At 36.5% G+C, this 288,358-nt stretch overlaps 1 protein-coding gene and 2 pseudogenes across 1 annotated transcript; 2 read left to right on the forward strand and 1 right to left on the reverse strand.

Annotated features, from left to right (window-relative positions):
- The first annotated feature begins 3,003 nt into the window (after positions 1 to 3,003).
- Positions 3,004 to 5,998, forward strand: LOC129519343 (tigger transposable element-derived protein 1-like; annotated as a pseudogene).
- A 51,244-nt stretch (positions 5,999 to 57,242) lies between these two features.
- Positions 57,243 to 166,461, reverse strand: ADGRL4 (adhesion G protein-coupled receptor L4). The gene is made up of 16 exons (XM_055341368.1): positions 166,385 to 166,461; positions 164,172 to 164,321; positions 109,263 to 109,415; positions 99,492 to 99,641; positions 98,939 to 99,009; positions 97,772 to 97,951; positions 97,473 to 97,656; positions 96,294 to 96,410; positions 91,371 to 91,576; positions 89,022 to 89,195; positions 87,572 to 87,775; positions 85,089 to 85,309; positions 84,900 to 84,966; positions 60,585 to 60,676; positions 59,091 to 59,259; positions 57,243 to 58,692 (listed from the first exon to the last, which is right to left on the reverse strand). The coding sequence occupies exons 1-16, from the start codon at positions 166,404 to 166,406 to the stop codon at positions 58,630 to 58,632; spliced, it is 2,223 nt and encodes a 740-aa protein (XP_055197343.1). The 5' UTR covers positions 166,407 to 166,461; the 3' UTR covers positions 57,243 to 58,629.
- An 80,703-nt stretch (positions 166,462 to 247,164) lies between these two features.
- LOC129520140 (high mobility group protein B1-like) lies at positions 247,165 to 247,795 on the forward strand (annotated as a pseudogene).
- The last annotated feature ends 40,563 nt before the right edge of the window (positions 247,796 to 288,358 follow it).

The following is a 288,358-nucleotide window of genomic DNA, read 5'->3' on the forward strand; positions in this document are numbered from 1 at the left end:
CCCATGCCTAATTTTATCGTTTTGTAAAAAAACTTGTATTTCTTCAATAAATGTTTCTATCTCCCTTGCTTAAATTAGATCCAATTTTAACTTCAGCACTTTCTCTCACTGAGTATTCACTTGCTAATTCATTTAAACTTATGTGTAGACATTATACGGATGCTACATTCATATCTTGCCCTGACTAAATGGACAAAAAAGGCATATTTATTAGTTGGTAAATATGATTACTCTTAATTTTAAATTTCCACAAAGGCATATAAAGCAGTAAGGAAATGTGCTGCATGTGCTATGTAAATTTCTATGGATATACAGTAAACTGAGTTCTGAAAATCTGAGATCTATTGTATTTTCGGTGGTTTATTTTGGGTGATTTATAACCTTAACACTGCTTCTAGCGGCAATCAAAATGACAACTGCATATTCACTCATGAACTTGATCTGTGGAGAAGAGAAATCCCTACAGATGATTTAAGCAAAAGGAGAGTAGAGAAAATGAAATTTGTAGAAACTAGGTGTTACTGTCCATTATAGTTGCTAAAATTACCTCCAGGTTCTCAGAGAAGGGGCAGAAAGAGTGCCCAAGTGTTGGCTAATAATTCAGAAGGATGTAAAATGAGATTAGAAAAGGAAAGTTTAAGGTCCATATAACAAATATGTGTGAGCTGGAGTGGTACATTTTCTCATCCAGAAACAAACAAACAAAAAAACACCTGAAGAGAAACTTTAATGGGAAATCATAAACTTTGGGAAAATTAGTCTGTCTGTCAAACTTCATAATATGAATTAGGTAAGAGTTTTTCTCGCCTCAGGGAGTGAGAGGGCTATTGGTTTTAACTAATGAGATTTCACGGAAATAGATGAATTCAAGAAAAGAATAATTGCTCTAATATTTTTACCCTTCTTAATGGTTAGGATCAAGAAAATTACCTATCCATATATACATGTTTCTCAGTGTAGCCCTTTTAAAAAATTTAGACCTCCAGTAAAAGACTGTACACTCAAGGAAATGTGTATATTTTCTTAAGTACATTGTTGGAACCCAAGGGGGAAGAAGTAAATACATGGTGTACTGAGGCAGCAAGAAAAACAAAAAAGATGAAGGGGTATGAAGATAAGAAAAAAAATGGAAAGAGAAAGAAAAATGGGAGACATTATTATTGTAGTTCTGAAGTTGCTAGTTAATATATTACTGGTTTTTAGGTTTAAAGTTTATTAGTACTTAAGACTTCCAAAAAGATGTAAGAAATATTGTATCAAGTATCTACATACTTACCAACTGGCTCAAGAAAATAGCTTGATTCAGCTAAATCTTCACAAATCTTTCCTTGGCACAGCCAATGTCTCCTCTAGAAGTAGCCCAACATTCTTATTTAGCACTGTCATGAATTTCTTTATAGTTTTTCTATATATGCAAAAATTCCTAAGTAATACATAATTTTGTCTTGAATATTTAAATCTTTATATAATTGGTTTTCAATGTGTAACTTCAATTTTTTTTATCCAACATGGTGTTTGTGAGATTTATTTTTATTCATTCTTTTTGCCTATGGTATGAATATACCAGCATTTATTTATTCATTCTCCTGCTATAAACATTTAAATGGTTTTTCTTTCTTTCTCCATTTTTTTATGATGTTATTTTTATACATTCTCCCAAGTGATTGTACCAATGCCCAGTCCCACCAGCTATGTATAAATATTCCTGATGTTTCTCTGCTTTGCCAACATTTGATATCGAGCAACTCTTAAAATGTTTGCCAACTCGATTATTATGAAATGGGATTTCATTGTGACCTTAATTACTAATAAAATAGAGCATCTTTATTTCATATGTTTATTTGCCTCTTTTTTGAATTGCCTATGCATCTTGTTTTTTTACATGTTTAGCAGTTAAAAACATATTATAGCTATCTGTATAGTATACTATACATAAATATATACAAATATAAAAATTAAATATTTTTAGGCTCTCTTTCCACTTTTGTAGTGTATCTTAATGAAAATAATTTTATATTTTAATTCAGTCAACATACAAATAAACTCCTCACCTAGATTCTTATCCCTATTAGATTCTGCATGACCTACTGAGACCTACAGACTTCAATCTATAACCTCTTTCTCTCCTCTTTTTACCTTGCCTATAGCCTTCATTGTCTTGCTTTTTTTTGTAAAAGTCTGAAAAATCTGTACCCTAAAGGAATACAACTCTTTGTACTCATCATTTACATTTACACTGGTACTCTTGCCTGCAGTGGATAAGGAAAGCTCACAACCACGATGGCTGACCTGCTAGAACTCAGAATCCCCTCACTCTATTGCTCTCATAGGTAACTATTTCCTGCTTTCTTCTTAAATTTAAAACTCTCTTATCCATCTTTACTCTCAGCTTATGACCTTGCTTATTTCACTAAAGACGGAGAAACAATAGGAATAAAATGCCACACACTTTCTCCATCACAACACCCAGGAAACTTCAACTGTGTGTACAGTCCCTACATCACTCCTACACCCATGTCATGCTCTTAGCTAAAGTGAAACCTTCGTTGGATAACGCCTCCATTTTATTTGCTCAATTATCTTTTGAGCATGTCTTCCCTTTCTCTTTAATGCATCATCAATTTTATCTCTTTATTACTATCACCGTACAAATAAATAATGCTTTTTCATACACTTGAAAACAGGTCTCTCTGGATCCTACTTCCTCTCCAACTAGCATCCCTCAGCCTCATTTCTCATCTCCCTTTTATAACTAAGCTACCAAGAAAAGTTGCATGTAATTGCTTCTCCAATTTTCTGCTTTGATTCTCCCATTTTAAAGTTTTTGTTTTGAAAAATTCAAACATACACGAAATTAGATAATGGACAATGAAATCTTATATTCCTGTCACCCAGATTTAATAATTATTTGTCCTACTATCTACATATCCACCCTTTCTCTCTCTCTCTCTTTTAGCTTAAATATATAAAAGCATGTTTTACTTCTCTACTCACTTTACCATAATGACTTTTGTCAAGGTCAACTATGACCTCTACTTTGCTAAGTCCAGTGGTCAGTTCTCAGTTCTCCTCATACTTGGCTTATCACCATTTTATAACGCTGATCACTTGTCTTGTTGGAACCATTTCCTTCACATTGCCTCCCAGTGTATTCTGTTTCTCTGGCTTTCCTCCTGTTACGCTGGACACTCCTCTGCAGTTTCACTTTCTGGCCTCTCTCTAAATGAAGGCCTTGAAATTTAGTTTCTGGACCTCTTTTGTTCTTTGCCTTGATTTCTTCCTGAGTAATCTAGTCCAATCTGAATTTAAGTGCTGCTTAAATATCTAATGATTTTCCTGTTATATCTCCAGATTGGTTCTATTCTAAATCTGACTCATATGTTCAACTATTTTTCTTGTCAGTATCCCTAAGATGTCTAATAGTCATCCCAATCTTGTCCCAAATTATATTTACAATCTTTTCACCTCTTGTCAGCAAATACCATCCTTTAATACTTCCTAATCTTTGAAAATAGCATCTTCACTTGCATAGTTTCTCAGGCCATCAAAATTATTGTTTTTCTTCCATATCCGACATCTGTCACCTAATGCTTTTGGTTCTAGTTTTGAGTTAGATCTCAAATATGAACAATACTCAGCTACATTGTTACCACATTATCATTTCTAATGGCATTATTATAATAGCCATTTACCCGGTCTGGTCTCCATATTTGGCTTATCATGTTCCTCTATAGAGATAAAGTAATCCTAGAATATAGAAGAATATGTATGTCCTATGTATATGTAGTCTATAAGCCACATCATGTCATTTTTTTTAGCTCTAAATGATTTTTATTTTCATCAGAGTATAGGCATAACTTATTTTACTGTACTTTGCTTTATTTTGCTTCATAGGTAGTGCTTTTCTTTGTTTTGTTGTTTTTGTTTTTTTGTTTTCCAAATTGAAGGTTTATGGCAGCCCTGTGTTAAGCAAGTGTATAGGGCAGATTTTTCAAACACCATTTGTTCACATTGTGGCTTTGGGTCACATTTGGTAATAGTGGAAATATTTCAAACTTTTTAAGTGTTATTATAGTTGTTATAATGATTTGTGATCAGCAATCTTTGATGCTACTATTGTGATTGTTTTGGGAAGACACAAAATAGGCCTATGTAAACTCACAAGTTGTATGTTTGCTGACTGCTCCACTGACCAGCCATTCCCTCATTTCACTCTCTCTCCCCAGGCTTCTTTATTCACTGAAACACAATCTTATCGAATGCAGTTAGGTCAGTTGATACCTCTACAAGGGCCTCTAGGTATTCAAGTGAAAGAAAGAATTGCATGTTTCTCTTTTTAAATCAAAAGCTAGAAATGATTAAGCCTAATAAGAAACCATGTCAAAAGTTGTGACAAGTTGAAAACTGGTCCTCTTGCACCAAATAGTTAAGTTAGTTGTAAATGCAAAGGAAAAGTTCTTAAAGGAAATTATAAGTGATACTTTAGTGAACACACTAGTGACAAGAAAGTGAAACAGTTTTATTGCTGATATGGAGAAAGTTTTAATGATCCAGATAGAAGATCAAACCAGCCACAACATTCCCTCAAGCCAAAGTTTAATTCAGAAAAAGACTTTAACTCTCTTAAGTTTCATGAAGGCTGAAGGAGGTGAGGAAGATGCAGAAGAAAAATTTGAAGATATCAGAGGTGGGTTCATGGATTTTAAGGAAAGAAGCTATTTCCATAACACAAAATTGCAAGATGAAGCAGCAAGTGCTAATAGAGAAGCCACAGAAAGTTATCCAGAGGATCCAGCTAATATAATTAATAGAGATGGCTACACTCTATTAATTCTTCTTATTAGAAGAAGATTGCCATCCAGGGCTTACATAGCTAGAGAGGAGAAGTCAATGCCTGGCTTCAAAGCTTCATAGGACTCCTGACTCTCTCTTGTTAGGGGTTACTACAGTTGATGACTTGAGGTCAAAGCCAATGCTCATTACCATTATAAAAAAAATCCCAGGGCCCTTACGAAATAGGCTGAATTTACTGTGCTTGTGCTCTATAAATTTAACACTAAAGCCTGGATGACATATAAACAGATGTTTATAATATGGTTTACTGAATTATTTAAGCCTGCGTTGAGACCTATTGGTCAAGGGAAAAGTTTCTTTTTAAAATATTACTGCATGTATGGAGCTCTGATGGAGATCTACAACAAGATTAACATTGTTTTCATGCCTACTAACACATCTATTCTGTAGCCTCTGGATCAAGGAGTAATTTTGACTTTTGAGTCGTCTTATTTAAGAAATAGGTTTCAGAAAGCTCTTGCCTCCATACATAGTGATTGCTCTGATGGATCTAGGCAAAGCAAGTCAAAAACCTTCTGGAAAGGAGTTACCATTCTAGATGCCATTAAGAACATGATTCACGAGAAGAGGACAAAATATGAACATTAACAGGAGTTTGGAAGAAGTTGATTCTAACCCTCATAGATGACTTTCAGGGGTTCAAGACTTTGCGTAGGAACTAATTGAAGATGTGGTAAAAAATATCAAGACACCTAGAATTAGAAGTAAAGCCTGAAGATGTGACTGAACTGCTGCAATCTCGTTTTAGGCTTAAGTGGATGAGAAGTTGCTTCTTATGGATGAGCAAAGAAAGTGATTTCCTGAGATGGAAACTACTCCAGGTACAGATGCTGTGAAGATTGTTGAAATGACAGCAGAGGATTTAGAATATTACATAAACTTAGTTGATAAAGCAGCGGTAGGGTTTCAGAGGATTAACTCCAATTCTGAAAGAAGTTCTACTGTGGGTAAAGTGCTATCAAATAACATTGCATGCTACAGAGAAATCACTTGTGAAAGGAAAAGCCAATCTATGTGGCAAACTTCATTGTTGTCTTATTTTAAGAAATTGCTGCAGTCACCCCAACTTGCAGTAGCCACTACCCTGATCAGTCAGCAGCTGTCAACATCTAGGCAAGACTCCACCAGATTATTGACTTGCTGAGAGCTCAGATGATGGTTAGCAATTTTTAGCAATAAAGCTTTTTCTAATTAGGAGATGTACACTATTGTTTTAGATGTAATGCTATTGTACATAGTACATAGTTTTTATATGTACTTGGAAACCAAAAAATTAATTTGATTCACTTTATTGAGATGTTCTGGAATGAAACCTGCAATACCAAGGTATGCCTATAAAAGCCAAAGTCTTTCAAGCTTATAAGGTGAGCATACATTTATCCTCTAAGCCAGAACACTTTGAGGAGTGGAAGAAGACAATACAAATGATTAGGAGCGTAAGATTTTGAAATACACTCTTATGAATGGGCAAATCGGATTAACTATATTTGTAGATGTCAAAGAATTATATTAAAGAAATATTTTCAAAAAAAATAAATATTTTCACAACTAAAATTTTCTCCCCAATCAGTGGTTGTTAAGGCAAAATATCTTATTAAAAATTATCTTAAAACAAAATATCTTATTAAAAATTATCATAGCCCATAATTATTCTTATACACTTTCACATATTTTATCATGGCTTAGCTGTAACTATGTCTAATACTAGGTCACTGGTATTTTTAAGTACAAAAATTTACCATGGCTTAATTAATTTTATTTTGTAAATATTTTTTCAAATATTCCTTGAAGATGCATTGTATGATTAATTTGAAAGTGATGATACTTTCAATGTGTGCTTGTTTGCAAACTGTCAATAATTTTGAGCTGCCAAAATCTTTAGACCTAAAATTTTGGAAGGGGCTCCATTTGTTGAATTCTTTAAATATTTTTAATTTCTTATTTTTTTAAAAAAAAAATCAGCATCTAGAGGATTTTTTTAAAATGTTCAATACCATTGTAGGACCTTTAGCTTTATTGACAAAGCAGTTGTTCAAAGAGTCAAACATTTCCAAAATATTATTGATATGGGCAGCAAAAGAAGAAGTTACATGCTCTCATCTAGAAATATCTATCTATATCTCTTTGTATATGAAGTATTTAACATTAACTTAATCAGGAAAGTTGTGTGGGAAATTAACATATGCATATATGTATGTGTTTATAAATTTGATAATTAGAGCTTTTATTTTATTTTCAGAACACTGCTGTTTGAATGCAATGAAAATTATGTGTGCACTATACTTAAGAATATCTTTTTATATTTTCAACTTAGTAAGAACATTAGTACAATAATGCTGTCCTTCAACATTTGTATTTGTTTCATCACTGCAATGCCAGACTTTCTAACTGAATTAACAAAAAATTTCTGCAGGAATGCTAGTTATTTGACATTTGAAAGAACTGACTTTGAAGAAGTTTATTTTTACCCATAAATTATATGAAAAGTTCAAATCATTATTAGAGCTAAACTTTTCTGAAGCCTCAGACAACACAGATACGAAAATAGAATCTTTTACCTGTTGGTAAAATTCTTTTGCAGCCATCATTCTGCTCTTCATACATACACAAGAGAAGTAAATAATTTACAAGGAACTTGTGATTTAAAAGAAAAGCCACACTTAACAGAGTGACATGTAAATGAGCATTTTGTGATTACCAGCACTAAATCATTATCTTGTATGTAGTCTTCTTAAGAAAAGAAAAACACTAATGTGTAAAGTAGACAGTAGCTTTTTAGAAAAATCTCCAGCAGATTTTTCTTCCTGTTTTCAGGTGGTCAGTGATATCTTTATAAGCCCCCTGGAAGATGGCCAATGTTGATAAACAGCAATAAAAGCAGTGTCACTGTACAGATGTTACAAATATTTGTCAGTGTGAGAGTTTGGGATATAGGACAAGTCTATGAATAACGCCAAAGGAAACTTAATTCTAAGGATCTGGAAGTGTGACTATCATTGAATATCATATTCTCCTATAATGCCATAATTATGAAAAGGACCATTTTCTTCCACAGAACTGATAGCGAGAAATAAAAGTCAAATAATGATTTATGAGCATCCTGATAACTATAATTATAGCTAATCCTTTTATGCTGTTTAGTGTGTGTCAGGCACTGTTGAAAATAATTTAGATATATTAATACACATCATTCTTTTTTTTTTTAAGATTTTTTATTTATTTGATAGAGGCAGAAAGAGACAATGAACATTAGCAAGGGAAGTGACAGAGGGAGATGGAGAAGCAGGCTTCTCAGTGAGCAGGGAGCCCGACCCAGGGCTTGGTCCCGGATCCCAAGATGATGACCTGAGCCAAAGGCAGACACTTACCTGACTGAGCCACCCAGGTGTCCAAGTACATGTCATTCTTAAGGACAACCCTATGAGGTAGGTGGTATTGGTTTGACAGAGGAGGAAACTGACAGCCAGAGAAGTTAAATAACATGCATTGGATTACATGGCTAAAATGTGGAAAATATGTGCTAAACCTCGGTGCTATGGATTGAATTGTATTCACACTGGGGATTGGAATTTTAACATTAGAGCCCTAATCCCCTGTGTGACTGTATTTGGAGATAGGGACTTTAGGAAGTAATTAAGGATGAATGAGGTGATAGGGTGGTGCCCTAATCTGATGGGATTTATGATGTCCTTTTAAGAGGAGGGGGAGATACCAGAGATTACTTGTGTCCTCTGTCTCTCTGCCAGGTGAAGGTATAGCTAGAAGGTAGGTATCTGAAATCCAGCAAAAGAGCTCTCTCCAAGAGCCTAACTGGCTTGCACCTCTATCTTAGACTTCTCACCTCCAGAAAAAAGAGAAAGATATTTCTGTTCAGCCACCCAGACTATTGTGCTTTGTTATGGCAGCCTGAGCAAAAAAATAATCTATCAGGCAACTTGGCACCAGAGTCTTTGTCTCTTACTTGTAAAAACTCCAGGTGCAGCAATGACTCATCCAAGTCTCTTCAAACTTGTATTCTGGAGGGCCCAAGTCAGCAGAGTGAAAGGAGCAAATGGGCATTCTCATATGGATGTGTTTCCTAATGCTGCTGTAACAAACTAGCACCAACTTGGTGGCTTAAACAACAGGAATTTGTTCTCTCACATTTATGGAGACTAGAAGTCTGGACTCAATGTGTTAGCAGAACCATGTTTCCTCTGAAGGCTCTAGGAAAGAATATTTCTTTGTCTTCCAGCTTCTGGTGACCTCAGGTGTTCTTAAATTTGTGACAGCATAAATCCAGTCTCAGCCTCTGTCTTCACATGGTCTTCCTCATATGCCTTTCTGGGCACCCCCTTCTCTTCTTACATAGACACCAGTCATTGGATGTAGGGCTGACCCTCATCCAGTACAACTTCATTTTAACTTCGTTATATCTGCAAAGATACTATTTCAAATGAGGTCCCATTCTCATATTTAGTTGGTCTTGAATTGGGCAGGACACTAGTCAACCTGCCACATCATCGTGAGGAAGCCTAGGTAAAGAATTTAGAACTACTTTCCCCTCTAAGAAACCAGGAAAGGGATAATTTTAAATGAGCCTTCTCCCTTTCTTCCAACTTTTTTCTGAATTTGCTGCTCAGAAGGATTAGGCTGGATTCTATCCTCTTTTCCAGAGCAAACAAGAAACTAACTTCTCTCAAATTTCTTGTGTTTTGAAGAGAGGGTTGTAGGATTTAGAGCTATGTATGTGCTGGAAGAGAACTAATTTCAGAGAACAAATTTCAGAATTAATTTAGAATTAGGATCACTCTGGTACATATGAATCCCAACCTTCTCTTAAGCAAATATTGTGTTGGAAAAACTGATTGAGCTTTAGGAAACCATAACATTGAGATTTATTGGGGGCGTATTTATCTTCCTGATAAATATTTAAAACTATAGGTGTTATTTTTTGAAAATCATCCTGAAAGTGTTGTCATCTACATTTTTTTTCATTATTGGGTTGGAATAAACATACAATGCTATGAAAGATAATTTGCACATTTATTTATATTGTTAGTTCCCAGATATAAAGAAGAACAGAATGTAAGAAGATGAATTGAGAACAATTAAGAACTTAAAAAGATTTTGAGAAAATACAGGAAGCTTAGAGCCGGAGGGAAAAGGTCTCTAATTTATGAACATTGATTACAGATTTGAACATAATACCTCAAAATACCTGTGTTGTTTGAGATCTTGAATGTTGGAATATGGTGAGGATGGACAAAAGTCACAGTGGCAGACCAAGAAAATCTTAAAGCAAAATGTGGTAAGCTGCTGTGAATGGATGGGGCCAATGCCATTGGTCTGTTCATAGATGATGTTAGGCAAGAGCCTTCTTTGAACAACTTGTCTACTAAACCTGGGAAGCACTTCCCGCTGTACAGAACTGGGGATTTACATGAAAGACCAAATAAGTCTTCTGCAATGGAGCACAGGAAATTATTAGAACCCTGACTTCTTTAGTTCTACTGAAATTTAGCATAAAAAGAAAACAAAGAGTCTTATCTAGTAGGGATAATCCAGACAATGTCAGAATATTGGAAAGACTAGAAGAAGACTCTAAGAGGGCCCCATCTTAGAGACAAAGAGTGTGGACTTGTGGCGGAAGGATAGCAGTGACTGGCCCACGGGGGAGAGGGCAGTGTTGATGTGAGGCATAGCATGTAGCTGACTTAGGAGCCCATTCAGATTCAGTGTGTTTCCTGAGAAATGGACAGATGTGTGAATTGAAAGTGCTGTGCCACTAAAGAAGGTACTACTGCAGATCCAGGTGGCTTTGTTGTGGTTGGTCTCTGATTAAATGGAAGCGAGAAGAGCACATCCTTCTCCGATCTATGATTCCATGGAGACAAGTTGTTTTACATCTTGGAGAATTGCTGGCACCTTTAGTGGGCCATACAAGACTCTAAATATCTGGCTCCACCATCATCAATGCCAGTCCACCGGGAGTAGTAGGCTGTGAGGCTGGAGGCAATTGGAGCCACTTGAGGGAGTGTGGGAGCCCATCACTTGTGGAGTTCAGCCTTGAATGACACCATTGGCAACAGGGGAGCTCTGGCAAGGATTAATTTATGGACAGAGTATTGGCAACTCCAGGGATTTGTGTGAGCATTTCTGTGGAGAGTGAATTCTGGGAAAATGAAAATGACCAGAGTAGAGATATAGCGGCTTCAAGGCACTATCATCCAAGCATAACTATAAATGGCTTCTCACTTTTGCCATAAGGCTAGTGAGACATTAGGAGGTTCTCAGTGACAAAGCAACGTGTATTAGGGCAGGGCCGAGGTGGTTAATAGCTGAGAGGTTGGAGATAAGCTTCTTGCAATGGAAGTCTGGCTCTATTATTTACTAGTTTGTGAATTTAGAAGGTAAATTGATTTCCCTATGCCTCAGTTCCTTTCACCTGCAAAAGGGAGCACAATAGTGCCTTTTTCATGAAGTTGTGAGTTTCAGGGTCTCAAATTAGTAAGTACTTAAAGGAGAGTCAGGACCATACTGATGTAGTTTTGAAATGTAGGTGAGGTTTGGTGGGGTGAGGTCCGGACCCGACGACCAAGAAAGAATTCTCGAGACATCTTTGGTACAAAATGGCGGTTTTACTAAAGCACAGGACAGGACCCAAGGGCAGAAAGGGGTGCTGGGCCACTGGGGTTTGAGGGGTGGCTGATTATATACAAACTGGGAGTTGGAGGAGGTAGGAAAAGAGGAAAGGGAGGTTTCAAAAGGATTTTCATATGCTAAAGAGGACCTGCAAGATACCTGAGGCCTTGCCATTGTCAAGTTATGGCTGTTTTTCCCTCTAGCAAGGTATTGACATTAAGGCAGTTGGGAACTTCCTGGAGGAATGTCACACGTATTCCACCCAGGAGTTGGGGGAAGCGGTTACAAGGTGTCAGCTTGTACTTTGTCCTCCTCTAGCCTACTGTTCCCTCATCAATAGTACATCTATCCTCTATGTGTCTTTAGATAAGGGTCAACCAAGGAAATGGAAGAGAACAAAGGAGAACTGTGTTTTTAAAAAAGATAAAGATAAAAGGTGAGAGGCTGAATTTGTTACCATTTTAGGGACACCATCATGGACTCCGTGAACACGGATTGCACACCTTCTGTGTATCACACAGGATTGCCTGGTTGCAGCCCTAAAGCAAGAAACTCCAGCAACAGGTGAACTGATCAGAGACAGGTATTGGCATCTGTTGTCTTCCATTAGAATTGCCACTGAACCTCTGCCTGGACTCATGGCCAGCCTGAATCGTTCCCTCCCCAGGTGAAAACAGGCTGTGCTCCTGCCTTAGGGAGTGCCCCTAAGAGTTCTTTCCCAGGCTCCCCTGTGGGTGCTTAGGGCATTGCTAGACATTGAGAAGCAGCAGGGTAGTGATACGTGAAACTGACTGTGGCACCAGACATTTGGGGGACGGTGGTATTAAATAAAGAAACACATGTAGAAACCCTAATAATAGGGACATTGTATGCTCCTGTCATCAGGATGTCGTATTTCTTCTGGTTCTCTTAGAAATTCAGCATTGGTCAAATACAGAGCATCACTAAGCCACCAAGCATAATGGCTCAGCCTTCAGGCTTTGGACCTACTCCTTGTATTTAAATCCCAGTTCCTCCACTTAGGAGCTGGGTGACCCGGGGCAAGCTTCAGGCTCTTCATCTGTGGTGGGAATGATAAAGAGCTCTAGCTTTTACAGGTTTGTTGTGAAGCTTCGATGAGTTAACACATATGAAACCTCCAAACATCGCCTAGAGCATAATAAATGGCCTGGATAGATGTTAAATGCTACTATTAAAATAATAGTGCAGCAAAACACCAGGAAAAAAAAATAGTATCAGAAAAAATTTCACAGAAGATGTAACAAAAGAGTGACAAAGTCAGATTTGCATTTTCCATAAAAACTTTGATAGCAGAGTCCTTTCCCTACTGATCATCACTACCCCTGGTTCCAGTGGGGCCATATGCAGGAAAAGGCTGGAGTAAGGAGTGCAGTAGCAGCAGTAATGAAGGTTAAAGCAGAAAGCTCATGAAGGATCTCTCTCTCTCTCTTTTCTTATTTTTATTTTTTAATATATATATATTTAAGATTTTATTTATTTATTCATGAGAGACACACAGAGAGAGAGAGGCAGAGACACAGGCAGAGGGAGAAGCAGGCTCCATGCAGGGAGCCTGATGTGGGACTCGATCCTGGGACCCCAGGATCACGCCCTGAGCCAAAGGCAGACACTCAATCACTGAGCCACCCAGGCATCCTTCTCTCTCTCTTTTTTTATAGAGGCCCCTAGTCCAACGTGGGTCTTGAACTCATGACCCCAAGATCAAGAGTCACATGCTCTACTGACTGAGCCAGCCAGGTGCAAGGAGCTCCTGAATACAGGATATTCTGAGGTTAGGGCCACGGGCTCATTTAAAAACCTACCACCTGGTGAGTCTGAAATCTAGTCTTCTTACCACAGCCTACGGTGTCCTACTTGATGTGCTTGCTTGCCTGCCTAGCTCCGCAGCCTCACTTCCACTCTCCCCACCAGCACCCATCGTGGCACTCTGTCTTTTCTTTTCCTCCCATATCCCAAATTCTAAGCTCATTCCAGCCCCAGATTTCTGAACTCGAAATTGCCCCTGCCCAAAATTGCTCAGCCTCTGGGGTCTCCCCACTGGGCACTGCTCACTGAGGCCAGGTTTCCCCGAGCACTTATGGAGAAGCCCCCGCAGACCGTAGGCATTTTCCGTCTCACCACCTTGCATTCTTGTCTTCTCTGCATTTATCATCGCGCAAAATTATCTTGTTTATTTGCTTGTGTAGTGAAAGCATGGATTTTTGTCTCAACCGTTATTTTTCTTCTGTCTCTAGAAAAGTGCATGGCATACAGTAGGGGATCAATAACTATTTGTTATGGATGAAAAATATTCTGGCTCCTTAGCAGAAGGGGGTTGGGATTTAGAGGTGAGCTATCCTCAGAGCCTGCCGCTGAAGGGCGCGGACAAAGTCGGGCACGGATATTTTCAGGCCTTTTCACTTCTAGGATCGAGTTCTCTGTCTATGCCTGGGGTTGCTTGGCTCATCTTAAAAGGTGAGTACAAGCCTGTAACCCTCCGGGTATCGTTCAGACTGAACGTGGCAGGATTAGCTCTGTCTTCTCTCTTTCCATTTATGTTTAAAAAATGCAGAACTAAAACAACATTAGTTAAATAGGTGAATGGGAAAAAAAAAAAAAGAATTTGAGACCTGTCTCAGTTTTATATGGATTTTTAACATTTTGTTAATGTAGTATTTCAAATTCATGGGTAACAGATTGGCTATTCAACAAATGATGCTGAGAAAACTAGTTAGCCTTTGGGGGAAAAGTGTAATGAAAATCCATACCTCACTGAAATCAATTTCAGATAGAGCAATGCATGTAATATTAAAAAGTAAAATCTCAACAACAGTTGAAGAAAATAGAAGCGAATACTTTAGAATCTTTGATAGAGGACGACTTTTTTGTGCAGGCCATCAAGCCAGAAGCTGTGAAGGACGTGGTTGACAGGGTTGCCTGGAAAAACATTCAAGGTTTCTATAAAGAACGATAGGTCCCATGAACAAAATTAAGAGACATTTGCAAACTGGAAAAACATGCTTACAAAATAACCTTCATGCATTTAGAGATATATTCACGCGCACGCACACACACTACATACAATTCAGTAGAAAGCATCTCACCGTCCTAAGGCCACCGGTACTGGTGGCCCCTTAGGAGTCACCTCTCTCCTCTTTCATTTCCTCTTTGCCAGTGTGGTCGAGTTCCCACTGGAGAAGCTGCACTGTCCCCAGAAACATGCTTTGAAGGGTCTCTGCAGCTAGACCAGGAGCCGGTGACTCAGTCACGGTCGGTGGGATATGAGCTGAGGTCCACTGGGCCTCCTAGGAGATGCTTTTCCCTCAATTTAAAGAGGCTCAGATTTAAAAATACCCCCTTTTCTTTTTGACTGGACATTGCTATGCCTGCTGAGGTGCCCTGTTTTGCTACAGTTGAAGCATAAGCCAAAAGTTTGAAGTCCAAAGACCAAGCTTGCGTGCTAAGGAATTCAATTCCGTATTTAATTTGAGAAATCATGTTAAAGGTGGGACATGATTTTGTACTTCATCATTCTTTTAAATGTCCCTATCGTTTTTCTTTTCTAACGTAGCTGCCTGGGCAGGTTACATCTGTCAATAGTCTTTGAAGTTTTTTTTTTTTTTTTTTTTTTTTTTTTTTAAATCATGAACATGTCAAATATTTGGATTAATCATCTTTTTGAAGGCTCAGCAAATAAGCCTACCATTTAGGGATCTGATGCCAACCAAGTCCATTCTCTGTGTACAGTTGACAGCCTCAGGGTTTCCTATCAGGCGAGCCACATGGTACTTGCAGTGTTTTGTGCATCAGGAAGCCCAGGCAACCAGGCCAAATGGTAAGATGAATGTCCAATGTCCTTAGGGAGATTGGTTGTGGCTAACTTCACACACTTCCGACCCCTGTTTTAAAGGCCCGGTGGCCTGTTCTCTGGCCCATCCGTGTTCCAATGCTACATGTGCTCAACCACACTGGCCTACTTTGTCCTTGGGCTGCCCTTCTGTACCTACTGGATCATTCACGACCTCCTCTGGGGTTGCTCCTCCATAACTGGCAAACTCTACTGTATCCTCAGTGGACATCTCCATGTTTTCTCCAACATCTTGTCCTCATGGATAACTGCCTCCTCCCTGTATGAACCACTTCTGCCCTTTCCTGTTTACTTTCCTGACCCAACATAACTTCTGGCCAGGAGTTAAGCTTTGGTGACCCCCTTTATCTCCATCATCACCTCCAGCACTTTGTCCTTCCATTTTTTTAAAAAAAGATATTATTTATTCATGAAAGACACAGAGAGAGGCAGAGACACAGGCAGAGGGAGAAGCAGGCTCCGTGCAGGGAGCCTGACGCGGGACTCGATCCTGGGTCTCCAGGATCATGCCCTGTGCCTAAGGCAAGTGCCAAACTGCTGAGCCACCCAGGCGCCCCACCCTTCCACTTTTTGTAAATAACACTAATTCTTTTCCCCACAAGCCAGCGTATTGAGGACTGTGTTTGCCTAGTTTACTGTCATCATCCCGAATACATCATCAGTGCTCACAGGGTGAACCCTGCAGTGTCTTGGCTTTTTACTGTGTTGGCCTCTTCAACTCCATGACTTTCTATTTTTTTCTACTTTATTTTTCTAAATTTTTAAAAATATTTTTATTTATTCATGAGAGACACACAGAGAGAGGCAGAGACACAGGCAGAGGGAGAAGCAGGCTCCATGCATGCAGGGAGCCCGATGTGGGACTTGGTCCCAGGACCCTAGGGTCACAACCTGAGCCAAAGGCAGATGCTCAACCGCTAAAACACCCAGGCATCATATTTTCCCACTTTAATAGTCTACTCTAGTGGGCATTCCTAACACCACGTCATCACTTCCAATTTTTTTTCCCCTAAAATCAATTAATTCAAGCCTCAGTCTCTTTGCCATGTTCTCTTATATTCAGCTTATTTATTCAACCATCTCCTTTTTAGCCATTTAGCCCTGTCTACAGCCTGTATCCACTTTGATCTGTTCATCCCTTTATTTGTCTACAGCTACTTTTCATGCCTCATCATCCAGGTTAAATTTCACGATTCATCATTTCAACAACACTCTTGCTACTTATGTTATACTTCTTTTGCTTTCTTTTCATCACTTTCACCTGAAATTGTCCCAAATTCAGATCAGCTTCACTGTTTAATTTTTCCCATTTTCACTTCATTAGCTGCTTCTAGCTTTACGTCCTCTCCCTCGTCCCTTCCCCAAGTTTCATTATCCATATTCTCAAATAGTGGCCTAAATGTTTTCATTTCCTTGCATCCAATTTACTCATTAATTTAGTCCTGTCAGTATTCTGACCTCATCCTTTCACCAAAATAATACATTTTTAAAAAGATTTTATTTATTTATTCATGAGAGACAGAGAGAGAGAGAAAGAGAGAGAGAGAGGCAGAGACACAGGCAGAGGGAGAAACAGGCTCCATGTAGGGAGCCTGATGTGGGACTCGATCCCAAAACCCCAGGATCATGCCTGAGCCAAAGGCATATGCTCAACCACTAAGTCACCCACATGTGCCAAAATAATACATGTTAAGGCCACAAATGATCCACATCTTCCTAAATTCTTCAGACCATTATCAGTATTTATTTGAACTTTTATCAAGATACTATGTTTCTGACTCACATGTTGAGGTAACTCTCTTTTCTTGGTTTCTATGTCATAATATGCTTTTTACTTCTTTCTTCTCAGATCACTATTCTCTGCCTTTTTTTTTTTTTTGTGAGAGTTCATTCTTCTCTACTCACCCAGCAAACACTGACATTGCCAAGGCTCAGTCTTAAGTGATCTCTTCAAATTTCATACTACATGCTATTCTATAATTTTATGCTATATAGTATAATCTATATCATTAATACCTATGGATTAAAGTTTTCTCAGTATGCAACTGACTCAGAAATATAGGTCTCTAGATTTATCTATCTATCTCCCAAGTTGCCGACAAAGATATGCAACTGCTAGTTGAGATCTCCTCTTGGATGTGGGGAAGGCACCTCAAACAGAGTATGTCCAAAACTAAGCAAATGGTTTTTATCCATCTCCCCTAGAAAACAAATAAAAACAAGCACGACATAGGTTTTCTGCCATTACACCAATATTTGTCTAATTGTATGAATTAGAAATCCTCCAAGTTCTGTGCATAATGAAACCCCATGAGTTGCAACTTCCACACAACCTAGGATGCCATCATTCCTCTCCAGGAATACTGTTCTCATGTCACAACCACCTCTCTTCTTCTATCTTTGCAACCATTCCACCCAACACATTTTCCACATAAACCAAATTCAATAAACTCACTGTTTAAAACAATGGCTTTGTTGGGACTCGAATCCTGGGTGGCTCAGGGGTTGATCATCTGCTTTTGGCTCAGGGAGTGATCCGGGTCTGGGATTTGAGTCCTGAATGGGCTCACTGTGGGGACCCTGCCTCTCCCTCTGCGTATTTCTCTACCTCTCTGTGTCTCTCATGAATAAACAAATAAAATCTTTTAAAAAATCCATCTTTAAAAAAATAAAACAATTGCTTTGTCTTACTCTAAAATATTTTAAGTGGCCTATAGCTATATTGTATGTCTATCTGATATCACTTTTTCAGCCTCGTTGTATACCTGTCTTCCCAAAGGTAAAGAGAGCAGTCAAGATTAACTCCAAAATTTGGCCTGAGAAAATTCTAGGATGGCATTGACATTTCCTGAGATAGAGAAGAATGTACAAGGGGCAAGGGGCTATTATTGTTAATATAGTTTTTTATTGTTTGCAGTGACAGAAATGTCAAAAGTTGTTATTTTTGGAATATCTATTAAACATCAAAATAGAGGGGCATCTGGGTGGCTCAGTCAGTTAATCTTCTGCTTTTGGCTCAGGTCATGATCCCAGGGTCCTAGGATCAAGCCCCCTGTGGGCTCCCTGCTCAGCAGGGAGTCTACTTCTCCCTCTCCTTCTGCCCCTCCCCTTCCCATCTCCTGCTCTCTCTTAAATACATACATACATACATACATAAATATCTCAATAAAAAATAAACATTAAAATGGAGATGTTAGGTAATGTGATAGAGGATTTGGGAAATTAAGAAAGAAAATGTCGCTGGATCTATTTATTAATTTGGGAGTCATTTTATGAAATTACCTATGAAGTGACTATTAATAGAGAAGAGGCTGAAAGACTGAGCTCTCAAGCAGGGAAACAATTAGAGGTCAAATGAAGGGAAAAACAAATAGTGAGGTAGGAGAAAAAACAAGAGTGGTGGTGTCTTAGAAGCTAAGGGAAGAAATAGTGGATAACTGTACCTGCAGATCCTGATTCCAGTAAGTTGAGGACTGGGTTTTACAACATGTAGGTCACTGGTGACCTCTATAAATGCAGTCTCAGGGGACTGGTGGAGGTAATATCTTGATTAGATGGATTCAAGAGAAGTGAGAGGGGAGGAAGTAAAATCAACAAATTGTGAATTTCCACAAAAGGAGGTGTATCTGACAAGGTTCACCAATGTTCATAATAATAAGAAATAGTAGGCTCTCAATAAACATTTGTTGAAGAAAGAATTAAATGGATAAAATAAGTGAAGGGAAAGTCATGATAAAATTACATACATGCATTTAGTTTTATTTTTATTTATTTATTTATTTATTTATTTATTTATTTATTTATTTTTGTATTCAGTTATTTTTTAATAATTTAGGTCATCTTTTTTAAAATTGCATCTTTCCTTATATAATAATACATAGTTTTTTGTTTTTTTTTGTTTTTTTTGGTAAAGGAAAATCAACTTTTGATTTTGGTTTACAGTTATATGAATTTTAAGAAACATGTATGGTTTCCACTATTATCAGGATATAGAACAGTTGTTTCATCTCCAAAAACTCCATCACATTATCACTCTATAGTCACGCCCTCCCTCCATCCCTTTCCAGTGGCAACCACTGATCTGTTCTCCATCACTGTAATCTTACCTCTTAAGAATGTCCTATGAATGGAATCATTTCATATGTAACCATTTATGACTGGCTTCTCTCAGTGAGTCTTTGAGAATCATCTGAGTTATTGTGTGTAGCAGTAGTTCATATTTATGGCTGCGTAGTATGTCATTGTATAGAGGTACCATTCATCAGTTGAAAAGCACTTGGGTTATTTCCAGATTTCAATTTGTTATTTAGCAGATAGTCTTTTTGTACAACCTCTATAGTATTAAGTTTCATATGGTATCACTAAGAAGTACCATTTTAGGAAAGGATAAAGGAAGGTTTTTATTTTTTTATTTTATTTTTATTTTTTTAGGTTTTTATTTTTTATAACTATTTTATAAAGTTGCATAAAACGACAAGTTCTTTTCTCTTAAAAGAAAGGCTATTTTAGATTTGATCAATCTGCAATGTGACCATAACCACTTGTGACATTGTAGGGACTAAGTGCTTTTGAGGTTAAGTTAGTATTTTAAGGCCAGTAGTATATAGAGAATGCTATAAATATTTTGCATTACAGATGATATTGAAAATATGTTTCTCTACTTATTTTCAAAGCCTGTAAGGCTTTATGTATAAGTACATATGTAATTCTTTTCCCATAAAAAAAAATTGCTGCAACAGTCAGCAAGTGTTTAGAGCCCTGAAAACAATGGATTGTTTCTTTGTGAATCTTCCATCTTTTTGTAGTTGTAATAGTCTCTTATTTTAATTGTATTTTATGTACATTTAAAAAAGGCGCTAAAGATAAATTATGTTGGATTTCACTTGTATTTAAATATTATAGAAAAATGTTTTTAAATGTAAAGACAGTGCTCAGGGTAGAATGCTTTTGGGATACAGCAAAATAGAGTAGAAATCAATCCTTAATTTAATTCAGTATAAGATCCAGTTGTGAATTTGTTTACAAGCTGATATGGAAATAAATGTGAAGATCTACTTAGGAACCTCACACTGCTAGTCATTTCCAGAAATGACTATGGGAGAACTGGAGAGATATGCTACAGCTAGAAGAAACGGGAGGGATGCAGAGATGGAATTCAGGCAGTATCATTTAGGCTTTTATATTAATGTGCCTTCATTTGTACCCACTGGATTATAAGTCTAAGGAAAAATACATGACTGTACTCTCACACACAATAGAGATGCATGATGTGGAGGGATGTATTATGTAGACACACCCACTGGGGGTTAACCAACTGTTCTTATCTTCTCTTAAAACAAAGAAGTTGAGTTGGTGATGGCTTGAAGCCTGTCTCCTTGTTCTTCATCCATACGATTTGAAGACAGGCCAATCTGTTTTCATGAGGTGCATTAATGGAAGTATAATCCATTGTAATGCATGGCTAAAAGCACATCAAGAAAAGCGTATCCCCACATTCCTGTTCAGGGCCACCATGTCCTCAGGATGTATGTGTGGGGCCACCATTAGTATGTAATAGAAGCTGGGCATGTGCATCAAGAAGATAATATTATAGTACCTGAGAATTGGAAAGAGCAATATAATATTAGGGTTTTATTGGGGGACAGACATAAAAATGATAGAAATCTCGGTTTAAGAAAAAAAGTGTATTCACTTTCATTGTCTTCTTTGGTGGTATTTATAGAAACAAGCTTTATTCTTCTCCAATGGATTTCCTAACTGTGGAAAAAAAAATAAATGATCTCAGTATGATGCAATGTAATATATAAACCCTTAGCCTATAACTGTCCTACGTACCATTCAAGTACAAATAGCTGTTTGGCTGAAATTCGGAAGGTTTGTTAAGGTGGACTACTTAAAAAATATGCTTCTGATTGAGGACAAATTAAGAGTCTTTGGTGTGTCTCTGTACATACTTTTGTGCATATCTGTATGGAATGATTCTACAGCACATGAAGAGATGGAGGTAAACAATCAATGATCTAATTCAAGTAGGGAATATTTTATTGTCTAAGTGTTGATTTGCTCAGAGAGACTGTCTTTTCAAGGTTGTTGGCTTAAAAAAATTTCAGCACATGTTTCAAGCCTTTCTCCTTAAATTCCTCTTTCTGGTCCTAGCAAGACAAAAATAATTTATTTTTAAAAACATCCTAATAAACCTGTGATTGATTAAAATGGGGAGATTTAAAAAATTCTAATTATCTTTCCCCAATTATCATTAAGCTTAGCGTGATGAGGCTTAGTGGCCTCCATTACCTTTTTAAAATCGACTGTCCCAGATCCTCACATTCAAATTCAATAAGCACTTCTTGTTTGAAGTAGAACTATTTCCAATAGACAGTTTCCTTAAATGAGGTTTCTAAATAAAAAGGAGAGTTTTCTTCTTTTTTCCCCTCTAAGGAGGTGTGGGTGTGGGGCCTGGGCTGGGAGGCCTTATCAGATATAATGTCCCACTGCTGGACTACTTATTGGATAGTTCATAGCCCTTAACTGAGAAGGCATGACCTTTCAGAAATCATGTCTTTAGAGACTCCGTGCACTTTGTTAGGAGCTGTGTTGTTAAATTCAGATAAATCAACACTTGCTTTTACTGAGGATTGTGTCTTTGCATTTTAGTCTATACTGAGTTCAAAGTAATTAAATTTTTACAGCTTAATTTTCTTTCTCAAACACCATATGTGCTGTTTTTATTGTGTTTCTGTGAGGGCATTATATTTCCAAAAAGTCAGTCCTATTATTTAAACCTATTTAGACTCACAACTCCCCATTACTTATATTGCAGCTCTTTTTAGTAGGTTCTAAATGAATGACTTTGTCTATTTATACTTCCTTGGTTTCTGAGGTAATTTATCCTGAATATTTATTACATTGTCATAGGTACACAATCAACTGAAGGGTTTTTTGTTTTTGTTTTTAATCTCAAGATTTTCTAAAAAAAAAAAAAAATGTGTCTATCAGTGGGGTGCCTGGCTGGCTCAGTAAGTAGAACGTGACTCTTGATCTCAGGGTCAGCATTTGGAGCCCCATATTGGACGTGGAGCCTACTTTAAAGTCCATACAAAAATAAGCTGAATTTTAAGTATAACCAAAAAGAAAAACAAAACAGAACACAACAACAACAACAAAAAACATTTGCTTCAGTTTCAGATCTATTTATTCTTTCTATGGTTGACCCCTTCCCATTTTTCTTTTCTCCTTATCCTTACTTAAAAACAAACAAAAATATCTCTTTTTTCTTTTACAAGGTCCCCTTTTTTTCTTGTCATTCTTGTGAAAATCTTTTATTTTCTTCCTTTGTGAATAGCAGTGGATTTTTTTCAGCTAATCGTTTCTCAGGTTGGAAAAACGTAGGTTCTTTCAACTTCGACATCTCTTGCTTTTAAAGATTTCTCCAGGAGGTGGCACTAAAACACTGTAAAAAGATAGAATCAGAGCTCCGCAATTTTAGTCACCTGGATTAAAAAAAAAGAAAAATCTCTGCTGGGTCATGAGGTGGTTGAGTGTAAAGAAGGTATGTTTGCAAACAATAAACATTTTGCACTTACAAAATCTTAGTGCGGCATACATTTAAAGTACTACCCATAGTTTAGTCGGACCTTCTGTGCAAAAGAAATCAATATTCTTCTAGAAATAGTAGTTTATATGAATATGCTTATCTCTGTCGGGGAGAAGGAATTGAGACAGTCTTTGTCTCCGAAGAGTTTGCTAAGTGTTGTACAAAATATTATGTTAAATCTGCATAAAATCAGAATTAGAAATGTATTTATTAGTATCCATATGGTTATGTTCCCATTTTGACACGAGGGAGTTGGTACACATACTCTGACGCCTATTAGTGTTAATGGGAATTCTATGTGTAAATCCCCAAGTCCCAGTGCATTGAGATGAAAATCTCCATAAGGATTTTAAAAATCTGGGTTTGTATTGTTTTTGGTTATGAAGAAACTCGAAGTGCGGTAGTTGTTCCTACATCTTTAAACTTAGTAAGGATAAGTTGCACCTGAAACAACAGTCCTTGAAGTGTTATGTATTCCAGTTAAACATTCAGTTTTAGTGTGATGATCAGTTCGGAGCCAAAAACTAGAGAGGTTTCTCAGATTGCCAACCCCGAGTTCTGGAACGTAGCCATCCCCAAAGAGCTACCACAGCTGTTCCCATAGTAGCAGAGAGGTTGCTCCTGGGTCTAGCTTCCAAGAAGAAATATCTTCCTTTCGATGCCAGTTCAAGCACATTAAAAACGGCAGAGCTTTCTTCTCCCTCCCAGCCTTTATCTCTGCAGCTCCCTCTGCCTCCCCGCAGTTGGGGTGCGCAGCCTCCCGGGCACCTGTTGCTCCTGGGATCTTGGGAACACCACCTGAAGTTGCAGCTGGTCCCCAGTGACCCTATAGAAATAGGTTCTTTCCAGAACACTCCAGGCCCAGGCAACGAGGAGTAAGAATCAGCTGTACTGCAGCAACCAGCTCTTCTTGACTGACACTTCTGGTTTGGCTCTTAACCGGGAGAATGAAGAGAGGGTTTTAACAGCTGGGAGATCTTCTGCCCTACAGATCTAGAAGATTCTTGTGCCAAGAAAGAAAGCCTTCCATGCAGGAATGCAAGGAGCCTGCCAGTCATCTTCTCTGCTGACTGTCTTTCCCAGCTCTGCTTTTCTGAGCTTTGCCCTGCCTAGATGACTAATAAGGGCGATCCCTTGAAGAGTCCGTGTGGTCTCCATCCAGCTGCATTCTCTGCCTCCCCTGGTCCCAAAGGCTTTCTGGCCCTAGTTAAAAGCCCTTCTGTTCTTGAAAATGTATTTCCCAGTAGCCAGAGACTTCAGTTTTCTGTTACTGGATAAGTTGATTAGCCAATATTTATTGAGTATCAACAACGCGGCCTGCACTGTTTTACGCAGATTATAGGAAGGATGGAGGAAAAGAGTCCCATTCTTTTCCAGTGTTCTCAACCCTCTTGATTCTGACTAGCTGGGGCTTTGAAGTAAAATAGCCTTTTATTTCCTCTCCTTCTTCTAGGTTGGCTATGTCTACCATTTCCGTCTCAGCCTGCTGTATTTGCCAAGGTGATAGCTGTCACATATCTATCTGGCCTTCTGTGTTTAATGAGCGGGTTTTAAAATGCATGATTGGAGACCGTGTATATTATAGATAGATAATTCCCTCTGGTTTTAGGAAAAGATGAAAAAGAGTCTTTTATGTTAGCCTGAAAATTCACTCTCCTTCATATCCTGTCGGCTTTTAATTTCTAAAGCAAAAGAAAAAAAAATTTTTTTTTCATGCTTCATGCTCAAGACCAACTGGAGAAGCACAGCACCAGCACCATGTGGTTAGCAATGATTTGCTTCGCTGATAGAGCAAATTGGTTGTTGACAATCGTTGACAGCCACGGACACTGCCTAATAAGGAAAAGAGACATTTTATTGACTATAAGACAAAAGTACCGAGGTGGGTTTTGTCCCTTTAAATTTTTATGGACTATAAAATGGAGACCTTGTACCTTTTAAATTTGAATTTAGTCTGGAATTACAGTTACTTCTACTATTGCTCTACTCATGATCTCGAAAAGGGTATACGTATCTATTCACAGGGGGTAAAAAAACCCCATACAGCAGGTATGTTGCTAAGGAATACTTGCACATGCTCACATGAGGAGAAAAATTCAAAGCAAGAGAAAAATGTTTAAGGGGAGTTCTGAGGTCACTGCTACAACTTTTTGATTTGAAGTCATTACTTCAAGTGGAATATAACAAAATTTCTTTAGCACTGGATCCTCAATCCGTATCTCATTTGCCATATTTAAATTCTTAATCCTCTAACACCAATTCAAATACCAGGGCGCTTAGTAGCTTCCAGCTTCAGGTCACTATTCAAGGAGAAGTGACAGGCAGTAAAAGCACAAAGGCTTGCTGGCGGGTAGGTAACGGATGTCAAAGATTCATAAACAACCAGAGCTTATCAATTATCTATTAAACAAATGTCTTCTGAGTACTGTGGAAGGCAGTGGGGGCGGTGACTGAAAAAATCCCATTCTCAAAAATTGTCGCTGTTCTCAGGGGACTCATGGCCTGGCAAGGCAGGTCGACACAGAGGAAACTAGAGGACCTAATCACAGCCATAAACCTAGTAATTCTGAATGACACATACCTGCTAAGCATCTAATATACACCATCTTGCTAATCTTCCCAACAGCCTTATGAAATACATATCATTATCTCCATTTTTACCAATGAGGCCATTAAGGCTTAGCGGGATTATGGTACATGGCCGAGGTGTTCCTTATCAAGGGACAAAGACATCACTCGAACCCAGGATTGTCAGGCTTCTGAGACTGAGGTCTTCCTCTACACCTTGTTGTTCCTCCTCTTGGGAATGAAAGGATCAAGTCAAACTTTCTGCCAGGAAAACGCCAAGGTGAGCAGGTAAGATTTCAAGGAGAAGGCATTTCTCAGGACTGGGGAATACGTTCTCTTGGCACATTTCATTAGCTAATTTAAAATAGAAGAGTTGGAGTGTTGCTAGGTAGTTTATATTTTATTCCATTTCAAGTTGGAAAAATACCTTGCTTCAAAGCTTTGTGTTTGTGTATATTCTTTGTGGGGTGGATCACATTGTAGGCAATTTGGAGAAAATGTTTATAGTTGTACAGGCTGAGAATCTGGTCCTTCCCCAACACATATTTTAATGTATAGCAAAACACAGCCACAGTATAGTCCTGCTGTTCATGAAGCAAAGCTCGATTCTGGGACGTATAAACAGGAGTGTAACTATAGAAAACACGAGTTAATCCTCACAGGCCTTAGCATTTGTACAGCTTCGGTAAGAGCCTTGTGTTTAGCAGTGACCAAAGAAATTTAAACAGATATGCGGAACCTGGAGAGAATCCAGGGGAGAGAGCAGGAATGATGTAAAGATTCCTCATGTAGAGAAGGCTGCCTTGTGTAAAGAAAATAATTCAATTCACCCAACACTCATGTGTGAGGGACCCCAGTGGGAAAGGCACAGCCCAGGAGGGCTGGACTCACATCTGTTTTATTAATTAATATGTCCACAGTCCTTTGCCCAGTTCTGGGTACGTAGTAGCACCTCAGTTCTTACGTGATGAATTAGGGCCTTAGAATCTAGCAAGAAAAGGATTTATTTATTTTTTTTTAAAGATTTTACTGAGAGAGAAAGAGAGAGAGAGAGAGAGAGAGAGAGAAGAACACAAGCAGCAGGAGGGGCAGAGGGAGACAGAGAGAGAATCCTAAGCAGGCTTCATGCTTAGCACAGAGCCTTCAAGTGGGGCTCTGAAGGGTTGGTCATGGGGCTCCAACTTACAACCCTGAGATCATGACCTGAGCCCAAATCAAGAGGTGGATGCTTATCCACTGAACCACCCAGGGGCCCCCAAAAAGTATTCATTCTGACTGTATCATCACTGAAGCCTTCATGGAGCACTTTAGTGTTTGAGATAGGCTTTGGATGATGAGGAAACTTTCCACAGGATAAAGAAAATGTACATTTGAGGTGGGGTCAGTCTATGAAGAGATGTAACAGTAAGAGTTTATGTTATCCACGGAAGGCGGACTGCAAGGGCTGCAACTTGGGGTTCATGGGGGAAAACTGAAACAGAAAACAAGATGAAATTAAACTGATTTCAGATTATGAAGACTGGAATGTCATGTTAGGAATTTTATACTTGAGGCAGTAGAGGAAATGAGCACGGGTATTTATTGAACTGTGGAAATACCAAGTTTTAGAGTGGGTAAATATGCAATTTACAAACATTATCTTACTTAATCCTCAAAACCAAGCTGAGGCTTAGAGAGTTGAAGTAATATTCCCAAAGTCACCTATCGGGCTAATCGCGTATCTGTCTGAATCCAGATCTGACTCCAGAGCAGGGCTCGAAACTATTATACTAAACAGCTTTATTATCAAAAGCTTTTGGAGGAGGAAGGGATATGATTGGAACCACATCATCAGTTTATTTATTTTTTTCTTGAAAAAAGAGCCCAGAAATCTGTATAATTTTTTTTTTTTAATCGATGATAGTCACAGAGAGAGAGAGAGAGGCAGAGACACAGGCAGAGGGAGAAGCAGGCTCCATGCACCGGGAGCCCGATATGGGATTCGATCCCGGGTTTCCAGGATCGCTCCCTGGGCCAAAGGCAGGCGCCAAACCGCTGCGCCACCCAGGGATCCCCCACATCATCAGTTTAAAGGTTGCATTGGAAAATACAGTGGAAGTAATGAAACCAATAAAATTATTGCAATGGTCCAAGCAAAATGTCATTTAAGGCATAGCTATAGAAATGACAGTGGAAATGAAAAGTAGAGACTGGCCGTGAAAGCAGTGTCAAAGGTAATCTGAGAAGGACTCAAATAGTTTGAATTTGGGGATGCACTTGTCATTAATGTTCTCAGGCAAATAATCCCAATTCTTTCCCTTTTTGGACACATGGAATGCATTTTCTGTCTTTTTGTGGTTGGGTGGAGTCACCTGGTTAATTAGAAACAGTAAGCTCTACATGGGAGTGAAGTACTTTATTCCTTGCCTGAGTATTTAATCACCAATGTTTCCCCATCTCTCTCTCTCTCTCTCTCTCTCTCTTATTATTGTGACTTACAACATCTGAGAAGGAGAGTTCTCTTTCAGCCTCATTCTTGAGTGGATATAAGGAGCAGGGAGCCTGTTGACCCATGAGAGGCATGTTCTATGAATGACAAAAACAAAACAAAATAAGGCAAACACAAACAAACAAACAAACCCAAAAGACACTGTTGTTACAACCACTGAGGTTTTAGGTTTATTTGTTACTGTAGCAAAGTTCAGGTTGACTAGTCTTGAGGATGAGGGAACTAGCTAACGTTTTTGGAGCACTTACTACGTGATGTGTACGACTCATGAATGATCATATTTAGTTCTCAGAAAGAATGTAGTAAGTAGACACCATTTTTATCCCTGTATTTCGGTGAGGATCTAAGATCCGGAGCTGTTAAGAGAGGTTGGCTGATGATTTCTTAGCCAAATACTCAAGCTGGGATATGAGTCCAGGCAATTTTCCCCTAGTGACAACATTTTTATATATCATGTTACCTTTCATCATGTTTTCTGGTCCGGATAACTGGAGGGTAACTGGGATAACAGTTACGTGCAACGTTAGTTGAAGAGGGAATAGGTTCCTTGAATATGTGTTGAGAGATTATTATATGTAAAAAAATTATTATATGTAAAAAAATATTCAGGAAGAGTTGGAACTTCTAGAAGCAAAACATTGGGCAGTTTTATATAATGCTTGAGGGAAAGGTCAAAGCGCATAGTAGAAGATTAATGTGGGGGGGGCACCCTCCCACAAAGATGTCCATATCTTAATCCTCAGCATCAGTGAATATGCTGTCTTGTACATCAAAGGATTCTGCAGGTGTGATTAAGAGAAAAATCTTGAGATGGGAGATTATCCTGGATTTTCTGAATGTGCTCAGAGTAATCACAAGGGTCTCTTTAAGAGGAAGAAAGAAGGTGATATGATGATGGAAGCAAACAGAGGCCTTAGAGTCAGAGAAAGGTTGGAAGATGCTTGATTGTCAGCTTTCAAGGTGGAGGAAGGGGTCGTGAGCCAAGGATAGCAGGTGGCCTCTTGTGGTGGGGAAAAGGTAGGGAAACAAATCCTCCCCCAGACCCTACAGAAGGAATGCAGCTCTGTCCATCTATTTTAAATTTCTGATTCCAGAGCCGCAGGATAATAACTTTCTGTTGTTTTAAGTCACTAAGTTTGTGGTAACTTATTATAGCAGCGATAGGAAGCTGATACAGCAGTAATGGGAGACTTGGGATTTATTTAAAGCGACCCGATAGTTGGGAGACCGGTGAGGTTGTTCCAAGGGGGAATGTAAAGTGAAATTGAGAGGACTAAAAAGTCACCCCAGGACAATTATAAATTGTCTTCAGGAGGAACACAAGGGGAGGGGACAGAGTCAATGGCAAATAGGTAGTGGGCAGCTCTATAGGAGGAGAACTAGAAGTGGGATGGATACAGATCTGCTGTGAGCTTGGTGCTGCTGTTTTTGGAAGAATTGGTGACATTGACTCATAGGCCATACAGCAATAAAAATCTAGGGAAAAATAGGACACACACATATGGATCTCTGGCTCAGCCAGCTCAGCATTAATAATGCAACAACAACATTTTATTGACAGGTGACAGGAGCCGAGTACTGTTCTAAGGGCTTTACATTTGTTAATATTTCTAAACATTGCAACAGTCCACTAAAGCATGCACTATTATTAGCCAAGTTTTGTAAATGATGAAATGATTTGTGACAAAGCAGAATTTTGAGTGAAAAAGGTAAGAAAAGAACCCAGGCAGTCTGGCACAGTCCAACCCCAGCACCGATAAATATTTAGGCGAAATACGAAAAGGTAAGATCATAGGAAGTTCAATTCTGTTAGTCCATTTAGTAGATACGTAACCTTGAAAAAATCTTATTTTTTTGCACTTTTTTTTCTTTTTTGAAAAATTAGAGCAATAATAGCAGTACCTATTTCATAGGGCTGCTAGAAGGTACACTGTACCAGACCCTCTTGGTTGCAGAGGGTAGAAACCCACCCTCTCATCCTGCTGAATAGGAAAAGGTGGACTTATTGGAAGGGTTCTGAGGTGGTTCCCAGATGGGAAGAGGATCAGGAACTCTTGGAAAAGAGAGACGTGAAACTCTTTCTGTGGATCCCAGCAATTCAAGTGTCATCAAAGCTTTTTTCTGTTGGTCTCTCATCTCTGATTCTATCTACATGTGAAATTTGTCCTCTCTTATGGAAGAATATTTCCCTCCATTCAGCGGAGAACATGATATTGGGACTTCTCAGCCCCCTTCACGAGGACTGGCCCATGATTTGGACCAGCCCATAGATATTTCTGAGTCTGGCTCTTCCAGCCAGTCCTACTCTTTCCTTGTGTCCTGTGAGACTGCCAAGCATGTTACCATGGCAAGTCTTCTACTGGAATTCTCCATCCCAGGATAATAATAGTAATGCTCAGTTAAAGAGTATTTATTATGTTCAGGTACTGATCTCTGTACTTTATATATAAGTTAATCCATTTAATATTCAACATCAAATCTCTGCAAAAGAGTGTATTTTATCTCCACTATACAGATGAAGGAAATGAATTCATAGAAAGGTATTTTACTCAATGTCATACAGCTGATCAGTAGCATAGCCAGATTCAAGCCTGGGAAATGCGGCTTCAGAGTCTGTGTCTTTATGTTTTCATTTTCAGGACTTGGCTCAAATACTAGCTCCTCAAAGACCTGACCACCCTATCTAAAATAATACCCTTGGTACTATCTATCTTTTTTTTTTCCTATGCTCTATTTTCTTCTAAGCACTTTATCAGTAGTTGGCCATTGTATCTGTTGGTTGTTATCTGAGTTCTCCACTATCACATAAGTTCAATAAGAACAGTCTTTTTTTAAATTAAAAAAATGTTAAATTCCAGGATAGTTAATATACAGTATTATATTAGTTTCAGGTGTACAGTATAGTAATTCAATCCCATACATCACCCAGGGCTCATCACAAGTACGCTCCTTTATCTCCATCACTTGTTTCATCCATCCTCTCACTCAGAACAGAGTTTTGATCTGTTTGCTTAACCACCTGACACCTAGAAATATTCAAGTATTGGTTGGATGAATTGAATGAGTTATCGTGTGCCTACTATGTGCCAAACACTATTCTAGATGTTTGGAATGTATCAAGGATCCTTGCTTTTTTGCACAATTCACTTTAGATGGGGATTTCGGGGGGAAGAAAACAATAATTATACAAGTAAATTTTTTAGTTTGTTTGAAGGGGATAGATTCTATGAAATGGGAAGGAAGTAGAGCAGGGAAACAGGAGATTGGGAATGCTGTTGAGGAGGCCTGTGGCTAATTCTGCACAAAGACTTCAATGTGAGGGAGTGAACCAGATGGGTGTGGATGTAAGGTGGGAGAGCATTTCCAGCAGCAAATATAGCCGGTGCAAAGGCCCTGAGGCTGGAGTTTGATTGGAGAGTTGTCAGTAGTGTGGCGGAGTGGAGTGAGGAGGAAGTTACAGTGAAGCGAAGAAGGTCAGTTCACCAAGAGCCTTGAGGTTATCTGTCAGCACTTGAAGAGAAGTGATATGGTTTTGCTGAATGAATAGACGAGTGATTATTTAAAAAGGGAAAACTCTACCATGCTGGCTCTGCTTAACAACAACAACTCCCAGAATGACTGAGCCACCCTGCTTCAGGCTTGTGTCTATTTCCCAATAAATCCCATGATCAGGAACCTAAGTGGCAAAGTGAGCTCACATTTGGTGGTGGACCACTTCTCAGAAAACAGAAACAAAAGAACGTTATAGATAGAAAGGTGAGTTACTATGAGACTGTGGTGGGACACCTGGGTGGCTCAGCGGTTAAGCATCTGCCTTCAGCTCTGGTGGTCATCCCGGGGTCCCAGGAACAAGTCTTGCATCAGGATCCCTGCAGGGAGCCTGTTTCTCCCTCTGCCTGTGTCTCTGCCTCTCTCTCTCTCTCTCTGTGTTTCTCATGAATAAATTAAAAAAAATCTTTAAAAAAATGTGGTGATTCAGCTTAATAGCATTTATTGAGATGGGAGGAGAAGGAATAGTTCCCTGAGATGTCAGAGTGGGGTCCCCACTATGGGGAATAACCTGGCAAACAGTATATTCTAATTAACTTGTAATGCTCTTTTATCTCTTTTCATCATCCGGAAACATTCTGTTTGCTCTTGTGGCATCGACTTTAGATTATCTTTCATTAAACTCGCTGTTCCAGGCACTGGGGACATAAAATTAACTGACCAAGACAATGCCCTCAAGAAGCTCACACTCTAGCGGGACAAAATATAAACAAATCACATTAATACGACGTGCTCCTTGGCCTAACAGGGAGCGCACGGCCTGCTACGGGCACATGCGGGATGGAGCACTAACCTGGTGGTTCTCACAAATCAGAGTCTCACAAAGTGTGGCCCACAGACCGACTGTTTCAGAGTCAGCTTGGGAGCACTTCTTGCAACAATGCAGATTCCTGGGCCCACCCCAGACCCACTGGAGCCCAATCTCTAGGGACAGAGCTCAGGAACCTGTTTTTATAACGCAGCTCCTAATGACTCTTACCCCCACTAAACCTTGGGAATGATTGCCTTTTATGCTTTCTTTCCTCCAGTGCTGCCTGGAAACAGTGCTGAGCACAAAACCAGCTGCACTGAGCAGGTTTTACAGCTTCGCAGAGTCACAGGGGAATGTGCATGGTAGGTCATGCCGCCACGAGGTGCAGGGATCTGGAAATTCGGAACTGCAAATAGAACAGCACAGGCCCCCAAGCTAGGCTTCAGATTTGTAAGCCAGTGCTGTGGTTGCCTGCGTTTAGAAACTAAATACTACCGTGGGGTGATGTGCTTCATTATTTTTTTATTGTCCATTGTGACTTAATTATTATTTTTTTTTTCAAAAACACTCAGCTTTTGAGAATGTCATTCTTTGACCACTGATAAGCCAACCAGAGTTTTCCTCAGGGTCAAGTAGACATAGTTATCCAAGTTAACCTGATTGCCTGACTGGGGCGGCAGGGGGGCCCGTGGGGTGGCTCGGTGGTTCAACCAAAGTGTCCTTCACATTAAAGAAAGAAGGAAACTTTCTCTCTCTTTTTCTAACTCTCTCTGTTTTGTTGAAGTTGTGGACGTAGGCTTTACTTATTTGCCCTATAAAGAATTTATCTATGATCTATGAATTCAATTAGGGAATCGACTCTGAGGACGGTCAGCTCAGGAACCCAGACCTCTGGAGCTTCCATTCTCAGGATCACATGTCGTGTCTCTCTTCCCTGGGCTCACTTCCACTATCACGGTGTGTCGGCCTCCCACTCCCAGAGCTAGCTTGCTTCCATATATTCCTAGTGGTTCCCTTTGCTTTTCTTTTCCTTAGTAAGATTCAGCTGTGCTGCTTGATAAAAATGCCCTGAAGTGTCGCTTTCATAATGTCCATTTTTTTAAAAAACAGAAAATATCTTTATGAAACTATTAATAAATCCCCAAGACACCTCAAATTAAACAATGGCAAGAAATGTTATGTTTGTAGAAATACATAAAATTCATTTGAGGTCAGGACGTTTTATGGTGTCAGCCAATAAAGCAGATGGGAGATTCCACTCCTTTGAATGGGCCTGGGATAAAGCTGTCAGTTGGTGGAGCCAGGAGATTGGGAGTCCTGTTCTGGCCCAGGTAACTGAGGGGTGGTGTGGCAGTCACCCTCGGCCATCGGTCTGATCACTAGGACACACCATGGAGTGGACAACATGCTGTAATGTGAGAGGCCCAGGGAGCCACAAGAGCTACTAGGGCTTCTTCGATGAAAGAACAGAGTCTTTCCCTGTCCGTGTTTCCTGTCAGGGCTTATTGGAAGAAGCTGCCTTCCGTCTTAGTCTTCCTTACGACTTACAAGATTCTGTGACCTGCTTCTATCCACAGATTCACTCTTTTAAACTCTGACTCTCTCCTGAGCCATCCTTCATGCAGTCAGTGTGGTTGGCTCACGCAATAATCAGCATCAACGTTCCTATTGGCAGATCCTTCATTTCTTATTGGCCTGGGGACCCTCCCCCCCACCCCCCGCCATCATCTGCTTGGTGGGCAGCTCAATGTGAGGCACTGTCCACCTCTGCTTCCCCAGCTGGAGCCTCTGGGTGAGAGCACCTGTAAGTTTGCGGCCATAAAAAATGGCTGGAACTCTCTGTTGTGGCCATAAAAATGTTTAAACTTTCTCCCCCTGGATTTCAGTTTCCCTGATAGCATGACTCTCCCTAAATCTTCGCTTTTATTGCTGACTACTCTCCAATGTGTGCTCACTGCCCTAATTAGACCAGTTTTCTTTCAATTGCTTCCACACACTGTACATGTTCCCACCTGTACACCCTACCCCGTAATGCTCAAGCCACCAAAGTGAAGCACCTCAATAGTTTCCTGCTATTGTCACCTGACTCATCCAACCACAACTCCCCCTTTCTGCAAGAATCCCATCCTATGCTTTTACAGAGCTTCTCCAAGAATTTTGTCCCATGTTGGGCCTCCCTTCTCTCATTCTTTTCGGACATTCTATGTACCATCTAATTATCTATGCCTCATTATTCGTGTTCTTTATTTGGTATGTTTTTCACATAATACTTTGTTCTTTAGTTGGCTTCTGTGTGTCAGCATTGGCTTCCCACTGGGTTCTTTCAGTATTTGGATTGTTTGCTACTGTGCTAGTATGGCATAGTGCTCTGTCCAGTTCTAGACCATGTCAGCACCCAAATAACCATTGGATAGACAATGTGAAACAAAATAAGCAATTGCTAAAGAGGAAATTGCTCAAATTGCTGCTACAAGGGTGATGATCAGTAATACTACCCAGAAACTATCAGGTTCATTGGTCAACATGAAAGTTATTTTCAGTATGAATCCCCATCGCTGAGTGATTCTTTTTACTAAAGAAAGGGGATTTTTGCCTTCCTCACCAATGCATCTAAAAAGGCAAGTCTTGATCTTGTTAAAGCACAAAAACTAGAAAGTAAGTCCCTTGAATGAAATATGGGACCTGATTCTAGTGCTAAACACTATGGGGTGAGCTTACTATTGGACATACGGAGAAGTTACAGTGGGTCTGTGATGTGAGTAGGTAGAAAGTAATCTAGATCCAACTGATTCAAAGATTTTCTTTTGGTTTTCCTTGCTAAGGTTTCTTATTAGTTCCGAAAGTGATCAAGTTAACATCATTACTTACCTTACAGTACTCGAAACTGCTTTATTAATTGTGTCTGGGACATCTGTGTAAGAGTTTGTCATTCTTTACGTTCCTTCTCATATAAACCCTTTTGATTGAATGTCGTCTGTTATTAAAGATCTTCTTTCAGATATTCTTATGCATGGGTGACAGAACTAGGTGGACATTACTCAGATCAGGACTTTTTCAGCACAGGTACTGGCAATTCAGTCTAAATCACTGTGAGCACAAAAGGGAACTTACTGGCTTGCGTAAGCTGGAAACCAGGGGAGGATCTAGTTTCACGCACATTAAGATCTAAGAGTCTAATGATGTTATCAGGCTTTTCTCTTCATCCCTCAATGCTGCTTCTTGCTGTGTATCAGTTTGAATTTTTTATATCCGAGATGAGCTTTTCACATGTCCTTAGCTAAGGAGGCTACCAGAGGGCACAATTATCTGTTTCCAGCTTAATAACACTAGAGGAAATAGACATTCTCCCTCTAACCTTTGTCTTCAGAAAAGACTGATTGGTCCTGCAAGACACAAAGTTCCTAAGAACTAATTGCAGAGGCACTGGCTTTTATGATTAGTCCAGTGTTGGTGTGTCCCTCCCCACCTAAGCCCTCCTCACTTCCAGTGGCCAGGGTGTGCCGGGCAGCACATGTAACAGCACCATAACATCACGTGTGTTAGTTATAAGGAGAATTCTCAAAAAAAAAAAAAAAGTGATGTTGGCCATTCAACGTATGTCTACAATTATGACCTAATAGTGGAGATTACGTTGTCCAATTTGGAACAATGAGGGAAGCAGGATGCACCCTGACATAGAATGCCATCCTAACAAAATTTATTTTTGCCTTGTGGTACTTTGTAAGACTACAACACATTTTCTATCCCACCTATTTTCTTCAGTGTGATCTTACCACCTCCCAGTCAGGAGGTAAGGTCTAACTCCTTCCAGCTGCTGCCTAAGCGTGGACCATAAGCAATAGAACGGGGGCAGCACTGATGCTGCCTGGCTTTCGGAGCCAGGTTAGAAGTCTTGCAGCTTGTGCTCAGGATGTTCCCTCTTGGAATCCAGAATCCATACTGTGAGAAGCCCGAGCCACTTGGTTTGGCCACTTGTTCATGCTCTGATCGACTGTTCTAGCTAAGCCAAGTCTGAGCAATTCCAGCCCAAGCACCACCCATGCGAATGAAATAACTGTCTCGGAAGTGTACCCTTCAGCCCCAGCCTTTTCAGGTCCTGGTCATTTGTGTCCCTCTCAGCTGAGACTCCAGAGGAGAGTCTGGGGAAGATAAGCGACACCCCTGGATCCTGGTAGAATTTGTAACCCTCCAAAGTAGCCTAATGGAAAGGCCGTTGTCTTATACCACTAGCTTTGATTGGCTTATTCTGAAGCAATAGATGAGAAGAGCATATTTCATGATTTAAGTGCCCAGCATGGCTTTTGGCAGAGGACAGAGAAGGTATTTCCCCCCTGACATCTGAAACACAATTACTCCAGATGAGAAACATGTATTCTGAAAATAATATTATCAAAGAGGAATTTACAGATAATAGTAGAGACAATCAGATACATTCTTTTAAGAGAGTGAAATCTTAATTTTGTGATCTTAATTTAGTGAGAGATATTAATTAATGGATGGAGATGTTAAATAAAATCCAGGCTAGGGTGATTAGTGATCAGCCCCTACTTGAGAGAACAATGAGATGCTGGCTTGATTGGCATGCATGGGTGGGAGTAGAGATGAATTTCATAACAGGACAACGTGTTAGGGTCCTGGATGCTCTGCTAAGAAGTTTAAATTTAGTTAAGGATGAATAGGAGGGTGTTAGAGTGTGTTCTATTGGAAAGTTATACACCAAATACGATAAGAGAGATTGTTGTAACCATGTTTAAAAAGACATAGAGTGAGGAGTAGGAGAAGCAGCATCAGTAACAATCTCAACATGCAGTGACAAGAGAGCCTGCAAAAAATATGAAGGGCATTGAATACATGTAGAAATGGTGGAAGGAAAATAGGATATTTGGCTGGCTGGTTGTAATTTGAGGTTAATCGTAAATTCTTGCTTCCTCTAGATGACTAATCTCCATAATAATTCTGGAGCATGGCTACAATTGATGGTGAGGGGCAGCTGGGAAAGGAAGTGTATTTTGAGGGAATTTTAAGCCTTAGTGGTTAGTATAGAGATGCAGTTTTCAGAAACAGTTTTCATTTGACATATTTGTGATCTTAGGCTTTCACGCCAGTCTTGTCAATCATGGTTTTCAAACCAAACCAGCAGAGTATGTTGTACTTGATGTAGTGTACTTTTTGGTTTGGGACTTTGAAATCCCTCCACTTGCTCTGGGATCTAGAGCAAGTAACACTCTTAAAACTTAGTTTTAATGTGGGGAAACCATTAATGGACTATTTCAGTGATTTTTTTGTGGCAGACTCAGATAAATAAATAGATGTGAAATGTTTTTGCACACTGTCAAGTGGCATGCAGATGAGGTTCTTAAGATGAAACTATTTTAGGAAGACTCATGAGGATAAATTAGAATATTTCAGTTATAGCAAAGGAGTACCTTATAGAGATCAAACCTCTGAGAGGTATATAAACGAGGTCAGTGTCCTGGATTCTATGTGATGCTATCAGGAAGGGTGAATCAGCCCAAACTGAAGGTTGGGGGCGCCACTGGATGTCGGGTTAGACTTGACCCATTCTATAGGACAAGGAGTCAGAAACCAGTGCAGAGGTAACAAAGCATAGGGTACCCAAGGGTAAGAAATGGGGAAGCAAATAAGGTCAGAAAACAGAGTTAGATAGACCGATGGAAGTCAGGGCGCTATCACTGGGTATTAGTAGAACAGTCAGAGAGTGGTACGACCCATTTTCTCTCTCCATTGGTCCTCTTGGTGTGGGGCTTTCTCCCCAAGGGGTTAGATCCCCCAGCGAGTGTTCTCCGGTATTAGTACTTCATTATGAGCTGCATCCTCTCAAAATTCCTATACCTAATAGTCTGAATGAGAGAATCCTGTTCCTGTCTCAAGCTTAGTTTCTGAGAGCTAAGGGATATAAAAGCTGTTGTCCTAGTTGGCACATGCTCAGCATCATTGACAGATCCCTGCACTTATGAGGGCAGGTGACACCACAGACACCAGATATAAACTCTCCACTTTGTATCCCGAATCCCAAAGGCTGCAACTATAGTTGCCCTTATCCTTTTGCAATCCTGTTGCCTCCGAAGTCCTTCTACCACCTTGCTGTCTTCTTTGGATTATTCATTCTGCCAGCTTGGGTCTTCACCCTTCTTTTGAGCCTAGAGAATGTCCATCATCTTTTTGTTCCACGTCTCCCAGAGCCACAGGCCACCCTTGCTCTACTCAAGTATTTTAATTTGGTTCCTGTTGTTAGGGTCAAAACCTTGAAGAGATTAGTCAGCTGTGGCAATTATATCTACTGTTAGGTAGGTATTAATGTGGTCAGTTATATTTCAGGTCAAACATTGAGGTTATCTGCTGTTTCCATATGTTATTTGAGTGATAGAGCAGAATTTCCTCATTACCAAGTGATGCTGTGTAGCTGAAAGTAAACAGAGATGGGATGGTGGGTCCAGTTTATAAATAAAAAATGTAAAAGCTATCTTTTCCACTTGCAAATATTTTTTTTTCAATTTCTGGCATGGGATTTGAATTACACTTCAAGGTGAAATTAAAGGAAAAAATCCCCTGCATTTTAGAAAATCATTTTTTTCTATTGTAGAATGAAAATTCTAGATTTACAGGAAAATTGGGCAGATAGTACAGAGTTCCTATAGACCCCAAACCCAGTACCTTTGTCACATTCAGTGAACAAATACTGACATGTTATTATTATGTGAAGTCCAAAATTTATTCAGATTCCTTAATTGTCCTCTAATGTCCTTTTTCTGTTCCAGAGTTCTATGTTTGAGGACACCATGCTACATTTAGCCATGGTCTTTTTAGGCTCTATTGATTGTGATAACTTCTCAGATTTTCCATGTTTTTGATGACTCGGACAGCTTTAAGGAGTACCGGTCAGGATTTTTGCAGATTGTCCTTCAGTTGGGATATGTTTATGTCTTTCTCTATATTAGCCTGGGATTATGGGCTTTGAAGAAGCAGATCACAGAGATAAATTACTGTTCTTACTGTATCAAGATTACAGTCTAACAACATGACTTATGACTGCAGGTGCTGACATAGAGCACCTGAGTGAGGTAGTATTTATCAGGTTTCTCCAGTGTAAAGCTATTCTTTTTTCTTTTTTTCCCCCCATAATGTAACCTTTGGAAGGAAGTATCTATGCACAGTCCACAATTAATATGTGGGGAGTTAAGGTCTAACTCCTTTGGGGGCATATTTATGTAAACTTCTTCGAATTCTATTGCATGGAAGATTTGTTTACTTTCCTGCATTCATTTATGTAATCTTTTTTTTTTTTTACATCTATATGAACTCATGAGTATTTGTCTTCTACTTTGGGCTATCATTCAGTATTTTATTTAATAAACTTTATTTTTTTTTTTTTTAGAGAAGTTTCAGGTTCATAACAAAACTGAGTGGAAGATGCAGAAAAGTTCCCATACACCCTCTGCCCTTGGACACGTACGGCCTCGTGCCCATGAACATCACACACCAGGGTGGGATATGTTACAGTCAATGCACCTAAATTGACATATGGTTGCCACCCAAAGTCCATACTTCACAGTAGTGTTCACTTTTGGTGTTGTACGTTCTAGGAGTTTTAGTAACTGTACTGGAGCCTGTATCCATCATTATGATATCGTACAGAATAGTTCCATTGACCTAAAAGTTCTCTGTGTGCTGCCTGTTTATTCATCCCTCCCTCCTACTAATCCCTTGTCAACCACTGATCTTTTTCCTGCCTCCATAGTTTTACTATTTCCGGATAGTCATAGAGTTGGAATCAAACACTGTATAGCCTCAGCAGATTATCTTTTTTTTTTTCGATTATCTCTTTTTACTCAGTAAAGTGCATTTAAATTTTCTTTGTGTGTTTTCACAGATTGATGGCTCACTTCTCTTTGGTGCTGAATAATACTTCATTGTTCGTATGGTATTACGCTTTATCCATTCACCTCCTGAAGGACATCTTGGTTGTTTGGCAATTATGAATACAGCTACTATAAACAGCTGTGTGCAACCTTTTGGTGGATAGAAGTTTTCAGCTCCTTTGAGTGAATGCCAGGGAGTGTGATTGATTGCTGGGCTGTATGGTAAGAGTATGTTTAGTTTTGCAAGAAACTGCCAAACTGTCTTACGAAGTGGTTCGAGTATATCGCATTCTCAGAGCAATGAAGGGCCGTTGGTGCTACACATCCTTGCCAGTATTTGGTGGTGTCAGTGTTCAGGATTTTGGACATTCTAATAGTGATTTCTTATTTTAATTTGCATTTCCTTAATGATATATGCCATTGAACTTTTTCCATATGCTTGTCTGCCATACATATCATTCTTTTTTTTTAAGATTTCATTTATTTATTCATGAGAGAGAGAGAGAGAGAGAGAGAGAGAGAGAGAGGGGCAGAGACACAGGCAGAGGGAGAAGCAGGCTCCTCCCTCCTCCCTCACAGGGAGCCTGATGTGGGACTTGATCCCAGGACTGGGATCATGCCCTGAGCCCAAGGCAGACGTCCAATGGCTGAGCCACCCAGGTGTCCCACGTATCATCTTTTTGGTGAGGTGTCTGTTTAGGCCTTCTGCCTATTTTTATATCAGTTTGTTCATTTCCTTATTGTTGAATTGTACAAGTTCATCCAGTACTTTTGATAACAGTCTTTTATTAGATATGCCTTTTGCAAGTAATTTCTCCCAATCTGTAGCTTGTCTTTTTATTCTCTTGATGGTATCTTTCACAGAACGGAATTTTAAAATTTTAGTGAAGTTCAACTTATCAGTTATTTCTTTCATGGATCATGCCTTTTGTATTGAGTCTGAAAAGTCATTGCTATAGTCAGAGCCCCCTAGATTTTCTACTTTGTTTTCTAGGAGTTCTATAATTCAGCACTTTACATTTAGGTCTATGTTCCATTTTGGTTTAATTTTTGTGAAGGCTGTAAACTCTGTGTTTAGAGTCTTTTTTTTTTTTTCCTTGCATGTGGACGCACGATTGTTGAAAAGACTGACTTTTCTCCAATGTGTTGCCCTTACTCCTTCATCAAATATCCCAGATGTGTTCTAGCTTTGGCCAATGTGAGCTCTTTCCATTGATCAAGTGTCCTCTTTGACATATTCCCATCATTAGAAAAATAATTTTTTTGAGAACTTCTTTATTTTCTGGCACTACAAGATACACCAGGCTCATTTTGTATATTTCCTGCCTCACTCCTGGTACAGCCATGTCTTCAAGGAGCTCTGGTTCCTTTTATTGGAAAATGGAATTTGAAACCAAGATCCGACTATTAGATATGCACATCATTATTGGGCTCTCATTGTTTTAGGTCCTCTTAGATGGCAGAGCAGTGAAATAGATGTGTCTGTCAACCAACATATACACACATACACATGTGAACACACACACACACACAAACACACACACACACACACACACACACACTTCTATGTGTAACTCTGTACCTGTATTAAGCTAGCCAGTTCATACTGATGTCTCCAGCTATAATACATTGCCACATATATCATTCTAGCTTTTTTCCATTGCTTAACTGTGACTTCTTACTCCAAAAATGAGAAACTTGGCCACCACCATCCATCTTATTTTTACTTAACTTTTCAATTCTGGTACACATAGATGATAATTTCAGAATTGTTAACCCATACCTCTACAGAAAACAACTCTATAGAACACAGTGTTATACACATTTCTCCCCCCCTTTTACTTTAGTCTTATAGACTATTCACTTCCGAAGTTTCTTTACTTGGCGCTCTTTCCCCCCACCCTCTTTCAGCGAGGATGTATCATACGTTTGTAATAGAATTATACCCTCTTGTCACATTTTGCATTATATCATGGAATCCCCCAACTTTCTAAATGATTTTATAAAAATATGCATGCATTAGAGTGCATTATTTGTGCTATAAATTTCAACGGATTTTGACAACTGCAGAGTGTCATTGCAGCATCCTACACAACAGTTTAGCTGCACTGGGAAAAATCCCTTTTTTTCCCCTAACCAGACCCACCAGGCACTTCTCCCTGGAAATCACTGATTTGCATATTATCTTTAAAATTTGGACTTTTCCAGAACATTATTTACATGGAATTATACAATAATTATAATTATTATAATGTAATAATTATTACATGGAATTATACAATATATAGACTTTTCAGTCTGGCTTCTCTTGCTTAGTAGTATGTATTCAAGGTTCATCCATGTTTTTTCATGGCTTCACAGTACATTATATTTAATCACCAAATAGCTTTCCATTGTATGAATATCCCACAGTTTGTTTATTCTTTCACCTATTGAAGAACATTTGGTCATTTTCATTTTTTAGTAACTATGAACAAAGTTTCTCTCATATTTATGTGCAGGTTTATGTAGACATTAATTTTCAAATGAATTGGGTAAATATCTAGGCACACAATCACTGGATCATATGGTAAACTATGTTTAGCTTTTAAGAAACTGCCAGACTGTCTTCCAAAGTGGTGGCATTGCATTCCTACCAGCAATGAATGAGAGTTCCTGTTGCTCTGTGTTCTTGCCAGAGATGGATATTGTCAGCTTTTTGGATGTTAGCCATTCGAGTCAGCGTGTAGTGCTATCTCATTGTTGCTTTCATTTGCATTTATTTAATGCCAAATGATGTTGAGTAGCTTTTCCTAGGCCCATTTGCCATATGTATAACTTCTTTGGTGAAGTGTCCAGATCTTTTGCCCATTTTTAAATTGTGTTTGGCTTTCATTGTTGAGTTTTAGAGTTCTTAGTATGTTTTGGATACAAATACTTTATCAGATGTGTGATTTGCAAATATTTTCTCCCAGTATATATAGCTTGTCTTTTCATTCTCTCAACAGTTCTTTGTAGAGCAGAAGTGTTTAATTAAAAAAAAAGTCTAATTTATCATTTTTTCCTTCATAGTTGTACTTTTCTTGCTATAGCTAAAGGCTCATCACCAAATTCAGGGCTATAGGGATTTTTCTCCCTGTTTTCTTCCAAAAATGTTATAGTTTAAAAATTTATATTTAGGCTTATGATCCACTTCCAGTGATTTTTTTTTGTGTGTGAAAGATGTAATGTGTACTTCTAGTTCTAGTTTTTTTTTCCTTTTGATACAGAAACCCAATTGTTCCAGCACCATTTATTGAAAATACTGTTCTTTCTCTATTGAATTACCTTTGTGCCTTTGTAAAAAATCAGTTGACTATATTTGTATGGGTCTATTTTTGGAATTTAGCCAAATATACAGTCAGAGGACACAGTCCTCATTTCAGATACCAGCCATAAGTTCAAGGGATCCCTAGGACTACCCCCACTTCAGACCAGCTGGCTACTGTTATTACTAGTTTTATGTGTCAGCTAGTGTTGTTTACTCAAACACTTTATGGATGTTGCTGTGAGAATATTTTGTATATAGTGTTGACATCTGCAATCGATTTACTTTAAGGAAAGGAAATTACCCTCTATAATGTGGATGAGTCTAATCCAATCAGTTCAAGTCCTTAAGAGTAAACACTGAAGCTTCCCAGAGAAGAAAAATTCTGCCTCAAGACTGCAACATCAACTCCTGCCCGGGTTTCCAAACTGCTAGTCTGCCCTACAAATTCTGGACTTGCCAGCTACTATGAAATTTTATGAACCAATTTCTTATAAAAAAAATTCCCTCTCTTTCTTAATGGTCAGTCGGGGTTCCCAAGAGAAACAAGGTTCATATATATAATACAGCTATAATATATATGATACAGTTACAAATTCATGGGGTCTCCATGACCACTCACAGGTTTGGTAATTCCCTAGAACAACTAAGTCAGAAATGGACTATGCTTATGATTCAGGTTTTTATTACAGTGAAAAAAATACAAATTAAAATCAGCCAAAGAGGGGTGCCTGGGTGGCTCAGTTGGTTGAGCATCTGCCTTTGGCTCAGGGCATGATCCCAGGGTCCTGGGATTAAGCCCTGTATTGGGCACCCCGTGTAGTGGGGAGTCTGCTCCTCCCTCTTCATCAAACCCTCTCACCTACTCTCTCTCAAATAAGGAAATCTAAAAAATCTTTTAAAAAATCAGCCAAAGCAAGAGATACACAGAACGGAGTCCAGGAGGGGTCCAAATGTGGAACCCCTCGTTGTCCTCTCCCCATGGAATCATAGGCAACATTACCTCCTTTTGGCCACAGTGTGAGACAATGCACATAGAGTACTGACAACAAGGGAAGCTCACCAAAGCTTTTGGTGTCCAGAGTTTTTATTGGGGCTTTAGCCTCAGCCTGTTGTAGAGATTGAGCTAATACCATTAGTCCCTAGTTCCTCAGGGATACAGGACCGGTATGATGTGGCCCAAAGCTCCCATTATAAATCACACTGTTAGGCCGTCTGGTGGCCGGTCTCTGAGCTGACAAAGGCTTTCTTAATCAGACAGGACCTGGAGACCTGGAGATCACCTTTCAGAAGCTGAAGGCAAAGCTCAGACCTCTCTTTGGGCAATGTTAGTTCTTCATTACAGATCAGATAACATAAGAAAAAAATACATGAATTTTAAATATCATGAAACAGAATTTAAATATGCATGGTAGTGATGGTATTTGCCAGTGCTGAAAAAATGCACACTTTGAGACTTTTAAAGAACTTATAACGTTTTCCTTTTCTAAGTAGATTATAAATTCTAATATGTCTAAGCATTTTGTAACACAAACTTTTTGATAAGAAAGATGTTTAAAGTGGTCAATTTTTGTATTTAGGCATTTCAGTTGTTGGAGTCTTTCTCTATTGTTACATGCTCCTCTTTATAAGCAGCTGTTTATCTCTAACATTGTAGGAAAGAGAAGAGCCCCACACATGGTCTTTCCTTCATGGGTGTGTTCTTCCATCCAGGCTCGCAATCCTTTAAAGTTAGCTTATCATCCCTTGCTTATAAAGTGTTTTGTGTGTCTGGTTTTCAGTGATTGGGTTACTACACAAAGCTCTCTCCATTGGGTTCTGTTAGCTTACAATACTTTTGAAATGTCACCTCTTGAAAACAAATTTAGCTAAAACCAAAATAGCTGTATCTTTCAAGCATATTTCAAGCACATTGGTGCCTGTAGTGCCACCAAAAGGCAATCACCACTTCCTTCGAGATTTAGCTTATTAGAGACAGAATGCTTAGGGAAAACGGACTAATTGGGGGAGGGCGGGTATTTTCCCTTGAACAATGAGAGGCATAAGCTACAGTGAAGACCACGCGATGATGTGTGTGGTGTTCACAGACTGTGTTGCTTGGGTGGTTTCAGAGAAAACTACTTTCTGAACGTAGGATTTTTCACTCTCCCCCTATTATCTCAGGCTGCCCCTGCTGGGTCTATAGGGTGATTATGTCTGATTCAGTAGGCCTGTAATACTCTCATCTCACTTGGAAGTGTTGCATACAAATCATCCATTAAAAGGGTAGACTAGAAGATAGCACTGAATGCGGTTTTAAGATTCGGTAGATGCCTTTTCAATTTTGTGTAGCTTCAGGGGAGGCATCCCTGCAAACTGCTCTCATTGAAAGCTTCTTTCATTTCCTCACTAATTCATAAATTCATTTTCCATTAAGCACAACTTCATTATTTCCCTCTCCCTTTTGTACACTGTCACAGTGAAGCAGGGACCTGAGAGTTCTTTAATCTCATGGGTAGCACACATTTCATTTTTGAATCATTCTGTCTTGAAAATGTTCCTCAACTAGATCTAGGCTAGATGAAATGTAGTCTTAGAGGACAATCTGTTTTAGGTCCTAGCCTTCCGACTCATGTTGCTGTGGTATGAGAACATATGACCTAGTTTAAGTTTGGTCTTGCTAAGTATATCAAACTTTTGAAATAGACTTCTTGTATTTATAAACTTTTCTAATTTTTCTTGTATTACATAGTTGTTTTCCCTTATTTCTGGTCAGAAATATTATTCTGTAAATGGCATATGCTGTCGAGGGCATAGGATCAACTGACATTAGTTCATTCACATTAATTTAGAAAACATTACATTGTTACTAGACTTACGATGATTAGATTTAAAATAATAAAGAGTTATCCAAGATCACTTATATGCCATTGTATACAAAGCAAATACGTTTACCCAAATTTTAGGATTGTAGTGTTCTTAAGAACTAAATACTTGCAAACATGTTCTGAACTTGAGACTGTTTTGAAAGTTGTCAAATAAGTGAAAGAAAGGTGTTTGTAGATTTTTACCCTAACTACATTTTATACTATAACCTGGAGTTAAGTATTAGGATTGCTTTATTTGTAAAAGTTCATCTTGCTTTCTACTTGGCTGTATATTGACCAGTGAGGATTTTTAACTAAACTGTTCTTACCGTGCCACATATATGGGGCAGAACTTTGTACTCACCGTCAGCCAGTCATTTGTTATGTCCGTGGTGACATATTCCCTTGCTTTGCTCCTGAGTCCTTTTATGTTGTTGTTTTCACAAAAGAACACCAATTGTATTCTTGATTTGATCGGATGGAAAGAGATATTATTTTATATATAATAGGTACTTAGAGTATATTCTCAAATAGAGAACTACTCAGTATTTCTGAAGAGCTCAAGTGATAGAGTCCATAATTGTGGATGAGTCAGAGTAGAAGGATGTGAAAACTGTACTGTACCACATCCACGTACTGTCGTCTCTGCTCTGTGAGGTCTCTTGGCTCTTAATTGCTGTATCTTGTGTTTAAAAAGGCACAGCAAGGGGCACCTGGGTGGTTCAAGGGTTGAGTGTCTGCCTTTGGCTCAGGTCATGATCCCAGAGTCCTGGGATCGAGTCCCACATCAGGCATCTCGGAGGAAGCCTGCTTCTCCCTCTTCCTATGTCTCTGCCTCTCTCTCTGTGTGTCTCTCATGAATAAATAAATGAAAATCTTAGAGAGAGAGAGAGAGAGAGAGAGAGAGAGAGAGAGAGAGAGAGAGAGAGGCAGAGACACAGGCAGAGGGAGAAGCAGGCTCCATGCAGGGAGCCCGATGTGGGACTCGATTCCAGGACCCCTGGATCACGCCTTGGGCCAAAGGCAGGTGCTTAACCGCTGAGCCACCCAGGAATCCCAGCTACCTCTCTTCTTTCTCTGTGTCTCTCATGAATAAATAAATAGAATCTTAAAAAAAATATATGACAAAGCTATGTTAGACTAACATCAGCATTTTGGCTTGTGTGTATTTTTTTTCTTAAACAACAGTATTTCTCATGTGCATGTTGGCCATGTCTATGTCTTCCTCTGTGAGATTTCTCTTCATGTCTTTTGCCCATTTCATGATTGGATTGTTTGTTTCTTTGGTGTTGAGTTTAATAAGTTCTTTATAGATTTTGGAAACTAGCCCTTTATCTGATATGTTATTTGCAAATATCTTCTCCCATTCTGTAGGTTGTCTTTGAGTTTTGTTGACTGTATCCTTTGCTGTGCAAAAGCTTCTTATCTTGATGAAGTCCCAATAGTTCATTTTTGCTTTTGTTTCTTTTGTTTTCGTGGATGTATCTTGCAAGAAGTTACTGTGGCCAAGTTCAAAAAGGGTGTTGCCTGTGTTCTCCTCTAGGATTTTGATGGAATCTTGTCTCACATTTAGATCTTTCATCTATTTTGAGTTTATCTTTGTGTATGGTGCAAGAGAGTGGTCTAGTTTCATTCTTCTGCATGTGGATGACCAATTTTCCCAGCACCATTTATTGAAGAGACCGTCTTTCTTCCAGTGGATCGTCTTTCCTCCTTTGTCGAATATTAGTTGACCATAAAGTTCAGGGTCCATTTCTGGATTCTCTATTCTGTTCCATTGGTCTATGTGTCTGTTTTTGTGCCAGTACCACACTGTCTTGATGACCACAGCTTTGTAGTACAACCTGCATCACTTGCCATCAGGGAAATACAAATCAAAACCACAATGAGATACCACCTCACACCAGTGAGAATGGGGAAAATTAATAAGGCAGGAAACAACAAATGTTGGAGAGGATGTGGAGAAAAGGGAACCCTCTTACACTGTTGGTGGGAATGTGAACTGGTGCAGCCACTCTGGAAAACTGTGTGGAGGTTCCTCAAAGACTTAAAAATAGACCTGCCCTACGACCCAGCAATTGCACTGTTAGGGATTTACCCCGAAGATTCAGATGCAATGAAACGCCGGGGCACCTGCACCCCGATGTTTCTAGCAGCCATGTCCACAATAGCCAAACTGTGGAAGGAGCCTCGGTGCCCATCGAAAGATGAATGGATAAAGAAGATGTGGTTTATGTATACAATGGAATATTCCTCAGCCATTAGAAACAACAAATACCCACCATTTGCTTCAACGTGGATGGAACTGGAGGGTATTATGCTGAGTGAAGTAAGTCAATCGGAGAAGGACAAACAGTGTATGTTCTCACTCATTTGGGGAATATGAATAATAGTGAAGGGGAATATAAGGGAAGGGAGAAGAAATGTGTGGGAGATATCAGAAAGGGACACAGAACATAAAGACTTCTAACTCTGGGAAATGAACTAGGGGTGGTGGAAGGGGAGGAGGGCGGGGGGTGGGGGTGAATGGGTGACGGGCACGGAGGGGGACACTTGACGGGATGAGCACTGGGTGTTATTCTGTATGTTGGTAAATTGAACACCAATAAAAATTAATTTATAAAAAAAAAACAACAGTATTTCTGCAAACATTTTCTACATTAAAAGAATTGACAGGCTGATTCAGGGTCAATGGTGGAGTTGTGTCATGATATGAGTAATCTACGTGGAGATTAAAAAAAATTACTTATGGAATGCTTTTATCTTTTATTTTCAGGAAGGCCCTACTAACATCAATCAGAATACTGGTGTTCAGACTACTAGGATACAGTATAGGAAATATTGATAAAGACATGGATTTTTAAATCTACCTCTGGGTTAAGATATAGTAGCAAAAAAATAGTTACCTGGGTCATATACCTTGGAACTTTTATGGCTTTTTGCTTTTATTGAATTGTTCTTTGGTGTGATTTCATTGGCTTACCCTCAAGGACACTTGAGGAAACAGTCCTATGAAATTCAGTGCTTTGTCCAATGTAAGGGTATTATTATGATATATAGATATTAGCAAGAGCATAAAACTTAAGACAGATTGTATTTTCCCAAAATGACCTCAATAATATTTTCCATTTCCATGTACTCTTATGCTGTGTGACCTTGTCACTCCTCCATTAAAACGTGGGTCTATTTCTTCAAGCCCTTAAATCTGGGTTAGGCTTGGCGACCAATGGCTTTGGCAGAAGTATACTGTATGACTTCAGAGGTTAGGTGGTAAAAAGCCATCTCTACGAGGGTCTCATGGAATGCTTGCTTTCGGGATGCTCCCTCGCGGACCCAGAACCCAGGTCGTGTGAAACACAGATGACATGGAGAAGACTACGGACAAGTGCTTGGCCAACGGCCCCTTTTGAGATTTTAGTGGCCAGCCCTGTCAGCTGGCTGCGGCCCCAGTGAGCATCAGACTGTAGTTTCAGGAGCTACCTCCCTGAACCCAGTCAACCACCAGAAATGTGAGAAACTAAGAATAAACCATTTCTCTAAAGGCACACTTTGGAGTGGTGTTGTTCCCTGGCAACGAGTAATAGGACAGAACTTGAATGAATAAAGCACTCACGTTTAAAGTTTTTACCTCCATTTTATGACTGTAACCTTGTTTTTCCTTTGACACGACTCTAGTATGTGCTTCGCATTTATACCATCTAGTTTCTATTTTATCCATCTTCATAAAGTGCCTTAAGTTCATTTTGCAAGAAGTTTGAAACGTACACAATTCTTTGTGTATAAAATTCACATGTCCAAGTCAAAAATATATATATTAATCCACTTACATTTTTTTTTATTTTATAAAGAAAATAGAGGCATGCTAAGAAACAGCATTATACTCTTAGTCTCAAGGAAATCAAGATTTGGTGAGCAAAAGAGGCCTTCATATTCTACTTGTCTCTACAAGTAGGAAAAGTGTTTGGCTGTGTGTTCAGCTTATTCAAGCCTCTGCATGTAAATCTACTTGGTAAAAAAAAAAAATCACGGCACTAAACATGTCTTATACTTTAGCACATAGAAAAATAAAGAACTCTGTTTCTGACCTCTACGGCATTCTTCATCGTAATGATGAGGTATGCAGATGAGGGTGACAGATAAAATGTCTGAATTCCTAAATTACTAACTAATAGAATTCTGAATTTATTTATCTCAAAAATTTTCAATATCGAGTTTACTAAATATGGAAACTAGAAACCACTTTTATATAATAACAAAAACATCTGACTCTCAGGAAACAATGGTGAACATTGAAATAGTATAAATGATAGCTAAAACCAAATGCATTTTACCTGTGAGTAATAGGCATTTATTAAAGAATATTTCTGCTTTCTTATTGAAGATTCCTGTATTTTTTTTTCCTCAGGTATTAAAATAGCTCATTTGCTTTAGCCTCTAAAGAAATCAAAGCCTGTGTTTAGAGGAGCACGGTTTCTATGGTTTTACATTCAGCAGGAGCAAATGAAATGACTGCAAGAGTGTCCTGAACAAAGAACGTGAAGTCCCCAAATAATGCCAATAAAAATGTCTCTCATTTAAAGGCATATATGGAAGGCTGAGAATACCAAACGATCTTTGCTATGTGCACTGGTTAAAGAAGAGATTCTATTTTTCAAGTTCCTGTAAATGCTAACAGTGTTTATATTTAGATAAAAATATATCGATGTCCTTTGGCACAGGAAAGCTATTTTCATCAAATTGTAGGACATCAGCGCCACCGGGGCCGAGATTTTAATGGGTGCAGAGCAGTGTGGGGGCCTCTCCCCCAAAGCACATGGCAACGATGTTAAGCTTTTGAGGTTTTCTCTACCATCCTCCCGGCCTCTCAGTGCATGGCAGGGACTTTGGAGGTGAGGGGCTGCCCGGGGGGGGGGGGGGGGCTGGCCAGGCCCATCCAGTGCTGGTAAGGAAACCCACAGGGTGAGGGGCACCGAGGCCCTGGGTGTTAGACTACACGTGGGCCAATGGAACTTAAATAAAAACAAGTGGAAAGAAAGAAAGAAGAAAGAAAGAAAGAAAGAAAGAAAGAAAGAAAGAAAGAAAAGGAAAGAAGGAAAGAAAAGGAAAGAAGGAAAGGAAAGAAAATGGAGACAGTAGACCCACAATCTGACATCATTGCTGATTTTCGTGTTTCTTGCTTCCTTGCTATTTCAGAAATAGCTCTCTGATGATGAGTCGGCTCTGTAGGAGCCCCCACTCTGCACAAGAGATAAGGGTCCTTTTTATTTTTAGATTTTAATTAATTTATTATTATTATTACTATTTTTTAAAGATTTTATTTATTTATTCATGAGAGACACAGAGAGAGAGAGAGAGAGGCAGAGACAAAGGCAGAGGGAGAAGCAGGCTTCATGCAGGAAGCCTGACCTGGGACTCGATCAAGGGTCTCCGGGGTCATGCCCTGGGCTGAGGGTGGCGCTAAACCGCTGAGCCACCCGGGCTGTCTCATATATATGTGTGTGTGTGTGTGTGTGTGTGTATATATATATATATATATATATATATATATATATATATATATTTAAATACATAAATATAAATATATAAATATAAGTTAATATAAATATATATTTAAATATATAAGTATATTTAAATATAAATATATTTAAATATAAATATAAATATAAATACAAATACAAATATATATATTTTAGTTTGGTTTGGCCAGGGAATTCTCCTGGTTGCAGGCACCACGAGGTGCTCAATCCAGAGTTGCTCGCCCGGGCTTCTAAGAATCCAAGCCAATCCTTCAACACCGCCAAGCAGCGAGGGAATCAATCCTCTTATGCAGGTTGAAAATGTCAATCCTGGGTGGCTCCGCGGGTTAGCGCCCCCCTCAGCCCAGGGCGTGACCCTGGAGACCCAGGATCGAGTCCCACATCGGGCTCCCTGCGTGGAGCCTGCTTCTCCCTCTGCCTGTGTCTCTGCCTCTCTCTCTGGGTCTCTCATGAACAAATAAATGAAATCTTAAAAAAAAAAAAAAGTCAGTCCTCCAGGTGAGGCTGTGGGGCAGGTGCGCGGGGTCCTGGGGAGAAGCCCGCCCCCGCCCAGCCCCGGCCCCGCGTCCCTAACCCCCTCGGAGCCCTAAGCCCCGGGGCGGCCCGCACCTGTGGGAGACGGGGAGGCCAGTTGGGGCCACGGGTCGCTGGCTCTGCGAGTGGCTGGTGGCACTTGCACACGACACGGCCTGTTCTGAACGATTACTTTGCCGGCTGGGGTCACACAAGGTCTTGCGGAAAAGCCTCCTGCCTAGGATTGCGGGAGGCCGGAGGGGGCACGAACCCCGCGCGGGGCTGAAGTGACCTCGCTAGCTCAGGAGCCAGGATGCACACGAAAGCAGAAGAATTTTAGGGTAATTTGAGCAATATTTGCAGGGATGGCGGCGCATGTTTCTTTCTTCGCAGCAGGCAGCAGTAGCAGGGAGTCCTTTTTAGGGCTCTGTGCTTATCACCTAAACCTTCCAAGGCTTAACTGACTGCCAGGATAATGAGCCCCCCTGCATACTGAAGGTTCTTTTAGATCCACTTCCGACACATTAAGGAAAAGAAAGAAAATAATCATTTTCAGGTTGAACAGCCTGGTCCTTAGTTTCTGATATATGGCAAATTGCAGCCCAATGGGAAGTGAAACCACATTACTTAAGGGCAGTTTTGAAAGAAACCTATTATTTCCCCCCCTTATTTTTGAGTGCATAAAATTGGAATATGCATTATAGATTGTATTATTTACCATACCTCCCAGTGGGGGGGTCAGAATTAGAATCATGGTCCGTGAACACCGGAAGAGATCCAGTGCAGCTAAACCAACCCTCTCATTTTATATGAAGGGTAACTACCATGCAAACCTGTGATGTGTAACCCCTGAGTGAAAGACCAAGTGAAATGCTCTGTACTCTCAGATTGCCTCCTGATCTTAATGCTTGCCCAAGCCTTCGTCTAGGGTAAATAATTCAAATCTTTTTCACTTAAAATGCTCAAGGAGATTTGTGGATCTCAAATCCGTGGCACCGTTTCACTGAATAGTTACAAGAAATAACAAGGAACCTCTACGTCAAAGAAAGGGTCATAGTGTTTTGTCGTATCAACATGAGCCCACATCTGTCATAGGAACATAGGAGAAAAGATGGCATTTGGTATTTCTGACGACAAAACTGAGCTATATGGCATAGAGAACATTCCTTCTGAAAGATACCAAAGTCTACTATATTGCTGCATTAATCCAAATTGCGTAACAGCTGTGCAACTTATGGTCCATCTTCAATATGGAATATTATTCAGTCACCAAAAGAATGAGAGAGCTATTCCTCTTAGCTTTCCAAGTCAGGAAAAAAAAAAAAGAAACAGGTAGCAGAGAGGAATTTATAATGTGATCTTCTATTAATGATTTGAATGTGATGATATAAACATGAAGAACAAGTGAAAGTTTATATAACCGGGAATTAAAGTGAATTGCTTAGCTGAGGGTGTGAATGGGGACAAGAGAACTAAATGTGCAAGGAAAAAGCAACCAAGCAAAGAGAAGTATTGCACCTTAAAACATGTGATATGCAGGTATTTCACACTGCATACGCATGTAGAAAAGACTTGTCAAAATGCCATGTTATAAAAGCATGTCATCCCCAAGAGAACATAAATATGAACAGGAATACTGTCCTCCTACTATATGAGTTTATGGCCACTTGGAACTTTCTATCTGAGAGATTCCTAAGTTCCCATGGGGGAGCAGAAGGAGCTTGGGGCTTTCACTCTGAACGCTAACTTTGCAATTTTCTAGCTATGTGACATTGAGTACTTTTCACATTGAAAAATGAGGATAGAATTCCATGTTACTGTGAGAATGAAATGAGATCATGCGGTGTAATAATTGAAATCAGTATCAACTTCTGGGAAGAAATCTTTTCCCCACTTTAAACGTCTTCTTTAAGTTATTTCTCTCATTATCTGTAATCTAAAACCTAGAAGTCTTAAGTTTGAACGCTGCATGACAATTTCTCCCACTAAGCGCTGTGCTATCCTGTCCACTTCTCTGCTATAGCTCTAGTAGATTGGGGAAATCAGTAAGGACCAAATGGATCAGAGGAAGCTTCATAAAGAGAAGTCTTGGATGATGGGTGGAATCTGTAGGGGAGAAGACATTCCAGGTAAAGGAAGAACATGGACAATGGGTACTCTTTCTGGATCCATAATTTATGCTTCATTTAAAGATTTTGTGTTGGAGAAATTAGAGAATAATGTTGGTACGTAGAAAAGACACCTACTGTGTAAGACATAGAAGATAGGTATGATAAGTTAAATTGACTATGTAGAAAATTAAGAAACGTTGAGTTATCGTCTAATTTTAGGAGAGTGGCATTGAATTGAAAGGGACTGAAGAAATGATGTTATCAAACTACTAAGTACTGTTTGTTGCTTACACCTAGCATGCAGATGTAGAGTATTTGCTGATGCATTTTAAAATACTTTTTCTAATTAGTATATTCTGTGTAAATGTGTTTATATATATTGTGTGTAAATATATTTACACAGTGTAATCAATCAAGCAATATTTTTTTTAAATTAGGGGATTATTATGTGTAGTTACTAGCAAGTTTTCACAGGGAATTTATCTTGTACTTCTTTGGTGTCCATTCTTCTCATGGAAGCCAACTTTAAACTATTGAATCCTTTGATTTGATCTCTTGAGATCCTATAATCTCCTTTCATCCCCATTTATTTATCAAGAAAAGAAGAGTTTATAAATTAATCTAACAGAATTTGTGATATGTTTTAGGAGTTGAGGAGATTGAGTCTAAAATCCTAATACTTGTCTCACTACCAAACAGGGGAGTAGTACATGAGGAATAACAGTGAAATGGAAAATAAATCACTCTTTATTAGTAGTTTTGTAAGCTCCTTACAAATCCCCAGAGGTCTTCCCTGGAAAAACTGAGTTGAAGCCATAGTCTGAACTCAAGGCTACATTGGTCCTAATTCTTCTATCTGTTATATTTCGCCAAACTGAGATTGCTGGGCCATCTTTTCCACTGAACTCCCTGATGGTTAGAGACCAGCACAGAGGGCTTTACCTGAAAAACCCAGTTCACCAAATGGATTTCCAGTGTGGAATACCCAAAGCAAAAGCTAGGCTATTCAGAAGATCGGGACCTCCTATCAGTCACGTACTCATAAGGCAGAAGAAGGCAGTAATATGGATTCAGGAAGCAAAAAAGAGAAAGGGTACTTGACATTAATGAAGAACACAGCTAAGTATGGTGAATGTCCCGCACTTGGCCTAAATAATTGCAATAAAATGTGATGAATGTTAAAATAGGTTAAGTGCTACACCAAGTGGTGACACAGAAGTGGAAGTGATTAATTCATTGAGTGAGCCCAGGAAGGCTTCATAGATAAAGACATATTGGGGGTAACAAAATGTTTGTCAGGGTAATGATGGTAATAAGGAGGAAACTTCCAGAGTTGGGGATTTGGTAAACCATGGCAAGTTTTGGGAAAGAGAAACAGTTTGGTGTGACTAAAGAAATTTTTGTAGGAAAAAATGAAAACTAGGGAGGTAAGTAAGTATGAAAAAACCTGAAATCTCATTGTTGGAGGAGGTCATCAAGAAGACTTGACATCTGGTTGACCTGCAAGCTAGACCTTGGGGCAGTTGGAGGCTCCTCATTGCTTCACAGTCCTTGGAATGTGCATTCTGCTTGTCTTCACTGCTCCCTGAAACTGCCCCAACATTGCAGCCATGGGATAGGAATGTGGTGTTGTAACTCTCTGGATGGTACATGTGACTGAATCCAGTTAGAGCCTCCATATAAACATTTAAGATTTGGTGAGTGGGTGCAGAGATGTATGCATCTGTGGCCACTCAAGACAAATCTTGTAAGACAAATTTTCTTGCTTATTAAACCTACCACCTCCCAATCTAGAGTGGCCTGTCTCTTCTTCGATCTCTCCCTGCCCTCCATACATGGGGGCTGGTTTCAGAATATACCCAGGACACTCCCAAGGAGGTTTCAATCCAGCATGCTACAGAGTACAAGCTTTATCCAATGATATCTACAGGAGGGTTGATAAAAACAATATCCAGAGTTAAAAATTTGCCCAATGGTGTGAACAATCACTTGTCTCTAAAGATGCTATTAGATATTTCCATAATATTCCCTATGGTTGCTGTAATTATCAAAAAATTATCAATAAACCTATCAAAAATTATCAACAAACTTGGCAGCTTAAGATAATATTCACTTATTATCTTACAGTTGTGGAAGTTAGAAGTCCAAAATGGGTCATCCCAGGCTACAAGAAAGGTATCAGCATGGCTGACTTCTTTCTATGGGTTCCAGGGAAGAAGCCATTTCCTTGCCTTTTGCAGCTTCCGGAAGCTGCCGCCATTCCTTGGCTTGTGGACTGCTTCTCTCTTCAAAGCCAGCAATGGCTGGTCAAGACGTCTCAGACTGTATCGCTCTACCATGTTCCCTTTTCTCCCTCCCTCTCTCCCTCCTTCATTGATAAGGACCCTTGTGATGACATTGAGCCTGCCCAGATAATCCAGGATACTCTCCCCATGGCAAAGTCGGCTGATTAGCAATTCTCTTCTCCATGTGCCCTAATGGTAGTATTTACAGATTCTGAAGATTATGGCATGCAAGTGTTGGGAGAGCCATTACTCTGCCTACCATACATCATTTGTATATGTCGATTGAACAGATCAGTTTTTCAATATCACATTCTTATAACACTGTTCTATAATGACATTTCTAATAACGGGTCATAGGCTTAGCATATAAGAGATCAGAAGACATAATGAAAATGTATCATGGATTCTCTAAAAATGTATAAGACATATCGGCAGGTAGCTCATCTTTCTTGAGCAAACGACTCAGCAAAGCAGTAGCTGTATTCATTTAGATAACATTTTATTTGTTAGAGTAAGTTTTGACAGACTTCATTTTAACAGCTGGAGAAATTAATTTAAAATCACAACATTTAGTGTACTGGCATACTTCTACAGGTAGGTGCAATTACATGTTTTTGAAATAAAATCACTGCTTCTACATTTTAATGAGAAGATTTGAGGATAGATAGAAGCCATACATTGAAGCAGATATGCTTTAATAGATAGTAGGAAACTGTCAGAAAATAGATCCACTGTGAACATTTCTACAGTTCTCAGGGATTTCTTTGTTATAAATAACATTTTTTAAATGTGTACTTTTCTGAACAGAAAAAAATAGCAATTCACTTTCTGAATAACTTTCATATTTACAATGCCCTTTTAAGAATAGTAAGTTAAAAGGGAAAATTGTGATGTGAACTAGAACATTTCTAAAATTAAAAGAAATAAAGAACTCACACAGACTAGCCTAATGAGATATAATATTTTTCACTAACTGAAAAGGTTATAGAATAGAATACTTCAGCTTTATATACACTATTTTTACATTTATAGCCTTGAACAATATTATAGTTTGACACATTTATGTATTACTGATTAAGCATATGAAGTTGTGATCAATGAAAGGAGTACAGAAACCGTATATACCCCACTATGGCGTTACCTAAAAAAAAACAAAAAAAAAAAACAAAAACAAAACAGGACATAACTGTCATTTTCATCTGTGAAGTTTTGTGTCTTTTATAGAACATTAGGAAGGAAGATGGATATAACAAATATAAATCTAAGTTGTCTTAGTAGAAACTTAAGTTTAGAACAATCCACGCAATGGCAAGATGTGTTTGTTCAATTATTTTATCTATAATTTCTCATTTGGTTTGCAAAAAAACGAGTTTACTCAAAATACATCTCATTGTTATAATAACCATTTCCTTTTTCCTGCTTTTCATTCTGCCCTTTCATCCTCTCATATTCCACTTTCTGTAACAGAGCTCATTACCAAGGTGATAGGGGACTAGTTTCAAAGGCAACATGAGTCACAAAAATATCAATCCAGTGGTTCCCTTCAGGACATTCATATATTTCTTGTGTTAAAAAGAAAACCTTTCCTTGGGCGCAGTGATATCACTCCTGAGAAACCAATTACTTTTCACATATCTGCAATACTGTTTTGACATAACTAACCATGTCGCGTAGGAAAGCAAACTGTAGCTCTCTGGTACACAATTAAGATATCTTACCTACAGTTCCTACACTGGAAACAGAAAAATTGTTTTAAAAGATTTGACTAGCTAGTAATTAATAATTGGGTAATTGGCTCAAGTCATTTATACACATTGGTCATCCACAGCTTGGCTTTTTTCTGTGTAGTAACAATTATCCATAGTTCTCTATTTTTTATCTTAAACACCCAAAACAACAAGGGACATTTTTGAACAATCTATAATATTCTTCTTGGATCTAAAAAAAAAAAAAAAAAAAAGAAAAGAAAAAAGAGAAAAAAAAGGAAATGTTAAACATAATTGCAAGTCACATCAAGTTATTTTCAAAACACATTAAATTGTTATATTTGGTTTTCAGAAGTATCGTTTTCACGTTGCCTATCAGAATATGCTCAAATGAATATAAGCTATATTTACATTCCTAAGAGCAAGTTTTTTTTGAAGGTGTATTTCCATATGAACAGCTAGGTGTTCTGATTTTGCTGAAAATGTCCTGTATTTAGGCTATGAAGATTCAACATGAATCCACGAGAATAAGAATTTTGATCAATTTGGTAACTGATACTACATGAATAGGGTATAGGGTTCACCAAAATTAAAAAAGCAAATAAACAAAACTAAAACAAAACTGCTTACTTTTCTAGACAGGATGCACAGGAATAAGAAAATGAACATCCCCTGGAAGGCATTGCTGACCGTGAAGAGGTAAGCCGTTACCACTGATGCGTGCACAACATGGAGAACCCCAAAGATCCAGGTGGTGCCAAGAAGGAAGAGGAGAGCAAGGGCTCCCCTGGCACAAGACCTATAACATGTTAGAAATGTTTCAGTTAAGAAAACTACATATATACCCCCCACATCCCTAAACCCCTCAAATTATGTGGGCAATGAGTGTTTGGTGCAATTAAGAAATCTGCAGAGACCAAAAGATTATTTTGAAACTGATGAATTATTAATTCTAGCTTCACGGGACAGCCTTTAGGGTGTGTTACTGCCCCACGGCAGGGCTGTGCTTCCAAAAAGATTAAAAGAGTCTTTTTCAAGGAATTTCCTTAATCTTAAAATATTTTTATCTGGTGTACTGCAGTGTATATGCTTTGATTTCAAATCAAATGTTGCAATCATTCCTGAAGGTAAGACATATATCTGTTAGGAAGTATTTTCCCTTAGAAGCCTTGTAGACTGCGTGGATTTGGGTCAGTACCTGCGTGTGACGTCAAAGGAAGTTTCTGCTTTTCTCTCAGGTTTAGTAAAGAAAGTATAGGAATAAATTTAGATTTTTTTTCTTCACTGCTGCAATATAGTTATCTCAAAATAAATTCAGGTCAGAATACTGATTTCTTAAAAACTAGATAAAACACTGTTACATATTTTCAGTCTATTGCCTATGACTTTGGGAAAGCAATATTCAATCCTGCTCACTGAGGACACTGCTTTGAAAATGAGGCAACTAATGATTATTTTCTTATTCATTCTTTGTCCAATCATTCCGTACCGCAGAAGATGTTTTAGTGGTATACCCTCAGAAAATGAGTCATTTTCAACTTTATTAAAACCAGCATACTACATGAAGCTATGAATGGTGAGGAGTAAAAGAAAGTAATCGATCAAACGTTTGCTAAATCTGAACATAAATCTTGTGCGAGGTATTGAAACTCCAGGAGTGTTTCCAAGCAACACAAACGTTAGTTGTTTCTAACATTCCCTATAGTACACTTCAGTTTTTCCTGAACAAACCATTTTCAAGGTCTCAATAAATCAGTTTTAAAGAGAGGGTTGAAGGGAAAATCATGGCAGCATGCAAACTAGGAATCACAAGAAAGAAACACAGTTACTAAGCTCCGAGGAATGTTTTCCAAAGAAAATCACGAAGGTCTTTTTTGGCCTTAAAACACAACCAGCATCTTTTCTTTCATTGGGTGTGTTGGAAAAGAATGCTTCACTTACCATCTCATCTGTCGAGACTACAGTCTTTTTAGACATATCAAATGCTATTTAACAATAAGTATTCTGGATATGGAAGAAAAAAGTATAAAAAATGACTTAAAAAATAGTCCTTCAAGAATTATCTGTGCCTCAAGTCACTAAAGCTTTTCGCTACTAAAGAAATAGAGTTTGAGAGACATTTACCTTATGTTCTCATAGCAACTAACTTCTGGTTTCAACCCCGCAGTGTGACGAAAAACTTTGTATATGATAAATCCAAACGCCAAGAGATTAACCTGAGAAAATAAGTGAATTCCAAAAAGAGATGATTTTCACAGTCAATTAGATACATACGAAGGAAGTAGATAAAAGATTTCAAATAAGATAGAAACTAGAAAATTGTGGGATTTTTATGTATATTGCAAAGTACAAACCCTCTGGTAGATTTAAGGAAGCAAATCTGTGGCTGATCTTTATGGTATCACTGAAAATTGTTAGTACAAATGGTAGTACAATGTGGCAGGTTGTATTAAACACCCTGTTCAAGGAACTTCTTCAGATGTAAGATCACATCTACAGATTGATGAGGATCATCTGCTGCCAATAATAGGATTCATCTACATATTAAATTGCATTTTGGTTTGAAAAACTTTGTGAACATTTGAGAAATCAAATTTTTGTTCATTAAATGATATGCTGCTTCAAGGAGAAGTGTTAGCGATAATTCCGTCAACCTTTAAAAAACTAAACTGGAAAAAAGATATTCAGAGGAATTAGAAAACCCAACAAAACACCTTCAATTTCTCTTTTGCTAGAAAATGCTTGGGTGTACTCTTTTGTATGGTTCATCTAGCTATGTCTCCTAAAGTTTGTGTTCAGATTTCCTTTCCCTAAATTTAACTTCAGAAACTTTCAAAATATTAATCAATGAAATGAATGTTTATCCGAAGGTATATACTTTTTACTAATATTTATCATTCTGTTATTTATATTTCCTATTATAGGCTAAGTAGAGTACATATAATTTTTACTCCTTTTAAACTGAGCATTATGAGAAATTTCCTCTTTTCCTATCATTTTGGAAAACTTAAAGTCCTATTTCTGATGCCAGATGACTAAATCAAGGGTGTATTTTACATGTGTATCTACTTTAATATGAAAATACTAACAATTAGAAATATTAAAGATTATAAAAATAATTTGTATATTGATCCTTTATTGAATATATTTTATTAATCCAAACAGATTTTTTCAAAAGCCATTTTGTAATAATAGCAAAGTGCAATAATGTATATTATTGTATATATATAGTATATTATTGTATATTATCACCTAATCCTTACAGCAGAATTTCAAAAGCTTAGAGTTATGAAAAAAATTTTTCTTCTATATTCTAAGAAGTTTTACATAGCTTCTCAAAGTTTACTAATTACTATTATATAAAGCAGTATGGAAGAATGGGTCAGATAATTTCATGTTGTCACTTCTCCATGGAGAGGCCCTTGAGAGAAAATCTTAAAGGAATAAGAGTCTATTCCTTTCCTTCTGCTTCCAAATGTCCATCACTTCTAATTATATGATTAATTAATTCTAATTACAGTAATTCTTCCATACAAAGAAAAGACTTCAGCAATTGTAGAGGAGAGACAAAGCATATTAAAAGTGATTGGATTGATAGTTTCACCCTGTCTTAGGCTCAAATAACTAACTGAAATGATAATTTAATAATATTTAATTTTGAGGGGAGTCTTTACTTGCAAAAGAAGGATACATAGACTTTTCTAGGTTTTTATAGCTATAGCTTCTTTAAATAAATTTGGAAAAAATAATTGTATTTAATTTTGTGAATATGGGTATATATTTTAAAATAATACAAAGTATTAAAATTTAGTTAGTATAAATGATATATTTCAAACCATGATTGGTTAGAATAGTATTGGTTTGAATTTTTATGGAATGTTTAATCTGTTATCTCAACAAAGAGTTATGAGGTAAGTTTAACAAAAAAAAATTGTTTTCTAGATGCATAATCTTTCCATGTGACTGATTGTTATATTGAGCAAAGTTTCTTAAACTCTTTTCGATAAAAAAGGTTTGAAAAATAGTTGCTCATACTGCTGTGTCTTCTCAGAAGGCCATATACATTTGAAATGCTGTTCCACATCATAAGCCAAAATAGCGAAGGGCATAACATTCCCTACGGGTGATACAGTTCTGGAAAGTACATTTTTCTGTACAATAGGGAGAATGTTTACATACGTAATAAAAACCAGGTGCTTCTGGACAAGTAGGAGACTAATTCTTACTCCATGATCTCATACTTTCCCAATTATAAGAGAAACAGATTAAAATATTTTTATCAAAAGATGTTACTATTTTATGTAATAAAAAATCACAAACACATTGATTTTATTATCCATATTCATTGGTACTAATACAAATATAGGAAGCTTTTTATATGTATTCTAAATATTTTATAGAAGGCCCAAGCCTCCGGTATAGCGGTTAGGAGTGGGTACATATTAATGAACACAACAGGCATCGTCTTTTATTCTCATAAACTTGTTAAGAAGATATATAGTAAGTAATGACATAAATACTTGTAAACCTACAAACAGTTGATAAATGCTATCAAGTCACAAATTTGGATTACTAGGATAGACAGAATGAGGGTGGATTAGGATAAAGGTTCAGGAGGTACTTCTCTTAGGACTTAGTATTTAAACCAAGACCTACTAAATAATGATACATTAACAGATCAAAGAATCCATGAAGCTTGAGAAAGTTGAGGGTATGGCAAGTCTTGAAGGAATTAGCAAAGGCAGCTGGGGTGAAGTCAACAAAGGGAAGGGTAATATGAGAAGAGGTGAGTGAAGTACACAGGGATGAATATTACTTAGATTTTACCTTAAATGCAAAGAGTTTTAGTTTATTCTTTCACTCAAGAACACGTACATATTTAAGCCTTTTCCTTAAGGAACTTAGAGTATAATGGAAGAGATAACCAGTCAACAGGCAAGTAAAACACTATTCGGTAAGTGCCTGGTGTTTGTTTGCAAAGAAGAGCAAAAGAACACCGGTAGTGACACCCTAACATAGGATTTCTAAGCCAGTCTTGAATGACCGGTAAAGCCAAAGGAGAGAAACCCAGAGAAAGTGATTGCTCAGTATAGCAGTTCATTGGACCAATCTCTGCACATTCACTCATTTTTTAGGTGATCAGATCTTATGGCTCAAAATGTTACCCTTACATCCTATCTGATTGCTTCACTATGTCTAATAGGCATCAGGAGTTGAAAAATGTCAAAAACCAAGCTGCTCTTCTTCCCCCCAAAGAACCTATTTTTGCTTCAATCTTCCTTACCTAAAAAAAAAAAAAAAAAAAAAAAAAGTAATCTCATCCTTCAAGCAGGTCAGCTTTATTCATCAGCAAACCCTTCACCTCTACATTTAAAACATACTCCGAATGTGCCTACCATTTACTGTCTGCACAGCGCCTATCCTGGGAGAGGCCACATTGTGCCTCACCTGGGCTATTGCAAAAGCCCCTAATTGGTCTCTCTGCTTCCATCCTTGCCCTCCTACAATCTGTTCTCTTTACAGCAGGCAGATTGATCCCCTTAAAATATAAGTCAGACCAAGTCTCTCTTCAGAACCCTCCAATGGCTTCCCTTCGCACTCAGGGTTAAACCTAAAGACCTCACAATGGGCTGTAGATTTGAAATGATTTGGTTCTCACTATCCCTCTTCTCTCAAGCCCTACTTCTCTCTGCTTTGATCACTTCACTAATTCACATTGGATTCCCCGTCCTTCCTCCAGCATACCAGCAGGCCTTAGGGTGCTTGTACTTACTGGGCTCTCTGGTATTCCTGAGGCAAATTCCCTCACCAGCTCTGTTTAAAGGCCGCCTTACCCATACACTGCCTCCCAATGTATGTTTATTAAAAAACTGAAACCCAAATGATTAAATCAGACCTGGAGCTCAATTCCATGGACCTACAGATGATGATGGTGTCCTTCACTGCTTTGGACAGTGTAAGTTCTGCATGCAAACGTGTTCCTCCCTTGCCCTGGTCAATAGGACACTGAAAAAAAAAATTCTCCTTGGCCACACTTGAGTCAGCCTCAGCCATGCGCCTCGGTGTCCATCTCTGCAGAATTCAGTTTCAGCAGGAATCCTGCTAAATCAGCTTAGAGAGAATCCTACTACCACCCTTGGTATCTGGTCACTCTCAATGTCTAATTAAATTTCTCATCTCCCACCCTTGATGTTTGATCACACTGGCCCACCTTCCAGCAAGAGTCCTGTTAAATTAAATTTAGCAAGAATTCTCCCGACCCCAGTCATCCACTCTTAGCAATTTTGCACACACTCCCCTCTCCCCACCACACCACCTGATCCTGTAAATCCCAGCTGGCTTCATTGTATTCAGAATTGAGCTGAATCTCTCTCCCCATGCAATAGTGTTGACACCTATCACAGTAGTCCTGGAAAAAGTCTTCCTTACCATTTTAACAAGTGTCAGAGCAGGTTTTTTTTTCTTTAACGAAACTCACAGAGACAAATGCAACATCATACTATAATATTGAGCAAATTTGGGGTAACTGGAAAAATTTGTTTTTGCGGCTTTTACACTGCCTGTGTTCCCTCTTTATCTGTAAATATATAAGCTACTTTAAACCCTTTTTAAAATAGAGTGAAAAACCATAAATAATCAGCATCACCCAAAGGCACAAGACTTGATTCACTTAGAGGTGGAGATTAAGTTGAAACACCACATTTTATATGGTATGGAAAAGTATTTTCTGGAGGGGATGTTTTATGAAATAAGTACGAAGAGTGTGAGATAAAAACAAAAGCCCCAAACAAGATTATATAGAATTAAAAAGTATTTCTGATAGTAAATGGTTTGCAGTTATTCCAGGAGTAATGACTTTGAGGCTAAATAAATATGGGCATTTTAGGCTAAATAACTGGAAAGATACTACTAGCGTTGTGTTCACAGGCAAGGCTACCTCGATAACTGACTTGAATACTTGTGCGATTCTTTCAAACACAAGAAAAATTGTTAATATGAACCATAATTAAGGGAATGGTGCTTTTAAGATGATTCACACTTTTGCTCATTAATACTTACCTATGTGTGCTGATTTTATCAGCTGTGGTTCCCTCATTATTTATCTCTAAATATTAGTGCTACAAAAGTCACAGAGGCTAATGAATGACTTGCAAATGAACAAGGTCGTTTGTTGTCATTTTTGTTTCAATTGAAAAAAAAAAAAACAGTTTTAGCTTGTCAACTACAAGTCCCTAATACTTGGCGAGGAATAAGCAAGACAAGACCGTTAGGTGGCAAACATAAGAACTCTGAAATTCACTGTTGCATTTGAGAATACAGAGAAGGAAAACAGCTGTGAAGAAAAAATAAATCATTCAAGTTGTGAAAACTTAACCCTTGAGAGAAACTGGTATTTTAAATTTAAAATCATTCTCCTGGCTTCGTCTTAAGGAATATTTATCTACACGGAGATCTGTTTCTTCCCTTCATTGATATATGCAGTTGCTTCAAAGTCTGGCACACATGTTCTGATGTTTGACAGAGTGCATTAAAAATTTTTAAGTGCCTTATTTTTTTTTAAAACGAGAAACTTAAACAGATAAGCTGGAGAGAGAGCAGGAGCTAATTCTGAAAGATTTAGACCTACAGGTACATTCGACCCAAGGGCTTCAAATTCAGACTTCAAAATGAAGCATCCCAATCAGTCATTTTTCTTTTCTTAGTCTTTTTCTCAATAATTGATGAAGCCATCTATATGCTGATGTCAGATCTCACCAAAAGAATGAGAAAATGTCTCTTATAGCACTCTTAGACCTATGCTTTAATTTTTCACATACATCAAATAGAGTCTGGTTCATTTAAGAATGTGTCATGATCACAACTACTGTGTCCTTTCAAATAGTTTTATTACCTTTAGACGAACTGGCCTAGATAATGTGCTTCTGCCATGGACAGAGGGTAGATTTCTACTAACCTACGGAGAGGGCATTAAAAACAAAAACAAAACCCAACCAAGTACCCACCCCCCCCAAACAGTGACCCATTCTCCATCCCTAGAGCACTGCATAGATGGCTCAATAGTTTTCAATGGAAGCTTTTCAAATCAAAGGATATCCTCTCTTAATTAAAGAAAAATATCTACTAGCAACATTGGAATCAAGGAGAGTTTTGCCTTCATCTTGATTTTATTTCTCCACTGGACTCACACCCTTACATGCCTTAGAATGCTAAACACAGAGAGTATCAGAAAAAGTGGGGTATGTGGTGAGCAAAAAAAAAAAAAAAAAAAAAAAAAGTCCCCCCTTCCAAGAAAACAGGCACAACTAATGTCTGCGGTTTGTGAGTACACCAAAAAGGATGGTGCCACTGGAATACGGTTATGGACTTTAAGATAAAGATGTTATTCTGGATTATCCTGTTGGGCCCAATGTGAGCATGTGAGCCTTTAGAAACGAAAGAAGAAGGCAGAAGAGATTCAGCAGCCAGGAGCTACAGAAGAGGGGCAGAAATGGAGGTCAGAGAGAACTGAAGACAAGGGGGGTCCTCAGGTCAGGCAGGAAACGTGGGAGGCCCCTACAAATGGAGGATGACCCCTGTTCCATAGCCAGCAAGGAAATCAATCGCATGAAACTGAATTTGGCCTAACTAGGAGTGGAAACAAATTCTCCCCCAGAGCCTCCAGAATGGCTGATGCCTTAGTTTTAGCCTAGTGAGGCTCTAAGCCGAAGAAACAGCTGAGCCACACTGTACCCAGACTTCTGACCTCCAGAACTGTGAAATAATAGATTTGTTGTTTGAAGCCACTAAATTTGTGGTAATTTGCTGTGACAGCAACAGAAAACTAATGCAAAGTAAAAGACATAAATATAAAATAAAAGTCACATATATGGATATATATATAATTACACACACACACACACACACACATATATATGAAATGCCCTATGATTAGTGTTTCCTATATTTTAAATAAGAACTTAAAAAATCCAGTTTACAATAAATACCCATTTATCAATAACTCATTTATTATTGATGTTCTGGATATTTGGTGAGTAATTAATTATGTCAAAACTTACTTGTGGGTTCTGTATCTGTGTTTCTTAAAACAAAAAGATCAACAAATTATAATTTACTTAAACTTACTGAAAACTTCCTTTTCAGTAACTCATAAATACAGTTCGTACTTTCAAGTACCTGTCACATTTTCTTCTGTATAATGCACACATGTATAGGCCCTTGTCATAGGGTTGCTTCATTAGTAAATAAAAATACAGAATGCCAGTTAAATTTGAATTTCAGATATACAACAAATAATTTTTTAGTATAAGTATCTCCCATACAATATTTGGGGCATACTTAAAGACTAATTTGTTGTTTAGCTGAAATTCAAATTAATTGGGCATCCTATGTTTTGTATGGCAACCATAACTTCATAGCTTCAAAATTATTTTCACATCTGATCCTTTTTGTAATCTGAGGACACTGGCTTCTTTGTAGAAAACCCCAAGGACATTACCCTCTTCACATACAACAGTTTGAAAAGAGATCTCAAAGGAAGAAGGGGAAAATTTTCAGATGCTGCAATTGTTGTGTAACCTGAACATGTGTGTATGTGCAGAGACTGATAACATTTTCTAAACGGATGTAGAGGATGAAAGCACATATAAAAGGTTTGAGCCTAGTAAAGAATACGCCCAGGCCAGGTAGGACTCCCTCCCCTCTGAAACCTCTCGGTGTGCACCATGAAGCTGTGCTGGGAAGCAATGGATAAGGCCAGTACCCGTTAAAAAAAAAAACTTGTGTTAATAAACTAATGGTTAGAAATAAAATTTCCAAAGCTTAGATTTGAAATTACATTAGTATAAATTTAGTGAAAACTCACAGAAATTATGGTGCCACAGTATTTGTTGACCTGTTATCAGAATCATGGAATGGAGTAACTTTTCCCCCTATGTATACCTACATGATGCTGCTAGGAAGCATCTCTCTCCAACATCACGAGCCCCATCTTATATCACATTCCCGAGGCTCAGGATTGAGCAGCCTTGGGAATATCTACAGACTTAAGAGGTACTCCTTGGCTCAGGTTATTCACACTTGGCAAGGAGAGAGGAGTCCAGAGAGACATAGGAGTGCAGTCTATAATTCTATGAAAACTATATTAAGAATAATGTGAAACATACTGAAACAATCTGAAACTATAATAGATATATCTAAATAGTTCTAAATATTATCTGAGTATCCTTCATTGAATATCTGAGCTATTAACAGCATTCATGGTATTAATACCTTGAGGTTTATACTTTAGAAGGTAGCAGTGCTCTCCCACCAAGTATTGACTACTGGGGTGTACAACTGGATGGACCGCTGTTCTGAGATAATACAGCATTTGCAGGTAGTTACAAACTACAGTAACATTGAGATGTGAGTCGGTAACAAAAACATAATATTTATTGAGCATTTTTCTGTGTTAGACATTATTCTAAGTGTTCTTTATTTTTAACTCATTTCATCCTCACACCAACTTCATGGGGTAATTCTTCTTATTATCATTATTTCACGTATATGGCAACAGAGGCAGAGAGAGGTTAAATAATGTGCCCAAGGTGACACAGTTGGGAAGTTATCAGAGCAAAGATTCATACCTAGTAGACAGGTTCTAGAGGATATGCCCTTAAGTACATTACAAAACTCCTAAACTACAGAGGAAGGGCCAGGGAGAAAAGTTAAATTGACGTCTAAAATTTCACAAACTTAACTGCTTAGGCATTTATTATGTTAACTGGTAACAGTTATGTCGTTTTAGAAATGGTTAAAAGTATAAGAGTAAAACATTAATGACTAGTGATATACTTAGCTGTTTGGCCTTAATGTGCTCATTGAACTTAGTCAAGACACCAGCGGTGAAGGCCTCGTAAACATGAGTTATGCCAGTGACCCCCCAGGGGAGGCAACTGTCTTCACTGTTCCCTGCCGTCAAAGGATCTAAGAATGCCATAGTCTTTCTGTGCTGGTGAACAACAGAGCTTTCTATCCTGTAGAGTTCAAATATGGACACTGAGTTCATGTTAGTGGTCAAGTAGAATGTCTTAAAATAGTCTTCTGGGGTACAGGGGGAACACATTAGAATTCCCATTGATATGTTTCCAAGGAAAAATTAAAGTTTACTCTTTAAAATGCATATGATACTGGTGCTGTCACCTTTTCAATGTCATATGGAGCCACATGTCAGATAGAAGCCATTCGATGGAATTAGTATTTATTCCTAAAGGGAGAAAGGTTCACCCCTTTTGGGATCTTATGGCCTACTGCAACATATTGTGTGCGTGCCTGTTAAGTGGATTTTCGGATCACATTATGTAGTTTTAATAAAGTAACACTAGGGATCCCTGAGTGGCGCAGCGGTTTGGCGCCTGCCTTTGGCCCAGGGTGCGATCCTGGAGACCCAGGATCGAATCCCACGTCGGGCTCCCGGTGCATGGAGCCTGCTTCTCCCTCTGCCTGTGTCTCTGCCTCTCTCTCTCTCTCTGTGTGTGACTATCATAAATAAATAAAAATTAAAAAAAAATAAAGTAACACTAACTAAGTAAAAAATTAAGACCCAAATGTTTCCAAGTACACTGTGGGTTAAAAGTCATCCTGATAAAAAATATATCAAGTGAGACAATGACAGAACTGATATTTTCCCTACTCTGAGAGTAAGTTATTTGCTAGCTAAATTGTAAGTCCATGTAAGTGAACCAAGTTAGAAATCTAATCCAATTTGATAAAATATTATTTAAAAATTCAAATGATTAAGAGGACTAGTTGCAGTATGCATTCAGATCCACAGTTTTCATTCATAGTTAAAGTCATTCATAATCAATTCAACATATCATTTCTCTAAAGTCAGTAATACGGGTTTAGCAGTCTCTTTTTAAAATTTTCTACTGAGAGTTTTAAAAAGTCATGTACCATTGGAAAACAGACGCTGCCGAAGGCAGACGCTTAACTGCTAAGCCACCCAGGCGTCCCATGACTAGTCAGTTTTATTTAACTCTTTGTATTTTGTTTTCCTTCTATGTAAAATACGAATAAAATGATAACATTTAACATATAAGAATGTACGTATTAAATAACTCATATAAAGTACTAATAGTGCTCAATATGTAAGTTCTCAACAAACATCAATTATTACCACTAAGGGCTATTATGCTTATATGAAAATGTGTTCTTCTGAATTGTCTCAGTATTTGACATGCCCAATGGTAAATATAATATATTCACTCCACAGTTGGATAAGATTTATTTTGTGATGTAATCTCATTGGACCTATAAATAGCACCTTATATCAGAACTTAGATCTTTCAGTCTTTATTTTGGACAATATGATTTCAATAGAAAACAGATGATCTTCTACTTTCAGGACTTTCCTTTAAAATAATGTCAGCAAAATAAATAAACACCTCAACAATAAGTCAATAATGTAATATCATTCAACAATAAGGCAAACATTTATTGCTCATACAGTTTCTTTTTTTTTTTGTTGTTGTTGTTGAAACTCCTCTAGGGTCGAACTGAAATTTCCAGGTCAAAATCTGGATATCTTTAAGAAGTTTATAGAAAAGGTAGGAGTATTCCAAAGGGCAATCCATAGATAAAGTTACCAGATACCTTAAATATAAGAAACATAATCTTCATGAATCCAATATGATATTCTGGGACATTTTATGGGAGAGGATAGTTATCTTAAATCACTCTAGTGTAGAACAGAGGTCAGGAAATTTTTTTCTGTAAAGGGACAGATTGTAAATAGCTTAGGTTTTGAGGGCCATATCCATATGGTCTCTATTTTCAACCACTGAACTTTGCCATTCCATTAAAGAAGCCATAGACAATACACAAACAAGTGAATGTGACTGTTTTCCTGTAAAAAATTATCTGTAAAAACAGACTGTGTCCATTGCCAACTCTTGGTCTAGAGTTCAAGATACATAAGAGTCAGGACTTTTTTCTATTTTATTCACTGACATATTCTCAAGGCCTCGAACACTGGTGTATGGAAGATGCTGAATAAACATTGGTTGAATGAATAAAAGGATGAAGGATGGTATACCTAAATCCCAGGTATCCTTTATGACCTGTGTAAAAGAGCATTCAACCATTAATTTGATTAAACAGTAAAATAATTATTTTTTATTTTGTTTCGTATCTTGTAGATTTAGACAAAATGATATCTTATTAGAAATCTATTATCCATAGATACAGCAATAATAACTGAGGGGTATATTATACATTATTAAAATGTATTGACCCTCTAGGAATAATTTTGCATAAAGGGAAAGGATGAAGGTATACCTCCTTTATTTTATAGGTGGATACCTTGGGTATACACAATATTTTGCATCTAACAGAAACTACAGACACATGGATTTTATGATATGTATTTCTTAAATGCAATCTTTAGCACACAGGTAGGTCACAACAAATGTCTTAATCACAAGTAGACAGACTACTGCCTCATTAGGAAAATATCTTCCCACATCCCTTCAAGTAATAGCTAAATAATTTTTCTATTTTATTATGACTAAAAATCCCATGCCAACATTTAATCACCTTAGGCATTAAAAAAAATTCACACTTTGTATTTTTAATGTTTCCATTAGGAATATTTCAATAGCTGATTTTTTTTCCCAGTGTTTGAAAAAGTAATTTACTGTCTCCAAAATAGAATCAAAGGTGGAGAGAACTAGAAATGTATAAACATGAAGGATAAAGTGATTCCATGGGAATAACTGAATTCCATGGGCTTATTTTTGTCGCTGGTTTTAGCTGTAGGTGGCTATAAGCCATAGCGAGATAATAGAAAAGGAACAAAGGTGAATGAGAAAAACTATGTATGAAGAATGCTTACAACAGTGGTTCCGTTTAACGTGACAATGAAAACCCGGTGATTAAATCTCCTTTGTTAAGATATAAGCAAGGAAATATGTTCCTTGTGTATACTTACTATAGAAAGAGAGGACAGAGGTGTATATATACATACATATATATGTACACACACAGATAGGTCATTTGACTGTTACTTCACATTTAAAATAGAGCTTGCACAATTAAATGCAAAGAGGTATTTAAAGTTTTAAAGGTAATTTTAAAGGTAAAAATAGAAGGGACATAACATTGCCCCCAAATTTTCCTTTTTGAACTTTTGAAAGATGCTTTTATTATTTTAATTTCATTTTTAATAGCACCTGTCTACAGGGTTGGCATTATTATCCTTGTGCACATGTTAGAAATCCAGGGCACAGAAAGAACCCATTGTGTATACTTTTTTTTACCAGTCGGATTGCTTTTGAAAACTTTTCACATTATTTGGCCAGGCCTTCATTTTATTCAGTTAAATGTAAAATGCCAATCTTACAATTCTGAGTGAAAGAGTTCCATAAATAGATAGATTGATGTAGATAGATACATACAGCAATTGTTTTTAAGGAGAAAAGAAATGAAGGAAAAGTGATGTGCTATAATGCGAGCTTCATGTATTTTCTCTTCTGAGAAGACTTTTCAAAATAATCCCATTTCCATGATGGTGATGATTTCTCTAAAGTTCTTTGGGGGAAAGGTGTGAACATTTTTGACTAAATACTGTGTTTGGTATATCATTTATTTATTTACCCAGCAGTATTACCTGAGTAATTACTACCTGGTAAACCTCAAGGATAATATAGTGAGAGAAAATCCATAAAGCTTTACTCTCAAAAAACTTACAGTCTCCTGGAGGAGACAGATATGAATCAGTTCCTAATCCATTATTCACACCAATACCTGTATAATTATAAATTGAGGGAAGTTTTTTTTTTTTTTTTTTTTTTATGAAGGCATCTCACAACAACAACAACAAAATACATTATAGATCAGTGAGTCGGGGAGGACTTGCCTCAGAAAATGTTGCTTGAATAGATCTGAAAGACAAACAGGAATTACCTAGACAAAGGGATGGCTGGAGGGAAGTGATAGGGAATGTTTTGGTGCCAAGGTGCTGAGATGGGAAGGTACATAGAACCTCCTAGAAACTGTAAAGCCATGTGATTAAAACACAGAGGCCCACGGAAGGGTCATGTGAGACGAGGCTGCTCAGCACACAGGTGCCAGAACATGCAGTGCCTCCTAAGTAAGCATCCACTTGATGCCTGTTTGCTGGTCACAGTCTTTTTAAGGTTGGTTGCCCAGTGTTCTGTTCAGTTTGGCATTTGAGTTTTTTTTGCTGACACCTTATTAAAATAAGCCAGGGGAAATTTGGTAAGCTCCACTTCCGCCCTGTCATGTCTCTTAGGACACTGTGTGAGAGTCACCTGCGTAGTGACCATTCTGACTTTGACATGTACTCAAATATGTATGACGGCCAGCAATATCCCACCTCTCTTTCCAGACCCTACCCAGATATGGTGTAAGCACCACCTTCCGCTCACGCTCCGGCATGAGTGCTTAGGGACAGCTACCTTCTTCATGATGCAGGGTAGTGGGAGAAAGATTCAAAATGGCCATATTGTCCAGCACATGGTGCTCTGACATTTTTTAATTTAAAAAAATTGCTTTTGAAGACAAATTTTTTTTTTGAATAGAGCTGTTTCAATAAAATGAAACCAATTTGAATGTTTTTTATTACCTACTTTCATTCCTAAAAAGGTCCAGATTTTGGTGACTGATAAATGAATATGGTCACCCTTATTGTATGTAGGCTTTGTTAAAAGGTTTAGATTTGGCCCCAAGAGCAACAAAGCCAAGACAGATGTAAATAGCGGTAAAGAAATGTTCAGATTTGTTTTTCCAAAATATTACCTCAAGCATACTAATGTGTTGTCTTACGGTTGCTTGTTTACATATGTCTCCCTGATAACACTTTTTGCCAGCAAAGTCTCTCCCCTTAGTTTCTAGCACAGCCTTATTTGGGTCTTTTTTTGGGTGGGGGTGTCTTTAATACTTGATAAAGTTTTGGCCTATTCTGAAATATTCAAAGCATTGTACCTTTTTCCTAGGTTTTTTTTTTTCATACTATCTGTATTTTCATTTTGATTTCATACTACCTATGTTGATAAACATTAATTAAATAAAATATGGATTTTTAAAAGAACAAAAAAGACTTTTTTTTCTAAGAAAATAAATTTTCTAAATAGAAATATGAAATTAAGGGTGATTAAAAATGGGTGAAGCACTATACTCACCTTTCAGCTTTTTCTTAATAGGACAAAAATGGAAAAAAAAAGGAATTTAAGCAATTAGATGTCAAATAGGGCATTGAGAATTACTTATTTATGAATATCAATTAATAGAATAGTAAACCTCCAGACTACCTGTTTTCCACATATTGATCTATATAGTCTGATATAGTCATGATTTTAGGTAGGGCATTTTGGTCAGCTGTTGGATAATCTTGGCAAGATTTAGATAAAACAAAACAAAATGGGGGAAGAGATATTTATAGTGGACAGGATTTCCCTCATTGAAGATGAAAAGTAATTTATTTTGAGACCTTTACTAAGTAAAATAAAAATCGAAATTTACGAATAATTTCTAGAAGGTCTGTAGTTGCTAGGTCTTTCATAACTTAGCCTAAAACCATTTTTGGAATCTAGAAGATAAGAAGAAGTTCTTCAGGGACCTAACAAAATATGCTCCATTCAAAAGGAAAGGATATGTAGTAGTGAAACTACAATGTGACCCTGGAAAGCATGAGCTTGTCTCTACCACTCGGTAGGTGGGTGATTCTGAGTAAATTACTTAAATTCGCTAAGCCTTAGTTTTCACTTCTTGAAAATACAGACAAAATGGTGGCTCTTACCCTAACACATGGGAATTAAGCTCTACTGATTAAAGCCTGTGTCCTAACAGTGAACACCTTGGGCTCTCTTTTTGATCAGATTTTTTTTTTCATCAGAAGGAATTTTAAATGTTCCTTTCTTGGGAAACTCTGAAACTAGACATGACACAACATTTTCATATGAGAGACAGAAATCAAGACAGAGCCCCACAGATAATCCATTCTCTCAGTCTGAGTCTTTGTATTTTGCATTTGTATTTTACTGAAGGAGACCAAGGGATATAATAAATACTTGGAAGATAAAATATTGTCTCATGTGTAGAATAAGATCTCTGCAAATGCTAATAAGGACGGATTCAAAGGGCTTGCTTCTGTTGCAGACCAGCTTCAGCTAGGACGTTGTTTTATGTTCAGAGGAAGATCAGAGGTATCACAACAATCAGAACACGTACTGAGCTTTTTAACCAAGTTTAAGGATTTTTAGGACTTCTTAGTGAGTAGAAGCTTGATTTATCCATTGCTTACATAAGAATGTACATAATTTGATTTAGTATAATAGGTTCTTCTCAAGGAATTGATGTACTTCTTTAAAAAGTTACAAATAGTAGAAGCCCCATAGGGGCTTCATATTTATAAATAGACAAGTCAAGATTATAGTTATTAGATCTAGTGAAAATCTAGTAAAACATTATCTCTCACTAAATGCTAGGACTGTTTTTATTGTGTTGTACTACCTAAGCTTTCTTTGTGAGGATTAACTGAAGTGTAAAAAGGGTTTTGTAAAGCTTAAAAGACTATACAAATATGACGTGAATAATAATTCTAACCATAGCTTGCACTACCAACTCACCTTCACCATAACATGATGTAACATCCTTCACTATAAAGCTATATTTATTAAAAAATATCAGTGATGAACTTTACCTTGGCCAGTTTTTCCTAATTGGGCTTGAGAGACCCAAGGGATGTTTTCCATATATTTTTTCAGATCTCTAATTTTTATAAAGTTATTCAATTTTTATGAAATTTTTTAGTACAAATCCCGAGGAGATTTTCTGGGAAGGTATTTCCAGTAAGAATATAACTCCCATATATGAGAATATATTGAAAACTACAAATGTATTATTTATGTTTTTTTTTTTTAACTTGTTCTCTTAAAAATTCTAGCTACCTATTGTTTCAAGAAGGTTGGAATACCACAAAAAAAGTAACAAAATGTTATAGGTACTGAGATGCTTATTGATATATAACATGAAGAAATGGTTAGAATTTTAAAATGCCTTGAACCACAGAGGTCACTAAACGATGAATCTAAAGAATATGGTGCCACTAAATTAAAAGATGTAATTAAAATGTTGATGCTGTTATCCACAACATGTAAAATTTACAGTGGTTAGTGTTTCTAATATAGCTTCAATGGGGTTATCCAGAGGACATTGCCCAAACTATGATTTTAATTCTTTTTTCTTTTATTTTTGCTGTTCAAGGAAAGCTGCAAAATGCAGCTATATAAGATGCTTAATATCTGAGTATAGACTAGTGATTTCTAATGGAAAGAATCCAGGATATCATTGCCCATGGAATATATGGTTGTACTGGGACTCCTTTGGTTGTCATGTCTAGGCAGTGGTGGTAGTGGTGCTACTGGCATCTAGTGAGTAGAAGGCAAAGATGCTGCTAAGTTCCTTATAAGGCACAGGACAGGTCCTACAACAGAGATTTGGTCCAAAGTGTCAATGGTGCCTTGGTTGTAGGACTCTGGTGTATCCTTTCTTCCCTTGGATTTATAAATTCCAGCTTAGCTATTTAGACTCTATAGTAGATAATAATATCTAGAATTGGTAAAAATGTCAGAAAAGAGACATTCTTAAATATATATATATATTTTGTATAAGTATCCTTGAAGTAAATGTTTTGGAGGCAGTTTGTAATTTTAAAAATCTGTCTCTACCTGCATTTCTACTTTTAAGAAGCATTTATTAACAATTTTATATAATCATATATGTAACTATGTTGGAACAAGAATTCTCTGTGCATGCAGTATTATTTATAATAAGAAAATATTAGAAACCAATTAGATGTTCATCAATAAGGAAGTGGTAAAATAAATTAGAGCATAATATGGATAATATGTAATGATAAAATTGGTAGAATTGTATATTATACGAAAGAAGGATGAATATGATATATTTCAGGTTATAAATGATCCAGGTTTTTTGAATTTGTAATCAATTTTTTTGCTTAAACTTATATAAATGTGTGTGTGTGTGTGCACACCAAAGGTCTTGAAGGATGCAGAACAAATACTAAGAAAAAGAACTGTAATAAAAAATATGAGTGTGGGATAAAATATCTACTTTTTACTCTATATAGTCTCATAATATTTGCATTTCTTTCAAGTTTCTGCAATTGGTGAAACTAAAAAATATAATAAGAATAGGTTACGTAATAATAAACATACATACTGTCCGTTGTGTAAGGGTTATGTGAGAAATTCACTTTTTCTTTTAAGATTTTATTTATTTATTCATGAAAGACACAGAGAGAGAGAGAGAGAGTGAGAGAGAGAGAGGCAAAGACAGGCAGGGAGAGAAGAAGGCCCCATGCAGGGAGCCCAATGTGGGACTCAATCCTGGGGATCACGCCCTGGGCTGCAGGCAGGTGCTCAACTGCTGAGCCACCCAGGCTTCCCAGGAATTCACTTTTAAGGAGGCTTTAATAGGCGTTTCCTGGCGAAAGGGAATTAAGAGATTGCAGACATAGAAAGAACAATTAGAGGAGGACAGTATAAAGAACTGAGTGGAATTCTGGGCAAACCTAAAAGGAGGTTTAGGGGTAGGAGTAGCAATATAGAAAACACTCAATTATAAGGGTTGTGATTTAAATTCAAATGAAAGCTCACATTTTTAAAATAAAATGCCTTATTCGGACATAGTGTAATTAGTATTTGCCTCAATCAAGCAAATTCTATTCTTCAATACTGAACATGTCTATGGGAAACTTCAATTTCTTACTTAAAAGTCAAATTATTTTCACCAACTCTTTTTTATATTTGTGTACTTGAATCTAATCGCTTGTGCAGTTTTAGTTGAAAGGATTCAGCATTAAAGATTAAAAATATTGAAGAAAAGAAAAGAAAGAAAAGAAAAATATTGAAGAAAGAAATGAATTATGGAAATTATCTTCAGTTTGCAGCTTGCTTTACAAAGATTTAGAAGCCTCTTTCTTGTACAGCTCAATCTTTCAAAAGCATGGCTAGGCCTTTTTATGTATAGTTACAATCTTAACGTTTTAAATTTAGTGATTCCTAGATAGAATCCACGGGGTCACTGGTTCATACTTCAGAATTCTAAGAGATCCTTAATATTAATGAGTCAACACCTGAGGAAATACTCTCATTTGATCAATGCCGGGAATGTTGCTGCTCAAATACCCAAATTGTTAACACTTATCAGAATAGATTAAAAGCGTGAACATTGCTTTGAAACAAAATACCTAGGGGTAGAAAAAGCCACCAGTGCTGATCCCATTCAGTTCTTAGTCATTTACATATTGTCTTAAAGGCATTTTACATTATAACCTCAAACCAGATGAGCTCAAGAGTTCCATTCATAAAAACAAGCAAATATCATTTGTAGGACCTAGTCTCCAGTCTAGAGAAGAAATGCAAGAATTCCACGTGTGAATGAAAGGTATTGCCATTGTTCTAGAGAGACGTCTACTCTGGCATACTGGTCTTCCCAGATTTGTTTAGAGAAAGTCCCAAAACCAATCTTATCCCTCATTTAAGGCTTGGCCTAACAAAATCACCGCTAATCACCTATTTATATTTGAAGGTTCACTTACATTTTGTCTTTATCCTATCTTTTTATTCTATTAAATTTTTATTGCTTTTCTTAAGATATTTTACACTTTATAAGCTTTCTCTGGCAGAGTATATTAGAGATTTGTAACAAATTCCAGGAAGTAAGAAGCACGTATATTATAATTGTATCTTGCTATAATTAAACAAATGCTGTCTTATCTTCACCAGTATTTTAAAAATTAGGATCTATGCTTAAATTTATTTTATATATATATATGTAAATGTATATACATATGTATACACACACACTGTATTGGCCAAAATACATTCCCTTGCATACAATTTTTGCCTGTGCAAACCATGACTTTACAATTAGTCTTTATGTTTTTAATACAAAAAGTATAAATTAGGGAGCCAAACATTGCCCTCCAAATTATTGTGCATTTTCTTATTTTAATTTTGAAGAGTGGATGTTTTTCCTAAAACATTTATTTTTGCTTTTACTATAGTTTGTTGTGTAGGGCTGGCCCTGATATCTTCGTTTTATCTGTTAGAAATCCAGGGCACAGAGTGGTTGCATAGCTTAAGAAGGATCTCACGGTGTTTCTTCTTGCCTCGTTTGTTACTATGGTCTTTATTAACAGATTAACTAAAATACAGAGATAATTATTAAGGACTTACTAAATATTTCTATATTCCAGGATGACCAAAAGGAGTCAGTTTTATAGTCCAGGGTTCATAGAGAGTGCAATGTGAATGTTGCTCTGTAGAGAATAACTGCAGTTTACTGAATGGAGGCCTTTAAGATTGTGTATCAGAAATGACACTAATAATTGAGCAAGATATAGCCAGTAAATGAAGAAACTCATACCTCTCTTTGTGTGTTTGGATATAGGGGATGGGTAGCACGACACGCACGGAAAATTACCATGTGCAACAAAAACAGAGCATTAACAGCACTGTAGAAGGTTTGAATAAAAAGTCTATGGGAGTACAGTAGAGGAAGAGATTAGTTAAAAATCTGGAAAAGTTTTCATCGAGTCCTGTATTAGTTAATGATAAGATTGTAGTCAGAACTGTGCACAAGGGGGTAGGATTATTGAGTGCAAAGGACCAAGAAAATATTCAAGAAGAGCAAGTATTCTAACAAGGATAAAGTTTTTGGAGAGGCTGTTTTGTGAGGTTATGCAGTGTGGGGGGGGGGGAAAAGCTGAAAATAAGCGGGGTTCAGCTAAGTGACTGAGAACTTGACATTCCAGCGCATAGAATTTGGCCTGTAGGTGAAGTGGAGTATCAGCCTTGGAATTAAGAAAGCAGGCCGTGGACTCAGCTTGACGAATTCAACTTCACGAATATGGGTTTCAGCTCAGGTAACTTGCAAGCTGCTAATCAAGCTGTGTAATCAACCTTATGACTCAAGTTTTCCAGCTTCAAAATCAAATAATCACACACGCGCGCACACACATATACATAGCCGTTTTTGAATTGTTTGAAGGATTAGATTAAATGTGCCAACACACAGAGAATGTTTAGATTATTGTCAGGAATAGAATAGGGTTAAACATTAATGTTATTTTTTTTATTAATAGTTGCCATTGCCAAGTCCCACATCAGGCTCCTGCTCCACAGGGAGTCTGCTTCTCTCTCTCTCTCTCTCTCTCTCTCACTTATTATGGATGGACTAAAACAAAATTGGAAAGAAGGGCAGCAGAAACATAAGTCCTAAGGCAACTGCAAAGTAAAATGAAAATGTGCTCCTAGTCTCAAGTTCTAGAATCAGTATTTATTTGTAGACCTAGAGCCTTGAGCCAATCACTTAACATTTTGAATAACATCCTATTTTTTGTTAACTATAAAATGAATAGATAATAGCAATGTGGGTGATTTAAGGAGACTGAGTATTAGTTGTGAGCAGTAGCTGATTAACAAATTATGCATTTAAGAACTCCTATTATTAATACTGGAATATGAGGAAGATATAGCAATAGTTTGATCTTGAAAGTAGAAAAGAAATGGGTAAGTTTATGGAGGACTTAATTAATAGCATCCAAACTAGGATGTAATGAATCCATGAAATGATGATTCTTGACTATTCTTTTTTTAAATATTATTTTTTATTTACTTACTCATTTATTTGAGAGAGAGAGCACACACACAAGGGGGGAGGGGTAGACGGAGACAGAGAAGGAGAAAAGCAGACTCCCCACTGAACCTGTACCCAATCTGTGGGGCTGGATCCCAGGACCTGAAATCATGACCTGAGCCAAAATCAGGCATCAGATGTTCAACTGACTGAGCTACCTTGGTGCCCCAGATGCTTTACTATTCTTAATAACAGATACATGATGATAATTTTGTTATTTCTGGCATTGTCACCATTGACAATGGTGACCATTATGTCTGTGCCCTTTGTTTACCTTCAAAAGAAATCTGTCAAGTTTATGGGGCTCCTTGGCAGACACTTCAGTTCACATCAAGAATCTGCTGTCAAACCAAATTTACCTCCTGCCCTATCTATAAACAAGTTCATCTTTCAACGAAGACTTGTGGAATGATTATCATAGCTCATATTGATATCTCCCACATCTTATCAACATCACTTATATTTTATTATATATTGCTCTTTTGACATGTTTTGTCTTGCTTTATTCTCGTTGATACTATAATGGGCAGGGGATAATTCTTATATTTCTTTTGTTCTCTCATCATGCTCATATCACCCAATTAACACGGTACACTTAATTATATGGCTTGGCATCTTTACCTACCAGAATATACCCAAACATAGAATAATGATTTTTTAAGGGGGGTGGGGCAGAGGGAAAGATAATCTCATGCAGGCTCCATGTTCAGTGTGGAGCCCGACATAGTGCTCGATCTCACGACCCTGAGATCCTGACTGGTGCTGAAATTGAGAGTTGGACACTTAACTGACTAAGCCCCTCGGGTGCCCTGGGATAATCATTTTCAATTCAGTAGATCGATGGAGATGAGTGGGCAGCATAGTTGGTTCTCAGGTACTGTCCTACTGTCCCTTCATTGATAAAGCTCAACTCCTCTGCTGTTGGAGGCTGGAAGGACCCAATTACCTCTTGCTGATGGAGCTTCCTGATATCACTTTGGTTTAATTTGGTTCTTACTATTGCTGGCAATCTTGGCTTATGTGGTGGCCTCCACTTAGATGGTATATATGATTTTCTTAGCGTTTATAGAATTTCCTTTCCATCTTGTCTCCTTCTCTTCTTCAGAGAATGACCGTCAAGTCACCATTTAACCTCTCCTTTATTCAACCCATTCTTTCGGTTGTGTATAATTTCCCTTTGACCTGGCCACCTTCTGGGCAACCCTACAACTTATGTCTACTTCCCTAACTTTCCTGTGTTTATAGAATAGCTGGAGTCTTGTATGTTCCTTCATTATTTTATTCCTAGGCATGCTATACAATAATCCTTTCCTTCCCTGTTGTCAAAAAATACTCCAGTAAGCATGCAGTTTGCGGGAAACTCCAAACAAAAACAAGTCTAGTTTCTATATTCAGATTTGGCCCAAAGTCAGGGGACGTATGTCAAGCTCTCATAAAAATTGGCTCATTATACTCAGCTCTTATATATTGAGGAGGCAAGAAAATCAAGTCAGACTGGCATTCAATCTGCAATCAGAATGAGATTTTACTCTTTCTATATATTTCTGATCCCATTCTCTACAAACCTTCAGAGTACTTGTCCACATCTTGTCTTCAAAAAGATAGAGGAGTATCTGCCCTTTTTTTTTCCCACTGGCAGCAAAAAGAAAAGCTTTTGCACTCCTCCAAAGGTCAAGGACTCCTAATTCTAAACCACAATCCCTGGAGCACCCATCTCCAGTCCTCTTATTGGGCTACAGCTGGTCCTACTGTCTCTTTACCACACTGTGGGAAGTGTCAGACCCAAACTGTTAGTAGATCTTTTTCAAATGTTTGGTGCCCACTATTTCTGAACTAAAGATGCATACTATTCTGGGACAACAGGATGGGTCTCAACACTGTGTCATACAGCTAAATAGTAACATTAGAACAATGGAACAACAACATAGAGCTGAATAATAACAACAACAAATAATCACAATGGCAACAATAATAGTGATTAGCCACTATTAGCCCAGAAAACCAAGAATAACTAGAATAAATGAATTCACTTCAATTCAGTAATTAAGGAATTTCTGCTGCCTTTAAAGATACTAAAAAAGATAAACATTATTCAGTTTTAGAGTAAAACTGAGGTGCCTCATCCATTTCTTAAGTAGACTGACCCTCAGGTTAAATGGAATGATTATCATACTGAAACTATGGAAGATAAATTGGTTCATTAATTCCAGACTAGGACAGTGTGACGTTATTCATTTAGGCTTCTAAGAAAGTTTGCAGGACTCATTTTTAGATAAGCCCATCTAAAGTCTGTGGACTTTACTGTAAGATAATCCAAAGTTATATTTTTCCCTTACATAAGCAAAAATAATAAAAAAAAACATTTCAGGGAACACTTTCCATTTCTTACTTAAGAGAAAAATACTCCTATTTTTCTTGTTTTCACTATAATTTCTAGCCCACTACTTTTCATCTTAATTATAAGAATTACTGATCCAAAGAATGTTTGGCTTGTACAAAATAATAAGAGATGGTCCATTCTGTAGAGATGGAATCAGAAAAATCAGAATATATAGAAAGTGTGTTTACACAAAATACTCCTGTCAGGGCAATACATGAAAGTATGTGAAAGGGACAACATTCAGTCTGTATTCTCATGGGGGTTGAAAATTTTGGCATTGTAATGAACTAACTCTGAAATTGCTGTAGCTGAAATCTAGCCAATGATTTCTTTTTATATTACTAGATTCATTGGGAGAATTATAAGCAAATTTCTGTGATGATTAGGAAATATAGCCTCTGAGTGCAATTTATTTCACCCGTAGCATTCAAAAATAACCCTTGGTGAAAATGCTCTGCTTGACATTTCAAGTCTTTCTCCATTTAGCAGCTTCCTTACAAATATAAAAACACAAGGGGAAAGAGTGAGAGAAAAAACAATTCAAAAAAAGATAGCTAGCTTATGGTCAAAACATACGGGACAAAGTTGTCCAAAATATCGTCACAGCTCCTCCATTGACAATTCATTCCATTCTAGAGCCTTGTCAGACCTCCCAGATTCACTGACAGACTATTATATTCAGAATGGCTTTGAAAAGTTACAGCACTTAGAAATGCTCTTGAGACATCTAAAAATGTCTTTATTTAGAAAGGAACATATAACACCTGCCAAATTTGTAGGTTTGAAACCACTTCCAATAAGAATTAAAAGGCCCTCTTCCTCACTGAAATGGGACTATCAATATATGACTTGTCGGCTCATGAGAAATAGTGGGTTCTTGTCTCTGACGTTGCAATTTAGTTTAAAATCACTTTCATGATGACAGGGTACATAGGATGATAAAACTATAAAGATGACAGTCTAATCTTCAAAGATCACTGCTCATTGATAAAAGATTAAATAACGCAAACATCTGAAATGCCAGATTATCAGCTGTTTGGCAAACTCTCACTATTGAAGTATGCTGAGACACTACTGATAAGTGAAAAATGCTTTTCCTATATGAGGTGCGGAAATATATCCTCCTCCTCTGGGAGGGGCGGATGAATTATAATACTTCTAAATTTAAGATGTATATATATATATTTTTTCTCAATCATGATGAATACATGTAAAATATTAATAAATAACATACTGTAAAGTTCTCAAAATTATTTTCTCTCAGAGTAATGCCCTATTGCAGAGAATTTTAATCATCACATTTTGGATTTTCAACCAATGTTAAATATACGTACAAGAATGATTAGACATGCTGGTCCTATAAAACTCCAAATAAAGTTGTTTTCTGTGCTAAGCCAACATCTGAAAAGTAAATAATAAGTCTATAAATATGTTTGTATGTACTTCACAAAGCAACATTTTCGATGTATATGAAGCATATTCAGAATCGCATTTCAAATACTTATGAGATCATCTTAACTTACACTTTGGTGGTGCCATAATATCTATATCCTAGTGATGCTGAAAATCCAACTACCACAGCTGGGCTGAGATAGCCAAAGATATAAAAATTCTTGTGCAGAAATCCCTTGTTGTAGATGACGCCCACAACAATGAGATAGAGGTGTATGCCTTCAATGCACATCCATGCGAAGGCAGCTAAAAAGAAATAATGCAGCAGCCCAGCAATGATTGAACAGAAGAGCTAGAAGTCAAAGAAAGAAAGAAATTGTAAGCAATGTTTGCTTTAACGTTAGCATAACATAAAATCCTGACTTTCTCCTTAAATTATGCCACTCGATGTAATGCTTGATCACATTAAAATATCCTCGTCAAGGGCCAGTTTTTCAAGACGCACTGCTTCCAGCTGAGCTTCATCAGTGTGAAGCATCAGTTGTGAAGCAATCCTGTCATAGAACTAATTTACTGTTCTTGTCCAGAGACTTACATTTTTATATATTTATATCATGTGATAAGTTGTGGATTCCTCACATGCAAACCATGATACCTTAGTGACTGTGTTATGACTTAAGTTGATTTGTTTGGGAAATGCCTTTCCTTTCCTTAATTTTATTCATGCTCAGAGAATGAAAATAACTGATTTCCTTGATTAACAATAGTATCTTGATTATTGTGGCAAACACTGAAATTATGAAACAAACAAATGATAATATATTTTACAAAAATATTCATTATGGAATCACTTTAAGTTGTAGGATTATCAGGTAAATTTGAGATGGATTTTGGTTAAATATAACTTACTAGTATTTACTTGCATAGAATTGGAGTTAGGCTTATAAGAACAGTAAAAGAAGGATAGTTACACACTCCCGTAATAATAGAACTATCTATTGCTGGAAAGAGAACACAATACACACTTACATACCTATTATAGTACTTAATAAAAGAGTATAATCCAAGCATGATGAGATTAGATATTAAACATCCAATTGGGGAGTACTATGTAAGGTTGGGAACAGAGAGATTACTGGTGATCAAAATTTGAGAACTACTTTAGTAAGGAAGTGAGATTGAAATATGGCTTGCAAATGGGAAGAACTTGATGGGTGAAATAGAATTGAAAATAAACACTCTAAGGAATGGTTTTGGGGTAAGGATAATGAGGAGATGAAACTGAAGGAGGAACTGGGCATTGGAAGATGGTGGGTGTGGGATCCCTGGGTGGCGCAGCGGTTTGGCGCCTGCCTTTGGCCCGGGGCGCGATCCTGGAGACCCGGGATCGAATCCCACATCGGGCTCCCGGTGCATGGAGCCTGCTTCTCCCTCTGCCTATGTCTCTGTGCCTCTCTCTCTCTCTCTCTCTCTCTCTCTCTCTCTCTCTCTCTGTGACTATCATAAATAAATAAATAAAAAAAAAGGAAGATGGTGGGTGGTATGTAAAATTGGCACATGTCAGGAGTACCACTGCAAAACAAACAAACAAACAAACAACCCAGATATGAAGTCCATAGTCTAGGGATACTATTTAAAATAGATCTACTTCAGAGGAAAACATTGATAACTAGGGATTAATGTCAGTGCTTGAAAGATTTCTAACAGGGGTGGAAATATGGAGGCAATTTAATGTCTTGCGACCTTCGCATACACTTCTCCAATCTCTACCTGCAGGGAGGGCAACTGACCTAGAGCTCTAGCTTCTACACCAGGAAAACCATTACTGCGTTCATCTTTCCCACAGGCTGCCGCTACACAGAACATTCCTCTACCACATGACTCTGGCTCGGGGTCTCCTCAAAGGACTCCTTGATAACCACATTGAGCTTCCCCGAGAAGGACACTGCTGTGTAAAATGCTTCCACCTACTACCTGTCCTTTCTTCCTTCTCTCCTTTACTTGGGGTCAGCCCCACATCGTGGTCTGATAGCTCTCTAGGTCTCTCTTCCCATTATCTCTCAGCCATTTTGGCTAATAAATTTACTACAAGTGTAATCCCATTTTAATGTCTGCTTCTGAAGGATCCAGACTCACACAGTATAGAAATTCTTTTGTAAGACTCTCGATCAGTAATGGTGGGAAATAGGTAGGAAAGTGCAGTGAGTAGGTGGAGCCAGTTTGTCATATTTCAACCGATGAACCCACTGCTTTTATAGTCAGTCCCTGTGTTAAGATAAACTTTTTATTTTCAATTCTCTCTTTATCCCTTCTGCTTTTGTTTAATGTCCATGTAAAAACAAAGCAAAAGAAAGGTTATTTCTTCAGTTTTTTGCTAAGTTTTCATTTGTCCCAATGATTCATTCATTATAACAAGGGACATTATGCTTAATGGAATTGATAGGCAGGTTTTAGATATATTAGCATTAGAAAACTTAGAAAAGACCTGGGAACAAAGTATACCATACATTTGCCCATTAAGCTCTTAATTAGAATTCATGATTCTATGACATATATATTTAGGAAAGTACAAATTTAGAAAACAAAAATAGACAGTAAGGGGAGATCTACATACCTTATTAGTGTTTGTATTGATCCCAACAAGAAAAACTAGTTCAGCAAGGAATAGGTTACAGCAGAGATTTTTGTGAATTGTTGTTCTGGTGCTTTGAATTTCACTGAAGAACCAGAAGGTAAAAATGCATATGGCAAGGCAAATCAGTGAAATAATTATTCCTAGTTGAGTGATCCTTGTAAGAATATTATAATCTTTAATACCCTAAGGGAAAATAATAATAAAGCTGTTAAGAGAATAACTCAGTAACTTGTCAAAGGAACTACAACATATAATGAACTTCCTTTTTTGGTGAAACATTAATCAAAATGTTCATAAAATGTAAAAATACAAATGTGCATTTAGATGAGAAAAATTTTGTACCTTTGCAAATGCTCAATATTCAGAGAAATCTGATATAAATCATGGAGCACTTGAAAAGTTCTGTAATTAGTGATTTTTTTTCTGGGCATAGTATATATTAGTATATGGTTTAGCAATGTTATCGTCATCAGTTTCATTATATTAAAAAGGCAATTCATTATTGTAATGTGAAAATGGTTAATTAAAACAGATTTATCAGTGGCAATAACAAGTCTTATTTCTATGCAGCAATTCATCTAAAACACATTAAAGAAAGGTATCAGAAATGCTGAATATATATAATATCAAAATAGTAAAATTAAGAGACTTTGAAATGGGAAAAGTTGGTTTTATTCTAACAGGATGAATATTTATATCTTATATAGAGAGTAGAGGCTTCTTTGCTTACTTAACATTCAGGAAAAAAAATCTTTATGACTGACATTTTGGTTAGGTAGATTTATTTGGCCACTTTATATATTTGATGGATTCTCAGTAGACATGGAAATGAACCTGTAATTTAATGAATATTATGATACAGAGATATAAAATAAGAAACTGTAGAGTGTAAAAGAAAGATATTACTGATGGGAAATACATAGCCTAGACCTATCCGCTGTAGAGAGATCGTTCATGTTTAAAAATCTTGTACGGTTCTACATTATTAAAACATGGTAATAGTCATAAAAATGCTAATACTTATTGACAAGGTTTCAAATATTTTTAACTACTTTATAATTGCTGAAAATAAGCTTTCAATACAAAGGCAAAGGCCCTTAGTTAAAGACCATGATACATTAAAAGATATAAGTGGTTTTTTAAAAGCAACATTAAAAATTAAGAGTCAATGGGTAGTATTTAATGCACAACCTGCTAGCTATTATAGATAAGTCCTAGACAATAAATAACCTAAAATCTAGTCAAAATATTTCATACAAGACAAGGAAGAAATGAAACACCAAGAAGATAATGTTGGTGTTTTATTAGTTAACTAAATATATTGGCACCCAAAGAAACATAAAAAATTAATTCTCTTGACTGATGTAAACAAGAGAAAAAAATAAAATAAGCAGGTTTATAAATATGAAATGATGGAAAACTGCCTTACAATGGAAGAACCAGAAGACATCAAAATTGCAAAATGTGTCAGGTGGTTACAGCGGCATGAGGTGTGGGTCTCATTTGAGTATATCAGCTCACAGCCTTCCAAAGACCAGCTGCCATTCATGGTGTCAGGCGAATAGTTCCAAAATGCACATTGACTTCTATACTTATCTGTGGCCTGAAAAAGAGACATTTTACTGATGGAAGAAAAAAAATATACATATAGTATCACATCTCTCGTATTTAAAACATGATTTTGCATAGCAATATAATTAAAACCATGCCTAGAAAGTAAAGCATAAAATCAGTGCTAATAAATGAATCCTGACATTATGTGGAAGAATTGGTTATTGCAACAATGCTATATTTTATCAAGTCCTGTGCCACGAAAGTTGTGAGAATGATTTCTTATCAAATGAGATCATTTAAAATAGTACATGACACATAATTATCACACATTATTTAATAAACATTTATTATTAGTCATTGACCCAAGTACTAAAAATACGATACTAAACAGAAAAAGAGTAAGTATTTGTACTGTTGATTTTAGATTCCCATGAGATGAGAAATGATTAAACAAGAAAAATAAACCAGGGAAAGAAGAAAGAAAGTAGTTGTGGTTGGTCTGAGGAAGCCTTTCTTAGGAGATGATATTAAAGCAAATAACCCAGGGAAGTTAGAGAAAGAGAGTAAACCCTAAGACCTGGGATGGAATGAAAAAGTTGAGTTAGGACTAGATAAGAATCTTTCAGAAACGCTGGAAACCAGTGTATTTTGGGTACAGTGAATGAGATAAAGAGCAAATCGAAGGCAAGATCAGACATAGAGTCTGATCATGTAGACGACAGGTTGGTTATTTAATAAGTAGAGTTCTCTTTATCACATATTTATATTAAGTAATCATAACATAATATTCTGACAACTGCTTTTAATATTACTTTGAAGTAAAGGAGAAGTATATACTAATTGGTGAAATTGCAAATAAATTATCAGGGAATCAGGAAACTGAAGGTGTTATATATGAGATAACTTCTTCTTCTTCTTTTTTTTTTTTTTAGGAAAACAATGAGATCCAAATTTTGTTCTCAGAGAGAGGGAAACCATGAATTAGGTAGTAGGTGTGTCATCAAATAAAGTGATAAAATTTCATGGTGGTCATTAATTCGAATGGGAAAAAGATTGGAACAGAAAGGAAGATTAAGGATAATCAAGTTTTCCCATGAGTTTTGGTGAAGAATTTTAAATTAAACATGTGTTGTGTTTTGTTTTGTGACTGGGTCAGAGATTGGTGAAGTGGGTTGTCCATGGCATCTCTTCAGCTGCCAAAACATTCCGCTAGTAAAAACTGAAGAAAAACCATCAGAGCATGTGAAAGAACAATGTTTTGATTCTAGCATCAAAAGGGCAGTTAGCATCTGAAAGTATCTAGGTTTCGTTTCCATTCTTAAAACATTTCACACCCTCTCCTACACTGAACATAATGCCTACCGATGTTTGGGTTTGGGCTACTATTTTCTTGTATCTTCTCTACATTTAGTTTCTCTGTACATTAGATGTCTTTATTTGTAGTGACACATTTGTGTTGTGTGTAGGCATATTAGTCCCCTCTTTCTCCCATAAACATGCAAATCCAATTGTCCAGCTTCAAGGCTCTCCAAATGGAGCATCAGAGGTACTTTTAATCATGTACCAGGACTCAAATTCTATTGAAAATCCAAGAAACCATCAACTGTAAAAAAAAAAAACAAACCAGCAAATAATTTATGATCTTCAGTTTCTTCACTCATAACTGAATGAACTGAATACTTAGTTCTTTCTAATGTTGATTATGATAAGTTTTAATTACATATGAGCTTGAAAAAGGTTTGGAATGATAATAAAGGAATAAAATTGTCTCAGCTAATTTCTTTATGAAATATTGTAAACTTCTCTGTAATTTTATTTTAATCAACATTTAAATCCCTGCAAATATTATTTTAAATGGCAATTATTAATCAAACAACTCTGCCATTGCACAAATGACATCTATCTCTTTGGCTCTGATACATTTTTATAACTCATTCCTAAAAGGTATGGAGACTTCCAAAATGAACAATGTAATTAAAAATAAAATTAAAATATAGCTTAATTTCAGAAAATCAAACGTGTAAAATTCCTTGATATTTATTAGAAAGATTACAGAGCATTGAAAGTACAAAAATGCTTTATAGAAAAATTAGTTGAAATTACTTTACTCTTTTAATTTTTAAACTCAAGAATTCACACATAATTAAAGTGACACAATAAAAAAACGTTCACTTCACCAAATGTTTCACACTCATAACATAGAGTCACCAGAAAAAAAGCTTACCTTTATGTGACTTAATGTAAATGTTATTTTTTCAAGTTCATACAATGTGGGTGGGTTCGAGCTAATTGAGACTGAAATCACTGAAGAAATGACTCTTTCTTCTTCTTCAGAATTATCATCACTTTGAGGTTTCAATACGGATTTGCCAGACGATGAAAATAAGGGACCGATACTTTTATAATATAAAAACGCAACTGCAACATTGCCTATCAATCAAATAAGTATATTTAGTGAAATTCTTTTTTAAAAACTGTTATTTATTCATGACACACACACACACACAGAGAGAGAGAGAGAGAGAGAGAGAGAGAGAGAGAGAGAGGCAGAGACATATAGGCAGAGGGAGAAGCAGATTCCCTGCAGGGAGTCCGATGCGGGACTTGATCCCAGGATTCCAGGGATCTCATCCTGAGCCAAAAGCAGATGCTTAACCACTGAGCCACCCAGGTGCCCCTATTTAATGAAATCCTTATAAAACAAAAATATATTTAAACTCTCAAAAGAAACGTAAACATTTAGCAGACAAATTTTTTTTTCTCTAAGGTAATCATACGAATACCTAGACACTAAAATGTGGATCATAAAAAGTCCATGTCTGTATAATCAAATCCTATTAAGACATATGCCCTGACCCCCATGACTCTGACAATGATCAAGGACGATAGCATCCCCTTCGCACAAGCTATATTTAGAAGAAAAACAGTCCTAGATAAGTGAATATCCAACTCCTAAGAACCAAGCTGTGAAATATATTCACTTAAAGGAAAAAAAAATTGGAGTTACTACTTTGCTATGCAAATATAGGGATTAGAAAGATATTGGAAGAAAATTATCATGGCCTTGGAGTTATTAAGGAAGTTGAGAATTAAACAAGTTGTCAGATGCCACTGAGTTCCACCTCATGCGCAGTGAAATGTTTCCTAGTTAATATTGATGACATATATAGTTATGCAGTTTCCAGGTAGGGAATTTATTGCCTTGCCAAGACAGCGATTTATCTGTGCCCCTGACACTCCAAATGCAGTAAATCAGCAAATAACCCAATACCAGAAATGCAACCTGTTCAATACAGATTATCGTGTGACTATTTTTCCCTTAGCCTAGACATTACACCTGTATTAATGGATCTCAAATCGTCTTGGTTTTGGAAGCAGCTTATTATTACTGATGTTAAGTATGTGAACAACTCAAAATCTAGATCTATTGTCTTTTTAAAATTCCTCTCACCATTTAGATCATACACCTTCTCTGTTATACAGAATTATGGACACAAAATTTACAACTTTGTATACAGAATTTACTCCTGGGATCGAAAGTTGCAGCTTCAGTTCATTGCTCCTCCATGTGTGGCTATGGACAAAGTGCTTTGAACTTCAGCTTCTTCACTTATAAAATGATAATAGTGATACTCACTCTAGCTACTCACTTGGCTGAGGTGGAGACCAAATCAAATAATACATGAGTCTTCTGTAAAATTTATGGTGCTATATTAATATGTCATATTTTTAAAGTAGACACATTATTATAAGTAGTAGACACTTGCTTCAGGTTATTGGGACAACTTACAAAGAACTCTTTTATATTTGTTCCCTCAAATTTGTGGCACACACCAGAATAATGTGATGGGCATAAATTAATCAAAATGGTCGATATAAATGTTGAGCGTATCATAAAAAAACACAAATCTGTGTCCCCTAACGGCCATCTTGTGTTACTGTGTGTGTGCTCCTAATAGCTGGTCTGCTCAGACCCCCTGAGCACCAACCCTAGTCTCACTTGGGCTCCAGCAAGGTGAAAGAAACTACCATGAACCAGGAGAAACCCAGGAAACTGCACAAGTCTGCACTGGTGGGAGAGAAACTGCTGGTCAAAAGAAGAGAGTGGTCCCCAGAACGGCAACAGACCACACAAAAACTCCAGTTCTCCTTAAAGAAGTTGGGAGTAAGCCATATCTCTAGTACTGAAGAAGTACGTTCACACACTAAGGAACAGTGATGCCCCCTTGAAGGGCAGGCATCCCTGGAAACAAACACTTTGGCCATCACAGGCCAGGCTGAGACAAAGCTGCTGACAGAAATGCTACCCAGTATGTTCAACCAACTTGGTGCAGACAGTCTGACTAGTTTCAGGAAGACCGGTTGAAGCTCTGGCCACACAATCTGTGGATGGAGAAGCACCACTTGCTACTGGAGAAGAGGATGATGATGAAGTTCCAGAACGTGGGGAGAATTTTGATGAAATTTCCAAGGATGAAGCAAACAGAATCAAGCCAACTTCGGAGGAAGATAAAACTTGGAAATAGTTACTGGGAGCTGCTACTGTGTATTATGATGACTTTTTAAAATTCTGTTCATGGATCGGATAAAATCTAGATCTCTAATATTTTTAAGCTCAAGCCCCTTTGGACACTGCAACTCTTTGCAGTGTTTGCTTTGACACCATTTGTTCCTTGCAGCTAATTAAGCTGAAGAAGTCTGGGAATAAAGTTTGAAACAAAGTTAATAAAAGAAAAAAAAATCCAAAACAAAGAAGACAAATCTGAGTCCTTCTACATCACCACGTCACACTAATAAGTAATAGTTTTGGATACTGCTATGGTTATGTGAACTAGAAATTGCCACATGATTCATATTTTCTATCTTATCTAAAAAGGTATCACAAGAAACATCCAAAGAGGTTCCTGAAATCTACATATATAAGAGAATTTTTCTCAACTGCCAGCTTAAGAAAACTTACACCAGAAAAAGAAAGGAAGTTGAGAAGTTGGTCTAATGTAGCTGAGCTACAGACTTTTTGAGGACTCCACATAATGACAACTAGCCCGGCCTTTGCAGTGGACAGACCAGGGCCTGAAGCAGGATCGGAAAGGACAGATCTTTGACTCAGTCCAGTGGATGAAACAGTTCATGTCACAGTGACTTCTCAGAAGTTGCTGTAGGAGATGGTCCAAAATCAAATGAAGCCCCAAAAAGATAAGATGGACCTTTAAAATCTATTAATCACTCCCATCTTTTCTCAAAATATTTAACATCACATTTTTGACTTTGGGTAAAATGAGATTCGTGCTTCACAGAATGCTCCAAAATCCCTTCATACCTTCATTTGGAGTATTGTTTCGGTATTTGTCTATTCTCATCATTTGAACCTCTTCTAATTCCCATGATTTCTCAGCCTGATCTAGCTTTTAACTCTCTTTCTGGTAGTACCTTCATTCAGTAAATGAGGGGTTTATTCATTAATGACAGAGACTAAAATTCAGCCTGTATAAAAAAAAAAAGATTTAAAATCCACTTGTTGCTCCATGGACTTCCTTTATTTTCCTACTAATGACACTATACAGATTTTAACTTGAAGCCTGTGTTTTATTAATGGATTTTTATCACTAAATGAATAATCACATGTAGACATTATAAAGCAGGTTTTATCAGTTTGTTAGAATTGCCCTTATTTTTAAGATACAAACTTAAGGAAATAAAATTTTCTCCCTGTGTTTTCTTAAGAGCTGATATTTATGGTTTCTTTTAAGTGTCATGCATGATCTTCAAATGTAATAAGGCTATCATATATTCAGAGAGGATCTCTTTGAGAAATTAATTCCAGGATGATTTCATTATGTCAGTATAAGTATTTTCAATGGCTTTATTCTCAACTTCTAAAAACTACTCAAATTCTCTTTGAAATTTCAACAGTTTAACACAGTCTTTGGATTTGTTCCTAAATATTATATCGTGCTTGGTCAGTTAGAATATGATGTAGTAGAGTAAGATCCTTGGGTTCAATGGTAGTATGGCTTAGTTATTTTTTCTTTGTTTTGTGGCCATCTGTTTCTTATTGTTGTATAAAAATGACAAGAAAAAATGAAGAGATTAGATAATATCAATGGATTGGGAGAAAACCCCACATTAGTGTTGTACAATTTTTTTAAGGGATGTTTTTCTGAGAATGAATGTGCGGGATATTGAAAAAAGACAACACATCCATTTATGAAATGACATCTATAAAAGAGACCATACTGTGTTATTATATATATTTTTTGCTTACATTTATGGCCACCCACATATTCTTTGAGAAGCTATTATAATTCATATTTCGCTTAGGTAATATACTTTAACCTATATGAGAATGATAACAACTCTTCTGTTGGCAGAAATTTTTTTCTAGGTGCACTGTACTAAGAGAGCAGGTAAATGGCTAAAATAGCTGCTTGCTTGCCTTTGATTAGGTGACAAAGAAAAGCTGATTAGGGTTGATTTCTTCAACTTCCTCCCTTCTAGTATTGGCTCTGTATCATTTGTTGATGTGCATGGAAACAAATCCATCAATTTCATTGAGTCTTCATTCCATTATCCATAAAATGAAGAAATTAGGGTAGGTAATCATCAAGTTGCCTAGTACTGGCGTTCTCGGATTCCATTTCCCAAGAAACCCTGCGTTTAGTTGAGAAGTTTACTGTACAAGAACTAAGAAATGGCAAGTGGAAAAGAAATCCAAGCCTGAACACTACCTTTCTGTCTTTGGGAACATTGTCTTCCTCACCCAATTACAAATTCAGCTTCTCAGTGAGGAATATGAAAGATTACTGAAGAAGATATAGTAAAAGAATCCTATGCAAATTGTAGCACCTATGATTGCTGCAAAAGAAGAAATAGAATCACAGCACCTTTATATTTTTCATTAGAATCTCAAAAATATCAGACAGCTTCAGAGACGAAGCATAAGACAAGAAGAATATAGACATTGTTTCCTAAAATTCTCATCAACATCAGATTGAGAATCCTGAGTACAAATGCAGAATTTCTGTATATAAACCAAATATTTTCTATAGGAAACCACATATTATGTGCACATATGATATAATCAAAAGTATGAAAGGTATTTATTGCAAATTACTAACATATTGAATAAAGACTATCAAAGTCTTACCATATGAATCATATGCAGCTTTTCTCTTTGGAAATATCCTTATGTAATCTCCATCCACATTCATATAGGGATGAGTATGTTTGATGTGATTTGAGTCAAAAAAGAAAGTTTTGAGGGCTGAAATGAAACCATGAAAATCATAAATTCTCTGAAGTTAGTTTAATCAATGTGTTGGCTTAATTGGGGACAATGTTTTATCCACCATTATTTTATTTTATCCATCATCACTGTATTTCAACATTTTTTGGCAGGTAGAATGAACATATTCTGAACATGCTTAAACATTGTATCTTGAAAATATGATTCAAGGTTGAACTTTTTTGATTTGATTATAACACTTGGGATTTAATTTAATCATTGGATTATATAAAGGACAAAACACATATGTGCAAGAGGGAGCTATAAATTTATAACTACTAAATCAAAGAAAAGCAACCACAATATCTTAGAGGATGGTATCTATAATAAAATTTACTATATGGAGAGTGATTGAATTAAATTCTCGAGTGATAATTTCCTTACCTGGGGTAGTTCACCTTTTTTACTCAAGAATATCACAGAAATGCAGGTATTCTATATATTAGTCATAATGCTTGCTACTTTAATTTTTAGTAAGTGGTAAATCAAGACACAAGACAGAGATTCATGCATACTTACTGCTGCATAGCAAGATGTCACCCACACAATAAAGCATTTAAGATGTACGCAATGATCATCAAACAATGTACTTTGCTTCCTCAGAGCAACTTTATAGGCATCTTCAATTTGATTCAAGATTCTGTATATTCTAAATATGAGATTGCACAAAGCAGGAAACATCCTAGTTTGCCATGTTGATTGCTTCATACCAGAAAATCTGTCTAGAACATCTTTGGTCAATGTAGATCTTAACAAGTCATGAGATGACTAATTCATGACAAGGGAGTGATATACTCTGAAGCATTTAAATGCTAGATGGTTCAGGAATACAAGGTGAAGATGGTAGGAAAGAGGCAATGCTTATGTTTCAACGTTTTTTCTCATCTTTCATTCATATTACTCTTGTAATGTGCATTGCCATTCATTTCTGCATTGAGGAAATGGCTGATGATTGAGTTAGCAGCATTTCAAGCACTTTCTATTTTGAGAATGGCTTCTTTGGCAAATGGTATTGTTTTGAAATTGACCTTGGCTTCTTACCTATATCACTTGAATTGGTATCGAACTGAGTGGTCTTTTGGAAGTTCTGAGATATTCTTAAGGTAGTCTGTTCAGCAGCATGCATCAGTTTTGTGAGATGAGTTCTTCTATGATTCATAGATAATTTGTCCCAAGCTATAAATGTGTCCTTTTGGACAAAATTATTCACAGTTTTTATAAATTCCTGTTGAAAAAAAATAGCGTGTCTTTTAAAAACACTGGAAACTTCCATGAATCACAGATGTAAGGAAAAGTTTAAAGCTCTGTTATATTGAGTTAAATTAGCTCAACATACTTACAGTAAGAGTTGAATTAGAAAGGATGTCCTTGGCTAAATTAGTGCTATTCATGTCACCCAGTAATGGGGATGACTCAGCTAATATTTCTATGTATGTAATTATATCCACCGGCGAAAGATCTTTCACGGAATTTCTATAGACTTCTTGTAGCAAAGCCACAGGTTCTTTTATGTGTCTCATCTGTACACAAATGAGCCCAGAAAAAAAGAAACCAATTTAGAGTACTACTGGATCTTTTCAGGAATAAAGGTTGTATGCTAAATTTATTCTAAGCTTGGTTTCGTGTGCTATGTATTAATAAATTATCAGATTATACCTAAACCATGTCATGTAGCACTGAAACTTCGAATTATTTACAAAAGGTTAACAAATAAAAAGCATAGAAGTTACTTTAGAAAAGAAAAAACACGTTTGCATTAATAACTTTTAAAAATTAGCTTTTAAGAGTTATATTATAACTTTTTTTGAATCATATTTTAACCAACCAGAGAAAATTCTTTACAATGTGACATATTGGTAATTTGCTTTTAGCTGACTGTTAGTCATGTTGAGGGTCACATTTCCAATCACATGATGATAATTTTGTGAACATCCTACTTTATTTATTCTTTAAAATATTTCCTTTGAAGTACAAAATCTAGTTGCATTCATTATGTTTTCTTAGAATGTGGGAATGGGCCTGGGGTCAAAGTGTGTTTTTACTATTTTATTCATCAATTTTCATTATATGTCGAAAAAAAAAATTTCCAGTATACTCAATAGTGAAAAAGTAATATATGTTAAATATCTCAGTCTTCTTCAACACTTTGGGCATTTTCAAATTAATCATTTTTGTGACTCAAACAAACTACTTAAATCTCTAGAAGTTTCAATTCTACATGAGGATCAGCTGGTTGTAATTCTACTTAAAATGTGACTTAGGAAGGATTTTAATGGAAACCAATATGTCAAAATATAATAAATTCTTTTTTAAAAAAGATTTTATTTATTTATTCATGAGAGACACAGAGGGAGAGGCAGAAACAAGGCAGAGGGCGAAGCAGGCTCCCTGCCAGGAGCTCAATGTGGGACTTGATCCCAGACCCTGGAATCACAACCTAAGCCGAAGGCAGATGCTCAATCACTGAGCCACCCAGGAGCCCCCAATAAATTCTTAATCTAACTTACTTTTGTTAGCATTCTATCAATATTTGCAGCAATACAGGCATTATCCAGATGGCAGTCTGCACTCATATTTTCTGTAGAAAAAGAAAATAGATTATATAGTAAGTTTTTAAAAATATTTTTTCCTAAGATGATTATATTGATTCCAATAATTTTACTCCCTTATTTAAATATTAAAAACATATTTTTAACATTTGAGTTTTATTTTATTTTTTGTTTATTTGTTAACATTTATTTATTTTCATTTTATTCATTTATTTTTCCTTATTTATTTTTATTTGTTATTTATTTTTATGCATTAAAATACACAATCTTTTATGGAAAAAGGAAGACCGTAGTTACTCCAAGGAATAAAGTATGTTAACTACATATACATACATATGGTCTACCTCTTCCATTAAATGAAACAGTAACTTTCCTTAAATCATTTTATAGACAATAAAAGAATACTGGCACATTTTTTAGAAGATGTAGTCCTTTGTATACTTGACTGCAGTGTAGTGTTATATTTTATATAGTTCTTCAATTATACATAAAATTTAATCATGTAACTTACCTTGGCAGTAAGTGCCATCATTAGGTATGAACTGTGATTTTCCCGTGGATGTCTTATAACCTTCCTTGCAGGAGCAATTATACCCACCATCCACATTTTCACACACTGCATGGTCACCACAGGCAGCGGATTCGCTGCACTCATCTATATCTGGAAATATTTGAAAATTTTAATTTTTTATTTATTATTTATACAACTGCTACCTTGCTGATACAGTATGATATATGGTTAGTGATTTCATATCAAGTATTACAAGAAAGCAAGGAAAATCCCATAATTTGGAAAATGACAGAAAAAAAACTTAGCTGCATATATTTCTACAAACCCTGATTTGGCCAATCCATTCTGAAAGTGTGCTAAAAAATGTCATTTATGGACCAAACTCTTGAATTAATCTTCTGAGTAGAATGACTCGTCCACAAAGTCATTAGGATAATTTCCATAATTGGCAATTTAACATTTAGTCCTAATTTAATAAAGGCTCAATTTTTAAAATACATCTAAACTTCTGTTTTTTACTATGAAACTAAATCAATTGTAACAACCCAGTTTAATCTGGAGAATAAAAAGTGTTGCCCACCTTCTTTACAAAGCATCATTTTTGCATGTAAGTTAGTCTAAAAATTAGCAGAATGTGTGATTCAACTCCCTTAAAATTTTACCACAACTTATTACTTTTATCTAGGTTATATTTTACCATGATTCTGAATGCAAAGTCATCATAGATAAAGTAGCAAATTGTATAGAATTAAGTCTTAGATTTTCAGTAGCTATATATCAAAGTCACAATAAAAGTGTTAGGTTTTAAGCTCACATAATTTATATTCTTAATTTAAAATTTTACATACTGCAGTGAAATATGTCTTAAAGTTATAAATATAGTATAAATATTCTGCCAGTAGGCAGTGTTCCAATAGGGAATGATTCCAAGGAACGGAAGAGTCCAGATCATTACCCTCAACTAATGCAAAGATTTTTGTGTTCCCAGCCTGGCTCTGACATCTTCGAGATACTCTGTGTTATATTAATGAATAAACCTGTAATGTTAAGTATAAAATTTGATTTTTTTTAAAAAAACTAATAGAGTGCCACGATAGTGTTTGCCATAGAAAAGGTGGAGTAATCAAAGTCCAACTTAAGACATCTAGCCAGTTATTTTAAAAGTAATTGATCCTAATTTCTCACTTCAAAAATTCAACGAAGGCACAGAATGATATTAAAACTCAAACTACTAAAAACTGGAACTGACAGTAAGCCTCTTGGTAGTTCTTGAAGAAATTTCCATTAGCTAGAAAGGCAATGGTACTAGATTTAAGAAAACAATTCATAGCCTGAAAAAAGAGTAGAAAACTCCTTGTCCTTCAGCTAAGCTTATATATTCATAATCTGTACTCCCCAGAAATCCAAGAACACTACTTTTAAAGAAACAGGAACACTATCCTAGCACCCTCATCCTCTTCCTCTCATTTCTATAAATGTGTGTTTAGAGACTGCCACCACACACACACACACACACACACACACACACACACACACAGAGAGAGAAAATAAAGTAGGAGGGGATGAGCAACAGCAGGTTGACTCTTAAGATACAGTGAATCAGGGGATCCCTGGGTGGCGCAGCGGTTTGGCGCTTGCCTATGGCTCGGGGCGCGGTCCTGGAGACCCGGGATCGAATCCCATATCGGGCTCCCGGTGCATGGAGCCTGCTTCTCCCTCTGCCTGTGTCTCTGCCTCTCTCTCTCTCTCTCTGTGACTATCATAAAAATAAATAAATTAAAAAAAAAAAAGATACAGTGAATCATCAAGGAAAGCATTTCTGGTTAGGTTAAAAAAAAAAAAGAAGCCAAGTGGAAGTGCAGACTCAGGTTATTATCTTTCATGAAATCCATGAAGTGATTAAAAAATTATGTAAGAAAACAAAAGACTAGTCCTCTCTGGAGCAGAACCGAAGAAGTACCATGTATTATACACCCAAATGGGGATAAAATCCCAATGAAGATGTGAAGAGACTCATGTGATATCAAATAGAATAATTTATTTCATGAATAAAAAACTTATGTTTTCTGAATGCCATTTCATATTTTTAGATGTCTTTTATGGCTAATAAGAAATGAGGTGTTGACTTCTTTCAAAATTAAAATTATTTAGGGGCACCTGGGTGGCTCAGTGGTTGAGCATCTACCTTTGGTTCAGGGCATGATCCAGGGGTCCTGGGATCAAGTCCCCAACTGGGCTCCCTGCAGGGAGCCTGCTTCTCCCTCTGCCTGTGTCTCTGCCTCTCTGTCTGTCTCTCATGAATAAATAAATAAAATCCTTAAAAAATAAATAAAATTATTTAAAGCTGTAAGTTTTCTTGGGAACTTTGTCCCAAACTCATCTCTAAGCAACAAATCTTGGCAAACTCAATTTCCAACCTCTCTCTCGTATTTTGGACACAAGGGTATATAATCTTGGTGCTTATAACTGACTATGTTTCAGTTTTCCCTGTGCATCCTCCACATCTGTGGTGGGTTTGTTGGGTTTCTGCTCTAGTTTAGACCTTTCTACCACCACTCATTTAGCTAGTTATAATCCCAGGCTGTCAGCCTTGGACTGCATAGGGTTTTTCAACTCTAAATTCACCACATGACAAAATGGTGATCTGGGAATTTGTAAGAAAAAACAAGGAGGTAGTCTCCTAGGAGACCAGCATTCAAGATTGGGATTATGCAAATTTTTATATCCTGACTCCAAATGTTATACAAGAATATTAACTGTCTACCAAAGTAGTGGTTTTCAAATCTTAATCATGCATCCCATCAACGAAATGGTTTCCAAATTGTTTTGGACTTGCCTTGCTTATACTTTTTTGATTTTATAATTTTTTACCCAAATGTCGAAGTGAGGTTTGCTGAATTTGATATCCTTCTCACTCTGTGCCTCAGTAGTACAGTTTATTGAATCTAACCTGCTAATGGAGTATCTAACTATCACAGAGTGCCAGAGTAGTCAAAAAGCCTCTACTGTTGTTATCACTTTATGCCCCTTGCTACCTAATAATATAGAGAGAATAATAAAATATTCTGCCCAAGTGGGATGTGGGTGGCTTACCAAAATGAACATGACTCCTATTTGGCAGCAAGATCCACACCCACTTCTCTTGCAGGGTCTCATTAGCTGAGATCTAATAAAAACACGATGTATCCTTCCTATTGTAAGTAAAGGCCCTGTTGAAGATTTTAATTCAAATCCTAGCTTTCATACTCATTAGCCTTGTGACTTCAGGTAAAGCTATAAAAATTACCTTTTACCTCAATAGAGTTCTTTTTTGTAACAATGAGGAAATGTATGTGAAGGTGTTTTGAAGTCGTGCCCAAGATCTAACAGATCCAGTGATTCTATTTACATTGTGTGTTTTCTTAATAGCAGGAGCACTGTGAATATGTAGGCTTGGAGAAAACAGATTGATAAGGAGTGTCTCATTAGATTGCCATGTCTTAGTACTCCCCGGAGATGTAAAAGAGGAAAAGATCCCCCCTCATCTTAATAAAAGTTAAATTGCTATTATGTAATTATTTCAGTCAGGCTAGAATTGACATACCATATTTAATAACTGAGCCACTTTTTCTGCCACCAACCTAACACTCGGCTTAATGCTAATAACTTGATTTTGCCAAATGTGAGCACATCATAATAATCATTTGCTTGTTTTGCACATCAAAGAATTCACTTGCTACTTTTTCATTAGTAAGACTGTGCTTGTTTTTCATGTCTACAATGAGTCAAGCCAGCAGTATTTTATCATAATCTTCTTTCAAAACATGATCCTATGATTGTTTTGATTTTTATCATTTTCATCAATAACTGAATTGTCTAATGTTTAACTCACAGAGAAAAAAAGATAACACGTTCAATTACTGAAAGTAATTTGCAAAGACAAAATTGAATGTTAATATTATTCAAAGCCAGAAAAAAAGTGAAATTATCAGCATACCCAAGGCAATAGGACGTACAAAATTAGAAGCAGTAAACACATGGTAAATGTGAAGGAGTTCTTGAGTTGCACTCATATGGCCTTGGGAGAATTCACTTTCTTATTGGATGCTTTGGTTTTCCATTTGTGAAATGCAAGTCTGGAACCAGGTGAGAATTCACTTTCTTATTGGATGCTTTGGTTTTCCCATTTGTGAAATGCAAGTCTGGAACCAGGTGTCTTGGGTGTTAGGGATCTGAAATTCTGTTTTACTGTAATTCCAAGAGAAAACAAATGTGCAGGATGCTAAATTTCCCTCAAAGCCTTCAACCACAAAATTACCTTATCTGTGGACAGTAGTATTTAAATATAGACTAAAGGTAAGGAATTTTGCTTGCGTCATTTCTTGCCCTGAACTGGAGTATTTCATTATCTATTTATAGAGGTTCTTAATGACTATAATTACCAGACATGTTAAATTTAAGGATAAGCTAAACTTTCGGTGATACAGTACAAGGTGATATACTATTGTAAAAGGAAACAGAATTATAGTTCTCTGTTCAAAATCCCTGAAGACTACCATAGTGCACAATGAAAATTACTATAGGACTAGAGAAGGGAAAAAAAAGATATAGCTGTTCTGCTTCTCAAAAAAGCTTAATCCTTAAGGATAACAAAATTGGTGAGAAATAACAATTTTCCAGAGAATGAGTTCTTCAGTGAATAATCCATCAAACAAAACAGGTAGAAGCTGAAGGACTCAATATTGGGTGCTGGGTTTTAATATAGTTCTTATGTTTACTGATTACGTAAAATAGCTAAAAAGGGAGTTAGCCAAAATTTAGGGCCATTCCACAATATCTCAATAACTAATGAGTATTGGGAGAAAGAGTCTGAAATTACAAATATGTTATACCTCCATAAAATGTTGGCATTCAATCATCTTTGTGTGTGTGTGTGTGTGTGTATTTTCTCTGTGTCTGTGATTCAATTTTTTTCTAATACAGAAATTCTCAGCTTACAGGGAACACAAACAGAGAAGCATAGTCTTTTGTGAATTAAGGCATACTAAAAGTAAATATGATCAGATGAAAAGACAGATGTCTTCCAGAGACAAGAAGGATGGAGAGCATAGTTAAAATTGTATTAATTTCCAGTAATTAAGCTGTTGTAAGTTCTATTTCTTCACTAACTGCAACATTTCCAATAAAGTTTACAGAGCTCTATAACTAGAACTTAACTACTACGGGTAAAATACATGTGTAACATTCTAAGAAGACCAGCAACAAGAGAATGAGCTTGAGAACAGATAGTGAGGTACTACAAGTTGTCTGGGCAGAGCTTTGTAGATTATTTCTTGAATATACAGTAAAGCTATGTTCCAATAAAATTTTTTTTTGGTGCAAACACTAAAGATAAAATTATTGTTCAGCAAAAATAGTCCTATTTTCTCATATTTTAAATTGTTTATGCCCTTGCAAAAACATGATCCATTGCACTTGCATGATTCAAAACAATGCGTAAGATTTAGATGGCCACCCACTTCCGCTGTCCCTTGGCTTTCCAGATACAAGGCCGTGATTCTAATCCTCTTCCCTTTATCCTAAACATGTGACTCTGGAGTAGCCTGCACATCCCTTGGCTATCTAATGAGGAGAATAAATTACTTTTTTGTTTATATAGCAGAGTAACTGTTATGAACCATAGGCACGTGAGACAAGGTAAGTTCTTTGATACAGACATTTCACTGATAAAGTTTCTTTGAACGTTGATTGTCTCCTAACTTATCATGTATTAATAATAACATTATTAGACTTCTCCTCAGTTTACTGATGAGAATGTCAGTAGGGAACTAATCAAAGGCTTCAGTGTGATCTGGATTAACTTGGATCTCTCTCTCTCTTTTTTTTTTATTTTTATTTTTTTATGATAGTCACACAGAGAGAGAGAGAGAGAGGCAGAGACATAGGCAGAGGGAGAAGCAGGCTCCATGCACCGGGAGCCTGACGTGGGATTCGATCCCGGGTCTCCAGGATCGCGCCCTGGGCCAAAGGCCAGCGCTAAACTGCTGCGCCACCCAGGGATCCCCGGATATCTCTCTTTTATCTAACTATGTAAAGTAGGAGCAGCACATTACCCTTGTCCAATTGCATATAAAGTCTTGAGTTCTAGTCTAGCATTTTCTTCTGGCCATATGACTTCACTCTCAGGCCTCAGTTTATGTATTAATTTTGCTGATTAGTATCGGCCATAATTAATTAAGCTAGTTGTGGGTAAGTTGGACACTTTTGTATAAATCATGATTAAGATGATGTATAACTTACTTTCGAAGCTTAAGCCTTTGGTTTCAGAGAATTTGCCTCTGAAAATAGTTCATCTTTTTGAATTTCCTAAGAAGTCTTTTTTTCTCAGACTGTAATCTGAATTCTATAGTCTGGTATATCAAATGCATGACCAAGTTACAACAGAAGGACATTTAAAAACTTCTAGATACTCTCTTCCAATTCAGAATAATATTTCACATACGGATTTAATTAAAATTATTATCATTTCAGAGGACATTTTAGTGAACTGGAAATGATTTTCTAAATAGTACTCTAATGTTCAGAAAAACGTAATGCAGATCTTAAGTGTCACTACCTTCAGCAGACAATACTAAATGCACTAGAACAATTCTTTTATAACCAATGCCTTTCTGAACATTTTCTGAGAAAATGTGGAGCCCATCTTGGAGTGCATATTCATGAAAGCATCAGTATCAGTATCTTGTCATGCAAATGATAATTTTCTTGAGTCAACAAATTAAAGTGTAAATATTTATTCTGTTGTTGGTTGCCCTGCTAGATCTCATAACTTTGATGATTTTTTCTTGTGAACTGCTTGATTTTCTCCCCCCAAATATTTTCCTTGCGCCCTAGATAAATATTCCATAGTAACTGATTTTACAGTGTTAGAGAACTAAAGGCATGAATGAAGTTCCTGAAAAAACTGCACAAGTAGGGTACACTCAACGACAGGTAGAATTTGGTTCAGATAGGCTTCAATCTCTGGCGGTAATAAGCAGTAAGAGATAGTCATGGTTAGATTCCATGTAGGAATAATGATAATATACATTGTTTTTATTTTAAGGATTGTCTTTGTAATGAATTTGTGGGTTTTGCTACAAAACTTTCTCCTATTTATGGTGGGCTTGTGCTAATTATTAGTGGTGGTATTGGTTGTGCTATTGTGTTAAATTTTGGAGGGTCCTTTTGGGGTTGATAGTTTTTAAAATTTATTTAGGGGGAATGCTTGTAGTTTTGGTTATATTACTGCTATGGCGGCTGAGCAGTATCCTGAGGTTTGAGTTTCTAATAAAGATGTGTTGGCTGCATTTATTACTGGTTTATTATCTGAATTGTTGGCTGCTTGTTATATTTTAAAGGATGCTGAGGTTGAAGTGGTGCTTAAATTTAATGGAATAGGTGATTAAGTAATTTATGATATGGATATTTGGGGTTTTTCAGTGAAGAGGCTATGGGAATTGTGGCGTTGTATGGGACTTGGTTAGTGATTGTTACTGGTTGATCATTACTAACCGGTGTCTTGGTAATTATGGAGGTTACTTGTGGTAATTAAGTATTAGTAGGCTAAGGGCTATGGTAATTATAAAAGAGAGAAAATACAATTTAACTAGACCTTTTTGTTTGAGATTAGAAGATTAGATCAGATTAGAAGATTCTATTTGAAAATGGGAGATTGATTTGGGTAATACATTTTCTAGTCAGATTATGTCTAGGAAGTATTGATGCTGATTTTTGGCTTATTAATAGATTTATTGTTGGTGTGAGGTGGTGTATAATGGTAAGGTAGTAACCTAGTAGGTTGGAGAATTTAAAGAAGTTTGATGGACAGTTGAACTTGAGGCCTGTATTGTGAGGTTTAATTCGAGTGGCAGAATGAAACCTAGAATAGTCACTGAAAGGGCTGTGTACGTGTACATGTATGTGTACGTGTGTATAAATTTATATGTCCTGTAACCATTGACTGAATTATACTTTATGGTTGTGTGATGCTGGTATATGATATTAATTAAGTCCAGCTACAAGTTATTTGACTGCGTCGAGACCTTTACGGTCATAACTGAGTGATATCTGTTCACCCCACTAAAACTTAAAAGATACCAAATGCATGACACCACAGTTATGTATGATCATGGGATGATTGGACATCGAGATGTCCCATTTGAGAGGGTTGAAGGATAGGAGTAAAGAATTATATGGTCCTGAAGTAAGAACCATATGCCAGGTATAGTTTCAGGCTAGAAACCCCCATGCAGTATGGGCCCGGAGCGAGAAGAGGGATACTCTGTGCAAGGATTGATGGTTTCTTGAGGCTTACTGATTAAGCCCTTCTGGACTGGGTGAGGAGCATGATTCATTTTAATTTTGGAATGGATAAGTGTTTGAATGTATGTCCTTATGTAATATTAATAATAGCATGTACATGCTTATATGCATGGGGCAAACCATTAATGCATGACAAAAATTGAAAAAAAATCTGTATTGGTTGAATAGGTAGTTATGGTTAAATATTTTAGACATACTCACATAGCACAGTAGAATTGTAGCAATATATGAATTGGGAAAGTTGTTGGGTGGGATTTGTCTATCAGGGAATAGTTTAAAAAAGAATTTCAGCTTTGGGTGCTGATGGTGGAGCTGATGCTTCTTCTTTGAGTCTTAGGGAGAGTGATTATTCTCTATCTTTGGTTTACAAAACCAAAATAATAATTATACAATGAAGACTCTTCATTTTATAAGGTTATTTTCAATAATAATAATGATTGGTATTAGAATTAGGAGGATTGTGAAGTACAGGATTGATGCTATTTGACCGATAATAATAAAGGGTGTTCTACTGGTTGTTCTCCGATTCATGTTAGTGTGAGTAAATCTGGTGTTAATAGTCAGAATAGACATTGACTGAGTAGTCGAAATATTACTCCACACTGTTCGGATGTGTGGAGTAAGGGGATAATTGCTAGGGTTAAAATGGAGGATACTAGAGCAAGTACTCCTCCTAGTTTCTTAGGGATGGATCATAGGATAGCATAGGCAAATAGGAAATATCACTCAGGTTTTATGTGTGGTGGGGGGTTAACTGGGTTTGCAGGGATGTAGTTATCTGGATCTCCCAGTAGGTCAGGTATAAATAGGACTAGTGATATTAATGTTAGAATGAGGAATAAGGCTCCTAGGATATCTTTAATTGTGAAATGGAATTTTGTCTGAATCAGATGAAATCCCTGAAGGATCCTGATTCGTGTAAGAATAATAGATGAACTATAGCCAGGGCTGCAATAATGAATGGGAGGATAAAATGGAATGTGAAGAATCATGTTTGGGTTGCTTTATCAACTGGGAAACCACCTCGGATTCATTCTACCAGGTTAGTTCTGATGTAAGGGATGGCTGAAAGTAAATTTGTGATAACAGTTGCTCCTTAAAAAGATATTTGTCCTCATGGGAGGACGTAACCTATGAATGCCGTGGCCATGGTCACAGATAGAAGAATAATTCCAATGTTTCATGTTTCTATGAATACATAGGAGCTGTAATATAATCCTCATCCCATAGGCATGAATAAACAAATAAATAATATGGATGCTCCATTTGCATGTATATATCAGATAATTCAGTTGTAGTTTACATCTCAGCAGATATGGGTAACTGATGAGAAGGCTGTTGCTGTATCTGATGTGAAGTGAATGACTAGGAATAGTCCTGTTAGAATTTGTAGGATTTTACAAATCCAAGTTAGGCAGCCAAACTTACCTATGCAGATGGTTCCATCATTAGTGATGAACCTGTCCTGGTGACTGCTGGATCTGAAGCCAGGTACACACATACAGTAGTAACTTCCCTCCGTGTTAGTGCAGTTGGCATTTTCACCACAGGGCTGGGTCAAATTTCCACACTCATTGTCATCTGTGGATATGTCCATTTAAAACATTATTTTTATATGATTGAAATTAACTTCAATATTTTCCACCAATGTTTGGGGACTGTGACTGTTAAACAGTTTAAATCAAGGCAAAGTCAATTTTTAGGAAGAGTTAACGGCACAATCTACATTCCACAGTTGTCTTAATTTTATTATAATGTGACACTTTCTTTGTAGTTGCAAAGCAAAATAGAATCTCTTACTTCTGAAACACTGAACATAATTATTGAAACTGTATTGGAACATGTTCCAAATTGTATATGTAATTTAATTATAATAATGTCAATGAATATATATATACTCATTTGTAAATTTATAATCCTTTCTATAATTAGTCAAAAGCATACTGTAAGTTAAAAAAATCAGAGATTACAAATTGACATGCTCTAATCATGTACCATTTATTTTTTTTTCTTATTCCCTAGAAGGATTTTACATTACTCGGTCTACATCTCTTTACTTATTAATGCATTTATTCTTTAAATACCATGTACATTTTATCATCCTATAAAGAGTACACAAATAAAAAAATTATATCATGGTCCATGGTCCTTACCTTATAGTCTTGTAATATAATTTATCAGAAAATATATAGATTCATAAGCCTTTTGTGAAAATTAGAAAGCAAATTTATATTACCTATCTACTCAATAAAACAGAAGATAAGCGCCTTTCAGAAGTGACTGACCATAATGGGCTGGAGGAGAAAGAGAATATTTTCAGGTGACATTAAGTCTTTTGGGTTGAATTATGTCTCACAAAAAGATGTTCAAGTCCTAACCTTGTGTCTTGTGAGCATGGCTTTAGAAATGGGACCTTTGCAGATGTAATTAAGCTAAGATGATGTCACACCGAATTAGGTGGGCCCTAATCCAGTGACTGGTGTCCTTATAATAAATATATGGGAAATTTGGACATGAAGACACAGAAGAAAAGGCTATGTGGGGACAAAGGAAGAGCTTGACGAGATGCAGCTGCAAGTCACGGGATGTCAAGAATAGAACAGTGGGCAACCACTAGAAGCTAGAAACTCTGGGGTTCCCTAGACTCTTTGGAGGGAACATGCCCCTTCCAACAGACTTGATTTCAGACTTCTAGCCCCCAGAGCTGGAGAGGCTGTGTTTGTGTTGTTTGGAGCCTCCCAGTTTGTGCTAGTCTGTCAAGGCAGCCGTCTGAAACAGACCCCAACTGGCCAATCCAGGGTAGGCTAAGTATTGGTTAGGGACCAGACAGGTCACTAAAAGGAAGACAGAATGTTGGGCAAAGATGAAGCATAAGGCAACTGAAATATTTCTGAAGGTAGAGGGGAGCAAATGAGGAGTACAGAGAGAAATCATAGGGGAATCATTGCAAAAACAAGTTTGATAAATATTTTTAATTTTTATCCTCCATTATTATCAAACCAAGTTTAATTTCTCTTTCAGAATAAGCTGTGTAACATTTAATTTGTACACAGGCTATTGCAGATATGTAGTGATAACTGAGAGTTGGAGATTTTTCCAAATGCTTTATAAATATGAAATCACTGAATCCTTACCTAAGCTCTAGGAAGTAGGTACCATTGTGACCCCCTCTAATTGCTGAAGAAAATAAGAAATAGAGAGAAAAAGTAACTTGCCAACATCACACAGCTATTTAGTTGCAGAGCCAGGTAGTTTGGTTCCAAAGCCTATTTTTTTTTTAACTGTTGCATCCTGCTGCTTCTGTGAGAATTATTTTAAAGTGCCAAAAATGTATAATAAGGATTTATCAAATGAATTATGGTCTATTTTGAGAGATCGAAAGACACTGACGTAGTGATTTCAGAAGGAAAGTGGAAACTTTATATTTGCATTCTATTTTTTTTTAAGATTTTATTTATTTATTTGAGAGTGTGGTGGAGAGACAGAGCACTAGCAGGGGGAGGGGCTGAGGGAAGGGACAACCAGACTCCCCACAAGCAGGTCTTGATCCCAGGATCTTGAGATCATGACCAGAGCCTAAGTCAGATGCTTAACCCCTCAGGTATCCCTGCATTCTATTTTTAACTCAAATTTTATTTCCACTTACTCATTTTCAAACACTAAGGATATATGTATAGACATTATCGTATGGTAGACACCTGGAGGTGCATTTCTCTCTCTCTCTTTTTTTTTTTTTTTTCAAAAATGACTACTATGGACAGGTCAGGTAAGATTTGCAAATACTATCCTTTCAAGGTATTCAACCTATATAGTTCTATTTCATACTCTTATTTTAATATTTATATGCTTTATCATTTGACTTATTATAGTAACTATAATAGGCTAAGTGCTATCAATGTATCCAAACATGTAACAGCTCAGTACAATAAAAAGATAATTTACTGCTCTAGTCAGAGACCAAGGTGAGGGTTCTGGTCATTCTTTCACAATGGTTCAAGGACACAAGCACAACTGTTCCATCTAATGGCTCCACCACCCCATAGGGCCGCTCTGTATTGGTCCAGGTAGGGAGTTGAGAGCGTAAAAGAGTCATCCACATTCTATTACTTTGGTCCACATTCTATTCACCGGAAGTCATTTAAATGGCCACACCTGACTGCAAGGAAGGCTGGTGGTCTTAAGGCAGGAAGAAGAAGGGAGGTAGGCCAGGACAAATAAAGAAAAGATTCTGAATAGTCAGAACTCTCTGCCATATTTATTCTTTCATAAATACAATGACATTTGAATAATGAAACCAGACATATATGAATACCAAAAAAATTACCAAATATTAATAGTAAACTTACATAAATTAATTGGAACACAAAAGGGAAGATTATATTTTTATGTTATTGTAATTTCTTTAATAAATATCATTAAAATTAGGGATATCCATTGGGTTAATAGCTTTTACTCTTCCGTTGGCCAATCATTTCCCTTGATTTGTTTTGATATTTTGACGTTGCGTCTCTGATGGAGGATAAAAGAAGAACCACAGCCCTGCCTTTGCCCTTCATAATCTAGGCACCTTGACAAAAGAATGGGGGGGGGTGTAAGCAGAGGACAGGGAAGTGGGTATGTGGTGAAAGAAGACTGCAAGGGTGAATAATGGCCTCATTCTTTTTACTAGAGCTGGAAAAGAGGTCAGAAGAGATTTCATTGAGTCTTAAAAGTTGAGGTTTTCATGGATTACATTTTCATATAATTCTGTTTGGACATAATTTTACATATTATGGAACTCTTAAAAGATGTTATGGCATCAGAAGGAAATAATGTAATTGATGTCATTTCACCTCCCACCTGACTGCAAGGTAGTTTCCTACCCTGTAGCTTCCAGGGGAGCACATTTTAAGATGCGGCTGTCTGATTGACATGATGACTCCCATTCACTGAAGACTCCCAATGAACCAGGCACCATACTAAGCACTTCATATACATTATCTGACACTCATTTTTAATCCTCATATAAACCTACCGATACAGACATCATTTCTACTTGTATAGAAATATAGAAAGAAACACAGAAATATAGGAAGTTGGATTACCTTGCCCAAAGGCACTCAACTAATAAGTGGCAAAGTCTGACTCAGGCCTGGAGCATTCTGAATGTCAAATGATCTCATTTTTCTTAAATACTGCATTATAAGAGTTCATAGTAGTAATAACTACCATTTATTGAGTGTTTATTATGTGCTAGTCACCATGATAGAAAGATTACTGAAAATGGAAAATACGTTGTGACTACCTCAGGTAATTGTCAAGAAGACTAAAGAAATTGATGTTCAGATAAGTCTTAGAGTGGTACCTAGCATGTAGTAAGCCCTATATCCGAGCTGCTAATCTCATTATTTTAAAAATATTACTATTGCTATTTAAATTTCTAGGATTCTGGTCCTATTACACTTTGGTTAAAATTCTTAAAGGCTACTTGGCCATTAGCATGTAATGTTATCCCCTTTCTATGTGGAAAGGAACTTCAGGAGTCTGGGAGCTAGTTTAAATCACTTATCCTGACATATATATGATAATAAAGATACTCGTAAAAACTCTATAACATAGTATCTTAAAATCAGTTTTCCCATAATTCAAATTTAAAGTTCCAGTAATTTAATGCTGCTTAGTATAATTCTTCAGAAGAATGCTGAAAAGAAAGAAAATAAAAATCATCTGTAATGCCATTACACAAAGGTAATCACTCATCCTCTGAGCCACTTCCATTTTAATAATTCAGATGTAAAATATCTACTTTGGCATAATGACTTTATGCAGGACCATCACATTAACATATTTTCCCTAAGAATTCCATGTTATTTGAGTTAGTCAAAATATCAATAAAATGGTGTTATTTCATTTTATGATGTGGAAAAATACCATTTAGTTTACCAAAGATCTCTGTAAACAGACTTTCAAATATTTGAGACTTGGCCTTGAGTGTTAACCATGAGGTCCAAAACTCAACAAGTATAAGATCTTCACTACTAGCAGGATGTCCTACAATTCAGACCTATTTCATGGTAAGACTGGTAGGACTGTGCTATACTCCCTTCCTGGGCCCAGGGAAGGCCTGTCCCTAAAACAAAGCAAGCCAGAAGCACTCAGTGTGTCTTTTGCTCTGAGCACACACCCAAATGTCTACTGTGGGCACACTACCATTTCAGTTGCTTGGAAAAATCAGTACAAGAGAAAAACCAATCAGCCTGTGAGAAGTAAGGACATTTTTTTTTTCCAGTATCAAGAGCACAGCTACATCAGGCCTTGCACCTAAGATTTTTGTTGTGTTTTTGCGCCAGGCCTTTTCCCCTTACCTTAACAGGCACCTCTCTGAAGGATTTGATTTTGAATCCCTTGTTCACTGAAAGCTCTGATCTGCAACATAAAACCTGATTTATTCTTAGATAAATAGGCCAGAACAGGAAGAGACGAGTTTTGAACTCCCCTGAGGGGCGCACAACTTGGAGACATAAGAACAAAGGCTGAGCTCTCAAAAGCTCCAATGGGCCAGGTGGGAGACTCCATCAGGTGTCAGATAACAGAAGGTGGCATTGCTTGTGATACTGGGCAGTACACAGCTGACCTAAAGGGTTATATGTTTCAAAAATTTCAAAAAGCATATTTGTTACTTATATTTAAAGATTTATATATTTGCCAGAGAGAGAGGGAGAGAGCAAGCACAAGCAGGAGGAAGGGCAGAGGGAGAGGGAAAAGCCGACTTCCCACTAAGCAGAGAACCTGATGGCGGGGCTCAATCCCAGGACCTTGGGATTGGGACCTGAGCGGAAAGCAGATGACTAACCCATTGAGCCACCCAGGTGCCTCTCAAAAAGTATATTTAAAACACTTTGTTCATGCTTAGCCGTTGGCTAGACATATGCCAACCCTAAGCTAAAGCATATGAAGGCTGGAAGAGTTGAGGAAAATCACTGAAAGTCTGATAATAAAGTAAGATCAATTTTGAATAGCTTTAGTGTGCTAAGGAGTTGAAACTTTATTAAGAGGTAATACTTCATTAACGTGTGTGTATTTATTAATTTATTCTGTGTACAGAGATGAGTTCTACAACTCTAATGACAGTATGTACATATATACTCAGAGCGAGCATGTATGTTTATGTACGCATACACAAAACTAGTTTATTAAAATTAACTGCGAGTAGCTCACAAATTGAACACAATCATCTAAATCAAGTAAAAGAAAAATATTTCCTAACCCTGGGCTTGATTTAATCATTTAGTTACTCAAATATTTATGGAGTTTCCTAGTTCCCAAATGTGAATATGGTCTACACTGGGAAATAAGTAAAAATTAATCAAAAAGTCAGGATATGTGCCCTGCTGTCAGAGTTCACATTCTAAAGCAAGTTAACACAGGAGCATATAATTGAGTTCTTATTAAAATAAAAGTTTCAATTTTTATCTCAAAATTTGACTCCTTTTACTGCATACTGGGAGAAGTTTATATTAACTTTAAAAGAAATTGTGCTCTCAGATCAGTTATTGGTAATACAGAGAACGAGGAAGATTGTATCCCTTGTGGTCTACAGCTGAAAAATGAGATGCAAAAATACAGAGAAAAAGGACTCACTAGGTTTGAGGTATTGGTCAGAGTCCAAGAAAATGAGACACTTTATTATCAACTGATTATGTTTTTAAAAATAAATTAATATGGCAATAAGTTATTGGACTCCAACATATTTTTTAAAAGTCTTGGGTAACACTATTAACAGAAGGAAGAGATTAACAATGATTTTTGTGTCTTTCTCTACCGTGTGGTTTTGAGCACTTGACCTCTTAGCTCTCTTATCAAAATTGGGAAATAAAAGTATTTTGTTATCTCTCTCCCAATCTTCTGGACTCGATATACAATAAGGACTAACTCCCTAATGGTCCGAGTCAAATCTTGTTTCATAAAATAGCACTTATCTGAAAGTAACCTCCTCTCTTCCCCCAAGATAGTGGAGATAGGCAAGAAATTATCTTCACGAAGCAATATATAAATTTGAAGTATTTAAATAACTTTAAACTTTCCAGTGTCCAGCTTCACAGTAATTAATTTTCAAGGAGAAAGTTTCTTTGGATGGCTATAATATAGGAAAATAGAAGCCTGCTCCTTTTGTGCTCCCATTTTCATTGTTCACATCAATTTACCAGTTATGTTTCCTGCTCTCTGTAATGCTATATTTAAACCTTCCATTTAAACCTTCTTGTGGGATTATAAAATAAATATTTAGATTAGAATCTCACCCGAAAAATTCATTGCTACACCATTAAGTTGGAGACAAAATTTTTTTTTAATTTATCAAAAATCATTAAGACACTCCAGCAAAAATGTTTAATGGTTCATGTCTAACATCATGAGTTGAGCGCTGTGAGAACAAAGGCATGTAACAGAAGAGGATCCAGACTCCTGGAGAAGATGGATAAAAGCCCAAGTTATTAGAATGCAGTGTGTGTAATGAACACAAGGAGTATTTAGCAGTAGAGAGGTAACTCAGAGAGGAGAATGGCTTCCTGGGCAAGTTTTCGGCTAGAAGGGTGAAGGTTATTTGCAGGGAAGGCTAAGAAGAAGAGGGGATGCTGGAGCCAGGCACTGAAGTATAAGAATGTAGACAAACTAAAGGGGTTCCCAATAATCCTTTCAAAGGCGAGAGCTCACCTCCACTGCTTGGAGGCCTGCATGAGCGGCATAATTTACAGGAGAGCTGTATTGTTGGGCGTGAGGCAAGAATCTGTGCAAGTGGGCATGGTCTAAACTCAAAAAACACTTGCTAAGGATTTGGGACTATATTCAGTGGGTAAAAAAGAATGGTCATTATCAGATTTCAGTAGTGGAGAAATCTGATTAGATTTGAATTTCAAAATAGTTTTGAAATATACGGAAAATTAGCTAAGATTTATTTATTTGCCAGAGAGAGAGGGAGACCTAGTAGAATGCTGCAAGACATGAAGAACTAACCAAAGCACAATCAGGGAAAAAAGTGGGATGAGCTGTATTTCAGAAACACTTAGGGCTTAAAAATCAATGATGTGAGAAGAGAAAGGAAGGTGGTTAGGATTAAACTAGATTCGGCGTGAATTGATAATTGTATTAGCTGGATAATGGCTACCTGCGAATCTTTATATCATTATTATTTTTTTTTAAATTTTGTGTGTTTGGATTTTTCAGAGGAAAAGAATTTTAAAAATATTAGTGGGGATCAGGGACTAACTGGATATGAGTTAGCTGGAGAGGGAGAAGGCAGGGATGACTCCCAGGTTCCCGCTTAGAAGAATTTGGCTGATACCTTGATCCACTTACCGGGACAGGGAAAAGCAGAAGAGGAGCTTCCCTTTGGGGCTAAGGAGGGAGTTTGCTTTTGGACAAGGAAAGTTTGAGGTGCATTTAGGACATTAAGACAAGAGTATTAACAATCGAATAGTCAATCATAGAGCCATACACGACTTAATTATGAGGTAACACTCAAGGCTCCCTCCTCTTCCAGAGGATGTGTCAGAATCAGGAGCCTGGCATTTCCTCAGCTCTAGTGCAAGGAGCAAGCCAGCTTGCTGTCTTTCTTTGCATTTATCTCTAGGTGGACCTTCTCTCCTGACACCATCTGCTTTGATCTCCGTAGTTTAACGGACGTTGCTGTGGCATTACTACATTCTTGTTTTTTTCCTTTTGTTGTTGTTCTTTGTATGTTTTCACTTGGGTTTGGCTCTTCCTACCAACTGAGTAATAACAGTCCGGAGGTTAGAATATGAGAGACAAGAACAAGGACCAAGAAAGCCCATTAGCTTATTTTTGATCCCAGGGTTGGCCAGAAAAATCTTTGGGGTTCCACGTGGTTCAGTTCAGCTTACCAGAAAACCACGCAGGGGTGTAAATAATAATCAGATGCACATGCTAGAAACATTCTCTCTCAACAAAGTTTTGGGCAACTTGTTCCTGCGGTTGGTGGTTAGCTACTCAATTTGTTATTGTGGGCTTATATAAAAAAACTAGATCAGTGTGATTTATACCTAATAATCTGAAAGAAGATAGAAAACATTTCTCAGGCATTCTGCTAGATGGTTCATTTTATTTAATTGTTACAACAACACAATGATTAGTGTTATCTCTCTTTTACTTATGACAAAACTAAATCTCCGATGGGCTAAATCATGCATTTTAGAGAGAAAAAATCTGTTGTATGTGCTTTTTATACTTAAGACTAGCTGGTTCTACCTTCTATCTCTGTATTATAGAGTAAGGTGTACTTTGTCATAAAGTTGTCTCTTAAGGTTCAATTAGTGGGCGTCTAAATCTCTAAATTTAAGGGTGATACTGACTATCCAAGTAATGACACATTTTGGGCAACAAATCATACTATATTGCTTTCTGTATAATAAAGTAAAATTTTGTGAATTTTTTGTGGTTTTATAAAACACTGGCATTCCAGAAGCTGAACACGATTTGAGTTGGTATTCCATTTTGGTTACTCTATTGACCTCAGTCAGGGAAAAATAATTAAAAAAGAGAAAATATTATTCTCCCTTTTCCAAGCACTTGAGATATTGGTGGGGCTCAAATGGATTATAACAACTTGAAAGCCACAGAACCTTAACAGCAGCATAGCTCTTACACACATTTTCCCTCTGGACATGATCGCCAGTATTGCTCCGTAAATTTGAACACTAAAATGACTATAACTATTATGTGATTCCTTGTGAAACAGGCCCTCTATGTCAAAGGTGGAGGAACGCCAAAGCTTTATTTTTTTCTTTCTCTTTTTCTACCCGAGGCAGCCTGCTGGGCTCATTTGTTTCCAATAGCACTGGCAATTCTCTTCTCATCCCCAATGCTCTAATGAACTTAGAAAAATCATCATTATTAGCCTCCTCAATTATGGACTTTCTGCAGTTTGTACTTTTCTTGGGAATATTAAAGTAAACATACAGGTAAAGGGAAGAAAAGGTCAGGAGAAGGGAAAGATAAAAGAACTACAATGGAATTAGAATGGGTTCAGCCAGCCAAGAAAAGAACTGGAGTTATTGTTTCCACACTGAAATGACGTCATTACATCCTCTATATAAGACAAGGAAAAGAAAGACAGAGTTATATTCTTCTTCCCCTCTAGGAATTTCTTCTGCACCCGAATCTTTAAGTGCAGGCCAGAATATGATACACACATGACCCACCCTCCATATACACAGACTCACATTTGCAGAATTATTAGGAAGACAGATAAAAAAATAAATCCAGCATTGAAGATACACTTCTCACTTTTCCATTGTTGATTATAAAACACTTGGTATAAACTCATGTTTCTATGACCATTGATTTAGTAAATCCAATTTAGTAAAGAAAAGTCGTATATATCAAATGCAAAATGTTAGAATTATCATGGTAAAGAAAATAAGATTACATAAGAATCAAGTTTTCCACTGGGTATTCATTATTTTAAAGAATTTCTTCAATGAAAATGTGTTTTTTAAACTGAAGCAACAGATATTATCTCAAGTTTTTGAAAGGGAAAGTGTGCCTTTGATTATGGTTCAGATTTTGTCAAGGATATATCCCCCCGCCCCGCCACAACACCCCTTCATGGATAGAATGGTCTCTATTGCTGTTTTTGATTTATTTATTTTCTGAAGGAAATGTACCACTTAAGAAAATGTTCCCATTCTATGCTATGATCATTTTTTGCTCCTCTCTTTGTCAGAACTATTAAAACACACCTTTTAGAGCAAATGAGTAAAATCAAGTATAAGCAGAATACGCAAAGAAAGAAAACAAGCCATCTTATTTCTCTAGACACTGGAAGCCACTTCTCTTGCTCATTGGCTGCAGAGGGTAGGATAAAAATCCTCATACATTTATTTCAATTTATGAATCAATGATTCTAATTTTTTCTCATTCTGTTGTATCTATTAACTCTAATAGTAAAGATGAATAACACTCTTATAGTCTTTCTGGTACTTAAGCGATGGTTATGAAATAGTTTTTGAGAAACTAGCTTTATTGATTTTTGTTTCTAATCATTAAAGTAATACATATTCAAGGAGAAAATCAAATCCGTGATAGGGAGAAAAATCTTATAAGCTCTCAGTCACCAAAAAAATAGCCAGTTAACAAAGGAAAAATGATTAGAATAGCATCAAATTCTCACTAACATAACTGAGAGGCAGTGGGCTAGCATGTGCAAGTCACTGGGATAAAATAACTGATCCTATAGTTCTCTAACCAGCTAAAGAAACCTTTCACTCAGTAGGGTGATAAACATTTTTAGAAACGCATGGATTCAGAGAGTAGATCACCCACCCATGTGCTCTGTGTGAAATAAACATTCAAGATAGTGTTTTAATCAAATAAGGATGGGATTTAGTAGACAGGGCTCAACACAGAGGAAGGTTAGATTGAGGTGTACTAATGGTGGATGATCAACTCTACAATATATGAATTCAAATGGATAATGACTGTAGGATTACGGATGTGTAAAATAAGAGATATTTAAGATTCTTATATTTACTGAAAGGAAAAACTAATAGTAGGGACATAGTAAGGTTCATAGAGTTGATATTACTTTGGTCAAGGTGAGAATAGGGTACAGTGGGCAGGCAGAGCACACTGCAGAAAGGAGGTGTTGTTACTTACTATTAGTAAAGGATAAAAATATGGATTTGATTATAAGCACCAGGAATAGGTGTTGGGGAACAAGAATTTCCTGTCCCATTCAAGGTCTTTCTAGCTGGATTAAGAATCGGATTGACATGAGACAGATGAACAGAAGAAAATCAAATTTAATAGTGTATGGATGGGAGAAGCCACTCAGACGTGGAAATGCTAAAGACAGTCAGGCAAAAATGTAGTATTTATGTCATTCTGAACTAAGGAGAAAGAGGTTAGGGTCCAGGACTTCAAAGGAATGCAATTCACAGGATGCTGAAAAGAGTTAATTAATTTTTAGATTTCAAGTTTGATAAACAAATGTTTGTTGGACCACTCAGAATCAGTGGGTCACAGAGGACTTTGATCAAACAGGCCTTGCTAGATTCTTCTGTGTCTACCATACCTGGTTTGTAGTATAACATAGTTGTCTTTGGTGATAGCTTTCTTCCTGGAGCAGGTCTCTTTTCTAACCTCTGTAACTCAAAAGAACCTTCATGCTAAAGTGGCCCCATCATGGGGGGTCCTGCCTTTGGCCCCTAGATAGGAAATGGACTGAAAATTCACAACTGAATTTTCAAAAAAAAAAATAAAACAAAACTAAAACAAAAAACAAAAAACAAAGAAAAGAGGGAGGAATAGTAAATTGCAAAGTTAAAATTAAGAGGGAAAAAAATGAAACTATAGTTAAAATAAAATACCTAACATGAAATAATTTTGCTAGAATAAAAATATCTATCAAATCTATCAACTGTTACACTACATGCAAAAGACCTATTTTTCCCATTATAAGAATTTTATTAGATCAGATTACAGATGCAATTCAGTTATATTTTGCTAATAATAAATGCACGTAAAGTTTAAAGCAAATTCAAAAGTAAATCCATGAACCACGAAAATGGAGATGACACACTATCGAAGTATATACCTACATCACTCGCAGCCTGATTTAACTATCAATGAGAACTTGTTTCCTTGATTTTAAGATGCAATAAATTTTATGACACTTGATTAATGTAATAAAATGTTTTAGAAGAAAAACCCTGTATCTAATCTATACTTACTAAAAGTTTAAACATTTATCCATACAGCTACCTAGTACTCTTTTAACTGTATCATGAAGTTGACTCTAATCCTTTGACATTCCATTCTAATATTACATGAGGTCCAACTGTACATAGTAAAATGATGATATGCTGCCTTCTATAACTTGAGATTATAACTTTGACCTCTATATTCACTGCATCTAGGTGTGAGAGATGGTATTGAAATGCAAAAACTACCAGTTTTGTCTGTGTTTTTTTTTTCTTTTAGTTAAACTAGGATTTTGCTTGTCTGATGTCTAGTGATATTCTTTCCTGATGCTTACATTGATGGTACCAGCCTAAGTCTTGCACATTTTATGATCCATTCCTAGAGACAAGACTATGTCAATTTCGGAGAAGGAAATGGCAAAAATCACAACTTACTTCTCCATCAGTCAATAGGTGCATCTTGATATCAGACTGATCAATATTAAATATCAAAAAATAGTATTTGTTTAATGGTCAAATCTATGTTAAATTTTAATTTTTGGTAGGGCAAAAGCCTAACGCTCATTTTTTCAGATCCTTTAATTATAGTGCAGGGCCCAGAAAGCAAAGCATGGGCAGCATTTCAGGCTATCTGCAATCAACATTTAATGCATCCCTAATATGCCTCTATTAGCAGCCCTTTGTCCTTCTCCTTCTTGGAGATCAGTCACTCTCTGTAGTCAACTATTACCATTGGGAACAGGCTTATTTTTTGTTTTGTTTTGTTTTTCTACATCCTTGATCTCTCTCTGCATTTTAATTCAATAGCTACTAGATATTCCTATTTACCTCTTCCAACAATTCCCTAAATTAACTATGGGAACTTTTAATTTATTACCTTCCTCCTCAAAGATGACAGCCATTTTGCCTCAAGTTCTTTTTATCCACATCATTATTTCATGAGTCCTTGTGCAGATCTGTGTTGAAGACACCTTTGATTCTTTTCTCTCCATCTTCTCCATCCAAACATAAACTTTATCTCGACAATGTCAGGATGACCTCTTTTTCTTTAGATATTTGCCATAAGTCATATCAGATATTCATCAAAAATTATAGTGAAATGTCATTTATGTATTTTGACTGTCATTTATGTATTTATAATTATATATATATACATGTATATATATGCCTGTATAAGTATACATTGTTCTTAATCATTGAAAGAAAAAATACAGAAATTTAATTTTAATAATTTTTCGATCTTTTTGGTGACATATCCTTTCAAATCTGACAGATGTCTTAACACGTACAAAATAAAGTACAATAATTGTAAGAACACATTTAAAAATCTGTGGCTAAGCTACTCAACAACTTTTGCTGAATAAAAAACATGGCGCCAATCTGCTTGAGAAAAAATGGCCATGGAAGCTTACTTTTTCTTAAGTAGACTTGATGTGCCAAACTATGATATACACAAAAGCTTATTTTCATATTTCATTATTATTAAAACAAGTTTTCCATATTTTATAACTTGATGAACTCTCTATAAATATGTCCTCGATTTTAAATTGTGAGGTTATCAAGGAAAAAGACCATAAATAATTGATATTTGTATTTTCAGACATTTATATATATATGCTACATAGTACATGCACAATAAATGGTTGTCCAATGAGGTGATCACAATACTGAGTCTTTTTGTTTGCACCCAGATATGAGTATGTCATACACCTTTTATGAACAAACTGTTTATTACTTGGTATATGGTTTGTAAGAGGTCTAAGTCATACTAGTGTTCAAACTGCAGTGGAGGTTGTGGTATTCAGTAGGTAATTCATACTTCATATTTCCCTGACCCCACTTTGCTCCTTTGCTTGCCTGTGTGCTGATCCCAAACTCCTCTGACCCAGACTATTTGGGGTTTGTTCATTTCCAGAGTGCTGCCAAGATTAACTCCCTCTGCCTTCCGAAGCCTCTTTAAGAGGACAAAGGCCTCTAATTGAATTTAGATATTTGAGATCTACTTTGGGACTGTGAAAAATAAATCTTGTACTCCTAGTTTTCATCCCAGCAGGATTAGACATGACGTTTGTTTATATTTTAAGACAAACCTGTTTTTATCATAAAGCATGTCATATTATTTTATTATTTATGTATGGCTGGTCTCAAATCATTAGTCACTTGACTATTTTATAGGATTTCTTAGTAAAAAAAATAATAAAAATAAAAATAAATTTACACATAATAAAATCATGGCCCCAAGAAATAATTAAAGCATGTACAGAAATACTGTTTTATGGGGCATATAATAAACATATGGACATTTTCAATTCTCAGAAGAGTTCACTGATTTAAAACTTGTTGCCATTCAAAAAAAAAAAGATGTGAGTAATTTATAGCTATTTAAATTGAAAATGATACTAGATGTAATCAAATATCACGCTTCCAGCTCTAAAATAATTGCCTTAAGGGTCAGTTAGAAATTGCTTTCCTCCATCAGTTTTGTAGCCTTATACCACTGGTTAGGTACACTGAGCAGTGTGAAGATGATTTAGCTAATAGCACAGACTCTGGGAAAAGACCTGATGCCTTATTTTCTGGACCAGTGATCTGACCCAATATGGGACGGTAAAACTGATTATATAACTTGAGATACGAATACTTAAGAGCAAGGGAGATTGATTCAAAAACTTTGTCCAACTTAAAAATGAATGCTCAAGATCAGAGTGATCTTAATATTACTGTATAATGTACATTTCCTTGTCACTCTAGTGCTTTTCTAGCTCAGGGTATGCAGTTACTGGATTTTTTTTTTATGTTTAATAACATCCTTTTATGACAAGCCACTGAAGTCTTAGAGGTACCTCATTTTTATTTCAGACGCTATTTCTGATCAAAGTACAAAGCAGAAAAGGTTGCAACAATAACCTTAGAATTAAGTTGTTTACATCCCCATATATGATGCAAAAGTAAGTGAGAACAGCAAGGACATTCTAGGCAGTTTGGATTAGGTTGCGTTCTTGCTATCTACTTAAAATGTTTTTGTGTTTATTTTTCCCCAGCACTATTGTTAGCAGTGTCATTTTAAAACCTAATAAAATCTTTCCATTTAAGTCTCCCCTCACCTTTTTTTTCCCCTAAAATGTTTCATCAATCATAGTAACACTGTGTTTTGTCATGGAATAATTACAAATTGGCAAGCCAAAAAGGGCATCTACATGTCCTCATCCCCTTATCTCTACACTGGGCAGGGATGACAGCCAATTTATTAGTTGAGATATTGTTAAACTCATCAAATAAAATACTGTTCTCTGCCTCTGTGATGTTTTCTGTTACACTATCAAAGTTGTTTCTTTCAAAGCTCATTTACAGATGGCTGTGATAGCAGTTAGTTATGCCTAATGACTTGGTTGTGCAGACATTTAGAAAATGGGAACATCTTGGTTCCGGGCTACACGACTCATACTAGATATTTTGGGAGCAGAAGGACGTGGAATCAGAATAGAATTCCGCTTATTGGTGTGTTAAGAAATTTTACAAAGACTTTAAATAGGGAAGATAAGCCCCAGTCCTGGATTTATTTACAACCGGTTGTGGTATTTCAGACAAGTCACTCAGTTCTATTTTGTGTCTCTGTTTTCTCACCTACAAAGTGGTGATGTTAATACTATATTTTCTAAATTTCTGGGGAAGTGTTTTTGGCAATAAAAGAGATAGTGAATGTAGATGGACTTAAATACGTAAAACTGTGAAGCTATTTTATTCCTACGTATTTTAATCTTTAAAAATAGGAATTCGCCTAAGTCATAATATAAAAATATAATTGATGCTTATGATTACTTGGTCCAGAGTTCTGATAAAATCTAAGTATACATTTTGAGAGATTCCATTTTTTTGGGAGATTCCATTTTTAACATAAAAGCTAAAATTTTGTATTTTTAAAAATCTTTATAATCATCATTCTTAAATATGACTCAAAAAACCATAATCTGTATAATACTTTGTTCTAAGAATAAAATGAAAGTGAAAAATTAACTGCAAATTCAATTTTAACTGTGCTAAGAAAGGAATATCTCCTTTAGAGCACTTACTCCTTGTACTTGCTTGTTTATAGCAGGCAAACCTTGCAGGCTAACATAAAAATATAAATAATGTAGAACAACACGCCAACATTTCAGTTTTTATAGTACTCCCGGAGATACCCAAACAATAAAGTGTTAATTTAAAGGAAAAAAACACAGCATTTCCTGGTCTCACATCCCAACAATTTTGTAACAAACAATCAAATGATTTACCAAGAGCAAGTGTAACTAGAATCCTCTTTTAAATAACCTACTCCAACAGATGGAAAGAACAAGAGATTATAAGTATTAAAACTACTGAACCCATTTCCATCTCTTTCTTAAAATAAGAAAGTAATTGCTACCATTGATTGAGCATTTATTTTGTGCGAGGCAGTTACCTTACTGAATCATTTAAATATTAAATCTTTGAAATAATATTGCCCCTGTTTTATGGATGAAAACTCTGAAGGCATAGAGCATGAGGCAGCACACAGCAGGACAAGCATCAGAGTGTCAGAACTGGGTTTTAAATCTGACAGTTGAGCTGATACTGTAAAATATTAAGCAAGACTTCTATTATCTCCAATGAACGTGGTGCCAGAAGAACTATTCTCCAATGAGGCTGGAAGTTTATTTCAGTTTGACAGTGATGACAGCACAAGACAAAACAAACCAAAAATAAATAAAACAATATAAAACAAAACAAAGTTGGTCATTTGGAGTCCTGGTTGAAACAGCCACTGTGAAATTGGGAAAAACACAGACTGAAGAGTCATATAGAACAAAGTTCGAATCTTATGTGACATGTCCAGATTTTAATTCCCCCATCAGCAAAATGGAATTAAGGATGTCCACTGTAGGGTTATTGTGAAGGTTAAAAATCCGTCGAGGAGGACAGAGGATTTCTAGGGCAGTAAAAATGGTCTGTATGATACTATAATGGTATATATATTTCATTATGCATTTTTTTCCCAAACCTGTAGAATGTCCACCAAGAACAACCCTAATGTAAACTGTGGACTCTGGATGATAATGTGTCCACATAGTTTCAGCAATTGTAATAAATGTGGGCTTAGGAGGTGTATGGACAATTCTGTGTAAACCTAATATTGCTTTAAAAAATAAAAACAAAGGGGAAAAAAAGCATTAAATATCCTCAGGTAGTTTTTGGCACACTGGAGGTGTTATACACATATGAATAATAAAGCATACTAACTTTTGAATAAATATGTAGGAAGGTAAACAATTATTTTAACCTCTCTTAGGTTAAAGAATCTTACCTCTGTTATGTAAAGCATGTATTTATCACCACACTGCATTTTTATGCTGAAGAAGTCTGAATTTTCTATCAGTATGAATGTTTAAGTCTAATACTTTGGGCCAAGTCTTCATTAAGACAGTAAATAAAAACTTATTGATTACTGCCTAATTCTACAAATAGAATGAATAGATTTCACTATAAATCTGGTTGACCCAAAAGTTTTCTCACCTTGCAAATTTAGAACAAATGGAAATCACAAATATGTCAAAAAGAATACAATCCAAAATGTGAGGAATTTACATTAAAAAAAAAAGTTCCATTCCCATAGCAAAGCTTTATCAGTCAAGGGCTGTATCCATTCACCACTGTACATTGATATGGGTTTGTGAGTTTGTTAAATTAGGAAGGGAAAATGTTGGAAATAAAATGTATTATTTGAAAGATGAGGAGAAAAGCGTTGGCTATTTGGTTTTATAAATGTTAATTGCTTACTGCCAAAAACTTTCTCAAATTCTACACAACAGTTCTGTTTTCTAATTAATTTCTCAAATTGTAAGACCTTTCACATAGTTTCATGGCCAAAATACATCTGCACATGTTTTCCCTCAAATGTTTTTTTGTGCCGCAGTAATATTCCATCTGTTGTTGCCGTCTTGCCCATTCGGCACCAAAAATGTGGGAAGTCTGGTTGAGAAATAAGCTTGCTGGTGGACCCCGCTCCCACCAGGTGTGGGGGGCTTTGCAGCTCTGAACATCGGACTGAGTTCAGTTGCAAAAGCACATATTTCTGTGGTTTTCAAGGAAGCCACACAGGTGGCACCCTTAGGTTGTTAGCATTTGCATTTTCTCTCAAAGATCAAGTTTCCTTCACTCTACTCCAGATTTAGTCTCCTCTACCGCATCCCCCCCCCCCCCCCCCCCGCCTTTGAAAGCTAGTTCCAAAGCATTGTGAAAAACAAGTTCTTCGTTTGGGTTCAGATTTTAAGAGTTAAACCAAGAACTCCTTTGAGCATCCGACTTATATCTTTTTAAAATGAGTTTATTTGGACTCCATGTAATGGAGTAAATATCCAGGAACTTTTCATATTAGCATAAGCATTATACAAAAGCTGTAGGTAGAGAATACCTTCATTTTTAAGGAGATGAAGGATTCTGAGTTCCTGTTCAGCTTATAATTAAAAATATTATTTAAAAACCCTTCACAAAAACCTATATGATTTTAAAAGTTACTCATACAGCTATACTTACAGTTTCAAATAAGGGATATTTCATGAGCAAGTAAAATATATATAAAAGATACAATTTGAATGAAATGTAATACAAAGCAATTCCTCCTAAGTGATGGGGGATATGGCATACATGAAAACACTTAAGAGTCAACAGAAATAAGGAAGTCTAGTTATACAATGTTAACTGAAACATATAAAACACATTTTTCAATGAGTTTTGCCACCTAAAATCTTTGTGATAAATTAATATGTTTTTTTTCCTCCTTCACTTGTAAACTGTGCTTATAATCTCCATTACGGCAAAAGGGTTTTTGTTTCATGTTGCTTTTTCACATATGTTCATACTCTACAATTTTCCTTTTTAATAACTCTAAGAAGAGTTTTGACTAATTTAACAAACAAATTAAGGTTAGGGCAACTGACAAAAATCTTTGGGTTTTCATGAGTTTTAACTTTGACTTCATTATTCAGTTATTGAGACGATATTGATAATAATCTTTAAAGAAAAATATACTCTCTTATCTTTGATCGGTATATTGCACACACACACCTCTCTTTCAAGCACCCCTTACTAGCATGCACAACCACAGACCTCCGCTCCCTGTGACTACTTTTCGTAGTATCTCTCTAATATATACATGCACACAGGTATCTTTATTATATATCAGTTCATCTTTCCTAAAAAGTCTTCTACTTGATTTCTACCTTTGGAGTGACTACTCTGATTTTATTTATTTATTTAAAGATTTTATTTATTTATTCATGAGAGACACAGAGAGAGAGAAAGAAAGAGAGAGGCAGAGACACAGGCAGAGGGAGAAGCAGGCTCCATGCAGGCAGCCTGACGTGGGACTCAATCCCGGGTCTCCAGGATCATGCCCTAGGCTGAAGGCAGGTGCTAAACTGCTGAGCCACCTGGGCTGCCCTGATTTTAAATTATTATTTAACAATTACCTACAAAATTGGGGGAAAAATCACAACCCTGTGTAACGTCTTCTTGTGGATATGGGTGAATTTTAGCACCATGATCTATTTTCTTCTACTTTCTCAGGTATTTATTGGCAACTCAGTTATGCCATTTGGCTTTAAAAATTTTTTATGGTGTCTCTTTTAAAAATATGACTCCAAGATTTTAGGAGATAAAAATAATAACAATAACAATAATAATAATAATAATAATAATGATAATGATAATGATAATAGGAATGGAAATACATCTATGATGCTTTCACTTTTACACAATATTATACCCAAGGAAACAGTATTATTGTATAAATATCCTTTTGCTGTTATAACAAATTACCACAAACTTGGTGGCTATAAACAACACAAATTTATTATTTTATGGTTTTAGAGCTTGGAGACTGAAATGGGTTCAGTGGCCTAAAATGTGGCTAAATGTGGGTTAAAATGTGTCAGTGGGATTGGGTTTTCTCCATGAAGCTCTGGGGGAAAATGTATTTTCTTGCCATTCTGGCTTCTAGAAACAGCCAGTATTCCTTGGCTTATGCCCCACTTCCATTGTCAAAGCCAGAAATGGCTAGTTGAGTTTTTTTTCATATCTCTTCACTCGAAAACTAATATTTCTGCCTCCTTCTTCCTTCCTTTCATGTAACTTGAGAAATTACCATGGACCCACTCAGACAATCTAGGGTAACTGCCCTATTTTAAGGTCACAAACTTTGTTTCTTCTTGTCATGTAAAATAACATATTCACAGATTCTGAGAATTAGGTCATTGGTGTCCTTGGGGGCCATTATTATGCCTAGCGCCTATTTCATATGATGAAGAAACACTAACAAAACTAGCAAACAGACTGCAGTGGGAAGGTGATAACATTTGTTTTTCAAATCCTATTACAATCACAAAGAGAAAAAATACATTAATTAACCATTTCTCTTTTTTTTTCTAGCACAAGATTAAAATTGAGAATTTATGTCATTATCAAGCAATCCTCAGTCTTGATCACCATTTGTTTCTGGATATGACTCTGAGGGGTAGAACTGAAATGGTTTCTGAGTTGTAACTCTGTTGGAGGGAATGTTAATTATTGCTTAGAATAAATATCTCATGACAAAGTAATGATATGACAATTGTAACACAGAAACAATGATGGTGAAACTCTATAGTTAAAATAACGAAACAGTGAGCAAATAAAGTTGTCGAATTTCAGAACAGGAAGAAGATAGTCCTATACTAATAACACATTCTCGTTTTATAAATAAAAAATCTGATATGCCTTATGTCACCCAGATGGATAGTGAGAGAAGCCTAGATGTAGATAATGAGTCAGAGCGACCTGATGTTTGAGTGCAAAAAAAAAAGAATATGTTTATAGAAATATAAGGTCTTAAAACTTTTTTGGTGCAAAAATTCTTTATTGTGCACATATAGAAAGGTGGGCAAAATAAAGATGCAGAGGTCAGTGGAAATCTTTATGTAATAAACAATCAGGCCAAAAACCAGAACATTAGCAGCATCTCATAAGACTCTCCCTGTACCTTCTCTTAATCATTATGCCAATTCACTCCTAGAGGTAGCAACTATCTTGACTTTATGAAATCACATCACTGTTTGTCTTTATAATTTCATTGCACAAGTGTGGTTACATAAACACTATATGCATTTGCCAGGTCCTGAAGTTTATAATGCACTATACATCCTATAAGGTCTGATTTTTTTGTTTGTCTATTTTTAGTCAAAATTGTATTTGTGAGATTCTCTTATATGGTTTTATGTGTAGCTTGGCCCTATTTACTTTTATGGTTCTATTTAATAATTATTCCATTATGTGATTAGACTCCAATTGATTTATACATTCTCCTGATGATGGTCAATTGAGCTGTTTATGTTTTTGAATATTAGAAATATTCCTGCTACAACTATTTTTATGTCTTTTGAAGTCTATGTAGTAGAATTGATGGATTATAGGATATGCTTAATCTTCAAATATACTAGATAATGCCAAACTAGTTTCCAAGGTGGTAATATCAACCTATACTCATACTAGCAGTACCCATTTGTCTCCAAATTTCATTGACATTTGATGTTGACAATCTTTTAAAATTTTACCTATCCAGGTAAATATGCAGTATTGATTCATTGTTGTTTACTTTTAATCTCTGTGATTATTAAGTGTGAGCACTTTTTCCTATGTTTTCTGGGCATTTGGATATCTTCTTTCATGGAATGCTTACTCAAGTCTGTTGCCCATTTTCTACTGGGCTCTTTATCTTATTATTATTTTGCAGAAGTTCTTTTTTATCTATTCTATATAAAAGTCATTGATAGATTACATGTGTTGCCTTTATGTTCTCCACTATATGGCTTGCCTTTTCATTAATGATGTCATTTGATGATAAAAAAATTTAATCTAGTTTCATTTATATTTACTTTTATGGTTACTACTATTCTTTCCTGTATAAGAAATCATTTCCTAACCTCCTCCTACTCTTTTACAAGCTGTTCTGATTTTAATTTCATATAAAGATGTACAATTCAACTGAGGCTATTATATATGTTGTAAGTAGGGGACATACTTTTCACTTTTTTACATGGATATGTAATTATTTTATCACCATTTGCTGAAAAGACCATTCTTTCTCCAGTGCTTGCAGTCCTTCTCTTATTGTAAATAAAAATAAGCATGGGATAGAAATATTAAATTAACTATTAAAGAAATTGAATCTGTAATTAAATATTTCCACATAAACAAAACACCAGGCCTTGTATGGTATACCATCTGGATGATATAAATAAGAACAGGCCATTTCAAAAATTCTTTCAAAGAATAGAAATGATGGAATTCTATCTAACAAATTATAAGAAGCCAGAAAAATTTAAAAATTTAAAAGCCTGACAAGAACATTAGGAAAAATAAAAATTACAGTTCAACTTTATTCATAAAGTGATGCAAAATATATAAGCAAATAGCAGCAAATCTAATCCAATAAAATACAAACATGGGTAATACATGTTTGTATATACATTGATTTATTTCAGCAATATAAAGATTGTTTAACAACTGAAAATCAGTTAAATTTACCACACTAGTAGTATGAATAAGAAAAACGGCATCATCTTAATAGATAAAGAACAAAGACTTTATAAAACTTAACATCTATCCCTGATGAAAATTTCTGAAAGTTAGGAATAAAAGAGATAATACAACAAACAATATTTAATGATACAACAAAGTGGGTTTTTTGAGATTAGAAGTGAGATAAGAATGTCTGGTTTTACTACCTCTATTCATCATTGTACTAGAGGTCCACTGAGGTAACAAAAAGAAATAACAGGGATAAGTATTAAAAGGAAAGAAAAATAAAATTGTAGATGATTTGATAAATTATCAGAAATACTAATAAATGTAGCAAGCTCATTAGATACATAGTCAAAGTAAGAAAAAATCAATTGCATTCCTTTCATACAGCAATAAAATCAATAAGCTTTTTTAACAAAAGAAGCAATAAAATTAAAATATCAATTAAAATACCAAAAAAATCACAGATTTCTACAAATAACCTAAAAACTGTGCAAGCTGTCTACAAAGATGATTAACTACTATTGAGAACTATTATCGCTTCTCGGCCTTTTGGCTAAGATCAAGTGAGAAATGTTGAATTATTGTAAAGCAGGCATATACCATGTTCACAGATTGGTTACTTCCTTACTAAACAGATATCCATTTTATTTTATTTATTTATTTTATTTTATTTTATTTTATTTTATTTTATTTTATTTTATTTAAGATTTTATTTATTTATTCCTGAGAGACATATATATAGAGAGAGGCAGAGACACAGGCAGAGGGAGAAGCAGGCTCCATGCAGGGAGCCTGACATGGGACTGGATTCTGGGTCCCCAAGAGGAGGCCAAGGGCCGAAGGCGGTGCTAAACCGCTGAGCCACTGGGGCTGCCCCAGATATCCATTTTAAACTGATATATAGAATCCTTGCATTTAGCAACAAAATTCCAACCAAAAGAACCAAGCTTTTTTGGAGAATTCATGCTGTCTTTTTCAATTTAGATAAAAATACAAAGGGATGAAAGTGAATAGAAGATATCAGATTTACTCTTCTACCAGAAATAGTCAACATTAATGACAACAAAACAAGAAAAACATATGAAACAATGGTTATTTTAAAGATATTGGACAACAGATATCAAAAGACAGAAATCCCTGTGAGATGAGTTAAAAAAAAATAGGTAAGCTTACTGTCTTGAGATAATTTCTTGCCTGTGACCCAGATGGAGCCTAATGAATTCTCTGAGTTGGGCAGATGGTGCTTATAGTCAGAAGACCAGGGTATCTGGGTTCACAGGACAGGAAAAAGGAAAGAAAGAGAGAAGGAAGGAAAAAAGGAAGGAACGAAGGTAAGAAGGAAGGAAGGAAGGAAGGAAGGAAGGAGGGAAGGAAGGAAGAAAAAGGAAAGGAAAGGAAAGGAAAGAAAGGGAAGGAAAGAAAGGGAAGGAAGGAGGGAAGGAAGGAAGAAATGTAGGAAGTAGGGAAGTTGCAGAAAGACAAAGTTCTAGAGGACTGCAAAGGTTCACCTTGAGGATTCAGCTAAGAACTGACTAGTGCTGCGTGTGAAGAAAAGAAGTCCAAAAGTCTAAGCATAGTACCCCTGCTCACAGCAATAGTTTCTGTTCCCACAGACCAGATGGAAAACAGGACATTAGGTAGAATGTTTTAATAGGGTCAAGTTTCAGCAGTTTCTCCCATATGTTCAAAAACTACATATAGACATGGAATATTAAAAAAAATCCAGAGATAAAATCTTCAATGTCTGATGTGAAAAATATCCACCATGTCTGTTTTTGTTTTAATTTCAGTTTTGTTTTTATGGCCTGTGAGCTAAGGATGGTTTGTATTTACCTTCTGGGTCTTTATGGCAAAAATTTGCCAATCCTTGACTTGGATGAAATAGAAAAATTCCTTGTAAAACACAAACTATTGAAATTACCTGAAGAAACAGACCATCTAAACAACCCTATATCTACTGAAGTAGTCAAATTTTTAATTAAAAGTTTCCCGAAAACAAACAAACAAACAAAACTTCCAGGCCCAAATGGCTTCAATGTGAATTCTTCCAAAGCAATTTTACACAAACTTTCCCAGGAAACCCAAGAGAAGGACGTCCTTTCCAATTCATTTTATTACGCCACCATTACCCTGATAACAAAATCAGACAAAATATTACAGGAAAACTGCAGACCAATATCCCTTTGTGAACAGATGGAAAAATTCTAAACACAACTGAGACAAATTTATTTGCAACTATCCATACAAAGTAGAGTATACCCATGGCCAACTTGGGATTATCCCTGGAGTGTGAGCAAATGTTAACTTCTAAAAATCAATCAATATAAATAATTAACAACTAAAAAAGAAAACAAATCTGATTATCTCTAACAATGCAGAAAAAGTATTTTGACAAAATGCAACATCTATTTCTGATAAAACAACTTTCTGCAAACTGGAAATGGAAGGAAACTTTCTCAGCCTCATAAGAAACAAAAATATCATCTAAAATTATATTGAATGGCAAAGACTGAAATATTTTTTTTAGGATGAATAACAAAATGAGGTTATCTGCTGTCATTACTTCTGTTCAACATTGTGCTGGAGGTTTTAGCTAGTGAAATAAGGCAGGACAAATGAATAAGAGGTATTTAAACTGGAAAGAAAGAATTGAAGCTGTCTTTATTGGCAGATGACACAATCATCTATTTGGAAAGAATATTCTTTTTAGCCAATGATTATAAAATATTTGGATATCCATATGTTAAAAAGATACTTTAATCATATCTTACACAACGTATAAATATTAACTCAAATGCCTCAAAGACCACAATGTGAAACCAAACATAGGATGAATCTGTGACTTATGTTATAAAAATATTTCTTAGATAAAGCACAAAAAGCAGAGGTCAAATTGATAAACTATATCAAAATTTAAAAATATAAAGTCACAGACTGGGAGAAAATATTTGCAAAGCATGTATCTCATGAAAGACATATCCATAATATATGTTTAAAAACACTAACAATTTGCTAGTAAGAAGACACCTCAATAATATTGGGCAAAAGATTTGAACAGACACTGTAACAAAGATAGGGAATGCAAAGAAGCACTTGAAAAGATGCTCAACATCATCAGTAATTTGGGAAATGCAAATTAAAGCCACAATGAGATACCATTAAACATCTAATAGAAAAACTAAAATTAAATTGATGGCCCAAATGATGATGAGGACCTAGAGCAACCAGGTCTCTCATTCATTATCTATAGGAAAGTAAAGTGGTTCAACCATTTTGCCAAATATTTTGTCAGTTTCTTAGTTAAACATACACTTACCAAATGAACTAGCAATTCTATTTCTAGGCATTTACTAAAGAGAAATTATCCACACTAAGACTTGGATATGAATGTTCATCGCAGTTTTGTTCATAACAGCCCCAAACAATAAACAACCCAAATATCCATCAACAGTAAAAAAAATCAGTAAACTGTGAATATTGCTCAGAAGAAAAGGGATAAACTACTGATGCATTTCACAACATGGTTGAATCTCAAAATCATTATGCTGAGAAAAAGAAGTCATATTCAAAAAGTATATATCAAAAGATAGCATGTGGGCAGCCCGGGTGGCTCAGCGGTTTAGCGCCGCCTTCAGTCCGGGGCCTGATCCTGGAGATCGAGTCCCACGTCAGGCTCCCTGCATGGAGCCTGCTTCTCCCTCTGCCTGTGTCTCTGCCTCTCTCTCTGTCTCTGTGTCTCTCATGAATAAATAAAATAAAAAAAAATAAAGATGGCATGTATTTGAGATAAATCTAGTCTATGATGACAGAAATTTGATCAGGAGTTGCCTCAGACCTGGCTTGGGGCTAGGGACATGACTGACTATGATGGATTATTTGGAGCGGTGGAAATGTTCTATATATTGACTGTGACATTGGTTACATGGCTTTATAAATTTATCAAAACTCATCAGATACATTTAAAATGGATGAATATCATTGTACGCAAATTATACCACAATAAGGTTGATTAAAAATGTAAATAGTTGAATATTCTTTTTTTTTTAATAGTTGAATATCCTTAAGATACTCTGGAAGAGAAGAAAATAAGGTGGGATGAGTCTACCAGTAAAGACAATATAAAGTGACAGTATTTAAGACCACGTGGTGCTGATGCAAGGATAGACAAAGGAACCCGTGAAATAGAACACAGAACTCAGAAACAGATCCATGTGCAAATCTGTGTGTGTGTGTAGAAGCAGTAGTAATGATAGTAGTAGTAGTAAGTGTGTATATTGGTGAGTAGTTTGGAGAATAAGTCCTATTTTTTTCTATCTGGCACTACTAGAACCTAGCTATAGACTATTTATGCTAATGAATACAGTGTATATGCAGGTGTGAACTTCACCTGGAACTAATTAACAAAGACTAACCCATTATGTATTAGAGGTGGAAAATATTAGCAAAGAAGTATAGGCCACTAGGCCAGAAAAGGAATTCATTAAATAAACAAAAATTCAGCAAATAATTAAATTTTAAAATTTACTTAAAAGTATTCTCCCCACTAAATTTTGCAATCATGTAAATTTTCATAACCGCTCCACTTTCTGCTCTGTCTTTTCATGTACGTTGGCTGTGTAGAAAAAGGTCTGGGCTTCAGCTTCTTTGGCATCCAAAAATAACAGGACTTCCACTTGGCTCTTGAATCTGAAGTCATGTAAATCATCAGCATTCCAGTTTTCTTTCAGTTTAAGAGTACCCATTGTGATCTACATTTCTGGCTCTAATCTCTGTGCCTATTGTCAGGTGCCAGACTTCTGGAGCTTGGGGACCCTTGGTGGGTTTTCTTGCTCTTGACAGAGGATCTATATAGACCATTTATTTGTTGGCATAACTTATCCTTTTATCCATACAACTATTTGGGCATTAAAAATATACTTCCTGCCTTATAGCTGACACTCAAAAGTGAGAGGCAGTATTATTTTTGCCCACACGAACATGGAAGATGAAAAGCTACAGTTTTCTAAGTAGAAAATTTCTGGAATAACCAATGTTTCCATTCCCCTCTCATGTCATTCTTTGGGCCACTGTTGCCAGATATATCTGTTCTCATTATCATTCTTTGTTCTCATAACTCTACTCTTCAACATCTATGATATATACTTGCCTTTGAGAAGGACTTCCTCCTCAGCAACCTTACTGTATCTTACAAATATGCCCAAGACCAGACTAACATTTATCAAGTACTTTCTAAGTGCTGAAATCTGTAAGTGCTTTACATGTGTTGTTTCAATTGATCCTTACAAAAATTCCTGTGGGTTGGATTTTATTAGTTCTATTTCACCAGTTAGAAAATTAGAGTCAAAAAGGTTGATTTTTCGATGTTTACCAAGTTGGAAAGCTTAGAGTCAGGACTAAAATACAAGTTCATCTAATGCCCAAGGTCTTATCCTCTTTTTCTTCTCTATCCTAGCATCTCTATCATAGTATAGTATTATTATAGTATAGTTTATTTTGGCATAGCATCGATATTAGATTGATAACTAGTGTGATGTTCTACATTTAAATATTTTTGGACTCTTAATACCTACCATTTACTACTAGAAGCAGGAATATTTAGAACTAGTCATGACTTAAATTTAATGAAAACACATCTGCAAATGTGCCTGCCTTAAAGCAAAAAAACATCGCAGCCTTCTCTAGCCCCAGCATAAGGATCTCTCTAATGGCGATAGCTTTCCTAAGAAAGTGAAAACAAACTTTCCTGATAATTTTGGAATGGTAAATGGTTCACTTTCCCCTCAAAAATAATAAACACTGTTCACAGTCATGACAGATACAGACCCAAAACATATCGTTTCCTGTCCCAACGTTAAAAAAAAAAAAAAAAAAAAAAAAAAACTTTGTTTTCAAAATTAACTTCAAATCCTATCCTTTGCTATTTAAGCCCACTTCCCATAGTTTGGTGCTGAAGTTCCTCCAGGAGCCAGCGCTTGGCTGTATCTCCCTTCTCACCCCACCGTGTGGCCAATATTTCAGATCTATGAAGTACTCGAAGATTTCCAAACAACTCTATGCTCATTTTCAGAACCATATTGCTTCTGACATAATATTCCTTCTTAACCTCATTTTAATAAAGACTAATATTTTAGGACATTGCTCAGATTTCATCCTTTTTGGGCACGCTTCCTACTTTCTCATCTGTGCATGCACCCGGCGGGAAGGCACCCCCTTCTCTGATACGCAACCTGTCTTCTTGTGCTTCACCCTGAGTTCGAATCTTTTTTATTTGCTGTATGATTTTTTCATTTGATCTTTCTTCTGAAGAGTAAAGACATCTTTGTTTCTTTCCAGCACTTAATACTTTTCCTGCTGAGAACAGACACAATAAGTATTCAGTTAAAAAACAAAACAGGGGCGCCTGGGTGGCTCAGCCCATTAAGCGTCTGTCTTGGGCTCAGGTCATGACCCCGGCGTCCAGGGATCCAGCCCCACATCAGACTCCTAGCTCAGTGGGGAGTCTGCTTCTCCCCCTCCCTCTGCGTCTCCTCCTGCTTGTGCTCTCTCTGTATCTCTCTCGAATGAATAAATAAAAAGTCTTTAAAAAAACAAAACGCTGCTTCTTACAATATAGCACTGCTTTCAGTAGAGACCTATAAACCAAGTCCATTTGAGTGTTTCATTGAAAAACTGTGCTGACTTCTACAACTAAAAGAATTTTACTTAATATTCTTAAAACCGAAAATTTTATAGCCACTGAGGAGTCAAAGCTTTATTTATATAGTAAGGTCAGAAAACTTAGAAGAAATCTTTAGTAACTAGTTTACCACTGAGAATACTAACTGCAGCCTAATGAAATTTATGAGCAGTTCTGAAGAAATATTTTATTTCTTCACAGAATTACAAGGCGAGGAGTGAACCAGAAAGGTCACCGAGTTCATCTCTCATGTTTAAATCATCCCAGAGAAATAAAAAGCTATACTATTTGTAAAAGTAGATATGACAACTTCTCTCTGTACTCATTCCAGTATTTAACACCTTTCACCTTAAAAATATCTCCCAAAATGTAATGTAATTTCTATTCCTAGGGTTTAAACCTATTTCCTCTTGTACCATCGCTGTTCAGGCCTGAGAATAGCAGGTTAATCTCCACCATGTGAGCAGCAGCTTGAACAGTATCGTCCATCACTGGAGCCCTTGGGTACTTCCTTTATCTCAGGTTGAATAGTCATTTTCCAAAATTGTATTAATCTTTGCTACAACTCTCACAATTCTTGCCGAAGGCACCAGACTCTCCACAACGGCCTTCTAATTTTCACTCCTGTCCCTCAACAAGCCTTTCCTCCAAAAGCAGTCACATTATCGTGCAAACTTCGAGGAGGATGGAATAAAAAAAAAAAATCTGTTGAAAGTAAAATAGATGAATTAATATGGAGTGACTAATATAGACAAAGTGCTTGTAATGAAGCCATGATTCTATTATTCCCATTCCCTTCATGATGTTTCCAATTATTTTGTGTTAATTTACCCCACGGCTGATTTAGGTATAGATATTAAATTGTAGCTATGTTTAACCAAAAAATGGTTACAATAAGAACACTTATCAATCAATAGGATTGATAACAATATGAGTGAATTAAAAGTCACTGCATCGAGGATGTGCTTGGTAAATGTTAGTTGTTGTAAGTAGTAGTGTTTGCAGAGGAGTGATGATCTCTTACTCTTTTCAAACATATGAGTCATATTATATAATTGCAATTCTCAGGAAGCTCTGAAATGACTAGAAATATGGTTTTAACAGAAACAAATAAGTCTATATGGTACCCTGGTTTTCCTTGGTTTTATGCAAGTGGCTTCTAAGAATCATGAAAATATCTATTTCTGTGGGATGAATTAAGTTTAAATAATACTAATAAAGAATGAAACTTAAATACAAGCTGAAATCATTTAAATTTGTAAATGATCATTCTTTCATTTTCCTCAATGTGATTATGGAACATCTTACTATTTTTTCTTTATGTTCCATAGATATTCTAATTAATTCTCCACTTTCACTTTTTACTTCTTTTTCAGTCTTTTTTGCAATCTGCCTCACCTGTCTATTTTACTTCCCCTTGGGTTCAAACATTAGGATCTCCTAAGAACTGTGATGCTATAATTTTCTTTGAGTTTTATATAATTTTTGTTTTCATATATATTAATTGAATATTATTTTTTTGAAATTTTTTCTGATTCATTTCACAATCTTAAGAGATTTTCCATTGAAAATCTCATGTATATTTCCCTATATTTGCAAACACCAGTCCAAAATATTTGTCATTTTTGTTAGAGCCAGATAATCCCTTGCTTTAATGTTCTCCTTTGAAAGGCTGGGCAACAAATCACACCAACCTGGCCTTACAGTCAAGGCACAGGTGGGAACAGTTGAGAAATCAAAGCAAACAAACCGATTATAGATCATGGTAGGTGCTTTAGCTTTGAGTAACAGAAAACCCATTTCCAAGTGACTTAAACCATAAGGCAATTAATTATCTCAAAAAAGAAAAAGTGCTGCAGTTGAGTGACTACAGGGTTGATTAATCTAGTAGCACAACCATGTCATCAAGGTTCTTTCCTCCTTCTGCTCTGTCATCCACAGAATTGATGCTTTTTCCTTGCACTAGCCTTCTTCACGGTCATTAAGATGACTCACAATAAATTTTGATTTTTTTTATCCTAATTATGTAAGACTAGATAATTTCAATATCGTTGCCCAAGAAGATACCTAGAAATGTCAGATACAATATGACAACGAAAACAAACCTACTGTTAAAGCTACAACTGAGCATACTACAAAGTAAGAGAAATCCTCTGGGGACAAAAATAAAGAGAAAGACACAAACTAGGGTGTAAAACCAAGTCTCAAACTACTTTTTAGGAGTGATGATCCTTAACGGCTTCTCTGGCAGAGGGGATAGAAGTGAACCTGTGCAAGATGGAGCCGGGACTGAAATAATTGCTTACTCTCAGGGTCACAAATTCAGCGATAGGATAGACTTTAAAAAGGTCTTCACCAGAAAAAAAAGAGGTAACACAAAAAACTGCATGTCCTGGCTTATACGACGTGGAAGGAAGAAGGTCATTTCAGGATTCATGACTACATGTCTGTAGCTACAGAAACCGCCAGCTGAAAAATGAGTTGAAAGTGATTCTGAGGTGGTATTAGGGAGGGCATGGCAGCTGGAGAAAGCAAATGAACATTATTCCTTCACAGAAAGACCCTTGCCACTGGCACTGCAGGATTCCCACACATAGAGACTGGTGAAAACAAATTATACAACTAATACTGAACACACACACACACACACACACACACACACAACCCCCACCATTAGTGAGGACCAGCAGAAAACAGCAAGAAGCAAATTTAAGATGTTTCACATGGAATTCTTGGGTGCAAAATATAAAATAACTATGTTTAAAACATTAAAGAGATGGAATTCAAAATATGTGATAGCAACAAAAAAAAGCTCTATTAAGAAGTATTTAAGAGAGTTTAAAGAACCAAATAGAAATTTTAAAATAAAAAAATAGTTGAATTTAATAACTCAGTGGACTGTTACACAGCAGTGTAGATAAATATATTTGTAAAGAAAATGTTGATATACAAGATATGTCTGAAGAAATTACCTAAGTGGATCATATGTAAACAAAGAGATGGAAAATTGAAGCAAAGTTTGAGCCATGAAAGACAGAGCTAGAATATTCCACTGGAATTCCACAGAGCATTAATGAGGGAGAGTCATCATTTTGAGAGGTGTAGATACAAATTTTACAGAATCGAAGACAAGAATGTTTCAATTTGGCAAATACAATTCCAAGCAAGAAAAAATGAGAGAAAATTTAAGCCTGGACACATCACAGTGAAATTATAGAGACAATCTTACAAACTGATGATCTTATGAGCAGTGTTATGGACTAAATGTTTGCATCTACAAAATTTCATATGTTGAAGTCCTAATCTCTAAATGGGATGATATCTGGGGATGGGGCTCATGAGGGTGGGACTCTGGTCTCATGGGATCAGTGCCTCTAAGAAGAGACATCATAGAGCTTGCTGCCTCTCTCTCCCTTTTTCTGCCATATAAGGGCAAAGCAAGAAGGTGAGTGTCTTCAAGTCAGGAAAACAGTTTTCACAAGAACCTGACCTTGCTGACACCCTGACCTCAGACTTTTAGTCTCCAACACTATGAGAAAATAAATTCTTGTGTTTAAGCCACCCGGTCTATGGTATTTTATTCTGACAGCCCAAGTGAACTAATACAGAAAAGATAGATTACTATTCAGAAAAGATAGATAACCTACAAAGATGGATGACAACAGACTTTAAACAGTCATTACTAGAAAGTAATATATCATATACCTCCAAAGATCTTAGGGAAAATTATCTGCTAACTCCAAACGTTATATAAATTAGAGAACAAGAAAAAAAAAATCTGCAGCTAAATATATACCGTAAAATTTGCCACCAAGAGTAAACCTTAGGGCAAAGAATATCGACCCCAGAAGTCAAGAATGGTAGACAGGAAGGAATGGTTAAAAAGGAGATGGATAAATAACCGGATAAATCTAAAACAATATTACTACATAAATAGTACATTCAAAAAGATAGTAGACTAGTGGTTTAGATCATGTTTTATGGAGCTGGCCTGCCCCTGCCTTAAATTCCATTCAGTCATTAGTCAGCTGGCTGATAATATATCAGCTTCCACATCTGAAAGACAGGTGTTATGAGGATTACATGAGATAGTATAAGCCAAGACCCTAAAACAGATCCTGGCACAAAATAAGTATGTTATAATAACTCCTATTATTTTTAGTATCACTACTTTTATTACAAAATAACAATGACTAAATACAAGGAACAAAAATAATAGCGAACTAAAATACTGGACTATAAAAACAATTCAGACAAGAGATGGGTGATTGGTGTTGAAATATTTGAGTTCTTATTTTTTGAGAGGGGCATAGAGATGCTAAGTATCTTTGGCTTGTTTAGTTAATTACACAAGATAAAAATTAAGGGCACTACTAAAAGAAAAGACACAGAAAAGGAAAATGTCTGCTAGGACCATCTGAATAAATTTTGAATGTAGCCTTCTAGGCAGGAAAGGCGTGTCCTCTATGAGAGGTAAAAGTTAGGCCAGCCTGAATCTTTGGCGTGCTACAGCCAACACCAGGAGACACAGAAAGGGGTGCAGAGAGGTCTAACGAAAAGACAGTCTGACTTAAAGACAGTATGTTCATGCAAAATTTTCAAGTATAAAAGAAGCTGTTGGACATTTTCAAATGTACAGGAACAGTGGAAATGCAGTGGCCAGAAACTCTTCTTGAAAAAACATCTTCAATGATGAAACTCAGCTAATTAGAGATATTTTTAAATTCCAGAAATGGAGAATCGATAGTGAAAATTACTCAAGGGAAGCACTAAAACCTTTTAAACATAAAATCAAGACGAAACTTCCAGGGGAATTGCGGTGGAACAGAATATCAATAGCATAAGCTTTGACAAAGTAAAAATAGTACAATCAAAAAACAAAACAAAAAAACCAAAACAGGTGAAAAGGGAAGGGAGAAGGAAGTGTCACTATGATACAGATTCATCTTTTATAGCAACGAGCAAATCAGTACTGTCTGAAATTAAAATGAATGGTTAAAAAAATGATCTCAGCCACTCTGATTCTATTTTTACATTTTTTTCCTTACATTTAAAGTTCCTTTAAAGTTTATTTCTCTTGTGGCTAAAAATAGAAATCTGCAATCAGCAATTCTTTCAGTTTCATTTCAGTTTCTTTTACTTCTGTTAACTTCCAGGAAAATGAGAGTGGGCATCTTTTAGTAAAATAATAATCTTACTGCTATAATAATCTATCTATCTATCTATCTATCTATCTATCTATCTATCATCTATCTATCTATCTATCTATCTATCTATCTATCTATCTATCTATCTTTCTATCATCTATTTATCTATCATTTCCCTTATCTATAATATCCTTTTATAGGCACCCATAAAAGATCCACAGAATACTGTTCGTTGAATACATAAAAGCTAGGGTAGAGAGATTTGAGTGTTATTTCGCTTTGTCCTTCACGCTTTTTAAATGGCTCAGAATTCTTATTGTGAGTACATATCACACATAAAAGCAAAGATGTTATTCTAAAATAATCTTTTTAACAGCTGTAAACAACAAACTACAGAGCTTATTCCTTATTTGATAAATTTAATGGCAGTATCTTAATTTTTACCTTTTAATTGTTTTGCACAACTAACATAATATGCTTCCTGCAATGGTAATTTCAAATTTATTGATAGCTATTATATAATCTCTCGTTTCACATCTAAATGAAGGCAAAAGATAAAAATTACACAAGACGAACATCCTCTTAGACTGTGGAAGATATGAATGGCAAAATTTAAGCAATATATGAAGAATATGATTCACATTTAAGTTTTTATGCAGCAGACTAATGATCAATTCACTTTGTTTTCTGGCAATGAAATCTACAACAAAAATGTTAATTTTTTAAAAAGCAGTACACATTATTTTTTCCTCTCATTGAAACTTTCAAAAGCTGACAGATAAAATAATATGTTGCAACTAATAAAATAAGATTGAGATCCAAATGCAAACTGTTTTTACTCAAATTCAAATATTTTCCAAGTTGTTGACTCATCATAACTAAAAGCAGCTGGTGTCCTATTCAAAACGACTGCAAACAATCTAAGTTAACACCTCAAAAGATTATCGAGAATAGAAAAAAAAATGTATCTTGGCAAAGAGACTGGATCAAGAGTCTAAAAATGAATATGACCATAAGGGAGGTGTTCTGTAGCAATAAGATACTTTGAAGGCACTTTAATCTCAATCCATGTGTCATGGAACAAAATTAGATAAATTATGGCACAATGGTATCATTTAAAAATGATATTTTGGAAGGAGCTGTCAGTTCTATTTTCAATAGTAAATTTTCAATTTCAGATTATTTTTTTTCACCACCAAGAACATTACTTAAAAGTAGCTGTCCATCTCAATATCTAAACAGAAAGCACAATAATTATATTTTGCATGTATGATTTGTGACAGCTAGACAGTATACATGTGACAGGCTGGCCATCACTTGTCAAAGAAGACCTCATCACTACCAGCCGTTTCCAAATTACCATGGGGGAAATGCAACCCGAAGTGTGTACAAAATGATCCACTGGAATACAGGAAAAATATTAATATTTCTTCATTTATTTATATCTTTTCCTTTTTATGATTCCATTTTGGGATCTTTCATAATATAGTGTAAATATAATTAGTAAATGTACATATACAGGATGTGCAGTCTGCAAAATTCTAATTTACAGCATAAATGCAGGATCCCCCCAAAATAACACCCTCATTGACCTAAATGGGATTGATTGCCTGGCAGTTCTAATTATTTGGTAGTTATTGCACAATACACTGTTCTGAGACAATTCTAAGGGAATGTTCAATCAGTGCTGGTTTAGGGTACCACTATGGATGAAATAATTGTGTCCCCACAAAATGCATATGTTAAAGCCCTATTCCCCATTGTGATGGTATTTGAAGGTAGAACTTTTGAGGGGTAATTGGGTCATAAGGGTAGAAATCTAATGAATGAGATTGGTGTCCTTTTGAGATGATGAAGGGGCTAAGAGTATTCCTTCTCTGCCCTATGAAGGTACAGAGAGAAAAGGGCCTTCTGCCAAGTGTTCTCATCAGGCACCTAGTTTGCAGGTACCTTGATCTTGGACTTCCCATTCCTTAGAGCTGTGTGACTGAGATGTTTGTTGTTTATAGTCCATCCACTCTATGATATTTGTTAGAGCAGTTTGGACTGATTAAGACAAAAATGATGATAATTATCTACAGGAGAACATAAGGAACATGGCGTAGCTGGAACCATCATCTGGCACGTTGCTCTAGGCACTGGCAAATACTGCTTGGTTATTTTATGGGGATAATTTCTTTGTTGCTATCCTTTTCAATACTGCAAGACTCCTTTCATTTTCCTAGACAAACCACATTTTTTCCCCACCACGGAAGAATTCGAAATAGCATGCTAGAATGCTCTAGATGCCAAACCTGTGTCTGTGCCTACATGTAACGCAGAATCTTCTGCTCTGTACCCTGCACTTAGGCTGGGGGTCCCTTTCCTGAGCTTGATTCCATCCATTTGTGTCTTAATTGAACCTACTCTTCTACTTTTTTTTCCTTCATCTATTTTTTTCTCTACTCAATTCTTTTTTATTAAAGATTTTTACTTATTTATTCATGAGAGACACACAGAGAGAGGCAGAGACACAGACAGAGGAAGAGGGAGAAGCAGGCTCCATGCAGGGAGCCCAATGTGGGACTTGATCCTGGGACTCCAAGATCACGCCCTGAGCCAAAAGCTGATGCTCAATCACTGAGCCACCCAAGTGTCCCAGCAACTGTATTTTTTTTTGATGTCTATAATTCAGAAATATTGACAAATTAGAATGAAAGTTGCAAAATATATTAGAATTAAAAATAACAAATTTAAAAGTGAAGAAATTTAAGATATAACCTAGTCCTTCTTTTTTTTTTTTTTGCCAAATTATAAAATGGAAAACAAATGCTATCATATCAAGGGTTTAAACACTCTATTTCAGGACATTTTAAAAAAGTTATATTGATCCTCAGCTCTTTGTTAATAATTCTGAAATGACAGGTTTAAAAAAAATGAGAGGAGTATATTCAGTTTTAGGAGATCCTAATGGATCAAGTGTTAAGTCTGTTTTGACATTAAAAAAAATTAGTTGATATTTAGTTTCAAAAGGATACCTTTTCATTCTTAATCAATTGAATTTGTATTTGGTCTCCTTACTTTTTCATTTATTGGAAAATTTTCCAAGAAATTACAGAGTTCAAATACAGTGAATAAGTATTTGGTCATCTTGGGTTGACATAGTTAAGCTGTAATCAGAAATGTTGTTGAACTAAATAAAGGTGTCTTGACATATTTCCATTCAAATCTATCCTTAATCGGGATGAGATATATTACACTGATGAATGCTTGGACAACCATGGAGGAGCAGAATCATGAGAGAGGAATTCCAATCATTACTCTCAACCAGTTCCTGTCAGTGAACACACATCACTTTCCCCAGGCACTGAAATTCCTGGTAAGTACTGTCCTGTGAGGTTACTCTATGGATCCGTGATTTCCCAGAATTTAAGAATCTACTTGAAGATTATATTAAAAAATAAGACATCAAATTCTTATCTTTGAAACAATATTGTACAAAACATTGAATCCTTCTACTCTGCAATATTACTTTCCCTCATATTTTTCTCAGAATGATCTAACTCAATGAAAAATAAATCTTCTTATTATGTTTAATAACCTTATTACATATATAGTGATCTTATATGTATGCAAACACATATATGCTATATATATACTTCTCTATTCTATTAAACTTGTTGACAAAGTATCCTGCAAGTCTTTTTAAAAATTGCATAATAATATTTAAAAACAACTACATATATAGAAATACCTATTTTTCTGTGTCTATTTATCGTTGTATACTTCAAAATAGCTAATTTTAGGGCAGCCTGGGTGACTTAGTGGTTTAACGCCTGCTTTCAGCCCAGGGTGTGATCCTGGAGACCCGGGATCAAGTCCCATATAGGGGTCCCTGCATGGAGCCTGCTTCTCCCTCTGCCTGTGTCTCTGCCTCTCTCTGTGTCTCTCATGAATAAATAAATAAAATCTTTAAAAAATAGCTAATTTTAGTTAGAGATTTGTTAAATGAAACAAAAATATATAGAATTTGATAAAGGATTTGTTCACATTTTTATGTAAGCCCTGTTTCAAGCAATAAAAAGGCTGAGGAATATTAACATATTTGTTAATCAATAACAATAAACCGTCATAGTATATAAAATAAACTTTACTGATAATTTATACTTTTTAAATGTTTCTTTCTATACTTTATTAGGTTCTGTGTCTCCAAGGCTGAACATTTACTTTTATTTTTTAATTTTTTTAAAAGATTTTATTTATTCATGAGAGAGGCAGAGACCTTGTTGGTGTGTGTGTGTGTGTGTGTGTGTGTGCTTAAGTTTTTCTTCAGACAAAGCAAGTCTAAAATATAAGTTAAGGATTAACAAGCTGTTAACAAGTGGTAGTAACATGCCCTGATTGCAGATACCTGCTGAAGTGCACATATGTGTTGCTGTTGATGGGGTTGGAGAAAAGCAGAAGAGCGTTTTGTTATATACGTTTAATGTCTGCACAGAACCTAGCTGCCTAGATGATTTAATCTGGCTTTCTGAATGGTTTGGGAAAGTAGAAAGAGAATGAACCTACCAAAACTAGTTTGGCAGAAAGTGATGGATGGCTTTAGATTAATCACAGTTATCATTTACGGGGGTCTTTCCACCCGGCCAGCGCCATAACTAAGTGCTGTTTTGGTATCATCTCCTATAATACTCAAAAAATATTTTGATGTTGATAAAACTATTTATATGGCGAAGATGTAGGAACTGGTCCAAATCTGATTGTGGGTAAATGACAGAATCAGGATTTAAGCCAATGGATGGCTTCCTCAGAGGGCTCTGCTTCTTTCATGGCCCTGCTTTCCATAAGCTATAATTCTACTTTTGAGCCATCTTGGTTGAAATTGTGAACAGTGTCTGAATCTAAAAAGTCGAGGCCCATATTTTGAAAGTGGGTCTCCATTATAATGTTTCATCTTCTGAAACCAACTTCAAAATAAATTATAGCCATTCCTTTTCTCTTCTATATTTATTATCTATACTTGATATCCTAGTTTTGAAAACTTACCATATGTCAAAATTTTATTTTAAATTCTACTCTTTAAATGTATCAAACATTCATTTTCTTTTAAGTGTTGTTATAAAGATAATTTATTTTCCATAAATAGAGGAATAGATCTACAAATATTAAGGCATTAGTAGTAGCATGTCCTTGGATCACAATATATGAATCACTATAATCTTTTATTAAAACTGTATCACCAATAATGAACAAGATTGAAGTTTTCTTATCATAACAATGAAATTAAGTCAGGTTAACTCTATACTTATTTATTCTTAAAGCGACTACCTGATTTTTTTTTCCAAAGGATGAATATAAAGAGATCATTGACTATAAAAGAACAATTAATGCCTCTACTGAAAATTTTCTGACATATTTGTCTACTAATAAACTGAAATTCAAAGTCCAAAACACATTTAAAAAACCATTCTTCTCCACATGGTATTCCATTATGAAACTGCAGCAATGAACATAACATTAGTTGAACAAACATAACACTATAATCAAGCATCTGCTTGCCTTCCTGCATTGCATATACAGCAGAGATTTGTTGTAGTTTTTTTTTTTTCAGTATTCTCAATAGGTTTCTGTGTTTATACAGGTCCAGGAATTATCTTCACAACTTATCCTCCATATGGCACCAGGAAATGTGGCATAAGAACCTTTCTGACACAAAGGATATACAATTCTTTTATTTCAAAATATCACAAAATTGCCCTAAATACAAAACTGTCAAACAAGTGTTAGAACCACCTCCACCTCTGTTTAATCTCATCAAAACTGATTTAGTTGTCTGTATATGTTAACTCCGATTCTCAAAAAATGCACAAAGACCAGCACATTTCTTCCCTCAAATTCTAAATATAAAACACAACTTAATTATATTTTTAATAGTAAATTATTTAAGACTTAAGATGTGTTCTTGTTAAGCAGAGGGCCAACAGTGTGAAGGTACTCCATAAACATGACCCAAATTTTGATTCTTATGTTATATCCACAAAAGAGAAATAAAGTAGAGATGTCCCCGTCGCTGATAATTCTGTATAGATAAGTGATCTGCTTAGTTTAGTTTAAAGAATCTCATGGGGATTATATACCTGGGCACTCTTTTGGGAAGATTTTCCAAATTGCACAATTTAAGTCTTGTCTGCAATCCATTTCTCCTGTGCGAGAACAACCTGAGTCAATACTTGTTAAGTAAGCCGATATTTAAGTGATATAAAAGACACTGACAATGTAACTACCTTCATTCTATTTTAATATCTTAAAAACTACATTCTAAAATTTGTGAATAATATCAATAACAACCTTTATTTATGTTTTAATGGGCTCATGTGCATATGCTTTCTTATTTTTGGTTTTATAAATATAGACTTTCAAATATTAGGAAGTATAAATTATTGGATTTAATTCATAAATAAGATCGCTCTTAAATAACTTAAAGCGCTCCACCTTCAGTATAGTAAGCCAACTAGAAAAGAGTAGTTTCTTCCTTATATGAGTAACAAAGTGATTAACTTGCCAGTTCAATGCGAAAGAGTAATATAGGTTCCACGTACGTATGGTTTCTTAAATCTAGTCAAGACACATTGCCAGATATTTCAATTAATGTGTAGCAAGGTCACGAAATCAATTTCTTATCAGCCAAAAACACTCATACAGTAAATTTTATTTTCAAACCATAATCTCTAAATTAAATCTGTGTACCCAAAAAAATACAGTACAGAAGCTCAGTCATTGGGTTTTCTCCCTGATAGCATTTTCACAAATGGCACAAGGCTTTGTATGCTATATATAGCCTACAATGTTTGGTTAGATTCTAATCTTCCTACAGAACGTCATTATCTCTTTCCATGGCAAATAAAGGACCACAGTGTTAATTTCCTCCTTCAAGTAAGTACTAGGTTTGAACAGTTCTGACATTACATATTCCGGCAATTTATTTGGGAATTTTTAAACAATTATGAAGAGAATCTCTGAAACTAACCAGACTTCTTGGTAATAGAAATTAATGATCTAAACATAAAGTTATGGGGAAAATCATGTTAATATAGAAAACAGCAGCACTTTGCAGTTAATCCACATAAAGGCACTTTGTAGGAATTGAGCTTGTCTGACCAATGACACTCAAGATAATCACATTTTTAATGAAAACGCTTTGACTTGAATATAAAACACCACATCTGTTAAATTCAGGGATTGAAGTTCTTTCTCTATATTCCAATTTCTTAAACTGAATCTTTTTTTCTCCTAATATTCTCATTCTCACCTTACTCACAACTACATATAAGACTATAGTAATTTAAGTGTTAGTACCTTTTATCTATATTCAGTGGCAATGGACCAAAATAGTTACAGGAACCATTTCAATAGTCTTGCCTCAATATTTTAATATTCATAAAATTGCAATTTTCATGCCAGATGAGAATGCTGTGTTCTAGGTTTTTTAATACTGCGAATGTCTGAGATATTTATATAAGGGCTGTATCCACTACACAGTGGCATTTTCTCTTACAGCTGACTAACAAATTATACAAATCTACTGTAAATTCAGATCCTTGGGACCAAGATGATGTTTGATAGTTGATAAAATACAGCATATGAAACTGTATCTGAAGCAGACAGGAAATAGAAAATTATCTGAGATAATACATTTAGAGTTGTTCAAATCATTTTCCCCACAGCCTCCTAAACATGTAATCTTTTTATGTGATTTCAGCACTGCTAAATGGAATGAAAAGAATCTTTTCTAGAGCAAGAAAGTGACTAACTCTTGGGAAGGTTAGAATAAATTATTTTTATCAAAACATTTTTGTAGATGGAGACAACATTTTCTTTATAATCTTTATATTTCAGAAGTATCAAAATTCTAATGAGATTATTTAAAGTTATAGAAAATAAGAATATTTTATTTCTTCCCATTTCATGTGATCATATATTCTATTTTAATCAAATTTAGAGCTTGATAAAAAAGCAAAATGAAACAACAGTCCTTCACTTTGTACACATTAATGCAAAAAAGGTAAAACTTCATATTAAATATTTAACTAAAAAATAAACATGATTTCATGTAAAGTTGTACTTTAAAAGATCAGCTCATTGGAAGAAGCAATAAATATGAGACAGGTGTTTTTAATAACACAGAGATTAAAATTCTTTTTTTGCAATTAAAGAAAGAACTATCAAAGTACTAGTATGATTGAGAGTACAAATATCATTTTTAAGTGCCAATAATTTCACACTTCCTAGGATTTTTGTGAAAGAGCCGTTTTTGATACATAAGACACCAAAGGAAATATCATAGTCAACATAACTCCTGGGACTCTACAGATGAAGACCAGGGGGCCTCAAAACTAGGGGACCATCACAAAGAATTAGTGTCTTTAAAAGCCCTGCCTTAATACATGCTACTTCCTAATTCGTGAAAGTGCTCAAAAGAGCAATAAGTAAGTTAATGAGTATCCATTCTTGTATAGAAGATGACTCAAAATGAAGTAGGAAACAAAGATAGTATGGAAAAAAGTATATGAAGATACTCCCTGATCATCCCTGCAAATTTTCCATCTGGATATAACAGAGTCTCATTATTTACAGCAAAATATTTGTGAAGATTATCTTAGGTATGATCCTAAGACCAAGATAGCCTTTCACAATGTATAAAATTCAGCCAAATCTGAGTGCGGATTCAATCATTGGAAATATTATTTATCTGTGATGTCTTAATACATTTGGCACAGGCAAGGAACAATAAAAATAGTGTGTATCAACTTGTCAGAATAGCCACTGAAAAACAATCCATAATATTTTATAGATTTGATCCAAGAAATTTTGGTAGTTTCCAAGGATACAGTCAAGAATAAGAACCAGTCCCTGTCCCCAAACAGCCGTCATTATTGAGATACCTCCGGGGACTACTGAAAAGCAGGTAGACCCCATCCAAACTTACTCCAACATTATGTATAAATGTAAAGATAAAAAGAAATTATAAAGAGAACGTGAAAAAAAGAAACAATTATTCTTAATAAATAGAAATGACAAAACCTTGCAAAGACAACAGCATGTGTCTTACATAATGAGTCTTGGTTTATAATAACCAATAACATGGAAAGTGCCCAGTTTCTCCCCTGAACACCACATAATTGATTATCTTGTCCCATTTATTGAGCCTGACACAAGGCCACATTGATGCCTGTAAATACAGGTAACCCTCAGAGGGGAGAAATTTGGCTCCGGGTTTCCAGCGGAGAGACCTGGACCTGTGGTCAATGCCCTTCTCACCATCCCTGGCTCGTCACATATTCGTAAACACACGATTATCAGCGTTCTTTCGGAATTGCAACACAAGGACAAGTTCCATTTGTAGCATTTTGTTCCAGATGTTTGTTAAATGGCGATCATAAAAGCCCATGAATCACAACCCACTTCCCCACAAAATGGATATGCATATGCACACCATCTTACTCAAAGGGGGTACACTCAATCGTGTAAGACAGAAACCAAACCTCTCCAAAAGGAGAGCAAATATAGAAATCAAGATTTGATAGCCTTGTTTGTTTTTAATGGTTCAAATGACTCTAATGCAGTACTGATCTTGCTGATTACATTATATTTAATAGCTAACTCTTCAGCACTGCCATAAAGGAGGGCTCACTGAAGATTTGTCCAGAATTTCTTCCAATGGTGGAAGCCATTAGAGAAAACAAAAAAATAAGTGTCATCTATGTGCCGGTCTCTATTCATTCGTAGCACCTGCCTAGAGAAGAATTTTGAGGTCCCATTCTGGCTCAGCAGGAAAGAGTATCAGGATGTGATGAGCATGAGTTGGAAGAAGGAAGGGAGCAGAAGGAGTAGATGAAAGCATTGCTTGCATTGGTCATGCCAGTTCGAGAGATCAGAGTTTTAAAAAGCAGAGTCGTGCAATGAAAAGTATACTGAGTATAGAGGCAAGAGAGTAAAATCTATACCTCTTTCACTTTGAGGTTTCAAATAAAGCTCCAAATCCAGGCTAGTTACCCTAAAATTGACTGAAGTGAAAATTAACTACAGTTCAAATACATGCCTCCCGATAATAGAATCAAATAGATTTAAAACTGGAAGAGGATAGTGTCCTAGTGAAATCTGCTCATTTCACAGAGAAACAGGCTCAGACGCACTGTGTGACTTATCATGAGAATTCCAGTCGAACAGGACTAGAATATTTATAATAAGCTTGGAGACCTTAGAACAGCAATATTTATGTCAGAGAATCTAGTAACTAGGGCATGATATACTAGGAAGACTCCAATTTATAGGGCTTGGTCTTACCTACTGGAATATAAGGGCATAAGGGATGGATCTGCTAATGGGAACTTGAAAAATAAGACTTTGGTTTATTATTATTATTTTTTTTAGACTTTGGTTTAAAAATTACTTTATTTTTAAGATAATGATTAATACCACAGGATTTCTGAAATACACTCCCCTTCCCTTCCTTAGTCTCAGAAAAGGAATTAAACGAAGCAGAGGTTAAATGAAAGTGGGTAAGTGCAGAAATAAGGCTCAAAGTTTTGCTAAAAATGTTTCCTATAGTGGGCATCTATGTTTTTAGGCATCATGCACTCTCCTGATGGCAACAGCCACCCCAATGTCCTTTCTCGCATTCTGTCCCTATGATTTGCATAGGTTTTCACCCTGGGCTCCAGGAACTGAGCAGCCTGCTGATAAGTCAGTCAGTATATTCCATTATTATTTAAGGGCATAAAGGTAATAAACAACTTGAATGTATAAATAAAAGTGACAGGTTATGAAGTAAACTATACTCCTCTTTTATAGCAGTGTTATCAATCAATAGGCATCCCTCAAGCATAAGCTGAGAAGTGAAGGCACAAACATATTTAGTAGAAGATAGGAGGGAATTAGAAAGCTCTTTTAATTGAAGATTCATGTCTTTCTTGAGCTCTGCGAAATTGTCAGATCTTTTATTATTTCCTCTGCTAAATCTTGTCTGATCCTTCCTTCAATAAGACTTCTATTAAATGGATATCAGGTTCGCAGCGTGTCTGGTCCTGTTTCCTAGTTTTGTTCTCATATTTTTCATCTGAGGTTTTTAGTTCTGCAATACATTGGATATTACTTCTCAGCCCTTCTGCTATATATTATCAACTCGATTTGGGAATAATATTGATCAAATGATAAATAACATTTTATTGGAGGAGAAAAATACATTAGGTGTGTCTGGCAGGAATCATCAAAAAGTATTAGCCGGTGAATTTAGGAAATCACTTGGGAAAACAGACAACATGGGGAGACTGTATATGGGCTGCATATTAATGACATTATGATGTGAAAACCACAGATAAATCACACAATTAGGATCGGAAATCACACTGGCTACCCTGTTTCACTTTTGAGATAAAGCATGGAAAGAATTTGGGAGAGGTCTTGGCACTGATGAAGGAAAAGATCACACAAGGGGGAAATTGTGTTATAAAAAAGGGTGATTGTGCTGAGCTGATCAGCTCAGAATATCTTGACTTATGGAGTCCTGATGTATCTTGCACTGATGGGTTAATACATTTTATATTTGTAGCTTTTCCTGTTCTGTGTGTGATCATCCTGGTAGGAGAGGAAACCCAGGAATGGAGACTTTAGTCTCAATCTTCTGGTGATTTGTAAGCATTGGTTTGCATTACTGCCAACCTTACCGGCTTATTGTCTTGGTGCCCCTTGCTGCAAAATGAGAAGCACAGGAGGAGAAAAAGGGTACGAGGAATTGAGCAGCAAAAAGGCTTTAAGATATATGGAAGAAGAAAGTATTTTGTGGTATGAGAGTTCCTTCATACACAGAAGCCTATTTTAGTTGTTTTGTTTGTTGGATGCAAATCTTTCCAGAATCACTTGGAAGATTTAAGCTAGACTCTTCTCTTCAACCACTTTTTTCTTCCTAAAGGTATCCTTTTCCAGGCCAATTGTTCTATTTATTCATCTTTGTGTTCGTATATTTGGCTTTTCTCCAATGACTGCTTATCCTTACGTGACCTTCATGCTTTTAATTAAAGAACAATGTTGATTATCACAGGTAGCTTGGCTCAAGTTCTGTCTGCCGGCCATTCCGACCCCTTTAGTGCAAGAGAGTTCAGAATTCCCCGTAGGGGGGTGAGGGGAGGAGGGGGAAAGAACAATTTCCAAACATTCTTCCAGGTAGCATAGATTGGGAAGTAAGACATCAATTTTTACTCTCATGCATTCCTTCCAGGCAGATGCCCACGTTTCCTTTGAGAGTATTTTTTCCTTGGCTTTATTTGGGATTAAACACAAATGGGGAATAAGAAGCCCAATCAGCTCAACCTCTGGAAAATAACGTCTAAACCAGTCACCGAGATTGCCACTCCCTTTCCAGGAAGGGGATAGGATTATCACCACAAGGAAATGGAGCCATTTTCATGGAAGCCTTCTCTGTGTACACTGGACTGCCTGCTTTCGTGCCCCTGCTGGATTCTGCTTGGAGTTGGCTTCTCCAAGCGCAACTTCTCATGCCCAACTTCCTGGCCTCCATATCACTGGTTTTATTATCAGTCCACTGGGCTTTAAGGAGGTGGAGGTACACCAGTTCAACAATTGTATCTGATCTATGAGTTTCATCAAGATAATGAAACTTAGAAATTGTTTTCACTTCCCTGCATTTATTCCTACTGTATTTTAAATGGTAAATACACACCTCAAGCTTTTTTTTCTTTTTGATCAATTGTTTTGAGAGGGTAGTGGGGAAGAAAAGCAGATTCGAGGTAGGGAGCTGGAACGAAAACAATTCATTTTTGTCTCAGCGAGGTTCAGTTTCCTTGTTTGCAGACTTACTTCACAGAGAAGTTTGAGACCTGTAAAAAGCGATAGTTGGAATGTGTTTTCATGGGAAAATGATTCAATCTACAAATTGAGGATAATTCTAGCCCTTATTTCAGAGAGCTGTTATGAGGACTAAATTTATAAATTTATAAAAATCATGTAAAGTGTGTAGCTTACAGAAAGCACTAAAGTCAACATCAACATTATGAGTCATTTTGCAAATAAACTATAAATATGAAAGTTATTTAAATTAGGAAGAAGAGAAATAATAGAAAAATGGATAATGAGAAGACTGGATCATTTTGCTTCAGAAATAAGCAGGGGTTGGCTGTGAAGTATGTTGATGTCCTATAAAACTGGAGCTATCCCAGGACAAAGGAAATATCATCAATTTTGCCACATAGTTTCCAAACTTAAAATATTGATGAAAGATCGGAGCTAGAGTAAACAAAGCAGAAAATTGGGACTTGGTGACTTACTTTGTGGTATTGAAGGTGCTAAGTCTGTCGTCCCTTTGCTCTTATTTCTACCAGTATATTTCTTGAAAAGTGAGAGAGGATTAAAAATGTATGAAAATTCTACATTTAGAGCACAATTTCCATTTAATTTTAATTTCCTAGCAGCTCCTAAAGATATGGCAAACAGAAAGTATAAGATGGCACAGCTGCCATGTTCACTTTGCATGCAAAATGGAAACTAATTCTAGAAAAACAATACCCATTTTTTATTAATGCCTTATCATCAGCACACATTATATGGTTGTATATATTTATATATATATACACAAACACACACAACACATTTACACACACACACACACATTATGAACTGATCTTTAAACTGAGGTAAAAAACAAAATTGATAGTCTTCACTTTGAAAAAAAAAAGCACTGTAATATAATGTCAAATCAGATGGCAAATCTTATTTAGAATTGATTTAACACAGAATTTTGAACAATTCTTTTTGATTGTTGAAATTAGAACTCAGAGGCAATGTATTTATTTTAATTCCCTATGCTGATTCTAAATATGCAATGAATCCACCTAGATAATACCGATCTAAAAATGATTAAAAATAAATGAGACTTTCACAGGAAGAAAACTTTCCATGATATTTCATTACACATTACTTGGGAAAACCCAAAATCTATGTTCATATTGAATGGTCCTTTAAGATTTCAGACTATTTCTTACTTTATTATCTCATTAATTCTTCTAATTATCCTGTGCGATAAATATGAGACAGGTGGATTTTAAAAAGTGATTTCTGAAACAGTCTGCAAAAAATGACATTGTGAAGTCAGATCAGGTAAATGTTTACTTATAAGACTGTGCAGTTGATTCGGGCACCTGGGTGGCTCAGTCGATTGAAATTGGGCTCTTGGTTTCTGCTCTGGTCCTGATCTCAGGATTGGGAGGTCAAGCCCCGCATCTGGCTCTGCACTGAGTGGGGAGTCTGCTTGAGATTCTCTCTCTCCCTCTGCCCACCACACCAACCCCAGCTTGCATGCCTGCTTTGCTTTCTCTCTCTATGTGAATAAATAAAATCTTAAAAACAACAACCACAACAAAACAACTGTGTAGCTCATCAGCAAAACTCAAATGACGTAAGTAGCAGGTGGGACCAGCACTTTCCTTTTTATTTGTACCATCCTTCATTTCCCTTCCACACCCTCTTTCTCTTTCTTAGTGCAATCCTCAGAAGGAGGTGGCTCCTCCTTTTCAGGTAATTTTTAAGTAATATTTAAAGAATATTTGAACAACTGCAGGTGCTAGATGGAAGAAAGGTACATAACATTACAGATTCATTCTTCCTTCAGATGTGTACACTAAAAAAATTCTTGAGGATTTTTTTTTTTTTGTAAAACAAATGCATTCTTACACACTCCAAATCATCTTCTTCGGTAAATGAATACTGATACAAACTTGATAAAGGATAAACTCTGAAGTGCTTCTAGATAGTCAAGTAGCAGATTTGTTTAAACTGAGGTACATATTTCCTTGGGATTTCTTGTACTGAATGGAAAATGTAACCAATCTAAGAAGTGACAGTCTAATTTAACCCAAGGCTTACATTCCAGGATGCACGATTTCCATGAACTTCCTCTAAATAAATAAAATACCTTTGCCAATTCCAGAAATCGTTTTCCTTGTACTAGAAGTGTGACCTCTTGTGTCTGTTGACAAGAGGGATTACACAATAGAGAGAACAAACTCTACCACAATAATTATGTGGGATTTCCTCAAAAATATGCATTCCGTAAGATGACAAATTCCTTTAACATATAGGAAGAGATAAATAAAAGAAGAAACCATAATAAAAAACTTATAAAAACTTCCTTTAAGCTAATATTCTATTTTTATTTTTTTAAAGATTTTATTTATTTACTTGACAGAGAGAGAAAGGGCACAAGCAGGGGAGCAGCAGAGGGAGAGGGAGAAGCAGGAGGGAGCCCTAAGGGGGACTTGATCCCAGGACCCTGAGACCATGACCTGAGCCAAAGGCAGACACTCAACAGCCTAACTGACTAAGAAGCCCAGGTGCCCTAATATTCTATTTTTAAAAGGAGAAGGAAGAAAGGACTTGAATCATTTAAGTGTTGCTGGTCACATTTCTATTACAGAAATTACTAATGGTCATTTTGTTAAAATTTTAAAACTGCAGTTGCTTTTCGTAGGACATAGTTTAGATAGTACATCTGACTGTGTTAACTGATGACACATGACACACACACGCACACGTTTTGTGTGCTTTGCATCTGTTCTGATGACGTTTGGTTTGCCCATTTTCACGAGCATCCTCTTTATTACTCAACACAAACTGCTGTGGAAAGAATCACATGTCCTCAGTGCTTATCCTGCAGCCTGGACAGAACCATGAGAGCAGGATTGTTTTAATTAGTATTTCTTCCATATTCTGAACCCATAGACCATTTCTTCTTGGTACCTCTTAGATAGCTACCGTGTCACTGTTCCCTCCACATTTACCAGTGTCACATTGCTCTCTAGTTTATTACAATATCCTTCCAGTTGAATTTTACAAGCATATATATGGTTATTAGATAATGATGAAAAACTGTTTTTTTTTAAGCATAGAGTATGTCTCCCTGAGTGCAGGCACTGAGATTTCATTATTTCTTATAAAGAGCTTGGGATGTTGCTCCTATTAGGCATGTCCCAAACTATGAAAGATTTTTATGCATGCGTACAAGCTGTCAGTTACAGCCTTCCTGACCTTTCCTACCCTCGCCTGGGTCAACTGTTTTCCTCCTCCCCACTTGAACTCCACCCAACTTCCCAAAACACAGCAACACTTAATAAGTTTGTATGAGAGTAGAGAAGAGAGTCTATCTTCCCCCCTACACACCCACACCCGCATCGTACCGCACCCTCCCCCTAGTTCTCGCTTCTCACCACTTCCAGCTCAGATTACTTCAGCTCAGGCAATGTTATGTTTCGTGTGTATAGAAAGATTCTTTCAACTCTTCCAACCTTCCTTCCCTTTATAAAACTTTCCTAATTACCCAGGGGAGATGGGATGTCTCACTTTCCAGATTTATAACTGTGCCCCAGAGAGTAACACCAACACCGTGCTGAGAAGCATAAGACAGAGCAACAATAATATATGCTTGGAAGACTAAAATAACTTCAATTTGGGGAAAATCTCATCAACAATTTCAAAAGCCTTTAAACGTACCCCTAAATTTCTACACAAACACTTCTCCGTCTTGTGTCTTAAAATAGCCTTGTATAAGTGCGTAAATAAATTCTTCTTAGCACCTCAGTAGTTGTTGAAAATAATAACTACATTCCTGTGAAAATGATACTGTTTTTACCAATTTGGTTTAAAAGCCTATAATACACTAATTACGTCAGGTGGCATTTTTGGTAATCTAGAGAAGGTTGAGATCCCTAGGGTTTGAATCCTAGCTTTGTCACAATAGTCTTGGGACACTGGGAAACTCAAGCTTTCAGAGTCCTGCTTCTCTCACATCAAAAAGCTATGATGTGGAGCTCAACAGAACTAGCGATAACCAGTCTAAATGGTGTTTGTAAATAAAAGACAGTATCTGTACTTTTTATCCCAAAAGCTTATTAAGAAAATTAAAATATATTGGGTAGAAGTGACATAAACTATAGTGAATGGTACAAAGTACTACTGTTTGTATAAATTAGGTTGACCCTTGTTAATTTATTCTTATGCTACCTCGTGGGGTCATCGTTCTCATATGTCCAATTTGTCATGTAAGTCGGCTATGTAATACTTGCCAATGGCTCTTCTTTGTTAAGAGAATAAAGTCTATATCTTGACATCCCAACTCAGTTCCTACTGTCCCCTCAGCCAATATACCCTGTGAAATATATCCAGCATGCAATACCTGGGGCTCCTTCAAACACACTGCACACGTTAAACTCCTAGGCCTTGTTACTATTGATTCCTTTTGCCTGACTTTGTTACTTTGTCGATCTTAATCAATCCTTTTTATTCTTCACTTCTCAGCCTAAATATCACCCCCACTTGGAAAGGTCCCCCTGCAGTTGGTTACACATGTCAAATTTACCTGTATTTATACATTTTATACAATTGCATCAAGCCTTTCATGTAGTTCTGTAACTGTCCCCAGATGTCCTGGAAAACACGGCTGATTTCTTGTTTATTATTTTAATCCAAAGACATAGTAGTAGGCCTTATGGTCAAGCATAGTGAGAAAGAGTACAGGCTCTGGAGACAGACTTAGGCTCAAACCTTAGCTCTACCACATCTGTTGCATCACTTGTGATATTCACTTTGCCTTTCTAACACTCATTTTTTTATACATAAAGTGAGAATAATAATAGATGAAGGAGCTGTGCTAATTAATATCTTAGACTTAGTGCATGGTGGATATTAGCTACCTTGATGTGATGGTCATGATGATGATGATGATGATGAAAATAATAAATATTTGTTCAATAAAAAGATAATTAAATGAAATAAAGTCACTATTACTAAAACTTGTTTCTCTGGGACCAGGTTATTGAAATTCTAAATGACTTGTTCAAAACTAGCTCTTGGAACAGAGTACATTTAGTGGGGTCTGGTTATTACTATAGCATTTACTTGGCAGGTCTCTGAGGGAGCCAAATTTGATGGAGGTGGGGAAGATGATGGTAATGATACCAAAAAGAAACTAGATTTTATTTCTCAAGAAGTAGGCATCCTGGGGATCTCTGGGTGGCTCAGCGGTTTAGCACCTGCCTTTGGTCCAGGGCATGATCCTGGAGTCCTGGGATCAAGTCCCACATCAGGCTCCCTGCATGGAGCCTGCTTCTCCCTCTGCCTGTGTCTCTGCCTCCTCTCTCTCTCTCTCTCTCTCTCTCTCTCTGTGTCTGTGTCTCATTGATAAATAAAATCTTAAAAAAAAAAAAAGAAGTAGGCATCCTGGGTAACAAAAGTGCAGTCTGGTTATTATTGACCTAATATCAATTTTAAAGAACGGTACGAAAAGATGAAGAAAGCCAAGACTCTTCACACCAAATACATAACGTAGACTATTCGGCAGTTGAGAACACAATATTTTAATTCTAAAAAGCATATCAAATATGCTTATGGAGAAAAATGTCAAAAATCTATCAGTGGATTCAGAAAAGGTGACAAAGGTGAGAACCACTGTTTGGACAGTTTTAAAGGGGACATTATAAAAAAAAAAATAAAATAAAAATAAAAAATAAAGGGGACATTATAAACATCATATAGTGGATATAAAAACAAGTGAATTATAGCATTCTTTAAATAAGGGACTTAAAACGAACTTGAAAAGAAAAAAAAATGCTGTTATAAATAGTGTTCTGTGTGAGAAGAAATCACAGGCCAAAAGATCTTGAAGTATTTTTTTTTTTCAACAGAAAGTATTTTCTGCCCTTCAGCTGACTATTGACTTAGACAGCAGGGGAAACAAAAAAAAAAAAAAAAGTGCCCTGGATAATGGGAGATGTGTTCAAAAAAATCATTAAAAAGATGATTATAATCTATTTAGCTGCTGAAGGTCCAAATTGTGAAAAATTATTGATGTTAATGACGGTAATCATGACAGTTGAAAAGTATCTAAATAACAAAAAGGCAACACCATTTTTGAGCATTATGGTACAATTTGTAATGATTAGCGGAAAGGCACACTAATATGTTTGATGCAATATTCTGAAGGTCACTCGACGATCAACTTGCCATAATGCCATTAAATTAAATACACAATAAAAATCTAAGATTATTTATAGAAAGAATTTTGTAGCGCTTGTAGAATAGTGTATTACAAATCCCGGCTGTATGTACAAGCAGAAACGCCTGATCTAATGCACCATTAGGCAACTGTAGCTGTGCTCTACATTTTTTAAACATTAAACTAATTATGATGAGGTTTAGTCTTACTATGTACTGCATATTTAATCTTTTTTAAGAGCCTATCAAATTGAATCACGAGATACAACTTGTTTACGCTATAAGCGAACACATGCAATATTAACAATGTACAATATCCTGGCTTAATTAGAAAAAGTCCATGTTATCTTAAATACATTTAGGAGTATAAAACCACACAGTTCTAATTTGAACTTGTCATTTAATTATATTTTAAAACTAATTTATATGACTTGGAACTATTTTCTTTTTTTTTTTTCCTTCTTTCTCTCTCTGCTACACAGAATATTTTTCCATTGACCCAGTTAAAACTGAGATTCTACTAAAAATGAAAGAGAATAAGGACAGAGTGAGGCTTGAGGGAAGAGGAAGAGTGGCAGTGGAAACCACAGATAAGAAATCACAGAGACGTGATTGTCAGATAACGTTCTGTTTATCAAATCAGTGAGCTAAACTGAACCCTGCCAGGACCTTTTCTACTGTTCTTGCTCTGGACTGTAGCCTCAAGTTCTGTAAATGAGATCTACTTTTTCGGAAAAGAATATATTTTAAAAATCCGCCCCCTACCCCCAACGTATCATGCAGGTTTATAGGCAAAACCCTTGAATCTCTTAATATTGTCCTCAGATTTAGGAAGTCGTACTAAAGAAGGTCCCTGAAGGCAACATAGCAGTATAGCCTAGACCTGATGAATTCTCTGTTCTTTTGTTCCAGAAGGTACTGACTCTGCTCTCTGCAGCTCCGTTTTCCAGCTTCAGTTCAAGGACATTCTTTAATAGTTACACAAAAATAAGATATACACAGACTCCTCAAAAATCATAGAATATTAATGTTCAAGTGGAAAGTTCAAGCTTATTGTTGAGTTAATTAAGCTACTTGTTTTAAATCAAAACCCTGAAATCAGATAGTTTAATGCAAAACAATTTCTGGACAAGGAAAAAGCAATCACATCAGAATTTAATCTTACAAAACAATCCAAAAGAGGAAAACAATAAAGAGTGTTTACCTTCACAAATCGTGACACCATTTCCTGAAAATCCCATGTTACAGTAACAGGCTTCAACTCCGTTCCGTACTTCACATTTTGCATTCGGAAGGCAAGGTGTCTTGGTGCAATTTTGAGCGTAGGAACAATTTAGCAAAATGGAAAAGCCCACTAAGGAAAACAGAGAAATATATCTTTTCAAAAAAAAAAAAAAAGGAAAAAAGAAAAAAGAAAGAAAAAGTTCCCCTTCCCATTGTTGAGTTAGCCTACATAACACAAGAACCCTTCTTTCTTTCTAGATAAATGGATTATGAGAATTTCCCAAGGGAGTATTTAGCTAAATAACAGCACCAGAGCAAGTAGGCAAAAAGATTAGCACTTTCTTCAATCTGTGTTTATCAAATAAATCTCAACAAAGCTATAATGTAGTTAACAACCGAGCTCTAGAAAGAAAACAGCATTCCTAGATCACTGGCCTCTTCACTCTGAGGTGAGATATATTTAGAGGGAACTGCATGGTTATATGGCAATTTCCCTCCTCTGGGAATGATTCTGCGAAGAAATCAAGATGAATTGATTGGTGGGGTCTTTTCAAATTCAAATCTGTGTAATTTTAAGATGAGGAGCAACATACCATCACATCCAGGAGGACAAAATGCAATCGTTACTATTATTTTTTTCCGTATTCCAATGTTCTTTTTAAATTCTGCATTTCCCATCATAAAACGTAAGCTACATTTTCTTTCACTAGGGGAATTCAAGGTAAACTCAGTGTGTTGGTCAAAGACCCATCTTTGGGAAATGAACACCGACACGGATGCGACCAACACAATGAAGCAGAAGGGAGAACCCGACTGAGTTTCAGAGTCATTGGAAACGAAGCTGGACTGTTAGGAAAAGACAAGGAAAAGCGTGGGCCGATCCTTTTTTACTGTTGTCCCGGGTCTTCTCGAGGAAGGACAGCCTGGAATCCTGCAAGTTACTGGTTCGCAAAACACTCATGACACATAAACTGTCCCCATCTGGTCACCAGACATTGCTAACCCTTCCATTGGGGATCCCGGAGTCACACAGGGCTGCGTAGACTGTCGAAACCAGAATTAATTCAGCTTCACAGAAGGGATTTATCCTTCTGCACAGCATCATCAAAAAGGTACCCAAAAGGCACCCCGTCTGGGCTGGCCGTCCCCTTAGAATGCCAGGAAACCTCCTGCAAGTGTCACTGGTTTGGGTTTCCCAGATTTCTTGAAGGGAGATCAGAAAACAAACAAACAAACAAACAAACAAACAAAGTCCACGTCTGAGATTTTGGGGACTTTGGGGGCTTTGGGGACTTTGGGGACTCCTGGGACTTTGGGGACTCTGGGGACTCCCAGAACTCTGGGGACTCTGGGGACTCCAGGGACTTTGGGGATCTGGGGACTCCAGGGACTCCGGGACTCCGGGGACATTGGGGACTTTGGGGACTTTGCGGACTCCGGGTACTCCGGGGACTTTGGGGATTCTGCAGACTCTGGGGACTCCAGGACTCCGGGGACTCTGGGGACTCCAGGACTCCGGGGACTCAGGGGACTCTGGGGACTCTGGGGACTCTGGGGACTCCGGGAACTTTGGGGATCTGGGGACTCCAGGGACTCCGGGACTCTGGGGATGTTGGGGACTCTGGGACTCCGGGGACTCAGGGGACTCTGGGGACTTTGGGGACTCCGGGGACTCCGGGGACTTTGGGGATTCTGCAGACTCTGGGGACTCCAGGACTCCGGGGACTCCGGGGACATTGGGGACTCCGGGGACTTTGGGGATTCTGCAGACTCTGGGGACTCCGGGGACTCTGGGGACTCCGAGGACTCTGGGGACTCTGCAGACTCTGGGGACTCCAGGACTCCGGGGACTCCGGGGACATTGGGGACTCTGGGGACTTTGGGGATTCTGCGGACTCTGGGGACTCTGGGGACTCCAGGGACTCTGGGGACTCTGGGGACTCCGAGGACTCTGGGGACTCCGGAGACTCTGGGGACTTTGGGGACTCCCGGGACTCCGGGGACGTTGGGGACTCCGGGACTCCGGACTCCAGTCCCTGGCCCTGAATGCCGAGCTGCAGCGCCGCAGTCCCGGGGGCACCAGGTCCTGGAGCCCACGAGCAGAGCCCACCTGGAGCCCACCTGGAGCCCACCTGGAGCCCACCTGGCCGCCCCCCCCCCCCGCCCCGAAGAGCGCGGCCCGCGGGGACTCACCTAGGAGCGGGAGGAGTGTCATTGGCGGGGCCGCGGGGCTGCGGTGGCGCGAGTGCGGCGGCGGCGGCGGCGGCCTGGGCCCGACGGGCAGGCGGCCCGGCCCCGCTCGTCCCGGTGACGCCGCTTCCTCCGGACCCTTCCGGCCTCCGCCGCGGGGGCGCGGGCAGGGCCGTCGGGTCACGCCCGCCGCGGCCGTCGCGGACCCCGGTGGGGGGGGGGAGGGGGAGGGAAGCCTCGACCTGGCGGCGGGCGCGCTCCGCAGGCCCCCGGGGCCCCACACCTGCGCGTCCGGGGGCGTCCGGGGGCGTCCGGGGGCGTCCGGGGGCCCCACTCCAGCACTCCGCGCTCCTTTACTTGCCGACGCATTTCAGGGGCCCCCGGGGGCCCCCGAGGCGCTGCGCCCGGGCTCCCAGCAGAGGGCGGGGCCTCACCTTGCGGGACCTCGGGCTTTGGGAGCGCGCCTGGGGGTGCGGGCTGGTCGGTGCTCCACGGGACCGAGTGAGAAACAAAGCTACAAGAAAGCCAAGTTTCAGAAGTGCACGCCTTTGTCCACACTCATCAAATCGGTGCATTTTATGGCGTGTAAATAAAGTCAGTGAAGTTGACTTACAGAAGAGGAATGACTGATGTCTGTGCCATCAAGACAAGTTCTTTTCCCTGCAAACAGCTGGGCACAGCTTTTTTTTTTTTAATGTTTCGTGGGCATTCTGTTTAATTCAGCAAACACCTACTGAGAATCTACTTTGCAGAGAGGCTGCACTCGAGAAGGCCAACAAGCCATGGCCCTCAGTGGGGCAATGAGCGAGTCTGGTCCCAAGAACCCAAGTCCCAGTGATAGAACACTGAGCTCAAACCCATCTGTTTTGCCCCGAGCCAGTGCTCTCAGCCATGCTATGCTCAGAAGGGTGTCAAAAGTGAAGACTCACCAGTTACCCAGCTATTCCTCTTCAGGGAGTCCTAAAGGGGATTTAAATACCCTAAATGCCATGAAAAATAAGTTTGGGATTTCATTCTGTTGTTAATTCGTTTTCTTTTAAAGATTACTTAAAAAAAAATTTAGACAGTGATTCAGTGAAAAAACCTCTGGCAGCAGTCTGAATGAAGGATATTAAGGAGACATCAAAGGCAGGGAAGCCAGAATAGTTCAGGAAATAGACTACACATGTTTGAACAAAGGTAGGGGTACTTGCAAAAAAAAAAGGGGGGGGGCAGAGTCCAAGAAAGGATTAAAGACAAATTGATGTCTGATTGACTTGCTCAGGTTGAGGGCTATGTTTGAGACAGGATGTGTAAAGGTTTTCAAGTTGTATGAGTAGAGGAAGGTTGGGGCCATTCACAAAAAAAAAAAAAAAAATAGGAAAGCTAGGCTTTGAAGAGAATAAAGTAATGGGCTCAGTCTTATAATATAAAATTCGAGGTGTTCCAATGACCTGATTCCATTTATGAAGCTGGTTTTCCCATAGTCATGGCACCTATTCATTGTATGGAGGAGTCACTGAACAGACTCAGCATTCAAAAGGCATAACTATAAAAATAATAAAAATACATCATTTTCTGAGACAGATTATAAGTTGAAACACAGTCTTTACTTTGAAATCATTACCTTAAAATAGTTTACATCATATATCAGCCACACATGCTTATTCTTTAAGCTTAGGATGTTAGAAGATAGGCAATTTAAAAAAATATATATGTTATTCTTCTTAAAACACTGTTCTGAGATTAACAAAAGTGAGTTAAAATTCAATTAAAAAGTATTTTCCAAACTTTCCTTTTGCTTGTGTACTTTTATAAAAAGCAAAGTTTTTTTTTCACCTATTTCTATCAAGAAAATACAGGAGAGCATGAGGGTAAGCACAAAATGTTTAATGATATAGTTGAAGATTGTTCTTTGTAAAAAATCAAAATTACTTCAGAACTTATTCTAAATAGTCTGTTTTCTTAGAGGATAGATATAATTGGGTAATTTCGACCCATTATCTTTACATTAGGAAAAAAAACACACTTATAATTTTCAACCCAAATATTTTAATTGTGAGAGAAAAGCATATTTTAAAGAAGGATTCTGGAGGAAACGTAGACTTTAAGTTAAAAATGTTATCAATCACCTTCACTTGGATACTACTGAGCCATATCTGACTTTTAAAAATGTAACAATCACTTAGAACTTGATTTTGGCCTAAATATAACACATGGAAGTCAAGTCATTTTGAGCTGCCTACCGATTGGTCTTAAAACATTAATTAGTATGAACCCTCATTCATCATTAGCTCCATCTTGGGTTTGTCCATAAGGTGCCAAATTAAATGGAATTTCCTTGAAAGGTCCTTGGTCAAGTTAAAGTTTGCAATGAAAAGTATTCACTAGGGGCACCCAGATGGCTCATGGGTTGAGCATCTGCCTTTGGCTCAGGTCATGATCCTCAGGTCCTGGGATCAAGTCCTGCCTTGAGCTCCCTGCAGGGAGCCTGCTTCTCCCTCTTCCTGTGTCTCTGCCTCTCTTTTTGTGTCTCTCAGGAATGAATGAAGAAATGAAATCTTAAAACAAAAAAAGTATTCACTAAGACCTGGGTTTAACTCTAACTTCTATCATCAGTGGATTCCTTAACCTCTCTGGGGAAGAGCTCACCCATTAGAACATGAAATAACTGTGCAGGCCACATTAGATCACAGTTGCTAAGATCATTCATATATATGTGAGAACTGTCAGGCATTCCCTACTTTTTAATACCCAGCACATCAAAATATAGAAAATAAGTGCACAACTGAAATAAAGGTCTTCTCCAAGGATGTATTTATGATGCTCACAGAGCCTGGCACAAAGAACGTGTGCTGCTCCTGGACCTCCTTCATGAGGTCTCTGTGAGATTTCCTAATCCCTTCCCTGAGTGTTAATAGTGTATTGGGATTAAGTGTTTGACCAGCTCTGTGACCATATGCCAAATATCGTCTTTAAATGTCATTTGACTTTCTCAACTTAAGGAGACTTTGTCGCCATTTTGTTATTTTAGGTAGTCTCCCATTCTTTCGTATCATCTCTGTTCCCATAGGCTTCTCAATAGGATCACAATGTACCAAGCAGATTGCCCCCATTTGCCCACCTCCGGTTGCTTTTTTAGTCCCAGCATTAACAACATATGCTTGACAAAAAAGAATTGTAGAAAGGTGAAAAGCAGAAAATTGAGTTATGTGTAAGGATGGGAAGAGTAATCCAATGGCAACATTTGCAATATTGAAACCAAGAAAAGCTTTATCAAAATGAGACATCAGCTTCCACTGAATGGATAAGGATTGAGTTTCCACAAGGTGGACTTCTCTGATAAGGTTTCTTAGCCTCCTATCTTAGAAGTTGAAGGTAAGAAATGTAGTTTTGCTATTTTTTTTTCCTTCCCTCCATGACTCCTCAGAGGGTAATTTGAGAATGATAGGCATACGTGCTCATTAAATGAATGAATAAATTCATAAATGTCTAGAACAATGCACAGTAAAATTTATCACAAATGGAAATCTTTATTTTTGGAGATCAGGTAGAAATTGTTTACCTCAAAAGATTTCCAGGTATATTTCATGTTATTGCAATATAATCTAAATATCTTGAATTTATATTTAAAGAAATGCCAGGAAAACCCTTAGTTATTTGTAATTAATGGTTCTCAAACAGTAGGGAACTCTGGCTTTTTGTTTCCTATTCATCTGATAATATTAAGTATTTGGTATGGCGATGCTATAATTTTCAAACTTAGCTATCTGGAAACCTGTGTCTTTCTAATATGTACTGAGTCTATTTATTGTCTGTCAGCATTTTATATCAAATAATAATTTTAATGGTTTATTTTATTATTTTTGTTTTTGCTTTTGAGTTTTTTTAAAATTTTAATGGTTTAATGTGCATTTCCATGTAGGCATTTTTAATAACTTAACCCCGTAATTAGAAAACACAAGTTAGAGTTTAAAAGAACGATTTAAAAATTGAGTTTCTAAAGCTATGAATAGCAACGCTTGACTGGCTTTATGCTACTAATTTTTTTAGTGGAAGAGGATGCAAAGAGCATCTGGTAATTTTCAACGTTGACTAGAAGGGAGGAGATCTCAGCCTGGTCATTCAATTGTTTTGTGACCTTCAGAGAACTTACTAAATCCTTCAATTATTCTGTTTAATATTTGCAAATGTCCCTGGTTTTTTTATGATTCTTTCTCTCCTATAATTCCTATTCCTAAGATTTATAAATTTATAAATTACCTCCAACACTTTGGAACTGATATTTTTAAGCAAGGCATCGATACATTAAAAAAAAGAAAGCATGTGTATTATACTAATTGTTTGCCTTATAACTGACCTCTAAATATTTTATTAATAAATTTTCCTTTGGACCTTTTCCATGTTACACAAATATTAAACTGACACTATATTTTTTTAAAAAGGGTGGCACTTCTAAAGTAGAAACCATGCTAAAATCGTCTTCTATTTAACATTGCTACACTTTTTAGCTATGCTTTTAACATGTTGTAGTATTGATTTAATCATAGTTGATCGCTCTTCTTCACTGAGTTGTTCAAATTAATATCCTAAGAAGTTACAGAATCCATCAGGATGTGTAAGTGATTTAAATTATTTCTTTAGGCATGTAATGTATCATACTTCACATACTTTATGTTCTTCAATCACTAGTTTATTATGCCTTTTTACAATTCTCCACAATGGCTCAAATTTTTTTTAGGAAAATTAAATATTGTAATTATGTACTGTCAGCATATTTTAGCTGCTTGTTATTCATGATCATCCATTATTATTAATACGCATATTGAAGATACAAGTCTCTTGTTCAAATCTCCGGGGAACATCATTATTAACTTCCTACCACTTTGAGAATTATCTTTTTATTCTTACTCTTTACTTTCTACTTTGTCACAAATCTTTAATCTCAGACAAGATTTAATTTTCTTATTATAATCTGTTTTATTAATAGCCTTCTATGAGAAAGGATTGGCTTAAAAATAGAGAGCTATTTCAAACTCTAAATAAAATTCACTAGCTTATAATTATTTGAATTTATGTCATTTTTAGAACTTTTTTATTAAAGGTGCAGAGCAGGTCATGAGTTTTCACCATTTTTTCTGTCTATAACCATAAGTGAATATGAATAATACTATCTTCAACCAATTGCTAATATAATTTTGCCTAAACAAAAATAATTAGGCAAATTTAAAGGTAATCATTTATTCCCCTTAGAGTCATGATGACAAAAAGGTATCATTGATACACCACTCATGAATTAACATTAACAAGAGCTAAGAAATAGTGTTTGGTTCTTATATGTATCTAGAAAATTATTCACAAACCAGTTGCACTAAATTCTCTTCCCAAATTCTTTACTTTTCTAAAGACTTTATTGTTTTAAGTAATCTCTACATCCAATCTGGAACTCAAACTTGCAACCCTAAGATCAAAAATTGCAAGATTTATGGACTGAGCCAGCCAGATGCCCCCAAATACGTAAATAGTTGTTAATTTTCTAAATTTAATTAAACCAAATACTACCACTACTCTTTCTCATAACATAATTAGGTTTTTGAATTGATAATAAAAATAGATTTCTTTGTCATATGAAATTTCATAGACACAGCTGTTTTACCCAGTGACTTACAAGAAAATGATGAAAATCTAGAATGATGGTTTTGGTGGTAATTCTAAACATATTTCTTTTTTTAAGATTATTTATTTATTTGAGAGAGAGAGAAGAGAGAGAGAGAGAGCATGAGCAGGAGGAGGGACAGAAGGAGAGAGAGAAGAAGACTTCTGGCTGAGCAAGAAACCCTGGGCTCCATCTCAGGATTCTGGGATCATGACCTGAGCTGAAGGCTGAAGCTTAACCTACTCAGCCACCCAGGTGCCCTAAACATTCCTTTCTATGAATTAACTTCTGGTGGGACACCTGAGTGGCTCAGCATTTGAGTGTCTGCATTTGGCTTAGGGCATGATCCTGGGGTCCTGGGATCGAGTCCCACATCGGGCTCCCTGAATGGAACCTGCTTCTCCACCTGCCTGTGTCTCTGCCTCTCTCTGTGTCTCTCATGAATGAATAAATAAAATCTAAAAAAAAAAAAAAATTCTGGAGAGGGAAAAAATTATCTGAAATAATGTCTTTTGAAAGTGAATCTTGTTTGTGAAATAACAAAGTTAGCTAAGGCATGAAGAATAATGATATGCAGAAAATTTTCACATTATCTTATTTTTGTGACAAAGGTAGTTACTGAGCCCAGAACACTGGATAAATGAAGAAGGGTGTTTTTCATTAGGAGATATTCAGGTTATCTATAAGTAACTTTCCTTATATAAATATATATATATTTACAATGAAAAGTGTAAATGAAAAGAATTTTAAAGTATAATTGTAATAACATTGTTTAGGTGTGAAATTGCTTGGCTGTGAAAGATAGAAGTTGCGGTCAAATTATTATCAACATAATTGACCCTTTAATCTTGAAGTTGGGATTTTATTTTAATGTGTTTTCTCATTTTGTCTAATTAGATCAGAAGATAAAAATAAGGTGCCAATGTAAGTAGTTACCATTTTCCTTTATGTAGGCACTTCCTCTCTTAAAAAAGAAAAGGTACATAACCAACACTGTCTTAGTAGTTTTTATTTTATTTCTATTACATTATTTTCTACTATTGACCAGATTTCTTTTTTATAATTATTCTTCATTTTATATTTAATTATTTTAGTATTTTATCATGAGCAATGTATCTTCTAAATATGTCCCTCAGTTCCCTCATATTTGTGAGAATAAAGTTTTATTTGTCCTTATAAGAAAGTACTTTGAAAACTTTATATAATGCATATCACTTTAAAATTGTGAATCCTCTGTTGACTGCTTTCTTTTGGGTTTTGAAGGCTGAAATTAATATGCGTTGTTTATACTTTCAGTTCTAAGATTGTTAAGGTTGATGTGTACAATTTTTAAGTGATATGTCTTGTTTACATTGTTCAGTGGTCCATTACTATAGCATTTGAGAGGAACCATATGATTATGGTCTTAGAGGTTGTCCTGCAAATATACTAATTTTGTTCCATTTCCCCACTATCCTTGCCAATAGAATGGCTTTTGCTTTTTGTTTTATTTTTTTCCTAAAGGACTTATAAGGCTGTCAACAAAATGGATTAATTTTACAGCTCTGTCATCATAAAATGCTTGAGCCTAACAAAGAGTTATCCTTGAATTTAAAGTGCGATACTTTGTGCAAAAAATTTACTGAGAGACATCGGGTCAAAATAATCTATTCTTATCAGAATCTTTAAAACCTAGCCTCCTGGTTCATGTTGAGTGCTACATAGCACTGAGGAAATGTAGCTATGGTAAAATAACTTGCCCAGATGTAACTTTTAATGTATATTATCTCTCAACCCAGTAATCTGTTACTAGAATGTCATATCACTCTAGCACTGAATCATCTCCAGATATTACCCAATGAAAGCAATAGTCCATGTAATGTGTCCAATAATGAACTACGATACCAGGAACTAAAGAGTAGGATATATTTTGGAAGTGTCCTGCTGTATCTGGAGAACGGTGCTCTTTATCACAGTTCCACCCTTATTGGCTTCCAGTGGCTTCATATGACCAAGGGATATCAAGCCTCTTTATCTCCTAAAGCCAAAGGCATTGCTTTGTCTACTTGGCCTGTTCTTCACATCAGAACAGGGGGGGCCATGCCTGGTTTTCCTCTTTTTCATGTGTCTTCAAACTGGCTGCAATGACCTATTTGTCTCTCTAATTCTGAGAGATATTGTTTTATAATAAATATTTTTTTTTCTTTTATGACTAAAAGAAACTATTCTAATTAGATGATTGAAATCAGATTGAAAGAAATACGGGAAGTTAAAAATAACAGAATGGAAGCTTGTTCCATTATGTTGAGCAATTCCTAAGACAAAAGTTCTTTGCATTACTCCCGAAGGCCTTACTCTGTATTTCCCTTGGTAGCATCATAGAAAGCTTAGACCTTTCTTGAGAAAACACATACTGACAGGTGAGCAGTATCTACATAAAGGTGACTTTCCCCATATTTAATGAAAATAACAAATAATTTAGATATTAATGTATTTCTCAATGTCGCTTTCATGTATAACACTAGATATCCTCTATTCATTCATTAATTCTCCACGCAACATTACCAAGTGCTTGTTTTTATCATATTCTCTGTGACCCTGGAGATTCAAAATTATACCGTGACAAGAAGAAATGTTCCTAAATCATCCTACAGGCTAATTCTGGGTTTCCTGGACAACGAACAAGCTGGGACTTGAAGATTCCCCTCTACTATCTTCATCAGTATCTAACCTGGCTTCCCACAGGGCCACAAGGTACCCAGGTACTTGCCCAGACAACTCTTGTCAACATCTGATATCAAAATTCAGACTTCCTGTCAAGCAAATTAACTGATAATTTCTTCCTCTATGACTGACAGAATCGTTGTCCTACTCATCCCACCAAAAGGGAAAACAGGGCCCTCTCCACTGGAAGGCACATTTGTACTTCATGTACAGAGGAGGGACCTGGACCAGTAGCTCTCTCCTCATGGAGAGGACGTATGCCATCTTGTTTATTGTCAAACATGGGCTTGTGAATTTACCTAGATAGGTGCTTTGCAGGACACACCGTGGGAGTTTGGATTCTAGTAAAGCAGACTTGGACCTTTGTTCTCCCCTCTTATAAGTAACCCTAAGAAAGTAGCTTTTTCAGAGGGTAGCAGACTCCTGGGAGCCAAGTAACCTGATTTTAGGTAATAACTAGCTAACATCAGAGACTGTAGGGGTTTTCAGAGGCTGTTAACTCCTCCTATTGGCGGCTGGCGTGGGAAAGAAAATCGCCTTCTGATGGGAGAAAGAGAATCTCTAATTTAAGATCTCTTGCTAGGCAACCCAAAATGAATTCTCAGGTTAACTTTTAGGCAGTCCTGATTTTCATAGCACAAAACTTGACATGACATGTAATTGACTTCAATAATGCTTCAGTCAAGCAAGGATAAAGCAAACACTTAATCCAAAGAAACAATTGTCAGTAGTTGTACGAAGATTGTAGACTGTCATGAGGGTGTGGCAGGGATTGCTGGTTGCTTCCCTAACGGATATTTTTTTTCCATCTTTCCCAACAATGGTACCCTGTACTGGAGGCTGTGAACTTGGACCACCAAAATAAAAAATGCGTTTTTTAAGTTCTTTTGCAACTGGGACTGCTGAGACTAAGTTCTGACTATTGAAGTATCAGCACAGCTTTGGATTTTGCTTTTAGAAACCTTCTTTAAATAGACTAATTTTTTCCTCCTCACTTCTATCCTGTTGCTTAATCCTGTGGTCAAAATCAGAACTCTAGCAGTTATCTTGGGCTAGGAGAAAGAGCTGTAGCCTGGTGATGGTAGAGTGGTGAACCAGAGTCATCCCTGAGGACTGTGGAGCCAAAGCTACCTCCAGAACTGGCAAAATTGGCTACTCCTAGTCCTTCATGTGAGAAAAATAACCTCCTCTCTTATGTGAGCCAGTGTTGTTTTGGGATTTACTCTTAAGTATAAATAGATGTAATCCCAAATGATAATGGTTTCAAAACTATCGATGTTGGATTTGAGAGAGCTGGAGATGAGGACAGTTTTGATACACCAGGACGAAGTCAGGGCTACCAGGGCAGTCTGCAAGTGTATTCTTTGCACCAACATAATGCTGGGCCTCCCCTTAATTTGTTTTTGACTCTTTGTTGGTGATGATCAGAGACTGTCAGCAAAGGAAGTCAGAGGTTCTGGCAGGAAGTAACATTTAGGATAAGACAGGGGGCCCTGAACCAGAAGTTAGAGAATTAAATACACATATGAATATGTGTATGTGTGTATATGTGTATTTAATTCTCTAATCTCTGGTATACATACGTATACACACGTATATGTATCTGTGTATATATGTTTGTATTGACACAAATATAGCAACTTTAAAAGTACTTCTTTTCATACCGAAGTACAACAGAAATACTCAAAATTAGAATCTTTATTTTCATATTATTTTTTTCACCAATTTGTTGAGTCCAGAAATTGAAACAGATAGGGAAAATAAGTGTTTTCTCAATATTTATTATGGGATTTTCACTTCACTGTTATATCTCTCTTCATCCTAATTCTTAGAGCATGTTGGCAAATTGTAAATTAAATTAAAGAGATCCTCCTTGATTAAAATGTGAATGGTACATGAACATCCCTCAGTGTAGCAAGTCCAGATCCAACTGATTTAACTGTTTGTGACTTTATCTTTTGAGTGTTCCGCTTAGTCTATTAAAAATAATGACAAACCTTCAAGATTTCAAAGAAATCCATAAGGATTTTGTTCAATCAGAGGGTTGCTGAAACATTTCTAGAGAGTTACACGGTGCCTTTTATAGATTATGAAGACAGTCATTAAAAAAATAAGATGTTATTTATCAGAGTAACATGAAAAAAGCATCCCAGCATGCTATAAGTGATAATGGGAATTTTTATTAATTTATAACTATCACACAGTGTTTTTGTAACACAATCCTCAGCTTTGAGTGAAGCAAATGTGGCTTACTGATAAAGACTTTTGGTTTCTAAGTAGTTGACATCTTAAGTGAAATACTTAGAAATAATAGCTTTATCAGTAAAATTGTCAGTTCTGGTTTTCCTCTCAAATGCAATTATTAGATAATGTTAGCTTACTGGTTTTTCATAGAAAAGCAAAAAAAAAAAAAAACAAACAAACATTTAAATCTTTACAAGAAGTCTCTTTGCAGTTTTTATCAAGCACATTGTCTTTTGCTATATATCAACATTGATTTTGCATGATCTTTTATTTTACAATTCATAGTATCTTAGAAATGTATTGATATTGATATGATTGATCAAAAAATAAATTTGGGGGAGAACATGAAGAAAAATTTGAAGTACATTTTTCAGTTAGAAACAAAATAGAGACTCAATCTAAAGGTCTAATAAGGAACAAAGTAAGAATAATCTAAAAGTTTTTCTACATTATGAGTGCACATGTATAACGAGGGCCACCGTTTCCTGTGCGCTTTCTGATTGTTAACAGAATTTAATTTCCTCATTCTCTATGTCCCCTTGACTTTATTTCTCTATTTTGATTCTTATGTGGTTTGCCTCTGTGTTGTTTTAATGTAGAATGCACCACATTAGGCAGCAAGTTCCCTCAGGGGCAAACCTTGACTAGTGCAGCTATAGATAAGTAATTTTTAGTCCTATCCTAGGCTTACTCATTGCTGCCCACTATGAAAATCTATTATGGGAACATTGTTATAGCAACAATGCCTAGAATGCCTTGACACAGGTGGCCTACTCCTGCAGATTCTCTGCAATTGTTAATTAGTTAAACAAACAAACAAAACAAAAACAAACACTAAAACTGATTTGGAGAGCAATTTCTTAGTGTTTATCAACAGCCTTCAAAGTATTCTCTTTTTGACTAAGCAGTTCCCATTCTTCATGTATACACCAAAAAAAAAAAAAAAAAGAAAGAAAGAAACAAACAAACAAACACCCTTAGATGTTGACAACTTTTATGCACTAAGGTATTTGACTGTAGCATTCAAATATTGGAAATAATTTAAAAACTCAACAGAAAGGAAATAATTAAAGAAACCATGCCACGACTGGTCATTGTTATGTTCATATATGGTCATATAAAATTAGTGATAGTAATAGTAGAGCAAAATAGATATTTTGCTATTTTTTTTGGTTAATTTCAAGATGCTGATATAAGTCCCATTCATTTATTAAAAAACAGTTTTGAATTCATAAAATAAAATGAGACTAAATACATGATATGTTTCAAGTGCAATAAATTATAACTATATTATAAGTCATGGAGCAGAATTGTAAATTTATACTTTCTATTCAAATATTCATTAACATAATAAAGTATTTTCAGTGCGCCAAAAAGAATATAAGGTAAAAAGAATTGATTATAAAATATCGAAAGCAAAATATTTGATGTCTCTTTAAAAGCAATATTTTAAAAGAGTGTCAATACTGTCAATGTTAACTCATGAGTATATTTTTGTGCAGATTGTTCCCTGCTGCTGAAGAAGCTTATTCTGACTCTACACAAGTCAAGAGAATGATGCAGAGACAGGCTATAAAGTAAGTCCAAATTTTATTCTAAATCTTTTATCTTCAAACAATACAACCCTTAGTTGACAACTTTAAGAATTTTATTCTAACTCTTTCATCTTCAAGTAATACAACCCTTAGTTGACTACTTTAAGAAGATCATTTAAAATAATATTTTAGAGGGTTTTTTTTTTTTCCGACACTACAAACTTTTTATTGACGGCAAGCTGTATATTTTGTTTTTGGTATAATGAACAGTTTCTTGATTTGTCGTTTTATAAATTTTATCATGAATAAATGGAAATTTTGAGGCATACTTAACTGTATAACAATTTCAATACTGTTATGTTTGTATTCCATTTATTTGCAATGTCTTTGAAGTAGACTAAGAATTGTTCTTGAAAAAGAGTTGCAAAATCACAATAGATTTGCCTATTTAGATCCACTGGCACAGAACCAACTACGCTTATAGATTAGTAATTGATTTGTCTTTCACATTAACCGTATCATAGAGTCAGTGATTTTCATCTGAATAAAATAATGATACAGATTTCAGATTTTTAAAATGCCAGTGTGATGACATAATGTGAAAAAAAAAACAGACCAGTGTATTAATTTTTAAAAACAGCCTTGAATGCCAAAAGAACTGAACACCAGGGATATTGCAAACAGCATTTTAAATATTACCTATGAAGACTATTCAACCACATGGCGAATTAATATGGCATAATTAGTAAAGAGTAAAAAAAACAGAACAGAAAGATACAAAATTACATACACAGTCTTATTAACAATAATAAGTACCATGTAGTAAATGTTTTTATGCACCAGCCACTTTAAAGCATCTGGTGCATATAAATTCATGTAAAGTTTGAGATAACTCCATAAACTAAACGTGCATTACCATTTTAGAAATAAAGATCTGAGGCTTAGCAAGACTAGAATGTGTTCAGTGCCATCAACTGGTGCGTGGTGGGTTCTGGATCTCATCTGATGGCCCGCGGTTACACCTGCCATATCAATGTTGTGAAAGTGGTTTGCCAGCAACCCTTAAGAGATTTGTTTAGCACTGCAAACTTAGTATGTAGAGACACATATGTAAACACGCACATAACTTTGTGTATATAAATACGTAACCTTAAAGAGCACCGTATACTAGCTTAGCCATCATTTTTAGCTTGTGTCCTAATAATTGGGTATTGCATTTTGGTGAAGTAGATCTGCTTCTTCCTGTCAAAGCAACAGGAAAACAAACTTCCTCTTTCCAGAAGTGGTCTTCAGAAGTAGCCAAAGACCTTGGCCAGTTTTTGTCAGAAAAACATGAATATCAATTATGGAAAAATTAGAGTTGTTTCTACACAAAAATCACCTGGTATTCTATTAGATTAAACTATGTTCAACTTAACTCACTTACTTACTGGGAGGTCTGCTTTCTGGCTAACATCCTAGCTGACTCACAAGAATATTACTGTTCAAAATCAAACATGTTACAGGAAGCAAGTTGCTTAGTGGATAGAGGTCAGAAATGAGTATATCTGGAGTTGCATTCTAAGGAAATTCCTGGCCCTATCCTTCAATGTGATTGCTGCACAACTCCCATAGAGGCAAAATCATGGCAGGTTTTAGATGTTCATAGTAAAACACTTGTTCCTTCATGTCTTGAATATTTATTGAGCACCTAATAGCAATGCACTATGCAAGGTAATGATGATGTAACAGTAAACCAGTTGAAGCTTGATGAAGCTCAGGTCTTTGTTGTTTATTCTTGCCATATTTAAACTGTATCACCAGCACCTAGAACTACTACTGTCTTAGATACACCATTGAAATGTCTAAAGTTCCTCTCTTTTCCTCCTCTACTTCTCAAAGAGAACAAATCTGAGATTGTGTCTACTTCTACATTTGAGTTAAGGATAATTCCATCCTAACTGTTACTCGAGACAAGCCTCGGGATCACCTTTGACTCTTCTCTCTCTCACCCAACATCTAACTTATCAGTAAATTTTGTGAGCTCTACCTTCAGAATCCATCTAGAATCATTTTACTTCTCACAGCCACCACCACCTTGACCATGGTCCAAGCTACCATCATATCTCTCCTGGATTTGTCCATAAGTTTCTTAATTGGACTTTCTATTCTCATCTTTGGCCTTCACATAATCAGTACTTAAGAGGAGCCAGAGTGATTTTTTTAAAAAAATGTTACTTCAATAATGACATTCCTCTGCTCAAAACCATCGAATGACAATCTATGTTCATTCAGAATCGAAGCCAAAGTTCTTCCACTGACACATAGGGCTTTATATGATCTGTACTCATTTTTACCTAACATTACCTTCTATAATTTCTCTCTCCCTCTCTACCAGTCAACTCTAAAAACACTGGCCTCATTTGGGAACTTATTCTGACAAGTCCCCCACTTGAAAATGTTTTCCTCCTAGTTTTCACATGGCTTTGTCGATCTCTCAGCACTGATATATTGCTTATGCCCTTCAGGCTAATGCTGAAACAACACCTTATAAATGAGACCCTTCCTGACTACTGAACCACACCCCTAAATTTATCACTCTTTTCTACATCCTAAATTGGGACTCTTTACTGTTGGACCCACTGCATGTGGAACAGTACCTGGTATATAACCAACACTCAACAAATATTCATAGAATGGTTAAATCAATTAATGAATCAGTAAATCCATTAAATTTGAATAGTAAATGAATAAAGACCCTGTGAATGATTAAAAGAGACAAGATCATTGCTTTCTGGAGTTCACAGTCTAGGAGGAGAGATCATGAAACAAGCAATTATATTGATATGTATGTGTAGATGTATACAGGTACACATACATAGATATAAAGTATGTGTACCGATTTACATATATAGAAGCATGAATCAGATGCAATGTAGAAAATTGTGTATGTTAGTGGCCTTGCCAGGGCTGCCTGCTACAAATTTCTTTGAATTAGGGACCAAGGCATTTTCTGAAAGGACACTTCACCTAATAGAACAGGGCATCAGGCAGACACATTTTTGCCATTAACAAAGTTATGAAACAGTCCACAAGACCACTCTCATTTCTGACATCACCTGCAGACTTCAGGGGTTCCCTAGATCACCCTCAGGTTTGATAATTTACTAAAATGATTCACAGAACTCACTGAAAGCTGTTAAATTCACAGTTATAGTTTATAAAGGACACAGCTTAGAATCAGCCAAAGGGAAGAGACACGTGAGACTGAGTCCAGGAGAATTTTCTACATGAAGCTTCTAGTTCTCCTCTCCCAAAGAAGTCAGGGATAGTGTTAACTCCTCCTAGCAATGGTATGAAAATATGCTGAGTATTGGAAAATAGGAAAGTTCACACAAGCCTTAGTGTCCAAAGGATTTATTGGTGTTTGGTCACATGGGATGGTTGGCTGCCTATGTGACTGAATTTACTCTCCAGTTTTTTGGTTGTCAAGTTGATACTGCATAACCCGAAGTCCCTACCATACATCATATTGTTAACATAGACTGTTTGATGTGGCTCAAGCTTTCACATAATATATATATATATATATATATATATATATATATCCTTTTATCAGGCAAGATTGTCTAAGATCTTAGGGATTATCTCCCTGGAATCAAGAGCAAAGGTCAGACTTCTCTTTGAGCAAAGAAAATTCTTTACTACACACAGAGCTCCATTTGTAAAAGGAAAATATTTCTTCTGAGTCTGGCATTTTTCCTGTTATTCAGATATTTTTCCTAGTTCAATGCCTCTGTCTACCCAGAACTTTGGCCATTTTCTATGTGAGAATGGGAGCAGTCATGTTTCTATAGGTCCTGTCATCCTAACCATAGTTGAGTGGAGGGTAACGTGATCCAATTAAAGACCTTTCTCAGAACTTTTGAAATTGGAAAAAGGGAAAGACTAAAACCTGCCAATACAAGGCAAAAGATATAAAATGCAGGACTTCTCATGGACAGAGAATTCTAGTGGGTGCAGCCTCTGGAGCAAAATTATGTTGATGCGATAATTTTGGAGAATTTTGTAGATGAGTTTTATCAAATTTCCAAGGAACATATCATTTTAATTAATCTTATGCAAAGATTTAGAGAATAAGAGTAAAGAGGCAGCCTAGTCTATAAGCTCTATATAACATTGGAACCAAAACTAAATGAGGCTAATGTCAAAAAAATAACAGTCTGATACACCAATGTATAAAAAAAGACCAGTTTGAGGTTAGCCCAAGAGTAAAACTTCAGATTATCTTCAAGTAAATTGACCACATTAGCTGGCTAAAGGAAAAAAAAAAATAACACAGTGCCCTCTATAGATATAGAAAAAGACTATTTCTTAAAATTCAATACTCATTCTTGATTTTTTAAAGAAAATATAGAAAAAATGTTTAGATTATAGCAGATATCATTATTTTGGGAAACATTAGGAATCTTTGCTTTAAAATCAGGAAAAAAAGATTAAAATGACTTATTTTCACTTCTTCAAAACATTATACTGAAAGCCTGGCCAACAGAGTAAGGAAAGGAAATACAATGTATTAGGATTAAAAAGATTAAACAAAGCTGCTATTATATACTTATTGTTTTATAGCAAATGTATTAGTAGAAATGATAGAAAGATTGACAAAGTGACTAGATACAAGATCAATATATAAAAATTGATTACATTTTTCTCCAATTGAAAATACCTTTTTACACTATCAACAAAAACCCCAATGTATTCTAAAATGTGTAATATAATTTGGAAGACCTATATGGAGAATATTATGACATTTTTAAGTCTTTATAAAAATTTTAAATAGAGTGATGTAATCCTGTCACTTCTCCATAAAAATGATCTATAGATTCAATTAAACTGGAAATAGAATCTCAAGAGAGTTTTAAAAAACCAAAAATAAAATTGTCTTAACTTTGTTGGGACACGTATAGGTTGGCAACAAGTAAGAAGCTTAACAATATCAAGTATTGGTGTGGATATAGAACAAGTGAAATTTATATTTTAGTGTATCCACTCATGAAAAACAAAATCTACCCATTAGCAGTTGTAGTCTTGATGTATAATTGGAGAAGCTCTTGCACATAAGACATGGGAGACAGATACAAAAATGTACATAGCAGCTCAGTTTGTAATACTAAAACTCAGTTTGTAATACTAAAAACAAACAAAAACTAAAATACTAAGAACAAACTACTTGAATTTGTAGTTTGTAGAGAAGAGAACTGATAATTAAACTGAAGTCTACTCACCTAAGGGAATATTTTTCAGTAGTGAATTAATGAAACAAGAAAATGAAACAAATTATTAAGTCTTAGTGTGATGACATTTTGATGGCTCCTTCCCAAATATAAACTAACTTTCTGTGCAGGGAAAGTGCTAAAACTATAAAAATCAAGAGAATCAGACTAAAAAACTCAGGATAGTGTTTATTTCTGGGTGAGAGATAAGATATATGGAAGGAATAGACAATGCGCAGTGGTATCTATTTTATGCTTTATAGCTTATATATGTTTGCACGTGGTTTTTCATCTGTATCAAATATTTCTTCTTTAAAATAATGAATAAAAATTCATTAAATTTAAACAGAAGGATGAAGTTGCACGTGAATAATGCTTGCTGCAAATGAGAGAGGGTCTATATTTTAGAACTATTAAAATCATATCTTACAACTTATTTTTTCCTATGCGGTTGACCCATCATGTTCTCCCTCTCTTTAAAGCTCTTAAAACATTTATCATAGTTCTATCCACTCAGCAGGCAGCCAGTGAATATTAATTGATGGCAATTATGACATTTATGCTTATGTTAGGTTCCGTTGTATTCTTTAGGCTGGTGTTACTTGAACAATTTGTTCTCTCATTTAACTATCCTGGGGAGGTTGAATTGCAATGAGCCACACTGTTTTTCAGTCCGTGTCAATACAAGGCCCATGATTAATTACACATAAAGAAGAACTTGCTTTTAGTTCAATAAATTACACATCTGACCTTTTTATTAGAGTCCATATATTTTTAAATTAAGCACCTTTAAACTCAGAATTACAATGTGCTTTATGAATATTAACTCATTGGTTCCCATAAAATTTCAAGAGAGACTGTTAAAATTACTACCCTAACATAACTGTAAAGATACTCATTTTTATAAATGTGTAAAATGGAAGGAAATTATCAATCAGTTGTCACAGGAGTGTTTTCAAGTATTTTTGAAAATGCATTATTAATCATTGCAAATACTTAGTTTGTACTCAGTTAAGCAAAGCAGTGTTAGCATTTCTTTTTTTTTCTTTTTTCTTTTTTTTTTAGTGTTAGCATTTCTTGACAAGGACATTTGATAAAATTTTATGATAAGAAAATTTAGAAAACACCATCACAGATTACTTCAACACTCAAAAATACAATACTGAAATAATGACCTCCATAGTGAAGAGGTGCCACATTCCTTGGCTAATTGCCGACGTGTTTCCTCCCAGGAGTCATACATCCACACCTAGTGTTTAAAAGCATGAGTTTTGTATTCAGAAAGCCTGAGTTTGAATCTCACTTTTGCTGCTTACAAATTCTGTGACCTTGGGTAACTGAATCTTGGTTTTATTGGGGAACATAAAGATCAGCTTCATAGTTCTGCATTAGCCTCAGTTTCGCTATGATCATTAAATGAGATAATACATATCAAGCACACTTCTTGCATGTAGCAATTTTCAATAAATGGGAGCAATTTGCAATCATTATTTCATAATAGACCGGCAAATACTACTGTGGATTTCTTCCAGCTGGCCGTCTGTTGATAATAGATTTGACTAATGAGGAAACAGAGAAGTAATTTTAGATATAAAATCTATCCTTCTGGAATGAAATAAAATTTATCTCAAAGATTGTATTTAGGACCGAAGCCAGATAAAACTGTGAAATAGGCAAGCTGGGTCTCTATTCTAACTTTACTTTCACTCTTTCCATTCTTTTGATTTGTACCCTTGACTAGGTCCCTTGCTTCTCTCCCAAGCATCAACTACCCTTCTCTACATTTGGCACGTTATTACATCACGCAATATGTGCATATCATGCATTCATTCTTACATTAGTTAGTAATAACTGAGCTTATGCAAGGCTATTTAAGCTTTTGTATCAAGACACAAGGGAGTGAATCACTTAGGGTGAAAGGATGGGACTAGATCAGTGAAGAATAGATTCTCACTCTGAGAAGCCCATTCTATTTCTATCTCCTGGACTTTGATGAGGTAACTAGGGTACACATATCTATACCAAGGGATTGACCCTGGGATTCTCTTGACCACTTAGTGAAGCTGTCAAAGTTATTTTGTTTGCAAATGCGAATGTAACTTAATAGGCTTTGGACTGTGTGCAGCTCCACTGGCCCCCAACTTTTCTTTCCTATTCCTTCTTAGAGGGGGTAATAGAACTGTACCAACTCTGAGCATCATAGCATGTAGACTGAAAGAGGAAATGCCTGTCCTTTGTGCCCATTTATGTGTCTTTCCTAAACTTTTCTAGTACCCTGCTGTCTACAGATTCGTCCTTAATGTTGTCTAGAATGGCTTCATGCAGTCATCCCTAATGTGATGCTGTTCGAGGAATGGAAGTGTCGCTTCCAGCTTGGGCAGAGGTGGGGCTGGATGCCACTCTGGGGAACCTTTTCCGTCCTGCATCACTGGCCTGGCCTGGCCAGGCTTCTCTCAGGATTTCTCGCACATTGGGGGACTTAGTTCACGTTTCTGTCATGGCATGTTAAACATATTTTTATTATACCACGTCTAACCTGTATTCAAACTGAATATTAGTGGTCATGTCAACAAAATGTGAGCTTCTGAGAGCCTGGGCTGTGTGTTTCTCATTTCTGCACCACCCAAGGAAGTTACTTATGTCTAATGAAGTGAGTAAAAGGCTGAAGGATGGAATGTTTCCCCTTGACCAAAGCATGTTTCTATTCTGGAATTTTATCATTTCTCTGAATTTTTTATACATATTTATCTTTAGACTTCTCTTGAACACATGTAGCCTTAAAATAACTCTTCCTGATTGTCAACTGCTATTGATAAGAACAATGAAATGAAACAAAATAGAATGAGTAGAAAATTCTCTGCTGTTTAAGCGTTTGGATCTTGAATTTAGACTTGTATTTACTTCTAATATTCTTGAGCAGAAGCAGAGAACAGGCAGTGAGGAGAGTCAGTACTTCCCACAAAATCAGCCAAGTGCTTCCCCAAAATGTGAGCGTACAAATGCAGAGTGAGAAAGGTAAGCCATTACCGACTGAATCAGAGTTAAATTTCCTTCCTCCCTAACTTTTACCTGATATATTCTGATAACTGTGTATTTTTTCACTTCTTCATCTTTTAAGTGATAGTTTAATTTCAAAATATTAAAAATCAGTAATGAAATGCTTACCAGTTTTGTAGTCATATTTTCAAACTTGCTAACTTCCTTTGCAATATATACTGTGGTTCAAACGTTTCCTCTTAAATCACTATCTCGTTCCTGATAAATTGCTGTGATAAAAGTGCTTGGTCTGGTGGGAAGAAGTGACTATTCATTTTGCTAATGTACCTCACATCTGTCATTTTCACTCCTTAAATACTTTGTCACAGTACAGAATATAAACCATACAGAGTAGGTCTATGAAGTATGTTTTCATTTTCAGAGTCACTATCTGTGATGTAATTTGGAATACTGGAATGATTAGATCAGTCTTTCTTTTCTATCACCACCGAAGAATAAGCTTACTAACTATAGAAATGTCAACTTTCATATTGCCTGATAAAATGAGCACCATTTCCAGGATTTATTTTAGAACCAGATTGCAAGGGTGGGGACTGACTCTTAGTGCCCATTTATATACGGCTCAGTAATTCTTTGCGGTTGATAAACACTACTTATTTTCTACAGACTTAGGAAAAGTGCATTTGCAGTAGGAAAAAACTGTCAGAGGAAATTTGGGTGGTGCCCTTCATTCAATTAATTTCAGACTGAGAGTATAAAAAGGAAGGAAGCAGATATCAACTTTTGAAAAAGGAATCTACAGTACCTAGCAGAGAGCTCATAAAAAATATGCATTCAAGTACATTTTTTAATAAATGAATGTTGAAAAATGGATGGTATAAAATGGCTTTTTTTTTTCCAAAAGAAAACTTTGCTCAGCATATTAAAAAATATTTGGCAGGGAAATTCAAAAAAAGGATGTCTTTGTTAACAATACACTCTCTCTTAATCTTTCTTTTTATCAACAGATGCAGTCAAAGGCAAAGATCTAAAGAAGATATCTTGTGAGTTTAGAAACAGGAGTACGGGAATCATCTTGAATATTTTCATTAAAGTGCACATTTATAACACTTGATCTAGGAAATATTAAATAAGTCAAGATGAAGCATTTAAAATTATTTAAAGGTTGACTATGACTAAATAAATTAAAATATGTGTCTACTGAAATATACACGTAAGGGTATTCTTGTTTTAATATCCCACTGAGGAAGTCCTGCTTAGGCCAGACTATCTATGACTTCCATCCAGTCAGAAGTTTGAATGGTTGCTGAGCCATCTTCATGAGGTATATAGTAATAACACAATATATATGTATGTATGTATGTGTGTGTGTTTTTATAATACCTAGACTGCTGGTTTTGAAAGTGGGATGTCGATACTCATACTATAAGCCATTTTAGGAGGAAAAAACAGGAATTAATCAGATCTGACAAAAATTTAGCCAAAAAACAAAAGAAAAAATAAATCTTTTTGAAACACCAGTTTTACATAATATACCATCATTAATTATTAATCACTCCCAAGCATATAGGTACTGTGAAGCCATATCAGTAAGGAAACAGTAAAATATTATTCATTGCATCTTTGTTTTGACTTTCAAAGTCAATTTTATATATGTTTATGTTATATTTAAGAGAGTAATCCTGCATGGTATTATATATAAATATAACCTTGTGGGGGAATACTAAAAAAATGTAATGGATATGTGTGTGACTCAAATGATCGAATTTTGGAAGCAACTGATAGGCTATAGAGGTTTGATGGAGCTTCAGAACCTGGGAGGGTTTATTTATTTATTTATTTTTTTAAATTGTTTTTTTCTGGGAGGGTTTAAAAAGAGATATCAGGGAACCTCAAAACCTCCTGAAATTTTATGCAAATCTAAGTGCATGAGCTGACCTGTACATTTCTGAGGAGCCCGCAGAGTCGTCATGACATTATCAAGGAAAACAGTGACTCATTTTCACTTAAAAACAGCCACATGTTATCAATCCCTTATAGATTCAGACTGAAAAATATTTAAATATATTGGAAACAAATATTTGGTATATATTAAAATGTCTGAATAAATTTTTAATAAATTGGATTTATTGCAAAATAAATAAGGCTCCGGAGAGTGACACAGGTTGCAAAAATATATAATTATACCAATTGGCTGAAATGCATCAAATAACAGGTGTGAAAACTGATAGCAAAAACGATATTTAATAGAAATTCATATGGTAGCATTTCATTTTTTTTCTTTTCCATTTAGTCATCAAAAATACGTGATAGTATGAAATGAAAACAGATGCAATGAGTTTCCACCTGGCTTCTGCCAAGTTTCATCTCCTCAGGGCCTCCTCCTCCTCCTCCTCCTGAGGAGGTCCAGAACCCATTCCCGGGAGCAGGACTGAAATCTGCAGGGTCTGGGAATCACTTCTTGGTTCTGCCAACCGCCCAACTGCTCACGTGCAGGAGTACCAGGCGGTGGAGGCCAAGTTTCTTTATGGGGGCATCAGGATTGTTTTCCTTCCCTACCTCTCCCCTCTGCTTCCATTTCCCCCCTGTCACCTTGCAGGTCTCCCTCCCTCCATTCTTTTCAGTTCACTTTGCAACTTAGAAAATTATAATGCTCTCAAAAGCTTCATCATAATATTTCATTTTCATAAAGTGTGTAAAAAAGGGAGATATGCAATACATATGCTGATTATACTCTGACTTAAAAAGACAATGTCATTTTTCTCAAATAAGGAATGGAGTCCACCCAGGAGTAAGTTTTGAAGTTGTACTAGAAAAATTTAATTTTTAGCAAACCATAGTCCTTCCTCAGTCTATATGCTAATAACCTTTGGTAGTTAAATGCTGTTACTTCTGGGAGGCCTGGTGGCTCAGCGATTGAGCATCTGCCTTTGGTTCAGGGCATGATCCTGGGGTCCTGGGATCGAGTCCCATGTCAGGCTCCCTGCATGGAGCCTGCTTCTCCCTCTGCCTGTGTCTCTGCTCTCTCTCTCTCTCTCTCTCTCTCTCTCTGTGTGTGTGTCTCTCATGAATATGTAAGTAAAATCTTAAAAAAAAAATCTGTTACTTCCTATCACTCAGCCAAAAAAACAAACAAACAAAAAAGGAAATCTACAAGTTGTCATAACCTTCTTATCTAATTGAGGTTATTGAGAGAAGTGAATAGGTTTCACTGTATATTAAAGATGTGTGGTACACACTCAGCTACCTGTATGTCATTCTGATATAGTATTTTTCACAGGAAATCAGTACTAGGGATGAAAGAAAATTTTCAAGAGTTAGCATTTAAATGTCTTTGACATATAAATGGTACACAATCTCTATCACTGTATTTCAAATTTTATAAACTGCAGCAAATCTGAAGACATACTGTGGAACATGGAAATTCAGGAACAGAGCTATAGATCAAGTTGCTAAAATATTTATTTACAGAGTATCTTCCAGCAAATGACTACTTTTTATCAAATCAAGGAAATATTAATATATCTAAAAGCAATTAGTATTAATAGCATGAATACCTTTCTATAAGTGAATGAATTGGCTTTATAATAAAATATGAATATGATTAAATTTGATTCTAATCAATGATAGAGGTTTTGCAATTAGAATGTGATTTATTTACTCATATTTGAACACAGGGAAAAATGAATACTTTTAAATATTATAATTATATGTATTTTGCAGTTTTGATATACTATTTAAAATGCAAGTAAAACCCACTAAAGACAAATGCCTAATACCTAAAAACTTAAACATCTTCCCACTATTTCCTAAAAATATTTAATGAAGAGTAAACAAGCAAGGTTAGTTTCCTTGTTTTTATGTATTAATATACAGAAGAGAACATTTTAATCTTTATATATTGAACATTCCTATCTATTCTGTAACTTATGGGAAATTTTATTTTTAATGGAAATCAAAATACTCTATGATCAATGATTTATCTTTCATTTTTGAGAAAATGGCTTATAAAAATCCTGAAAGACTCTTTTTCTTGAGATGAAAAAATCTGGATTCTAGCCCCAGTTGAGCATCTTAGGTTTCCGTCCATGACACATTTAGCATTAGTTTTTTGACCTGTAAAATGGGGATAGTAAAGTCTGTCCTGGCTTCCTCGTTGCTTATTTTTTGGTTGGGGAAGGTGGTCGAAGAGGATCATTTAAGGTAATGGATATGAAATAATGTTTCACTGAATAAGTACAATTTACCATTTGGATTATTATATTTTTAGTAAGTTATGAAATTATTAATTTCTGATCCTGACAGTTAATATGGAAATTTATTACTGGGTAGAAATTTGGTACCTAAATTCCAATCCACTCATATATTGTACAGATCAAGAGAAACTGATTCCATGATTTGTTGAGTGACTAGATCTTAAAATTCTTGATTTACTTCACTCACTTTATTATGAGATATCAATTTATTAATTCATTATTTTATTATTATCAACAGATTTCTCTTAAGATTCAATTCTCTGATAAATCTAGACATTTTATTTGCCTTTGGGGGTTGGTTTTACTCCCCAAAATGCGTTAAGGCTGCGTGAAAATGTATCTGGTTAAATTGGCCAAAAACATACTAATCATCACCATCAGCACAGTAATCCATTATATTCATATACAGCTTTATCTGGCAGTGTACTTTACATTTATGACTTCAGCCAATCATCACAAAAATAGTACAGGATAGAAATTCTGGAGAGTGTCAATGCTTTGTCCAAAAATCTTTTATTCAGCAAATTTTTTTTAGGTTAAATTTACTGCTCTCCAACAACATAAAACAAATAGAAGCTGAGAATTTCTAAGCAAATTAATTTAAAATGTTGAAATATTATTTTATAGGTACACTGTAATATGATTAAAATATTAGTAATTCCCCCCCAAGATCCAATAGTGTCTTGTCTAACTTAATTTCCCAGAAGTTGTTCTTAGCTCTTACCTACTCTCTATTCCATCATGTTGTGTTGGACCCTACTGTCAGCATTATGGGTAGGTAGTTCCTAAAGAAACGTTTGGCACAGACATGACATTATAAAAATGAAGATGCTGTTTGACCCTGCAGGAACTTAATTTTGGAAAAGGCTGGGAACTTGACACTTTATGCTTTTATCCTTTTATTCAATTTAATACTAATATCATCCTATCAAATGGCCTGGGCAGATTTTTCTACTGTTGCATTTGAATGATGTTTTATGAAGTGTTAGCTTTACAGCAAGTGGAGTGTTGTTATGAGAATTATATTGGTTCTTCTTGTGATTTATTAGAGCAACTGAAAAACTCTGCTGCCCTCTTGAAGGTACACAGCATTTGAATTTTTGCTCCTAGAAATGGTTTTGGCTGCATAATAAGAGATATACAATTCTCTTTCCATGGGGGAAAGCGCCAAACAAATGACAGGTGTGACACTAAATAAATATTCACAGCATTTGAATCCTAAATGATTTAGTTTTGAGTAGCAATCAAGTTATGTTGTCAAAAGAAATGTCATTCCACAATGATGAATTCTTAATCTTTGAGTCTTTCTAAATCCCTTCCCTTTCAACCTGAATTTTAACTTAAAGAGATTTTGAATGTGAATAAAAATGTGTCCAAATTTATTATCAGGGTCTACATTTTACACATGATTTTCTGAGCATAAGTTGTTTTTAGAGATCAAAATGATGGTGGAAAATAATTTTCTCTTTTCTCTTGCATAGTGAAGTAAAAATAAGATCATTTGTTATGACAAAATACCAGCAGTGTAACTTTATAACATTACATTATATTTAATTGCTTTGCCCAACTGTGAATAGGTTTTGGGGCTATGTATAAAATAATTGCTTAATTAATTCTTTAAACAAAAACAGCTATTTTTTGTATAAAAACTGCCCTTTCTATATTTTTTACATGAGTTTGATTACTAAGAATTTCATTTAAAAAACTATTTGAGATAGTGGACATCTCAAAAATCAGATACAATACTTATGAGGAATTGTTTCATATTTACCTGTTGGAAGAACCAGATATATTTATGACAATAATTCAATTATCATTCGCCTAGGTTATAGACTATATTTTTATTTTGTTTTGCTGTTATAATACTTAGCTTCCTTCCTGTCCGCTACTGAAGAATGAAACCGAAAACGTTATTACAGTAGTGTAAAATTTAGTTGTTCTTTATTAAAACGCACTACTGTTACTCAAAGTTTTGTTATTTTCAAAAGAAACCAACACAATATATTTTTATAGGGATTAAATACGATCTCTGAGTGAGCAAGAAAATGTTGCATATGGCAGTGTCTTAAATAGGAAACTCTCTTGTTGTGGAGATGTTTCTAAAAAAGAGCCACAGCTTGGATTTAATAGTCTCTTCAGACACAGCTGAGGATATTTTCAGAAACATATCAGTCTTACAGTTCTGAGAAAGCGTTGTTACTAGTTCTTTGGAAGAGCTACAATCCCAATCCTAGATGGAATTAAACTCATCAGATTACTCATGTAGAACAAGCGCGCATGCGTGCGCACTTGCACGCACACACTTTAAAAACTTTAAATGCTGATCATCATCAAAAAGTATGTTCAGGAAAAACTACTGTTGGGCTATACTAAAATTCATGGTCTTTTCTCTGGAATAAAGTCTAGGAAGATAAAAAACGATCTGACATTGTTAAAACATTTTGAGAATCAGCTAGGGCAGACTATGTTAAAATTTTTGTTAAAGTGTAGACCAAGAACAAGGACAGATGGTGTAATTTACTCCATAATTGTAATAACTTATGCCTCTATACTCCATTATGGTTTTCCTGCTTTGTTTCCCAATTAGACATCTCATGGCAGCGGTATATAAACAAAGCATTTTCTGCCTTTTTCAGATGAAGAAACTATGTTCAAAACTTTGCTTAAGCGCTAAGCTGGAACTTAAACCCAAATCAGAGTTGAGTATGTTTTTTTTATTCATACTACACTCATGTACAGTATTCTCATTTTGCTTTGAAGTTCTTTTCATGGAGAATGAACATGAGCCATGACCCCAGGTCCCACTGACCCTCTGTTCAATGAGCAACCTGTGTTTGATCTCAGGGTCCTCATTTGTAAAAGAGGGGATTGACACTCATGAGCTTCTTCAGCCACGGCCCACTCTCCCATCTAAAATGGGAAGATGATTTTCAACCCAGAAGGCACGCAATAATGATCAAAGGACATTGTAGAGACAAGATATAGAGAAGTCTCTGAGATTTTCCAAAGGACTTTGCATAAGTTAGGGGGTCATGGTTTTGAAAAATCACATTTCTCAAGCCTAAAATAATAATAGAATAACGGAGGTATAAAGTCATGAGTGCCTGATAATTCTTTGAAAACTCTTGGAGAATGAGAGTCGCAAAATAGTGAGGACAAAGGACCTCATGGTCAAAAGGAGATATAGAAAACTCTAAGTAAGTTGATTATGAGAAGTATTGCTGGAGAGTTCATGTTTTGTGAACATTTAGAAGAGAAGTCTGAAAAGGGGCAAGCAGGAATTCTTTACCAGTAGGCATGTTAAATTAACTTTTAAAAATTGCAATACAAGACCGGTCAATTCATTTATGTGTGTATGTCACCATAGAAAAACTTTCTTGACATGATACCCTGTGGTCAAGATGAAGAAATCAATACAGGCTAGGTCATAATCAGATAGGTTGACTTTTAGGAGACTAAGCAATCCTAACGGTGTATTGACTGATATTTCAAATTAGCCTGGGAAGTGATCTCTAATGATTGGCTATATGCTACTATGATTAAAAAATTTTTTGTACATATTTTTATCTATTACTTAGAAGCTTATTTTATTTTTTAGAAGTTTCTTTTAATATTGCTATTATGTCTTCCAAAAATTCAGGCTTGTCCTAGGCCTTCCATTAAATGAAAAAATGATCTTTTAAAATATTGGTCTATACATCCTAGACATCTTGATGAGTAGTTTTCGTTATGAATTGATATATTCTCTTTAAAACAAATAATAAATTGTGCTACCTACATTATTGCCTCCATATGACTAAGTGTCCAAAGACAAAGTTAGAACTCTGAGAGACTTCTGATTAATATTGCTAAATCTTGCTGTGGTGTAAATGTGCTGTCACTAACCATGACTTAATTTGGTAGTAAATTTACTGCCCCCCCACACCAAAGAGCAAACAAACAAAATACTCCATTTCTTTGACTGTGATTTCCTTTCCTCTCTCTCAAAATATCTATTTTAAAATTTTTTCCCCAATAAATACTTAAAGATTTATTTATTTATTTTTGGAGGGTGGGGGAGAAGGGTCAGAGAAAGAGAATCTTCAAGCAGACTTCCCTAGAGTGTGGATACTGATGTGGGGCTTGATCTCACAACCCTGGGATCATGACTTGAGCAGAAATCAAGAGTCAGACACTCCGCCCATTTGATTTAGGAAAGATGTTATGGTTAGAAGACCATGGCCAAGAAAGATTTTGAGACATCTTTGGTGCAAAATGGTGGTTTTGTTAAAGCATGGGGACAGGATCTGTGGACAGAAAGAGTTGTGCTGGCTGTAGGAGGAGTGGCTCATTATACATACTTTCAAGTCGGGAGGGGTTAGGGTTAGTATAAATCTCTAAGGAACTTGGAAGCAAGGTTTCCAGGACTGTGATGGGGGCTAGCTGTTGTTGCGGAAAAGTCATTTACTACCACCTAATAAAACCTGAGTCAGGAGACCCTTCAGGTATATATTGGTAGGGAGTCATATGCTTGGGGGGTGATTGCAAACAGGTATTTTGGGGGGTAGAGATAAAGGAAGTTCCCCAAAGAATTTTTATATGTTAAAGTAGACCTACAGGATCCTGCAGGTTGGGCTAAGGTTGCCTTTTGCCCTTAGCAAAGTATCAACATGAATGTCACTCTGCCTGTTTCAAGGACTTGTCAATGGGTTGAAGTAGTAAGGAAATTTAATAATTTTTCTTCTGCCTTTGTTTCGCACATCACACAGAGCCACCCAAGTACCCCAATGGTTACTTACGTTTAACAGCCTTTCCAAATGGAGTTGTATTTTACATATTTTAATTACATGAATGAAGGATTGAAATTTGGGCATAGACTTTCAGAAGAGATGTGGTTTGCACAGGCTCTCTGGAAGTGTTTCAGGAGAGCAGTATAAGATGTACTGCAAAGCAAACGTTTTTAACTAGACCAAGAATTTCACTCTTTTAGTACTACACCTGGCATAGGAAACTTTATTTCTCACTAAGCCAGCATATATTACTTTTAAGGATATCTGTATGAATACCTTTATTGGGAAAGGAGTCAATAGGTACATTAATAATGCTAAACTCACACGAATGTCCCGTTGACTACCCTACTTTGCTCCTTGTAGTATGGATCCAAAACAATAGTAATCTGTATTAAAGATAGACTTCAAATTTTTTTTAAGTAACAAATAAATAAAGTAAACATGAAGTTTACTAGTCTAGCAAAACTTGTGAAACCCAACGATTTAATTTGACATCAACTTTGTCACTGTGGATTAACCTTGAATCTTTAACTAAGTTATATAAAGTACATGTTGTTTCTGCAGTGTCTAATGTGCGAAGGTATAAAAGTACAAAATCAGTACTACTTTTAGTTTATATTACTATATCTTTTGTTGTATGAGCTTCTATTTTAAGTGACTGATCAAAATTAATGTGGTTCTTCTACCCAATGGCATTTATTTTGGTTATAAGATTAGAAATGTAAATTTGCAATAAAAGAAGAAAATAGGAAGCTGGTTTTAATGAATATTTTACACATGACTAATTAACAGAATCCCCTACAGGAATTTGGAAGTAATAAGGAATTGACTGAAAATAAATTAAAAATTAATAAAGGAGTCTCCAAACAACTTTGTTTATGAACATTTAACAGTTGCTTTCTTAGTTATGAATATTTCAAGCTGTTTTGTTATTCAGCGTGTATTATTCTTGTAGAGTTCATAATTTTAGAGGTGATTAGACAAAAAGGGAGTAACACACAAAACAAAATGTTTTAAAATGATAAAAACCCACCTTGGGAAAACTTGCTAATGGAAAAATAATGGCTTAATATTCATGGTTTTTGTCTAACAATACCTGCAAAATGGAGTGTGATTCCATATAAGGATCAAAAACCGTGAAAGGAGTAAAAGACAACCCAGCAGCTTGATTTCCATCAATAATGTAATTGCTTATTGAGAAGCAACATTTGAGCCGAAGATTCTTTTTGCCAAACATGTTGGAAATTAGTTTAAATGGTATAGATTCATTCCTGAGTATAAATTGATGAGAACATCTTTCAGAAAGGCATATTATCAAAACATCTTTCTTCAAGTATATTTGGTCTGCCCTTTTTTCAGGCAGCTGAATATTTATGGGCACTTCCCTCCAATGTTGCAAATTAAAGGCATAAGTTGAAGAACAGTAGCTGTGATGTATCAAAAGAAAACTTTTTAAACAAATTCAATTTCTTCCTAAAATTTAAAGGGAAGAATCACACGGATTTAGGGGCGATTATTCCTTCTACTTACCTTGTCTTGATGGGAACAATGCTGAAGGACTTTCAGTTGTGGTCTGTACATGAAGGGTGAATTGTGTTCGGAAAAGATACTACATAAAATAAATCTGAATACACCTTTCAGATATACACAAATTATCCGTTGTATTCATATGAACAGGTAACATTTTGGGTGGCTGACTTAACACAATGATAACAGATTTAAATATTGAATAAAAAGAAGCAGCTACAAAGTTACCTCAAGAATAAGTCATCAATCTCTTGCAATATTAAAATCTCTTAACATACTTAAAAATCAGCAGACGTACTAGAAATATATCATAAGAAAAAATAAAAATATGAGGCTGTTGTAGCCCTGAGAGCATTTCAAAAGGAAAAAATTCTATTCTGAAAGGTAGATACATAAACATTCTTTAATATTCTCCCAAATCTGAAATGCAGTAATAAAAAAACCCCAATTTTTTTTGTTTATAATATTGCAACACTTTTAACAAGAAAAAAAATGCTTCCTATGTCACCTACAAATTCTAGAACCAAATTTAATTATAAATGCTCTGATGTAAAGTATTCTCATTACTATTAGTTCTACTATCAATCTATCTATAAGATAAACATTTCACTTCAAAGAGGGCAAAAAAAAAGCCTACTACTTTGTATTGGTGATCAAAATCTGAATCACTGATGCCTTGTGTGTTTTTTTACTGTAATTTGGGATTTCAGCTATAAAGTAGATTTTATTTTTCCCTGAAAGATAAAGAAGCAGAAAGACTTAAGTCAGCATGACATCCTGCTTCACGTGAGCAGATTGCATTTGATCAGAAACAGAAATGTGGGAAGAATAGAGAGGAGAAAACCAAGAGAAACAAAGAAAGAAATATAACAGAGGGAGGGAAGGAGCAAAGAATTGTGCCTTTGACCTGCTGGGAGTTAGATGTTATATGTGATATACGCCAAGTTCCTTGGAATTAAAGTCCTAACACTACATACTTGTACTTTGCTTATTAGTCTTTTAGCCAAAACAGAACATAGCAGGAAGAGGCACTGATGCTTTCCCTGGTGATCTCCTCAAGTCTTCCTCTCCCTCCTCTTCCTCCCTTCTTCCGTCCTCCCCCTCCCCCATCTCCCCCTTCTGCTCTCCCTCCTTCTGGTCCCCATCCTGCTCCTTCTTCCTTTTCTCCGTTCTCTCTCATTCTTTTCCTTCCCCCTCCCACCCTCATTCTCTCTCTCTCTCTCTCTCTCTCTCTCTCTCTCTCTCTATATATATATATATATATATATATATATATATGAAATATATATATTTTTTCTGGCATATTCCTCAATCTCAGAGAAGTAGAATTTATAATTAAAACTCTAATTAAACTTTGTATTTTGAAATTAGCCGGCATCTATTATAAGCTCTGTACTCTTAGTAATATTACTATGAAGAATTGTTTTTAAAAGGCCAACACATCTAACTTGATTTTTAATCTTGTCATATGCAAAAAAGTTAATTCTATCAGAATATCAGTAACACATGAATAAAACTCCTATAAGCGCTAAATAAAATTTGCTTCAAGAATGTAGATGGTTGCAACTAAGTCATTTAAATAATGGTACTAAAGTTGAGTTCAGATATTCATTTTGATGGCAAAAACAGTTAATGATATAAGAATGTATCTACATGCCAACTTTTTATTAGCTGTGGTATCTAAGACATTCCAAATTTTATAATTTATGGAGAAGTTTTTGACTATTAAAAGAAACTTAGTCTTCAGTAAGAGATACATTATGTAATCTAAAGTAAAAAAAAAAAAAACAGCTTGAAACTCTGGAATTGCAATTGTATTTATCATTGCTCTCACTTTCCTGTTATTCTTTTCTTGAAAATTCATACAAATCAGCAGGAGAGGGATGGAGCACCTGGGGTTACAATGATTCTCTGGATCCCTCAGCAAACAACGAACAAATGCAGACATACAATCAAAGTTAAATTTATTTTAAAAGATAAAAGTTAAAGAACTTCTGATTCTAGGATGAGCCAATGTCTGTAAAATACCTTGTGGGTGGGACTTTTCATTCGTTTAACTGTTTGAGGGAGTCAGTGTAACAGTGGGCAAGCAGCTTCTTCCTGAGTATTTTAATGGTATCCTCATGCCCTGAGCTAATGATCCTTTAATCATTATAGGATAATAATATATCGGGGACTCTGGTGAAAGAATGGTTCTAACACAGGCTTGGGAGTCAGGAAAATCGGATTTAGTTTTGACACGACTCCTAAGGTGATTCTGTAATTCTGAGTAACTCAGTGAAGTGATAGTATCTCAGTTCCTGAGTCGTCTCATGGGGAAAGCAATTGCTTGGATAATTTAAAATAACATCCTTCAGTAATTATTGTGTAGTAATGAGACATAAAAGGGATTACATCAGCTTTCGGTGATTTTTCTGTAATGAAACTACTGGAGAATTCCCGGTGAACCAACAGGAACTTCTATCTTTATGATCTCAAAATTTCCTTTCCAGGTGGTGAGAATTGGGTACAGACTTATACTAGTTGAGACTTTTTGATGGACTCAAAAAGAGTTGAACAATGAATGATTTTTCCTCTGCTTCTAACAATATCCAAGTCTAGGAAATAGGAAAAGGAATTATTTTCCAAGCAGCCTACTTCTGGGAAGGATGGCATTTGATGACAGGTGTTAGAAATGATGGAAGATGTGTACGGAAACTTCCCCATTCTGCCTGTAGGTACTTGTTCCTAGAAAGCTACTAAATCCCCAGCTACATTTGTTTAAGATAGTCTTTTAAAAAGGACGTGAACACCTTCCAACTAAACTATTTATAGGCACACTATATTTAGCAGGAATTTACATGCCTACTTCATTTTAAATCCACTAAAAAAGTAGCCTCGTCTTAATTTGCATATATATAATAGCCATTTATGAAATGCTATATTTTAGAAATTAAATTATGAGGTTTTACAAAGCCAATAATAACCATCTTCCATTCATTTACAGTATTACAGAACTTAAGTAAGGAAATACCTTTCCTAGTTTTTGAAATATTTATATATGTGATATACAGTGGAGTTTTTGGCAGATAGTACTTGTCCAAAATTATGTTGCCTCTTACGTTTTTGTTTTCGGGGAGGCGGGGGTGTGGGAAGAAGAAGACGGTTGATGTGATTAGAATTATTAGCTCTACAAAAAAAGATAGTGTTGCACTTCAAGTATTAGAATTCTTTCAAATCCCAGCCAAGTGATGACTGAGGAAATCCTTGTAGTCTGATTCTACACAGTAATTCTTTGAAGATTTTATTTATTTATTTATTTATGAAAGAGAATGGTAGAGCATGTGAGCAGGGAGAGGGGCAGAGGGGGAGAGAGAGAGAGAATCCCAAGCCAACTCTGTGCCTTGATTGGAGCCTGACATGGGGGCTCCATCTGACAACCCTGAGATCATGACCTGAGCTGAAATCAAGAGTCAGATGCTTAACCAACTGAGCCACTCAGGCGTCCCCTATGTGGTAGGTCTTTGGATCAAAACTTTAAGTAATCCTTGACACAATTAACTGAAAATTGCAAAGTCATTTTGTGACAATTTAAGGCAGGAAGTATTTGGATTGCCCACGTCAAAGTTACTATTTAATCGAACTTCCATTAATTCAATGTTCTTTCACTAAGAAAATATTTGTACACTTTTTCTGTGAGCCAGAGAGTTTTCCAGACAGTGGGCATGAAGCAGGGAACAAGACAGTTGTGACTTCTGCTCTCCTGGAGCTCATTTTCTAGTAAGAGAGACATTAGATACTTAAATAAATAACCAAATAAATCAGTTAATGAGAGCAGCAAAGAAAATAAAGCACAAGATGTGTGTGGAAGTTTGACAGATGCTGCTAGTTGCTTATTTGCTCTCCCTTCGTTGCCTACAGAATATCACTCTTGTTCCAAGGGGCAGAATTTTACCTGTTTAGGCATCCTTTGCAGCTAATGGTGGTCATGACACCATTCCGAATAGGAAGACTTAAGAAGAATTCTGAAATTTCTGGGACAGTTTTGCTCTCCTTATACACGTGTGTCTCCCTTCCTTTGCCATTTACTTCTTGGCTGGAGAGCAGAAGCGATGGATGGCTGATAATGAGAGGCCACGCTGTGACCATGTGAGAAAGACAGGACAATGCCTGGAATTAACTTCAACAATTGCCTACATTTTTCTCACACATGAGAAAAATAAAGGCTTAATTCACTTAAGCTACTCTTTGACCAAGTTTTCTGTTAGTTGTGGACATGTGTGATTCATACTATATACAGGAACGATGGGTGGTGCTACATATATACTGGACAATTAGGGAAGGCATTACTGATACATTAATTAACATGATAAGAAGTGGCCATGGCCATAAAAATATAAAATATATGAAAAAGTGTCCTAGGCAGAGGGAAGACCTAGTGTATGGTCATATGTCAGTCTCGAGCTTGAACAATGTTGCCAAAGTGTCATGAATTATGATGAAATTCTCCGTGACTATTAAATAGGTGGCTAAAGAACACCTACCTAGTAAGGGCTTGGATGGAAATTGGATTGGAGAAAGAGATATGTCAAGCAATGATACGGAGAGAGGTAATACATGGAAAAAGAGAGTGTTTTTTTCCTCTGGAGAAATATTACTTAGTGTGGGTAGCCAGGCCACAGATCAGAAGCTGATGAGCCAGTCCTTTGCCACGTGCATGCACAATATATATTATCAATTATTCTTCTACTTAGGACCTGGTGATGTATTTCTTCTAATGTCAGCAGGCAGGAGATGTCTGATTTATTTTCTTTCTTCCAGTACAGAGTCAAATAAATGATTTCCCATTTGAAAATGGCCTATATACCAGGAATTTTATCTTAAAAAGCTTATTATATTCATGTCCACTTGTGAGTACAAATGTAATCTCAGAAATCTAAAAAACGAAGATCAATATCTGAAATTTGAAAAACAAAATCGAATCTAGAAATCCATTTGCAAACTGTTGATAATGCTTTGTTAATGACTGATAAGACACCAGGTTTCAACCATTAGATTTTTATACTCTTGTGACTATATTCTTATTAAACTGAGTCTATAGTTTTTGGATCCAGAGAAATGTAAATTCACAGAAAAACAAACATGAGTACTGGAGAGAATACCCAATTTGATGTCAAGAAATCTACCGGTGTTGACATGGAAGAGATGGTGAGTGCTGTTGGGAGGGCTCCTGCATTTCAGTAGTAAGCCCGATCCGACTGAAACTTTGCAGCTAGGAAACAAAATAAAATCATCAAAGGTATCTGGATTTTAAAATAACTCATCACGTGTTCTTCATGAGTATTTGTAAAACTTTGTTGAATTGTTAAACCTCGTGGTCATTCATTTACCATAGTTATTAGTTGGTGTTTAAGTTAAAATAAATGTTCTTTGCAAATTTAAACATTATATGTTATTGTTTTGCTCTTAATATGAAAGTCTACCCCTTTTCCATTTCCTGAACTCAAGCTGTTAAACACCCTTTACCAAATGATTTATAAATGCAATTTGTTTTTAAATAAAAGTACAGTGGTACAATGATACAAATTATTATCCCTAAACCTTTTAATTAAAACCTAAAATATGTGTGTCACTGTTAAAGAAATTAAAATTTCCTGAACCTTAATAAGAAAAGCTATTTGTTAAGGGGTCCTGAAGCAATTGTGCTTTTGAAGATAAGACGTAAAACAGCTTCACTTTGGCATTTTTTTTTCCTATTTAGCTTTTGAATCTTGCTTTCTTGGAAATTTTCTCTATTCTTTGTGTGGAAAAACACCAAGGATGTATGTGCCTGGAAGGGAAGACCTTTTACAGAAATTTAGGAAACAAAAGGGGCTCAGATGAAAATGGGGAGACTCGTTCCGGAAGCTCTGGCAGTAATTCCAAAAAGACCTGATTTTTTTTTTTTTTTAACGAATCTTAAGGGATTTATCTTGAGGGATTTCATGCATTAAACTGTAGTAGAAGAGGAACGATTTTGGAGGAACTCATCAGGGGTGCAGTGTAACCAGCAGTATTAATAGGGACTTGATGCTACAAGAACCTGCAGGTAGTGGATGAACAGCTGGGGAACAGTTTGACTCACAGATGCTTCCACGTTGGTGGAGGCCTGTGGTGGAATTCATGGATGTTTTACAAATAACAAATCCATTGCCATTCCAGCTGTGCATTCTCAAGCTGCAGATAATGGCAGAGAGTCCTTATGCCAAGTGCCCCCAGAACTAACACAGAACGGCTTGTGTAACACAGAGCCTGGACTGGATAATAACTCTCCCTCAAGAGTCAGATGATTCATCCGTCAATATTGAAAGCCAAGGATCTCATTTAACATCCTAGTGACATAGCAAACTCTCTGGGATGCAAATAGGAACCTTTTCTTTTACTTAAATTACTGCCTTACCCTCCATATTTATCAAGTTTGATTCCTGAATATTTAAATATACAGAGATCCCCAGTCATCTCTAGCCTCATCCCTTGGCAATTTGTTAAGGCTTAGGGTCTCAGCAGAGATTTTCTTCCTGAATGAAGCTCTGCAGCAACGTGGACTATGGCAGTTAAGTGAGTCCAGCAAGAAATAACCAAGCGGTATGAAAACCATTATGATGTTAAGGTTCTGGCGGCAATTCTGAATTATTCATCACCCCCCCCCCCCATCACCCTGCCGACATATGGTGCTGTGTAGGTGTTACTTTTATTAAGAACTGGAAAATTTTCCTAAAATGCAGAGCTTGCTTTTGTTTTAAACCCTTTGCAAATAACTATGTTAACTTAGAAAAAAAAAAAAGGCCTAATCCATGATTAAAAGTTTAAGCTATCTCATTGCTATTTATCATTAAGAAATTTTGGATTATTTCTTCTACCTAAAGGCAAGGAAAAGGAGAAGTTGGGAGATCTGGAAAGGCTGGGTTGAGTCGGTGACTTGTAAAGCAAAACTCTTCTGCAAAATATTGTTAATTTTAGAAGGCTGTAAACCATGCTAATGTTTGTGCTCATTCTCACGAAGAATATTTAAATGTGACAAATTACAAAGGTGATGATGGTTTTTAAATGTCATGAATAATTTTAAAAGCATATCCTATTGTTTCCTGCAACTGAACTTGCAAAAATTTATTTCTTTTCGAGACATTTATTACTTCGGTGTTACCCATGTTCTTACAGGTGCATTAATCAATGGATGTTATTACATGGATCCAAGAAGGCGATTCAATCATTTAAGGGTGACTTATTTTACTTGGGGTTAATTTGTAGGCAGCTCTAGAGCTATGTGGCTTTAAGAAGTTACTGAAGGTGACAAAATGAAAATTAACAGCTTTAGCCTTGTATGGCTGTATTACATAGCTGAAATTGAACAAAGTGGAAATAAGAGGCCATTGCAATCCCCACCATGGACTAGGCTTGAAGCGTGTCAGTTTACTTTGGGTTTTAGTGTCACGGCTGGAGGCTATTTTTATGTAAGCAGAGCACAAGAAGCCTGTGAACCTAAAACATGTGAGTAAAATGATTTTCCTGGAAGCAGTTGTTTATGATTGGCTGCATCTAGCAAGTAACTATGCATTAGCTTTTTAAAATGCAAGTGCTTTGCCATTTTCAGGAGATATAAATAGATATAATTTGTGTCTCACTGTCACTTTGTAGTCATTCCCATTTTACAGCTGAGGACATCTGTGATCCAGAAGAGCTAAGGGACCTACCTACATTACTTGTCCCTTCTCAGGCGTAGAAATAGGAAGATTAATGTGAGGGCCACTGTAATGATCCAAGTTAGAAGTAAGTAAAGAGTGGGTTACAGAAGACAAAAGATGGTTCAGAAATAAAAAACACAAGCTTTGGTGACTGGAGGAGTGGAATGGAATTAAGAATGAAAAAGACTCTGATATTTCAAGTCATCGACTATGATTATAGGAACATAGAGAACTTTTTTTTTTTTACTTAATTGTTTGCTTTGACATGAATTAGACTTATGGAGGAGTTGCAAAAATAGAACAGAATGTCTGTATTCCTTTCACCTAGCTTCCTCTAATTAACATCTCACAAAGTGCAATTATCAAAATTAAGAAATTTATACTGCCACAGTACTGTTAAGGAAACTAGAAATACCATTCACCAATGTTCATAAGTGATAATCTCAGTTAATTATTTGAATTGGTCTCTCTCCATCCTCATTTTATTATTCTTGTTTGCATTAAAATAAAGCACTAAGGAATGCTTATCAGACTGTAGACATAAGACATCAGCTTGCTATTGATTGGCTCTTAGAGCCAATCAGAATCTGAAGTCTTTATGGAGAGAATACCATGGCCCCTCATTTTCTGGTCCCGCGAGCTGATGTATTCCAGCTTATTACATTTGATTGCAATGTTGGATACTGTGACCAATTCAGCTCCACTCAAGTCCATCTTTTTGAAAAGTTTGATAATTAGTTTAGCAGAGTTATTTCAGACTTCTGCTTCTAGCCAAGATGAAGTCACAGTGAGCAGGTTTACCCTTCTTCCTGAAATACCTGAAAACTAGATAAAATACATGAAACGTTGCTTTTCAAGACATTGTGTTTCAGGAGAAGAGGTGTTGATCTTTCACCCCCAACTCCCTGCCTATAGAACTGACTTCAGTATTAGCAGGGAACTAATCTTGCATCATCTGCTTGGCAAATGCAGGCAATGTTCCCATTTCCCTACCGGGATAGCATTAGGGAGTCTAGAGGCCAGCCGAGCTTCCATGCCACACCTGGAAGCAAAGAGACTTAGACAGATGGCGCAGGTATAACTGGTCACCATTAGAAATTACATCACTCTCCTCCATATTAGTGGGAAGAAAAGCCTCCACCCTACTGGGCATCAATAAAATGAAGCAAGGTGGTGGTGTAAGTAGGTGCTAATAAGTAGTTCACTTTCTCCCCATCCCTGGTGTCAAGAGCCACTGGAGAGCTGACCCTCCTTGTCCACCAGGCCACAGTAAGATCCTGTGATAAAGTGGTCCTGCTTCTACAGACAACTCCCCCATCTCCAGCATGGTTGCTGAGAATCCACCTCAAGAGGCTCGAGGAGGTAGGAGAGGCAGGATTAGCTGACACTCCAGTTGCCCCACTTCCCTTCTCATGGTTTCTGGGGCTGGGGATGACAGAGAAGGGCCACAGCAGAGTTTAGCTTCTCCAACTTTCACCAGAAAAGCAGTTTTGGGGCTGGATCCTTCACTTCCCACCTCCTTGGTGGTGGCTGATATCAGGGGAAAGTGATCTGCTCAGAGGTAATGAGGTGGTACGAAGAGGTGCCTGATATTTAATGGGAAGGTACAGCAGGATCAAAGGGACTCTGACCTTCCACCCCAGCTACGTGCGATGAGCGGTGGGAGACAGTGTCCCATTTGTGCAAGAGGAATGCCGGCAAGGCATGTGGGGAGATGGCCACCCACGCCCAACTGGCCTGGTGTTACACTTCACCCGGGGACTGCCTGCTAAAAAAAGTTAAATAAGAGTCGGAGTCTCATAGTATCATGTCAAATATACCTAGAAGATAGTACAAATATAAAATTATTCTTCATGCTAAGAACCATGAAGAAAAAAATATAATCTACAGGTGCTAACATGGGGATGAATATTGATATTATCTGACAGGATTTTTAAAGCAGCCATCAAAAGATGCTTCAATAAGCTATAAGAAATTTTGGGTGTGGGGGGAGCAAATGAAAAAATTGAAAAATATTAACAGAGAAGTACCCAGATACTCAAGCATATGTCTGTACGGAGGTTCGTTCAAGAATGTTTATAGCAAAAAAAAAAATGTTTATAGCAGCTTTATTTTTATAAAACCCAGAACAACCCAAATGTCCTATAACAGGTGAAAGGATTAAACAGAGTCTGGAATATTCATACAAAGGAATACTGCCTAGCAATAAAAGTGGACAAACTATCGATGTGTGCCGTAACGCAGATGAATCAAAACCATTAAATCGAGTGAGTAAAAAAAGAGTACATCTTGTATGATTACCTTTACATAAAACCTTAGGAAATGCAACATAACCTATAGTTTCAAAAAGCAGGATAGTGGTTGTATGGGGACTGGGAGGGGCAGGAGACAAGAGGGAGGGATTATAAAAGAGCGGCAAGAAACCTCTGTGGGGTGATACGTTCACTATCTTGGTTGTGGGGACCATTTCTCGGATATATATTTACATGTATGTAAACACACTCATATGTCAAAACTTAATAAAGTATAACTTCAAGTATGTTCAGTGTATCATTTCCAGTTTACCTCAGCAAGAACTGTTAAAAACAATCCTGCAAACGCCCAGTTTTGGGTTACTTCCTGAATTGTATGTCATTATCTCCCTGCACAGATTAGAAAATGGGATCACTGAATTTTGCAGTGAAAAATTGTACATCAACATTTAAAGATCCCAAGAAATGTCTCCTGCTGGGAAATCAGAACCCCTTCTTCTCTTCCTATGGGCCACGAGTGTTACACCCTGTGCCCCAGATGATGTACCTGTAATATTAACAAAGACATCAATTTTACCATTTGCCATGCTAAATAGTGGGTGGATTAAATTATGATATGCTCAGGGCATCTAAAACTCTGTATACAAACAGGGACAGGACTGCAGTTTAAGACTTACATTTTCTTTTCCGATATTTTAAAATATGACATGACCATGGCTGAAAACATAAAACAGCTATTAAACATTTAGAACATTTAGGATTTAAAAAGTCTGAAGGGAGAAACTTACATTTCCTGAGGGTTTGCTCTGTGTTGAGTTTGTGCTAGGAACTTCAAGTGTATTATTTTTTAGACTCACACAGAAATCTGAAGTAGTTGCTATTATTGTTTGTTGCAAAAAGCTGAGAAAAAGACAGATTAAGAACTTCAGTCAAAATAATAAAGATAGATTTTTAAATTTATTTATTTATTTATTTATTTATTTATTTATTTGAGACACACAGAAAGAGGCAGAGACACAGGCAGAGGGAGAAGCAGGTTCCATGCAGGGAGCCTGACGCGGGACTCGATCCCAGGACCCCGGGATCATGCCCTGAGCAGAAGGCAGATGCTCAACCGCTGAGCTACCCAGGCATTCCAATAAAGATAGATTCCTTAAAAAAATTTTTTCACGGCCTTTTTATTTCAGAATTGATCTATCCCGCCAATTAGTTTCCATCTTGCCAAGTGGTTTCTGTGAATGATGCCTATAAAGAGATATTTCACAGAATATAAATGTATATGGATACATGTATATATTCCACAATTTAAACTGTATTTATTTTGTAATAGTATCTGTGAATTTTCTTAAGTTAACCACTCAAACATATCTAATCACCTCTTACTACATAAAAAGTAAAATAATAGTTTTACCAAGTAATTTTAACTACAATGCTCATGAAAACGTTCAAAAGATGCAGCGGTTGAGCTAAAAATAAAAATGGAAACAAAAAGCAAAATCCCTCATATGCCTTCCTTTCACATTTCCTTTATAAATAACAAAAATGTAGAGGATAAATAGAAAATCATGCTGATGGAAGGAAGCATCAGACTCCGTCTCTTCCTCCCTTCCTTCTCTCCCTTTCTCTAAAACACAAGCAAGTAGGACAGGAAAGAGGAAACCAATTCCTTGAAATCATCATATGATTTCTGTGAAAGTCTGAAGGATCAGATTTGGTGTCTCATAAACCACAGTTCGCTTTCGTGGAGATTCCTTTGAGATTCCTTTAATGTAGAAAACCATACTTTGGTTGAAATATTGTCTTTGTAGTTCTAAAAAAAAGCAGGAAGTAACTCAAATCATTTTTGAGGCCTTTAAAGCTTTTATCTCAAAAACCAACAATCTAAAGCTACAAAAAACAAACAAACAAAAAAACCAAACCAAACACAATCCAACAAGCAAAACAAAACTCGCCCTAAGGAGCTGAGTGTTTTTACAGTTCCTTTAGGATTCATGATATCATTAGAAGGGTTTCCTTCCAAACGTTAGATTATGAGACTAAAACAAAACCACAAACCTTAGTGGGTTCTTGTGTCTGGATTTTCTCTCAAACTGGAATTGGAATAGGAATGAAATATTGAATATGAAACAAAACAGAAACAGTAAAAAATTGTATTCTTTCTAACTACTTTGAATTTCAAGATTCTTCTAACCAAATCTGATCTTCCCTATTTCAGTATTAATAAACAACAAATATACGATATGAAACTTTTATAGTTGATTATAGGGCACTATATGTGGAAGTATCAAACTCTGGAGAACAGAGGGTAAGGAGTAAGAATGAGTAAGAAAAAGCTTCTTAGAGGAATTAACAGGTGAGTCTTAAATAAGAGTTAGCTACATTCTCCAAGGAGGAAAAGTCATCCAAGCTGGTGGGTTGGTGGGGGGTGGGAGTGGGGGCAGGGAAGCACATGGAATGCATGGTTTTTGTAGGGATATTTGTATAGCATGGTTGAAGGGGACGGTGAGTGTGGGGAATAGGAAGGGACAACAGAAAAATGTGGAATACTATTTTGAAGGCAGTTGAATAGTTCATTGAAATACTTTTCAGCAGAACATTAATTTGACCAGTTGTGTGTTTTGGGGAAAAAAATATGCATTCGAGGACGGATTTGAGACAAGGAGCCCAGAACAGTTCTGAAAATTTATCAAGACAGATTGAGTGTTGGGTTTTGCAAACAGAGAGGAGGAAAAGAGTTTAAGAAGCAGAATCCATACAACCTAATGACTGTGGATGAGCAGAGGAAAAAAAAAAAAAGGCCAGGGTGGAATAAATCCCTGGATGACTGAATATAAATAAGTGGACATTCATTGCTTAGATTCTCGAGATTTTGGGGAGAGATTAAACAGTTGAGTCTTGGAGGCAACTGTATGGCTCAGGGGTTGAGTGTCTGCCTTTGGCTCAGAGTGTGATCCCAGGTCCTGGGGATTGAGTCCCGCATCGGGTTCCCTGCAGGGAGCCTGCTTCTCCCTCTGCCTATGTCTCCGCCTCTCTCTATGTGTCTCTCATGAATAAATAAAATCTTTAAAAGATAAAAATAAAAAGATGAATATTGGACATTTTAAGTTTGATGTGCCTGTATGAATATTAGAAAATGTCTGGGCAGCTTAGGATACGGCTTATGATATAATAGGACAAGGGATAGATTGATGAAACAAGAAAAACAAAAACAACAGTCATATTCTTTCCACCATGAAATTCCCTAACTATGGGAAAATACAGGGAACAAAATTATAAAAATTAGTATTAGTGCCATATTAGAATTGCATAAGGAGGTAGAGTATGTAATGAAAGGTTCCATTGGGTAGACTTAACCTGGGGTGCAAGGTCTCAGAACTCTTCACTGTGACAGTCATATTTAGTTTGGCCCTGGAGGTGAATGGAAGTTGGCAAGGTGATGAAGGATGTGAGGATAGCATCGCACAGAGGTACAAGAAACTTTGATATGTTCACTAAATAAAGATGCATGAGGAGACCAATCACCCTGGTCTTATAGAAACATGGACTGAGTTCTATGAACTATGAGAAAACTTAGAGGGACTTCAAGAAGAAAGTGACATCATATAGAGGTTTAAAGCTCAGAAATATTAAGAGTTCAAAGTCATGTGTATATGGGTAGGATCAAATTGCTAGAAAATATTTCAGGACAGTAAGGGAAGATTCCCTCTCTTTTTCTTTTAGGAAGATGGAGAAACAGAGAGAGAGACTGGGTGAATACATGGTGGGGGAGGGGAGAGGGAGAGAGAGAGAGAGAGAATCTTAAGCAGCCTCCATGCCCAGCATGGTAGCCCATCATGGGGCTCAATCCTATGATTCCGAGATCATGACCTGAGCTGAAATCAAGAGTCAGATACTCAACTGACTGAGCCACCCACAAGCCTCAGATTCTCTTTTTTTATGTGAGAAAGTATATGGTTAACTAATTTGCCTTGAGATGGGATGTTATGAGATGATAAAACCCATCTCAGCAGATTATCAAGAATAAACATATTAAATATTAATATCCATAATATCAATATTAATAATGACATGTATTAATAGTGATAGCTAAATTTATTGAATATAGAAAATTATGTTTGAATCTTGGTCCCAGTAAACAGTGATGAGGCAGTCGGCTAGAGCCTTTAAACTTTTAAAGTTTAGTTATTTTTGTTTTCAAAAGAGGGACATTAAAAGCAGCTTTGCCCTGTGGTTGTGTGAAGTTAAACACTGCATATAATACATTAAAAAGTGCTCAGAAAGTGCCTGTTTATACAGGAAGAGCTCAGTATATGTTCCCTATTATTGTTATTTTTAATGTACAGAGAAATATACTCTGTATATTTCAGAGTAGTTTATGCATTGGACTATCATTCAGTAATACTTTAAGGTAAACCAAGGTTTATCAGTGTTGTCACGTGATGGGGCACGTGTAGTTCCACCCAGTTCTGTGTTACAGTGAAATGCCCGGCGTATGTAGACAGATATGAAGAGCTTACATATGGAAGGAGTTTATATACCATGGAGGCAAAGTTACCACCTGGTTCTCTGCAGCAAGGGCCTTGATTTTTATTCCTGGAAATATACTCATTGATACTGGAGACAATCAAAGAAGGAGGGGTGGAGTTTTACTATATATCTAAGAGTTCAGAAAGGCTTGAAGAGATTAGAGTCGATTGAGTAAATCCATATAGCCCATCATTGGTTTTATATATATATATATATATATATATATATATATATATATATATATATATATATTTGATGTAGACAACAATCTTTCAAGGTGGAAATCATCATCCTTAATTATTCCTGATGAATCAGTGTGTCAGGAAAGAGAAAGGATTTTCCCAATATCACACCATTATAATTGCAAGATACTGGATTTAAATCCAGTTTCTAAAGCCCCTTAGCAATGCACACATGTATACTGGCCTCTTCCATTTCTGTTTTCTGCTGTTTCCCAAGCTGTCTTCCCTTCCCTTCCCTTCCCTTCCCTTCCCTTCCCTTCCCTTCCCTTCCCTTCCCTTCCCTTCCCTTCCTTTCCCTCCCCTTCCCTTCCCCTCCCTCCTCCCTCCTTTCCTTTCCCTTCCTTTCCTTTCCTTCTCTTTTTTAAAGATTTTATTTATTCATGAGAGACACAGAGAAAGAGGCAGACACAGGCAGAGGGAGAAGCAGGGTCCCTGTGAGGAGCCCAATGTGCTACTCAATCTGGGATCATGTCCTGAGCCAAAGGCAGATGTTCGACCACTGAGCCACCCACATGGCCCTAGTCTCCTTTTCCATGCCACATTACCGTATATTCGATGCTGTCTTGATTCTTAATCCCTCCTAGGAGTACCACCACCAAAGGAGTGTGTATATGGTGTGTGTGTTGTGGGGTGGAGGGAGGCTTTGCTAAAGTTCACAGATTTGCAGGTGTTTCAATAAAGTATGCTAAAGTGATCCATTTTCAAATATTCCTCAGCCATTTCCCCTACCAGACATTTGTCACTAACTTGCCTTGATTCAAAACTGAGCAAGGCTCTTGGCTCTTTTTCAGCCTCACTTTCTAGCACCTTCCCTGTTCCCCAGTTCCCAAAACCTTTACCAATAGGTCAATTTAGCTTTGATTTTTCTTTTTTCTTCTTTCTTCTTTTTTCCTCCAGAATATTGAAGCCATGTTCATTATGGTTTTAAAAAGTCATATTCCCAGGAGGAGTTTGTCTTTTTTCTCTTTGAGACATGTATAAAGCATTTGACTTAGCACAGAATAAGAGCTCGATTCTCAGTAGCCTTAAAAACTGCAGGGAAGAAGCTTTAGGATATTGACTACTCTAATAATGTGTAATTCTAATCCTTCTACCCCTACCTCAACCACTTTTTCTCCCACATAAGAATATACAAGAAAGTGAAGTGACCTTTTATAGGGAAAAGTTTCAAGTGGCTCTAATTTACGTTGTAAAAAGTTAATTATGTGAAAAATTGAAGGTAGTCTTTTGTGCAATTTTGCAAGAGATTATAGTACCTGATACTTGAATAGCGCTTTGAAATGTAAAGACAATTTTCATATCTATTGCCATGTGTGAACTTTGGCCATTATTATCTTTAGTTGATTTTAATACCAAGGTAGAGTGAGGTGCTCATGATTGAACAGCTGGTAAGCAACGGGGAAGGGTCAGGACCCAGCCTTTGCCTTCTGGGTAGGTATTCTTTCTTCTACATAATGTGGACCCAGTCAGGGTTGGATAGAGTAGATTGTTGTAAATGTTCAATGAATTTGTAAAAGTGTCTAGCGTAGTCTTTAAACCAGCAATAACTTAATATATGAGATTGTTATCCCATTTCTGTGAGGCTCTTTGTTTAAAGGGTAAGGTCAGTGTTGTGTTGAATATATACATGGGTGTTTGAGAAAAGTGCTACTAACGGATTGATCAAAAGCTGGACTCAACATTTCACATTTTTAAAGGATCACCAAGCGAAAAGTATGTAATGGAAGAGTGTCACCCTTAAAAACGAAACAGATGTTTAACACTGCTTCTAGCACAATACCAGAAGGAAGACGGAAGAAAAGGAAAGGGGAAAGATGGCAGGAGGGGAGGCAGGGAGACAGGGAAAGGCTAGGACATCTTTTGAACAGGATAGAGGAGCAAAGGTGATCTCTCAGTTGAATCCTTGAATAATGGATAGACACGGGTAGGCAATGGACATTCCAGCGGAGGAGAAGAGTAAGATAAAGGTGTGAATGTTGGCGTCAACAGGGATTTCAGGAGGCAAATGGAATCAGCGTGGAATACCTGTTAGGTAAATGTAAACACAATGAAGCTCAGAGCCATTGTGGGGCTCCGGATCCCTGATACCTTGTGCCTTCTGTTGTGTACAGTATCTGTTTTCCCTCCTCTGGCTCCACAGACAGTGTGGCTTCATTACCGTGGATAATTCATTATCTATACTTCAGTAGCTTCTAAGATAGTTTTGAGAAGTGACCTTCCAAGTGGAACTAATTTTAAAACCATCTAAATAAATCTCCTAGGATTCCACTTTTCAACAGTCACAAATACTTTGAGGTTTCATCTGTTCTTCCATAAATTCATTGCAACCCAACCTCTCCCTTCCAAGAGAGTTTCTAAGCACTGACACTGTAGGGTAATGACTCCTTATGGAATTCTGACTGAGAGATAAAATTGCCATCATCAGCATACGTCCTGCTCTCCAGACTTAAGGATATTTAAAATGCTTTCATTTGTGTTGCTTACCCAACCAAATACATTCACATGGGTTCCAGAAGAACTTTCTGTAGCTGAAATAACACCCAGGCAGGGCTTTGCCACTAATAAAATATGTAGGGAATATCCCAGAAAGACTAACATTAAAGAGGTATGAAATGTAGGCTTCTCTAATACAATGACCTAATATGTTCCTATTACAAGTCTTCCTATTATTTAAACAGCTGAACTGGCAGCTTTAAGACCCTTTAAAAGTTAATAGTGGAATTTCAGTGAGACTCTTAAGTCCATATGTGTTTTAATGGATGTTTTAATTACAGAATTTTATACTGGTTCTTATATGTGTCTAGAATTATATGTTTATAACTGATCATATAAGTTACATTATTGTAAATCCTTATGTTTAACGTTTTGTGATTGAAATAGCATTGTATTTCACCTTTGTTATTTTTCAGGATGTCTGTAATGTTTTCAGTGGTACAATATACAATATTTTCACAGCTTTCTGAACTCACATAAAGAGTGCTTCCAAACATTATGAGGAAAGTGACTTGCCAAAGCTTTTAAAACAAAATGGTCACTTCTCTTTCCTTTATGGACTCATGCTTTCCTTCTAGTGTATTTTGGATTGAGAGAGAAAAAGAAATCTATTTTAGAAATGTCTCAGCCATTTTATCTGAGTTTCTCAACAAATGTTCATTTAATACCTACTGCTGTGTTTTCATATCCTATTGGCTTTCACAAAGTTGGTTTAGATTAGGTATAGTTTCTGTACTTTTCATGTTCTAATTTTGTTTTTTAGGGTTAGATTGAACTAGCATGCATAATCACACTATTAAAGGTGCATGAAAAATGTATAAGTGATTTTTGCTTTCTTTTTCCCTTCCTTCCATCCTCCCTTCTTAGCATGAGCCCTATTATCTGTAGTTTTATTTATCCAAATATCTGCAGCTCAAATCAGGCACTTAATGGCAGCACCTTTGGTTCAATCTCCACAAAATTTGAACCCGATAATAATGATAGAATAAAAGATACAAAAAGGGAGTTTTAGCATCAAAACCCATACAATAATACATTTATTTTTAAAAAGATAGGCTCAGTCTATGAATTCTGATCATGATGCTTATTATCACAGACATTTAGTAAATGATGATCTGATCTGAATATAATTATAGGCATCATGCATCAGAAAAGCCATGGTAAAAAGCCTTTACAAATATAGTCAAAGAAGTCAAAAAAGCATAAGAAGAAAAGCAAGAGGAGGAGACATAAATCTGACTCTCCAGAGTCAGATGCTGAGCGAGAGAAGGATATAAAAGAAAAAGACCGAGAAAGTGAAAAAGATAGAACTAGACAAAGACCAGAATCAAAACACAAATCACCTAAGAAAAAGACTGGAAAGGATTCTGGGAATTGGGATACTTTTGGCAGTGAACTGAGTGAAGAGGAATTGGAAAAGCGTAGAAGGACCCTTTTGGAGCAACTGGATGATGATCAATAAATTATACCAAATATATGTTTACAGTATGATTTAAAGTCTAATTCAGACCAGGGACTATATTAAAGTTCAATTGAAATAAAACACTGGATTTTAATTATATCACAGGGGGAAAAAAGTGCATTTAAGTATTGTTATTGTGGACTTTATAAAAGCAAAGGAAATTGAAAATAACTTTGATTCTGTATCAAGAATCATATTTTCATATGGTCATAACTGTCTTTCTGTGACCCTTTCATAGGCCACTGCAGGATGGATTAAAGGTGGCAATTTACTGAAAAAAAAAAAGGTAAATATTGTAAGGTATTTAGTCAGTTGCTATATTTTGAAATTGCACAGAATGCATTTTAATCATATAGGTCAAAGGCTAGAAACAATCTCTCATATAAGGAAAAACCAAAAGCTGTGATGATGGAGAGGTTAGGCCACATTCATTAGGTGCTGAAGGAAAAGTACTTACACTTCTGCAACCTAAAGAGTATGAAAAAGTGAAAAATTAAGACTATGTTCAAATTACCATAAGTAAACTTGAAATCTAGTAATTGAGATTTGAGTCCTGATATGCTTGAAGCCAGACATGCATCCAGCTGGATTTATCATCCTTCAAGAGAAGATTTTTTTCAAAAGAACAACTGAGATTTCCAATTATAAAAATAATAGCAATGATCATAATTCTATAGAGAACATTGGGCTCTGGACTTTATTTCCTGAGAAATGATGTAACTATTATACATCATTGTGCCAAGGAAACAGAGTCAGTTTGGGGGGCCTGGGGAGCTGGGAGATGTTGATGAAGAAGGTGCTGACTTAAATCTTATCAGCTTCTAAAGATTGTTTGGTCTGTTGTACTGGTTCCTTCCTCAGGAAGCTGGGATATGCATGGCTGCTTCTTACATGAGTCATCACCAAACTGTTGTGGCCTGGTAGGGAAGAAGCCTATGTCAGGAAATCTGGGACACTTAATGACACTCCCTCATGTCTATGGCTGGTAAGCACAATTGATTTGGTTCTACACATAATAAGGCTGATGTCAGGACTCGAGCCCTGTATGGGCCAATTAGCATTTTTTTTTTCTGTGCAGTGATCACAGACTGCATATCTAACCCTGGCCAACCAGATGTCTTGCACATATAAGCCACTCATAAGAGTTTGGACAAGTTACTATATACAACAATAATACAAAAATTCCTCTTAGTCCTGGGAAAACAATAGAAGTGTACTATCATCATTTTGTTAGCACCAATTTCATTTATTAGGGAAATCTGATCAGACTCTTTAGAAAATGAAAGTCATTTTTCAGATGGAATTATCCTTTTCAATAAAATAAATATTCTTAAAACCGTGTTGTTAAACTTGTTCTCGAATTTGATAAAATTAAATACTTGAAAGGCTAGAATAATAATAAACTAATAGTCTTCAAAATCACTGATGACCTTTGGAAATACTTTAGACACCCCTTGCAGAATTGTTATATTGGTGAAATTCCATTATTGAAATATACTAAAAGATTAAATTTATCTCAGGTGAGATTATGAAGTAGGTACGTGTAGTATAAATAATGTTTGCATTTTCACTCTTTCACAATTAGTGCACAACTTTATATAAGATGACCTCACTTCTGAGATCTAGGAGAAGCCACAAAATTCATGCCTGACCATTGAAATACAAATAGTAACTTTTTTTTTTTTTTTTTTTTTTACATACCTGAAGGTAAACTTTGGGACTTCAGAGTTTTATGAATTCAATAATCCCCACTCTTTTTGTGCTCCACTCTATTTGATTATATTACTATGACTTTCAAACTTCAAATAGCTAATTAGTAGAAGTCAGATTCAGAATCAGAACTTTCAGTTATTGTAACAAATGTTTATTGGACACCTACTTTGGGCTTTAGACTTAATCATTCAGCTCTGGTTTTATAGAATCTGATAGAATAATCTTTCTCCATTCTGTATGATATAGAGTGATATATAAAAAAAAGTGTTTGGAAAAAATGACAAAACGTACATTCATTTAAAAAAAGTAACATTTCCAAAAAAAGAAAGAAAAAAGGTAACATTTCCAAGCAATAGGAACATGCACATTGATTTTCCTTCTGTTTTTGCAACAACAGTTGTGTCATTTTTTTTTTTAAGACCAAGGCAGATAGATGCTTTACAATGACAATGTAAAATTACACAGGATAAGTGAAATAATGAGGCTGGAGGGCTGGATGCTTTGTAAAAAATATCTTTTGTAAAAAAAAAAAAAAAATCTTTTGTAGCATTGAACCTGCCGTGTCAGCCAAGCTTGAATGAAGCAGCAAGCTCGGTGAACTCAATCACATGGAATATCATATCTGTTGCAAACATACTACGTATCATTACTAGAACCTTTGTATTCCATTGATTTTTATTATGTTGCATGAATGGACAGGTTAGTTCATAGAGACAGAGGTTGCACTATAGAAAATAAAAAAATTATCTAAGAAATAAATGGTATAATGTCCTTGGCGTAGTTTAATCATACTGTATCAACATTCTCTGTAAATTACAATGGGTCATTAGTATTGAAGACATCAGGATGAAATATCAAAACTGCTCCAGGGGCGCCTGGGGGGCTCAGTTGGTTGAACATCTGCCTTCGGTTCAGGTCATGGTCTCAGATTCCTGGGATTGAGACCCGGTCTCCTTGCTCAGCAGGAAGTCTGCTTCTCTTTCTCCCTCTGCCCCTCCCTTCTGCTCATGCTCATGCTCTCTCTCTCTCTCAAAAGAAAAAACCCTCCAATTTGAGCAGGAAATACTACTATTTTCCTTATGAAGCCTTAACATCTAAATAACTTAAAGGAAGCATCAATTCTAATTTCTCTCTCCTTTCTACTTTGGTTTTCTAAAATACATCAAATTTGTTGGAAAGCTCAAAAATAATTGAGACGAAGTACAGTACCTAAGGGTGAATGGCTGGAATAAAAGTTAGAATTGAATATACGTATGATACTGCCTTTTGTGTTGTTATTCTTTCCTCAATGTCTCCTATGAATGAGGACTCTTAAGAGAGAATAGAGTGGCATTTTTTTTTCTGGTCTCTTCTTTCCATCGTTTACATTATGACATGATGTCACACTTCCTTTCAAACTTTCCCTGTCAACCTGAATATTTAGCAATGCAGAAGGTTCTTTTATGTGGCTGCTGGTGGGGGGTATCAGGGTCATAATTCAGATGTTATGTTTTCCTCTGGGTCAGTGCACAACTTTCATTCCTATCTAACAAACAAATGATGAGTCTAGATCAGAAGGATCAAGATCAGACTCAAACACCCTAAATGGATGGGTTTCCTTTTTCCTCTTACAAAAGAGGAAATGCCACTTCCCCACCCCTTCCTCTGAAAATGCATGACCTGCTCTTCTCCTCCTGGGAGTTGCAGACAAACAGGGGGACACAATAGGAGGCTCATCTATCTGGCCATGGTGTGTTATAGACCTAAATTAGCATGCTTCTTGACCTCACTGATAACCCTTAAAGGAAGATTTAAATCTATTTCCTCAGGGTCCAAATCAGGAGATTTTTGTCTGGAATAAATCCACAGGTGGTGAGGACAAAAAGGAATTCTTCATACACAAACATAAGAAAAGCAACAACAACAACAACAACAACAGAACTTAAGAAACAGAGTGACGTTTTGTCCCATTGTCAAGACAAAAAAAGTGTGTGTAAGAGAGAGAGGAAGAGAGGAAGAGAGGGAGGAAGAGAGAGAGGGAAAGAGAAAGGAAGAGGAGGAAATATGAGAGAGAGAGAGAGAGAGAGAGAGAGAGAATGAGAAAGACCTGATAATTTGTGTCTCTGATAGGTAGGTGACGTTTGCCTGGGATGATTATCGTGGTATTACGAAACTGTCTCCTCAACAATGTCATAGATTGCTAACTACTGGTTCATTTTGTTTAGACAGAGAAACAATTAGTTCAAACACAAATTCTAGCCCCCGTGTTGCTTTTTTTCTCCACTTTGTTTCCTAATAGCATGAGCATGACTGTAAGAATGACAGCTCATTATTTCATGTGAAATGAAGCCTTCTCCTTTCTTCAAACGCCAACCATCATCCCCATAAAAATGAAGACTAACCTACGCTAAAAGCAGCCCCATGAACAAAGGGCAGACATCTCTGATGCACAGTTTAGAAATAGAAACCAATTTGGAATCAGACAAATCTGAAGTTGGCTTAAAGTCTTCCCATCTATTGAATGTGTGAAGCTCTTCGTTTCTAAGCAGGGAGCAAAGGAACCATGGGTATTCAGTGAGGCAGAGTTATTAAAACCCGGGGCTCATACCACACACATGCAGATCTTAGTTCTTTCCCATTCCATTTGAAATGACTTTTGAACGTCTCCTACGTGCCTAACACAAAGCCTCGCGGTGCGGGTAGGACAGGAGAGAATGCGGCCCACTGGGAGTGACTGGACTATGCAGGGCCTGGGCAGGGGCACCACCAGCTCTTGGTCAGAGGCCTCTTTCCTCAAGGCTCTGTTCTCCACCCTCTTCTCCTCACACGTTGTTCCTTCTGTGCTACACCTTATTTTCATCTCAACTCTGGGAAGCTCATTTCCAAACCAAAATGGGAGTTTTCTCCACCTCTAAAAACCAACTCCATGAGATTACAGGCCCTGGCAATGGAAATATAGCAAGAAGAACTCATCTTCTTCTCTGCTCAGAGTGGTTCCTTCTGACATCGAGGTTTTTGCTAAGGAACCTAGGTAGTAGCATCCTTGCCACTCTCCCAGGTAGACAGCTACAAGAAGCAAGAGAAGTATGGTGCAGCGCTTAAGAGCAAGCTTTATGGGGGAAGGCCACCCAAGTCCAACCCAGCTGTCATTGGAATAATAAAGTAACTTAACACCTTAATCCCATGTTGCTGTGGTACAGATGACATTTTTATCGTTACTAATACTGTACTGTACATTTGAAACTTGCTGAGAGAGTGGCCTTTGAAAGTTCTCGTCACACACAAAAAAATTATGGCCATTTATGGTGTTGGATGTTACTGGGATGATTGTTTTGCTGGACCTGTAAATAGTGAATCATCATGCTGTGCGCCAGATATTATATGATGATAGCTGCCACTTCTATCTTGACAAACATAAATACATTTTATAACGTGTGTATAGTTCTTAGGATAGTGCGTGGCACACAGCACGGTAAAGATAGCTTATATTGCAGCAATATTTGCTGTTCTATAAGTGTACTCTCAGAATTTGCACCAGGATGAAATTAGGCTCCTGTCCCCCTGTATTTTTGCCTGTCTGGTCACTTGATCATCACAAAATTCTAATCATTATTCTCAAACATCCAACAATCTGCTGACAACTGTATCTAACAGATAGATAAGGCTTTTTCTTCTTTACCCTCAGCATATTTAATAATTTCTGTTTTTTTTCTGTGTCATGGTAATAGTGTGCATGCTAATCTTAGGCCTTTTGATTAGTGATCTTAAGGTCAAGAAACAGTTTCTTACCCATTTTTCTATCATCAAAATATTTTTTTTTTTGAATCCTCAAAACGAACGCTTTTTCAGTGCAGGGCCTGGTTTGTAAAACTACTTTGAATTGAATGAAAAATATTCCTCTACAAAACATTAGAACTGAATCGTATGTCACTAAGTTGTAGATTGGATGTCCTGCAATATCCTTTAGTGGTGGCTGCATAATTTATATGAAAAAAAAAAACTATTTGGGATTTTACTATGTTATTGTGAGTGAATACCACTTACTTGAGAATGTATAGTAAATGGACACAATGAGTTATTGAGGTAAGGTTCCAGGGCACTCATGTGGAGAAGCTGATGAATTACTTAACCCATCAATTTTACAGCCTTTTCCCCACCCCTGAATAAGACTGCTAATGACAACTAGGTGACTTGAATTTATTGATTAAGGAATTTAAGTGCATATTTAGAAGAGAGATCCTAAGATGACTGATGTTCTGTGCTTGGCGTGACCTTTATAATGTTAAGTTTTTTCTTTTTAAAAGTTAATATGGGATTGTTAGGGTAGGGGAACATTGCAATGTATGCTCTGCACTCAGTGTAACATTAGGAAGGATGAAAGAGCAGCCCATGGAGGAGATGGAGAAATGAGCCAAAATCTGGCAGAGATATAACTTTCCTGGGGTTGGGATGTAGGGGATGAGCACTAACAAAGCTTTCACTGGCCCTTCCACTTGGGCTTGTACATGATAAGAGATACCTGACCTTCCTTCTCAGTTTCCACAACGGTTTCTTATCCTATGTTGGAATCCTGTAGTGTTCTCTGCCTGGGGCCACTATCAAGTTACCCATTTATTATTTCACTAATTCTTTTTCCCAATATATTTTAAGCACCCACATCGTTCATACATAACAGTAGGTACTGGGGGTAGAATGATTAATGAGATAGGGTCCCTGCCCTTACAGACTCAGAGACGGGATTAATTTTAATTAATTAATTAAAGACAAGATTAATTTCAATACTCCGAGATGGTCTCCGTATTTCCAAAGTAATTATACTTTTCATTCATCCCCAAATGTGAAAGCTGATGAGTCTTCCTTTATGTGTGAGCCTCATGGTTCTGTAGATGTTGTGTTGGCCTTTAGCTCTAGACTTCACAAACGTTTTTGTTTTGTTAGATTTTGGAAAACGTCTCGTATCATCTCATTTTCCACTAACGGTTTTTATTTAAAGCCAAATCAATACTTTTGAAAATCAATAGCAACATGTCAGCATCCAAAAATCTCCTCAAAAACTCAATTTAATAACAAGAGGACTGAATAGTTTGTTCTTCTATTTAGTGTATCTCAGGATCCACCTGTAGAAATGAGATCTTAGTGTGAGAACCGGCCAATTTTGAAAACATGTTTAGACTCAACTTTTGTGGAGATGTTCCTCCTTTGATAAGAGGCAGCTGTTTGGGCACAGGAATGGATTTCTCTTAAAGTGGCTTTTAATAGTTTCCTAGTTATTTTGCTATTTTTTTCAAAGGCTATACAAATTTAGCTTTCTTGGAATAGAAGTGGAAGAAATGTTCCAATAGTAGATTTCCTGAAAGCACCATGGAAGATATCTTGACGCTATAATGAATGCTTGGTAGCCACAGATCTGGTCTCATAAATCTTTTGTACTAATGATTCAATCTGTATCTTTGCTTAACACCAATTAATCCTGAAGATGAAGATAAACAGAGAAATAATAGTTCAACAGAATGGAAGAAGCAGAAAACAATAGTATAGTTGCTGAGCTGTTTAAAGGGAAGTAAAACAAACAAACAAACAAACAAACACCATGTCTTATTTACTATGCTGCCAAAACAAACAATTGAAAAAAATAATAATTTAGCCAAAATGGTCATGTCTGGTAGAGTAACTGCACAGTGTAGTAAGTAGCATAAAATAAAATGGAACAGAATTAGGTTTATATTCTTGCCTCGCCATAGCACTGCTTTTGTTGAAAATTACTTACAGACCTTCACTTTTCCTCAGCTGTAAAGTTAGAAAATACAATACTTACTTGTTATAAGCCTTGAATAAGAATAAATATGTAATATGCTGATCATAACATCAGATGCAATTTATAAGCAAATGTAGTCCTCATCTTCTCAACAGAAGAAAAAGAAAAACAATTACACACCAACTATAAAGAAAATTTTGCAAAATACTTTTTTTTTCTGTTAGGATAAATGCAACTGTTGTTTACAGAGAAATAAGCTTTTAAAAATTATGCCAAATAATTAAATGAAGAAAACACTTCTTTCTTATTCATTTCTAACTCTTCAAGATTGGATTTCTGAGCAGCAATGTGGCTTTTATTCCATTTTCTTCCCCACTAGAATAAGCACACTTTCAAATGTATACTATTGATACGGAATTGTCTTGACTCCCATGAGCAAACTTTTCCCAGATGTGTCTATATAAGTAAAAAACACAAAGACTTATGAAATTCCTTCAGTTATTAGACTATATCCAAGAGTTCCCTGGCTCCTGTTTTGAACTAATGTGCATCAATGGTGGATACAGAAGGAACATCCGGGTTAAATATAGCTGTCTCTTAAAGAGCTGACCTGAAGAATTGAACACATTGTGGTTAATGGTGACCTCCTGCACTTTGCTATTGGCTGTGGATTTCAGAGAAACTTTATATCCAGTAAGACCTCCCTGGGGAAATCAGTTCTGGACATTGGAACTCTGCCCTCAGCTAGATGGGGCCATCTGTACAGATACACTCCATCAAGATTCTCCCAATGGTAACCCCATTTGATAAAGCTGAAGAGATATGTCCTCAGATTGCCTAGTCTAGAGAGAAAAGAAGAAAATAATAGTAGATATTTGTTATATTGGGGAAAAGTACACATGTGCCTCATGTCATGTATTCTTGACAAGAAATCTTTTAAAAGGCCTCCGTATATATATATATATATATATATATATATATATATATATATGTCTATTCACATTTGTTGTGTTAGAATAGTTTCTGAAATTGCTTCATTTATTTCTGGGTTGAAGAATCATTATCGGTATCCTCGTGATAGTAAATGTTTATATAGCCCTTACTATATGACAGACACTGAATATATAGAAGGCCCTTTACATATATTAATTCATTTTAATTCTCTCTTCAACCTTATGAAATTACTATAACCAATTTCATCATTTATGGAGGAAGAGTCAACTGAGGTCCACAGAAGGAGTCATGTCAAGGTCATTGAACTAGTGCGGTGCCACCCATGTCTTTAATTGTTCTTCTACCTCAAACTATCTTTTCAAAAAGTTACTTGATTCTAAAGTTGAAAACAAAACAAAACAAAAGCTAAGTAGAGCTTTCTTCTATTTTAGCAGGAAAATGTCATACCTGGAAAGTTCCTTCTATATTCATCCAACTGTTTTTTTGGATGTATTGAAAGACCAGGTAGCTGAGGTTTTGGGGGGGAGGTGCAGAGAATTAGAAAAAGGGTATAATTATCACCTTCCTGGTTAGATGTGGTTGGGAGATTGGTAGTCAACATTTTAAATCCTCCCCAAATTGCTTAAAGAATTGTATTGAGGGCAGCCTGGGTGGCTCAGTGGTTTAGCGTCGTCTTCAGCCCAGGGTGTGATCCTGGAGGCCCAGGATCCAGTCCACGTCAGGCTCCTTGAGCCTGGTTCTTCCTCTGCCTGTGTCTCTGCCCGCCCCCCCGCCCCCCCCCGTGTGTCTTCCATGAATAAATAAATAAAATCTTTTAAAAAAAGAATTGTATTGAATATTAGTTAGGACCTGAAGCATCTGTAGACACAGTGGCTTCTTTCTATTCAGCACATAGCAATTTAGTTCTTTTTCTTTACACACATGAAAGAATTGATCAAATAGGTGGGAACTGACTAACGCAGAAGTGCTGTTAGAAAACACACTGTGAAATAATAGAAAATATGTCTGCAGACTTTGAAGGATGTGATGACAGACTGGAAGCATTTCTATGGACTTAGCATCACCTGTTTATTCTATTTTAATAATAAAGGGGGTTATGGAAAGGTTTTTTTTTTCTTCTTCTTCAAGTACACTTTTGGAGGTAAGGAGAGAACATACATGGGAAGGAGAACAGAGGAGAATGTTTTCAGAGAACACTAATAAAGGGGAAATGACTTGCAATTTGACAAAGCAGGGATGGGAGAATTTTATTTTACTTTTTTTTTTTAATTTTCTAAAAGATTTTCTTTGTTTGAGAAAGACAGGCAGACAGGATGAAAGGAGGGAAGGGGCAAAGGGAGAGGGAGAAGCCGACTCCCTGCTGAGCTCGGAGCCCAGGACTCAGGGCTCATCTCTGCTGAGATCATGACCTGAGCCAAAGACAGATGCTTAACGGACTGAGCCACCCAGGCATCCCTAGAAAATTTTAGACTGTAATAACAAAAGATTAACAGTCTCTCTAAGTCTTCCTACCAGGACACAGATCCAAGTTATGTTTTCTGTTGTAATTTTGAGTTCGACAAAGGTGAGAGCTATGTTCTAGCCATGGTCTACAATCCTAAAATGACATGTCTCCATTATTTTCATTCTCATGTTACCTCTTAAAAGTATTCTTGCAGATATCTAAAAATCATACATTTCCTTTAATTTTTTTTTTCATTTTTAAATATTTATTTCTCCCTAAGATTTTAGGCATTCTGATCTCCTGCTCCATATGCCATTCTGAGACTCCCTATGCCAGAGCCAATTTTTGGTTTTACTTTATTTCCTCTGATGGGAATATTTTTTATGCATTTTTATGTTGGAAATTGTAGTTCATTTTCACTTCCATTAACTATTTTCAGAGAATTAATTTAGGGTCTGTTCCTAGGTAGGACTTTCAATTGGTCTTTGCAGTTAATTTGAGTTATTATCATCATCATTATTATTTTTTTTTTTTGCAGAGTTTGGATTTCCCTTAGAAAGGTAAAACATACTTACAATCAGAATAGGTGGTGGGTGGGAATAGAGAGTTTCACTAAAATGTGGGCTCCAATTTATGCATATACTTCAGCACAGTATTTAAAATGTGTTCCTAAGCTTATTTCAAATTTTTTGAGTTTTTTTATAATAGTTACAAGATTAATTCACTTAATTTTGCTGTTGTATGTACATATTTTATAACCAAATTTTCTGTCATTTTACATCTCTACACTTTCCAACAAAATGCATGCTACAGAGGACAATCTATGTTGGGACTGTATGCCACATTGTGCCCTATTGACATATCTCTGCATTGAAAGGCAAATCTTTACAAATGCATGCCAATTTAATGATGCAATGAATGTTTTATAGACTCTTAATTTTTTTTGTTCTGGTTTTCATATAAAAATTATATATATGAAGGAAATCAGTTTTGTATACTTGACTTACAATTTTGACCTATTTATATATATTAAATGTTCCTTATTTTTCCTCTTGGTGGTTGGAGGATAACTTCTCCAAATGCAGAACTTTATTGTAGTAAAAAATATATGCTTAAAATATAACGTGATTATTACATAATTTGATTTCCATGATAAACATGCAGCAACAGTAATTCAGGATAATAAAAAGAATCTTGGAGATTTTTTTAAAGGGTGATTTCCGTACAAATTTGATGCTGTATTTAATTCAAGGAGCTATAGGTCAAGATAAGTTGGATCATGTATGACAGAGGACCATAGAATGTTGACCAGTTTGAATGATAATAATGGTAAAAGGTAAAAGCATTTGATCCAGAAGAGAAAGTGGCCATAACAATAGTATTAGGATGAGTAAATTCAAACCAAGTTATTTTCTCAACTCTTACATACAAGTCATTATTTAAAGTCTATTTATTTAAGTAACCTCTACACCCAACGTGGGGCTCAAACTCATGACCCTGAGATCAAGAGCCTCGCGTGCTATACACTGAACCAGACAGGCACCTCTATAATTCATTTTTAAATTCATTTATTTAACAATCATTATTGAACCCCTATTGGTTTTAAGCACTGTGCTAGGAGACAAAGTGCAAACTAGAACAAACACATTATCTGCCCTCATAGAACTTACAACCTGGGCTACCATAATTCCTGAGCCATGATATTTCTGGACTTGCTAAATACCTATAAATTCACTGTGCTAGAGTGCATCAGCGAAATAAAAGTGTTCCTTGGACAATTTAATTAAAGCTGGAAAAGTGGAGAGCCAAGATTTATGATCAGAAACACAATGTGCGATGCATATTCTGGAAAGCTCCATAAGTCTAAAATCAGCCATCCCCAGAAACAAGCCCAGAGTAACTTCCAGGGGACCTATGCCTTGGGGGCTTCTGATATTATCTTAGAACAACAGTCATAATTTGCAGGAGGCAGCTGAAAGAGAAGAAGGGAATAATGGTATCTCACATTTTTTTTTAAAAAGAAAGAAAAATAACAATAACGATAAAACTCTAAAACTTGTAGAAAAACAACTAGTTCATAACTATCCATTTCACCCCTTTACCCACAGCATCAGAAAGAGGATGACACAGGTAGTGAATCTCATGGGCGCTGGCACCAGACTGCCAGGTTTTCAGCCCCACTCTACAGACTTTTCAGCTGTGTGATTTTAGGCTAGGCCTCAGTTTCCTCATCTATAAAATGGGAACGACAACACCTTCCTTATAGGGTTGTGAGAATTAAATGCATTAATATCTACACCACAGCTTAGAGACTGGCATAGTGGTCAGTAGCTCCTTTAAGTGTTAGCTCTTGTTATTGAAGTCACACAGTTAATGGGTAAGTTTATCTCCAGGTTCATGTTTTATGATTATCCATAAGCCCCTCGCATGGCTAGCTCTGCTCTGCAACAATGGAAAAAACAAACAGATGCACCGTGATTGTCCTAGGCAAGATGTTTGGGTCCAGTGATAGGAAGCACTCACCTCTCTAAAGTCAAAGGAAGTAGAATGTGAGTGTAGAACTGCTTCTCTCCATCATATCCAAGGCTCTTAGATTAAGAGGAAGAGAGAAACAGGAAGATTCAGGGATTCTTTCAGAATGATTTCACTTTGTGGTAGTTGTTTATTTTTTATTTGTTTTCTAAAGATTTTAGTTATTTATTTATATATTTAGTTAGTTATTTCTAAAGATTTAGTTATTTATTCATGAGAGACACAGAGATTGGCAGAGACATAGGCAGAGGGAGAAGCAGGCTCCCTGCAGGATGTGGAATTTGATTCCAGGACCCTGGGATCACGACCTGAGCCAAAGGCAGACATGCAACCAGTGAGCCAAAGAAAACCTGATTATTGTTTAGAACAATGCTTTGGTCATAGCAGCAAATAGATATAATGTGATTTACTTAGAGTTGTGGTTCTTAACAGGACGTTCAATGCCCTGGAGGTCCTTCGGGAAATGTGTTCGGGCATGTTGTTGTTATGCCAAGTGGAAGGACACTGCTGTCATTGAGTAGCCAATTGCCAGGGATATCAGAAGCTCTGGAGGTGTATGTCCCCATCTGACATTCTTCAATGTCCCACTGAGTATCCGTGGAAGTGAAAGACCTGTCAATAAATAACTGAGCCTAGCAAAATCAAGTATTTTTGTGAAGAGTTTTAGTACATGCAGTTTTTTTTTTTTTCAGTATTGCCACTACTGTTTAAATTGAGGAAAGACTGAACTTCATTTTGCTAAGAACTTTACCAAGAATGGTTTGCCATTTCTTGAAATCTCATCACCGATAGCATTGTGTTTCTCTGGTTTTGAAACGATACAAAAAAGTGAATTCATTTGCATTTTTATCTGTAGCATTCACAGTGATGATACCTAGAGGAGTGAGCATTTACCTACTTCGTTATGATTGCTTACACACTCATGTCTAAAATTTACATATTGAATGTATAATATTTTGTTATAAATTAATTTACTTTTCTCTATTAATGATTTATGGTTTTGAATCATGTATTGATAGATGATAGTAACTGTGAACTTCATATTGGGAGAATAAAAGTGGCATTATAAAAATATTTGTTATATAAGAGAGATATTGAATCCGTCGAGTAGAGAAGCAATAGCCCGTAGTCTTGTGCCCAAAAGGATAGTTTGGGATACTAAGTTTCTAAGAATAGTTCTGTCTGTAACATACATTTTTCTGCAGCATAGTATGTTCCAGACTTTTCTTGTCTCTAATTTTCATTTGTCTGTGTGTGTGTGTGTGTTCATTTCCAATGATAGAAAATCAGTGAGGCAGTTACTTAAAGATTTCGATAATTTAATTTATCATATTCACAACTTGCTTTGTCTTTGCTGTCTTTAAAAATAAACTAATAAAAATACCAAAATACTGGAGTCTTTCATTAATTGATATCTTCTTGATTTTTTAGATAATTTAAGAATACTGTCAGGAGCTTAGGTTTGTGACTAGCTCCAGCGGGCAATAATGATGCTAGGAAAACCAGAAACCTGATTATTAACCAAAAATATGATCACTCAGGTCATTCAGTATCCATTTCTAAGTTTGCTTTACAAAAATAATACTCCATCAGAAAACCACCATCCTTTATCTCCCTGATTATATTGTCATGTTTTTATGAACTGCCTTGCAAAAATTCCAAGTTTAAATCTTTGCAGCTACATGAAAAACCCTACACATGCATTTATATTTTCAATTCCTATAATAGGTTTATAAATGAAAACAAAGGCAATAAAACCAACCATAGGATGTTGTGAAGTGATCATTACAGAACTATGGAAAATTGATTATATAGAACATCAAAACATCTTAGAATTGACTTTATAAGAAAAATCTTATTAAAAAACACCATTGACAAAAAGGGAAATATGAAAACAATAGGAATATACATGATGACTAGTGAAATAGAAAATGGAATATAAATGTCATATTAAAATGTGAACTAATAAAATGCAATATTATTTGTTTATATTACTATGAGTATCTTAATGGAGAGAAAAATTTTGAAATGGCAGGGAGATGAACTGGACGCCTCAGATTCATTTTCTGTGATTATTAATGAATAATTCTATTCCATTTCACAACCATATATCTTTCCCAATACTTGCATGTGTGCTGTGCCCTTTCTCCGGTAAGGTATTTCCCAGCAACGCTGTGTGTCCATCAAGTCTCAAGAATAACAGTCTTCAAAACCATAGACGTCAGCCTGGCAAACCACAAAATCTAGCAAAAATCCAAACTGCTTGAGGAACCAGTCATGAAGTCAAGAGGAAGCTCCTTTATTTTCTGACACCTTCGATCTTTGCCCCCAGAGTATCTTATTTGTCCTTATATTATTCTTTGTGTAATGTTCCTAACCATTTAGAAATCAACAATTGTTACCTTTACTGTTTCTCTGTCATTATTCAAACCTAAGTCTAAAATTCAGCCTAAAGAAGAAAAAAAAATCCTGCAATGTGTACCCACATGGTCATCTGGACATGACGCTGAGTGAAAAGCCAGTCACTAAGGGACAGCTACAGAATGATTCCCCTTAAATGCATTACCTGAAATAGTCAAACTCCCAGAACAAAGGATTGAAATAGGTTGCCAGGGCCCAGTATGGGGTTACTAATCTATAGGTATAAAATTTCAGTTGTGAAAGATGAATAAGTTCTAAAGATTTGCTATTCAACGTTGTGTCTATAGGTTATAATACTGGACCATATACTGAAAAATCTGTTAAAAGGGTAAATACTATGTTAAGCGCTGTTACTACAATAAAAAATAAAATTCCGGGGATCCCTGGGTGGCGCAGCGGTTTGGCGCCTGCCTTTGATCCAGGGCGCGATCCTGGAGACCCGGGATCGAATCCCACGTTGGGCTCCCGGTGCATGTAGCCTGCTTCTCCCTCTGCCTGTGTCTCTGCCTCTCTCTCTCTCTCTCTCTCTCTGTGTGACTATCATAAATAAATAAAAATAAAAATAAAAATAAAAATAAAAATAAAAAAATAAAATAAAATAAAATTCCATATATCTCTTACATTTCAACAGAAGCTTATTAAATATAAATATTCAATCCTGTTCTTTTAGTCAACCATAGAGAAAAATATCAACAGAAAATCCTATTGATAAATAACAACCTCTGTAATCTATAGTGAGTAAAGCATCATCATCAACAATAATAAATAAATGTAATTATAGAAATATAGAAATATGTAAAATATAAATATAAATATATATATATATTAAACAGAAAGCAAGATTTAGCTTTTGGAATACTTTATTATCTAGTTGCTTTTGATTGTGTTTTTACGTGACTAAAGTAAAATGATACAAGCAGTAATTCAAATATTACATTTGAAACTTTGTGTTGTAGTAAATCTTTTTTGTTCTATAATAGCACATGATAGAGAAAATTCCAAGTCAGGTGAGCTTAGTTTGTTGACTTGGAAAATATTAAAAAAATGCTTTGGAGAGTAAACACATAATTTACTAGATTATGTTGTTGTAGTTTCTCATTATATTGATTGTCATAATTATGGTTCCTAGGACAAAATGTTTGCGGGGAAGTTTTTTCCATCTCCCCATGGAAATGCTCACCACTCCCTCTGCCCCTTGTCTGTCTTCCATCAAGTCCATCTGGATCGCCACCTACATCTACCTAGTGATTACATCTAAATTTAATCCTCACGCTAGAATTAGAAGAATTCATGAGAAATTTTTTTTTAAAAAAGTGGCTGCAGAAATACTGAAGTAAAGGGACATGAGATATTTCCAAAGAAGTCCTCTCTTCCTGATGCTCCGCAGCCTAAATTTAAGGTCATCATCCCAGCGGGGCCTAAAGGGACTCACATGCTCCTAACCATGTTTGAGCAATCGATGGTGACCAAACAGCCGCCGTGTTTGCCCACATTTTCTCTTGCACTGGGACCCAATTGCTGTCTCTTAAGGTCAGAAGGAAAGTTCTGATTGATCTCATTGGGAGGGGTGCCAAGGAAAGGACAATAGTATCGGGCTCCCGACATCAAACTAATTTTTTACAGGGTAACCAGGAGTCAGATTACATCTTCAGCAGCATAGTGGAGGCTAGAGAGAGAATAAAAACAAGATGGGTACATACTTGAGAAGAATGGCATCCTAGGCAATTAATAAATTGCTATAAAAAGATGATCCTACTTTGCGTTGCCCAAAAGTTAATGCGTTAAGAAAATGACAAGTTAAGAGAATCCAATAATACCTGAACTATTTTATATTTTTAAAATCAGTAAGTTTATTGAGACAATTCTATCTAGAAGAGTAAAGGTGTGGTTGTACGGATGCATGTGTGTTCAGGACATAGTTAGAAACTTTTATCTTTCACATTTGAACTGTGGATCCATGAGCATGTCCATCCTTCATCTCTGCCAGGAAAGGGTCCCGCACTCCCACTGCCAGTGCATACTGTTCGATAGAGTAGGTTCCACTGTGAAAAAACCTCTTGTTTTTGTCCCATGATGCCTCTTCTGTTTGTTGTTCTTATGATGTGGTGAGAGGAGGAATTTGGAAGGAGGCTGCCGGGCCCCACAATTTCAATAACACCCGGGGTGTATGTGGTCCCAATAAATGTATCTTAACTAGTAATGGCTGTTTGCATATTTACTCTTTCAGAAATTAACATGCAAGGGTCTAGAAACAATTTTTCATTCTCCTAAGAAATCAATGTTTCAGACTACATGAAGTTCTTTAAATTTGGTCCTTGCAGATACATGCCGATATAATTTTACATGACTACATTTAAAACAGACTATATACACGCTTGGAACTTTGAAAAAGGAGTGTTTTGTTTTCTGTTTCCTCTCCTTTTTCTTTCCTTTTTTTTTTTTTAAGATTTTATTTATTTATTCATGAGAGAGGCAGAGACTTAGGCAGAGGGAAAAGCAGGCTCCCTGCAGGGAGCCCAATGTGGGACTTGATTCCCCAACTGGGATCATGCCCTTAGCCAAAGGCAGATGCTCAACTGCTGAGCCACCCAGGCGTCCCTCCTCCCCTTTTTCTTCTCTCCTTTTCTGTATCACCTCTGACTCACTACCACAACCCATGTTCACACACCCATGTTCCTCCAGGCTTATAAAATAAGAACAACAATAAAGGTCCATCTAACAGATCTATCTCTCATCTCTCATTGTTCTAATCATCTGTGTGCAGTCATGTAGACAAGTTATTTTTGTCATTATTTTACAGAAATGGGACCTCATACAGACTTTTCGGTACCTTACTCTCTCCTCCCAGTTCTAGTGTGAAATTTGCCATTTCAGACACCACCACAGGGAAGAGGGGAGGAGGAGTATGAAGGCCCAGCAGCCCCAAGGAGGAAAGCGCTCATCTACTCTCTTCCACTGGTGTCCTTGGCAGGAGACTCGAGGTCATTTGAGACTATTCTAATTAGGAAATTTGGCTCCAAGGTATCTACTACTCACACTGCTGTTTGGGGGACAGAGCTCACAGTCTCATTTAAAAGCACAGAGACCAGATCATCTTGTTTTGAGTTTATTTTCCCCCCAATGCCCAGATCCTGGTGGTTGGGCTGCCCCTCATTTCTCAGTAGATGGCCCTCCCACCCCGCCCCGTCCTGTCTTCCTGTGCTTGCCTCCTATGCTGGACACTGCAGACCTCTTTTGTAATAACCACTTCAGAATAAGAGGTTTAATTAACATAATGCAGCCTGGCAGTGGTAGAGAGCATATGGAAGGCTGAAAAGTCCCACGAAGCCCGGCCTGTTCCGTGTCCTCAGCCTCATTCCTGCTCAGTGCAGGGGCAGGGAAGGATCCTTCTGTCTGCCGCTGCAGGAGGCCCTGTCTCATGCTCGCTTCCAGCGCTGTGAGCACCATACTTCGGGCAATCTGGCCTCTCCCCGGGTTCTTTGCTCCCATCAGGTAATGGGTTTTCTTCTCTTCGATGCACTCTCAGCAGAATAATCCAACCCCTCAATTACCCTGATGTTGGAAACACACATCACTGTTCTTCTTTCCCCTTTCCTGTGTCTTTCTCAAGTGGAAAAACTGCAGTCACGACAGAAGTCTTACTGGAAGACACCAGGAAACCTCCAGTTTCCAGCTCCTGAACTTTTTGACTCCCTCCTAGTCATGGAGCCAACAAAGTCTCTATGGTGATCGCATTTTACAACAAAATATATTAGATCCATTTCCTGCCTATTAAACAAATGTTTCGATCTCGTACAAATAAGATGAAGATGGCCTTAGAAGGGCTAAAAACAATCGTCCTCCCAAACGTTTTCAGGCATCAGTAAAGGAAGACAATGCAAATTTAGAATGAGAGCATAGAGACGTTGTAATAGAATGTCACAGAAAGATCAGAATTGATGGAGAGAATTAAGACCCATTTCCTTCAAAGGGAAGGCTGCGCTTCAAGAAAAGTTAATAAAATCAAAAGACACTATTAAAATAATACTGAAGACACCCAAGTATTGGTGGGAAAATGAATCTCTCAAGATTATAAAGCAGCCTTTTATTGCTAATCGTAGCACAGTGACCTTAGCGCTACTGCTCTAAGGATGTGGGTGGCCCATAGTGAAAATGACAGCACCCCAAATTTTTCCCTTTCTTCCTGAGATTTAAAGGCTTTGGTTGATGAGGTCTTTTTTTTTTTTTTTTTTTTTGCCATCTTTAAGGCAAACTAGTTCCTTTTCACTGTAGCCCAGAAACACGTATTCATAGCCTGATCTCTTGTCAACAATTGGAGGATAATTCTCATTTGAGTTGTAGAGTACTCTAGTGCTTTCCAGGAGCTCACACTGGACCCCGAAATTACATGGGTCTGTTTTGTTAAAATGTGATAGCTCCATACACACCCACTCTGATGCATTTGTACGTAGTAAATTATCTGGCAGACATCTCTATAAAGTCTAATAATAACCCTGATGATTCCTTAAGATTCCCCCTTTTCCTTCCAAATATACTTAATCTTTTCAATCTATAGATGTTTTTAACAATTGTATTTCCTTATTTATTTTCAACCTCCCCTCCCGGTTAATTAAATTCTGAAAATTAAGTAAACAGGGTTAGAAATAGCAGGTTGCATCTGATTCTGTTAAATAATTTAGTTAAAGCTTTTCAAGACTGATTGCCTTTGTTGAAATGAGCAAAATACCGAGAATGGCTAGATGATTTAAGAAGGGGAGGAATTAAAACCTCTCTTGGGGTAGATTGAAAAATATAGTCACACATTCTTCCCTTTTCTGTCCACCCCTTTGAGTATGCACTGGTCTTGGGATTCTTGTTGGCCCATAGAATCTGGCTGGCATGACTCACATGACTTAACATCAACATCCAAGGCCCTTGGGTCATTTTGTAGCTCCCACTGTTACTATTTTATAGGGCTGGCTTCTTGGGCCTGCAGCCTGGGCGATCTCACAGGGACCCATATTCAGAAGGACCCGCACTTGGTTTAATGCTCTACTGCTGTCATCTTTAAACTCTTAATAATTTTTAGGGATGCATGGGTGGCTCAGTGCTTGAGTGTCTGCCTTTGGCTCAGGTTGTGATCCTGGGGTCCTGGGACTGAGTCCCGCAACAGGCTCCCCTATGGGGATCCTGCGTCTCCCTCTGCTTATGTCTCTGCCTATCTCTCTCTCTCTGTGTCTCTAATGAATAACAATAAATACAAAATCTTTAAACTCTTAATAATTTTTAAACAAGGGCCCTGTATTTTCACATTCACTAGACCCCACAAATTCTGTAGTCAGCTTAGCCTTTTTGAAACTCTGAGATGACTGTGATCTGAAGAAGTCAATGGAGCTTCCTTGCAAGACCACCTGGAGAGAAGGACTCACTTTTTCAGGGTTCCCAGCTGAGCTCAGCCACTGGTTGGCTCATAGTTGAATGGAACTGAATGAGTGAGTCCATGTGTGACCAAGAGAAAAATTGTTCAGACACTGCAGGCAGTTGTAGGAAATATGAAATTAAGGTTGTATTAAGCCAGTGAGTTTGGGGTGGTTTGTTGCATATTAACAGTAGGGACATCTATAAATTTAGAAGATAGATGTGAATTAAAATATGAAGACAGTTCTTCACCACATTAAACTTTTAGCTTCTGTTTTTCTAATGAATATTAATACATCAGTTATGAAGGAGACTAAACAATAAGTGATTGCTTTAAGTTTAGTTTTTAAATGGAGAACACATAGAGACTAAAAAAATATATATATTGATTTTAACTTGGGGATCTATGGCCTGACTCAATTCTCAATTATTTGCATTGTGATTCAGACACATTATTATGTTGAAATTTGCAGGTAACACCTACTTGTAGTGGTGTTTATATAGACTCTTGAAAAATATATAAAGTTTATGGAAATAGAAGTTCAAATAGCATTAGGAAAAAAATCACAAAATATTATTTAATAGCTAAATGAATGAGAGAAAATGGAATTGCTATAAAGTTGCCATAATTTAAAAAGAACAAAAATCAAAAGCAAAATAAATGAACCGAACTCTAAAATTGAGCCAAGACAGAGCATAGCAAGTTGACACAAACATTATTCAAGTAGTGTAAAATCTAAATATTTTTAAACCATTTTTATCAAAAAGTGAATGCATCCCTGTTGCTCTTTACATGTTTTCTAAAGAAATTCTTGATAATAAATGTAAATTCTTTCTTCAGTTCTTCGGAGCCCTCAAGTCTTAAAAGTGATATTATAATGATGGAAATAAGCTGTTGTTAGAATTAAAAATAAGGAAAGTTAAATTAGGTCAGTCTTTGGTCTGTTAAAAAATAATTACGAGTCTGAATCCTTTTTAATAGTATTAACAAGAGACAAAAGAAGTAATCTATATGATTCATTAGTATAGGGCTGTCTAGATGTTTTAGATTTTCTCATGTTTGAAAGTCATACTCTGTAGTGAATGAAATGGAGTGCAAATATTTTCAACATAAGTATTTTGGTATTAAGATAAGTCAACAATCTGCAGCACGGGCATCACCAGGAGCACGGGTCACAAAATTTCATTTGAATATATTGCCTTTAATGTTTCAGAGCTTATTGAAATAATAGCTTCCCTCAGTACACATGAATTGCTTTGTAAAAATAACATATTTGTATCTACTTAGGAGAAGCAAGCCCCATGTAGAATCACTAAGAGATATTCTGAATAATAAAATAAATGTTTAATTTTATTTATAGCTCTTTATGATTATCCGTTTAAGAGGCTTTTGTTGCACACTTAAAATCCCAAAAATTCCTTCTTAGCACAGGATGTTAGCCAATCTCACATAAATACTTCTCTGTATTCTAATGCACACCTAGAGCAATGATCCCAGGCCAAGATGAAAAAGCGAAATGCTAAGGAGTCTGTTTTGATTCTTCCAAATTGTGAGCAAATAATGCAAATTGTGTTTTCAGGATTGATAGCACATTGAGTAAGTCTATACAAAATAGTTATATATTATTTAAAAATATTTCTTAATGTTCCTGGTGGCTGAAGCCAATCTATGTTTATAGGAACTTTGCTACTTTTGCAGAGTTGTGAAGTATGGAATATGTCAACATAAATAGTATTACATTTGGAGTTTGTTAGCTGAATACATGAGACAAATTCTGAAGCGTGAATAAAATATATGCTGGTGTAAGGACTTTTCATTGCTTTAGTAACTCAGAACAGTAGGATATAAAATTTAAAACCAAATTCCTATATCCAGCCAGTATACAAAATGGAGTCCAATGGCCTAAAATAACATAATATCCATATAGAGGAAAATTCTTTAATAAATTGTAGCATACCCATATGAAGTAATGCAATACAATAGTGAAAATGCTTGAACTGGAGCTATGTGTTTTAAAATGGTAAAAACTAAAAATATATAATGTTGAGTATAAAAAGTCATTGCAGATGATAAAAAATGTTATCATCACATAATTAAAAAAAATGAAAAACACTGCTATATTTTGTTTACAGAGAAATGCTTTCATAGTAGAATTGTGAGGATGCTTAAGGATAATAAAAAATGAGACTGCTGCTATCTTTGGAGTATAGAAAAGGAAAGGAATTTGATGATACACAGAGGCTTCAAAGGTATTTGGAATATTTATTTCTTATGTTGGTTAAATACACAGCTCTTAATTTTTAGGATCACCAATATTTTTATATTTGCCTGAAATATTTTATAAAAAGTTTTAAAAGCAATGTATCAAATGTCTACTGCCACAAAAAACTAAATAACAATCTTAAATCTCAATGTCTTAAAACAATAAGCATTTACTAAGTGTACGAACTCAGGATATAATTCCTATTTGATTTATCTAGGCAATATTTTCAGGTTCTAGCTGGGCTCATTCAGATGTTTGGGGATAAGCTTGAATATTACCTGGAATAGGCTGGTCTCAGTTTGTAAGAGTAGGGGGACTCGGCTCTCCTCCACGTATCTGATCTTACTGAGCATGTATGTCATCAGGGTGATGGTAATAAAAGTTCAACAGAGAGAAAACAGATACCCATAAGGCCTCTTCAGTTTTGATCTCACAGTTCTGTTTGTCAAAATATGTCACGTGGATAAGCCAAGGGTCAGAAAGAAAGACCACCACAAATTCATATGTCAAGAGTTTAAGTCCACAGAGATGAAGAATTTGAGCCAACATTCGAGGCTTTAGTCTGCTCTTTTATTTTTTTTTCAAGATTTTATTTATTTATTCATGAGAGACACACAGAGAGAGGCAGAGACATAGACAGAGGGAGAAGCAGGCTCCATGCAGGGAGCCCAATGTGGGACTCGATCCCGGGTCTCCAGGATCACGCCCTGAGCCGAAGGCAGACGGTCAACTGCTGAGCCACTCAGGCGTCCCATTAGTCTGCTCTTAATGCCACAATTATTCATATCTGTTCTTCATGCAAAATATACTCACCCCTCATCCAAACACACATAAATTCCATCTCCAGGAACATGTGCTCTACATAAATTTGAATGTAGCTGATTTTAATCTGTGGTCTATGAAACAAAGAAGACAAGTTTTCTGTTTCCTCTCACATTAGGCATAAAGGTGGTGAAACAGCAGCGGAATGATAACAATAAACACTGCTATTTGAAAAGATAAAGAATCTGAGGATCTTCAGGAGTCACTCATCTCAAAATAGTGAAATTGCACTGTACAGTGATAGCCCGGCCCTCTATTCTGGGACTGGAGAATGTTCTTAGGGCCAATTCTGATAACTAAGAAAAGTTTTTCGTTCTGTGATTCTCTATAGCTTTCAGCTCTGCTCTCTGGGATAACTTTCATTTCCCATGAGCTCCTTTGGTACTTCTAAAGACAGTTGCGTGGGCGCCTGGGTGGCTCATTGTTTGAACGTCTGTCTGCCTTTGGCTCAGGTCCTGATCCCAGGATCCTCGCAGTCGAGCCTGCTTCTCCCTCTGCTTATGCTTCTGCCTTTCTTTCAGCATCTCTCATGAAAAAATAAATAAATTCTTAAAAATAAATAAAGACAGTTGGGAAGTTTGCTCTATGAAGATCATTGAAAGCTTGTTTTCTGGTCATATTAAATTAAGGTCATATTAAATTAAGGTCATATTAAATTAAGATCTATTTACATTTTGCAAAATCTCAGTCCAGTTTTGGTCAGCTGGATTGTTCTTTTGCCAATTCATCTTTCTCAAACATGTTGAGTGTATTTTAAATATTTGACCCAGGGATCCCTGGGTGGCGCAGTGGTTTGGAGCCTGCCTTTGGCCCAGGGCGCGATCCTGGAGACCCAGGATCGAATCCCACGTCGGGCTCCCGGTGCATGGAGCCTGCTTCTCCCTCTGCCTGTGTCTCTGCCTCTCTCTCTCTCTGTGTGTGACTATCATAAAAAAAAAAAAATATTTGACCCAGTACAATTCAAGATTCAAAGCCATACGCCCTATTCTTTCTTAGACTTGCATCTCTCACTAGACCTGTTTATAGTGCTTGGGTTGTATGGCTGTTTTGGAACTATGTCATACATTTCTTAGAAGCCCTTTTGTCAGGTGAACGGGTTTACTATTCACTGCTTAATCCTTCCTGAGGTCGTAACAAAGTGACCCATAGCCTTGATTTGGCCTTTCCCCCTATGCCAAGTCTAGCATGAAAGGTTGGAGATGAGAAACAATTTTATCTTCCAATTCAATAGGTTCTGGTGCTTCTATCTTCCTTTTATTTGCACATTTTCAATATCACTTCGAGCTCATCTCTTGTAGTACATTTTCATATATAATTAATGAGAGACAACTACTGTTTTCAACTTTTTAACTGGAAATCTCTGTGATCAAGATTAAATATTTATTAGTTTTTATTAATTACATTTTTACTCTTGGTAAGTTAAAGCAGGTAAGAGGTTTACCAAATGTTTTTGCAACTACATAACATGCCACCATATTTTAGCTTTCCTTACTATTTCTCCAACTTCTTTTTAAAGTCTCTTCATCGTGCTTACAGCCCTCCTGCAACTCTGTCCCTAAACCAGTATCACATATTAGATTTTTGCTTCAGCATTACCCTACTCCTAAAACCAATTTCTACATCAGTTGTTTCTTAGTACAATAATACTCAATGGGAAATCATTCCAAAAGTATGTGACAGAAAACAGTCTTACTATTCAGTTTATGAGTCTGTGTGCTGGCACTTTAGGTTTGACTCTGCTTGGAGTTTCAGACTCAGTTGCATCAGGCTGAGGGTGTCTGAGTATTGGTGAATCTAGGGTGGTGCTAGCTGGAGTGACGAGGGCAATTCAGCTATTTTCCACATGTCACTTATCCTCCAGAAGCTAATCTGAGCATGTTCTTATGGCAGTGACAGAAGTAAAAGCCTGCAAAGACTCGTGAGATCCAGAAAGAACTGACACACTGTCATTTCTAATTGTATTGGCCAAGACCAAGTAATTATAAAGTAACTAGGAAGTCACTTGGCAAGAGCAGGGACTTGGGAATGGTAAAATTTGGGGATGTTTGCATATTCTATCACACATAGCATAGCCTTATCATCAAAGCTAATTTATAGATTTACCTTGACAATGCTTATGTGAATTACTTCTATAGTGGGGAAAATATTCCCAAATTTAATTATTTCATTTATTTATTTATTTTTAAAGATTTTATTTATTTATTCATGAGAGACACAGAAAGAGACAGAGACACAGGCAGAGAGAGAAGCAGACTCCATGCAGGGAGCCCGACGTGGGACTCGATCCCAGGATTCCAGGATCATGCCCTGAGCCAAAGGCAGACACTCAACTGCTGAGCCACCCAGGCATCTCCCCAAATTTAATTTTAAACTAAACCATTAATACTTACTCCCACATAACATTTTATCTTCCCAAAGAATTGTCTGTACTTCAGAACAAAATCATAACTGTAGACGCTTGAAACATTTAGACAGTTAGGATTTTAAACATGCATTTGTAGACTAGTTACTTTACAACTCAAAAAATTTCCCCATGAAAAGTAATGATATGAATCTTAAGCACAACAGGGTTATTTCTTGACAAATTAACTGCCAGTTTCAAAATAACCTTCAGGTAAAAGACATCCAAAAGCCCATATCAAAGTACGCTCCTTTGGAAAATGGTTTTGTGTTGTAGAAATGTGTAGTACATAAAAGCGTCTGCAACCTTTTTACTACTCTTCTCATGAAGAGGTGGGTATAATTTTCATCACCTTAAATCTAATTTGAAGTGACTTCTTAGACCAATGGAGTGAAATAAAAGCGACATTCTGGGATTTTTTAGAGTTATGCCATTAGAAATCTTTAATTTCCATCCGGATTTTTTTTTTTAAGATTTTTTATTTATTTATTTATCTATTTATTTGTTTATTTATTTATTTTAAGGTTTTATTTATTCATTCACGAGAGACACAGAGAGAGGCAGAGACACAGGCAGAGGGAGAAGCAGGCTCCATGCGGGGAGCCCGAGACGGGACTCGATCTCGGAACCCTGGGACCATGCCCTGAGCCAAAGACAGATGCTCAACCGCTGAGCCACCCAGGCATCCCTAGATTTATTTATTTATTTATTTGTTTATTTATTTATTTATTTATTTTAGGGAGAGGGAGAGAGAAGGAGAGAGAGAGAGAGAGAGAGAGAGAGAGAGAGAGAGAGAAAGTCTGTGCTTGCCTGTATCACCTGCAAGCAGGTGGAAAGGGCAGAGGAAGAGGGAGAGGAGTAGAGTCCCCACTGGGCATGGAGCCCAACCCCAGGGCTTGATCAGGGGCCTCATCCTAAGACCCTGAGAACATGGCCTAAGCTGAAAGCAAGAGTCAGGTGCTTAACCGATTGAGCCACCCATGTGCCCCTCCATCCAGGTCTTCTATAATGTACTCTCTGAAGCCCTAAGACACTATGTGAGAAGTCCTGCTATCCTAAGATGGCTAAGCTAGATAGACAACTTGAAGGCACTTTAGTGGAGAGTCTCACAGGAAATCAGCCTTCCAAACATCCCTGCGAAGGCTTTGGACATGTGAATAGCCATATTTGACCACCTATACCACCCTCTGCCAGCTGAATGCCACTAAGTCACTTCAGTCAATGTAAATGAAGAAGTTTCTGAGTCCTGACCTAAATCCTGACTCATGAAACCATGATATATGATAAAAATGACTATTGTTTTAATCTTCTAATTTTTGTGTTAACCTGTTTCGCAATAAAAGGTAACTGGAACAGAATTTGGCAGCAGAAAGTGGGAAACTTTGAAAACAGGTGACACGTAGAGGCTGGAAAAAAAGAAAAGAAACCAAAGAGATTTTTTGGAAGTTGGAAGAGCCTTGAAAAGACTATTAGTGAGGGATTGAAGGACCATAAGTAAAACATTTAGAGGTTAGAGCAAAAATCACACCTTTTGTATAGCAGCAAAATTTTGGCAGCTCTGTTATCTACAGCAAGATGGAAAATAGGAAGGTCACTAAATGAGCTCATCGATCTCACTGGAGAGATTTCCAGGCAGAACATAGAAAGTGCCAACTGACTTCTTACAGATCCCTAAGATAAAGTATGAAAAGAGAAGTAGCCTATAGACAAAATATTTCAGTCTTCCAGTAGAATTTAGAGGAACCATAAAGGAGCCAGGACACACTAGACCTGAAATTAAAACTGTTCCTCATTCTCTCTCTTAGTAAACTATTCTCAAAGTAAAATGTGGTATTTGGATAAACAAAAAACGAAGAGTGGGGATCAAAACCTCTTTATAGGTCATCATAAGATTTAAGGGTATGATTTGTAGACCCTTTTTTTTAGACAAAAGGATTTCTAGGAAACCTAAAGATCTAATTTTGCAATGGGGTCCTAGATGGCCAGGGCTGGAGAGCAGCTTGCCTCAAGGCAATGTGTGGGTGCATTTTTTTGTTTGAATTCCAATATAATTTGTAGAAAACCCACAGAATCTTTAAGAGAATTATACCACTAGCTTAGACCAAAAGAGAGACTGATAATACAATATAGAAGAGTGCTCTTAGGGTTCCAAACTTCTACAAAAACAAAGCAGGGTGAAAAGGCTTACACAGTGTCAAGTACTGGTGATTTCTTATGGAAAAGGAAGGTGGAATTCAAGGGCATTATAAAGAACCCAGGGGAACAGAACTGAAGAATCACTTCCAAGTTCCATTTGGAGGTTCCTAATGGTTGCAATGTCAACATGTGACCAGTTGTATTTCTTCCGTTTCTAGGTCCTGTCTGAATATTATAATAGCATGACAGATATCAAATGACAGACAACTGGGCCCAGTAAATCCAAAGAATCATGAGAACTAAAAATTATATTTTTAAGCCATTATGTTTGGGATAGGTTTTAAGCAGAAATACAGGCTGGGACAGAATTTAAGTACATTTTCTAAGCTGGACTTAATTTAGGTATCAAAATCCTGGAATTTGAACTTGAGCCCACTATTATAATGGGATGAAACTTTTAGGGGTTCTGAGAGGGCACTGAGTATATTTTGCAAATGCTAGAAATTTAAATGATTGTAAAGCCAGTCATCAGACTGTGGTAGACTAGAGATGGTTGCCAATTCTTTATTACTCTTCCTATTGAGAGGTAGAGTCTAATTCCCTAGTAGAAAGTAGCAAACATGACAATTTGCAATTTTCAAGGCTAGATTATAAGAAGAATTTACCCTCTACCCATCTCTCATGGAATAGTTCCTTTAGTATTCCAGAGTGATATTGGAAGTTTGACTATCTTGAGAATATATATGCAGGTGAGGCTATGGGTCGGGGCTTTGGTGGACAGTCCCAGCTAAGTCCAGTTTTCGGGTCATCCCTGCAAAGACTCCCGGCATGTTTGAACCCTCAAGATCAGCCCATCTGGGTATGCCTGGGTGGCTCAGCAGTTGAGCATCTGCCTTTGGCTCAGGGTGTGATCTTGGGATCTGGGATTGAGTCCCACATCGGGCTCCCTGCATGGAGCCTGCTTCCCCCTCTGCCTATGTCTCTGCTTCTCTCTCTGTCTCTCTCTCTCTCTCTCTCTCTCTGTGTGTCTCTCATGAATAAACAAATAAAATCTTAAAAAAAAAAAGATCAGCTCACCTACCAGATGAATAGCATCGTGTAACTATATTCGATACTATGTGGAGCAGAAAAATCATGCAGTTGAGCCTTGTTCAGATTGCTGAACCATAAAAAAATATAATAAAATTGGTTATATTTGTCAACCTCTAAATGTTGGAGTGATTTTTTTAAGTAAGTAATAGGTGACTGATGCAGAATGCAAATTATACAAAAGAGTAAGTCAATTCAAACCAGAATATATGTTTAAAGATAATATAAGAAAATGAAACCAACTCAAGGAAATTATAATTTGTTTTCAACAGATCCTTATAGATATCACCGTGTTATGGAAAGAATAGAGAAAGAGAATCACATCTTACTTAGTGCAGTTTCTTCTCTTTTGAAAAAAAGAAATACTGCATTATATTTCATAGTCATTTTGGCCTGAAGCTCTCAACTCTACAAGTTTTCTTTAGCATAAATCAGCTGAACTTAATTCCCTGGGCATAGACTCCCCACAGGATCCCTGCATTATAAAATTAGCACATTTAAAACTCTAATACACATTCCATTACATTAAATCTTCAGGTCCAGTATAACCAAGAAGAAGAATATTCAACCCAAAGTCCTTCAGAATTAAACCATTCATACCTAACTGAAATTAAAATCACCCTGAAATGATTTTGAACTTTTTGGGCTCTTCACTTCCTAACTCTTATATTTAGGAGTTACAAAGTCTGAACAGAAAAATAAACAGGAATATTACCTGCCTTCAGGTGGGTATCTCTCATAAATTTCCCCAGGAGGCATTACTTGCTCCCTCCTCTCTCCTGTCTTGAAGATACCAACACATCAAATCTCTACCATCATACTACTTATTACATAGGACAGAATTATTGGCTTTTGTGCTCTTCCTAAAATATATGTTACAGAAATGCATGAACCAATGCTTGCAATAAAAGGGGAGATCATTACATAAACTGTGTGAACATATTTTTTCCTAATATTAAAAAATCTTTAAAATTAAGAGAGCATCTTATTCATTTAAATGTAGCTTAGAATGCTACAATTTGGGCACATAGAAAGCCAGGGAAATGAATTGAAAGCAGGAATGACTCGATAGGCACTAAGAAGAAACAAAGAAGAGTATTGAGAAAAACAATGAGTAGGGAATTTTGAGTTTCTTGAGTTATCTAAAATGGAGGAAAGGGGACCAAAGGCATGGATGGAGACCAGAGGGAGTGTCCTGCAAAGAACAGGCTGCCTGTGAGACTGCTCCAAGGATCATAAGTTTTATCTGCAAGTAAGTCCTACATTCATTTTCTATCTCGAAGCACCAAGCAACATTAGAGTGGCCAAACATCTCTCTTCTGAATTGCTATTTTCAAATAGTCAGTTTTGTTTTAACATTACATTTACGGCCACCTTCACCACCACTCCCAAACTTTTGAGGAAAATTTATTCCATTGTTAGAGAAACTAAGGATAAAACCAGCTTCTACATTCTGTTCTGAAAGAAGCGATGAAGAGTTTTCCTTCAGTCCATCGGAATGGGTTATATCAGGTGCTCAATGATAGTATAGTTGAATCTCCTAATGGCGATATGGAATGATGCTTTCCTCTAATAGAATTTGCATGAAAAAATACATAATCAACTGGAGGCATTAAATATCCAAAGAAGAATCAAAGCAATGCTTAATATAATTTCAGTAGTTAAGCCTGGACTATGAAGAACAACTTCTGGAATATATATGAAGTTAAACTCAGGTCTCTGCCATCAGGAATACTGCTGACTTTGGTTAAATAGTTTGTGTTAATTATTATTTCTTTGTAATACCTTTTGAACTTCAGCCCTAGGTACAAGCAATGTGATATTGTACAATTCCACATTTTTATTTTGTTTGAAAACTGAAAGCATGTGGATTCAGCTACTATATCTTCAAAGTCTGTGGCACATGACATTTCTTGCTAAAAAGGCTAACAGTGACTTCAAATTCAAAGTAGTTCTGCTCTGCATACCATATTAGCCCTGGTTTTGAAAGGAAAGCTAGTATAACCCCTTGGCTACAGTATCCTGGGGAAGCTAACTGAATAATCAGTAAACATTAAGAGATAACCCATTAAGATCATACTCACAGATACTTAAGTTAACTCTGGTGAAATAGTTCCCCCTTTGAAGCAATCTGATTGCAAAATCAAAAAGAGCCATTTGGGAAACCCTACATAAAATACAGCCATTGCAGTACATTGAGCTCCATAGAGACAACGTCGGGGCAAGTGAGAGCCAGAGGGGCGCTGGGCTACTCTGTGCCTCGATGAGGAAAATAATTAAACATGGGCAAAGGAGATCCTAAGGAGCCGAGAGGCAAAATGTCATCATATGCATTCTTCATGCAAAATTGCCAAGAGGAGCACAAGAAGCACCTAGATGCTTCAGTCAACTTCTCAGAATTTTCTAAGAAGTGCTCAGAAAGGTGGAAGACCATGTCTGCTAAGGAGAAAGGAGAATTTGAAGACATGGGTAAGGTGGACAAGGCCCATTAGGAAAGAGAAATGGAAACTTATATCCCCCCTTAAAGGGGAAACAAAAAAAGAAGTTTAAGGATCCCAATGCACCCAAGAGGCCTCCCTCGGCCTTTTTCTTGTTTTGTTCTGAGTATCACCCAAAAATCAAAGGAGAGCATCTCAGCCTATCCATTGGTGACGTTGCAAAGAAACCGGGAGAGATGTGGAATATAACACTGCTGCAGGTGACAAGCAGCCTTAGGAAAAGAAGGCTGCTAAGCGGAAGGAAAAATATGAAAAAGATATTGCTGGATACCGAGCTAAAGGAAAGCCTGATGCGGCAAAAAAGGGAGTTGTCAAGGCTGAATAGAGTAAGAAAAAGAAGGAAGAGAAGGAAGATGAGGAAGATGAAGAGTATGAGGAGGAGGAAGAAGATGAAGAAGATGATGATGATGAATAAGTTGGTTCTATCGCAGTTTTTTTTTTCTTGTCTATAAAGCATTTAACTCCCCTGTACGCCACTCACTCCTTTTAAGGAAAAAAAAATTGAAATGTACGGCTGTGTAAAATTTGTTTTTAAACTGTACAATGTCTTTTTTCTTTCTTTTCTTTTCTTTTTTTTTTTTTTTTTTTTTTTAGTTAACACACTACCGAATGTGTCTTTAGATAGCCCTGTCCTGGTGGTATTTTCAATAGCCACTAACCTTGCCTGGTACAGCATGGGGGTTGTACCTTGGCATGGGAATTTAAAGCAGATTCTTGTTGGTGCACAGCACAAATTAGTTATATATGGGGATGGTCGTTTTTCATCTTCAGTTCTCTCTGATGCAGCTTCTATGAAATAATTGTTCTGTTAACTGAACACCACTCTGTAATTGCAAAAAGAAAAAAAAAGAGTTGCAGCTGTTTTGTTGACATTCTGAATGCTTTTAAGTAAATACAATGTTTTAAATTAGAAGAATAAATAAAATAAAACTGAAATTTCAAAACCACTATCTGGACACTGCTAGCTGCCATTTGGTGCCCCCTGAATTTTGAATGGGGATAAAGTTTTCATCTATCTTTATCCGGATGTAAAATTATTCATGAAATCAGCATATTGGTGTGTTTATGGACTGAACACATCTAACTGTCATAGTAATATGTTCAGTTTCTGTTATGAAAATAAGAATGAATTGCATAGAAAACACGTTATTCAACAGAACTTGATAGTTTAACATGTTAATTTCTTCTGGGGGTGGAAGTGTTGGGGGTGATTTTACCTTATAACAGATTCTGGAGTTGTGGCTATTACTGAGCAGATCATGTTTCTTCTGTAGCGACTAGCTAATTATTACCACCCTTCATTATCTTTTACTCCTTTGGGGATACTTTTTAGACAAGCTTTAATTTAGGGTTTTTTTAACTTAAAGTGTCATATTAATGGTACCTAAGGTGACAGGGTATCTTGATTTTTGCATGTATGAATATATATTTGCAATAAAAATATTCTTGGGAAAGAAGGGACTATTAATATATGCTATAGAAAGAAAATTTGTTCTTCTTTGGTTTCCTGGGTACTTGAAAGGAAAAGTAACTTGAAAAGGAGCCAAGATGGCTTAATGAGTGAAGTATTCATTTAAAAGAACTGATTATTTTACAAATTTACTGAAATTGAGTTGAACTAGGGACATTTCCCCCTGCAGTTTGCAGGAGTCCAGACTCTAAGATATAGCTTTTATATTTAATTATTAGATATTTCCTTTCCAATTATTTGTCATGTGTAGTAAATTGAAATATGCCACCTTGAGAATTCACCTTGATTTAAACAAAGCCAGTATAAAACTCTGGACAATTCTTTGGTAAGAGATTCATAATTTCCCCTAATAAAAAGCATTAGTACATGATTTGATTAGACAAATTCAATTTGTGTAAAACTTTCCAGGACACACCAATTGCATAAAAGGAAGGTAAGCTTTATCTTAATGAATCTATTCTAAACCCTTGATCATAGTTTGGTATGTGATTTGTGTTTTTATTCAGATTCCAATTCTTTGGAGAATCTAACATTCCAGAAATGTAATCCACTGCTTTGACATGTTTACCATTTTACTTTTCAGTTGTGCTGTTAGGTACTTGAGTCTCTTTATTTATTTATGTATTTATTTATTTTTGGTATGTCCTATTATTATCTGGCACACCTGACTAGTCAATAAAGCTTGGTAATTTAAAATGAAAGTTCTTCCATTTCATTAGATATAAAGTAACATTCTGATATTTATAATCATGGCCCAAACAATGGAAAAATATGAGATATTTTCTCTGAATTCCAAAACAAACTGCAGGTATATGAACAGGAAATAGAAATGCTCTAATTCAGTCTCAAAGTTATAACATCAGGGAAATTCTTAAGACAATCATATGAGTGCATAGTGGTTCCTGAATACTTGTTGAATGAGTGGATAATCAGCAGATTTTACACTTATCCCAATTAGACTTCTGTTTTATTCTTTTTTTTTAATTTTTTTCCTTCTGTTTTATTCTTAAGACAATCATAGGCATGCATAGTGGTTCCTGAATACTTGTTGAATAAGTGAATAATCAGCAGATTTTACACTTATCCTAATTAGACTTCTGTTTTATATTTTAACAGCCATAAGCAAGGACTATGGTTTGTTGTTAATCTAGGCCTTCTAGGAAACAGACACCAAAATGGAATTAAAAGTGAAAGAAATTATGGTGTGGGGGGGTGGGAATGGCTATTAAGAATATAGGGGAGGTATAACAGGAGTAGGCAGAGAGAACACAAGCAGCAACCTCTTTGCCTCAGCAGCAACAATGTCTCCACAGACATGGGAAACAAAGGCAAAAATGAACAATTGGGACTTCATCAAGATGAAAAGCTTTGCACAGCAAAGCAAACAATTGACAAAACCAAAAAGCAACCTACAGAATGAGAAAAGATTCTTGCAAATGACACATCAGATAAAGGTCTGGTATCTGAAACCTATAAAGAGCTTATCAAACTCAACACCCAAAGAACAAATAATCCAATCAAGAATGGGCAGAAGACATGAAAGACATTTCTCCAAAGAAGACACACAGATGGCCAACAGACACATGAAAATGCTCCACTTCATTCGGCATCAGGGAAATACGAATCAAAACCACAATGAGATACCACCTCATATCAGTCAGAATGGCTAAAATTAACAAGTCAGGAAAGGATAGATGTTGGTGAAGATGCAGAGGGAGGGGAACACTCTTACACTGTTGGTGGGAATGCAAACTGGTGCAGCCACTCTGGAACGTAGTATGGAGATTCCTCAAAAAATTGGAAATAGAGCTAACCTTGACTTAACAATTGCACTACTGGGTATTTACCTCAAAGATACAAATGCAGTGATCCGAAGGGGCACCTGCACCCCAATGTTTATAGCAACAATGCCCACAATAGCCAAACTGTGGAAAGAGCCCAGATGTCCCACAACAGATGAATGGATAAAGAAGATGTGGTATATATACAATGGACTACCTACCACTCAGCCGTCAGGAAAAATGAAATCTTGCCATTTGCAACGATGTGGATAGAGCTAGAGGATGTCATACTAAGCAAAATAAGTCAGTCAGAGAAAGACAATTATATGATCTCACTCATATGTGTAATTTAAGTAGCAAAACAGATGAACACAGAGGAATGGAGGGAAAAAAAAACAAGATGAAATCGAGAGGGAGACAAACCATAAGAGACTCTTAATCATAGGAAACAAACTGAGGGTTCCTGGAGGGGAAGGCGGTGGGAGAGGAGGTAACTGGGTGATGGATATTAAGGAGGACACGTGATGTCATGAGCACCGGGTGTTATATAAGACTGATGAATCAGTCTTACTCTGAAACCTCTAATTCCGAAACCAATAATACATTATGTGTTGATTAACTGAATTTAAATACAACTTTAAAAATTAAATAAATAAAAAAATCTTTTAAAAAGTTATTAGTAAAAAAATAAGTAAAAAAATCAAAAAGTATATAGCAAAAGATATACAGAATTTTCCTGAATAATTAGAAATTATATCATTATATACTGATATTTAAATAAATCATAATTTAAAAAGAAATCCTTATGGGAATATAAAACCATCCAGAAGTGAATAATAAAAAAAACATACTACATATCAAAAGTTAGACCTTGGGATAGGCACAGCTTTTTAAAATCAAAACAAAAATATGTGGCTGTGAAAAAAAATATTACATTTAGAATGTTAAAATTATTTTTCTCTTTCTTTCGGTTAAAAATACTAACGAAGTAAAACTGACAAATTGAAACTAGGAAATACAATGCCTGCCAATAAAAATGAATTATTAATATCAGGGGCACCTGGGTGGCTCAGTCTGTTAAGCCTTTGACTCTTGGTTTCCAATCAGGATATGATCTCAGGGGTCCTGGGATAGAGTCCTGCATCGGGGCTCTGTGCTCAGTCAGAGCCTGCTAGAGATGCTGTCTCTCCCTCTCCCACTGTCCCTCCCCACTGCTCACTCTCTAAATAAATAAATAAATAAATAAATAAACTTAAAAAATTATTAATATCAATAATATACAAAGAACTTTGTGGAATTGAGGTTCAAGAACTAATTAAAAATACATGAAAAAGACACGAGCCAGCACTTTATAAAAAATGTGATCATGAAAAATATATCAAAATTACCATGAGATACTAGTTTATATTTATTTGACTGAAAAATTTTCTGAAAATCGGACAATACTAGGCAGTGGAGATATGGAACCTTCTATAAACTTACGTATTTTAGTGGGAATGTGAATTACTACACTCCCTTTGAAAAGCAGACACCATCCTGTATAATTGTACTTTTTTACACCCTACAACCCTAGGTTTGTTTTGGGTCAAATTCCCTTGAAGGGAGGAGATAGGGGCTCTTGAGCAATGCTTTGTTAAGGCTGTGAACCTAGGAGAATCTCATGAGAGACTCAGAATGCAGCATAGGGAGAGTGGGGGAGCTGAGGGTAGATGTACTAGAGGTGATCTCTCTGCAGTCTTTCTTGTCTGAAGGCAAGGTAGCTGGCTTTTGTACACTTTCATTGATTCCCAGCAGCCTCAGGTGGGGAAGGGGTTGAGGAAAAGGCACAATCCAGGCAACTCAGCTGAGTTCCCAGGAGCAATGCTCCAGGGCAGGTTGCAGACCTAAGCTTTTAGCCACAACCAGTACAAGGAATCCCTGAAAATCTAGGTAAGGCAGTAACAGCATCTCCCTCAACCTGAGAGAAAATTTCCACATGTACAGGATTGTTCGTACATGCACTGTTCACAGTGCAGTGGTCAAAAACTAGAAGCAGTCTCTGGGGTTATTGATATGAGAGCAGATATATCAGTTATGGGATATTCACATAATGGAATATTATGCAGCTGTCAGAATGAATTAACTTCAGCCTCATGCAACAATCTGGATAAATTTCAGCAACATAAATATCAAATAAAAAATAAACTTGCATATACCAAAAGAGTCTTTACAGAGTTAATAAATAATTGAAATATATAGTAATACATATTGATGTGCTTAAAAATATATAAAACTATAGAAAGGAAGTTATGAACAACAGATTTGGATGGTTGTTACTTTGGCTTAAGAGTGTCAAGAGGATGAGATGGAGGATGGGGACCACATCTAAAATATCCACTGCCAGTTTTTATATTGAATGGTAAATTTATGAGCTTATTACACTATAAGAAACAAACAAAAAAAACCCTGAATAAAATACAAACAAAATTTAAAAAGTCCTGGATGAGTGTGTAATGAATCAATAAATAGGATTAATAAAATTCTGGGCAAAGATGATATTAAAGAAATAAGATTTTCTAATTATAAAATAGAGTTTCTGTTTAAGAGATGAGTTGGAGATGGGTCTTAAAATTTTGTTTTGAACTACTGGAAGAATGACTGTCTTTCACTTAGGTGAGAAGATTAGAAGGAGGGAAAATATGGAAGTAGGTAGATGGCAGCATTTGAGATACTGGTTTTCCATAGGTTAAGTCTAAAATGCTTATTCAATACCAAAATAAATACATCAGGTAGGCAGTTGAATTTTTGAGATTATAGTTAAAAGGGCAGTTCGGGACTATTCTAAGTTGCTACTATATATTTAAAGACAAACAACTGGAGAAGATCACTCAGGTGGTGAATGTAGATGAAGGGTTAAGATTTGAGAACTAATGCTTGAAACATTGCAACCATTAAAGGTCAAGGAAAAGAAGATCAAGCATACTGAGGTAGGAAGAAGTTTAAGATAGAATGATCTTCCTGGAACCAGGTGAAGAAAGCAGGTAATAATGTGTTGTGTCAAATGCTTCTGAAAGGAATAGGAAGGTAAGAACAAAGACTGATCATTGGATCGTCAATGTGGGGGTCATAGGTGCCCTCAGTAGGTGGTTTTGGTGGAGTGGTGGGGTAGACAGATGCAAGGAAGACGGGAAGGAGAGAAGTTGGGGGTGGAAGACAGCAACCATAGAAACATCTCATTTAATGTGTGTCTAATGGAAACAAGTTGGTGCTCTGGCTCATTCTCCTTCCTTGAGAGAGTCAGTTTCAGTAATGGAAATAATCACAGATACACAGATTTTAGTGCAATTTTTTTAAAGATTTTTATTTATTCATGAGAGACACACAAAGAGAGAGAGGCAGAGACATAGGAAGAGGAAGAAGCAGGCTCCATGCAGGGAGCCCGATGAGGGACTCCATCTGGGGTCTCCAGGATCACACCCTGGACTGACGGCAGCCATAAACCGCTGAGTCACCCAGGCTGCCCCAGATATACAGATCTTAAAATCTAGAAAAGACCCTAGAGATGAATTAATGCAATTCCATAATTTTTTTCATGAAATACTTGAGGCCCAGAAAAATAACACTAGTTGCATGAGAAAATAAAGCTTAGGAGATAATGAGAGAACCAGACTGAAATAGAAATTTTCTGAATCTTAATTCAAGGTTATTTATATCTTACTGAAAAAAGTCAGCTGGGTTATAATTTTTTTTTCATGCAAGCAGGAATAAAATGTATTTGATTTAGCTATCAACATAATAGAAAGCATTGCTGTTGGACTTTATATAAGATGTATTCAACTACTGCATTTCCAGGTTGTACCTAGTTGCCACCACTTTAACCCATCCAAGTCCTACTCATCATTCTAGTTGCAGCTGACATGTCAGGAAGGTAAAGTCTCTGCCCCAAATTATGTAGCACAAAGCCAAATATAATACAATTTGTTATTATTCATGCTTTTGAATTATGCATGAGTTTACCTCTTCTATTTGCAGGAATAATTGAGACGTCGTAAGTATATGAGAGCAAATGACTCCTAGCTTCTCTGAGAACCAGGAAGAGCCCTTTTCTCCTACTAGTGTTTTTTTCTTTGGTTATAAAAATGCAAATATAAGTTGAAAAACTTAGAATTGTATTGTTGACTACTTATGCATTTAACCTGACAACCGATTCAGTCCTTGTCAAGGGGCTTTGCAGTGAAAAATATAATATTCCAAACAAATTACAGATAAGATATGTACATTTTGTGAAAATATTAATTTATATGTACATTTGGGTCAGGATACATATCCACTTATGAGGAATTATAATTTCTCAGTCATGTCAAATTGAAAGGAAAAGGAAAAGCTTCTTTGAAGAAATAACATGTCATGCTCTTTGGGTGCTTTCATCCAGAAGAAATATAATACCCTGGTAATATTAAAATCCCCTAGAGTGTGTGATACAGCTAATGTCATCTTTTCCCCTTTCTCTCTTTCTCTTCTGACTCTGTTGGAAGTCATCCAATGAGAAAAGTAAGGATTTGTTCCTTTCAGTGCAATAAAGAGACAACTAAAGCTTATCCATTATTGGAATTGGAAGTTAATGCCGTGCTCCTTAATAATACTCAGGGCTAGAAATCAGTACAGGTCCTAGAGTAGAATTCCCTTTAAAGGATGAATATATTGATTTCATTGGTATAATGTTCAAAAGAGTGGTTATTTGCTAACTCTCTTCATCCATCCTCTTTTTTGGTATCAAATTGAGTGAGGCTTTAGCATGTATTTTGAAAATCTCCTTTGTCTTTAATATTTTCTGTTAGCTCTAGACGTTTGGTGTATTTCAAAGAAAGTTTAATATGCTCATTTATGATTCATTTTACTGAATTCTTAAAACTGTTAAGTTTTGATATTTAAGAAGACTGAGGAGACTTGTTAAAGCCTTTACGTAGTGAAAAAAAAAGATATTGGATTTTACTGAAGAAAATATTTGTTAGAATCCTTAAAATTCAAGTGTCCTTAAAATAAAAAAAGGAATCCATGAATAAAGATGTGTATTTTATTGCAGAAATTTCAATCCCTTTTCAAAATGACCTGGCAATGCAGGGAAAAAGATGGAGACAATTAGTATTTTGAGGGCAGTTATATGCATCTTTGTGCCAGGTGCCTTTTGCATATGTTCTATTTAATTCTCACCTTAAAATTGGATATAATATTATTGAACCCATTTATCAGATGAGGAGACCAAAGTTTAGAAAATCTAAGTAATTTGCTCAACAATAATCCCAAATTAATTAATTTGCCCATCTAAGATCTCAGAATCTAAATTTTAGCCTTGCTACTATAGAGCTAGATCTGTGAATAAATTAATGAATAAGTAAATACATTAGCAAAAAATTCCCATATTAACATTTAGTATAGGCCTTATTGTTTTTGTATTATTATCTAATTAATTCTGTCTTTCCCCTAGAATCTAAATTCTTTGAGAACTTTAACGTACCTGTTTTTGTGTTTCCAAAGGACTTGGCCTAGAGAAAGGAATCTATCATCTATCTATCTATCTATCTATCTATCATCATCTATCATCATCATCCATCCACCCATCCATCCATCTATATCTACATGAGCAATTGACCAATAATCAATGTTTACTCTTGCTCAAATGAAGTATTATTTAATACCTCAATGTTTAAGTGTTATTTTAAATGTTTAAGTGTTCATCATTTTAATATTTAAGTATTTAATGTTATGTTTAAGTATTTTTTATTTTAAATTAGTGAGGTATAAGACCTTCACATTCTTTTTTACTCATCTTATTTCTTTTAGAACATAAACTTTTGAAAAAAGATAGACAATTTTTTAAATCTCAATACATGACTAAACCTCTTTTGTTATAGAAAGGACTTTGAATAAATTCAGTAATAGTGCCTCTGCAAGAATATAGATTGAAGCAAATTATTTGATATCCAACATATTATCAGAGTTCATGTACCTATAATCAGAAATTCTGTTGAATGACTAATTTAATTTATCCTTAAAAGTCTTCTGCAATGTAACACATTGCAAATTATTTCAACATGTAAATTGCTATTCATTGGGTGGGGGGGAGAATCTTTAGGTTTTAGAAATGACAATATTCTTTTCAGAAAAAGAAAGGAGACATTTCTAATGGTTTTCAAATATAACACATTACCTTTGTAAATTGATAATTGTTCATTATTCCTAAACTAGAACCTACATAATTAATTCATTAGTGGGTATCTGCATCACCAGGGATCTAAGTTACTGAGTTTAATATTTATAGTGAAGCAATATTGAAACAAGGAAGGAAAGAACCTGAGACAGGACACGGAAGAACTAATATATGATCCTGGCAATGCCACTAACCTGCCATAAAGTATTAGATTTTCTTGCCTAAATTCTGAGCAAAGGTTTCTTCCCTTTCATAATTCACAAAGATGTAAAGGGTCTACAGTATGGTACTGCCTGTCAAAAACTCTTTGTAACCTTTCCACGGCTAAAGTATTATTATTGAAAGACTTAAAATTATAAATTTCAAAGCTTTCAACTAGTAAAATGTCAGATAATGTGCTTTTTACACTTGGATATAAATTGGTTTTGCTCCTACATCATCCTTATTGTCAAAATGAGCTTCTCTGAAGTCAGTATTAATATAGAGTTAGAGACTCTTAGAACATGTGGGGAAAACAACTTATACACAGACAACAATGTTTATTAATTTAAGATTATTTATTCATTCACAAAATCTGTTCAAATACTATTGGAACACCTAAAATGTGCTAATCACCCTTCTAGGCATTGGGGATACGATGACAAGCAGATCATGAATTCCTTTTCACATTCTCCTGTCATGGAAAAGTATGAAAGTAAGTGCAGTACTAAAATTGGTTCTAGATGATTTTATAGGAATATAACATAGTTTTTTTACTAGAAATTTAATAAGCTTAGTCACTTTGAAGTATTTCACAATTACCTTTAATTGGTAGCTGCGTAATTACCTCTATTTGGGGTCCAGTCATGCAACGTTGACCTCTCTGTCAGCTGGATAGTCGTTTTGATGCAATCAGTTGCATGCTGGGGAATTCCATTTCTGTCAATACCACACAAAAAAGGGGAGAACATTCCCTCAAACACACTTGATATGTACTAACAAGAAAATATATATACATAGATTTAGGATTAAGGGAAGGCTTAACCCAACTCAACACATTGAGCACTGAGGCTGGCATCAGCCTTGATGATGTTTGCTAAACTTGATGAACTCGAACTTTGATTGTCATGAATTTGAGGGACACAGGGCACAGGAGACAATGCTCAGCATTTAATCACAACAGGATGGCTATTGGAAAAACATCACTATAAATGATTTATCCTAAAGAGTTACACTGTCATCCTCAGTATACCAGTGAATAAAAAAAAAATATATCCATCCCCTTAGCACCATTTCACCCAAAAGATGAACTACTACTTGAATCTTGGTATTGAGCAACAGAAGTATCTGAAAAGTTGAACAGTAAAGAGAACCTCAGGTTTGTAGCCTATATTTAGAATATCCAAAATACCCAGAACATATCTGAAGAGACTGGGCAATTGTGATAAAGAGCAGTTATGCCAAAGTGATCTCAAAATGGTAGTGTCTTGAGTTCCCTACCAAGAAGAAATGTAAATCTTCTCTAGGAGAACTCACATTTACCATGTGCCTCACGAAACATGTACAACTTGCAATCAAAATTTAGTAAGTACATCTAAGAGCAAGGCAAATTTACTCATTAATTTGTTCAAGAAGTAGTTATTGAACATGTGCTATATATTAGGCATTCACCAGTGAAGAAAATAGTTTAAAAGTCTTATCATTGGAAGGCCTGGTAGGCTCAGCAGTTGAGCATCTGCCTTCGGCCCAGGGCCTGATCCTGGAGTCCCGGGATGGAGTCCTGCATCGGGCTCCCTGCATGGAGCCTGCTTCTCCCTCTGCCTCTCTGTGTTTCTATAATGAATAAATAAACAAAATCTTAAAAAAAAAATCCTTCTTGTTATTGTGCTTACATTCAAATGGGGAGAAAGAATAAAAGAAAAAAAGAAAATATAAAATTTGTTAGATGGTAGTAAGTGTTAAGGAGAATATATATTGCTGGTTTTAAAGATGGAGGGTGGGCCCATGAGCCAAGGAATTCAGCAAACCTCTATATCTATCTATCTATCTATCTATCTATCTATCTATCTATCTATCATCTATCTTCTATAATTTTTCTTTCTTCCTTTCTCTTTCTTTCTTTCTTTCTTTCTTTCTTTCTTTCTTTCTTTCTTTCTTTCTTTCTTTGATTGTATTTATTTATTCATGAGAGACACAGAGAGAGAGAGAGGCAGAAACATAGGCAGAGGGAGAAGCAGGCTCCCTGTGAGGAGCCTGATGAGGCAGTCAATCACAGGACCCTGAGGTCATGCCCTAAGCCAAAGGCAGATGCTCAACCACTGAGCCTAAGCATCCCATACATCTTTCTATCTACATCTACATCTACATCTACATCTACATCTACATCTACATAAATGTAGAATAAAACCACAATGGGATGCCATTCCCAGCAAACTGGCCAAGACAACTAAAGTATTGGTAAGGATAAAGTATAACAGGGATGGTTGTTCATTGTATTAGTTTTTCTTTGCTGCTGTAACAAATTCTCACAAACCTAAAAGGACATAAATTTGTTTCTTTTTACTGTTTGTGTGCTTGATTTTAAGTCTTTATATAAATAATGTTTTTTTTTTACTTTTTTTAGATTGTAAGACATATTTTAGGATAATCATAAAAAAGATTTGTTGGGATGATCGTAACCTTATTATACATAGTCTATGTCTTCGATCCAGTTATTTCATTGAGTTTTAAGATTAATCACTTACCAAAAGTAGACATTAAATTTACCAATGTAAAAACAAAATTAAATAATACATTTACATGTTTGATAATATGAAATAATCCCTTCTTTAAGATTGATACGTCAGTAATTATAAAAGAAAATCTTTAATTATATATCTGTACATCAATGAACTGAGGTCATTAAATAATTAAGACATAAAAAATAGATGAGCTGCCCTGATGGCAAAGCAGGGGATGCTTAATTTTGAGCAAACAAAAGAATGGTCAGATAATAGAAAAATTTAAAATTGTTATTAAACTCAGCATTTTTGTGCATTCTAACCAATGGGTTCCAGCTCTCTGTTAGTCTGAGTTGCTTTTCTTCTAAGACTTACTGCAAATATTGTCTTTTATTTTACTTCCCAAATATTCTGAGTCTTATTGTAATAAATTCCATTATCCAAAATAATCCATATATTCCTTCAATTCATTCAATAAGTATTTGTTGAGTGAGCCATTGTTTTAGATACTAGAGATACAGCAGTAAACAGGCCATACAGTCTTTGTTCTGGTGGAGTTTAGAGTTATTCTTGTGGAAGGAGCCAGAACATTAACAGATCCATTATCAATTCATTCATCTGTCTGTCCATACGCCTGTCTGTGCATCCATCCTTCCAACAACCCTTCCATGTGTACAATGAATTTATATAGTTGCATGTGACCATGATGGAAGAGAATGAACTGGATAACGAGACAAAGAATTAGAATAGGGGGCCAAGGGTTGGCTAATGACAACAGGGCATGAGGAAGGTTTTTCTGAAGAGGTGAAGGATGATGAATTTATGGCAGCAAGGCAAGACAGAACTAGGAAACCATGTCAGAAGGTGGGCTACTCTTCTTTACCCTGTGTTCACCCCTTCCAGCCTGATGTGTGCTTTGGGAGACTGACTGGCATAGATTATCAAAAGGCATCTTGCCTTCTGACATCTAGTTGGGTTTAGCCAATGGGTATTAGCAGACCAGAGTGAAGGGGGACACTGAGGTATAGGGGATATGTTTTTTCCTGATAGGTCTATGTGAGTTGGCTTTATCCTACTACAAAAAGTCAAAAGTCTCATCAGCTGACCCTAACCACTCAGTTTCCTCTCTCTTCTTTCTCTTTCAGGCCTGAAGTAATAAAATCTCCCGCTGTCCCTATCACGGTCACTATCCCATTCCTTGTTACTTTTCCTAAAGCCTCCCCACATCTTTGCAAACAGTCTTCTCAATTACCTTGAGGATGCCATCTCTTTTCTGCTGAGGTCCTGACTGATGCAGAGGCTGTTGAAGTAGACCATGTGAGCAAAGCAGGAAAGAGGGGACTAGAAGCGATGTGGTGGGAAGAGGTCATCTCCTGTATACATTTTGGAGGTAAACCAGCTTGATGATAAATTCAATGTTATATCTGAGGGAAAAAAAAGGAGAGGGGCTCCCATGTTGGTTGTCATCAAGTATATGAATAGTGGTATCATTAAAAGAGATAAAGAGCAGTGGAGAAAAAGCAATGGAGACCTGGTGAGGGGAGTGTGGAAAGCAGGATTTACTTTCTGAACATGTTACATTTGTGATTTTTGGCTTTCTCCTTTCTGCTCTTGTCTGCAAAGTATGAAAGTTTAAAGGAAATGGAGAGTGGTGGAAGGAGGCCAGGCTCTTGGAGATGGACACTGGGCCATGATGTTAATTAGGTCAATATTTATTTTAAGCCAGATATGGAGTTCAGAGGAGAGGTCTTTTCTGTAGATAAGAATTTGGTCATTATCTGCATATAGATTTATTTATTTATTTATTTATTTATTTATTTTAGATTTTATTCATTTATTCATGAGAGATGGAGAGTCAGAGAGAGAGGCAGAGACACAGGCAGAGGGAGAAGCAGGCTCCATGCAGGGATCCCAACGTGGGACTTGATCCTGGTCTCCAGGATCATACCCCAGGCTGAAGGCGGCGCTAAACTGCTGAGCCACCTGGGCTGCCCATATAGATGCTTTTAAAGCCAAAAGACTTAACAAGATCCCCTAAGAAGAGTGCATGTGCTCACTCCCTAAAACATACAAGTTCTTAATAAACACATCTACTTTCTTGGCCCACTGCCACTTAAAAAACTCTTCTGTGCTCTATATAGTGTAGAGATTTCAGAACTAGGTACTTCCATTAACAGTGACCAAGTGATGAATTATTTTTATTTTTCTATATCTTCCCTTTCTTTCCTGAAATCATTAGAGGCAGCCTTTCTTCCTACTTGCTTACCTTAGCTCTCAAATTTTATAGGAGTTACTATATTTCTTCTCACTCTTTGTATATTTTTCGACTTCTCTCCTCTGCTATTATTAAAACACCTTTTTTCTTTCAGTCAGCAAATATCCTCAGTCACAGCATAATGCACAATGCTTCTTTCCCTGCCTTCTCTCCTTGAATGCAATTTTTGCACTTTTAATTTTTTCTCCTATTTTTATGTTTCATTCTGTTAAGCTTTTGTTTTCTGAACTAACAAACTGCCTCTTAATGGATAGGTTGGCTCTAGATTTCCCTTAATTAATTCTCTGCATAGAAAAACAGCAGTATTTATTTTCCTTCAAAAAAGCCCATCATTCTGAAAGGATAATAATCATTTTTTTTTTAACTGGAATACTACCAGGAACACCATCCACTAAAACCAAAGCAAAACAAACATTTTTCCTGAGGTAGCTCCCATTAAAAAAAAAAAAAAAAAAAAAACAGTTACTCTTTATTATGTTTCATCTATGAGGTAAGATGGAAAACGATCCGGTTTGGGGCTTTTCAGTAATGGAATTGTGTCTTTCAGTTTTTCCACTGATGTATATGGGTTAAGTTTAGTACTTGGTAATTATACATCCACTGGGGTGACCAACTGTCCTACTTTTCCCAAGACTTGACCAGTTTTCATGCTGCAAGTTCTGTGTCTGGTGAAATCCCTTGGCCTCTGGCAAACCAGGATGGTTACTCACCCTGCGATATGTCAGATATCTGGATCATTTGAAAGCACATAGACCCAATGCAGAGAGATAGAACTTGGTTCTAGGTAACTGGAATGATTTCAAAGTAACAAGTATGTATGGAGTTGATAGGTTTCTCATTTATGAAGTTGTGGTTCTTAGAAAATAAACTACTTTAATAAACAGTAAAATTAATGGCATGTTTTTCTCATGTTTTCATTCTGATACATGAAGAAGAGCGTAATGTATTTCTTTTGTGGCCTAGGATGTGTGCTTTACATGTGTCAATATTTTATAGGATTTGGGGTATGTAACCAAGCAAAAATAAAACAGCTAAATATTGTATAGCTTATATTCTTGGAGTTTTATAAGAACAGCAAAATGATGAGAAATTAAAAAAAAAATAACAGCTCGTCCTTCTTGCCTACTATGTCAAAGGCAGACTCATTACTCATTTTCTATTCAGGGCTCTAGACCACTAGCTTTTGTGTGTATGTCTCATGTTGTTGGCACCCTGAACCCTTTATTTTTTACTGATCTTTGTCCTATTATTTTTCTTTTCTACAGCTCTATCAAAATAAATTATTTCCATGTTTTATATTGCATCATCCTCTTACAAGAAAGGGAAGCCTTCATTTTCTTATCTCTATTAAACTTTTATTTATTTTTATTTATTTTTATTTTTTAAAAAATTTTTTTGAATTTTTATTTATTTATGATAGTCACAGAGAGAGAGAGAGAGAGAGAGAGAGAGAGAGAGAGAGAGAGAGGCAGAGACATAGGCAGAGGGAGAAGCAGGCTCCATGCAGGGAGCCCGACGTGGGACTCGATCCCAGGTCTCCAGATCACACCCTGGGCTGAAGGAGGTGCTAAACCACTGAGCCACCCAGGCTGCCCATCTATTAAACTTTTATTTTCTTGTACTGTCCCCCCCCCGCCAAGATTCACTTAATTAAACAATTACATATGTTTTAAGATTATGAGTGAAAATGGAAAAGTTTGAGAGAATTGGCGTCTTTCATTACCCAATACAAACCCAAAATGCAAATTCCTTTACAAATATGTTATATACCTACTTTTTAATTATCCAAGTTTGATGGAGGAATGGGTAGGTTTTAACCCGTTCCCTACTTACTAACCCCCTCCCCCTAATTCAAAGTGGAGAGGACATTTTTTATGAGAAATGTATCAGAATTTGTCCTTTTTTCTTAAGAGAAGATGCATTTGTCTATGAAAAGCCACAAAACACATGACTTGGTAGAATTTAAAAAAAAAAAAACCTGGTTATTTTCTTTACATTGTTCAAACAATCAGAATTCTGAGTTGAAGAACAGGTTTGGCTTCTTAGTTTAATCCACATTAAAATGACATGGTTCTCCCTCTCCCTCTGCCACACATGCACACACACTCTCTCTCTCTCAAATAAATAAATGAAATCTATAAAATAAAATAAAATGACATGGTTGTGCTAAATGCTAAATTCCTGTCTTTTCAATTAAGTGATGCATTAGAGTATTTTCTGATTAATAACTACACTCAGAGAATATCAGGCATTCAAAGACAAAATATAGTCACAAGGGCCAAGTTGTCTTTGAAGCAACTGGATTTAAAAAACAAACAGCGAGAGAGATCTTTGTTTCTTCTTTTGCACAGCCCCCTGATACAAAGATGCATGACCGTTGGAGTCTGTAGGCATTGTTTTCTCCTTTTAAAATTCTCCCTTAACAAATCAATTTACTGCTTGGCAAATAAACACATAATGTATAAAGCCAACTTACAGATTGATATAATTGAAAGGAGAGCATGAGTTTATTGGCAAGGGACCACATTTCGCCTACATGACAGCTCTGGTGGTGGAAAGCTGTTTACAGTGTTGGATATATGATGCATTACGTCTGCTACATTGTGGAGGAATGAAGATATAGTTAAATGGGACTGAAGAAAAGCTCAGGAATCCAAATCCTCATGCATCTTTTCCCCATTTGCACGTGATTCTTTTTCACAGACCTGTCAAAATTGGGAATTGATTTGTTCTGATACAAGTAATTTCAGTGTATAAAGCCATCGCAATTATTTTACCAAGGTAGCTATTAAGGATCATATTTGTTAACAGTTTTCATTATGATATTTATATGAATGATAGAAAGAATTGGTTACACTTCAGCATCAAAATAACATTTCACATACTTCTACAAATTTTAAGAGTCTCCTTTGTGAGTTCTTTTGTTGTGCATGTAGCCTTGGAGTGCTTCTTGGTGAAGTCAAGGCTAGGTAGATGTTGGCTTAATATGAGCAAGTCTTCCTACAACAGTAGATTTCTCATACAGAATTTTAATATATTAAATTATATTACATTTATATTAAATATATTTTAATGTTGCCTTATAAGATTATAGATTTCCTATAAAAGTTAATATTTGAGCAAGTGTTGGAAGACCCTCTGACAGGAGTACCATTATGAAATTTCCACATTGCTTCTACGATCAAACTAGGTGCCCTCAAAAGTCCCTTTCAAATTTAACATGCTAACCTTCTGAATAAGGATTCCATAACAGATATTTACCATAGTTGTATATGACATATAATAAAGTTGACACTAACATAACTTTAACATTTGAAAAGGATTTTGGCTGTTTCTCTGGAGGTAGATGTGAGGATGTTAACCTCTCTTAAATATAGTGAGTGCTATTGCTTTTTCTTGAACATTGTCTTTTCCCTTGTACTGTATGGTTCTAATATATATATTTAAAGAAAACCTTCCTGGAGCTTCTTAATAATTCATGCTCTTTTTCATTACAAAACCAAAAAGTCAACTTAAAAACTTAGTAAAATTTTTATGAAAGCTGGAGCCTATAATAACTTTGACTTTTTAAGGAGTGGAGACAACAACATTGCTTCCTTATATACCTCTTTTCAATAAAAACCAATTTAAAAATTTACATTTTTCAAGGAGGGATGATTCTCACAAACAAAACATAAGTATGCATCACACTGCACCAGGGTGGACGCCTGTCACTCAAATCACTGTCATGCCGCAAGCTACCCTGATACAATCAGAAAGGAAAATAGAGTTAGTTAGATGGGTTTACAGAATGATGTCTGCATGAGTGGCAGATGTTTGTGCTGTAACCACATTATGTGCACTCAATTTTTATTATAGAACAATTACTTCTAATAACTTTTATGTTCATGATCAATGTGTCATAAATTCACCTGAATTTCAAAAATGACCTAAGAAATCTCAAGAATTGATCTTCAGTTGTTTTCTCCCAATATATTCAATAATAACAATAAAAAAAAGTAACTGATTTGAGCAGGTATTGAACTGTGGATTCCAACAATCTGTGAGATCTCAAATATGTGGCCCAGTCTTCCTGGTTCATAGAACACCTGCCATTATGTCCAAGATGATTATCAATCATCAGCTGCACAATATTGCTTGCTGTAAATGGGTACTGTGATTAATAGCAGCAATTCAAGCGTGATCTGGAAAGCTGTGATCTTTATTGACTAAGTGAACTGGTGACTCTCTCTTTTCATGTTGTTTGTACTCAATTTGTGCTGCTTTCGGTTATTGATATAGTCTATTACTATTTCGGTTATGATATCATTCCACATTATATGAAATCAATGGTAAATGTCACGTGAAGCAAGAAACATTTTCATTTATCCTGCAGAAATATCTTAGCCTATTTTTGTCATCTCCAATTTCATTCAGCAATAAGCTGATGGAAATAATTAATCTAGGTTTGATTATCAATTTGTTTACATATATAACAGGCTTTTACCTTCATATTTATAAATATTACTTCCATCTTTACCACATACTCTAGGTTTTCTTCACTGGTGATTTCTTAACATTGATACTGATAGTGACCACTTTTTCAGCTGAATGAAAGCAGAAAATAGACAAAATATTGTTTGGGGAGAGTGTACATTTGTGACTGTGTTGGAAATCAGCTTCTACCTCATTTTTGTCTCGAGCATATATTTGTATAATCTTTAAATATGGGCTGTATATTTATATATAAACACATATAAATATTGCATTAGCTTCACCAGAAATAAATCTGATTTAAATTAAATGTCTTCCTGTATTTAGTCTGAAATGCCAGCTGTTAATTAGCCAAAAGAAATACAGTGTAGTCAGTAAGAGCATGTGCAGGTTAAGCCATACTTTTTAGGTTTAAATTTGGTTAAATCACTTATTATCTATATAATATTAAGAACTGAATTAAGCAGTCTGTGTGTCAACTTCATCATCTGTAAAATTAGTTGTTGGGAAATCAAATGTATTAATTCACGTTCTAACTGTTCTTAGTTTCTGGCTCACAAAGAACACTCAATGACCATTAAGTTCTTATTATTAACAGTTATCCTAGTGAAGGTATCAAAACTAGGCACCTGGCTATATGTGTTTGGGTTCATCACCATGCAAATGGCATTTAGACCTGAAGCTGGAGGAGTTCGGCTGGCTAGGAGAAGTGGGCTAAGAGAAGTGAGCCAAGACTAAGTGTCAATACTGGTCAGACCAGTATTTATAGGATTAGCCAGAAAGTTAGACTAAGAACTATTGGCAAGATTGGAGGACAGAAGGACAGTATTCTGAAAATGTGGTGCAGAAGGTATTTCAGGAAGGGAAGAGTGATCAGCTATTTTCATTGTGAAGAGGAGGTGATAGTAGGATTAAGAATTGTCCATTAATGTTGACAACAGGGTCACCTTGACAATGGCAGTTTCATAATGTGATGGAGGGAGAAAGAAGCAAGAGCATGGAAATGCAATGGTACTGAGTACAGACAACTGACTCCAGAAGCAGGGAAATGTGCCAATAGGTAAAGGGGATCAACAAGTATACAAATTTTTAAAAAATATTTTATTTATTTATTTGAGAGAGACAGAGACACAAACAGGGAGAGAAGAGGGAGAGGAGAAGAAGCAGGTTCCCCGCTGAGCAGGGAGCCAGACACGGGGCTTGATCCCAGGACTCTGAGATCATGACCTGAGTGGAAGGCAGATGCTTAACCAACTGAGACACCCAGGTGCCCCAGGATTTTTTTTTAGTTGGAATGTATTATATTATGTTTATTTGCTAATAGAAATGATTCAGTAGATATTGAGGTTGATGATGCAAGAGATGAGGGAATCAGTTGCAGGAGCAAAATGCTTCAAAACATGTAAAGGACTGAGTTATAATGTTCTTCTTTTTTTTTTTTGAGTTATAATGTTCTAATTTACCATGCAGTGTAATGAGTTGTTGTCTATTGTCTCCTTGGCCCCTCAAATAAGATGCTGTGAAGGCTTTTTATTTTTTTTTTAATTTTTGTTGTTGTTTGACGTACAAGAAGGCTAGGAAACAAGCACATAATAAATATTTGTTAGACATAGACACAAATAAATTAATGAAAATACAAATAAGCATCAATAAATAAATGAAGCACTGATGTGGCCTTACATGGGAGGACAGATAATTCTTTCATTGTAACAGTAAAGAAGAAAAGCATGTAGGTGTAGGTGAATTTACGTTAGTGGGTTGTCAATCATTAACCATAAGTGTTCCTATCAGTCTATTTCTATCATATTATTGAAATATAAAATTTACTTCAAGGGGGAATAATGAGAGATAAAGTTGAGGAAATCTTGCAGAGAATAACAAAAAAAAATACAATGAGACAATAGGAGAAAACCATATTTTTTGAAATGATTAAAGATTTGATTTAGGAGGTCAAACATCTGACTAACGAATTTCAGAAAAAAATAGAGAAAAGACAGGAAGAAAATTATCAAGTATTACAATATATGTGTTAAAAATGATTATTAAAATATATATTTGTAATTAAATTTGCATAATCAAAAGACTTAAGTGTAGAGCTCAAAGCTTGTAGAGAGAAGAAAAATAAGACCGTTCTTATGCAAAGTTCATACAGACTCTCAATAGTAACGGCAGTTAGAAGATAAAAAAGCAATGATTTAAAGATTTTGAGGAAATCTTGGTTTTATCCTAGAATTCAATACCGGGAAAAACTATGAATACAATGTGAAAATACAAAAAAAAAAACCGCTATCAGATATGCAATTTATCAAAAAATTACCATCTTTGCACAGGGGATTAGGAATTTACTAAATTGAAGAAGTTAAAGAAGAAATGACAAGAATATGAGAAAGAATCTGGAAATCCAACCCAAAGATAGGCAAAATATGACCAAGAAGAAAAGTTCCAGCACAAGAGCTATTTGTAGACCATAAGAATTTGTAATGGACTGGGATCCCTGGGTGGCGCAGCGGTTTGGCGCCTGCCTTTGGCCCGGGGCGCGATCCTGGAGACCCGGGATCGAATCCCACATCGGGCTCCCGGTGCATGGAGCCTGCTTCTCCCTCTGCCTGTGTCTCTGCCTCCCTCTCTCTCTCTCTGTGACTATCCTAAGTAAATAAAAATTTAAAAAAAAAATTAAAAAAAAAGAATTTGTAATGGAACAAGAAGATATAAGTATTCAGGAGCAAGAGTTCTGCAAATAAACAGAAGTGATAAATTCTAGAAGATATCTGAACATTTGAAAAATCGCACTTAATGGTTACTGAAAATTACAGATGAATTGATTAGTATACAAATAAGTATGCAAAAAAACAAGGCAATTTTTAATAATAGGAGAAACTACTAATCATAGGAAAGAAAAAGGTAAATAATGTCACTTGACTTAGCAGTGTATTATTTTTATACATTCAAAATAGTATGACTATTATGTAAATAATCTGAAGATAACATTAGAATGATAGGTGGAGAAAAGGTCCAGAATGGGGATATTGATGTAAAATAACTAAATTTATATCTACCATGAAAACAAGTCTATTAGATAATATTTAAAATACAAAATCAAAGGGCAGCTAGGTGGCTCAGTCGGTTAAGCAGCCAGCTCTTGATTTCAGCTCAGGTCATGATCTCACGGGTTGTGATACTGAGCCCCAAGTCCAGCTCCACACTCCGTGGGGAGTCTGCTTGGGATTGTCTGCCTCTCCCCCCTTTTTCTGCTCCCCTCCCCTCCCCCAGCTCATGCTCTCTCTCTCTCTCTCTTTCTGTCTCACTCTTACAAATAAATAAATAAATCTTAAAAACTAAAAATACAGAATCAGACCACAGCAATACATGAAAATCATAAACAAATTTTAAGGCAAACACAAAAACAAGTAGAAAGGGATACTTTCCTTTGGGGAGAACAGAAGGACAGAGCAGCTTTTACATGAAACCTTACACTCGCATTATTTCAATAAAATAACTTGAATATAGAGTTAATTTGAATGCATGCACACATGTGTATAACCACTCCACCGAGGATTGATGGAGAGCTCGAAATAAGGTCTGGACATGCTCTGCCTGTAGACATACTTGAACTTATTTAAAATGTGCAATTGATTAGTGGTGCAGACCTAGGCATGTCTATAGATGCATACAACTGTGCCCGGGCACTCACCTAGAAACACACACACACACACACACACACACACACACACAATCATGCTCAGCTAAATGAGTCAAGATTCAACTGACTGTGTTCAAACCCAGTTATCCTAGTAGTTAACATTGGTGGGCAACTGAAAATGATAATTATAGACAATTTTAATAGCTATGTTATGTTTCAGATGCTTTTATCTTTTGTATTTACTGTAAGAAGGAGGAATAGTGGTTAAACAAAAATGATTTTTTAAAAGGATTTTATTTATTTATTCCTGAGAGATACAGAGAAAGAGGCAGAGACGCAGGCAGAGGGAGAAGTAGGCTCCCTGCGGGGAGCCTGATGTGGGACTTCTTTCCAGGACCCTGAGATAACAACCTGAGCCAAAGGGACGCTCAACCACTGAGCCGCCCATGTGTTCAACAAAGCAAATTTTAAAACTGAAGAAAAACATATAGCTTGTCTGTACAAGTGGATGACTTTTGACAAATATAGTGATATATTTAGTACACTAATTATGATATAAAAATTTTTCATCACCCCATAATGTCCTCTCAGGCCCCATTCCAGACATTTCTTATCCTCCCAAACACAAACACTATTCTGATTTCTATATATATAGTTATACCTATTTTTGAATGTCATATGAAAGGACTCATATGGTACATCTGGTTTTGTGTCTAATTTCATGTACTCGAATGATGGGGTTCAGATTCATTTAAGTTTGTTGAGTGTAGCAGACATAGAATATTCTACTGTGAGTCCCCCAACAAGAAAGAACTCACTGCCCGGCTGCAAGAATTGTGGTTAGTGGGGCACCTGGGTGGTTCAGTGGTTGAGCATCTGCCTTTGGCTCAGGTCATGATCCCGGGGTCCTGGGATTGAGTCCTACATCAGGCTCCCCAGAGGGAATCTGTTTCTCCCTCTGCCCATGCCTCTGCCTCTGTATGTCATGAACAAACAAATAAAATATTTAAACCAAAATTGTGGTTAACTGATAGCCTCTACCTGAAGCTCCTTCATGATCCATCTCAGCTTCCAGTCTGTGTTAGATTTTCTTTGAGGGCTGCTCTCATACAATATGGTAGATCAAGGCAGAACTAAGTGAGATCATGCTGTTCCTGAGGTGACCTCCAGCCTTTGGCAGTAAAGTCTTGGTGCAAGACATTTACACCCTGTGCTCTTTGCTCACAAGCTCCCCATTGAGCTGGCCGAGACTTTGAGGACAGCAAAGGCATGAGAAGTCCTGCCAATCAAGCTTTCTCTTCTGTTTCTTCAGGTGCTACTCTCCAATAATTTTGGGCAGTCCTACCTCCTCAGTAGTTGCTTCCCGATGGACCTCACCTGTCATCATGTGTTGTTCAAGTGATTTTGTTGATGATTTCTGCTCCATCGCGAGAGCATATCAGAATTTCTTTATCTGTTCTCTTGGAAGTTGGAGTTCTTTGTGGCTTTTGGTTATTATGAAGAAAGCTCCTCTAAATATTCTAGTTCATGTCTTTGTTTATGGACTTAGATTTTAGGAATAGAATGACCTGACCACAGGCGGGGTATGTAGTTGACTTTATAAGAAACTGTCAATTTTCTAAAGTAGTTGAATCATTTTACATTCCCATCTGCAATCTGGGAAAGTCCAAATCGCACCATATTTTTGTCAACATTTGTTGTCAAGAATCTAAATTTTAGTTATCCTAGCAGGCATGAAGTGATACTTTGTGAGTTTTGGTTTGCTTTTCTCCAATGATACTAATGTGTTCATGTGCTTATTAATCATTTGTTTATATTCTTTGGTTAAGTATCTGCTTAAATCTTTTGTCTGTATATTTGATTAGGTTACATTTGTTTTCGCTTATATTTTGGTATTGACTTGTAATCTTTCTTAGAAATTCTTTATAAAAATCCTTTCAGGGGGCTGGGTGTCTTAATCAGTTAGGCATCCCACCCTTGATTTGGCTCAGGCCATAATCTCAGGGTCCGAGATCGAGCCCCTGGGTGGGCTCTGTGTGCTGGATGTGAGCCTGCTTGGGATTCCCTCCCTCTGCTCCTCCCCGACCCCCTCTCATGCTCTTTCTCTAAAACAAAACAAAACAAAACAAAAGAAAATCCCCCCAAAAAAACAAGAAAAAAATCCTTTGCAGGTATAGGTAGTATGAATAGTGTCTCCCAGTATCCATTTTTTATTACTGGTGTTTTGGTTGATGTTTTTAAAAACAAATTGATGAAAATATTTTTTTCATTGCACTCTTTCATGATTACTTTTAGTGTCCCATTTAAGAAATTCTGTGGCCCCACCAGCTGCAAAGATATTCTTATATTTTCTTCTAAAAGAAGTTTTATGGTTTTAACATTTACCTTTAATTTTATGATCCATCTCAAATTTATTTTTGTTTACAAGGATATATTTTGATATATTTTTTTCCTCCTATTTTTCTACTTGTTCCAGCAACATTTGTTAAAAAGATTTTTCTTTAATTAATAACTTTTTTTGGCATCTTTGCCAAAACTCAATTGTATTGTTTGATTTTCAGACTCAGAATACTGTTCCTCTGACCCATTTGCCTATCATGCTCCTAGCAAGCTGGTTTATTATTGTAACATTGGAGTGAGTCTGGAAATCAGGCAGCGTTAGTCTTCCAACTATCTTTTTCTTTTTAGATAGATTATGGCTATTCTTGGTCATCTGCATGTCCATATGAATTTTAGAGTCAACTTCTCAATTCCTACAAAGAAATGGATATTGATCAGGATTGCATTACAAGTATGGGCTAAGTTGGGAAGAAATGACATCTTAATCATTTCCAATTCATGAGTATGGCTTATCTTTCCATTTATTTAGGTCTTTAATTTCTCTAAACAGCATATTATGATTTTAACCACAGACATCTTCTCTGTATCTTGTTAAATACATCTCTAAATATTTCATGATTTTGATGTTGTTGTAAATGGTGATTCCTAAATTACATTTTCTAAATTTATGCTAGAAGTATATGGAAATACAATTGTTCTTGGAATATTGCCTTGCTAAATCCACTTTTTTATTTCTGGCAGCTTGATTGTAGATTTCTTACAATTTTATATGAAAAATAGTATCATGTTATCTGTGAATAAAGAGTTTATTTCTAGTGTATTGTTGAATAGAAGTGTGGCAGTGGACATTCTTGCTTGTTTCTAATCTCAGAGGAAAACATTCGCTATTTCAATATTAGATATATAATTATGGTGTTAGCTGAAGTTTATTCAAAATAAAAAATGAGATGCTGAATTTGGTCAAATGCATTTCTTCTTAACAATAACTTTGTAGAGGTATAATCCACATATAGAAAATTCATTGTTGAAATGTATAATTCTGTGGTGTTTAGTAAATCCATAGTATTGTGCAATCACCTTCACTATCTAATTTTGGATCACTTCATTACCCCAAATAGAAATCCCATACCCATTAGGAGGCATTCCCCAGATTTTTTGCCCCAACCCAGATATCTAATACCATGTAAAGAGAAGACACTGGTTTTCATTCTCTTGTGCCTGCTATCAAGGGGAAAGAATCCAGTCTTCACCGTCAAGTGTAACGTTAGTGTAGATTTTTTGGTAGATGTCCTTTAACAGGTTGACACAGGTCCCTTTGATTACAAGTTTGTTAAGGATGTTTATCCTGAAAGGGGTTGGATTTTGTTACATGCTTTTTCTGCATCTTTTGAAGTGATCGTATGGTTTTTGTCCTTCCTTTTATCAACATAGTGTATTATGTTGATTTTCAGATGTTAAGCCAATTTGCATTCTTGAGATAAGTCACAATTTTTCATGGTTTATATTCCTTTTTATATGTTGCTGGATTTGCTTAGCAATATTTTGTTGAGGATTTTAATGTAATAACCATTACATTACAGTTTCCTGGAGATGGCTTTGTCTGACTTTGGTATCATGGTAATACCAACCTCGTAGGAGGAATTGAGAAGGGTTCCCTCCTCTTCTATTTTTTGGAAGAATTTATAAAAAAATAATTTATTAATTCTTCTTGAAATGTTTAGCAGAATTTACCAATGAAGTCATCTGCACTTGAACTTTTGTTTGTGGGAAATCTCAAAATTACAAATTGAATCTCTTTACCTGTTATTGGCTTATAGAAATTTTCGAAAGATCATTTTAAGGCCAGGACCTGTGTGAGCATGGTTTATCGTAAAGAGACCACAAAAGTCACTCATCGGGGCTGAGGAAGACAGAATAGGGTACGTCAATGATTTGGTCACCACTGTGGGCTATTGGGCCTCAGTTCCTCTGGGAATTTAGGGAGATCAACTAGAAAAGTCCCCAGGATTATCACATCCAAGGCATGAGCCCGGTAAGGTATTTACGTATCCTGAAACTCTAACATATCATTGGCTCAAGGCTGCTCATAGGGGCACTGACTCTTGGATGTTTCCAGCAGAAGAGCTATGCCAAAGTCCTCAGGCAGGGTGGACACCATTGCAAGTCTGGAAAGGTGAGCACCCGGAGGATAGGAGTAATGGACCAACGTGCTTCGGGGCATAGTGGCTGTTACTGTATTAAACTTTATTACATTCTGCTTTTCATTATAGATTCTTATCTACAAGTCTGTCACCACCAAAATGTATGCTTCTTTAGAGTTTTATGTCTTAAGTATTTCTCATATTTAACATCTACTTTCCATTTTTAAGGCTATTGCCCTAGACAAGGCTTACAGTAACCTTTACTGGCTGATTACATTCACCTACCAACTTTTTATCTCCCCTTCTCTTTTCAGGTTCAAGGGATGATAAATAGACTCAGCTTCTTTTATCATCTATCTATCATCTATCTATTATCTATCTATCTATCTATCTCTCATCTAGGATAAACATACAGTGTTATATTAGTTTCAGGTGTACAGTATAATGATTCAACAATTCTATATATTTGTCAGGGCTCATCAAGATTAAATGTACTCTTAATCCCTTTTATCTATTTCACCCAGCCCCCTACCATCCTCCCTTCCGGCAACCTCCAGTTTGTTCTCTGTATTTAAAAGACTCAATCTCTTGATTAGGAGAGTGGCAAAGAATTTTGCAGCTATATCTTTTTAATTGTCATAAGGGGCACAGCTCACCTGCAGTAGATCACATGACTTCAAAATCAGTCTCCACATTGCCCAAAGAGTATTATTTTTAGTGTCCAGATTCTATCATTTTCTCCCCATGCCTGTGCTCAAAATATTTCAAGCCTTCCAATCCATATTGCATACAGATAGCTCCGTTTGATGGCGCCACTGCCTGTCTAGTTTGTTTTATCTTTTTCCTCTATATACATACATTCTAGCAATACCAAGGTACTTATAATTCTTATAACGCCAGCAACTTTTACACATTTTTTTGTCTCTTAATATAGATCTCCCTTACTCCAATCAAGACACACACACACCCACACCCCCTCCTTTCTCCCTTTGCCCGCCACTGAATCTGGGACCACATTCCTTTTTATGCCAATCCATATAACTAATACATAATTCTAGTCTGAATATTTGTCTCTGCACAAGATTCAGCTCCTTGAGGATATAAATGATGATATCTTTTAACATTTATATTCTCAATCCTAAGTGTAGGCCTAACAAATGGTAAATTATAAACAGAATATGTTAAATGAGTGAACGAATGCACTTAACCATTGTTGTATTTGCTACTTGACAGTGCCTAGTTTTTCCATAGAGCCAGAGAGGGGAGAGGGTACAAGGAAAAAAAGTAGGATGTAACTGAAAGAACACAATCTTTCAAATAGACCAAATGTATCTTATGTTCGAACTTTAGTTCTGCTCTCTGCTATCTAAGTGACTCAGAGCAAATTACTTTAACCTTCAAATCCATTTTCCTCTTCCTAAAGAAAGGGGTGATCCTATTTCTCAAAGGCAGGATTGGAAGTGCATGTGTGCATATACGTAGTCGCAAGTCATACCCCACCCCCACCCCCACTACAAGGCACAATGCCTAGTGAGCCTTTTGGATTTGGGAAGCATCAAATTCCTCATTTGGATGTGTTACTCCAGACCATTTGTTGATAGGATGCAAAGAGCCGCTGGTTTTGAGTGAGGCACAGAACAAGAGAAAGCTCTGCAGCAGATCCAGGCGGCTGTGGCCTCTGCTCTACCACCAGGACCACATGATCCAGCAGACCCAATGGGGCTTAAGTGCCAGTGGTGGACAGAGATGCTGTTTGGAGCCTTTGGGAAGTCCTTGTAGGTGAGTTATCGCACAGGACCTTGGGATTTTGGAGCAAAACTCTGATCTCTTCTGCAGATAAACAGTTCTTGGCCTGTTACTGGGCCCTGTAGCCAGAAGAGAGTCTTGATTACAGATCTAAAATTGAATGAAACACAAGTTAAATATTTCCTTGTATTGTAGACCTGAATAGTTCTGTTATGAAGAAATGAAGAGAGGAAAACAAATCTAATCAGTATGCTATCCTTTTAATTGTCAGAAAGTTTATAGATTATAATAACAATGAATTAAATCTTAAATCAGAGTTATTTTCATATGGCCCTCAAAAATGATTTATGTGCAGTGTATTATATATTGTAGAAAAAGTTATATAACATTGCTGATGAGTAGTTTTTGATCTGAGAATAGAATCTGTGATTAGAAAATGGTTGATTTATTATGAAATGAGAGTAAGTCAAAATCCATCCAGGTATGGATGTGAAACATCTTATTTGTTCTTTGAGATACAAGGAACTGGGCAATACTTTATCATACTAGGAAACTAAAAAAAGAAAAATACTAGGAAACTTCTTTCCTTTTACATTTAGATGATATTATTCTCCATCCAAGATTTTCTTTCTATTTCCTATATTTTTAATAGGGAGGACATTTTCTAGAGTAGGGATATAAAATAAAATCAGATATTACTTGAGGTCTACTCTTGATGAAACAAACTGGCAATCTTTGGAAGTGAAATATAATCTCTTCAAGGTCAATGAACTGTGTCCAGAGGTTTTTGGTGATTTTCTTGTGAGACATTAAGTATTTCACTGACAAAGTGAATTCCCTTAGGGAATGATTACCTATTATGGCTCACCTCAGTTTCCCCCTTTGAAATGTAAGATACAGAGGATACACTTCAAACCAACACGACAGACTTACTTTAGTCTTATTAACTTTTGATTATCAGCTATGTGGTAAAACTATATAATTTCTCTTAGTTATTACTATTTGGACAATGCTTATCTTACAAGTAGGAGGAAGAAAGGAACTGACAAATATATATTTTAATTCTTCTTAATCGCTTTTCAATGATTATGTGGTTAATACTTCAACAAATCTTTATAAATGAGATAATTACAGAAATACTGCATCTAACACAATTTTTATTATCTATTTGAGTGCCTTTGCACTTTAAAATAATCAAAAAAATGCCTCAGACTTTTTCTGAAGTTTGAATAATGTTAAGTAGGGGCACCTGGGTGGCTCAGTGGCTGAGCATCTGCCCTCGGCTCAGGTCGCAATCCCAGGGTCCTGGGATCGAGTCCCACATAGGGCTCCCTGCAGGGAGCATGTTTCTCCCTCTGCCTGTGTCTCTGCCTCTCTCTGTGTGTCTCTCATGAATAAATAAGTAAAATCTTTAAAAATAAAATAAAATAGGATAAAAAGCATTAAGTAGCAATAATACTGAAACCTTTCTTTTCCTTGTGTCCCCTCACGTCTCCTGGCCCCCAACTCCAAGAAACTAGAGCACTGTGTAGACTTTTCTACATAGAGAGAAGATTATACTTTCTTTTTTCTGTAACATGTTGCCACTTCTGCTATGCTCCCTTCTATCAGCTATATTCAGTGAGCTTTGGTTACCAAACCGTGGGTGATAACAAGAAAGGATTTCAGTAGTTAAAATGTTTAAATAGATACCTCAGCTTGCAGGTTGCCTGTTCTCTCTTGAATATGTTTCCCCATTGCTGCCTAAGTGGGAGTCAGACAAGTTGTAAAGTTATTATTATGTATGCATTGATGTATACATGAAGCTATTAACACAGAAATCTTTGACAGGGCAAACTTGTAATGACTTCCCCAAAGCTGTTATCTTGAACTGTCTCTACATTTTCCTTTTCTTTTTGTTGAACAGATCTTTTTAGGAAAAGGGCATACCACATATAGAGTCAGAAAACATTTAGATTTCGCCTTTTTGTAGGTTCATAGCAGCCAAACTATTTCATTTAAAAAGTGTGAAAAAAAATAATGCTGCTGGGCTAAGAATATATGCCAAGTTTACGCCAGCATCACATTTTTTATGGCTGATTTATAAACCTCTCAAAAAGGATGGAAATGCTGACACATTAATAACTCTAGCAGAATAAGTCCTGCATACTCCAAGAAAAGAAAAAAATAGAGAAAAGAAATAAAATGGACAATTCCAGTCCAAAGAATGGAAGTTTCTTTAAAAGGAGAGGGGATATTTTATGTTTTGCACAAAGAATTTCACTTTTTATACTTGTTTTGGTAAGAAATAAGTACTAATAGATTATTTAACCTTAACAATAGTATTTCCTATCATTTTATCTATTCATTTTAAGTAATCCAATATTAGAGTGATATTCAAAAAGATAATTGTTGGGATGCCTGGGTGGCTCAGTGGTTGAGCGTCTGCCTTCGGCTCAGGGTGTGATCCCTGGACCCCGGGATCGAGTCCCACATCAGGCTTCCTGCAGGGATCCTGCTTCTCCCACTGCCTATGTCTCTGCCTCTCTCTCTCTCTCTCTCTCTCTCTCTCTCTCTGTCTCTGTCTCTCTCTCTCTCTCCCTCTCCATGTCTTTAATGAATAAATAAATAAAATCTTAAAAGATAATTGAAAGTTTTAATGCCATTAAACATGTTTTTTCTTTTGAAATAATATGTTAAATTTCTACCCTGTGAACCCTAAATGATAATAAAAGAAGGCAAAATCTTAAATATAAGCATGGTAATCCCTATGCTTTTAAATTAATCTAGTAAAATATCAAATATATTTGAAAATCATAATACCTACTTTCTATTGGTACAGAAAATAAAAAGATACTATAATAGTACTTCCTAGAAGGTATACTTGATACTATATGCTCAAAACCCTACAATTCATGCATGTAGACTCAATCATTACATTTCCAAGGCCTAGCCTTGGTTTTTTAATTAAAGATTTGGTTAAATATTTATAAATTGATATAGTTTTATATTATTTTAAAAATTATAAACAATGAATAACAATAAGGAAGACATTAATTACAGTGCATAAACAAATGTAATATTTAATAAACTCAAAGAACCATCCTTGAAAAATAAATAATAAACTGAAGAAACTGGTACAAGTAAAAACAGAACTATATAAGTATAATGATATAACAGGACATCAAAAATGGAAATTTTTGTTAGCCACTGACATAAAACGTGCTAAAATCTTTGCCTTATCACCAAATGCATGCTTACAACATAAATTCCATAGAATCTAATCTAAAAATTTTGCGTTTCCTCAGCTACTTTGAGATTTCATGGGAGTGAATGAGGGATAATTCTAATGAGGACATAATATTCATAAAGACTGTGTTTTGAGTCTCATGCTTTCCGTCATCCCAGTGGTGAGAGAATTTCTTGCCCTCTTTCATCAAACCTGTAGTAGAGATATCCTCTGGAGGTCCACAAAGAGCTTACGTGTGACCCTCCACCATTAGAAGGCGGGACAAATGGTGGTCTAACTCCCACCTACAAACATCTAGGATAAATGTGAATCTAGGATCACTGCCTTGGTGTTTGATCTGGTTAGAGCCCTGTTCTATGGGGGAACTTACAAGACTGGACTTTGTTGTCATTTAGATGAGGACTGTCAGGAATAGACCACGTAGGTCTTGTCTCATTGGGCTGCCCAGAGCGGAGGCTCCAGTGAGAAGAAGGTGGCAGTTGAAGACTTCTGAACAACGGCTCCGAAGTTGGCTGAGCAATCAGTGCTGGGCCATCACCTTCCTCATTTACCTGGGATAAGAGAACTGGGGAAGAGAAGAGTCCGGAGGGTCCAGGAAAACGCAAGGTCAATGAAGTCAAGCAACATAGGCTTACCACATTTTTGGAGATAGTTTTTGAAAGCTAATACTCCGCAACAGCACTTTAGTGAAAATTAAATTGATCGACTGGGAGAAGGGTCAGTTCATTTTGCACGGAGAAGCCTCAGATGGCTTTATTGTCAGAGAACTCTACCTTTGAGTCTGGCGGTGCCAATGATTAGAATGAATAATCTCAGACAAATTAATTAACCTCTTCAAACTTCAGCTTCCTCATCCATTTTGTAAAGGGCATAACAATGCTACCTAACTCCCAGAGTTAGAGTGAGGATTAAGTGAGATAATGAATGCAAAACATTTAATCCAGTGTCTTGTAAGTAGTAAATGCTCAGTAAATCTTAATTATGTTATTATCATTATTTTGCTTGTCATGCAGAACAAAACACCTGGGAGGATCAGAGGGGCTGTGCGAAGGCAAATGTCGCCGAGGAGCCTTCTTCACTTATGGCTGTGACGCTTCAAGAAGCCTCGTAAACCAAGGCCATCAAGACGTCCAACTTCCAATGTTTTGAAAGTGCTAAAATGAGTTTTTTTTTTTCCCATCAAAACTCTCAAGCTTCCTGCAGATTGCCAACTCGGAAAAAGACAAACAAACTGCCATTTCTTGGAATGCCAGCAATAAATGGAAATTCCACAAAAATATCTGTGTCCCCACTGGGAGTGTGGCACCAAAAACAACATCCGCTATTTATTCTCGGGACAGTTTGTACCTTGCTAGAAAATGACACAGAAAGGGACTCCCTTGCTGTCTTCGGTATTATTTAACTAGGAGGGATATAAAGTTCATCACCTCTCCATTTGAACCCTGTTCCTGCCAGTGTCACAAATGGTGTCATCAGCGGGGAAGCTCACAAATGTTTGTAATTAAAAAACAACTCTGCTCCCAGGCACGTGTGCAGTCTGTATATAGGGAGAGATGCTTTTCACCATATGAAGGCTCAGGCTCTAGCACAAAATTTCGGAAAATTAAATTAAAGCTGTGTGTATTGTTTTCCTGAAGGCCCGTTAGTGGCTTGCAGTGAGTCTGCGTGACTGTGGCTCTGGACGCATGGCTTTGAATCCCCGATCTATAATTTACTGAGCATTCATGCTCCTTTCATATATAAATATTCGGCTTGGCAAATCTGATTTCTTTTACCACCGATCCCTGTGATTCATTTTCTACAACTATGTGGTGTGGGCCCCCTGCGGAAAGCCTGCTATCGTCCTCCCTGCTGCTCTGTCCACCTGTTTAGAATTTACATCCAAAATTCATCTAAAACATACCATTTTCCCCCTGGAGAATAGCGAGTTAATATATTTACAAATTCCAGATGAACTAGATATGTTCTGAGGGCTTTTCAATTTCATATTTTGGAAACTCCACTTTGATGGAGCTGGCAATGTCTACTTTCCAGAGTCAAATCAAAACAGAACCCCCTCCTAAAATGAAGCCCAAATGAAACAGCACACAAAAAAAGAATTCCCCCCATGCACGTTTCAGAAAACACCGCCCCCCACCCCCTTTCACCAGGGTGTTCAACATGCCAGAACCAGACACAAATGATTATATGCACTTTAGGTTCGATTTTTCTTAATAAAAACAGACAGAATTAATTTCCATGGGAATTATGCAATTTTTCTGAAGTTCTGGGCTCCCTGGCTCCTCAGGCAGCCCTCCATAGATGGCAGCTCCAAGCTCCACTTCCTTCTTCCCTTCTTCCTACTAAATTGCATTAGCATAGAGTACTTGGGAGTGAACATTGTAGGGACTTCTTTAATCAACGCCTTCCTGCTTGTAAGCTGATTCATAAGTTTCTCTGTCCTGTTTCTGGAGATAGTTTCCATGGAGGGACACAAGTAGGGGGCAAGATGGCAGGGCTTCTTTAATTTAATATGCTCCTGCTCGAAAGCTCCAGCTTCTGGAAAGAATCCTGAAAAACAGATGTCTGCCCTCCAAAGTGAAAAACGTGCATCTGTTTCTTAAATGTCAAAACAATAATAGTGAAGTTCCAGCAGACACACGGAAAGGTGTGAGTGGGTGTTCTAGAACCGGAGAGCTGGGCCTTATTTTTAGACAGCTGAGCAATCCCCTGAGTTATCTTAACGTGCAGACAGTGAGGAAGGCCAGGAGAAAGAAACTGAGGATGACCTGGGCAGGCAGAGATTGCAGTTTATTGGAGGACTTTAGTTGTTGGCTCGGATGCTACAGGTTTGTGATGCAAGTGTACCTCTCTCCTTAAAGATCCCACCCGGGGTTTCTTCCCATCACTTGATTGTAGACTTACCTGAATTCATTAGTCACAGCTTCCCTATCTCTCCATCAGTACATCGCTGGGTTTCTGTTACCTGTGTATCAGTTTGTTTTCTTCCGATCGCCTGCATTTACGGAATGTGGTCAGGAACTGATAGGGTCCAGAATAAACTGGGTTGATTATTTCTTCCTGTGCAGGACGCAAGCTGGCAGGAAGGAAATCCCACCTTTTTTCCTCTTCAAAAATAGTGTTTTGACTGTTATAGAAGCGAGAACACATAGAGAGGAGGTTAGCTAGAGTGTCAATATTTCCTATACGGAATGATAAACATTTTAATGTAATTAAGCGTTAGGATTAATTTGTTAATCCTTATATTTTCCCTTGTCCATTCAAGAGATGTATCTCTAATTAAATTTCCCTTTGGCCACACTAATGAAAAGAATATCATCTAGAACTCTAGCCATAGTCAGCATGTGTGGGCAGTGGCGATAAGGCTGGGTAATTGCAGGATTAATAATTGGCTTTTTATTGAAGCTGAAAGCTATGCACTGTATAGAAACTCACTGAATTACTTGAAATCACATCTATGGACTCTTTGCTTTGTGCTGTTTGCTTTGTACTGCTTCTTCTAATAACTCCCTTTTCCTTTCTTTGTGTTTCTCTGATTTTTGCAAGCAGGGTAACAATCATGCTACGGCTACTCAATTGTTTCCAGGTCGTCCTCTTATTATTGGTTTTACATAATCCCCATAAGCAAGAAGTGCAATTTAAACTGCAGGGGTGGCTCTGTGATTAAGAATACTGACTTTTACTATCTCCAACTCAGTTTCCTTATTTATAGTGCAGACCAGAGAGTAATTGCTCATGTGGCCAGTAGACGGGCATCCCTTTCAAATCTTGCAGGGATAGAAGATAGTCTTACAACAATGCTCAGAGTCTGTTATCATGCTGCTAATATACACAGTGGTATAATTTTGTGTCTTTACCTTGATGGAACTGAGATGGGGTTTGGGAGGGGTGCTAATCACGAGGAACCATCGTCTCTCTACTCTCTTCACCTTCTTAAATATGGAAACAAAACCTTTATGGCTTGGTACACACTCTTTCTTAGAAAATCCTACTGACCCGGTCATCAGTCAGGTCACTTTACAGCAATATAAGAATGTACTGGAAATAACCCTGATGCAGGGCAGTGGAGAGAATGCCCTCCTGAATTGAAGCTATTTGTAACGGCTTGCACAAGGTATTCTTCAAATACTGGAAACAATAAAAGCTAAGCGGAGGGTTGGTTCTACGGTGCTGTCTTGCACGAGAAAATTTGGGAAACTGCCACTCATTTTATCTTTTGTTCTGTGAACCTGCAAACATATAAGATGCCCATGGAATGTGTCCTGGTGGACTTCACTTCTCCTTTGTGTGACAAAGGCCTCTACATTCTGTGTAACACGCTCTATTCCCTTACCTTCAGTGTTCGTTATCCAGTTATCTGAAGACCAAAAATGGGTAATATGGTTAGGGTGAAAGCAAAATCTCCAGAAACTCCCAAGCCCTACAAAATACTTTTTCCCCTTTTGTTTTAAAGCAAAAAACAAAAACAAAAACAAAAACAAAAAACAAAAACAAACAAAAAACAAAAAACAAAACCAGTGTGTGGTAATTTCTGTAGAAAAACTATGATGATGAAAGATGATAAAGTAGACTGCATCGATGACAATTAATTTTCCGCTATAAGCAACTAAGTCAACTCTTCGCCTGATTAGTTGGGGCCACTGCCCGTTCTTCCTCTTCTGGTGATTCAAGTCATAAAGGCTTTAGGATCTACGATTCTCTACAGGCTCTGCTTTTGTTAATATTTGTCGAGCCCTAAAATACTGAATGGCTTCCTTGAGAACTTTAAGTATATTATTATTCTTATTTTGGGCAGCTTAATCATTTAATATTCCTTTGCTATCTTCAGATATTAATATTTATTAGCATTATCTAGGTAGAGCTTTATTTCATACTTGGGGGATACATTTTCTAACATCACTTACATAGTTAGTGCTCATGATTTCCAATGCACTTAGCAAAAGAGAAGATTAATCTCTGTAAGTAAAATGTAAACTAAGTACAGTTAAAAATGAGGTGCTGAAATTCAAGGGCAAGTGAAGTGCATGTAGTTCTTTCACACCACAGATTAACAAAGTATGTTTTCATGCATCATTCTTTGACTTCAGATTGACTTTAAAAAATCCTATTTGGACCCTCCATGCGAGGGCAACACAAACATTTCTTTTGTTTTTATAATCTTTGCTTATGGCTTGCCCTGATGAAAAGAAATAGTCTTCAAAGATTATCTGCTACAAATTTCCATAAAGAATGTGATTTATCCTGCACGATGCGTCCATTAACTATTACTGTTTTCAATCTGTCAGCCCTTCAACAATCTTTCCCTTAAATTCGTATGCAAAGCTTGTAAAAAACATCTTATTGACTCTTTTATTATTCAGCATGTTAATTTAATATTTTTTGAAAGCTAATAAAATCTAAATGCCGAAGGAAAATGGAACTGTTTACAATTCAGCAAGACTGAAATATATCAAATTCAAAAATTTTTCCAAGAGTGTAGGAGATCATTTATTAACATAAATGTTTAAAGAGGATCCATGTGGGGGGAAGGAGAAGGACACTTTGCAATCTTAGTTCTCTTTGTGACAGCAGGAAGTAACTTAAAAAACACAAAGTTAGCAAAGGAGAGAATCAAAAGAAACCAAGGTGAACTGTGCATTATAGATGCCAAGAAGGATCATATCCCCCAGCTACGTGTTATCCTAAGACAAGAGTAGGAAGTCTGCTTTTTTAGAGCGTTTAATTCTATGAGCAGAATTGTTAGATCCAACCGGAGGCTGATGAGATTATAACCGCACACAGGTATGCACACACAAACACACACATTTGTGAGTCATGGTGGGGGTGGTTGGAATTGATATACTTCAGTGCTCTTTGGCTCCTCATCTCATGATGAGAACCATTGCCAGGTCTGATATTGCCCAAGGAATTAGAGGCAGTTAAGGAAGTAATGCCTGGCATGGTCTTCTGATTATCTAGAACTTGGGTGATAGAGAAGTATGTAGGCATTTTGTTTAGCTGTGCCATATGTCTAAAGCTGAAACACATCAATATACACACATGCATGTCCACGCACACACACATACACACCCCAAATAAATAAGCAAAAGTAACCAAACAACAGCAAAACAACAAACATAAGAGACAGCCAGTGGGTCAACGTATTTTTTAGTTGACTAGAATTTGGTTAATGGTGTTAATAACATTAGAGTCATGATGTCAATTGTTGCACTGGCCCTTTTTGTTTGGCATAGAGAAAAACCATTGCACAAATTATGCAGCTTTACCAGGAACTTCAGTCATCTGTGCCCGGAGTAGTGTAATCCACAGCCGTTGCTTGGGAAGACAATTCTAAGACGAGGGTTATCTGCGATTCAATGATATGAGCAGCATTGTTAAAAAACGGTGAACAGAGAAAAGGACTAACAAGGCAATGGTGCCCAGAAAGGGTTTCTGTGAATTGTCTTCCCAGAATAAATAAATCAAATATAAATTGAGAAGAACAGAAAAGATAGATTTCAGCAGGACTTCAGATGAAGAGATTTGAGGGAAATGTTATGAAGAATGTTATGCTTGGAGATGTAATGAGTTGTAGAGGGGTGGTCAGTAACTAAAGATACTATTATAGATGGGACCAGGTGAGTGGCTATTTAGAGAGCAATCTGATTCCAGCTTTAAAAGTGGTTTCAGTTTTATTTTGGAGATGACTGTGAATAGTGCAGGCTCCTGAAGAAATAGTATGAAAGCAAAGCTAGGATAGGTTAAGTGCACTTCTGGGTAGCGTACCGTAAAGGAGATATATTATAAAAAGTTCTACAGACAGAAAAGCATTAATTTTAACTTATACTAATTATTCTATAGCCATGCTTTTTATGAAGAGGGAGATGTTACAGATGTAAAGGAGGTTATTACAGGTCCAGAGATGGTGTCGTTTTGGAGCATAAGTTGTGGCTTCTGGCAGACTGGAAAACATAGATTATTGCAAGACTCTTTCAACCTCTCTGGGTGTCCATTTTTGGTATAATCAAGAGACTAAAAATAATTTCTAAGAGTGTTTTAGATTTAAAATTTTATGATAGATGAGCTAGTAATATTGCAAATAATGGATCTGTGCATATTTCTCCATATCAGGTTACTTTTGTGGAGTGTTAGGGATGGTTTCAGTATTTGGGGACTCCTTGGGTCAGAGAACTTGGTAGCTCCATTGACATTGGGGGAAGATGTGGATGGACTTCTTCAATTCACTTTAGTTGGCTTATTGGCTTATTCTTTTCCTTATTTATTTATTTTTTTTGGTGTGTGTGTGTATTTATTGAATTATTTTACTATCCATATTTATTTTGAGAATAAAACTTTTGGCTCCCAAACAGCATATTCTTATCAAAAAGGAAAGAAATACGGTGAAATTTGACAAAAGTATAAAAGCCGACTCATTTTGCTTTCAATGTTCCTGTGGTATGACTTTATTTTTATTTTTTATTTTAGAAAGAGGAAGAGAGAAGTGAGTGAGGGGTAGAGAGAGAGGGAGGGAGGAGAATCCCAAGCAGGCTCCACACAGGGATCGATCTTATCACTCTGAGATCATGATCTGAGTCAAAATCAAGAGGCAGACACTTAACGGACTGAGCCCCCCAGGTGTCCCACCCTTGTGTCATTACATTTTTTTTAAGACTTTATTTGTTAATTCATGAGAGGCAGAGACACAGGAGAGGGAGAAGCAGGCTCCATGCAGGGAACCTGATGTGGGACTAGATCCCGGGATTCTGGGATCACCCCCTGAGCCAAAGGTAGATGCTCAACCACTGAGCCCCCCAGGCATCTCTGTTATTACATTTTTATGGGTGAAATGGAAAGTAGTAGATTTTGTTGATTTGATATTCAGCCATTTAAAACAGACCTGATGCAACTGAGCTTGAATCCTTCTTATAGGTTCTGAAGAGAAATTGCAGTAAGACTTTTGGTCACAATAGTCACCTACCTAGAAAGCCTGAGGTAAGGGAAATCCACAGCCAGCTGAAGTAGGTTCTTAAGTATGACGCTGTTACAGATAAAACATTCCTTACAGAGGTTGGCTAATAGTATTAAAAAAGAGAGAGATTTTACTACTTTAACATCAATGGCAAAGTTTATCTTAATGAAGTCAGTCCACATCTTATTTTCCATTGATAACACCTGTGCTGACCTAACTGCTTTGTATATCTGTAGCATCTCAAAGAAATAGAGATACTGAATTAATAGTCACTGTTCTGGATGCCTGCCCGATGCCTTGGCGAACAGGAATGTGTAATGTGTGTGGAGACGTGTGAGTGTGGGCACGCGCGCGCACACGGTTTTCTCTGTGTCATTTTACCCTAGAACAAAACTAGTCCGCTCTGATTTAGGGTAATTGTCACCTGGGAGTCTTTCCCCAGACATGTATTATAAAGACACAGGGAGAATCCCAAATCGTGTATATACACCAACCATACGCACTCTCAAATCTTGCATATATTTTCTTGTGCCTCCTTTGTTTTTTTTTGTTTTTTTTTTTTTTTTTTGCTATGTTTATTAGCATATGGACCAAGCATCAAATTTAGGACAAACTTCACTCCAGGGACATTTTTCTGTCTTTATCTCTACCTTCTTTCTACCTGGCTTCCAACACCCATAATCCCTTCTAGCTTTGTTTGGTGTATAATCCACTCTATTGCTTTCTTTACCTGTTAGCACCTATATTATAATGATGGGCTTAGTTTCCTGGCTTTATGCTAGAGTAAACGGCCTTGAATTAGTTAACTACTTTGATGGCACTTAACAGAAGCCATACAAACTGGATTGAGAAAAATAGAGGATTATAATGTAAAGATTGAGAAGTGGTTAATGGAACCCAAAGGCTGGAGTATAGCAAGTCATAGACACAGGATCTGCAACTCTAACCAAGGTCCACAGAGGTTTTTCTCTTTGTTGTCTTTGTTTCTTTATCTTTATTCACTTCAGTATTTTCTCTCTTTGTAAATCAGCTGTCCCTGATTCTATCC

Source organism: Nyctereutes procyonoides, unplaced genomic scaffold (genome assembly GCF_905146905.1).
Source record: "Nyctereutes procyonoides isolate TBG_1078 unplaced genomic scaffold, NYPRO_anot_genome, whole genome shotgun sequence".
NCBI classification, from domain to species: Eukaryota; Metazoa; Chordata; class Mammalia; order Carnivora; family Canidae; genus Nyctereutes; species Nyctereutes procyonoides.

Coding starts and splice junctions, on each gene's coding strand:
- ADGRL4 (XM_055341368.1), bottom strand. CDS start 166,406: ATGACACTCCTCCCGCTCCTAG. Junction 89,196..91,370: donor TTACATTAAGTCACATAAAG/GTAAGCTTTTTT, acceptor TCTCTTTTTCAG/GCCACAGATAAGTATAGAAG. Junction 59,260..60,584: donor AGTTGCTATGAGAACATAAG/GTAAATGTCTCT, acceptor AACATGTTATAG/GTCTTGTGCCAGGGGAGCCC.